The sequence below is a fragment of the Mirounga angustirostris genome, unplaced genomic scaffold (genome assembly GCF_029215605.1).
Source record: "Mirounga angustirostris isolate CCGP_5_RB_7025 unplaced genomic scaffold, mMirAng1.0.hap1 SCAF_9, whole genome shotgun sequence".
NCBI classification, from domain to species: domain Eukaryota; kingdom Metazoa; phylum Chordata; class Mammalia; order Carnivora; family Phocidae; genus Mirounga; species Mirounga angustirostris.
This window is the reverse complement of record NW_026991717.1, coordinates 24,673,405-24,961,762: the sequence shown is the minus strand read 5'-3', so window position 1 is coordinate 24,961,762 and position 288,358 is coordinate 24,673,405. Positions and strand designations below refer to the sequence as shown.

The window sequence follows — 288,358 nt, the reverse complement described above, 5'->3', positions numbered from 1 at the left end:
CCAATCTGCAACCCTGTGCCATTTTATGGGAACATTTAGGCCATTCACGTTGAGAGTGATTATTGAAAGATATGAATTAATTGTCATCATGTTGCCTGTGAAGACGTTGTTTTTATAGATTGTCCCTGTAAATTTCTGTTGTATATCACTCTTGGGGTCTTTCTCCTTTTATAGAACCCCTCTTAATAATTCTTGCAGGGCCGGCTTAGTGGTCACATTTTCTTTCAGTTTCTGCCGGTCGTGGAAGCGCTGCATCTCTCCATCCATTCTAAATGAAAGTTTTGCTGGATAAAGTATTCTTGGCTGCATGTTCTTCTCATTTAGTACCCTGAATATGTCTTTGCAGGCCTTTCTGGCTTGTCCAGTCTCTGTGGATAGGTCTGACATTATTCTGATATTCCTCCCTCTGTACGTAAAGAATCTCTTCCCCCTAACTGCCCTTAAGATGGTTTCCTTGGTTCTAAGATTTGCGAGTTTTACTATTACATGCCGGGGTGTTGGCCTGTTTTCCTTGATCTTGGGAGGCGTCCTCTCTGCCTCTAGGATGCGAATGTTTGTTTCATTCCCCAGATTAGGGAAGTTCTCAGCTACAATTTGCTCAAATACATCATCTAGTCCTCTCTGTTTATTCCCTCTGGGATTCCAATTATTCTGACATTGGAACGCTTCATGGTGTCACTTATTTCTCTGTTTCTATTTTCATGGATTCTGAGTTGTTTTTTCCTGGCCTCCTCTTTTCCCTTTTTATCTATTATATTGTCTTCAGGTCGCTTATTTGTTCTTCTGCCTCGCTTACCCTAGCTGTTAGATTATCTAGATTGGATTGGATCTCATTGATAGCATTTTTAAGTTCTGCCAATTCAGCTTTCATTTCTGCCCTTAGACTCTATGTTGCCATTAATTGATTTCTCCATTCTAGCCATTGTCTTCGCAATTGCTAGCCTGAATTCCATCTCCGACATCTTGGTTATATCTGCATCCTTTGTAAATCTGTAGCATAAGTCATAATCTCTGAGTCTTTTCTATCTTGGGGGCTCTTCCTCCTAGTCATTCTGTTGATGGGTGTTTGAGGGAATGTATAGAGTCCAAATTATTGACCACAACCCAAGCAAGATGCACCTGTTTTCTTGGGACCTTAGGGTTGCTGGCCTCTTGTCTTCTGGGGGAGGGGCCTGCTGCGCTGTTACTCAGGCAACCCTGTTTGGGCGGAGGTGCCCTGCACCCCTGTGGTGGGGGATGGGCTCAGTGGGAATCAGTTTTGGGGGCTTTTGTTCTCTGGCAGCTTTCCCTGGCGTCTTTCCACATCTCTTCCATGAGTCAGAGCAGAAAAGGCCATTTCCAACCCTCTGCCTCAGTGCAGAGAGACCGCACTCTGTTCTTCAGTGAGCTCTCCCGGCCACACTGACTCCATTTCTTTCTGTGCTGCTATAAACTGCAGGGTCCTGGGTTGTGCACCCCTCAGCAGTGCTCCCAGTCTTGCCTCCAGGTCAGGCACATCTCTGTCCTTTGTGCTTCTAAAACCGCCAGCTGCTCCCAGATTGCACACACATCCCCACTGCTCTGGGTTTCCACCCCGGGGGCTGCCCTAAAGTCCTTTCCCCGGCACTACCGGTCTGCTAGTCTGTGCCCCATCCCCAGTGATCGAGGCTGTCGCTCACCAGCAGTGTAGGATCCCCATGGCCAGGCACCCTCCCACTGCTGTTTATTCTCCAATATCTGCCTGTGGAATCATGGCTACCCTCTTCGTACCTCGAAACCAACTGCCTGCGATATTCTGTTTGTAGAGATCCAGATCTTCTTACATCCCAGTGTTGTTTCGTGGATGCTCAGAGTAGTCTGGTAGATATCCAGCTCAATTCCGGGGACCAGCTGAAATAGGGTCCCCTACTCCTCCACCATCTTTCCTTTTATTCCCTTAGGCTCTTTCTTTCTTTATAGAATCCCCCTTAATATTTCCTGCAGGCCTGTCTGGGTGGTCATATATTCTTTAAGTTTCTGCCTGTCCTGGAAGCTCTTTATCTCTCTGTCCATTCTGAATGACAGGCTTGCTGGATAAAGTATTCTTGGCTGCATGTTCTTCTCATTTAGTACCCTGAATATGTCTTGCCAGCCCTTTCTGGCTTTCCAGGTCTCTGTGGATAGGTCTGATGTTATTCTGATGTTCCTCCCTCTGTATGTAAGAAATCCCTTCCCCCTAGCTGCTTTCAGGATAGCTTCCTTGGCTCTAAGATTTGTAAGCTTCACTATTATATGTCAGGGTGTTGATCTATTTTTATTGATTTTTGGGAGGGGTCCTCTCTGCCTCTTAGACACGAATGCGTGTTTCCTTCCCCAGATTAGGGAAGTTCTCAGCTATGATTTGCTGAAATATACCTTCTAGTCCTCCCTCTCTCTCCACCCCTCAGAGAGCCCAATAATTCTGACACTGGAACATTTCATGGCATCATTGATCTCTCTAAGTCTATTTTCATGGGCTTCTAGCTGCCTATCCCTATTTTCTTCAGCTTCCTTCCTTTCTATCAGCTTGTCTTCTCGATCACTGATTTGCTCTTCTGCCTCATTTACCCTGTCCTTTAGACTGCATCTCATTCATAGCATTCTTAAGTTTGACCTGATTAGATCTCATTTCTGCCCTTAGAGATTCTATATTGTCACTAATGCTTTTTTCAAGCCTAGCTATTGACTTTATGATTGCTATCCTGAATTCTATCGCTGACCTCTTGCTTATATCCATATCCATTAGTTCTGTGGCAGAGGACATTATCTCTGTTTCTTTTCTTTGTTGAGAGCTCCTCCTCCTAGTCATTCTGTTGATGGATAGTTGAGTGAATGAGCAGAGTCCAAAGTATCAACCACGATAAATGCACCCCAGCAAAATCCGGAAAGGTCCAAAGCCACCACTGAAAAAACAAAGCCAAAATGAAATGCAAAAATAAAATTTTAAAAATTAAAAAGTTTTTAGGAAAGGGCATATGGCGGGGAAGTAGGGCTATAATCTCTCAGTGTGGGCAAAACAGTATGTTTCCATTTTTCCTCAGTGTATTTTGGTCTGTGTGTTAGAGGACATTACATCCCCGAATTATAAGGAAAGTAAAACTTGCATATATATAAGGGTCAAATTGCATAGTGAGTAAAGAACTACAATATAGAATATATCTATAAAAAATAAAGTGAAAAAATACAAGTTAAAAAGCTACTAATAAATATAAGTTGATATAATAAACATCTATTTGAAATGAGAAGAGAAAAAGAAAAAATAAACAGAAAAAGCATAAGAAAAAGATAAAGCAAAAATAAAAAGAAATGGAGAATTTCATCTGAAATAAACAAGTCATGAGGCCATACCTGGAAATCTATATACAATTTTCCCCTGGCATTGTGATTTTATAGTCTTATTGGATCCCTAGTGTTGTCCACCTGTTCTTCCAGCCTGTCTTCTGAGGGAGGGGACTGCCATTCTGTTTCTCAGGTAACCCTGCCTGTGTGAAGTTGCCCTGTCCCCTATCAGGGGGATGGGCTCAATGGAAACTGTTCTTCCATATGGCTTTTGTTCCCTGGGTGATTTCCGGTCCTCTACAGAGGATTAGAGCAAAAATGGCCACAGCCAGACCTCTGGCCCAGAGCAGAAATTTCAGTTTGCCCTTTAATAAACCCTCCAGGAAATACAGTCTCCACTTCTGCATGCACCGCTAAAAACCGCAGCTTATGGTGGTGCAGACCCACAGCAACTCTCTCAGAGTTAGTGCCAGGGCCCCAGGAGTGCCACTGTCCTTTTTGATTGTAAAGCCGAGAGAAGCCACAGGCTCACATGTGCACCTGAAACTCCTGGCTCAGGTCTGATCGTTGTTGTAAAGCCCTTTCTGGGCTGCTCACAGCCAGTTTTTGCCCAGTCACAGGTGCAGGATTCAGATTTTTTAGGCTGCTCAAGAGGAGAGTGATTATCCACCAGCTCAGCTCACAGTGAATGGCAATCTAAGCTGAGAATCCCTTCCTGGGCCCACTGACCATAACTTGCTTCTTAGCTCCACTGTTCATGCACTCTATTGCTTCAGGGACCCTATTTTGTTCTGTGGCTCCTGTACCCCAAGACCACAATGTCCTACCTAGAATTCTGCCTTTTCATTTCCAGAGCCCCATTCAGAGAGGGATGTCTCTCCCTAAAGAAGATTTATAAAGGTTACAGTTTTGTGCTCTGGTGTTATATCACTTTCCAGGGGCCAGCTTATGGAGGCTCCCTCTCCTTTCTGTTTATCTTCTGATATCTCCCCACAGATTCACTACTCTGCACATCCTACCTTGCAAAAAGCAGTCACTTTTCTGCTTGTAGAGATCCAGATACATATTTTTTACATCTCAGGCTGATTTCCTGTGTGTTCAGAATGGTTTGGTAGATATCCAGCTAAATTCAGGGGACCAGTTGAGCCCGGGGCCCTTACTCCACCACCATCTTGCCTCTCTCCCAAGGGAGAGAGAATCTTAAGCAGACTCCACACCCAGCATGGAGTCCAATGCAGGGCCCAATCTCATGACCCTGAGATCATGACCTGAGCCGAAATTAAGAGTCAGACGCTTAACCAACTGAGCCACCCAGTTGTCCTTGTTTTATTTTTTTGGAAATAAGGTGGGTTCACAGCTTTATGCCATGTTAGGCCCTCACTCCATGGGTCAGGAAACCAATGTGAAGATCCTGCTACATGACAAGCATACCTACTATAATCACCTTCAGGATCTAGAGAATTAACCATTGGATGGCTTGAGGACCTACTGGATCCACTAAGAAATGATGCAGCTGATGCTCACAAGCTTCCACTCTGATTGGAGAATCAGGGTGTCTTTCAGTTCTCCAAGAAGTACATTATCTCAGAAGTAGTGCCCAACAATCCCTGAAAGGTATGGATATTCTTTCCCTCAGTGAACAGTGACACTGCTAAATAGTAATATGATCCTTTCAGAAAAGCTAGAAGGAAAATAGTATGAATTTGTGGGGCTATCCTCAAATATACCCAGACGCATCTTCATTCAACATTATTCTATATTCTCTGATATAGAGGCACCAAGTGACTCAGGCTTGGGACCTGGTGGGTGACTGTGAGTCTTCATTGAGATGGTGTGGGTCAAAGTTTGGTTAACCAGAACTAGAGATGCACTGATCAAAGAGACATAGTGGACTGCACACCTATTTCAGTCTTTGGAACCTTCTGACCAATTAGCCCCTGTTAAAGATCTATCTAGGCCAAAACATTCAGATTGTTACTCTAGCTCTTCTTTGTAAGACTTCTCTTATGTTGGACTTTGTAAATAGCCTTCAGGAGACTTCTTAATGATATAGAACAACAACAACCACTTAGTTAATCAAAGCAATTCTTTTAATACTTACTTTAGTCCAGGTGACTACAAAAGACCATTTAAATAATTGTTTGGTCACTATTTGCTACTGTCCTATTCTTTAACACTATTGAGATTCTCACTTCTGTTAGACTCAGCCATTTCAGATGCTGGTCCCAGAATTCTAATTTTTTTTCATTTTAGAACAATTCTTTTTTCTTTTTATCCAAATTTTAATTTAAATTTTAGTCAGTTAACATATAGTGTAATATTGGTTTAACAGCAGAATTTAGTGATTCATAATTTACATAAACACCCAGTGCTCATTGACAAATGCCCTCCTGAATACCCATAACCCATTTAGCCCATTCCCCACCCACCTCCCTCCATCCACCCTCATTTTGCTTTCTATCATTAAGAGTCTTTTCCAGTTTGCTTCCCTCTCTCTTTCTCCTCTCCCCCTTCTCATACATTCGTCTCTTTTGTTTCTTAAATACCACATATGAGTGAAATCATATGGTATTTGTCTTTCTCTGACTGACTTATTTCACTTCGCATGATACACTCTAGCTTCATCCACGTCATTGTGAGTGTCAAGATTTCATTCTCTTTGATGGCTGAATAATAATCCAATATATACATATGACACATCTTCTTTATCCATTCATCAGTCAATGGACATTTGGGCTCTTTCCATAATTTGACTATTGTTGATAGTGCTGCCCTAAACATCAGGGTCCATGTGCCTCTTTGAATCTGTATTTTTGTATCCTTTGAATAAACACCTACTGGTGCAATTGTTGGGTCATAGATTAGTTCTATTTTTAACTTTCTGAGGAACCTCCATGATGTTTTCCAGAGTGGCTGCACCAGTTTGCATTCCCATCAACTGTGCAGGAGGGTTCCCCTTTCTTCACATTCTTGCCAACATCTGATGTTTCTTGTGTTGTTAATTTAAGCCATTCTGCCAGGTGTGAGGTGATATCTCATCATAGTTTTGATTTGTATTTCCCTGATGATGAGTGATGTTGAAAATTTTTTCATGTGTTTCTTGGCCATCTGGAACACATCAGTATGTATTCTTTGGAGAAAAGTCTTATCATGTCTTCTCCCCATTTCTAGACTGGATTATTTGTTTTTTGGGGTGTTTAGTTTAATAAGTTCTTTATAGATTTTGGATACTAACCCTTTATCAGATACATCATTTGCAAATATCTTCTCCCATTCTGTAGGCTGCCTTTTAGTTTTGTGGTTTCCTTCACTGTGCATAAGCTTTATATCTTGATGATGTCCCAATAGATCATTTTGCTTTTGTTTCCCTTATTTCCAGAGACATGCCTAGTAAGAAGTTGCTATGGCCAAAGTCAAAGAGGTTGTTGCTTGTGTTCACCTTTAGGATTTTGATGATTTCGTGTCTCACATTTAAGTCTTTCATCCATTCTGAGTTTATCTTTGTGTATGATGTAAGAAAGAAGTCCAGTTTCATTCTTCTGCATATTGCTGTCCAGTGTTCCCAACATCACTTGTTAAAGAGACTGCTTTTTTTTCCATTTGATAGCCTTTCCTGTTTTGTCAAAGATTAGTTGGCCATACAGTTGTGGGTCCATTTCTGGGTTTTCTATTCTTTTTCATTGATCCATGTGTCTGTTTTTGTGCCAGTACCATACTGTCTTGATGACTACAGCTTTGTAATATAGCTTGAAGTCCAGAATTGTGATGCCTTCAGCACTGCTTATTTTTCAGGATTGTTTTGGCTATTCGGGGTCTTTTGTGGTTCCATACAAATGATAGGATTATTTGTTCTAACTCTGTGAAAAAAGCTGGTGGCATTTTGATAGGGATTGCTTGGAATGTGTGTATTGCATTGGGTAGCATAGACATTTTAACAGTGTTTGTTCTTCCAATCCATGAGCACAGAATATTTTTCCATTTTTTGTGTCATTTCAATTTCTTTCATAAGTGTTCTGTAATTTTCAGAGTACATATCTTTCACCTCTTTGGTTATGTTTATTCCTAGGTGTCTTCATGTTTTTGGTGCAATTGTAAATGGGATCGATTCTTTGATTTCTTTTTCTGCTGCTTCATTATTGGTGTATAGAAATGCAACAGATTTTTGTATGTTGATTTTTTATACTGAAACTTTGCTGAATTTGTGTATTAGGTCTACCAATTTTTTGGCAGAGTCTTTCAGGTTTTATATAGAGTATCATGTCGTCTACAAACACTGAACATTTGATTTCTTCTTTGATTTGGATGACTTTCATTTCTTTTTGTTTTGTGATTGCTGAGGCTAAGACTTCCAGTACTATGTTAAATAGTAATGATGAGAGTGGACATCCCTCTCTTGTTCCTGACCATAGAGAAAACGCTCTCAGTTTTTCCCCATTGAGGTTGATAATAGCTGTGGGTCTTTCATATATGGCTGTTATGAGGTTGAGTTATGTTTAATCTATCCCTACTTTGTTGAGGGTTTTTATCAAGAATGGATGCTGTATTTTGTCAAATGCTTTTTCTGCATCTATTGAGAGGATCATATGGTTCTTATCCTTTCTTTTACTGATTGATTTGCAGATACTGAACTAGCCCTGCAGCCCAGGAATAAATTCCACTTGATCATGGTGAATCATTCTTTTAATGTACTTTTGGATTTGATTTGCTAGTATTTCTTTTTAAGATTTTATTTATTTACTTGACAGGGAGATAGAGAGAGAGCACAAGTAGGCAGAGAGGCAGGCAGAGGGAGAGGGAGAAGCAGGCTCCCCACTGAGCAGGGAGCCCGATGTGGGGCTCGATCCCAGGACCCTGGGATCATGACCTGAGCGGAAGGTAGATGCTTAACTGACTGAGCAACCCAGGTGCCCCGATTTGCTAGTATTTTATCGAGAATTTTTGCATCCAAATTCGTCAAAGATATTGGCCTATAATTCTCCCTTTTAGTGGCATGTTTGTCTGGTTTTGGAATCAAAGAATGAGTTTGGAAATTTTCCTTCTATTTCTATTTTTTGGAACAGTTTGGAAGAATAAGTATTAACTCTTCTTTAAATGTCTGGTAGAACTCCCCTGGGAAGCCATCTGGCTGTGCACTTTTGTTTGTTGGGAGATTTTTGATTACTGATTCAATTTCTTTGCTGGTTATCAGTCTGTTAAGATTTTCTATTTCTTCCTGTTTCAGTTTTGGTAGTTTGTATGTTTCCAGGAATGCATCCATTTCTTCCAGGTGGTCCAACTTGTTGGCATATAGTTTTCCATAATATTCTCTTACAATTGTTTGCATTTCTCTGGTGTTATTTCTCCTTTCTCATTTGTGATTTTTATATATTTTTGACCTTCCTCTTTTCTTTTTGATAAGTCTGGATAGGGGCTTGTCAATTTTATTAATTCTTTCAAAGACCCAGTTCCTGGTTTCATTGATCTGTTCTACTGTTGTTTATTTTTAGTTTCTATATCATTTATTTCTAATCTTTATTATTTCCCTTCTTCTGCTCACTTTAGGCTTTATTTCTTCTTCCTTTTCTAGCTTCTTTAGTTGTAAATTTATGGTGTGCATTTGAGACTTTCTTGCTTCTCGAAGTAGGCCTGTAATTGCAATATACTTCCCTCTTATGACCACCTTAGCTGCATCCCAAAGGTTTGGACTGTTGCATTTTCATTTTCATTTGCTTCTATATATTTTTAATTTCTTTTTAACTTCATGATTAATTCATTCATTCTTTTGTAAGATATTCTTTAACTTCTAATTGTTTGTGGTCTTTCCAAAATTTTTCTTGTGGTTGACTTCAAGTTTCATAGTATTGTGGTCTGAAAATATGAATGGTGTGATCTCAATCTTTTTCTACTTGTTGAGGGCTGATTTGTGACCCAGTATGTGATCTATTCTGGGGAATGTTTCATATGTACTTGAAAAGAATGTGTATTCTGATGCTTTAGGATAAAATGTTCTGAATACATATGTTAAGTTTATCTGGTTCAATTTGTCATTCAAAGCCATTCTGTCCTTGTTTATTTTTCTGCATTGATGGTCTGTCCACTGCTGTAAGTGGGGTATTATCCCCTACTAATATTGTAATATTATCAATGAGTTTCTTTCTGTTTGTTACTAATTGATTTATATATTTGGGTGCTCCCATGTTGGGGGCATAAGTATTTATAGTTGCTAGATCTTGATGGGTAGACCCCTTAATTATGATATAATGGCCTTCTTCACCCCTTATTATGGTCTTTGGTTTAAAATCTGGTTTGTCTGATATAAGTAGGGCTACTTCAGCTTTCTTTTAACATCTATTAGAATGATATATGGTTCTCCACCCCCTCACTTTCAATCTGGAGGTAACTTTAGCTCTAAAACGAGTCTCTTGTAAACAGCATATAGATGGATCTTATTTTTCTATCCATTCTGATTCTCTATGTCTTTTAATTGGAGCATTTAGTCCATTTACATTTAGAGTGATACTGATAGATATGAATTTAGATGCACCAAGTCTACTGATCATTGAGTGCTGTGAACCTTCAGCTCTAGGGTAAATAGGGTATAGTTTCCCCCTTTTTTTTTCTTTTGGACCTCTTCTTAGTATAGCCATTACTCTCAGGAGCAGGAATATAACAGGCTTTCCTAAGAATCACACACACAAAAAAGCAGTTACCTAGAGAAAATGACAAGATGGAGGAATTCATCCCCAAAGAAAGAACAGTAAGAAGTAATGCCACCATTTATTAATATAGATATAAGTAAGATGATCACACCAGAATTTAAAACAATTACTAGAATACTAGCTAGGCTTGAGAAAAGCATAGAGGATACCAGAGAATCCCTTATTATGAGATAGAAGAACTAAAAACTAGTCAGCCTGAAATTTAAAAAAAATGCTATAACTGAGATGCAAAACTGACTGGATGCAGTGACAACAAGGATGGATGAAGCAGAAGAAGAATTACTGATATGGGGGGGCGGAGCAAAATGGCAGAGGAGTAGGAGACCTGGATTTCGTCTGGTCTCAGGAATTCAGCTGGATAGGGATCAAACCATTCTGAACACCTACAAAATCAACAGGAGATTAAAGAAAAGAATAGCAACAACTCTCTGAACAGAAAAGTGACCACTTTCTGGAAGGTAGGACATGCGGAGAAATGAATCCGAGCGATATTCGGGAGGGTAGATGGCGGGGGAGGGGACTCCGCCAGCTGCTTCTGGCAAGTGATAGAGCCAGGGAGCACAAAATCGGAACTTTTAGAAGTCTGCTGCGCTGGGGGACGTCGCTCCAGTGGCTAAGCAGGGGGTAGAACCCTCACAGGACAGTGTGGTCTCAGGACCCTCAGGGTCACAGAAAGACTGGGGATGCCTGAGTGCGGCAGAGCTCCCAGGTATCAGAGCGGGGAAGCTGGCTGCAGAGACAGAGCCGAGGCGTGGGCTCTCAGCTAGGGGTTGCCATAAACCATGATCTGCAGCACAGTCGGGCCACTGCTCCTCCAGCAGGGAACCAACAAGCAGCAGATCTGGGGAGACTCACCTTCTTCCCATGGGAGGAGCAGCGTAGGAGCACACAACAGAGATCTGCTGGGTTTGGAGTCTCCTCAAGGGGTCGGGTGCCAGAGATAGAAACGTGGGGTCACAGGCCGGGTAGCACGGAGTGCAGCCAGAGACCGGGGAGACGGGAGTGACTGACAGCTTTTCTCTGGGGGCTCACTGAGGAGCAGGGCCCTGACTATCGGCTCTTCCAAGGCAGAGATTGGGAGGCAGCGATTTTTACTCTCTACCTCCAAAGCTGTACAGAAAGCTTGCAGGGAACAAAAGCTCCAGAGAGCAAACCTGAGCAGATGACTTAGCCCGGACAGGGCAAGGGTGGGGCAATTCTGCCTCTGGCAAAGACACTTGGGAACCGCGGCAACAGGCCCCTCCCCCAGAAAATCAGCAAGAACAGTTGGCCAAGACCAAGTTTACCCATGAATGAGAATGGCAGAACTCCAGCGCTAGGGGAATACTGCACATAGAATCCATGGCTTTTTTACGATGATTCTGTAGTCTTTCAAAGTTAATTTTATTTAACTGTCCTTGTTTTTTTAATTTTTTTCCCTTTTTTAAACAAATTCCTATCAATTCCTTTTATAATTTTTTTTATAATTTCTATCTTTACAGTCATATTCCATCCCTTCATCATATCAACACTTATTTTTGTACATATATAATTTTTTTCTTTCTTTAAAATTTTGGGAGGCACTTTCTTCTAACAGACCAAAATACACCCAAAATCTAGTGTATGACATTGATCTATATACCAGCCTGATCATATTTGATCATATTCTGTTTTTTTTTGTTTGTTTGTTTTGTTCTGTTTTTTTTGTTTTTATCTTTATCTTTTTCTTTTTTTTTTTTTTCTTTTTTCTCTTTCCCTTTCTTTACCCCCTGCTTCAGGTCTTTTCTGATTTGTTTAGAGTATATTTTCTGGGGATGTTGTTATCCTGTTAGTATTTTGTTCTCTCATTAATCTATTCTCCTCTGGACAAAATGACAAGGTGGAAAAAATCACCTCAACAAAAAGAACAAGAGGTAGTACCGTCAGGGACCTACTCAATACGGACATTAGTACGATGTCGGATCTGGAGTTCAGAATCATCACTTTAAAGATACTAGCTGGGCTTGAAAAAATCATAGACATTATTAGAGAAGCCCTTTCTGGAGAAGTAAAAGAACTACAATCTAACCAAGTCGAAATCAAAGAAGCTATTAATGAGGTGCAATCGAATATGGGGGCACTAACTGCTAGGATAAATGAGGCAGAAGAGAGAATCAGTGAAATAGAAGAACAAATGATGGAAAATAAAGAAGCTGAAAAAAGAGAGATAAACAACTAGTGGATCACGAGGGCAGAATCCGAGAGATAAGCAATACCATAAGACGACACAACATTAGAATAGTTGGGATCCCAGAGGAAGAAGAAAGAGAGAGGGGGGCAAAAGGTATACTGGAGCAAACTATAGCAGAGAACTTCCCTAATTTGGGGAAGGAAACAGGCATCAAAATTCAGGAGACACAGAGAACCCCTCTCAAAATCAATAAATATAGGTCAACACCCCGACATCTAATAGTATAATTTACGAGTCTCAGAGACAAAGAGAAAATCCTGAAAGCAGCTCGGGAGAAGAGATATGTAACCTACAATGGCAAAAACATTAGATTGGCAACAGATGTATCCACAGAGACCTGGCAGACCAGAAAGGAGTGGCAGGATATATTCAGAGCACTAAATGAGAAAAATATGCAGCCAAGAATACTATATCCAGCTAGGCTGTCACTGAAAATAGAGGAAGAGATAAAAAGCTTCCAGGACAAACAAAAACGAAAGGAACTTGCAAACACGAAACCAGCCCTACAATAAATCTTGAAAGGGGTCATCTAAGCAAAGAGAGAGCCTAAAAGCAACATAGACCAGAAAGGAACACAGACAATATACAGTAACAGTCACCTTACAGGCAATACAATGGCACTAAATTCCTATCTTTCAAGAGTTACCCTGAATGTAAATGGGCTACATGCCCCAATCAAAAGACACAGGCTATCAGATTGGATTAAAAAACAAGACCCATCGATATGCTGTCTGCAAGAGACTGATTTTAGACCCAAAGACACCCCTAGATTGAAAGTGAGGGGGTGGAAAACCATTTACCATGTTAATGGACACCAAAAGAAAGCTGGGTGGCAATCCTTATATCAGACAAATTAGATTTTATTTATTTTTTTTATTCTTCTGTTAATCCCCATACATTACATCATTAGTTTTAGATGAAGTGTTCCATGATTCATTGTTTGTGCATAACACCCAGTGCTCCATGCAGAATGTGCCTTCCTCAATACCCACCACCAGGCTAACCCATCTTCCCACCCCTCTCCCCTCTAGAACCCTCAGTTTATTTTTCAGAGTCCGTCGTCTCTCATGGTTCCAGACAAAATAGATTTTAAACCAAAGACTGTAATAAGAGATGAGGAAGGACACTATATCCTACTGAAAAGGTCTATCCAACAAGAAGATCTAACAATTGTAAATATCAATGCCCCTAACATGGGTGCAGCCAATTATATAAGCCAATTAATAACAAAAGAAAAGAAACACATTGACAACAACACAATAGTAGTGGGGGACTTTAACACCTCCCTCACAGAAATGGACATATCATATAAGCAAAAGGTCAACAAGGAAATAAAGACTTTAAATGACACACAGGACCAAATGGACTTCACAGACATATTCAGAACATTCCATCCCAAAGCAACAGAATACACATTCTTCTCTAGTGCCCATGGAACATTCTCCAGAATCGATTACATCCTAGGTCATAAATCACGTCTCAACCAGTACCAAAAGATTGGGATCATTCCCCACCTATTTTCAGACCACAGTGCTTTGACTCTAGAACTCAATCACAAGAGGAAAGTTGAAAAGAACTCAAATACATGGAGGCTAAAAAGCATCCTACTGAAGAATGAATGGCTCAACCAGGAAATTAAAGAAGAATTAAAAAAATTCATGGAAACCAATGAAAATGAAAACACAACTCTTCAAAATCGTTGGGATGCAACAAAGGCAGTCCTAAGAGGAAAGTATATAGCAATACAAGCATTTCTCAAGAAATAAGAAAGGTCTCAAGTACACAACCTAACCCTACACCTAAAGGAGCTGGAGAAAGAGCAGCAAATAAAGCCTAAACCCAGCAGGAGAAGAGAAATCATAAAGACCAGAGCAGAAATCAATGAAATAGAAACTAAAACAACAGTAGCACAAATCAGTGAAACTAGGAGCTGGTTCTTTGAAAGAATTAACAAGACTGATAAACCCCTGACCAGACTTATCAAAAAGAAGAGAAAAATGACCCAAATCAGCAAAATCATGAATGAAAGAGGAGAGATCACAACCAACACCAAAGAAATACAATTATAAGAACATATTATGAGCAACTCTATGCCAGCAAATTAGATAACCTGGAAGAAATGGATGCATTCCTAGAGCTGTATCAACTACCAAAACTGAACCAGGAAGAAATACAAAACCTGAACAGACCCATAACCACTAAGGAAATTGAAGCAGTCATCAAAAATCTCCCAAAAAACAAAAGCTCAGGGTCAGATGGCTTCCCAGGGGAATTCTACCAAACATTTCAAGAAGAATTAATACCTATTCTTCTGAAACTGGTCCAAAAAAAAGAAATGGAAGGAAAACTTCCAAACTCGTTTTATGAGACCAGCATTACCTTGATCCCAAAACCAGAGAAAGACCCCATCAAAAAGGAGATTTACAGACCAATATCCTTGATGAACATGGATGCAAAAATTCTCACCAAAATACTAACCAATAGGATCCAACAGTCCATTAAAAGGATTATTCCCCACGACCAAGTGGGATTTATCCCTGGGCTACAAGTTTGGTTCAACATCAGCAAATCAATCAACGTGATACAATACATTAACAAAAGGAAGAACAAGAACCATATGATCCTCTCAATAGATGCAGAAAATCATTTGACAAAGTATGGCATCCTTTCTTGATCAAAACTCTTCAGAGTATAGGCATAGAGGGTACATACCTCAATATCATAAAAGCCATCTATGAAAAACCTACAGCAAATATCATTCTCAATGGGGAAAAACTGAGAGCTTTCCACCGAAGGTCAGGAACACGGCAGGGATGTCCACTATCACCACTGCTATTCAACATAGTGTTGGAAGTCCTAGCCACAGCAAACAGACAACAAAAAGAAATCAAAGGCATCCAAATTGGCAAAGAAGAAGTCAAACTCTCACTCTTTGCAGATGATATGATACTTTATGTGGAAAACCCAAAATACTCCACCCCAAAACTGCTAGAACTCTTATAGGAATTCAGTAAAGTGGCAGGATATAAAATCAATGCACAGATATCAGTGGCATTCCGATACACCAAAAACAAGACAGAAGAATGAGAAATTAAAGAGTCAATCCCATTTACAATTGCACCCAAAACCATAAGATACCTAGGGAGAAATCTAACTAAAGAGACAAAGGATCTTTACTCAGAAAACTATAAAATACTCATGAAAGAAATTGAGGAAGACACAAAGAAATGGAAAAATGTTCCATGCTCATGGATTGGAAGAACAAATATTGTGAAGATGTCAATGCTACCTAGAGCAATCTACACATTTAATGCAATCCCTATCAAAATACCATCCACTTTTTTCAAAGAAATGGAACAAATAATCCTAAAATTTCTATGGAACCAGAAAAAGCCCCGAATAGCCAGGGAATGTTGACAAAGAAAAGCAAAGCTGGCAGCATCATAATTCTGGACTTAAAGCTCTATTACAAAGCTGTCATCATCAAGACAGTATGGTACTGGCACAAAAACACAGAGATCAATGGAACAGAATAGAGAGCCCAGAAATGGACCCTCCACTGTATGGTCAACTAATCTTTGACAAAGCAGGAAAGAATGTCCAATGGAAAAAAGACAGTCTCTTCAACAAATGGTGTTGGGAAAATTGGATAGCCACATGCAGAAGAATGAAACTGGACCATTTCCTTACACCACACACAAAAATAGACTCCAAATGGTTGAAAGACCTCAATGTGAGACAGGAGTCCATCCAAATCCTAAAGGAGAACACAGGCAGGAACCTCTTCGACCTCAGCCTCAGCAACTTCTTCCAAGAAACATCGCCAAAAGCAAGGGAAGCAAGGGCAAAAATGAACTATTGGGACTTCATCAAGATAAAAAGCTTTTACAAAGCAAAGGAAACAGTCAACAAAACCAAAAGACAACCGACAGAATGGGGGAAGATATTTGCAAATGACATATCAGACAAAGGACTAGTATCCTAAATCTATAAAGAACTTATCAAACTCGACACCCAAGGAACAAATGATCCAATCAAGAAATGGCCAGAAGACATGAACAGACATTTTTCCAAAGAAGACATCCAAATGGCCAACAGACACATGAATAAGTGCTGAATATCGCTCAGCATCAGGGAAATCCAAATCAAAACCTCAATGAGATACCACCTCACACCAGTCAGAATGGCTAAAATTAACAAGTCAGGGGACAACAGATGTTGGCGTGGATGCGGAGAAAGGAGAACCCTCCTACACTGCTGGTGGGAATGGAAGCTGGTGCAGCCACTCTGGAAAACCGTATAGAGGTTCCTCAAAAAGGTGAAAATAGAGCTACCATATGATTCAGCAATTGCACTACTGGGCATTTACCCCAAAGATACAAAAGTAGGGATCCGAAAGGGTACGTGCACCCCGATGTTTATAGCAGCAATGTCCAGAATAGCCAAACTGTGGAAAGAGCCAAGATGTCCATCGACAGATGAATGGATAAAGAAGTGGCATATATATACAATGGAATATTATGCAGCCATCAAAAGAAATGAGATCTTGCCATTTGCAATGACGTGGATGGAACTGAGGTGTATTATGCTGAGAAAAATAAGTCAAAAAGAGAACGACATGTATCATATGACCTCACTGATATGAGGAATTCTTAATCTCAGGATACAAATTGAGGTTTCCTGGTGTGGGGCGTGGGATGGGAGGGATGGGTTGATTTGGTGATAGACACTGGCGAGGGTATGTGCTCTGGTAAGCGCTGTGAATTGTGCAAGACTGTTGAATCTCAGATCTGTACCTATGAAATAAATAATGCAATATATGTTAAGACAAAAGAAAGAAGAAGAAGATAGAAGGAGGGGAAGAAGGAAGGGGGGAAATCGGAGGGGTAGACGAACCGTGAGAGACGATGGACTCTGAAAAACAAACTGAGGGTTCTAGAGGGGAGGGGGTGGTAGGATGGGTTAGCCTGGTGATGGGTATTAAAGAGGGCACGTTCTGCATGGAGCACTGGGTGTTATGCACAAACAATGAATCATGGAACACTACATCTAAAACTAATGACTTATTGTATGGGGATTAACATAACAATAAAACGTTTTAAAAAATAATTACTGATATAGAAGATAAAATTATGGAAAGTAATGAAGCTGAAATAAAGAGGGAAAGAAAAGTATTGGATCACAAATGTAGACCTAGGGGACTCAGTGACTCCTTAAAACATATAACACTTGTATCACAGGAGTCTCAGAAGAACAAGAAGAAAGAAAAAGGGACAGAAGGCTTATTTGAGCCAATGAATTATAGCTGAAAACTTCCCTAATCTGGGGAAAGAAACTGGCATCGAGATCCAAGAAGCACAGAGAATTTCCATTAAATTCAACAAAAGCTGACCATCACCAAGACATATCATAGTCAAATTCACAAAATACACAGAGAAGGAAAGAATCCTGAAACCAACAGGGGAAAAAGTGTCCTTAACCTATAAGGCAGACTGATCAGTTTGAAGCAGATGTCTCCACAGAAATCTGGTAGGCCAGAAGAGTGGTATGTGTTCAACATTCTGATGGGGAAACATGTAGCCAAGAATACTTTATTCAGCAAGGCTGTCATTCAGACTAGAAGGAGAGATAAAGATCTTGCCACACAAACAAAAACTAAAGGAGTTTGTGACTACTAATCCAGGTCTGCAAGAAATAATGATGGTGACTCTTAAAGAGGCGCGGGGGGTGGGGGGAGACCAAAAGGAACAGAGACCATCAGAAACATCAACTTTATAGGTAACCAGATTTCTATTTTTAGAGAATCTTTTAACATCAATTCTGTGCCAGTAATAGCTCTTGGTTGGAGATAATAGAAACCAGTATAACTATTTTAGACAGGTGTGTAAGGGGTTCCCTAGACCATCCTCAGGCTCAGTTTTGCTATAAAGACTCATAAAACTCATAAAAGCTGTTTTATTCTTGGTTACAGTTTATTGTAACAAAAGAATACAGATTAAAAACATCAAAATAAAAAGGTGTGTGGGACAAAGTCCAGGAGACACCAGGCACAAAGTCAAATGTACTCTCCAGTGTATTCACATAGAGATGCACTTAATTTTCCCAGCAATTATGTGTCGTCATATATACTAAATTTTGCCAACCAGAAAAGTTCATGCCTGTATGACTTATACTCCTAAACTTCCCTTCCACACCCCCCCACCCTGCAATGGGAATTCACCATATATCACATTGTTAGGATGAACTTATGTGGCCAAACTTATATGGCCCAAGTCTTCAGGCATATAAAACATTCTTATAAGACAAAGTGTTATAAGGACTCAGAGATTGTCTCCCAGAGCCTAGTCAAGGGCTAGTCTTGAAGACAGGCCTTTCTTTGGAATATACAGGTTTTGAACAACCCAGGTCTACTAAGTTTACCCTTTCTTGACAAGCTAGAAAGTTTTTATGAATAACTATTGGAGATATCACAGTAAAATCAGAAGTGATGAAGGGACAGCCTCCAGGTTATATTTCTGAGAACATTTCCCAGAACCATAGCATAGAATTAGCCTGCTAATGGAGATGCTGTCCTTGCAAACCAAGACAAGATTATTTTTGCTACAAATAGTCTATACAAATAGCAGATTACCACTATATGACAGATGGAGCCTAAGTCAGCCTGCACAGAGAGACAGAAGACTGACAAATGTTTTAATTCCACAATGTGGAGGTGAGTCAAAATTTGGGAATGTATCAAAGTGAAGATAGGGTGTTCAAAAGAATTTGGGGCAGCCATTTATGATTGACAAATATTCTCTAAAGTGGGTTATGGTTCACCGGAAACTAATATAACTCAGTATGTTAACTACACTAGAATTGAAAAGAATTTAAAGTGGGTTATGGTTGTGGTAGGGGGTGAAAGGAGGTGCCTGGATAATTGACTAAAACATTTGGTAAAAATTCAGGTTCCTGAGATTTAGCTAAGACCTACTAAATCCCAGTCTATGTGTTAAAGGTCCTCAAAAAATATTTTAGTAAATTCCCTGTTATTCCAATACCACAATACTGGAATTTCTAACTTCATTAATTCTCTGCTTTCATCCAGACACTTGTCATAGCAAAATAAAGCAAAGGTAGAGTAGCAACAATTCACTGCTAGAGACAAGATGGGTGTGTGGATATAAAATGCAAGAGCCAGAATGATAATTACTATTTTTGCCCTGCAGGGATTCTTTGGTGTTGGCCAATTTATTATAGACTACATAAGAGAAAAACATAGGAGCAATCCATGAAGCAATTTAACTTATTCCGTGTGGCAAAAGGAACTCTAGGACTGGTGAACAAATACCTGATTTAAGTTATCATCCTGAAGACTCAATATCTTTCACTGAGTCCCAAGCTACAGCTAGTTCACAAGCTCAGTACTCCTTGAATAAAGTGGAGACCCCTGAGGAAGCAATTTCTGATTATATCACAAGTACAATATGGTAAATATTCCTTCTAACATTTTCCAGAATGAGTAGCAACCACTCATGAGAACAGTTGTGCATGGGAGAAAGAGGGAAAGTCAGGTCTTTTGTGGACACTGATTTGGAAATAATGGTCCACTAAATAGATAGGGGTCTATAAAGATTAAAACAAACAAAAAAGGATTTGAGCTGTGTCTAACTCTTTGTGTTTTATGAACACAAGCTAAAGTTACTTTTTTCAATCTTAAGATTAGGTTTGACTAGCCATTCTTAACAATTGACAGAATCCTCAATTGGCTCCCTAATCAGTGGAGCAAAGGCTATTATTGGATAAAAGACCAAGGGGAAGCAATGGAACTGTCTCTCTATATATAAAAATAGAAAATCACATCTCTGTGAAAATTTCAGAGATTATACTAAATCCAAAGCCTTGAAATATATAGGAGTTGGTGATTCCTATCACATCTCCATTCTGACTGCCTTATTGGTTTGTACAGAAAATGGACAAGTCTTGGAGAATATCAGTGGATTAATACAAGGTCAATGAAACAGTGATTATAATTTCAGATGCTGCCCCAGGTATGGTTTCCTTACCAGAGCAAATAAACACAATTCTTGGTTACTGGGTCCATAGTGACTAATCAGGAAGATGCCATTTTCTCTGTCCTAATGATCAGAAAATATCCGAATGAATTTATGGTGTCTGACAGAAACTAGGAGCCACCTCATTTATCTTACCTCAGGGTTACATAACCTCCATAACTGTGCCATAGCAAATTACAAAAGATTTGAAACTTGTCATCCTATAGGAAATCACCCTTGTCTACTGCATTAATGATATTTTACTGGTAGGGAGTGGAAATCTGGGAGTGGCAGATACCCAAGATTCCTAGGTCAGGCACAGAGATAATAGACATAAAAGAAAATAATCCATCAAATTTTGTTTAAATTTTATTTTATTATGTTATGTTAGTCACCATACGTTACATCATTAGTTTTTGATGTACTGTTCCATGATTCATTATTTGTATATAACACCCAGTGCTCCATTCAGTACATGCCCTCCTTAATACCCATCACTGGGCTAACCCATCCACCAACTCCCCTCCCCTCTAAAACCTTCAGTTTGTTTCTCAGAGCCCATAATCTCTTATGATTCATCTCCCCCTCCAATTTCCCCCCCTTCATTTTTCCCTTCCTTCTATCTTCTTTTTTTTTAACATATAATGTATTATTTGTTTCAGAGGTACAGTTCTATGATTCATCAGTCTTACACAATTCACAGTTCTCATCATAGCACATACCCTCCCCAATGTCCATCACCGAGCCACCCCATCCTTCCCACACCACCCACTCCAGCAAGCCTCAGTTTGTTACTTGAGATCAAGGATTCCTCATATCACTTAGATCATATGATACTTATCTTTCTCTGATTGACTTATTTTGCTTAGCATAATAACCGCTAGTTCCAAACACATGGTTGCAAATGGCAAGATTTTGTTTTGGGGGTTTTTTTCATTGCTGCATAATATTCCATTGTGTATATACCACATCTTCTTTATCCATTCATCTGTTGATGGACATCTAGGCTCTTTCCATAATTTGGCTATTGTGGACATTGCTGCTATAAACATCGGGATGCACATACCCCTTCGGATCACTACATTTGTATCTTTGGGATAAATACCTAGCAGTGCAATTGCTGGGTCGTAGGGTAGCTCTTTTTCAACTTTTTGAGGAACCTCCATACTGTTTTCCAGAGTGGCTGCATCAGCTTGCATTCCCACCAAAAGTGCAGAAGGGTTCCCCTTTCTCCACAACCTCACCGATATCTTTCATTTCCTGACTTGTTAATTTTAGCCGTTCTGACTGGTGTGAGGTGGTATCTCATTGAGGTTTTGATTTGGATTTCCCTGATGCTGAGTGATGTTGAGCACTTTTTCATGTGCCTGTTGGCCATTTGGATGTCTTCTTTGGAAAAATGTCTGTTCATGTCTTCTGCCCATTTCTTGATTGGATCATTTGTTCTTTGGGTGTTGAGTTTGATAAGTTCTTTATAGATTTAGGATACTAGTCCTTTGTCTGATATGTCATTTGCAAATATCTTCTCCCATTCAGTTGGTTGTCTTTTGGTTTTGTTGACTGTTTCCTTTGCTGTGTAAAAGCTTTTTATCTTGATGAAGTCCCAATAGTTCATTTTTGCCCTTGCTTCCCTTGCCTTTGGCAATGTTTCTAGGAAGAAGTTGCTGAGGCTGAGGTCGAAGATGTTGCTGCCTGTGTTCTCCTTTAGGATTTTGATGGACTCCTGTCTCACATATACGTCTTTCAACCATTTTGAGTCTTTTTTGTGTGTGGTGTAAGGATATGGTCCAGTTTCATTCTTCTGCATGTGACTGTCCAATTTTCCCAACACCATTTGTTGAAGAGACTGTCTTTTTTCCATTGGACATTCTTTCCTGCTTTGTCAAAGATGAGTTGACCATACAGTGGAGGGTCCATTCCTGGGCTCACGATTCTGTTCCATTGATCTATATGTCTGTTTTTGTGCCAGTACCATACTGTCTTGATGATGACAGCTTTGTCATATAACTTGAAGTCCGGAATTGTGATGCCACCAGCTTTGCTTTTCTTTCTGAACAAACCTCTGTATATTCGGGGTCTTTTCTGGTTCCATAGAAATTTTAGGGTTATTTGTTCCATTTCTTTGAAAAAAGTGGATGGTATTTTGATAGGGATTGCATTAAATGTGTAGATTGCTCTAGGTAGCATTGACATCTTCACAATATTTGTTCTTCCAATCCATGAGCATGGAACATCTTTCCATTTTTTCGTGTCTTCCTCAATTTCTTTCATGAGCATTTTTTGGTTTTCTGAGTACAGAATCTTTGCCTCTTTGGTTAGATTTATTCCTAGGTATCTTATGGTTATTGGTGCAATTGTAAATGGGATTGACTCCTTCATTTCTCTTTCTTCTGTCTTGTTGTTGGTGTATAGGAATGCCACTGACTTCTGTGCATTGATTTTATATCCTGCCACTTTACTACATTCCTGTATGAGTTTTAGCAGTTTTGGGGTGGAGTCTTTTGGGTTTTCCACATAAAGTATCATATAATCTGCAAAGAGTGAGAGTTTGACTTCTTCTTTGCCAATTTGGACGCCTTTGATTTCTTTTTGTTGTCTGATTGCTGTGGCTAGGACTTCTAATACTATGTTGAATAGCAGTGGTGATACTGAACATCCCCGCCATGTTCCTGACCTTAGGGGTAAAGTTCTCAGTTTTTCCCAATTGAGAATGATATTTGCTGTGTGTTTTTCATAAATGGCTTTTATGATATTGAGGTATGTACCCTCTATCCCTACACTCTGAAGAGTTTTAATCAAGAAAGGATGCTGTACTTTGTCAATGTTTTTTCTGCATCTATTGAGAGGATCATATGGTTCTTGTTCTTTCTTTTATTAATGTATTGTATCACATTGATTGATTTGTGGATGATGAACCAAACTTGCAGCCCAGGGATATATCCCACTCAGTCGTGGTGAATAATCCTTTTCATGTACTGTTGGATCCTATTGGCTAGCATTTTGGTGAGAATTTTTGCATCCATGTTCATCAGGGATGTTGGTCTGTAATTCTCCTTTTAGATGGGGTCTTTCTCTGGTCTTGGGATCAAGGTAATGGTGGCCTCATAAAATGAGTTTGGAAGTTTTCCTTCCATTTCTATTTTTTGGAACCATTTCAGAAGAACAGGTATTAATTCCTTAAATGTTTGGTAGAATCCCCTGGGAAGCCATGTGGCCTTGGGCTCTTGTTTGTTGGGAGATATTTGATGACTGTTTCAATTTCCTTAGTGGTTATAGGTCTGTTCAGGTTTTCTATTTCTTCCTGGTTCAGTTTTGATAGTTTATACATCTCTAGGAATGCATCCCTTTCTTCCAGATTATCTAATTTGCTGGCATATAGTTGCTTATAATATGTTCTTATAATTGTTTGTATTTCTTTGGTGCTGGTTGTGATCTCTCCTCTTTCATTCATGATTTTGTTTATTTGGGTCATTTCTCTTTTCTTGTTCATAAGTCTGGTCAGGGGTTTATCAATCTTCCTAATTCTTTGAATGAATTAGAGACTAGAACAAAGCCATACACTAGAGATTTCGGGTATATTTTGGTCTGTTAGAAGAAACTGTATCTTAAAATTTTAAAGAGAGAACAACTTATATATATATGCCAAAAATAAGGTTAACTAATGTGAAGGGATAGAATATGACTCTAAAAATAAAAAATAAAAAAAGATTATTTTAAAAAGGGATTGATAAGATGTTGGTTGAAAAAGGAAATAGAAAAATTCAAAAAAAAAAAGAAAATTTAAAACATTAATTTTGAAAGACTAAAGAATCATGGTAAAAAAGTCATGAACTCTATGTGCAGTATTCCCCTAGTGCCAGAGTTCTGCATTCTTCTTGATCAATAAGCTTGGTCTTGGCTGGCTGTTCTTGCTGATCTTCTGGGGGACGGGCCTGTTGCCATGGTTCCCAAATGTCTTTGCCGGAAGCAGAATTGCCCTGCCCTAGCCAGAAGCCGGGCTATGTAGACTGCTCGGGTTTGCTCTCGGGAGCTTTTGTTCCCTGCAAGTTTCCATACAGCTTTGGAGGATGAGAGTGAAAATGGCAGCCTCCCGTCAGGAAACGACAGATGTTGGCGGGGATGCGGAGAAAGGGGAACCCTCCTACACTGTTGGTGGGAATGCAAGCTGGTGCAGCCACTCTGGAAAACTGTATGGAGGTTCCTCAAAAAGTTGAAAATAGAGCTACCATATGATCCAGCAATTGCACTACTGGGTATTTACCCCAAAGATACAAAAGTAGGGATCCGAAGGGCTACGTGCACCCCGATGTTTATAGCAGCAATGTCCACAATAGCCAAACTGTGGAAAGAGCCAAGATGTCCATCGACAGATGAATGGATAAAGAAGATGTGGTATATATATACAATGGAATATTATGCAGCCATCAAAAGGAATGAGATCTTGCCATTTGCAACGACGTGGATGGAACTGGAGGGTATTATGTTGAGTGAAATAAGTCAAACAGAGAAAGACATGTATCATATGATCTCACTGATATGAGGAATTCTTAATCGCAGGAAACAAACTGAGTGTTGTTGGAGTGGGGGGTGGGGTGGGAGGGATGGGGGGACTGGGTGATAGACACTGGGGAGTGTATGTGCTCTGGTAAGCGCTGTGAATTGTGCAAGACTGTTGAATCTCAGATCTGTACCTCTGAAACAAATAATGCAATATATGTTAAGAAAAAAAAAAAAAAGAAGAAGAAGAAGAAGGTAGCGGGAGGGGAAGAATGAAGCGGGGGAAATCGGAGGGGTAGACGAACCATGAGAGACGATGGACTCTGAAAAACAAACAGGGTTCTAGAGGGGAGGGGGGTGGGAGGATGGGTTAGCCTGGTGGTGGGTATTTAGGAGGGCACATTCTGCATGGAGCACTGGGTGTTGTGCACAAACAATGAATCATGGAACACTTCATCTAAAACTAATGTTGTAATGTAAGGGGATTAACATAAGAATAAAAAAATTAAAAAAAAAAAAAAAAGAAAATGGCAGCCTCCCAATCTCCGCCCTGAAGGACCCGAGATCTTTGGGCTCCACTCCTCTGTGAGCCCCCAGAGAAAAGCAATCAATCACTCCCGTCTCCCCTGTCTCCAGACGCACTCCGTGCTCACCCAGCCTGTGACCGATCATTTCTGTCTCTGGCACACGACCCCGTGTGGAGTCTCCAAACCCAGCAGATTCCTGTGGTGAACTCTGCGCCTCTCCTCCCGAGGGAGGAAGGGGAATCTCCCTGGATCTGCCACTTGTTGAGTCCCTGCTGGAAGAGCAGTGGCCTGAGTGTGCCTTGGATCAAGGTTTATGGCAACCCTGAGATGAGAGCCCACTCCTTGGCTCTGTCTCTGCAGCCAGCTTCCCTGCCCTGATACCTGGGAGCTCTGTTGCACTCAGGCACCCCCGGATTTCTGTGACCTGGAGGGTCCTGAGACCACACTGTCCCAGTGAGGCTTCCAACCCCACTTAGCCACTTGATGGATGTCCCTCAGCAGAGCAGACTTCTAAGAGTTCTGATTTTGTGTTCCACTGCTCTATCACTTGCTGGTAGCAGCTGACGGAGGCCCCCTCCCCCGCCATCTATCTTCCCGAACAGCACCTTGGATTCACTTCTCTGCATGTCCTACCTTCCAGAATGTGGTCACTTTTCTGTTCAGAGAGTTGCTGCTATTCTTTTCTTTGCTCTCTTTTGAATTCGTAGGTGTTCAGAATGGTTTTGATCCCTACCTAGCTGAATCCTTGGGACCAGACAAAATTTAGATCTCCTACTCCTCCGCAATCTTGCTCCTCCCCACCAGACCACAATGCTTTGAAACTGAAACTCAACCACAGGAAGAAATTTGGGAGGAATGCAAACACTTGGAGGTTAAAGAGCACCCTGCTAAAGAATGACTGGGTCAACCAGGAAATTAAAGAATAACTTAAAGAATTCATTGAAACTAATGAGAATGAAAACACATCAGTCCAAAACCTATGGGATACTGAAAAGGCAGTCTTTAGAGGGAATTACATAGCCAACTAAGGCTCTTTCAAAAAATTTGAAAAATCCCAAATGCACAAGCTAACCTTACACCTAAAGGACCTGGAGTAAGAACAGCATATAAAGCCTAAACCAAGCAGGAAAAGAGAAATAATAAAGATTATAGCAGAAATCAATGAAATAGAAACTAGAACAGTAGAACAGATCAATGAAACTAAAAGCTGGTTCTTTGAAAGACTAAGATCGATAAACCTCTGGCCAGACTTATCCAAAAGAAAAGGGAAAGGACCCAAATTCATAAAATCATGAATGAAAGGGGAGATCATGACTAACACCAAGGAAATAAAGACAATTATTAGAACTTATTACCAGCAGCTATATACTAACAAACTAGGCAATCTGGAAGAAATAGATGCCTTCATGAAAACTTACAAACTACCAAGACTGAATCAGGAAGTAATAGACAATCTGAACAGACCAATAACAAGCAAGGGAATTAAAACAGTAATTAAAAACCATCCAAAAAACAGGAGTCCAGGGCCAGATGGCTTCCCAGAGGAATTCTACCAAACATTTATTTTATTTTTAAAAACTTACTTATTTTTATTAACATATAATGTATTATTTGTGTCAGGGGTACAGGTCTGTGATTCATCAGTCTTACACAACTTACAGTGTGCAGCATAGCACATACCCTCCCCAATGCACATCACCTAGCCACCCCATCCCTCCCACCTCCCTCCATTCCAGCAATACTCAGTTTGTTTAGGAGATTAAGAGTCTCTTATGCTTTGTCTCTCTCTCTCTGGTTTCATCTTGTTTCATTATTTCCTCTCTTCTCCTATGATCCTCTGCCTTGTTTCTCAAATTCCACATACCATTGAGATCATATGATAATTGTCCTTCTCTGATTGACTTATATAGCTTAACATAATACCCTCCAGTTCCATCCATGCGATTGCAAATGGCAAGATTTCATTTAATTGATGCCTGCATAATATTCCACTGTGTACACACACACACACACACACACATATCACATCTTCTTTATCCATTCATTGGTCGATAGACATCTAGGCTCTTTCCATAATTTGGCTATTGTGGACATTGCTGCTATAAACATTGGGGTGCACATGCCCCCTCGGGTCACTACATTTGTATACTTGGGGTAAATACCCAGTAGTGCAATTGCTAGTTCACAGGGTAGCTCTATTTTCAACTTTTTGAGGAAACTCCATGCTGTTTTCTAGAGTGGCTGCACCAGTTTTCATTCCCACCAACTGTGCAAGAGGCTTCCACTTTCTCCACACCTTTGCCAAAATCTGATATTTCCTGTCTTGTTAATTTTTGCCATTCTGCCAGGTATAAGGTGGTATCTCATCATAGTTTTGATTTCTATTTCCCTGATGCTAAGTTATATTAAACACTTTTCTCATGTGTCTGTTGGTCATTTGGATGTCTTCTTTGGAGAAATGTCTGTTCACGTCTTCTACCCATTTCTAGACTGGATTATTTATTTTCTGGATGTTGAGTTTAAGAAGTTCTTTATACATCTTGGACACTAGCCCTTTACCCTGTAATGTCATTTGCAAATATCCTCTCCCATTCTGTGGGTTACATCTTAGTTTTGTTGATGTATCCATTGTTATGCAGAAGCTTTTTATCTCGATGAAGTCCCAATAGTTCATTTTTGCTTTTGTGTCCCTTGCCTTTGAAGATGTGTGTAGCAAGAAGTTGCTGAGGCCAAGGTCGAAGAGCTTGCTGCCTGTGTTCTCCTCTAGGATTGTGAAGGATTCCTACCTCTCATTTAGCTCTTTCATTCACTTTAAGTTTATCTTTATGTATGGCGTAAGAGAATGGTCCAGTTTCATTTTTCTGCAGGTGGCTGTCCACTTTTCCCAACACCGTTTATTGAAGAGACTTCCAAGCCCATTTTATGAGGTCAGAATTACCTTGATCACAAAACCAGACAAAGACCCAATCAAAAAGGAGAATTACAGACACAAAGAGGGGGCAGAGCAAGATGGCGGAGGAGTAGGAGACCTGGATTTCGTCTCCTCTCAGGAATTCAGCTGGATAGGGATCAAACCATTCTGAACACCTACAAACTCAACAGGAGATTGAAGAAAAGATTAGCAACAACTCTCTGAACAGAAAAGCGACCACTTTCTGGAAGGTAGGACGTGCGGAGAAGTGAATCCGAGGTGATATTCGGGAGGATAGACAGTGGGGGAGGGGCCTCCATCGGCCGCTTCTGGCAAGTGATAGAGCCATGGAGCACAAAATTGGAACTTTTAGAAGTCGGCTCCGCTGAGGGATGACACTCCGGTGGCTAAGCGGGGGTTGGAACCCTCGCGGGACAGTGTGTTCTCAGGACTCTTGGGGTCACAGAAAGACCGGGGTGCCTGAGTGTGGCAGAGCTTCCAGGTATCGGAGCGGGGAAGCTGGCTGCAGAGACGGAGCCAAGGCGCGGGCTCTCAGCTCGGGGTTGCCATAAACTGTGAAACGCAGCACAGTCGGGCCACTGCTCCTCCAGCAGGGACACAACAAGTGGCATATCCAGGGAGACTCATCTTCCTCCCCCGGGAGGAGCAGTGCGGGAGCACACCGCAGGGATCTGCTGGGTTTGTAGGCTCCGCACGGTGTTGGGTGCCAGTGATAGAAACGCTCAGTCACAGGCCGGGTGAGCATGGAGTGCGGAAGGACACCAGGGAGATAGGAGTGATTGACTGTTTTCTCTGGGTGCTCCCTGAGGAGCGGGGCCCCGAGTTCTCGGCTCCTCCGGGACACAGATTGGGAGGCCACGATTTTCACTCTCCTCCTCGAAAACTGTATGGAAAGCTTGCAGGGAACAAAAGCTGCCGAGAACAAACCCAGGCAGATTACTTAGCCCAGACCGGGCAAGGGCATGGAAATTCTACCTCTGGCAAAGACATTTGGGAACCACGGCAACAGGCCTCTCCCCCAGAAGATCAGCAAGAACAGTTGGCCAAGACCAAGTTTACTCATGAATAAGAACGGCAGAACTCCAGCGCTAGGGGAACAATGCACATAGAATCCATGGCTTTTTTACCATGATTCTTTAGTCTTTCAAAGTTAATTTTTTTTAACTGTCTTTTCGGTTTTTTGAATTTTTCTATTTCCCTTTTTCAACCAACATCTTATCAAACCCTTTTTAAAAAAAAATTTTTTTTATTTTTCATTTTTAGAGTCATATTCTATCCCTTCAGAGTAGTTACCGTATTATTGGCATATATATATATATTTATATATAAGTTGTTCTCTCTTTAAAATTTTGAGATAGTTTCTTCTAACAGATCAAAATATATCCTAAATCTCTAGTGTATGGTTTTCTTCTACTCTCCTCCCTGATCACATTCTCTCCCTTTTTTTTTCTTTTCTTTTTTTAAATCCTCTTCTTTCTTTTTAAACAAATTCTTAATTCCTTTTATAAAATTTTCTATAATTTTCATCTTTACAGTCATATTCCATGCCTTCATCATATCAACCCTTATTTTTGTACATATATAAGTTTTTCTTTCCTTAAAATTTTGGGAGGCACTTTCTTCTAACGGACCAAAATGCACCCAAAATCTGTGTGGCACTGATCTATGTACCAGCCTCATCATGTTTGATCATATTCTGTTTTTTTGTTTGTTTGTTTGTTTGGTTTTGTTCTATTTTTGTTTGTTTTTATCTTTATCTTTATCTTTTCCTTTTTTTTTTCTTTTTCTGTTTTCTCTCTTTCTCTTTCTTTTCCCCCTGCATTAGGTCTTTTCGGTTTTGTTTAGAGTATATTTCCTGGGGACGTTGTTACCCTTTTACTATTTTGTTCTCTCATTCATCTATTCTCCTCTGGACAAAATGACAAGATGGAAGAAATCACCTCAACAAAAAGAACAAGAGGTAGTACCGACTGCCAGGGACCTACTCAATACGGACATTAGTACAATGTTGGATTTAGAGTTCAGGATCATCACTTTAAAGATTCTAGCTGAGCTGAAAAAAGCATGGAAGTTATTAGAGAAACCCTTTCTGGAGAAATAGAAGAACTAAAATCTAACCAAGTCGAAATCAAAAAGGCTATTAATGAGGTGCAATAAAAAATGGGGGCACTAACTGCTAGGATAAATGAGGCAAAAGAGAGAATCAGTGAAATAGAAGACCAAATGATGGAAAATAAAGAAGCTGAGAAAAAGAGAGATAAACAACTACTGGATGACGAGGGTAGAATTCAAGAGATAAGCGATACCATAAGATGAAACAGAATAATTGGGATCCTAGAAGAGGAAGAAAGAGAGATAGGGACAGAAGATATACTGGAGCAAATTATACCAGAGAACTTCCCTAATTTGGGGAAGGAAACAGGCATCAAAATCCAGGAAGCACAACTAACCACTCTCAAAATCAATAAAACTAGGTCAACATCCCAACACCTAATAGTAAAACTTATGAGTCTCAGAGACAAAGAGAAAATCCTGAAAGCAGCTCAGGAGAAGAGATATGTAACCTACAATGGTAGAAACATTAGATTGGCAACAGATGTATCCACAGAGACCTGACAGGCCAGAAAGGACTAGCAGGATATATTCAGAGCACTACATGAGAAAAATATCCAGCCAAGAATATTATATCCAGCTAGGCTGTCTTTGAAAATAGAAGGAGAGATAAAAAGCTTCCAGGACAAACAAAAACGAAAGAAATTTACAAACACAAAACCAGCCCTACAAGAAATCTTGAAAGGGGTCCTCTAAGCGAAGAGAGAGCCTAAAAGCAACATAGACCAGAAAGGAACACAGACAATATACCATAACAGTCACCTTACAGGCAATACAATGGCACTAAATTCCTATCTTTCAATAGTTACCCTGAATGTAAATGGGCTACATGCCCCAATCAAAAGACACAGGCTATCAGATTGGATTAAAAAACAAGACCCATTGATATGCTGTCTGCAAGAGACTGATTTTAGACCCAAAGACACCCCCAGATTGAAAGTGAGGGGGTGGAAAACCATTTACCATGCTAATGGACACCAAAAGAAAGCTGGGGTGGCAATCCTTATATCAGACAAATTAGATTTTAAACCAAAGACTGTAATAAGAGATGAGGAAGGACACTATATCCTACTGAAAGGGTCTATCCAACAAGAAGATCTAACAATTGTAAATATCTATGCCCCTAACATGGGAGCAGCCAATTAGATAAGGCAATTAATAACAAAAACAATGAAACACATTGACAACAATACAATAATAGCGGGGGACTTTAACACCCCCCTCACTGAAATGGACAGATCATCTAAGCAAAAGACCAACAAGGAAATAAAGTCTTTAAATGACACACTGGACCAAATGGACTTCACAGACATATTCAGAACATTCCATCCCAAAACAACAGAATACACATTCTTCTCTAGTGCCCATGGAACATTCTCCAGAACAGATCACATCCTAGGTCACAAATCAGGTCTCAAGTGGTACCAAAAGATTGGGATCATTCCCTGCCTATTTTCAGACCACAATGCTTTGAAAAAGAACTCAAATACATGGAGGCTAAAGAGCATCCTACTGAAGAATGAATGGGTCAATCAGGAAATTAAAGAAGAATTTAAAAAATTCATGGAAACCAATGAAAATGAAAACACAACTGTTCAAAATCTTTCGGATACAGGAAAGGCAGTCCTAAGAGGAAAGTATATAGAAATGCAAGTCTTTCTCAAGAAACAAGAAAGGTCTCAAATACACAACCTAACCCTACACCTAGAGGAACTGGAGAAAGAACAGCAAATAAAGCCTAAACCCAGCAGGAGAAGAGAAATCATAAAGACCAGAGCAGAAATCAATGAAATAGAAACTACAAGAACAGTAGAACAGATCAGCAAAACTAGGAGCTGGTTCTTTGAAAGAATTAACAAGATTGATAAACCCCTGACCAGACTTATCAAAAAGAAGAGAGAAATGACCCAAATCAGCAAAATCATGAATAAAACAGGAGAGATCACAACCAACACCAAAGAAATACAAACAATTATAAGAACATATTATGAGCAACTCTATGCCAGCAAATTAGGTAACCTGGAAGAAATGGATGCATTCCTAGAGATGGATCAACTACCAAAACTGAACCAGGAAGAAATAGAAAACATGAACTGACCTATAACCACTAAGGAAATTGAAGCAGTCATCAAAAAATTTCCTAAAAAACAAAAGCCCAGGGCCAGATGACTTCCCCGGGGGAATTCTACCAAACATTTCAAGAAGAATGAATACCTATTCTTCTGAAACTGTTCCAAAAATAGAAATGGAAGGAAAACTTCCAAACTCGTTTTATGAGACCAGCATTACCTTGATCCCAAAACCAGACAAAGACCCCATCAAAAAGGAGAATTACAGACCAATATCCTTCATGAACATAGATGCAAAAATTCTCACTGAAACACTAGCCAATAGAATCCAACAGACATTAAAAGGATTATTCCCCACGACCAAGTTGGATTTATCCCTGGGCTGCAAGGTTGGTTCAACATCTGCAAATCAAGCAATGTGATACAATACATTAACAAAAGAAAGAACAAGAACCATATGATCCTCTCAATAGATGCAGAAAAAGCATTTGACAAAGTACAGCATTCTTTCTTGATCAAAACTCTTCAGAGCATAGGGACAGAGGGTACATACCTCAATATCATATAAGCCATCTATGAAAAACCTACAGTGAATATCATTCTCAAAAGAGAAAAACTGAGAGCTTTCCCCCTAAGGTCAGGAACATGGCAGGCATGTCCACTATCACCACTGCTATTCAACATAGTATTAGAAGTCCTAGCCACAGCAATCAGACAACAAAAAGAAATCAAAGGCATCCAAATCGGCAAAGAAGAAGTCAAACACACACTCTTTGCAGATGATATGATTCTTTATGTGGAAAACCCAAAAGACTCCACCCCAAAACTGCTAGAACTCATACAGAAACTCAGTCAAGTGGCAGGATATAAAATCAATGCACAGAAATCAGTGGCATTCCTATACACCAACAACAAGACTGAAGAAAGAGAAATTAGGGAGTTGATCCCATTTACAATTGCACCCAAAATCATAAGATACCTAGGAATAAATCTAACCAAAGAGACAAAGGATCTGTACTCAGAAAACTATAAAATACTCATGAAAGAAATTGAGGAAGACACAAAGAAATGGAAAAACGTCCCATGCTCATGGATTGGAAGAACAAATATTGTGGAGATGTCAATGCTACCTAGAGCAATCTACACATTCAATGCAATCCCTATCAAAATACCATCCACTTTTTTCAAAGAAATGGAACAAATCATCCTAAAATTTGTATGGAACCAGAAAAGACCCAGCATAGCCAGAGGAATGTTGAAAAAGAAAAGCAAAGCTGGCGGCATCACAATTCCGGACTTCGAGCTCTATTACAAAGCTGTTATAACCAAGACAGTATGGTACTGGCACAAAAACAGAAACAGAGATCAATGGCATAGAATAGAGAGCCCAGAAATGGACCCTCCACTCTATGGTCAACTAATCTTTGACAAAGCAGGAAAGAATGTCCAATGGAACAAAGACAGTCCCTTCAACAAATGGTGTTGGGAAAACTGGATAGCCACATGCAGAAGAATGAAATTGGAATATTGCCTTACACCACACACAAAAATAGACTCCAAATGGTTGAAAGACCTCAATGTGAGACAGGAGTCCATCAAAATCCTAAAGGAGGACACAGGCAGCAACCTCTTCGACCTCAGCCGCAGCAACTTCTTCCAAGAAACATTGCCAAAGGCAAGGGAAGCAAGGGCAAAAATGAACTATTGGACTTGGTCAAGATAAAAATTTTTGCACAGCAAAAGAAACAGTCAACAAAACCAAAACACAACCAACAGAATGGGAGAAGATATTTGCAAATGACATATCAGATAAAAGGCTAGTATCCAAAATCTAGAAAAAAATTATCAAACTCAACATCCAAAGAACAAATGATCCAATCAAGAAATGGGCAGAAGAGATGAACAGACATTTTTCCAAAGAAGACATCCAAATGGCCAACAAGACACATGAAAAAGTGCTCGGCATCAGGGAAAACCAAATCAAAACCTCAATGAGAAACCACCTCACACCAGTCAGAATGGCTAAAATTAACAAGTCAGGAAATGACAGATGTTGGCGGGGATGCAGAGAAAGGGGAACTCTCCTACACTGTTGGTAGGAATGCAAGCTGGTTCAGCCATCTGGAAAACAGTTCAAAAAGTTGAAAATATAGCTACCCTACGACCAAGCAATTGCACTACTGTGTATTTACCCCAAAGATACAAATGTAGGGATCCGAAGGGGTACGAGCACCCCGATGTTTATAGCAGCAATGTCCACAATATCCAAACTGTGGAAAGAGCCAAGATGTCTGTCAACAGATGACTGGATAAAGAAGAAGTGGTATATATATACAATGGAATATTATGCAGCCTTCAAAAAGAATGAGATCTTGCCATTTGCAACGACGTGATGGAACTGGAGGGTATTATGCTGAGTGAAATAAGTCAAACAGAGAAAGACATGTATCATATCACTTCACTGATATGAAGAATTCTTAATCTCAGGAAACATACTGAGGGTTGCTGGAGTGGGGGGTGGGGTGGGAGGGATGGGGTGACTAGGTGATAGACACTGGGGAGGGTATGTGCTCTGGTAAGCGCTGTGAATTGTGCAAGACTGTTGAATCTCAGATCTGTACCTCTGAAACAAATAATGCAATATATGTTAAGAAAAAAGAAGAAGAAGATAGCAGGAGGGGAAGAATGAAGGGGAGAAATCGGAGGGTAGACAAACCATGAGACGGTGGACTCTGAAAAACAAACTGAGGGTTCTAGAGGGGAGGGGGGTGGGAAGATGGGTTAGCCTGGTGATGGGTATTAAAGAGGGCACATTCTGCATGGAGCACTGTGTGTTATGCACAAACAGTGAATCATGGAATACTACATCAAAAACTGATGATGTAATGTATGGTGATTAACATAGCAATAAACCAATTTTTAAAAAAAGGAGAATTACAGATCAATATTCCTGATGAACATGGATGCAAAAATTCTCACCAATATGATCCAACAGTACATTAAAAGGATTATTTACCAGAACGAGGTAGGATTTATTCCTGGGCTGGAAGGTTGGTTCAACATCTGCAAGTCAATCAGTGTGATAAATACATTAATTAAAAAAGGACAAGAACCATATGATATTCTCAATAGATGCAGAAAAAGCATTTTACAAATTATAGCATCCTTTCTTGATTAAAACTCTTCACACTTTAGTGATAGAGGGAATATACCTCAATATCATAAAAGCTGTCTATGAAAAACCCACAGCAATATCATTCTCAATGGGGAAAAACTGAGAGCTTTCCCCTAAGGTCAGGAACATGGCAGGGATGTCCACTATCACCACTGCTATTCAACATAGTACTCAAAGTCCTAGCGTCAGCAATCAGACAACAGAAAGAAATAAAAGCCATCCGAATCAGCAATGAAGAAGTCAAACTCTCATTCTTTGCAGATGGTAAGATACTTTATGTGGAAAACCCAAAAGACTTCACCCCCAAATTTGCTAGAACTCATGCAGCAATTCAGCAGTGTGGCAGGATACAAAGTCAATGCACAGAAATCAGTTGCATTTCTATACACTAACAATGAGATGGAAGAAAGAGAAATGAAGGAATCGATCCCATTTACAATTACACCAAAAACCATAAGATACCTAGGAATAAACTTAACCAAAAAGATAAAGGATATGTACTCTAGAAACTACAGAACACTTATGAAAGAAATTGAGGAAGACAAAAAGAGATGGAAAAACATTCCATGCTGATAGATTGGAAGAATAAACATTGTTAAAATGTCTATGCTGCCCTGGGGTGCCTGGGTGGCTCAGTCGGTTAGGCATCTGGCCCTGGGGTAGTGGGATTGAGCATCAGGCTCTTCACTCAGTGGGGAGGCTGCTTCTCCCATTCCCTCTGCCCCTCCACCCAGCTCAGGCTCTCTCGCTCACTCTCTCTGTCTCAAATAAATAAATAAATGGTTTTTTTTTAAAGTCTATGCTGCCAGAGAAATCCCTTACATTTAATGCAATCCCTATCAAAATACATATTGTCATTTTTCACAGAACTGGAACAAACAATCCTAAAATTTATATGGAACCAGAAAGACCCTGAAAAACCAGGGGAATGTTGGAAAAGAAAACCAATTTAGAGGGGAGGTGGGTGGGGGGATGGGTTAGCCTGGTGATGGGTATTAAGGAGGGCACATATTGAATGGAGCACTGGGTGTTATACACGAACAATGAATCATGGAACACTACATCAAAAATTAATGATGTAATGTATGGTGACTAACATAACACAATAAAATAAAATTCAAAAAAGAAAAAAAGAAAAAGAAAACCAATGCTGGGGCATCACAATGACTGACTTCCAGCTATATTACAAAGCTGTCATCATCAAACAGCACGGTACTGTCACAAAAACAGACACATAGATCAATGGAATAGAATAGAGAGCTCATAAATGGACCCTCAACTCTATGGTCAACTAATCTTCGACAAAACAGGAAAGAATATCCAATGGAAAAAAGACAGTCTCTGCAATAAACAATGTTGGGAAAAGTGGACAGCCACATGCAGAAAAATGAAACTGGGCCATTCTCTTACACGATCCACAAAGATAAACTCAAAGTGAATGAAAGACCTAAATTTGAGACAGGAATCCATCACAATCTTAGAGGAGAACACAGGCAACAACCTCTTCGACCTTGGCCTCAGCAACTTCTTGCTACACACGTCTTCAAAGGCAAGGGACACAAGAGCAAAAATGAGCTATTGGGACTTCATCAAGGTAAAAAGCTTCTGCACAACAAAGGAAATGTCAACAAAACTAAGAGGCAACCCACAGAATGGGAAAGGATATTTGCAAATGACATTACAGATAAAGGGCTAGTGTCCAAGATCTATAAAGCACTTCTCAAAGTCAACACCCAAAAAGCAAATAATCCAGTCTAGAAATGGGCAGAAAACATGAACAGACACTTCTCCAAAGAAGACATCCAAATGACTCTCAGACACATGAAAAAATGCTTAACATCACTTGTCATCAGGGAAATACAAATCAAAACCACAATGAGATACCACCTTACACCAGTAAGAATGGCAAAAAATAACAAGACAGGAAACATCAGGTATTGGCCTGGATATGAAGAAAGGCGGACCCCCTTACACTGTTGGTGGGATTGCGAGCTGCTACAGCCACGCTGGAAAAGAGTATGGAGGTTTCTCAAGACGTTAAAAAAACAGAGCTACCCTATGACCCAGCAATTGCACTACTGGGTATTTACCCCAAAGATACAAATGTAGTGAAATGAAGGGGTACATGCACTCCAAAGTTCATAAGAGCAATGTCCACAATAGCCAAACTGTGGAAGGAGCCACAATGTCTTTCAACAGATGAATGGATAAAGAAGATGTGGTATATATATATACAATAGAGTATTTCTCAGCCATCAGAAAGGATGAATACTTACCATTTACATTAACGTGGATGGAACTGGAGGGGATTATGCTAAGTGAAATAAGTCAAGCAGAGAAAGACAGTTATTATATGGTTTCATTCATATGTGGAATATAAGAAATAATGCATAGGGTCATAAGGGATGGAAGGGGAAACTGAATGGGAGGTCATTAAAAGGGAGACAAACCATGAGAGACTGTTAACTATAGGAAACAAACTGAGGGTTGCTGGAGGGGAGGTGTGTGGGGAGGTGGGGTAACTGGGCGATGGGCATTAAGGAGGGCACATTCTGTGACGAGCACTGCGTGTTATATGCAACAATGAATTGTTGAACAGTACATCTGAAACTAATGATATACTAATTGTGGGCTAATTGAATTTAAATTTAAAAAAATCTGATGGCAACTAGATTTTCTGTCCTTTGTAAAAAATTTTGTCTTTTAACACAGCCAGATTTTTAAAAATCAAAGGTCTATCAGTTTTACTAGGATATGATTTGGAGGTGATTATTTAGAGGTGATTTTCCAAGTTCACAGCGAGGCCCTTTTCAACATATAGTTTCAGATCTTCTTTTTTAAATAACTTTTTGGGTGTGTAGTTATAAGACTAAGTAGAAAAAACATAAATTCATCATTACAGTGGAAGTGATACATTCAAGGTCAGGCTTGAGCAGATCTAAACATTACAAGTAAGCTGAAATAACTGTTTCTCACTTTTTTTTTTAAGATTTTATTGATATTTATTTGAGAGAGAGAGAATGAGAGAGAGCATGAGAGGGAGGAGGGTCAGAGGGAGAAGCAGACTCCCCGCTGAGCAGGGAGCCCAATGCGGGACTCGATCCCGGGACTCCAGGATCATGACCTGAGCTGAAGGCAGTCACTTAACCAACTGAGCCACCCAGGCTCCCCACTGTTTCTCACTTCTATGTTATTCATGAGTGTTACACAGTTGCCTCTCCCTTACCTCACATCTTTGACCCAATGGAGTATTTCTTATGACTAGCGGACAGAAAAGAAAAAAAAAATTAACTTGATTTACAATGGGTCAACAGATGTTGTTGACATGGTCAAAAAATAAAAAACAATAGTGTGGGGTAGGGGAATTCCTCTCAATGGGTAGAGAGCTTTGGATGGTATGTCATCCACTTTATGTGGAGAGAGAAGATGGGTAAAATGGACTTATGGGAAATAGCAAGTGACTTCGTTAATTGGTGAGAGGCTATAGATAAAATTGCCCTACATGGTAAGAGACTAGGAGCATTCCTTCAAGGTTGGGACTAAAACAAAGATTTTCACTGTCATTATTTCTTTTCAATATTTTTCTGGAGATCCTAGCCAGTGAAATCAGGCAAGACAAGGAAATAGAAAGTATATAAATTAGAAAGGAAGAAGTAAAGCTATCATTATTCATAGGTGAAAAAATTTTATAACCTACTATATGAAAAGAATTCAAATGAATCCATAACTATTAAAATTTAGCAAGATTGTTGGGACAAAGTCAGTATATAAAAATCAATTTTCTGGGGCACCTGGATGGCTCAGTTATTTAGGCCTCTGCCTTCAGCTTAGGTCATGATTCCAGGGTCCTGGGATCAAGCCCTGCATCAGGCTCCCTGCTCAGTGGGCATCTGCTTCTCCCTCTCCCTCTGTGCTCTCTCTCTTTCTTTCTCTCTCTCAAGTAAATTAATTAAGGTCCCTAGAAAACAGGTGCATCTTGCTTGGGTTGTGGTCAATAATTTGGACTCTATACGTTCCCTCAACCACCCCTCAACAGAATGACTAGAAGGAACCCCCAAAATAGGAAAGACTCAGGACTATGATTTATGCCACAGACTTACAAATGGATTCAGATATAACCAAGACGTCAGAGATGGAATTCAGGCTAGCAATTGTGAAGACAATAGCTAGAATGGAGAAATCAATTAATGGCAACATAGAGTCTCTAAGGGCAGAAATGAAAGCTGAATTGGCAGAACTTAAAAATGCTATCAATGAGATCCAATCTAATCTAGTTAATCTAACAGCTAGGGCAAGCGAGACAGAAGAACAAATTAGTGACCTAGAAGACCAATTAATAGACAAAAAGGGAAAAGAGGAGGCCAGGGTGAACCAACTCAGAATCTGTGAAAATAGAATCAGAGAAATAAGTGACACCATGAAGCATTCCAATGTAGGAATTATTGGAATCCCTGAGGAGGTGGAGAGAGAGAGAGGACTAGAAGATATATTTGAGCAAATTGTAGCTGAGAACTTCCCTAATCCAGAAAATGAAACAAATATTCTTATCCTAGAGGCAGAGAGGACCCCTCCCAAGATCAAGGAAAACAGGCCAACACCCTGGCATGTAAGAGTAAAACTTGCAAATCTTAGAACCAAGGAAACCAACTTAAGGGCAGTTAGGGGGAAGAGATTCCTTACGTACAGAGGGAGGAACATCAGAATATCATCAGACCTATCCACAGAGACCTGGCAAGCCAGAAAGGCCTGGCAAGATATTTTAGGGTACTAACCGGGAAGAACATGCAGCCAAGAATAGTTTACCCAGCAAGGCTGTCATTTAGAATGGATGGAGAGATGCAGAGCTTCCATGACCAGCAGAAGTTGAAAGAATATGTGACCACTAAGCTGGCCCTGCAATAAATATTAAGGGGGGTTCTATAAAAGGAGAAAGACCCCAAGAGTGATATAGAACAGAAATTTACAGGGACAATCTCTAAAAATAAGGTCTTCACAGGCAACTTGATGACAATAAATTCATATCTTTCAATAATCACTCTCAATGTGAACGGCCTAAATGCTCCCACAAAACGGCACAGGGTTGCAGGTTGGATAAAAAGACAGGACCCATCCATATGCTGTCTACAAGACACTTATTTTGAACCTAAAAATACATCCAGACTGAAAATGAAGGGATGGAGATCCATCTTCCATGCCAGCAGACCTCATAAGAAAGCTGGGGTAGCAATTCTTATATCAGACAAATCAGATTTTAAACTAAAGTCTGTAGTTAGAGACACAGAAGGACACTCTATCATTCTTAAAGGGTCTATCCAACAAGAAGATCTAACAATTGTAAATATTTATGCCCGCAACATGGGAGCAGCCATCTAAATAAGCCAACTGTTAACCAAAATAAAGAGTCATATTGATAACAATACGTTAATTGTAGAAGACCTCAATACTCCACACTAGGCAATAGACAGATCATCCAACCAGAAAATCAACAAAGAAACAAGAGCTTTGAATGACACACTGGACCAGATGGACCTCATAGATATTTACAGAACATTTTAACCTAAAACAACAGAATACTCATTCTTCTCAGGTGCACATAGAACTTTCTCCAGAATAGACCACATACTGGGTCACAAATCAGGTCTCAACTGATACCAAAAGATTGAGATTATTCCCTGCATCTTCTCAGACCACAGTGCTTTAAAACTGGAACTCAATCACAAGAAAAAAAAATGGCAGAAATTCAAACACTTGGAAGCTAAAGACCACTCTGCTCAAGAATGTTTGGGTCAACCAGGAAATCAAAGAAGAACTTAAACAATTCATGGAACCCAATGAGAATGAAAACACATCAGTCCAAACCTATGGGATACTGCAAAGGCAGTCCTAAGGGGGAAATACATAGCCATCCAAGCCTCACTCAAAAAAAATAGAAAAATCCTGAATTCACCAATTAACTCTACCCCTGAAACAAGTAGAGAAAAAGCAACAAATGATGTCTAAGCCATGCATTAGAAGAGAAATAATTAGGATTAGAGCAGAGATTAATGAATTTAGAAACCAGAAACACAGTAGATCAGACCAATGGAACTAGAAGCTGGTTCTTTGAAAGAATTAATAAGATCGATAAACCACTGGCCAGACTTATCCAAAAGAAAAGAGAAAGCATCCAAATTAATAAAATTATTAATGAAAGGGGAGAGACCATGACAAACACCAAGGAAAGAGAAACAATTATTAGAAATTATTATCAACAACTATATGCCAATAAACTGAGCAACCTGGATGAAATGGAGGCCTTCCTGATACCTATAAACTACCAAGACTGAAACAGGAAGAAATTGACAACCTGAATAGGCCAATAACCAGTAATGAGATTGAAGCACTGATCAAAATCCTCCCATAAAACAAGAGCCCAGAGCCTGATGGATTCCCTGGGGAATTCTACCAAACATTCAAAGAAGAAATAATACCTATACTCCTGAAGCTGTTTCAAAGAATAGAAACAGAAGGAAAGCTTCCAGACTCATTCTATGAGGCCATCATTACCTTAATCCCCAAACCAGGCAAAGACCCCAGGAATAAGGAGAATTTCAGACAGATACCCCTAATGAATATGGATTCCAAAATCCTCAACAAAATCCTAGCTGATAGGATCCAACAATACATTAAAAGGATCATCCACCACGACCAAGTGAGATTTATCCCCAGGATGCAAGGGTGGTTCCACATTCGCAAATCAATGTGATATAATACATTAATAAGAGGAGAAAGAAGAACCATATGGTCCTCTCAATTGATGCAGAAAAAGCATTTGACAAAATACAGCATCCCTTCTTGATTAAAACTCTTCAGAGTATAGGGAATGAAGGAACATTCCTCAAGTTCATAAAATCCATCTATGAAAAACCCACAGCAAATATCATCCTCAATGAGGAAAAGCTGAGAGCCATTCCCTTAAGATCAGGAACACGTCAAGGATGCCCACTCTCACCACTATTGTTCAACATAGTACTAGAAGTCCTAGCCACAGCAATCAGACAACAAAAAGAAATAAAAGTACTCAAATTGGTAAAGAAGCAGGAAAACTCTCTCTTTTCGCAGATGACATGATATTTTATGTGGAAAACTCAAAAGACTCTTCCCCCAAATTACTAGAACTCATACAGCAATTCAATAACGTGGCAAGATACAAAATCAATGCACAGCAAACTGTTGTTTTCTTATACACTAACAATGCAACAGTAGGAAAGAGAAATTAGAGAAATAATTCCATTTACAATAGCACCAAAAACATAAGATTCCTCGGAAAAAAGCTAATCAAAGAGGTAATGGATCTATACACTAGGAACTACAGAACACTCATGAAAGAAATTGAATAAGACACACACACACAAAATGGAACAACATTCCGTGCTCATGGAGCAGAAGAATAAACATTGTTCAAATGTCTATGCTACCCAGAGCAATCTATACCTTCAATGCCAGCTCGATCAAAATTCCAATGACATTTTTCAAAGTGTTGGAACAAACAATCCTAAAATTTGTGTGGAATCAGAAAAGATGCTGACTCTCCAAGGAAATGTTGAAAGAGAAAAACAGGAGGGAGGAACAAGATGGCGGAGGAGTAGGAGACCTAAATTTTGTCTGGTCCCAGGAATTCAGCTTGATAGGGATAAAACCATTCTAAACACCTACGAACTCAACAGGAGATCGAGGAAAAGAATAGCAGAACAGAAAAATGACCAGTTTATGGACGATGGGATGTGTGGAGAAGTGAATCTGAGGGGATATTCGGGATGACAGTCAGCAGGGGAGGGGGCCTCTATCAGCCGCTACTGGCAAGTGATAGAGCAGCAGAGCACAAAATCAGAACTTTTAGAAGTCCGCTCTGCTGAGGGACGTCCATCCAGTGGCTAAATGGGGGAGGTGGAACCCTTGTGGGACAGTGTGGTCTCAGGACCCTTGGGGTCACAGAAAGACTGGTGGTGCCTGAGTACAGCAGAACTCCCAGGTTTTGGAGCAGGGAAGCCAGCTGCAGAGACGGAACCGAGGAGTGGGCACTCAGCTCAGGATTGTCATAAACCATGATCCACGGTGCAGTCAGGCCACTGCTCTTCCAGCAGGGACCCAACAAGCAGCAGATCCAGGGAGACTCCCCTTCATCCCTTGGGAGGAGTGGCATGGGAGCTCACCGCAGGAATCTGCTGGGTTTGGAGACTCCACACGGTTCATGTGCCAGAGATAGAAACACTCAGGAACAGGCCGGGTGAGCATGGAGTGTGGCAGGAGAAGAAGGAGACGGGAGTGATTGACTGCTTTTCTCTGGGGGCTCACTGAGGAGTGGGGCCCTGAGTTCTCAGCTCCTCTGGGCCAGAGATTGGGGGCTGCCATTTTCACTCTCGTCCTCCATAGTTGTATGGAAAGCTTGCAGGGATCAAAAGCTCCTGAGAGTAAACCTGAGCAGATTACTTAGCCCGTACCAGCAAGGTCGGGGCAATTCTGCCTCTGGCAAAGACAATTGGGAACCATGGCAACAGGCCCCTCCCCCAAAAGATCAGTAAGAACAGCCAGCCAAGACCAAGTTTACTGATCAATGAGAAGGGCAGAACTCCAGTGCTAGGGGAATACTGCACATAGAATTCATGGCTTTTTTGCCATGATTCTTTAGTCTTTCAAAGTTAATTTTTTTTTTGAATTTTTCTATTTCCCTTTTTCAACCAACATCTTATCAATCCCTTTTTTAAAAAACATTTTTTATTTTTCATTTTTAGAGTCATATTCTATTCCGTCATAGTAGTTACCCATATTTTTGGCATATATATATAAGTTGTTCTCTCTTTAAAATTTTGAGATACAGTTTCTTCTAACAGATCAAAATATACCCTAATTCTCTAGTGTATGGCTTTCTTCTAGTCTCCTGCCATTCTCTCCCCCTTTCTTTTTTCCTTTTTTAAATCCTCTTCTTTCTTTTTTCAAACAACTTCTTATCAATTCCTTCTACAAAATTTTTTATAATTTTCATCTTTACATTCATATTCCATCCCTTCATTGTATGAACCCTTATTTTTGTACGTATATAAGTTTTCCTTTCTTTAAAGTTTTGGGAGGCACTTTCTTCCAACAGAACATAATACACCCAAAATCTAGTGTGTGGCACTGATCTATGCACCAGCCTGATCATATCTGATCCCATGATTTTTTAGTCTTTCAAAGTCAATTTTTTTAACTTTTTCTTTTCCTTTTTTTTTGAATTTTTCTTTTTCCCTTTTTCAACCAATATCTTATCTTCCCATTTATAAAAATTCTTTTTTATTTTTCATTTTTAGAGTCATATTCTATCCCTTCATAGTAGTTAACCATATTTTTGGTATATACATATAAGTTGTTCTCTCTTTAAAATTTTGGGATACAGATTCTTCTAACAGACCAAAATATATCTTAAAGCTCTAGTGTATGTCTTTGTTCTAGTCTCCTGCCTGATCACATTCTCTCCCTTTTTCTTTTTTATATCCTCTTCTTTCTTTCTTCAACCAACTTCTTATCTTATCAATTCCTTTTATAAAATATTTTACAATTTTCATCTTTACAGACATATTCCATCACTTCATTGTATTTACCCTTATTTTTGTACATATATAAATTTTTCTTTCCTTAAAATTTTCGGTGGCACTTTCTTCTAACAGACACTATATGCCCAAACTCTAGTGTGTGGCAGTGATCTATGCACCAGCCTGATCATATTTGACCATATTCGTTTTTTTGTTTGTTTGTTTGCTTGCTTGTTTCTTTTTATCCTTTCTTTTTCTCTTTCTTTCTTTATTTTTTCTTTCCCTTTCTTTTCCCCCAGTTTCAGATCTCTTCTGATTTGTTTAGTGTAAACTTTTCTGGGGTCATTGTTACCCTGTTAGCATTTTGTTCTCTCATTAATCTATATTCCTCTGGACAAAATGACAAGATGGTAAAAATTACCTCAAAAAAAAGAACAAGAGGCAGTTCCGACTGCCAGGGACCTAATCAATATGGACATTAGTAAGGTGTCAGAACTAGAGTTCAGAATGACGATTTTAAAGATATTAGCTGGGCTTGAAAAAAGCATGGAAAAAAGCAGAATAGTTACCCTGACCATTTTTTCCCAAATAGATGAAATAACAGGTTTGGGGGACTCAAGGTCCTATTCTTAAATTAAGAGCTCAGGCTTTTCTGGGACATGAGGCCAAGTCAAAATCAAAAAGACTAGTAATGAGGGGCGCCTGGGTGGCTCAGTCGGTTGGGTGTCTGCCTTCAGCTCAGGTCATGATCCCAGGACTCTGGGATCGAGCCCCGCATCGGGCTCCCTGCTCAGCAGGAAGCCTGCTTCTCCCTCTCCCTCTGCCCCTCCCCTGCTCATTCTCTCTCTAATAAATAAATAAAATCTTAAAAAAAAAAAAGGCTAGTAATGAGGTGCAATCAAAATGGAGGCTCTAACTGCTAGGATAAATGAGGCAGAAGAGAGAATCAGTGACAGAAGACCAAACGATAGAAAATAAAGAAGCTGAGAAAAAGAGAGATAAACAAGTACTGGATCAGGATGGCAGAATTTGAGAGATAAATGATACCATAAGATGAAACAATATTAGAATAATTGTGATCCCAGAAGAAAAAGAAAGAGAGAGAGGGGCAGAAGGTATATTGGAGCAAATTATAGCAGGGAAATTCCCTAATTTGGAGAAGGAAACAGACATCAAAATCCAGGAGGTACAGAGAAACCCCCTCAAAATCAATAAAAATAGATCAATACCCTGACATCTAATAGTAAAACTTACGAGTCTCAGAGACAAAGAGAAAATCCTGAAAGCAGCTCGGGAGAAGAGATATGTAACCTGCAATGGTAGAAACATTAGATTGGCAACAGACCTATCCACAGAGACCTGGCAGGCCAGAAAGGATTGGCATGATATCTTCAGAGCACTAAATGAGAAGAATGTGCAGCCAAGAATACTATATCCAGCTAGGCTGTCATTGAAAATGGAAGGAGAGATAAAAAGCTTCCAGGACAAACAAAAACGAAAGAAATTTACAAACACAAAACCAGCCCTACAAGAAATCTTGAAAGGGGTCCTCTAAGCAAAGAGAGATCTTAAAAGTACCATAGACCAGAAAGGAACACAGACAATATACCATAACAGTCACCTTACAGGCAATACAATGGCACTAAATTCCTATCTTTCAAGAGTTACCCTGAATGTAAATGGGCTACATGCCCCAATCAAAAGACACAGGCTATCAGATTGGATTAAAAAACAAGACCCATCGATATGCTGTCTGCAAGAGACTCATTTTAGACCCAAAGACACCCCCAGATTGAAAGTGAGGGGGTGGAAAACCATTTACTATGCTAATGGGCACCAAAAGAAAGCTGGGGTGGCAATCCTTACATCAGACACATTAGATTTTAAACCAAAGACTGTAATAAGAGATGGGGAAGGACACTATATCCTACTTAAAGGGTCTATCCAACAAGAAGATCTAACACTTGTAAATATCTAAGCCCCTAACATGGGAGCAGCCAATTAGATAAGGCAATTAATAACAAAAACAATGAAACACATTGACAACAATACAATAATAGCGGGGGACTTTAACACCCCCCTCACTGAAATGGACAGATCATCTAAGCAAAAGACCAACAAGGAAATAAAGTCTTTAAATGACACACTGGACCAAATGGACTTCACAGACATATTCAGAACATTCCATCCCAAAACAACAGAATACACATTCTTTTCCAGTGCCCATGGAACATTCTCCAGAACAGATCACATCCTAGGTCACAAATCAGGTCTCAACTGGTACCAAAAGATTGGGATCATTCCCTGCCTATTTTCAGACCACAGTGCTTTGAAACTAGAACTCAATCAAAGAGGAAAGTCAGAAAGAACTCAAATACATGGAGGCTAAAGAGCATCCTACTAAAGAATGAATGGGTCGGGGCACCTTTGTGGCTCAGTTGTTAAGCATCTGCCTTCGGCTCAGGTCATGATCCCAGGATGCTGGGATCGAGCCCTGCAATAGGCTTCCTGCTCAGCCAGGAGCCTGCTTCTCCCTCTACTGCTCCCGCTGCTTGTGTTCCCTCTCTCACTGTGTCTCTCTCTCTCTGTCAAATAAATACAATCTTAAAAAAAAAAAAAAAGAATGAATGGGTCAATCAGGAAATTAAAGAAGAATTTAAAAAATTCATGGAAACCAATGAAAATGAAAACACAACTGTTCAAAATCTTTGGGATGCAGCAAAGGCAGTCCTAAGAGGAAAGTATATAGCAATACAATCATTTCTCAAGAAACAAGAAAGGTCTCAAATATACAACCTAACCCTACACCTAATGACCTGGAGAAAGAACAGCAAATAAAGCCTAAACTCAACAGGAGAAGAGAAATAATAAAGATCAGAGCAGAAATCAATCAAATAGAAACCAGAAGAAGAGTAGAACATATCAACGAAACTAGCAGCTTGTTCTTTGAACGAACTACCAAAATTGATAAACCCCTGGCCGGACTTATCAAAAAGAAAAGAGAAATGACCTAAATAAATAAAATCATGAAAGAGGAGAGATCACAACCAACACCAAAGAAATACAAACAATTATAAGAACATTTTATGAGCAACTCTATGCCAGCAAATTAGATAATCTGGAAGAAATTGATGCATTTCTAGAGAGGTATTAACTACCAAAACTGAACCAGGAAGTAATAGACAACCTGAACAGACCTATAACCACTAAGAAAATTGAAGCAGTCTTCAAAAATCTCCCCAAAAATAAAAGCCCAGGGCCAGATGTCTTCCCAGGGGAATTCTAGCAAACATTTCAAGAAGAATTCTTCTGAAACTGTTCCAAAAAATAGAAATGGAGAAAAACTTCCAAACTTGTTTTATGAGGCCACCATTACCTTGATCCCCAAACCAGAAAAAGGCCCCATCAAAAAGGATAATTACAGACCAATATCCCTGATGAACATGGATGCAAAAATTCTCACCAATATACTAGCCAATAGGATACAACAGTACACTAAAAGGATTATTCTCCAACACCAAGTGGGATTTATCCCTGGGCTGCAAGGTTTGTTCAACATCCACAAATCAATCAATGTGATACAATACATTAATAAAAGAAAGAACAAGAACCATATGATATTCTCAATAGATGCAGAAAAAGCATTTGACATAGTACAGCATCGTTTCTTGATTCAAACTCTTCAGAGTATAGGGATAGAGGGTACATACCTCGATATCATAAAATCCATCTATGAAAAACCCACAGCGAATATCATTCTTAATGGGGGAAAATTTAGATCTTTCCCCATAAGGTCAGGAACACAGCAGGGATGTCCACTATCACCAATGCTGTTCAACATAGTATTAGAAGTCCTAGCCACAGCAATCAGACAAGAAAAAATAAAAATAAAAGGCATCCGAATCAGCAAAGGAGAAGTCAAACGCTCACTCTGCAGATGATATGATACTTTATGTGGAGAACCCAAAAGACTCCACCCCAAAACTGCTAGAACTCATACAGGAATTCAGTCAAGTGGCAGGATATAAAATCAATAAACAGATATCAGTGGCATTCCGATACACCAACAATAAGACAGAAGAAAGAGAAATTAAGGAGTCAATCCCATTTACAATTACACACAAAACCATAAGATACCTAGGAATAGATGTAACCAAAGAGGCAAAGATTCTGTACTCAGAAAACTATAAAATACTCATGAAAGAAATTGAGGAAGGCACAAAGAAATGGAAAAACGTTCCATGCTGGTGGATTGGAAGAACAAATATTGTGAAGATGTCAATGCTACCTAGAGCAATCCACACATTTAATGCAATACCTATCAAAATACCATCGACTTTTTTCAAAGAAATGGAACAAAGAATCCTAAAATTTGTATGGAACCAGAAAAGACCCCGAATAGCCAGAGGAATGTTGAGAAAGAAAAGCAAAGCTGGTGGCATCACATTTCCGACCCTCAAGCTCTATTACAAAGCTGTCATCATCAAGACAGTATGGTACTGGCACAAAAACAGACATATAGATCAATGGAACAGAATAGAGAGCCCAGAATTGGACCCTCAACTCTATGGTCAACTCATCTTTGACAAAGCAGGAAAGAATGTCCAATGGAACAAAGACAGTCTCTTCAACAAATGGTGTTGGGAAAATTGGACAGCCACATGCAGAAGAATGAAATTGGACTATTTCCTTATACCACACACAAAAATAGACTCCAAATGGTTGAAAGACCTCAATGTGAGACAGGAGTCCATCAAAATCCTAAAGGAGAACACAGGCAGCAACCTCTTCGACCTAGTCACAGCAACTTCTTCCTAGAAACATTGCAAAAGGCAAGGGAAGCAAGGGCAAAAATGAACTATTGGGACTTCATCAAGATAAAGTGCTTTTGCACAACCAAAGAAACAGTCAACAAAACAAAAGACAACTGACAGAATGGGAGAAGATATTTGCAAATGACATATCAGATAAAGGGCTAGTATCCAAAATCTATAGAGTACTTATCAAACTCAACACCCAAATAACAAATGATCCAATCAAGAAATGGGCAGAAGACATGAACAGACATTTTTCCAAAGAAGACATCCAAACGGCCAACAGACACATGAAAAAGTGGCATCAGGGAAATCCAAATCAAAACCTCGATAAGCTATCACCTCACACCAGTCAGAATGGCTAAAATTAACAAGTCAGGAAACGACAGGTGTTTGCGGGGATGTGGAGAAAGGGGAACCCTCCTTCACTGTTGTGGGAACGCAAGCTAGTGCAGCCACTCTGGAAAACAGTATGGAGGTTCCTCAAAAAGTTGCAAATAGTGCTACCATACGACCCAGGAATTGCACTACTGGGTATTTACCTCAAAGATACAAATGTAGGGATCCAAAGGGGTATGTACACTCCAATGTTTATAGCAGCAATGTCCACAATAGCCAAACTATGGAAAGAGCCATTATGTCCATCGACAGATGAATGTATAAAGAAGATGTGGTGTATATATGTATACAATGGAATGTTATGCAGCCATCAAAAGGAATGAAATCTTGTTATTTGCAACGACTTGGATGGAACTAGAGGGTATTATGCTGAGTGAAATAAGTCAATTAGAGAAAGACATGTATCATATGACCTCACTGATATGAGGAATTCTTAATCTCAGGAAACAAACTGAGGGTTGGTGGAGTGGTGCGGGGTGGGAGGGATGGGGTGGCTGCGTGATAGACATTGGGGAGTGGCTATGGTGAGCGTTGTGAATTGTGCAAGACTGCTGAATGACAGACTTGTGCCTCTGAAACAAGTAAGACAGTATATGTTTAAAAAAAAAAAAAAAAGAAGAAGATAGCAGGAAGGGAAAAATGAAGGGGGGGGAATGGGAGGGTGAGACAAACCATGAGAGACTATGGACTCTGAGAAAGAAACTGAGGGTTCTAGAGGGGAGGGAGGTGGGGGGATGGGTTAGCCTGGTGATGGGCATTAAAGAGGGTACGTACTGAATGGAGCACTGGATGTTATACACAAACAATGAATCATGGAACAGTACATCCAAAACTAATGATGTGGGGAGCCTGGGTGGCTCAGTCAGTTAAGCGGCTGCCCTCAGCTCAGCTCATGATCCCAGGGTCCTGGGATCGAACCCCACATGGGGCTCCCCGCTCAGCGGGAAGTCTGCTTCTCCCTCTTCCTCTGTCTCTCCCCCTACTTGTGAAGTCTTTCTCTCTTTCTCTGTCAAATAAATAAATAAAATCTTTAAAAAAAAACACTAATGATTTAATGTATGGTGATTAACATAACAATAAAAACAAAGGTGGAGGCATCACGTGGCCTGATTTCAAGCTATATTACAAAGCTGTGGTCACCAAGACAGCATGGTACTGGCACAAAAACAGACAAATAGACCAATGGAACAGAATAGATAGCCCAGATACGGACCCTCAACTCTACGGTCAAATAATCTTCGACAAAGCAGATAAAAATATGCAATGGAAAAAAGACGGTCTCTTCAATAAATGGTGCTGGGTAATTGGACAGCCATATGCAGAAGAATGAAACTCGACCATTCTCTAACACCATACAGAAAGATAACCTCAAAATGGATGAAAGATCTCAATGTGAGAAACGAATCCATCCAAATCCTAGAGGAGAACATAGGCAGTAACCTCTTTGACATCAGCCACAGCAACTTCTTTCAAGATATATCTCCAGAAGCTAGTGAAACAAAAGCGAAAATGAACTTTTGGGACTTCATCAAGATAAAAACTTCTGCACAGCAAAGGAAATAGTCAAGAAAACAAAGAGGCAACCCACAGAGTGGGAGAAGATATTTGCAAATGACACTACAGATAAAGGGCTGGTATGCAAGATCTGTAAAGAACTTCTCAAACTCAACACGCAAAAAACAAATAAGCCTAAAAATGGGCAGAAGACATGAACAGACACTTCTTCGAAGAAGAATACAATGGCTAACAGACACATGAAAACATGTTTATCATCATTAGCCATCAGGGAAATTCAAATCAAAACCACATTGAGATACCACCTTACATGAGTGAAAATGGGAAAAATTGAGAGGGCAAGAAACAGCAAATGTTGGAGAGGTTGTGGAGAAAGGGGAACCCTCTTACACTGTTGGTGGGAATGCAAGTTGGTTCAGCCACTTTGGAAAACAGTGTGGGGGTACCTCAAAAAATTAAAAATAGAGCTACCCTATGACCCAGCATTTTCACTACTGGATATTTACCCCCAAGACACAGATGTAGTGAAAAGAAGGGCCATTTGCACCCCAATGTTCATAACAGCAATGTCCACAATAGCCAAACTGTGGAAAGAGCTGAGATGCCCTTCAACAGATGAATGGATAAAGAAGATGTGGTGCATATACACAATGGAATATTACTCAGACATCTGAAAGGATGAATAACCAACTTTTACATCAACATGGATGGGACTGGAGGAGATTATGCTAAGTGAAATAAGTCAAGCAGAGAAAGTCAATTATCGTATGATTTCACTTATTTGTGGAACATAAGAAATAGCATGGAGGACATTAGGAGAAGGAAGGGAAAAATGAAGGGGGGAAATTGGAAGGAGAGATGAACCATGAGAGACTATGGACTCTGAGAAACAAACTGAGGATTTTAGAGGGGAGGGCTGTGGGGAGATGGGTTAGCCTGGTGATGGGTATTAAGGAGAGCAGTACTGCATGGAGCATTGGTTGTTATACAAAACAATGAATTGTGGATCACCACATCAAAAACTAATGATGTATTGTATTGTGACTAACGTAACATAATAAAATAAAAAAAAATGTCAGGAAAGTCATGACTGGTTGGCTCAGTCAGTTAATCAGTTGCCTTAAGCTCAGGTCATGAACCCAGGGTCCTGGGATCGAGTCCCGCATCAGGATCCTTGCTCAGATGGGAGCCTGCTTCTTCCTCTGCCTGTTCTTCCCCCTGCTTGTGCTCTCTCTCTCTCTGACAAATACATAAATAAAATCTTTAAAAAACTTTGGGAGAGATAATCTAAAAAATGAAAATGGCTTCTTATAGGGATTGAGTTGGAATGGGGCTGAAAGGATGGGAATTATTTATTTATCTATTTATTAATTTATTGTTGAAGATTTTATTTATTTATTTATTTATTTATTTATTTACTTATTTATTTATTTGAGAGAGAGCATGAATGGTTAGGGAGGCACTAGTGCCATGTTTACTAAACCAAAACAAAACAAAACAAGCAAACAAAACCCCACAAGTTTTCTGAGAATTGGCTGAGTTTAGATCCGGAGTAGAATAAGCCTGAACATCTTATTGTGCTAAAAACCAAAGAAATACTCAGATTGACAGGGAGAAGTCAAAAGAACACAAAATTGGCTCGTGGGACCCAGCTGGCCAAATTTGGGACAACTTGAGCACTAAAAAGAATAATGATGTAATGTATTTTGTCATATTGAATAAAAAGGAAATCCATGAATCCATATTAATACTAAAGAAAAATAGTGGGTAGGAGGAAAAGCTCTTCTTAACTAATAAATACAGCTAGTAGATGTAAAAGGAATGGAGGGAGAATTATTTTACAACCACCAGTGTAAAGCTGATTCAGACAATAATCACACATAGATAGAAAAACTAGTAGGTAAAATGTGAAATATTTATTCAATTCTCAAAGTACCACTACTCAAATTACTTATTAATTACAACAAACATTTATAATGGAGAAATCTAGCAGACACCACATTAACCAAGTAATAAAACTTAGCATCACCAATAATACAACAAACTACCACATCTGCCTGCTTTGGTGATGCAGAGTTTGTAACATCACCTATGTATCGATTCCAAAAATATATAATGTGAATCTAATCATGAGGAAACAATCAGATGAATGAGATTGCAACAGTTCCTATAAAGCTACTGCCCTGATATCTTTAAAGAATCAAGGTCATAAAAGAAAAAAAATGTTATGACATGATTTCTAGATAACTAAAGACTAAAGAAATACGAAATCTAAAGTTGTCTTATTTAATTGGGTCTTACTCAGAAAGACAAATGCCATATGGTTTCATTCATATGTGGAATTTAAGAAACAAAACAAATTAACAAAGGAAAAAAGAGGCAAACAAAAAAACAGACTTAACTATAGAGAACAAACTGATATTACCAGATGGGTGGTGGGTGGGGGGATGGGTGAAATAGGTGAAGGGGATTAGGAGTACACTTATCATGATGAGCACTGAGTTAATTGCGGAATCAGTGTGTTGTACACCTAAAACTAATATAACCCTGTATGTTAATTATACTTGAAAAAAATAAAGAAAAAGTATAAGCAATATTATTGGAACAGTTGGAGAAACCTGAATATGGATTGTGTATTAGATAGTATTATTGAGTCAGTGTTAAATATTATATGGTGTTGTGGTAAGATATAAGTATGGTTGAGGCACCTGGGTGGCTCAGTGGGTTCAGTGTCTGCTTTCGGCTCCGGTCATTGTCCCAGGGTCCTGGGATCGAGCCCCCAACAGGCTCCCTGCTCAGCAGGGAGCCTGCTTCTCCCTTTCCCTCTGGCTTGTGCTCCCCCTGCTTGTGCTCTCTCACTCTCTGTCAAATAAATAAATAAATAAAATGTTAAAAAAAAAAAGAATGCTCTTGTTTTTAGGAAAAATATGCTGAGATATGTAAAAGTAGTGTCATGAAGTCTGTAATTTGTGTCAAATGGTTCCAGAGAGATAATAAATAATTGAGCAAATATAGCAAAATATAAGCTATTGTGAAATCTAGGTAAAGAAAATATGTGTGCTGACTGCACTATTCTTTAAATGTTTCTTTAGTGTTAAATAATGACTAGGAAATGGGGAAGTAAGAACAAGTATGGTATGTTTCATATGAGAAACATTTGACGTGAAAGAGAAATAGAAAAGTTACTGGGAGCTAGTTAGTAGGTTTCATAATTTTGAGTGGTCTGAAGAAGTTTAGACTCTACATAGTAGAAAAAAACTTCTGGTTGGGAGGAGATTACAAACATTTAGGTAATAAAGTATAATATTGTTGGTACTCAGTGCTAACTGTGAGAAGTGCCACAAAAACATGGAAATGAAGGAATATGATTGCCCTTTGAGTGTTACACTTTTGGATTAGCCACATAATGGGCCAGGGCAGAGGTTGGGATAAGTCACTTTTTAAAAAAGGGAATTGGCTTCCAGGTCTGCAAGACATAACTGAAATGTGACATTTCTAAAGAAGGGGGCCTGTCATTGGTAGAAACACGGAATAGAGTCAGACTAGGAAATGCTGGATATAACCTTCTTCAGGGACATTGGTCAATGAACTCAAATATTCTCATTCTTCTGTCAAGATGATTCTTTTGGTGGGGGGCAAAGGAGCAGAGGGAGAGGGAGAGAGAAATCTTAAGCAGGCTCCATGCCCAGCACAGAGCCCTGTGCTCTCACGTGATCTCACGACCCTGGGATCATGACCTGACCTAAAATCAAGAGTTGGATGCTTAACCAACTGAGCCACCCAGGACTCCATGTCAAGATGATTCTTAATGGAAGTTGAATGTATCAAGTATTTTAGCTTACTGTCATCAAAATTCAGTTCCTCCAACTCCCTTTGTCTAGATCTCAAGCTTCATAAGCAAGTTGCTGTTATTGAGGGCCCTGCACATCTTCTTATAGGCAAAGAGTGCTCTATTCATATGCACTGCCAGTATTCCAGTCCCTGTAATAGTTATTTGTCAATTTAAATCAATAAACTGGCATTCTGATTTTAGAATTCCATCTCTTCAGCTTAGTTAATGTTAATTTGGTTGGTGGACTGCTCTAATAGGCTTCTAAACCTGCAACCATGAGGGCCATCTGAATGTGGTAAATTCATCAAATTTGGCTTATTTGTCCCTTTGTTTATTTGTGCATTTATTCATGTAGCAGATGCTGTTGGCAACCTGGGTCTTATCAGTGTAGTACATGTCAGTTCTAGTTCCAATTGCCAGCATTTGTATTTTCTTTTCTTGGGGCACTCTCTGACCAGCTGGAACTGCCATGCCCCTACCACAGCAAGCCGGCAGTGTGAGTAGTCCCTGGGATAGTCAGTGTACAATAACAGCTCCCTCTCTCTACTGACAGGATAACTGAAGTGAATAGTCTACACTTTCTCCCAAAGTTCCTCAGCAGAATTAAGCACTAGTTGCCCACAGTGGATATTTGATTGATAATGAACACTTTATTGGTTGGTCCTCCTTCCCTAACTCACTTCCTTGCTTCCCTACCAAAGTTTTTGGTATCACCTCCCAAAGAAAATACTTGTACTCCAATTATTGTGTCAAATCTGCTTCTGGGGAATCCCAAATTAAGACAATTTCATCTACTCACCCATTCATGCATTAACATTTACTGAACATTTATCACGTGCCAGGCATGGAGTCAAGTCCTTAGCAATACATGGTCTCTAACCATTATTCATATCATCCTCATTACAAATGAAGAAATTGATGCTTAAAGAAGGTAAGCAGCTGGTCCAACATCACAAAATAGGACTGAGTGCTGGAAGGGAATGGTGGCAGATCAGGTTGCCTGAAGCTCTCAGAATCTGAGTTTTGAATTGAACAGTATGGAAAAGGAGGTTTCTGTTGGGGTAACAAGTTGAGAATATTTTTCTGGTATACAGGTATCCCCCACTTTTGAAAGCTCATGTTACACCACTTTGCTTTTATGAAAGATACATATTAGCACATACCTATTTTTACTGACTGAAAGAAATCTGAAGATTTTTGCTTCTACAAAAAAAGGTGAAAAGTGAAAATAGTGTTCAGTATTGTTTCGCCTCTAGCCATTATAGAAGCAGCACACGCCCAGAGCAGTGACAATGTCACCACCCAGCTTCTTCTTCAGGAACTACACTCAACATCTCAGCATCACGCTGCCATAGCTTTGAACTGTGCCTGAGTATGTGTTTTATCGCCATTCATTGTGTGCGTCCATTAGCAAGATGTGTCCTAAGGTATCAGAAAAGGTTCTTTTTTTGGGTCTTGGAATGCTAAAAATATTTTCCATGTAAATTAATGGTATTTGCCTTTTTGCTTTATGTCATTTCAGCTTATTAAAGATTTAACAGGAACATTCTACTTTTGAAAAGTAGGGGAAACCTGTAATACTGTTAGGGATGACTGATTAAAAAAGCACTTCAATGAAACATATTTGAAATTCAAAAAAATTATTTTCTGGGAAAGCAGCAACAACCCCCCCCCCACACACACACAAACACACATACCTGGATTTAAATCCTACCTCTACTAGGTATCAGCTGTTAAGACATATACAAGTTACTTATTCTAAGCTTAATTTCCTAATCCATAAAATGCATAATACTCAAAATTGTTGTAAGAATTAATGAGATTTATTCAGATAACTAGCACTTAATGGGTGCACAAATGTAATCTGTGGAAATAATCTGTCATTTCAGAAAGTCTGTGTTAAGTACTAAAATCCAGATGCAATTGGTATCATGTTCAACCAAACTAAAAAAAAAAAAAAAATTAAGTCATGAATAATATCTACATTGTTATCTTTAAAAACCTTCCTCTTTCTATATTATAATGATGGTTTACTGTCACAAAGCAAAACTAAAAATAAACAAACAAAAAAGGCAGGCATTAGGTATAAAATTGTTTGAAGCAATCTCAAAGAGTCCAATAGTAAATTTTATCATTTTGATAATTTTGTATTATTTGTTACTGTCAAGCAAGAATAAAAAAACAAAATATTATCAGTTGAAAACTCTACTCATGATTCTTCCCTAGCCAGATGTTTTCTTTTGTCTAGATATTTTGAAGAAAGAAGTGTAGTCTGCACCATTTTAAATTAATTAATTTTTTATTTTTTAAAGATTTTATTTATTTATGTCAGAGAGAGAGAGAGCACAAGTAGGGGGAGCGGCAGGCAGAGCATGCAGAGGGAGAAGCAGGCTCCCCGCTGAGCAGGGAGCCCGATGCAGGACTCGATTCCAGGACCCTGGGATCATGACCTGAGCCGAAGGCAGAAGCTTAACCGACTGAGCCACCCAGGCGCCCCTGCACTGTTTTTAATAATTGATTTTATTTAACCAATGCACTTCCTTAGATTTAAAAAAGTATTTTGTTAGAATTCCTGTGAGAATGGGTTAAGTATTAAAAATAGTATTAGACACATGAATGCAACGTGAATGAGTTCAAAGAACTAAAAGTTGCACCTCTCAGAAGGCAAAATGTCTAAGGTTGGCTTCACTGGTTTCAGTCCAATTGTTTTATCCAGAACAGCTCCGATTAGCAGCAGCAGCAGCGGGCAGTCAATGAAATTCTTTTCCCCCTACTCTCCCGCTGGGTTTAAGGCACAAAGAGACTGAAATGACCAAGGTCAAAACCTGATAGCACTTCCAGGTTTTTTTCTTGAATGATTTTTTAAAAAAATTCCAGGATAGTTAACATACAGTGTTATATATGTTTCAGGTGTACAATATAGTGATTCAACAATTCCATACATCACCCTGTGCTCATCGCAAGTGCCCTCCATAATACCCATCATCTATTTCACCCATCTACCCACCAACCTACCCCCTGGTAACCATCAGTTCTCTATAGTTGAGTCTGTTTCTTGGTTTGTCCTCTTTGTCCCCTTTGTTTTGTTTCTTAAATTCCACATATACGTGAAATCGTATGGTATTTGTCTTTCTCTGACTTATTTTGCTTAGCATTATACTCTCTAGCTCCATCCATTTCATTGCTAGTGGCATGATTTCATTCTTCTTTTATCGCTGACTAATATTCCTAATGATATATAATCACCTCTTTTTTTAAAAAAAAGATTTTATTTATTTGACAGAGAGAGACACAGCGAGAGAGGGAACACAAGCAGGGGGAGTGGGAGAGGGAGGAGCAGGCTTCCTGCTGAGCAGGGAGCCTGATGCAGGGCTCAATCCCAGGACCCTGGGATCATGACCTGAGCTGAAGGCAGATGCTGAACAACTGAGCCACCCAGGCGCCCCAATATAATCACCTCTTCTTTATCTATTCATTTATCCATGGACACTTGTGCTGCTTCCATAATTTGGCTATTGTAAATAATGCTGCAATGAACATAGGGGTGCATGTATCCCTTTGAATTAGTGTTATTCTATTTTTTTTGGTAAAGAGTAAAGCAATTACTGGACTGTAGGGCAATTCTGTTTCTAACTTTCTGAGGAACCTCCATACTGTTTCCCACAGTTTGCATTCCCACCAACAGCACAGGAGCGTTTCTTTTTCTCCACATTCTTGTCAACACTTGTTTCTTATGTTGTTAATTTTAGCCATTCTGCCAGGTGTGAGGTCATATCTTAGTGTGGTTTTGATTTGCAGTTCCCTGATGAGTGAAGTTGAGCATCTTTTCAGTGTCTATTGGCCATCTGTAAGTCTTCTTTGGAGAAATGTGTTGTATCTTCTGCCCATTTGCTTATTAGATTGTTTTTTGGTGTTGAGTTATTTAACTTCTTTTTATATTTTGGATACCAACCCTTTATCAGATATGTCATTTGTAAATATCTTCTTCCATACATTAGGTTGTCTTTAGTTTTGGTGTTGAAGGGGATTAAGAGTGCATCTATCTTGATGAGCACTGAGTAATTATATTGTAATTGTACTATATTGTACACCTGAAACTAATTAACACTGCGTTAACTACATTGCAATTGGAATATTTAAAAAAAAATTGAAATTGCATGCGAAAGAGCTCCAAATGACTTTTTAGTGTTTAAAGTACTTCTCCAGCAATGGATTCACGTGGGGAGAGGAAGGAGTTGGGGCTGGAAGGGAAGTAGGGCCCACATCCAATGGGGCTTGGTCTTGGAGTCTGACATTATCCAGAGAGCTATAAAGAACCAGTGACAGATTTAAGCAAGGATGCAATGAAATCATATTTGTTTCTTTTAAAAACATTCCACAGTGAGATTCAGTAGCAAAGTACTGTAATATGGACCAGCATTGTGTTGGGTTTGGGGGATATAATAATAAATAAGGTAGTGTGACCCTGCCTTTCTGGAGCTTACATTGAGTTCAAATTCAACACTAAGGATCTAAATTAAGATAGTATCAGTGGGATCATATAGAAGGAAATGGATGTTACCATAATAGCTAATAATAATAGTATTTATTACCATTTATTGAACATTTCCCATACATCAGACATTAAACACTTCGCATGTCCTGTCCATTCTCCACACAATAAGGGGTTGAAGATACATCTGGTTCTGAATGTGATCAGTGTTCAAGATTCAGACTTGATCCCTGACTGAAAAAAGTGATAGAGGAAGAGTATATATATATATGGTACTATCAGAGACTGTATAATACAGTAGGCAGAAAGAACCAAGGATGGAGAGGAAGAACATTCTGCAAAGAAGACTTGAAGAAGAGGGCCCAAGACACAGGGAGAGAGGCTGGAGAATGCAGGGTGATGGAACCAAGGGAGCAGTTTCCAGGAGGCAGTAGTTAGCAGTGTGGAAACCTGCAAAAAGGTCAGATACCATGAAAACTGAGAAGCAACTTTTAGATTTGGCATTGTGCTATTACAGACATTAATACAAGCAGTGTATACAGTAAAATGGGGGCAAATGCTAAATTTCAGTAGTTGAAGAGGGACTTAGAAAGAAATGACAATCCAAGTACAGATAGCTCTTCTAAATAGAAGGGACGGAGTTAGTAGAAGGAGAATTTATGAACAAGAAAGGGAACAACCAAGGGACTAAGACGCTTGAGAGTCTCACACCCCACCGGCCAGCTCCCCTCCCCTCCACCAAAAAAAAAAAAAAAAAAAGCTGTAGAAAGAAGGATGGCTCATACTTTAAGACAGGAGATCAGGGTGAGCACAAATTTAGGTAGATCTGTAGGAATTAAGGGTGGAGGTGTGAAGGAGTTCATGAAGTGTGTAATGGTAAACAATGGTATTGATAATACTACTACTACTATTACTAAGCCCTAACATTTACTGAACTCTTATCTTATGCCAGTCAATGTGCTAGTAATTTTTATCAGCAAACATCACAAAATTTGAAAATGGATTAAGACAGAGCACAGTGGGGTCTTGAATCGGGTCTGACACTCATGTCACACAGAATACCTATTAATGAACTAAAAAAGCCTATGTGTAATTTCTCCATATTTGAAGGAGGAACTGGGATCCTTCTTGATTTTAGTAAAGATCTGGACAGTCATTCTGACATTTAAGAGCAGATTTATTTCTCGTCAGTCTTTAATTTTTTTGGTACTCAGGAATTTGTTCCATTTTGATGCACCAGGTTATATAAAATTACATTTCATTTATTCAGGCAATTTCTGAGGAGAATAAGTTAAACTATCATCACAGGCTAGATACTGAAGTAACATTTTGCTTTGATTATTTTAACAAAAATCTTTAAAGATTTTCATTCTCATTTGCCTATTTTGATAATATGCAAAGAAAATCCTTAATAGATTACGATTTTAACTAGCCTCTTCCATAAAATATAACTACAAATTGTTTCCAAATGAGGATCTGTAATGGGGGAAATGAAAAAAACAATGAGGAACTAAGTTAAAATCAGACATGATTTAATACTGTCATTTATCATTAATTGTTCTGGGATAATTTAAATTCCACTAGCTTATTTTTTATAGTTTAAGTTTTTTACAGTTGGTTATAACCGGGAAGCAGTATACATAAACACATCCCTGACTTACAATGTTCTAAGAATGGCAGCTGAATACACTGCAATGTAAGATTGTTGATTTTAAAAAAATTCTTTGAATACCAGATGAATGGGATCTCATATAGCATTTTAGGGCTTAGCAAAGTTGCAAGCCGTTAAGACTATGAATTGTTAGTGATTCCACTGTATTTGCTAGTTAAGTGTCGCAGAGCCAAAAAAAAAAAAAAGCCCTTTTAAATAAAACGATGACCTTGATAGTAAATATGAAGACGCACGGGTTTAAATGGGTTGTCATAGGGATCAAAATTAGCATCCATCTAGCTGATGTTAACCAAGAGGCCACAATCTCTTTAACAACCTACCGAACGTCAAAACTGCGAGACGTGCTTTCATCTTCTAGTAAACTAATGACATCGTGTTGGAGAGGCCTAAGCAAATGACCTTGGTCCCCTGAAAGATGGCTCATACTCTCGGGGTACCTCTGCAGTATTTACAAAGGCAGCTCTGGACGGAAAGAGGTTGGGGTCGGAGGGCCTGGCATCCGGAGGCTGCAGCCTCACCGCGCGGCTGGGAGCTATCAAAACCACCCCCCGTCCCTCGGCGGATTTTCAGAGCCGATTCGTCCCCCTAAAATCGGGAGCGTTTAAGTCTTAGCACGTTCCTCGATTTGGGTATACCAGGGGCCTCTCCAACACTCCTGGTGGCTCCAGGGGGTTTCCGGCGTGTACGCCCTTCTTTCGGCGGGCCCATAGACAGCGGTGGCTCGATAGAAACACTGACCCTCTGCCCGATCCCAAGATGGCCACCAACCCTGGCAGAACTCCAAGGAGCCGCGAGCAACTTCCCCTTCCCAACAGCCCCCGCGGTGGCGACGACGGCAAGCAGGAAGGGGGAGGAGCCGGCATGAGAGGGCGGGGCATATCGCTGCGCCCTCCCGCGCGCACCCCGGCCCCGCCCCACGTCCCTGCGTCCCGGCCCGGAGCTCTGGCCCGACCGGGCGGCACGCGCTGCCTGCTGGGATACTCGGCCCGCCCAGCCAGTCCTCCCGGCTTGCGCTGCGGCCGCGAGATCCGCGTTTTTCCCAAGATGGTGGCGCTGGGTTCGGGGTGACTGCAGGAGACGACATAGCCTGAATCCCCTTCGCCAGAATCTCGACACACCGCCTTCCTCCCGCTCGTGCACCCCGCTGCCACTTAGCCGTCCGCTGGCCTGGGCGCTCGCCTTCCGCTGCCGCCTCCGACTTGAGCTTCATCTCTGCGGACCCAACGATTACGGCCGCGGGCAGCGGCGCCTCCCTCGGCTCCTCCTTGGGGTCGCGCTCGGAGCAGCTCCCAGCCTAGCTCCGGCTCGGCGGGCCCCGCAGTTCCCCAGTGGGGACAGGCAGCGGCGGCTGGCGACGAGCGCGGGGTTTTCTGCGGCCCCGGCGCCCCCTTTCCCGGCCTTAGTCTCCGGAGAAGGAAGCGCGGGTCCCGCATGAGCCCCGGCGGTGGAGGCAGCGACAGGGAACGAGGCGGTGGCGGGCGGAGGCGGCGAGCGAGGGCGACTGCGACCAGTGAGGCAGCCGCTGCTGCGAGGGCCACAGCCCAGGCGCGGGGGCGACAGCAGGTCAGTGTGGCCGAGGACCGGGCCTGGGCCGGGGAGGCTGGTCGGCATTTCTCTTCGTTCTCTCAAACCACCCTTCGGGGCTGGCTCTGGCGGAGGTAGGGACGCTCCCAGACAGCGCCACGGCGAGTGTTTGGGGGCGCGTGGTGTGGAGGGGTCAGTGCCAGAAGTAGGCCTTTGGTAGCAGCGGCTGCTGCTACCGTAACTGTCAGTCCTGGCTGAGGGCCGGAGGGAGGGTTTTGTCGCCTAAGGGGACGCGAGCGGGCCCGGGGCGGGGCGTGCAGGGCGTCGAGAGTTGGCCCTCCTTGGAGCGGAGCTCGCGGAGCAGGCCTGGGCCCCAGGCAGGGTAGGGCTGGCCTTTTCCTTCCAAGGGGAGCTCTTTTTTCGAGGTTTTGGCCCTGTTGGTGAAAAATGCTTAGACGTGTGCTTTGGTGGGTTGGGGTTTTGGGGGTGGACTGGTGGGGAGGGAGGGCGGATGAAGTGGGAAATCAAGCCCAAGGGTTGTGTTCACAGTTTATCGGGATTTTCAAATTAAACGTGAGCTACCGGGTTTGCCAGACAGAGATTCTGTTAAATGCAAACCTGCAAACAGTTGGCATTTTTTTATTTTCCCTTTTCAGTTGAGAAAATGAAAAGGACTCTTTTTTCGTCATGGCGTGGAGGTTTTGTTGGTAAAGTCAGAATTGAATGTGGCAAATGCTTTAGTCCATAAAATTGTTAGAAATAATTTTAACGTAGGCACTGTTTGAGCTTAGATTCCTTCAAAGATAATTTAGTCTCTGAATTTTAAAAACGTCCAATTGGCATACTAAAATAGAAACATTACTAAATCTGTCTGGGATTATATTTATTAAGTAGCTAGGGTACTTTTGAAAATGTAAACGAATAGCAGTATGGGATTTACAATCCAGAGTTACCCTCCATAAATCATGAGGGGATATAGCTATGACCCTTAATTTTGGAGAATTCCACTGCCTGCAATATTGAAAGAAGCAGGAAATTATTCCAGAATATTCTGGGGGGAGGGAAGGAGGCTTGAAATGGAAATGACCTAAAGTTTGGAAGAAAAACTGTTAAAAAGTTACCTGTCAGAGTCACAGTAGATAACCAATAAATCTTGAGTGAATTAGACAAGAGGGATGAGAAGTGTTTGCTTCATAACCTCTGATTAATGAGTACTCTTACTGTTTAAACCAGGTAAAAAAGTTTAGAATTTAGAAAGATAAAAATAAAATTTTTATCCTGGTGTGTATAGTGGAAGTAATTTTAGAATTAGATCTTGCTTATAAATCTGAGTTATTTATCACATTTGTAATAAAATGAATACAGTATTAATGATAGTGCTGATAAGCCCAAAGAATGACCCAGAAGCCCTTTAAAGAAACTAATAATCACAACAAAAGCAAGAAATAGATTCAAGAAATAATGACCCTGTCTTTACAAAATTAGAATTGGAAACTGAGAAAGTCTTGTTGTATCAATATTTATTAACTGGCATTAGTATGCTAAGAATTATGTGCACTATTGTCTGGACATTGCCTGGTTCCTGAGGAGTTTAACTTTACACAGAGATACAAATTACAGTGTTTTGATTTCTTTTCAGAGGTGTGGTAAGCTGTTTTTATTTCACCTCTCTTAAATCGTACATTTTTTTTTCTTGGCTTAAAAAAGTACCTTCTTAAGTATACTTACTAGAAGTGTGAGGAAGACACATTCTCATCCCACTTGTTCAGTTCATTTAATAAGATTTATTGGGTACTTACAGTGTCTTGGGTATTTAACCTTTAATCAGTTGTATTTCTTAAACTTTAGGTCATTTTTAAAATGATCCTTCTGCTCTCCCCTTCAAGCCCCCCCCCCCAAATCTGAAATAATTTGCTGTTTCAAATAAGCAGTCAGTGGGATAATCCAAAACTATGGATCATATCTAAATTTTTCAACCCAAGCACTTGAAAAATTTACAAATGTTTATTTTCTTAAATGATTACTGGTTATCTTCTTGTCATGTTGCACATTTTTGTTTAGACCCAAACTTGTGTTGGTCAAAACATAGAGACATTACATTAAAGGTACATGGAGCTGTTAAAAAGTTAGTTTTTTGATTTTTTTTAAAGTAAAATTTTATTTATTTATTTAAGAGACAGAGAATGAGAGACCGAGAGTATGGGAGGGAAGAGGGTCAGAGGGAGAAGCAGACTCCCTGCTGAGGAGGGAGCCTGATTAGCCGGGACTCTATCCCAGGATTCCAGGATCATGACCTGAGCTTAACCAACTGAACCACCCAGGCACCCCTAGTTTTTTTACTTTTATGAGTGAAGACAAATTTTCTCTTTTCAGGATAATTCAGGATAACAGAGTTTTGGCTGATTTTGACTCTTCCCCCCACTGCAAATGTAAAGATAAATTCAAAAACATTACAGCATGTGCAGTGAAAATAGCTTTGGAATTAGATCCCATTTTTAATTCTGGGCTCACCTTAGTTGTCTGATCTTGGCAAGTTAGTCTTAGTAAGCTGCAGTTTTGTCATCTATAAAATGGGATGGCGAAACTAACTCGGAGTTGTTTTGAGGATTAGAGCTTGTAAAATGTCCAACACATAGAGTATTATCATTTGAAGTCTTCCTACCTTGTTATGTTTTTTGTGTGTGGACTCTAGCATGTTATCTTTTACATTGTTTTCATTCTCGCTAGCTATGAACTCACTCTTTAAGGGGAGGGGCTCCTAGTGTTTACCAGAAAGTGTGTTGCCAGCATATGGATGAATTATCAGTGAATAGTCAACTGACATTCATTGGGTACCTACTGCGTCTCCTGTGAGCTGGGTTAGATGTAGGAGCTACAAAGACAATCGTGTCTGTCTTTTGGAAGCTTATAGTCTAGTGACTTTCTCCACATAACACCATTTTTTGTGAAATCCTTTCACATAATGGAGCCTCATTCTTCTGTGCTCTTCCAGTCTTAGGGCGGTTCTGTGGACTCAACACTTCCACCTGCAGCTGCTATTCTAAAGAATATTGTTTTTGCCCCTTTATACAACTATTTGGCATATGTGAGATACTTTATATCTTTACCTTGGTCCTGCTCCATAATCCAAAATCTGGCACATAGTGTGTGTGTGAATGGGTATGTATATGAAAAAAATAAATTTACTTTGGCAGTTGCCTGTAAATACTTTGATATTTTTCTGGGGTAATTATCATTCTGTCTTCTGGTTCTAGCTTTATATTTCAAACCTCTCAGTAGGACTATTCTTGAGGCCAGTCACTCCATTCATTTTATACATGAAGAAATTGAAGTGCAAAGCTTTAAAATGATTTTCTTAAAGTCACCCAGGTGGGCAGAGCTAGAAGCACAGTCTGAGTCTCTGGACTAGAGTTCAGGACTCTGTACAGTGGCGTATGTTCTGTCTTACCTGTTGAGAGGAGTAGTTTGCTTCTATTTGAATGTTTTCTACACTATTATTAGAAGGCAGACTTTACAAGATGCCATCATTGGGCCTTTTCTGAGCATAAGAGTTAGTGCAGGAAATGGGGCTTTTTCTTCTAATAAAGGAAGTCAAGTAAAACTACAGTAACTAGAAATGGCGTTAAATGTTTGTAAAATCTACAAACATATCCTATGTCCAGAACAGATGTTTAAAATACTTAAAGATGCTATATAATTTCTTAAATGAAATAACTTATTAATAAATAGATAATAAATTTCTTTGCCAACTTTGCTTTGATCTAAGTTATCATAAAGTAAACACCATGATGGATAATAAGTCAAAATGAAGTTTTTAAGTTTAAGGCCAATCTGAGAATGAAATAAAGCTAATACCTTTTTTGGAATATTGCTGTTTGCAAATGAGATTTAACTGACAGTTGTTTCTGTTTGATTCTAAGCTTCGTGACTGTGAACTCCCTAAAATTATATATAAATTTTAAGTTTCAGAGTCTCAACAGGTTCAGTGAACAAAAGCGACCAAGAACCACTGATGTGGAGAAAGAAGCACTAACTTTGGTGTCAGAAGATCATGGGTTCATCCTTCCAATCTAGCTTCCTAGCTGGTCATGAGCAGGTCATTTATCTTTCAAAGCCTTTGTTCTGTTAACTTCTGTTAAGTGAAGGTGATACTTGCTTTGTCTGTTTCAAAGGATTGTTTTTCAGATGTGATCATTCTCAAAAAAATTAGAATAATACTGTATAAAGTGACCTTATATGTGACTTAGTGACTTTCCCAAGAAAACAGGTTGTTTAGTGGTAAACAAGTGATTGGAATATTTTCGTGCTTTTCTCTATAAACATTTTTAACCTTTTCATACTTTCAGAAGTATTGTTTTGGGAAATATTTAGTGTGTGAGTTTAAATTAAATTTGTTAACTACATTTGAAATAAATAGTAGATCTTAATAATTAGTGATGCACTATTCAGTATTATTAATCCTTAGTCAGACCCCTTCTTGTAATTTGCTTTACTTTTTTTTTTTTTTTAAGATTTTATTTATTTGAGAGAGAGTGCGAGAGAGAAAGCACTGGAGGGGGTAGGGCCAGAGGGAGAAGTAGACTCCCTGATGAGCAGAGAGCCCAGTGCAGGAATGGATTCCAGGACTTCAGGATCATGACCTGAGCTGAAGGCAGACGCTTAACCTAGTGAGCCACCCAGGCACCCTAATTTGGTTTACTTTTGATCTCTCCTGTTAATTTGATAAATGGCAGATAAATCATAAGGTTGACCTGAAAGGAAAAGAGGTTTTGGACACATATATTATTGGATAAGATTATTCCAGAACTTTGGGGCGCCTGGGTGGCTCAGTTGTTAAGCATCTGCCTTCAGCTCAGGTCATGATCCCAGAGTCCTGGGATCGAGCCCCGCATTGGGCTCCCCGCTCTACGGGAAGCCTGCTTCTCCCTCTCCCACTCCCCCTGCTTGTGTTCCCTCTCTCACTGTGTGTCTCTCTGTCAAGTAAATAAATAAAATCCTTAAAAGAAAGAAAAAAAGATTATTCCAGAAGCTCCATCCTAGGAAGTCTCCTGCAATCTGTAAGATAGCACATGTGGATCATAGAAGAGAATCCTATATAATACCTAATTAAAGTCAGCATCTATGCCACAAATAAAAAGCGTGTAAGTTACATTTGAGCCCTGAACACTTACTAAAAAAAGTAGGATAAAATGTACCTTAAATGAAACTCTTGGCTGGCCAATATGGAGCTTAATGTGATGACTCTTAACAGTTAAATGTGTTATAGAAGTTGACCTTCTGTACCCTTTGGGGTTAGTTGAGGTTAGTCAAGCACAAATCCTTTTATATTACAGAAATAAAACATGAAAAAAATTTTTGACCTATCTCTTTGTGGTGTGGAGGCTTGTAACTCTTTGTTCTTAATGTGATGACTTCTTTCTCCTTGTATCAAAAGGGATACCTTACCCATTTCAAGCTGCTAATATAATAGACTTCTATTACTGGATGTGAGAAGGTAGTCTTAGAATTGCTTTTGTGGCCTGTAACCACTATCCTAATCTCTTTACTTTTATATTCTTTGTGATGCAGAATAAATTCTGTATTTTCTCTCTAAATTAAATATGCAGACAGTACAGAGAATAATGTAACAATCATGTATCTACCATTCAGTATATACAAATGTCACAATTTGTCACTTCCTTGCACTCTAGCTCCATCTTTAAAACTGGTGTTATTTTCTTCTGAGATGATAATTCTAGCATTGCAGCTACCACTATGGGAATTTCTTCATATTGCCAACAAATACTTCCTTTCTCTTATCAGATGTAAAGCATAATCCTGTTCTTTGGAAGGGAAAAGATGAAATGCCCACCAGTGTTTTCTATATAAAGCTCATGGGTCCTAAGGAGAAGTATGGGTATTTCCAGCTTATTAATTATTTTAGTATTTTTTCTTATGGATTCTATTTGTTGTGCCTGTGTGTGTGTGTATGTGCCACTATTGATAACCTTACAGTGTGCCACAAATAAGAATGTTAAGTATTTACCTTTGTTAAATAAAGTTTTTGTTTGGGGGAAAAATACATGTCTTTTGAGCACCTATTGTATGTGACATGTATACTGATGGATAAATCCCATTTCACACGAAAAGTAATTGGGTAATATTTTTCTTTTCTAGTTTTCTGAAGTGGGCTGACAATGCATCATGTTGCATGTTGGTGATAGAAACTATGCTGTTTAAGATATTCTAAATTTAGAGCTGCTAAGAAATGAAAAGTTTCCCTAATTACTTAACCTGCTTCATTCATGTTCAATTTCTTACACATTTTGCTGTCTGTGGCATATTGCTATAGATTGAATGATTGTGTCCTCTCAAAATTCATGTTTGAATTGTAACACCCTTTGTAATGGTTTTAGGAAGTGGGGCCTTCTTGAGGTGATTTGATCATGAGTAGAATCCTCATGCATTGGATTAGTGCCTTATTAAAGATTTCAGAGTTCCCTTGACTCTTCTGTCATATGAGGACGCAGCCAGAAGACACCTGTCTGTGAACCAGGAGGCTGGTTCTTGCCAGACACCGAATCTGCCAGCATCTTGATACTGGGCTTCTTAGGGCTCCAGGAATTTGAAAAATAAGTTTCTGTTCGTAAGCCACCTGGTCTGTGGTATTTTGTTTTAGCACCCCGAAATGGACTAGGATACATTAAACATGTTTAAAGAACAGGGAAAATAGAAAATTAAAAGGATAAAGTTTGGTAGCTAAGGTAGGGATACACTGTGCTTGACAGAATGGAAGTGCTTAAAAGTTGACTATAGTGTTGAAATTGAGAACACTTAAGGAGAATGTATTAGAAACACCGAGCTAACTTTTGTCTTTTAAACACATAAAACTAGATTTCTGCATTTCAGATATTATTGTATATTTCTTTAATTATTGCCCAGTGCACTGTATTTCAGATTATTCTCAAAATGAAAAAGTAAAGTGTTAGGGTCTCATTTAACTCAGAATCAGTTCATCCCCTCTAAAATTCTTCTTCCATATTTTGGGCTAAATGAAAGGCAAGGAGGGGTGAACTTAAAAATAGTTGGATCTCAACTGGAAAATAGGTAAGTCACTTACCTCAACTGAAATTAAATCCTTTCTTTCCTCCTGGATTGAAGATCCTATGAGAACAATTGCTGCGTGTCTCATTTTTTTTTCTTTTCAGGTGCAGTTTTATGTATTTGTAAATGCTTGATGAATGAACTGCTTTCCAGTTCAGGACTACTTTTAGATATCTGCTGTGGGCTGATGAATAAGAATCATCAGGAACAAAATCCTCTAGGCTTCAGAACTTTTAACTAATTTTAAGTAGATACAGGACTAGGGGTCAGCCTGGATAGTGGGCCAAAGACGTATCTATGCTACAGCCCCACTTTAGTGCCTCTGCCTTTGCTGAATTTGACTAGGCTTTCCTAGGAGGGGTGTGTTTGTGTTCTCCATATTTCTAGCTGATGTCAGATTTTGAGAAATTAAGGCTGATCACTGTGGCCTACAAGTTTCTCTTAAGTGATCAAGATTTAATTCCCCTAAGTAGCATATGTTTAAAACTGCCATGACTACATTAGTATTTTATATTCTTATTCTAATATCTTTTCTTTAATTAAGTAGGTTGGGTTAGATGATCTCCAAGGTAATTTTCAGTTTAGATATTTTATATTCATTTTTTCTTTTTGAATATATGTATCTATCTAAATTATAAAATATTTAAAACATACAGTAAATAATATAGCAAATACATACCATCCAGAACTGTAAATTCTGCCACTTTGGGTTCTTTGGGAAGTAAATGCAGACTTAGGTATTCACTTATAGCAACGTCCTCCCAATGTTTCCCAGTCCTGTTACCCTCTTTAATTATTCTCCTGAGGTTCTTGAGTATACATCATATTCTTGTTTATACTTTACTGTATCCCTGTACAAGTATCCATAAGTAATAAGTGTTTTGTGTTGTAAATTTTTACAAAATGGTTCTGTATTGTACATAATCTTTCATCAGATTTCTTTTTTTAAAAATACTTAGCATTTTTGAGTTATATGTCTTGTTTATTCAATTTGCTGTATGGTACTCCATTGTATGGATATATAAAATGTATGTATTTCACCTTCCTTTTTTATCATAAATAATGCTGCAGTGTGATTGCTTTTACACATTTTTTGGTGTAGGTGTTTAAGAAGATTCATTAAAGTGAATTGCCTGGGAATAGGTTGTGAATAACTGACTTTACTAGGTATTTCTAAATTCTTCTTTAAAATCATTATGCCAATATATACTTTATATGTGTACTTTGTTTTCTAGCATCCTAGCCCTCATTTGGATTGTCCTATTTTAAAATTTTTTCAAACCTGATGGATGTGAAATACCTTTTTTTATACACCTCATTTTTTTTTTTTTTTTAAGATTTTATTTATTTATTTGACAGAGAGAGAGACAGCAAGAGAGGGAATACAAGCAGGGGGAGTGGGAGAGGGAGAAGCAGGCTTCCTGCCGAGCAGGGAGCCCAGTGCAGGGTTGGATCTCAGGATCCTGGGACCATGACCCGAGCCGAAGGCAGACGCCTAACGACTGAGCCACCCAGGCGCCTCTAATATACCTCATTTTAATTTACATTAAATGGTGTAAATGGTGGGTAAATGCATATGAATTTTATTATTTTTGGTATCTTTTAAGTGTTTTATAAATTAAAGAATGGTGTTAAAAAGAGTAAGCCATTAGCATAGTGTTTATGTTGTAAAGGACCTTGACCATCATCTCATCCAGCCTTCTTCTTTTACAGTGCAGCCATGAAAGTTATCAGAATAAGAATAAAATACTGCTGGTTGCCTATTAATGGTATTCTCTTTGGGGATATAGAATCTCAAGTTTCAGTGTTGAAATCATGAGCCTTTTCCTTTATGATTTGTAATTTTTGGTCAAGAAATTTCTCTTATATTGTCTGCTAATAGTTGAGAGGTTTATGTTATTTGTTTTTTTGTTTGTTTGTTTTTTGCATTTAGGTCCATGTGGGAGGGAGTTGGGAATCAGATTTTCTTTTTTTCATGATAAGTGAGTTGTCCCAACATTACCCATTATTTTATTTTTTTTTAAATTGTCATCTGTATCATCTGCCTTCTGCTTGGGTTTGATTTTAGTTTGTTGCTTTGTTTTTTTTAAAACACCAGTTCTACATTGTTTTATTTCAAATAGTTTATATTAAGCTTTGAAATCTGGGAGGACAAGCCTCCCCTTTATTCATTTTCAGAACTATCTTGGCTCTTAGGCTTTTATTTTTTCATAATAATTTAAAACCAGTTTATCAGATTCCCTTGGGGATGTTATTTGGCATTGCATTATATAATTTGAGAATTGATATGGCTTCTCTTGCTATTTATTTGATTCTTCAATATTTTGCTGTTTTCTTCATAAATGCCTTTTACACATACTTTATTAAATTCTTAGATATTTCTTTTTTTTTGCATTATAAATAGCATCCTTTTTTATTATATTTGATTATTGATGGTATTTGTATCCATCAATTTGGGTGAACTCCATCATTTCTAATAGTTTGTAATTTTGGATTATTGTGAACAAATAACAATTCTGTCTTTTCAAATGATCTTTTAAAAGTAGAATTCTAACCTTGTAACTTTCTATTTAAAATTCTTCTTTGGGGGGGCACCTGGGTGGCTCAGTCGGTTGGGCGTCTGCCTTCAGCTCAGGTCATGATCCTGGAGTCTTGGGATCGAGCCCCACATCGGGCTCCCTGCTTGGTGGGGAGTCTACTTCTCACCCCACTTGTGCACGCTCTCTCACTCTATCAAATAAGTAAAATATTTTTTTAAAAAATTCTTTGACTTTCCATTGCTTTTAGAGTAAAATTCAGAATCCTTTAGTAGTTTACAAAGTCCCACACGATCTAGATTCTGTACTTCCTTAGCCTTACCTTTCTCCACACTCCTCACTGAACAGAACCATCTAACAGTACTAGCCTATTCAATTTTTTAGCTGCCTAATCTCTTTCTGTGCCAGACCCTTTGCCAGTGCGTTTCAATTTGTTTGGAACACAGGCAACAAATTTCACCCATCCTTTAGGTCTCAGGGAATACTGCTAAATATTCCCAAATATTACTTAGGGGAGGCCTTCCCTGAGAATCTCCTTGCACTCATTGGTTTTAGTGCTTCCTTGTATTAATGCTGTTAATGAATCTTGCTTTTCCTGAGTAAGTACATAATTTCAACTGCAGTTAAGTAATTTCTTTACTCCTGAGTTGAAGATTCTGAGAAAAGTAAATGGTTGTCTCTCTTTTGTTTATTTATTTAAAGATTTTTTTAAAAAGTAATCTGTGCACCCAACGTTGGGGCTCACACAACCCCAAGATCAGGAGTCTCGTGTTCCACCTTATTGAGCCTGCCAGGCACCCTCTTTTTTTTTTTTTTTTTTTTAAAGATTTTTTTTATTTATTAGAGAGAGTGAGAGAGAGAGAGAGAGCACAAGAGGGGGGAGCGGGAGAGGGAGAAGCAGACTCCCTGCCAAGCAGGGAGCCCGATGCGGGACTCGATCCAGGGACTCCAGGATCATGACCTGAGCCGAAGGCAGTAGCTTAACCAACTGAGCCACCCAGGCGCCCTCTTTTTTAATGTGCAATGTCAAGCATTTGTGAGTGCTGGGTGAATGAATGCATGTTCATGTACTGATTGATCTAGAAATACTATTCCAGTTGGTAACTGCTTAAAAGAATATAATTAGGCTACTTTGAGGTATTTTACTAGACATTCATAGAAAATTAAATGCCCTCAATTTTTATTATTTAAGTCCTTCAAGTGTGGCTGGTCTTTAGAACAACAATTTTCTGTCTTTTAACAGAGGCAGTCTAGTTGACTTAAAAGTATATGTGGTAAGTTTTCTTAAAAGCATTTTAAAGTTAAAAGCCAGTTTTTTGTTATCCTTAAATCAGATTTTATGAGTTTAGATACTACATTTGATACACAGATGAAATATAATAAACCTGAAAATATGTGTTCATGATTATTTCAAGGAAAACCCACCTACCTTTAGTTATTTTAGTATCTTCTACTATACATCTTTTTTGTGTGTGTGTGTAACACAGGCTGAAAGCTAGCATAATTCCAGGTTTAATTTTAGGTTAGGCACTATATAAGATTGAACTTAAATGAACTATAGTGCAAAAAGAACCCAGGGGAAAATTTCACAATAGTAAGTCCTTGGGACTATGTGGCACATTTGCTTCTGTTTTCAGATCATAGAATTGTTGACCAGAATGAGTGGTTTATCATTAAAGCCAGGAAATTGAAATAATTCTGGTAGTTTAGAATTTCTAAAGGATCTCTGTAGATGACACTTGATCTACACTTAGATAAGATACTGTTAGTGCTACTAAGCCACGTAATAAAACACTTAAGTAACTTAAAGATACCTTATTGGGGGAAAATAGCATTTTAATATTGGCCAATCATGAGTATACTTTCTATAGTTATTCAGGTAGGTAAATAAGCATAATTTATTTAATTTCTGAACTGTTCACAGAACCCAGAGGGAGGGTCGGGCTACTTGTCATTTTAGAGAGTTCAGTTCTTTTCCAGTGCACAGTGATTGTGATCCCAGAATTCTTTTCCTATATATAACTGATTGTACAACCTAGATTTGCAGCATAGTCTCAATTTTAAATATTAAGTTATTCCCATAAATCATAAAACCAAGAATTCTAACATTTTCATATTTCCAGAGAGCCTCTTGTATTTCCTGGTTGGTCCCCCCCACCTTAAATATTGGTATGTAGAATTATTTTTGAGTGAGGAAATATACAGGTAGATAGCTGTATATTTTTAAGTACAAAAATAAATGAAAGTTCCTCTTCCTTTCTTAGCTAATTCTGAAACATAACAGTTGTTAAATGTAAGTGTAGAAAAAACATAAAATTGCCTGGCAAATACCAAGTAAGTATATCTGTGTAACTACAGATACATGCAGCTTTTTTCCTTTTTTGAGAGTTTTTTTTTTTTTTTTAAAGTACAGCATATAGTTTTTACAGTTTCTGACTTTATTGAGATATAATTCACATACCATAAAATTCACCCTTTTAAAGCATACAATTCATTTTTAGTATATTTGTATTTAGTATATTTGGGTTTTCGTATATTCACCGCCACTAATTTTAGAACATTTCCATCATCCCATAAAGAAACCCTGTACTTGTTAGTAGTCATTCCCTATTTTTCTGTCATCCAGCCTCTGACAACCACTAATCTGCTTGCTTTCTATATGGATTTGCCTATTTTAGACATTTCATGTACATGGAATCATAAAGTATGTGCCCTTTTGTGTATGGCTTCTTTTACATAGTATTCTGTTTTCAGGGTTCACTAGTAGCATGTAACAGCATTTTATTTTTTTATGGCTGAATAATACTGCACTATGAATATATGCACTGTTTAGTCAGTCATCAGTTGATAACTATTTGGATTGTTTCCATTTTTTTGGTTATGTATCACATTGCTGTGAACATTCATGTACAAGCTTTTGTGTGAACATACATATTCAACTCTCAGGTATATCTAGGAATGAAACTGCTGGGTCATAGGTATCTATATTTAACATTTTGTGGAGCTGCCAGAATCCTCCAAAGTGGCTGCACCATTTTACAGTTGCATCAGCAATGTATGAAGGTTGTTTCTTTTTTTTTTCTCTTTTTTATTATGTTATGTTAATCCCCATACATTACATCTCTAGTTTTTGATGTAGTGTTCCATGATTCATTGTTTGCATATAACACCCAGTGCTCCATGCAGAACATGCCCTCTTTAATACCCATCACCAGGCTAACCCATCCTCCTACCCCCCTCCCCTCTAGAATCCTCAGTTTGTTTTCAGAGTCCATAGTCTCTCATCGTTCGTCTCCCCTTCTGATTTCCCTCTGAAGATTGTTTCTGATAGCTCTACTTCCTATGCCAAAGTTGATTGTCTATTTTAGTAATTTTTATGGGTGTGAAGGTATCTCTTTGTGGTTTTGATTTGCATTTGCTTAATGGTTAATGATGATTACAACATTTCATGTGTTGATTGGCCCTCTTTGGAGAAGATCTACTCAAATCCTTTGCTGTATTTTAATTGGGTCTTTTTTTTTTTTTTTTTTTTTTCTTGTTGGGTTTTAAGCATTCTTTATACGTTCTGGTTACCAGTCCCTTATCAGATAGATGATTTGCACATATTTCTCCCCATTCTGTAGGATTGTCTTTTCACTTTCATGATTGTTTCCTTGAAGCACCCAAGTTTTAATTTTTGGTGAAGTCCAACCTATGTATTTTTCTTTTGTTGCCTTTGTTGGTGTTATTTAAGAAACTATTGCCTAATCTAAGGTCATAAAGGTTTATGCTTGTTCTAAGAATTTTGTAGTTTTAGCTCTATGTTTAGGTCTATCATCTGTTTTTGAGTTAATTTTTGCATACGGTATGATATAGGTGTAGATCTGGATTGCATTTGGCATGTTTTTGGATATGGTATACAAATAGCTACCTTTTAGTTTTTTCCACTTGGGTAACCAATTCTCTAGATCACTTGAGGGATCCTTTCCTCACTGATTTAAAATGTCACTTTTAATTTTATTCAAAGATTATTTTATTATTTTATTATTTTATTTTATTTTTTTTAAAGATTTTATTTATTCATTTGAGACAGAGAGAATGAGAGACAGAGAGCATGAGAGGGAGGAGGGTCAGAGGGAGAAGCAGACTCCCTGCCGAGCAGGGAGTCCTATGCGGGACTCGGTCCCGGGACTCCAGGATCATGACCTGAGCCGAAGGCAGTCGCTTAACCAACTGAGCCACCCGGGCGCCCAAAGATTATTTATTTTAGAGAGAGAGGGAGTACATGTGTGCGTGAGCAAGGGAGGAGCAAAGAGAGAGGGAGAGAGAATCTTAAGCAGACTCTGCTGAGCGCCCAGCCCGACTTGGGGCTCAATCCCATGACCCTGAGATCATGACCTAAACTGAAACCAAGAGACGCTTAACCAACTGAGCCACCCAGGTGCCCCAAAATGCCACCTTTTTATATATTAAGTTTTCATAAACTAAAAAAATAAAGTTTTTTGAAGTATAATTTATATCCTATGAAGTATACCCCCTTTTAAGTGTGCAGTTTGATGTATTTTGATGCCTATATATATATACTGTTACAACTACCACAGTTAAGATCTAGAACATTTGAATTACTCCCTAAAAATGTTCCTTTGTGGTCATTCCTCGCTTTTGGCTCTAGGCAACCATTGATCTGCTTATTAGTTTTGCCTCTTGTAGAATTGCATATAAATGATATCATAAGTTATATACTCTTCTTCTTTTGGCTTTGTTCTTTTAGCATGTATTAGAGATACATTTTGTGTTTATCACTTTTTTTAAAAAATATAGTATGACTGTGCCACAGTTTGCTTATTCATTTTTTTGGTGAACATTTAGATTTTTTTCCAGCATTATGCTGTTGTGAATAAAGGTACTCTTTGCATGTGTCTTTGTGTGAAGATACTTTCATCTCTCCAGGGTAAACACCTTAAGTTGTAATTACTGGATCACATGACAAGTTTATGTTCATATTTATAAGGCATTATTTTCCAGATAGTTATACAATTTTGCATTCCCACCAGCAGTGTATGAAAGTTCCAGTTCTTCCAAATCCTTGTCAGAATTTGATACTCTCAAATTGCAGACATTCCGATGGGTGTGTGGTGGTATCCCATTGCAGTTTCTTTTTCTTTAACTATGGTAAAATACACGTAACATAAAAATCCATCATTTTAACTTTTTTTAAGTGTACAGTTCAGTGACATAAAGTATATTCATGTTGTGCAGCCATCACTCTTACTCATCTCTGGAAATTCTTCATCATCCCAAACTCAAATTCTGTACTTGTTAAACAGTAACACTCCCCTGCCCCTGTTATCTTCCCCCTCCCTCCAGCCTCCAGTGACCACTGTTACACTTTCTGTCTCTAAGAATTTGACTATTCTAGCTACTTACGTAAGTGTAATCATACAATATTTGTCCTTTTGCTTCTGGCTTGTTTCACTTACCATGATATCCTCAAGGTTCATTCATGTTACAGCATGTATCAGAATTTCCTTCCTTCCTTCCTTCCTTCCATTTATTTTTGAGAGAAAGAGTGAGCATGCGAACCCACACATGAGCAGGGGGAAGGGCAGAGGAAGGAGAGAAGCAGACTCCTTGCTGAGCAGGGAGCCCAATGCTGGGCTTGATCTCACAACCCTGAGATCATGACCTGAGTGAAATCAAGAGTCTGAAGCTCAAGTGACTGAGCCATCCAGGTGCCCCTCCTTCTTTTGTAAGGCTGAATAGTATTTCTTTGTATGTAAAAATACCACATTTGTTTAACCATTCATTCACTGGACACTTGGGTTGCTTCTTTTGGCTATTATGAATAGGCTGCTGTAAACATGGGTATACAGATAATCTCTTCAAGTTCTTGCTTTCAGTTCTTGCATGTTTAGTTCTTGGGTATATACCTAGGAATGGTATTGCAGGGTCATATGGTAATTCTGTTTAATTTTGGGGGGTGAATCAGCATACCATTTTCCACAGTGGCTGTATCCATTTTACTTCCTACCAGCAATCACAAGGTTCCAGTTTCTCCACATCCTTGCTAACACTTGCTGTTTTGTTATTTTTAAAAAAACAATTTTCATACTAAAGGGTGTGAAGTATGGTTTTTACATTTCCCTGATGAAGAATGATGTTGAGACGTTTTTATGTGTTTATAGGCCATGTGTATATCTTTTTTGAGTATCCGTATACTTCGCTCATTCTTTTCAGGATACAAACTCTTTATTAGATATATCTATTTCTTCTGTGTCATTACTGATTTTTTTTGTTAATTATTTTATTAATTACCAAGAGAGGAGTATTGAGACCTTCAACTGTAATTGTGAGCTTGCCATCTTTCAGGTCTGTCCATTTTTGCCTCATGTATTTTGAAGCTCTAGCTATTAGGTGCTTTCACATTTAGGACTGTTAGATCTCTTTGTTGAATTGATTATTGTTATGAAATATCTCTCTGTGGTTCTCTGGTAATGTTCTTATCCCAAAGTCTCCTTTGTCTGCTATTAGTATAACCAGTCCTCCTTTGTTATGATTCATGTTTGAATATTATATCTCTTCCAACTTACCTGTCATTATGTATAGTGTCTTTCTTTTGACAATATATAGTTGCATCTTTTTGATTGATTTTTATAATTTCTTGCTGTATTCAGTCCATTTGCATTTATTATAATTGACTATCTGGTTAGGTTTAAGACTACCAAGTTACTATTCGTTTTCTGTTTGTTCCATCTATCTTCTTTCTCCCCTTTCCTGTTTTCTTTTGGATTGAGTGTTTTTATAGAAGTTTGTTTGATCTTTGCTGCTAGCTTATACCTTATTCTTCCTCTGCCCCCAGTGGTTGTGCTAGTACTTACAATATTCCTTAGTTTATATCAGTCTCTCTCTCTCTCTATATATATATTTATCAGTATATTGTGAGAATTCTAATACATTTACCATTTAGATTCTAGCTACTTACGTAAGTGTAATCATACAATACAAAACAAATATAAATTTGTTTACACTCTGTCATCCTTTTGGGTATTGTAGTCTTAAATTTTACTTCTGTATAAGTTATAAACTCCACAGTCTTATTTGTAATTATTTCTTTTAAACGGCCAGTTGTTTTGTAAAGACATTTAAAAACCAAGAAATTATCAAACCAAGTTATTAAACCAAATTATCAACATTTTTTGGTATTTATGCTCATACTTACCATTTTCATTTTCCTTTGTGTAGATTTGTATAGATTTCTTTATGTAGACCCAGGTTTGAAGAACTTAGAAATTTTTAAAGTGCAGATCTTTTGGCCAAAAAACTTTTAGGTTTTATTTGCATGAAAATGCCTCTATTTCATTTTTATTGTTTTATTAGGAAAAATACTCAAATTCATACAGGTGTGAAATAATTGTAGAATGTAATTCCACAATTAACATTTTGCTTTGTGTCATATCTATCCATCTATTAATTTGTTTTATTTTTTTGATGCTTTTCAAAGTAAGTTGCAGTTATTAGTATTCCTCATCCTTAACTTCAGCATGTATATTGTAACTAAAACTTAGTAATTTATAACTTTAGTATATTGAATTTAACTGATTTTGGTATATTGTTCCAGTTATTAACAAATCACCCTTAAATATCAACATTTAGTTTGCTTATGAATTTGTGCTTTGTGCAGAGACTGGAAAGCATAGTTTGTCTTGGCTTTAAGCTTGTCAGAGAAGCTTGATAACTGATGTAATTTGATAATTGAAGGCTGGAATCATCTGAAGGATGGCTCACAAATCTGGAGATTGATGCTGGCTGTCAGGACTTCAGCTAGAGTTCAGGACTATGTTGCCTTTATATGTATGTGGTTGCTTGGCTTCCTTGCCAGGTGGCTGACTTATTCAGTATGGCAGTGAATGGCATTTTTATGACTTAGCATTAAGTCACAGAGTACCACATTCTCTTGACTGAAAGAATCACAGAGGCCACTCAAATTAAAGGAGAAAGGACATAGACCCCACTACCTGATGGAGAATGCCAGTGTTGACCTTGTAAAAAGAGCATGTGTGATGGATTATATTGTGGTGGCAATCTTTGGAAAATAAAGTCTACCACATACATCATTCCATGAGTTTTGACAAATGTGTACACCTTTGCAGCACTTAAGTCCTATCAAGTTATAGAACCTATACCCATTCCTAGTCAGTTCCTGTCCCCATATCACTTCTCCAAATCAACCATTGTTCTGGTCGCTTTTCATCCTAGATTAGTTTACCTTGCACTAGAATTTATATGAGGTTACTTTTACTCAGCATAATATTTTTGAAATTCATCCATGTTATTGCATGTATCAGTTGTTTGTAACTTCATTCTTACACTGTTTTCAGTTCCTAGCTGTTAGGAATAAAGCTAAAATGAACAATTATTTGAAAGTCTGTGTGGATATATATGATATCTTTTCTCTTGGGTAAGTGCCTAAGATTGTGATTTTTGGATTATAGGGTAGTTATAATGCCAGATCTTTTCTCCAAATTGGTTTGTTTTGTTTTACACTCCTACCAACAGTATATGAGATTTCCAGGGAGGAACAGAGGAGGAGGAAGAAGGAGGGGAATGAATCTCAAGCAGACTGTGCTGAGCACAGAACCCAGTGCAGGGCTCGATCCCATGACCGCAAGATCATGACCTGAGCCGAAACCAAGAGTCTGATGCTTAACCAACTGAGCCACCCAGGTGCCCTATTTTAGCTTTTTGTTTCTGATGAGAAGTCTATGGTTATACCCATCTTCCTTCCCCTGTACTTAGGGTCTTTTCTCTGGCCTCCTTTTAAGATTTTCTCTTTATCACTGGTTTGTGATTATCCTGCTTAGGATTTGTTCAGTTTTTCTGTTTTTGTTTTTTTGATTTGTGCATTTATGGTTTCATCAAATTTGAAATAAGTGTCAGCCATTATTTCTTCTATGTATTTTTTAAATCACTTCCCTGCCTCTTATGTGGTCTCTTTTTCTTGGGACTCCAGTTACATATGTGTTAGACCATTTGATCTTGTCTTCAGGTCATTAACATATTATTTTTAGTCTTTTTGTCTCTCTGTGCTTCAGTTTGCTTTGTTTTCTGTTTCATTGTTCCTTTTTTTCTTCCTATAGTGTCAAATACTTTCAGATATCTTAGTTTGTATTTCTAAAACTTCCATTTGATTTGTGTTTTCCATTTCTTACATAGCCTTTGAATTTTTGACCATATTTATAATAGTATTTGAAAGCCCTTATCTACTGGTTCCATCAGTTTCTTCATTTCAGGGTCCATTGATTGGTTTTTTCTCTTGGTTCTGGGTCATATTTCCTTGTTTGCCTATTTAGTAATTTCTTACTGGATGCTGCACATCGTAATAGTCTGTTGTTGAGTGACTAGATTTTGTTGTTTTTTTGAGTATTAAACTTTGTTTTGGCAGCCAGCTAAGTAACTTGCTGGTCACTTTGATCCCTCAAGGTTATATTAGGGTGTGTCTGCAGAAGTCTTTATTTAAGGCTAGTAGTTACTATAAAGGCATGGCCCTTCTTAGTTCTCTACAAAATATCCCTAGTGTCGGTATATTCTCTTCACTCTGGTTTGGGGGAGTTGAGGGATTTCCCAGTCCTGTATGAGCACTGGGAATATTTCAGCTCACTGCTCCTCTTTCTCTAGTTTCAAGGAGTCTTTTACCTTACAGTTTAGGAGCAGAATCAAAGGATTGCCAAGTGGCAGAATTCTGGAGCCTTTACTTTGCATAACTGCCTTCCTCTCATTCTGTTTTACAAATTCAGCCTCTGGAACTTTGAGTTTTTCACTTTAGTGATACTGTTGCCCTCTGTTTAGATTTCCCCTTTATTGGCTACAGATTGGAAAGTGCCTCCAGACAGAAATCTGAGCATTGGGGTGCTCACTTCATTTCTGTTGGTTCTCTCATGGATCACAGTCCTGCATTGTCTGTTACCCAGATCTGAAAACAGCTGTTTCATATATTGGTTTTTTTTTTTTGGACAAGAAGCCACTTAACATACTTTTGGGTCTTTCTCTGGGCTTACCTTCTGTTCCACTTACTGTTTATCTAATGCTCATACCTTACCTTAAAATAAACTTTTGATTGAAGTATAATATACATACAGAAGAGTGCACATAAAATGTACGCATAGCTTGTCGAACTTTCACACAGTGAGTACATTTAGCCAGCAGTCAGATCAAGAAATAACAGCAGCAGCAACTCTGAAGCCCCTTTACACTCTTTGTTACTACCTCTCTTCCCTCAAGAGTAACCACTATCTTGACTTCTAATAGCATAGACTAGATTTTCCTGTTTTTATGCTTTATATAACTAGAATCCATCATATTTAGTTGTGTCTGGCTTCTCTCACTTAACATATTTATGACATTCATCCACATTGTTGGTTGTAGTCGTTGATAGTTTATGATAGTTGCTGTATAGTATTCCACTTTAGGAATATTCCACAATTTATTCATTTTGCTGTTGATGGACAGATAATTTAGTTACTTTCGGTTTGGGACTACTTAGAATATTGCTATTCTAAACATTCCACTAAATATATACTCATTTCTGTTTGATGTATACTTAGAAGTGGAAGTTTCAAGTCCTAGAGTATGCATGCATTTAGTTTTAGTAAATACTGTCAGGTTTTTGAGAGTTGTACTGATTTTAATTATACTATTTAATATTCTGTGGTTTAATCCCTGGTAGAACAAGTTTCTTGAGAAAAAGAGACCTTATTCTTCCATTAAAAGGTGAAATTTTCTTGGTTATTTTGGTATGCTTGGTCTTCAAAACTTTTGTTAAATTGGCATTGGATTAAATTTGTGTTAATTGGGAAAAAATGATACCCTTGTTTGTTTATACATGAATTCCATTTGGAACTAGCCCAAAATCCTTTGTCAGGATCCTGATTGTTTTTTTTTTTTGTAGAGGGGAGGTGTGGTGTCAAGAAAACATAGTCTCCATTACTATGAGAATAAAAAATATGGATAAAATGAGCCGTACCATGAACCAGTTTACAACTAGAAGCACTGATAAATGTATATAGATAGCTATAATATAAGGCAGAAAATAATATAGGGTAGAAATTAATAAGTATTGTATTAATAGCATATAGTAAGACCCAAAAGACAGTGGTTATTTACAGAAGAGGTTAGAGAACCCTGTGAGATACAGCCTTTAGAATGAATAGAGTTTTTAATAGGGTATGGTAGATTGTTGTTGGATGGAGTTTAGTTAGCAAAGGATAGGGAAGTATTTCTGAGTGAAGTGACCTGAGAAACAAAACATTGAAGTCAGAAATACTGATGGCCAGTATGTAATAACCAGTAATCCAGGGATGGGACTAGATCATCAAGTGCCTGGTAATAATGTTATGTAGTGGGCAGTAAGGCTTGTATGAAAGGGTAGAGATCAGTGACCAGGACCGCATATGATATGTAGAGTTTGAAATTTAACTTGTAGGCATTAGGGAGGCATAGACTATTTTGAGCTTGAGAGTGATATGACAAAGTTGGGAAGATAATTCTAGTAGAGGGAGTAAAGGATACAGGCAAATGGGAAACCAGGTGAAGTAATGAGGGTCTGTACTATTTTGGTATACGTGGAGAAAAATAAGGAAGCAAGAGATACTTCAAAGGTAAAATTTACAGGATTTGATTATAAATCAGAAGTATGGTACAGTGGAATGAGGATGGCCTTTAGAATCAGACAACTTGTGTTTGAATCATAACCTTTATTTACTAGTTAAATGATCTAAATAAAGCAAGTCACTTAAGAGAAAACTTTCCTCTCTGTGAGTATCTTCAAGCATTAGAAGTATAAAAATGAATGATCCAGAGTCTGGACTGGCAGGTTTGGGCCAAGTTGTGTATAGTTTGATTTGAAATGTTTGGAAGATCTAGTTTTATTCTGAAAGCAACTAAAAGTCAACAAAGGAAGAATTGGGGGTAGTGTTGGAATATGGGAGATTTCTGAGATAGAATTGGTAGCACTGGGTGAACAATTTGCTGTACTGGGAAAGCGGGGGCCTTCTCTTTAGAATATGACTAGGCGAATGGACTGATAGAGCCATTATTATCTCACAAGGTTTTTCTTAATATGTGTGCTAAATCTTGCTCATGCCTCAGAGCTTAGTTTATATGTCACTTCAGGAAGAATGCCTCTCCTGTTTTCCCAGATTGTCGGAACTCTATATACACTTACCATATCCTGTGTTTCTCTCTCATAACACTGAATTATACATTGCAAATGCATAATTTACTGTGGTTTTTTATTATTTGTACCCATTTTGCTTATTGCATGAGGACAAGAGATTATGTCTAATTTCTTTAACTGTGTTTTGTTGTTTTTTTTTTTTTTAAGATTGTATTTATTTATTTGACAGAGAGACAGCGAGAGAGGAAACACAAGCAGGGGGAGTGGGAGAGGGAGAAGCAGGCTTCCTGCCGAGCAGGGAGCCCGATGCGGGGCTCAATCCCAGGACCCTGAGATCATGACCTGAGCCGAAGGCAGTCGCTTAACCAACTGAGCCACCCAGGCGCCCCTTTAACTGTGTTTTTATCCACTTCATAGGCACTCAAAATCTATTACACTTTTTAAATTGAGATATAATTGATGTATAACACTGTATTAGTTTCAGCTAGTAGACATTTTTTGAATGAATGAATAAGAATTTGAAGGTTAACAAGTATCAACCCGCATAGTGGTTAGGCTAAATAAAAATGAGAGGGAGAAAATAAAGAATGGCAACAATTTTTTCAGTCTGTAACTAGAAGAACAGCTAGATGGGGCACATTTAAGTTGGGAGTGAGTTTTTTGGGAAATAATTGAATTTGATTTTAGATGCTAATGATAACATCAAGTGTATGTGTACCATTGGTAATTGAGAGTAGCAGACTTAAAACTCAAGTTAAAGACGTAAAGATGTAGAGTTAGGGATCCTAAGTATGGAGGTGCTATCGAAATGGATGGAATTGCACGGATAATTAATTTAGGTTAAGAAAAGGGACTAGTGCAAGAAACTTGAGTGACCAAGAATGAGAGCTAGGAAGGTGAATTAACAGAAGGCCTAGTTGCTGTCAGAGGTAGAATGTAGGTAGGTACAGCATTATGGAAGTGAGAGGAGGTGAGGAACGATTAGTAGAGTGAAATGCTACAGAAATAAAGTAGGATTAGGGGCCACAGGATTTAGAATACACAGGAAAGATGATGACTTCTGTAAGAAAAATGTCAGTAGGTGGAAGGTATTGTATATCAGCAGCTGAGCTAATGGTTTTCAGGTCTTTCAGCAGTTGAAGGAAAATAAGGAGCCAGTACTCATGGGTTAATGGAGTTGAGGGGATTATGTGGGGAATACTATATGAAAGCAGTATTTAAACATTTTAACCTAACTATAGAATGGATGAGAATAGTCTTTGATCAGTTGTGAAATTTATAAATGTACAAAACTTAAAAGAGTTTCAACAAGAAGCTTTACCCATAAATTTAAGAGATAACCATGGTGCAAAGGAGAAGGGAAGTGCTGAGGGAACGCGACAAAAAAGTGATAGAAAAGGTAGTCTGTGAAATTAAGGTTTGACCTAGGTTTAGAAAGAGGTGAAGGAAATAGGCTATTGGAGAGGAGATGAAACACATACCAGATGTAGTAATAATAATATAGACATGTATATATGTGTTGTGTATATATAGAGTGAGATTTGGAAGAGATGAAGCACATACCACGTATAGTAATAATAATATAGAGACATGTATATATGTGTTGTGTATATATAGAGTGAGATTTGGAAGAGATGAAGCACATACCACGTATAGTAATAATAATATAGAGACATGTATATATGTGTTGTGTATATATAGAGTGAGATTTGGAAGATGGACCATTTTAAGAATAATGAAAATGTTAGAGGGGCAGATGAATGTAGACCAATAAAGGCATATCTTACTAGATTTCATTTTTTATTCTTAGATTATTATTAGACTGAGCCCTCTGTTGGAGAGGGACACAGATATAAATAAAGGCACTAGATCTGGTATTAGGGTGCTAATGGTAAATTTGCAAAGATAATACCTAACATTTCTGGTTCTTAAGGTTTGTCTTGCTTATCCTATATCATTCTAGATTTGGTATATTTCCCTGTTTTTATGTGTTCCTAATCTTCTAAGGCAAGGTTTCTCAAATTGGGATCTGTGCATTGCCTGAAATGTATGTTAAAAATACAGATTCATGTACCCCCACTTTATGCACTGAATCACAGTCTATGAAAGTAGAGATCAGGTATCCATTTTTTTACCGATTTTCCCAGCTGATTCTATTATTGAATAGATTGAGACCTTGGTCCTCTAAGGTCTTAAAACTTCGTTAATTAAAAAAATATGTATATGCTGAGCATTCATTTTTCTACCATCAACCTGTAGGGCACTGGGTGGGTTTCTTAATCTTTGGGAATTGGTTTCTTCATATATGATGAAAGGAAATGGGTTAAAAGATTGCAGTTCTTATTCCACTGAGAAATGCTCCGATCATATACAAATGAGTTAAGAATTTACAGTGATTATTTGGGTGCATGCTTCAAGCTCAGAATTTGGTTTTTGGTGAGTTTAGTTTCGATAGAAATGTTAAATATTTTATTTAAGAAATAGTCATTGTTACCATGTATTGAGCCCCTGTTATGTGCCAGGAAGCATTGTCCTACGTACTGTGAAAACATTTTCTCTAAAACTCAAAATGACCTGACACCTGAGACTCAGAGACAAAAGACCTGCCTGAGGCTGCTAATCTAGGAGGTAGTGGACAGGTGCCTGTAAAATGTACCTAACATAGCAGGTGCTTAGCATAGAGAATTTAATTAAAAGCTAAATTGTTATAGGTATCTGAAGGAATTAGAGGCATATAGTCAAACAGTTTTCATACATTTTCAGCCCTTTTGGAAGAAGGGAAGAGTAAAGAAATGGCAAGCTGTAAGCCCTGTGGATGAATATGGGAAATGTGGCTCTGCCAGCTGAAAGCACTGAGGCAACAGGGCCTGTCTGACCACCCTTGCATGCATCCTGGCAACAGCATTAGGGACACTTGTCTGTTCATATGTTTTTGGATATTCATAAATATTAACAAAATGAATTTCCTTTTAATGAATTTTGGGGGAAAATTTCTTTTGAGTTTATCCAGTTGTTATGTGAAAAGAATTGAGTGAGGTGTTTTATATTTTAGGTTAAAAATCTGTAAGAACCTGATTTTAGAATTCACCAGCTCCTCAGAAGTTTGGCGAAATATGGTATGTTTCTGTTTTTATTTTTTGGAATTCAAAATTGCATGTATATCTTAATGTCATAGTTAGAATATAATGACAAACATTTTCAGCAAATTTGGGTGCTTGCCATTTTTAAAGCAATGTGCAAGGTACTAAATCACTGTGCTGCCAGGTAGACTATGAGGGACATAAGTGGGATTCTGAAAGAAATCAGAAGAGGTTAATGTGTTATGAGAAGTGAAATCTTATGCATGAGAAGATTGAATGGGGCAGGTTTGGCTGTTAGACTATATGAGTTTAATAATAGCTTCCATTTGTTGAGCTCTTACTATGTGCCAGGCACTATTCTGAGCAATTTTATATGTTGGTTTGTTCATCCTCAGGACAGCCTTCTGAAAAAGACACTATTGTAGTCTCAGTTCTCCCTATGAATGAAATGAGGCTCAGAATGGTTAAGGAACTTGCCCAAGAGTTGCCATCTAGTAAGTGACCAAACAGGGACTTGAATCCAGATTGGTTCTGGAGCTTGTTTGTGCTCTGTTGAGCACTGGACCTCATAAAAAAGGAGACTAGTAGAGAGAACTTGACTCAGTAATTTTCAAAATACATGTAGCTCTTCAATGAATTAATTTACTTCCATTGATTAGTTAAGAGGTATTTTAACTTAAGATGTTGACAGATTAGAAAGTTAGACTTCTTTGGATCTTCTAAATCTATATACACATTTAGTATTATGAGAGAGAACCCAAGAGGGAACATGGTTCATTTCAGGGACGCCATTGCCTCTCCCTCATGTGGAGCCTCAGGAATGTCCTAGGCTCTTATTAGGAGACATGTAGCTATGATAGGGAAATTGTATTATTTCTTCCAGGGATTATAAGTCCCATTTATTGAAGTCACCTAAAGTTATTTATATATATTAAGGCCAACCCTCACCTTTATTTGAATTTGAAGCCCAAGTTTATAGGCTGCTGTAGAGATATGGGCCTAAGCACTGATATTTCAAGTCTTCTCTTCGTATTCTCAGATACCTTACTATTTTATATTGAGTTTTGGGTCCATGCTGGTAACCACCTTCTGTAGTTGTCTCTTGTCACTTTGAAGTGACTATCAAAGGGTATTTTATTTTATTTTATTTAGTTAACTGTCAAGGGTATTTTTTTCTCCCTCTTAATTTTCTCATTTTTCCTTAGTTCACTTTTCAGATTTGGCCTGGATATACAGTTTGGTAGGGAAATAATTAAGGGGAAAACTAACTGCACAAAATGAGTTTTCAATACTGGGATATTTCAGATGTAGATCTTTGCCAGAATTATATAGGATTAGGATGTCTGATAAATTTGAACCATGACAATCAAGAAAGTTCAGCTAAGGCCACGTAAGGGAATCAAAAGATACTAGGTTGAGGGAGGAGGACATATTTTTATATTTTGCCAATCTCTTCATGAAATTGAGTATTAGTGGATTTATGGCTGAGAAAGAATAGAAAAGATTTTCATGAAGTACCCAAGATGTTTGGGCTAATGTTAGATTACCTTACTTAAATATAGAATAAGTAGGACTAGACTTTGTGTGTGTGTGTGTGTGTGTGTATGTATATAATTATTTATTAAGCATTTGACTACCTGGAAAACCCTATGACTGTTAGTCTTATTTAAACAATTGCCATATTCTAAATCTTTGCTCCATTACATATACATAACTTAATGAAACTCTCCTATAGTAAAACTAAGACCAAAAAATTCTAACCCTGGATAGGAAATCGGTAGGTTTGAGTTTTAATCTTAGCTTTTGCACTAATTCTAAAATCTTGGGCAAGTCAATTAATCACTCTAAGTCTGCTTAGTTTGTTTTTTGTTTGTTTTCTTAAATTCTTACTGTAGTATCTGCCCTGATGAGGTAGAGCCAAAGTTGTCATGAGACTCAAGCAAGATACTGTTGACCAAAGTGCATTGTAAACTGTAACACTCCATAAAGTACAAGAGATTATCACCACATTTTCTCAAGAGATCATTTAAGGGGAAAAATAATGCTGGAAAATAGTCCTTAAAAGCATTTCTATAATAATTACTCTTCTGATGAATGTTGCATTGACACCTAATTTGAAGCTTTGAAGATTATTTTTTGAACGATGGATTGGGTTTATATATTAAAGTGTTCTAACTAAAGATTTGTTTAATTTGTTAGAGTTATTAAACCTACGCTCAGATCAAGTTAGCAGCTAGACTGGTGTGACAACCTGTTTTTAATCAGTGACTCAAAGCTGTGATCACCCTGATGTCACCGAATGGCCACAGCTTGTAAAAGGTAATTTTGAATGTTATTTTACAGCCTTTAAAAGGCTGTTATTGTAAAGTAAAATACGTGCTGTAAAAAATGAAGAAAATGTGTAGTTGGCAGGAATAATGTGAATAGTTTACCTAAGTGTTAATGCGCTTCTCCATTAAATATCCTTCCTAAAATATTTTATGCTTTTTCCCCCCAGTTCTGTGTGTATAAGTAAACAGGAAGGTATTTCTCAAAAATTTCAAGTTTTTAAATATGTTATTATGAACATTATAAAAACTATGAAAAAATTCTCAGTGTGCATTTTATGTGGTGAGAGTTCTAACTAAAATGCTTCTCTAGAAATCTTTACAACTTTAATAAAACTGGTGTGATTTTCTTTCCTAAAGAGTTGCAGTGGAGGTAAAAGGAGTGACTTGCAGGCTGGACAAGCTGCACCCATTATTATTGGAAATGAGCCTCTATTTGAATGTTCTGGCTCATGCTGCAGTATTTAGATTAGGAGGCATTTTGTGATCACTTTTCTGTGATCCAAATCAAGACCCTAAAATAGAGACTTCCAATACTTATTTTTTATTTTCTAATATTACTTACTATTTGTTTTAAAATTTTTTTTCTGGTTTGTTATTGTGACAAATTTTAGGTTAACCTGAGTCAGTACTTTTTTTTTTTTTTTCCTCTTTGGTTATATCCTGAATTTGGTAAAGTTATGAACATGTACTAGATCCTTACTTCCAAAACTCGACAGTGATGAATAAAGAGACTCTTTAGTGGCCAAAGTAAAGCTTTGAAACAATTGGTAGATGTTAGATAATTTCATAGTTTTGGAAATGAATGCTAACTTTAGGATATTTTTTGGTAAGTTATTTACAGTATTACAGCAATATAAGCAGAATGACTAGAAATTTATTCAGACATGTACTATTACTTATAACCGCCAGAAAAGTGTTTCTGTTAGTTTTTTGTATATTCACTTTTCTTTTAATTAAAAACAATTTCCATTTTGAGTAGAAAACAGCTTGGGCTAATAACCATGTTTATGAGACCCAGGATAGACCTGTTTTAGGGTAATACTCTTTCATTCCTTCCTTATTCTTTTGTCCTTCTGTTAGACTGAATTGGTTTAATTACTTGGTTTGACAAATAAATGTTTTTTTGTAGCTCACTTGAATATATGTTAATATTAAATGGTAATCCACTATATTTATAATAATTTGGTGACAATTTGATGCTAATGTTTACATATTCTCTTGTTTAGGGAACAGAAATTGGAAAACAGTGTAGTTACCTTTTGATGATGTATTTAACTTCTATCCTATTTCTCAAAACTTTGTAGCAGTTATATATTGTGCTTCTAAGACTCGAATTTGTTTTCCCTCTGCTTGTGTCTTACCTTTTTGCAGTAGTATTTTAATTTTCCTGTCATTGTGTCCTCATTTTTTTTCCCTCTCTCTTTCTCTATCCCTGTTAATTTTGAAAGTTTTGCCGCCTGCGTGTTTGAAAGCTTCTAATCTGCCTCTCTTCCCTTAGTGCCAGCAGGTTTATTTTTTGTTTTGCAAGCCTGCTCTGCCTCCTTACAGTATGACATCTGATGCTGGAGGGTCGCACTTTCAAAAATGAGTCAGCTGGTACATGGGGTTATCATCAGTTTTTAGCTCTTCTGTCTGAGACATACAAACAAGTTTGGAAGCAATCTTGGGGTACTTACCCACAAGGCTGGTGGAGACCAGGTGTGTCACAAAGGTGATTTGCTTGCTCCCTGGGGGAGAGGGTGGAGTGAAATTTTTGCATTTGTGTCAGTGCCAAGTCACTGTCACCTCCAGCATGCCCCAATTTTTAGTTCTAATATAACTTTGTGCAAAATTGAAAATGTAAATATACTGCAAAGAGGATCTAAAATATTTGAGCTGCTGGAGTCTCTCTCTCTCTTTTTTTTTTTTTTTTTTTTTTTGCATTCTTGTCCTTGGACTCTAAATGAACTGCAGTGAGGGGTAATTTTGAAAATCTAATAAAGAAGTAAGATTTTTAAAAGCTAAGAAATGTGGAGAACAGTTTGTTTCTTTTTTTTCTTTTTTTTTTTTGGCTGGTGACTCTAATTTTAAGATTCTTTTGTTAAAGTTGTTCACAATTAGAAGTCTCAAGTCAGTGATAAATTTACAGACCAGGTCATTGTAATGTCATTTGGAAAATTTAGTTTTTGATCTCTAAAAAAATTTTTGAGAATTTGAGTGTTAGCAATCAAGATTATGTTGATTTAACTTAGTATACATTGACCAATGCTGTTTATAAAACTGAATAGGGTAACAGGAATTTATTTTTTTAACAGCATGGTAGGAATAGGCAAAATTCATTCGTACCCCAAAATGAAAGTAAGACTTTTTAATGTCTTAGAATTTTGAATATTTCTATTCAAGATAGTAATAGTATATTAAAAAATAATAGAAAACAACTGGCAACTATTTATAACTGAAATCAGTTCACAATTATCCATAGTAAAATTTTAATACCCCAGCTTGGTACACTTTTGATAGGTAATGCATTTTGCCAGTATATTTTCAGGGAAGGTTAATTTCATTGTTGAACCAAGATAATCGTGATTAGAATGGTAAATCTGACTTAAAGTGTCTCAAAATTCACTAAGGCTATTAGATTAAAATTTGAATTATCTAGAGCAGAAGTTAGCAAACTTTTTCTCAACAGGCCGGATAATAAATACTTTAGGCTTTGTGGGGCATATATCTCTTGTCAGTTTCTCACCTCTGCTCTTGCAGTGTCAAAGCAGCCATGGACAATGTATGTAAATTAATGAATTGTGGCTGTATTCTAATACTACAGAAATAGGTGCCTGACCCAGGCCTTAGTTTGTTGTCCCAGGAAATAGTTTGCTGACCCCTGATCTAAATATAGTTTGGGACTGTGAATACCAGTGAATACTTTTGATATTTTGGATAACCAATAGTTGGCTGTAGAAAGTTTCATAGTTGTATGTTTTTATTATAAATATTTGACTTTGTGAATAATTATGATTTATTATACATTTTACTCCTTTGTATGTTGGTATCTAAATAGTGTTTACAGTTTCCTTTCCTTAAAAAAATGCACTGACTTTTTATTAGTCCAGCTTTTATAATAAACGTGTTGAATGGCAATCTGATTTGATCACTTTTTTCTTCTGTTAAAATCTTTAGTTACTTTTAAAACTGTTAACGATTAAATCTTGTTTTCAAATTTGTCTACTAATATAACATGTCTGCCCATTTTTGGAATATGGAATGTTTTGCTTAACTTTCCTCAATTGCATTTTACAGATCGCCAGGAGAACCTCAGTCTGACGACATCGAAGCTAGCCGAATGTAAGTGTAACTTGGTTGCGGCTGTGGTGTCTTTTAAGTTACCCTAGATTGCTTTAAAGGTATTAAATTATTTGAAAATTATTTCTAGTTATGAGAGGGTAATACATTAAAAAATGGGAGAGAGGAGTGTGCCTACTGTTTTTCCTACCAAATAAATACCTCTGAACTTTGGTACCATGTCACTAGATTTCTACTTTTAGGTAGATAGTTGTATACTCCTGCATTATAATGTGTTTTTGGTTACCTGGCAGTTGTGTGGAAATAGAGAGGGGAAAGAGTTCAGGTTAACAATCATTTATTAAATACTCACTGTTCAGCTGGTGGTGTGTTGTGGATACAGAGATGCGTAATAATTAGTTCCTAACCCACAGAATTTTATAGTCTATTCAATGTGAAAGAGAAACAAATCTTTAGTCACTGTGGTAGAAGGATACCCAGGATGCAGCAGGAACATAAAGGAGTACTGGGTTACCTGGGTATACAGTGGGAACCTAATCCATGTGGCAGGGAAGTAGGGTGGCCAGGGTAGGCCAAATTAAATCTTAAAGTGTAACTTGGAGTTAGTGGAAGGCATCAGCAGGGTTGTTCTAGGCAGAAGTATGGGTGAAGTTATAAAACGGCATAGTGAGCATAGGGAACAGTAGGCAGTTGAGGATTTTTAGATCATAAACTAACTGAAAGGCAGGAAAATGAAGGAGGTAAGACTTGAGAGAAAGGGCTAGAGCCTTGCATGGTATGTGAAAGACCTAGGCCTGTCTCTTTGGTATTTGGGAGTCAATAAAGAATTTGCTGAGGAAGGAGTGAGTAGTAACCTTGTTAGACATAAAATTTTAATAGTTTTGGCAGGAGAGAAACGGAATTGAAGAGAAGTGTGTGGTGGTAGGGTGACCAGTGCTTCAGCAGTTCAGTCAATAAAAGCCTTAAAAAGGACAGTGACAGAATAGGAATTCAAGATAACATTCTCTGGATGTGTAAGAAAAATATTTGGAAAGTGAAATAGGTAAGACTTCAGTATTGGTTGTAAGAAATTAAGAAGTTTAAGGTAATGGGAAGGTGGTAATTATTGAAGGAAGTTTTTGAGGTAGTAAGGGTTGGAATGAAGAATATAGGTATAGGGATTGCTCTGGAGTAAGAGCAAAGAGCCCATCTTGTGAAACTAGAAGGAGGTAAAGATGGATATGTGATGTTAACTGTGTTTGTAGGTGAGAATGGAGACGTCAAGGTCATTTTTACCTGCAGTATTTTCTCAGTAAATTCGTTTAGGTCTGTTACACCACTGTTTCTGTCTCCTTTGAGATGATACTAGATACTTCTTGAAAGGGAGGTTCAATTGTTAAGTTTGGAAACTGCAGAGTTAAACAGGTTTCTTTACTGAAAACAGTGGAAATATACTTTGAAGTGCTTATAAACATTGTGAATCTCCAAGAAGGGACTATAAGATGTATTTTTCAAATTTATGTGTCTATGTAACTTTTTTTTTCTAAAAATTTTTTTGTGGTAAAATAACACGTAACAAAGTTGACCATCTTTGTTATTTTTAACTGTGTAATTCAGTTATGTTAATATTGTTGTACAGCCATTGCCACCATCATCTCTACAACTCTTCATCTTGCAATACTGGAACTATTCCCCCTTCAACCTATCCTCTGGCAACCATCATTTTACTTTCTATGTCTGTGATTTTGACTGCTCTGTCCCCTATAAATGGAATCATTTATATTTGTCTTTTTGTGATGGGTTATTTCACTTAGCATAATGTCCTCAAGGTTCATCCACATTGTCGCATATGTCAGAATTTTCTTCCTTTTTATGGCTGAATAATACTCTTTTGTGTGTGTGTGTATGGCATTTTGTTTATCCTTTCACCCATCGATGGACACTTGGGTTTCTTTCATGTTTTTGCTATAATGAATAATGCTGCCATGAACATGGGTGTACAAGTATCTCTTTGAGACCCTGCTTTCATTTCTTTGGGTATATACCCACAAGTGGGATTGCTGGATCATATGGTAATTCTTTGTTTAATTTTTTGAGGAACCTCCATACTGTTTTCCACAGTGACTGTACCATTTTACATTCCAACCAAGGGTTATAATTTTTCCACATTCTCGTCAGTACTTGTAATTATCTGTTTTTGATAGTTGCCATCCTGATGAAGTGGTTTTTTTAATTATAGCTTTGTGACCATGTAACTTTTTAAGAAATATGTTTTAATAGTATTTTGTGGAACACAGAGTTTGATTAGGGAACTTGAGGATACTATGAAACCTTGGAACGTGTCTGGGGGGGATGGGTGAAGAAGTAGACCAAATATTATTGAGTCTCATGCTACTGAGTGGCCAGTTGAAGTTAGGAAACTTATCATAGTTGGAGTTTAAAGACTTTTATAGCCAGAAAAGAGGCATGGTATTTCAAGGTTGGGTGTTAGCAGAGCAGATAGGACAAAACTACTAATGGCATGGGCATAGGTTGTTAACACTGAAGTAGTTGAGTTTATATGTCATTGGTGTTGGCCATAATTGGATAGGTTGTGGGGCCAGGTAGAAGTGTTGGGTTGGTTATAAAAGCCTGATAGGTCAAAGAGATAGTTCAGTGTAAATGAAATTTTTAGAAGGATATAGATGATGATGATGATCAAGGGTTGGGCGTTTAATATGCTTACGGTGGTGATTGGCTGATGTAGAGAGGAAGTGAAGCTTTTTGAAGAAAAGTAAGTATTTTGGGTGCGAGGGGGCTAAAATGTTGGGATAGATCATGAATACGGACGTCGAAGTTGGCTTGCTGGTGATGTAACTGGGGGCAAAATAGAGCCTTTAGTATAATGGGTATAATTTACCAGAAGAGGGGAAACATATTGAGGTAGATAACATGACTTTCAAAGTGTAAGTTGTATTTGTGTTATGTTTTATTTTGTTTAGATGGACATTGTTTTAAATACAAGGACTTAGAAGAGTAATAATGGACTTACGGGTTTTAGTTGTCTATGAAAAAGTTCACAGAAAAGGGATACAAGATAAGTAGTGTCTTTTGGGGTAATCCAGGCTTTAGTGAAAGCTAAGAGGTTGGGGAACCATTATATGAAGCATTTGAAGATTAGGGACAACCTGTATTTTAAATGTTTTTCTGGAGATCTTAGTAGGTTAGATTAGTGGAATAAATCAATAATAAAGAATAGAGGGGCGCCTGGGTGGCTCAGTCAGTTAAGCGGCTGCCTTCGGCTTAGGTCATGATCCCAGGGTCCTGGGATTGAGCCCCACATCAGGCTCCCTGCTCCGCGGGAAGCCTGCTTCTCCCTCTGCCACTCCCCCTGCTTGTGTTCCCTCTCTTGCTGTGTCTCTCTCTGTCAAATAAATAAAATCTTTTAAAAAAATAATAATAATAAAGAATAGAAAAGGGTAGGTGAAGCTTGGTACTTTAGTAAAAATCAAGGATGGCAGTAATGTGAGGCATGATAGGATATTTGTCACAAGATTCCAGATGAAGCTCTGGTATTAAGTTCTGGTTGAGTTCAGCAAACTTACACTGTTTAAGTTGACCGTGTTAAGGTAGAATAGCAGGAAATCAGACCTACCACGATGTCTCAATAATGGTGTGTAAGGTTCCAGACATAATCGCTGTAATGTAGCTCTAAGTCTTCATGTCTGCCCCCATTTCTCAAATTCCTATACCTTTGGAAACCATACCAGGCAGTAGTTTAGTAAGGTGAATAGGTCAACATTTGTTCTACCATAATTTCGTGAGTCTTGATTTACAGAATAGATAATGAAGGATTCTTGGTTTTATCTAAGAATTAGCTAGGGTCTTTGATTAATGGCAGCATCTTACATTTATTGAAGTATGATTTTTTGGGGGGCACTTGCAGGCACATTTGCATTTGGCATCTTTTAACTAGGGAACATCTTGGGTGCATTTTAAATGGTAATTACATAAAATTAAAGAATATACCCGTTTGTTTTTAGGAATTATTAGTGTTATCTGTTCTCTGGGGTGCAGAAAAATATAGTAAACATTTTTAACATTTGCATGCCATTCTATAGTTTAGCCTAGAAATAGAACTAACAAAATAACCCAGATCTTTTTATCCAGTTGTATGTATATTCTCTCTCTATTTTGTTTAAACTTATATATTCGTGGCATCTTTTTGCACATATTAATTTAGACTTTAATTTTTTTAATGATTTCAAAGCAGTTTCTAATAACTTCAGATTTCTCATCTTTTGGTATTTACTCTCCACCCCTATCTTTAATGCTTAGGTTGTTTTCAGGTGTATAACCAAGACAGTAAATGGAACAGGAGTAAACGTATCAAGTGATTTATGGTTCCATATATATCAAAGCTGTTTAAATAAATGCTTAGTTTTCTCTAAATGTTGGTAGGACCTAAGACCCAGGTCTCAGACCCATCATTATCTATTCTCTCTAGATAAGAGCTTTATCAACTCTCATATTTCTGTCTCCAACTCCAGTTTACCCTCTGAATTGTAGACTCATTTATCCAATAATTGAATGTCTGATTCTCAAACTTAACAAGTCCAAAATAGTTCTTGATTTTCATCCTCTCAAATCTACTTGTCTTGTTATCTTTTTGCTATCTCAGTTGGTTAGCAACTCTTTTTTTTCTTCCAGTTCATCCAAAACTTTGGAAGCATCTTTTTTTTTTTTTTTAAAGATTTTATTTATTTATTTGAGACAGAGAGAATGAGAGACAGAGAGCATGAGAGGGAGGAGGGTCAGAGGGAGAAGCAGACTCCCTGCCGAGCAGGGAGCCCGATGCAGGACTCGATCCTGGGCCTCCAGGGTCATGACCTGAGCTGAAGGCTGTCAGTTAACCAACTGAGCCACCCAGGCGCCCAAAGCCATCGTCTTTTGCCAAAAGAATGAAATTGTTTCCCAGTAGTCTTGCTTCTTCCATACTTGCCCCTTTCAGTGTATTTTCTGTGTAGCAGCCAGAGTGATTTTTTTAAAGATTTATTTATTTATTTTAGAGAAAGAGAGAGAGCATGAGTGGGAGAAGCAGAGGGAGAGAGAATCTGAAGCTGACTCCATGCTGAGCGTGGGAGCCTGACACAGGGCTCGATCCCACAACCTGACCTGAGCTGAAACCAAGAGTTGGATGCTTAACCGACTCCATCACCTAGGCCTCCCCAGAGTGATCTTTTTAAAATCAAAGTTAAACCATGTTATTTATGATTAAAACCTTTCAAAGGCTTCCCACCTTAGAGTAAAATCTGAGGATCTGCAAGGCCCTGTATGAGCTCCCTTGCACTTGTGTGGCCTTTCCGTTTCTCTTGCTCATCTTTGCACTGGCTTTATGGTCTTGCCCTTATGTTTTGATGTTCTTGAGACTGGGGCCTATTGTTTGTGACCCTTCTCTGATATCCACATGGCTCCTTTTAGTTGCCTTAGAGCTCTCTGCTCAAATGATGCCTTATCAGAGAGGCCCTCATTGACCAACTTCATCAAAGAATGGTCATGTTCTGTGTTCTCTATTACCCTTACCCTGTTAGACTTATCATCATGGGATTTAATGTCACTTGACTTGATGCATATTGATTTCTTTGTTTATTGATTTCTTTGTTGTCTGGTTCATTTAATTCTAGAGTGGAAGCCTAATGAGAGTGCCTGGTCTACAATAGGTTGTAAATACTTAATATGTGAAAGAGTGAAATTACTAAATTAATGCAAAATGTTTATTTCTGCCTTTTTAATTCCCTTACAGAAATGTAGGAAGAATTTTCTGGCATCAGTTTATGTGTTAGTAAGTGATAAATACGTACACAGCCATAGAACTTGTGTAGTAGCACCTAACGTCTTGAACACTTACCGTATGACAAGCCACTATGCTCAGTACTCTGTGTGCATTCTATCATTTGATAGGAAGTGTGAGCCTTTTTTTAAAAACAAACAATAACCAAAATATTATTTTATTTATTTCTTTAGGTATATAAAGTTTAATTTCTTAAATTTGCATTTTATTTTTTATTGACATATAATTGACACATAGTGTTACATTAGATTCAGGTAATAGTCATTCAACAGCTTTCTGCATTATACCACGCCCACCACAAGTGTAGCTACCATCTGTCACCCTACAATGCTATTACAGTACCACTGACTATATTCCCTGTGCTGTACCTTTCATCCCTGTGACGACTTCATTCTATAACTGAAATCCTGGACCTCCCATTCCCCATTTTGGTTCTCCCACTACCCTGCCCATCCCCTCTCCCCCAGCAGCCACCAGTTTGTTCTCTGTATTTACGGGTCTGTTTCTGCTTTTTGTTTGTTTGTGTCCGGTTTTTTGTTTTGTTCATTTTGTTTTTTGGGGTTTTTTTTAGATTATACATGTAAGTGAAATCATACTGTCTTTGTCTTTCTGTGTCTTACTTATTTCACTTAGCATACTGCCCTCTAGGTCCGTCAGTGTTGTCTTAAGTGGCAAGGTAATACTGCTTTTAAAGCTAAACCTTTTAATCAGATTAGATTATGGAGATACAGCTTGTATCCTCTGAGATGGTAGGGAACTGGTACAATTTCTTCCTTAAATTTTTGGTAAAATTCACTAGTGAACCAATCTGGTTCTGGCACTTTCTGTTTTGGAAAGTCTTTTATTTATTCAGTTTTCATATCAGATATAGGCCTTTCAGGTTGTGTGTTTCTCCTCAGAGTTTTGGCAGATTGTGTCTTTTAAGAAATTGGTTCATTACATCTAGGTTATCAAATTTGTGGGCATAGAGTTATTCATAGTTTATCTTTTATCCTCTTAATGTTCATGGGATCTGTTGTGATGTCCCTGTTTTATTTGTAATACTAGTAATTTGTGTCCTCTTTTTTTTTTTTTCTTAGTTGGCCTGGCTAGAGGAGTATTGATTTTACTAATCTTTTCAAAGAACCAGCTTTTGTTGTTGATTTTTCTCTGTTGGTTTCCATTTTTCAATTTCATGGACTTGTGTTATAATATTATTTCTTTTGCTTATTTTGGATTTAATTTGCTCTTTTTCTGGTTATTAAGGTGGGTGTGTAGATGATTAATTTTTTATCTTTGTTTCTAATACATGCATTCAAAGTATAAATTTCCTTCTAAGCACTGTTTTCACTGCATCCCAAAATTTTGATAAATTGTGTTCTCATTTTTACTTAGTTCAAAAGAGTTTTTAGTGTCTCTGGCGATTTCTTTGTTGACTTGTTTAATCTCCATGTATTTTGAGATTTTCCAGTTATCTTTCTGTTACTGATTCTGGTTTAATTCTATTGTAGTCTGAGAGTAGACATTGTATGATTTCTATTCTTTTACATTTGTTAAGTATATTTTATGGCCCTGAATATGATATATCTTGATGCATGTTCCATGTGAGCTTAAGAAGAATGTGTAATCTGCTGTTGTTGGGTGAAGTAGTCCAGAGATGTCGATTATGCCTAGTTGGTTGATGGTGCTGTTGAGTTCAACTATGTCTTTACTGATTTTCTGCCTGCTGGATCTGTCCATCTCTGATAGAGGGATGTTGAAGTCTGCAACTACTATAGTGGGTTCGTCTGTTTTTTCTTGTAGTTCAGTTTTTATGTAGTTTGATGTTCTGTTGTTAGGTGCCTACACAATAAGGATTGTTATGTCTTCTTAGAGAATTGATCTATTTATCATTATGTTGTGCCACTCTTTAACTCTGATGATTTACCTTGCTTTGAAGTTGGTTCTGTCTGCAATTAGTGTAGCTACTCTAACTTTCTTTTGATTATTGTTAGCATGATACATTTTTCTCTTTATTTTTAATCTGTATCTTTATGTTTAAAGTGTAAATAGTATATAGTTGGATCTTATTTTTTGATCCACTCTGGCAATCTTTCAACTGATGCATTTAGACCACTCATGTTTAAAGTGATTATTGGGGTGCCTGTGTGGCTCAGTTGGTTAAGTGTCCAACTCTTGATTTCAGCTTGGGTCATGATTTTAGGATCCTGGGATTAAGCCCCACATCAGGCTCTGCCCCCAGTGTGAAGTCTGCTTGTCCTTCCTTTGCTTCTCCCCCACTCTCTTTATCTGTCTCTCCCAAATAAACAAATAAATAAATAAATAAAATCTTTTAAAAAAATAAAATGATTATTGATATAGTTGGATTAATACCTAACATTTTTGTTACTGTTTTCTATTTGTTGCCCTTGTTCTTTTTTTGTTTTTGTCTTCTCTCTTTCTTCCTTTTCTGGTTTTACTTGAGCATATTGTTCCATTTTCTCTCCTTTGTAAGTAGTGTTACCCTTCATTTTTACTTTTCTTTTTGGGGTTGTCCTAGAGTTTCTGTCTTTTTTTTTTTTTTTAGACTTATTTATTTGAGAGTGAGAGAGAATGAACAAGCACACAAGCAGGGAGGGGCTGAGGGAGAGGGAGAGAATCTCAAGCAGACTCCCTGATGGGGGCAGAGCCTGACACGGGGCTTGAGATCATGCCCTGAGCCAAAATCAAGAGTTGGCTGCTTAACTTACTGAGCTACCCAGGTGCGCTTAGAGTTTTTATATCTTAACCTAGTCTACATTTAAATAACACTATATCATATCATAGGGAGTTGTGAGTACCTTATAATAACAAAATAATCTTAATTTTTTCTTTGATTATCTGTAGTTTGAAAGTGATATGCCTAGGCATAGTTTTTTGGTTTGGGTGTATTTTTTTTGTGGTTTTTGGTGTGGCTTTTTTTGTTTTTTGTTTTGCGGAGGTTTTGTTTCATTTTCTTTCATTTTTGTTTGTTTTTTTACATTTATCCTTGGTGTTTTCTGAGTTTCCTGGATCTGTGGTTTGGTGTCTGATATTAATTAAAAAGGGGGCATTCTCAGTCTTTATTGTTTCAGATATTTCTTCTGATTCTGTCTCACTTTCTTCTTCTGATATTCCCATTATATATACTACTTTTGTAGTTTTCTCACAGTCCTTGCATATTCTGTTTTTGTCAGTCATTTTTCTCTTTGCTTTTCAGTTGTTGGAGTTTCTTTTGATACATCTTCAAGTTCAGAGTTTCTTCTTCAGTTTCCAGTTCATTATTAAGTTCATCAGAGATTTCTGTTACAGTATTTTTGAACTCTGGCTTTTTTTGTTTGGGTCTTCGATTTTTCTCTGCTTACATTGCTCAACTGTTCTTTCATGCCATCTATTTTATCCATTAGAGCCTTACATATTAATCATAATTGTTTTAAAGTTTTGGTGTGATAATTCCAACATCCCTGCTGTATTTAGTTCTTATGCTTGCTATCTTTTCAGACAGTGTTTTTTTGCCTTTAGTATGCTTCATAATTTTTATTGCTAGCTGCGTATGATTTCTCAGGTAAAAGGAATTGCTATAAATAGGCCTTTAGTAATATGGTGGTGAGGTGTAAGGGGAAAAGAAAGCATTCTACAGTCCTATGTTTCGGTCTCAGTCTTCTAGTGAGCCTGCCTGTGCCTCTGGATTGTGAACTTCATAAATATTCCTCATTTTTTTCCTTCCCTCTTAAGTGGAACAGGATGACTAGAGTGGGCTGGAGTTGGATGTTTCTCTTACACAGGTCAGTTAGGCTCTGAGAGTACCTGGCAGATTAGGCTTGGGTTAACTAGTTTCTTCTGAGGCCAAGTCTTGTTAAGAATAAAGTGCTCTGGTGTATCTCTTAATGGTTCCTTTTTCGCTCCCCTGCTAGAAGCATGAGGGGATTTTTCTACAACATTTGCTCTGAGAACGTAGTCAAGCTTCTTGATATAAATATCACAAAATTATGGGGGCTCTGCTGGGACTAAGTCCCCCTGGAGTTTTTAATGATTAGATTTTTCTGTGCTGAACCTCCAGGAATTTGTGCATGGAGTTTAGGTTTTCCTATCCCATCACAGGTCCCTCTGGCAATTTCCTGCTCTCTGCTTCAGTAAGCCATGGCTCCCTGTATTTGCCTTTCTCTCCAGTCTTTGGGGCAGCATTTTGTTCTATATTCCTCTCTCTCTCAGTAGAAGAAGAGTTACTAATTTTTTAGTTTGTTCAGCTTTTTACTTGTTATTAGATTGGAGTAGCAGCTTCGTAGCTCTTCTGTGTGGAACTGAGAAGTCAGAAATTGAGATATAGCTTGGATGCTTTTATTTTCTATATGGAATGGGAGAAAATATTTCTGTTTGACTTCCAGTTGAGGTATACTTAATGTGTATAATAGCATTTATGGATTAAATAACATCTTGAAGTATACTCTGAAGTAAAAGATACAAATCTCTTTAATCAGATAGAGATCTTTTTTCAAGATCCTCTCCTATAGATTCTGATGTCATGTTCTTTCCTTTGCATATTCTTTTTATACTTCTGATATACCTATGAAACTGGGAGGTTTTTTAAAAAAATACTTATTTTTATTTATTTATTTTTGTTCCACTTTGTTTTAAATTCCAATATAATTAACATACAGTGTTAGGTCAGTTTCAGATGCTGTATAGTGATTCATCAGTTCTTTGCATTACTCATTGCTCATCACAATAAGTATATACTCATTATCTCCTTTACCTGTTTCATCTCTCTCCACACTCTTGGTTACCATCCCCTCTGGTAACCATCAGTTTGGTCTCTGTAAAGAGTCTGTTTTTTGGTTTGTCTCTTTTTTATTTGTTTTGTTTTGTTTCTTAAATTCTGCATATGAATGATAGTATTTGTTTTTCTCTGACTGACTTATTGCACTTAGCATTATACCCTTTAGATCCATACATGTTGTTGCAAATGCAAGATTTCATTCCTTTTTATGGCTGAGTAATACTCCATTTGTGTATGTGTGTGCGCACATAGATATTAGACATATAGATACACACACCACATCTTTATCCATTCATCCATGGATGGACACTTGGATTGCCTTCATATCTTGGCTATTGTAAATAATGCTGTAGTGAACATAGGGTGTGAATATCTTCTTGAATTAATGTTTTCATAGGGTAAATACCCAGTAGTGGAATTACTAGATCATACGGTAATTCTGTTTTAAATTTTCTGAGGGAACTCCATACTGTTTTCCACAAGTGGTTGCACAGTTGGCATTCCAACCAACAGTGCACTGAGGGTTCCTTTTTCTGAAACTGGGAGGTGTTATGGTTAAGTACTAGAAAAAGGTAGGGTTGTTTGACACTGTTAAGAGAAGAGAAATTGAAGGATCTTATTAAAGTTTTGTAATTTGCTAGGTTCTGAGAATATAACTGTAAAGAAGTTATTTGGTCATGTGTCTCAGGGAGGTTGCCATTGAAATAACAGGCAGTTATAATGAGGTGTACTGAGAGTAGGTACAGGTTGCTGTGGGAGCAGAGAAGGGATATGTAATCATCTTGGAAATGATATCTAAGCTGAGTCTTTGAGGATGACTTGGTATAAATAGGGATTATAGTATTCTAGGTAAGAAGAAAACTTCTGAGACCTGGAGCCAATGAAGACAGCAGGAACAAGTCCTTTGAACTGTAGGAAGTTCTGTATTGCTGGAATGTAGATCTAGGAGGTGGGGGGAGATGTGCTAACAAATGTAGCTGGAAGTAGAAAGCCTTGATCAGATAGTGAAAGGCCTTGATACTACTGAAAAGTCCTGGGTTTTCTCCTGATAGACATAGGAGGTAATGAAAAGTGTTAGGCATAGAAGTGGCCTGAGTCATAGTCTGTTTACTTTTCTACCAAATGAAACATCATGTAAGCTTATATACATTCTCTTTTACCTTTTTTTTTTTTTTTTGAGGGGGGTGAGAGGCAGAGGGAGAGAGAATCTTTTTTTGTTTGTTTTTTTAAAGATTTTATTTATTTGACAGAGACAGAGACAGCGAGAGCAGGAACACAAGCAGGGGGAGTGGGAGAGGGAGAAGCAGGCTTCCCGCTGAGCAGGGAGCCGGATGTGGGACTCAATCCTGAGCCGGAGGCAGCTGCTTAACAACTGAGCCACCCAGGTGCCCGGGAGAGAGAATCTTAAGCAGGCTCCACACCCAGTGCGGAGCCTGCAGGCTGGATCTCACAACCCTGAGATCATGACCTGAGCCGAGATCAAGAGTCAGACACTTAACTGACTGAGCCACCCAGGCACCCCTATACATTCTCTTTTAAATAGAAGGTATCACACTTCTTGTTCATGGTAGAGATGGATGAGTAGATGAACTGCCTCTGGCTGAGTCTTCTCAGAAAGTAGAATAAGCAGAACCTGGCTATTTTTGTTGAGGTACTCTAATAAAAGGGTTTTTAGCATCTGTGAATTATACATTTTATTCATTATATCTTATGTGTCCCTAAAAAGGTTTTAAGAAACATTAATGGGAATGGTGTCCTTTTATTACATAGAAATTGTTAGCTATAAATGGGATTCAAGGCTAAAAGAGGTCAGTGAAAGGAAAAGGATGTCTTTCCCCCTAAATCACTTAAAAGCAGGACTTTCTGATTTATTAGGTCCTTTATTGGCTTCTCCAGTCTCCTTCCTAGGATAATTGTAAGTATTAAGGGACACACCATAACAAAAAACATTCACTGTAGTTTAATGAATGTTCATTGTTTTTGTTATTTCAGTTTGTAGCACTACCTTCTACCCAGTTGCCCATGACAAAAACCTAGGCATTTAGCTCTTTACATTCATTTACCCCCTACAAACTACATCTTTTAAATATTTCTTGCATTAGTTTCCTTCTATTCATTCCTGCTACTACTACTTTCTTTCCCTGGTCTCTAATGGTAGTCATCACCTAACTGGATTGCCTGCCTCCACTTTTGCCAGCTTTGATCCCAGTTTACAAAATGTAGTTAGTTATAAAGGCAGATTTGACTTAGTCATTGACTTGCTTATTGTATTGCAGGTGTTCTTATTTAGTGGTTTATGAATGGTATGTGAATCTTCTGAAATTTTTTGCAAGGTGGAGTACATGTGCATTTTTATGGGGAGAAAGTTGCCTTTATTAGATTACTCCTCTGCTGACTAAAATCAGAATTCCTTATTTCTTATTAAGTCTCATAATCTGGCTCCTCCCTGCCACTTCATATTTTTGAGTCCTTTTTTGAACATTATACTGTTGAACTTAAGTTGTCACAAGATGTTCTCAATCCCTTGTGCCTTTACTCCCGCATTTCCTTATTACCAAAAACATTCTTTCAATTTTTTTTATCAGCTGCTAGTCATCCTTTGTGACTTACCTTGGCTAAGTTGCCTTTCTTTAAATTGCCATACCTCTGTATTTCCTATGATATTAAAATCATCTGGCTTTCACCTCCTTAAAACAGTAAGTTTCTTAAAGAAAGAGCCCATATGAAGATAGAGGACCTGGAATAGTACTATAGATTCTCAAGCAGAGTTTGAACTATGCTGAAGGAGACATTTGGAAGTCATCAGGTATTATTACCTTGAAAGAAGATGAAATGGCCCAAAGAGAATTTAAAAGAGAAAGTGTCTAATGGCTGGTCCCTGGGGAGTATAAACATTTCCAGATTAGGAAGGGAAGTCTCTGAAGAACAACCAGAGAGAAAGGAGGAAATCAGGAAATGGTGTCCTGAAAGCCCACAGTAAATTTCCAGAAGGTCTACATTTCTCAGCAAGGTTAAACAAAAGGAGGAGTGAAAAGTGATGACTCGGCAAGAATAGTTTCTACATCACTAGATACAGAAGCTAGGTTATAGGTGCAGTAAGCCGTGACCTGTTTGTTTCCCACACACTGTTATTCTTGTTCTCCACTGATGCTTCTGGACTATTGTTATTCTCTCAGCATGAAAATTCCTGCTCCTTTTGAAGCTATGCATTCTGGGTATGTCATCCTCTGTCTTCATTGTTTAGTGATCTCCCAGTCATTTCTCCGTCTTTGATGAACTCACACTCTTCCACTTTAACCCAGATCCCTGAAGTCTTTGTTTATATGCTTAACTTCCAACTCCCTAGTATCGGAATTCCCCAACCATTTTATCTTTAATAATCACTTCTGCTTTGCTGTGCCTTCCCATTCTCTTGGGCGTGCTAATGTTTATTGTTTAATGTTAATTAAAACACCCACCTCAGGTTGTAGTCCTTGTATGCTTTCTTACTTGTTTTCTCTTATCCCATCTGGTTTTCCTTGTCTTTGAGAGGTGTCCTGTGGCCCATCTACTGTCTTCCAGTTTCAACCCTCTGGTTCTTCTACTTCCTGACGTGGAGTGTTCAGACCCAGGACATTGAATAGATCATATTCTGTATGTTCTCTTTTCACTCAGTTGATTGTTTCCTTTGCTGTACAGAAGTTAAGTTCACTGTAGTTCTTTCTATTTGTCTATTTTTGGTTTTGGTATTATATTGAAGAATGGTGCTTTTGTGTGCTTTTGGTGTTATATTGAAGAATATATATATTCAAGAATATATTGCCAAATCCAATGTCATGAAGCTATTTGTGTTTATTTTGGGAGTTTTATAATGTCAAGTTTTATGTTTAGGTCTTTAGTCCATTATGAGTTAACTTTTTTTTTTTTTTTTTAATGTAGTATAAGATGTAAAGGTCCAACTTCATTCTTTTGCATATGGATATCCAGTTTTCACAGTACCACTTGTGGGGAGACTCCTTTCCCCATTGTGTAGCCTTGGCACCTGTGACAAAGCTGATTTGACCATATATGTAAGGGTTTATTTCTTGGTTGTCTGATGTGTTCCATTGGTCTGTGTGTCTTATCTTTATGCCAGTACCATACTGTTCTAATTTCTGTAGCTTTGTAAGATGTTTTGAAATCAGGAAGTATGAGACTGGCTTTGTTTTTCTTTCTCAAGATTGTTTTTGCTGTTTGGGTTCCATTGAAACTCCATATCCAGGAATTTTAGATTTTTTTTTAATTAAAAAATGCCATTGAGATTTCAATAGGAGTTGAATATGTAGATTGCTTTGGGTAGTATGGACATTTTGACAGTACCAAGTTTTACAGTCCATGAACACAGGATCTTTACATTTCTGTCTTTAGTTTCTTTCAACAGTACTTTGTATAGTTTTCATTGTACAGTAGTCTCCCCTTATCCGTGGTTTTGCTTTTAGTGGTTTCAGTTACCCATGGTCAACTGTGGTCTGGAAGCAGATGATTCTTCTTAAATATTGTCAGAGTAGTAGCCTAATACTACGTTACAATGCTTATGTCATTCACCTCACTTCATTTCATTCATATAGGCATTTTATCATTTCATATCATCACAGGAAGAAGGGTGAGTATAATACAATAAGATATTTTGAGAGAGGCCACATTCATGTAACTTTTATTATAATATATTGTTATAATTGTTCTATTTCATTATTATTACTGTTAGTCTCTTAACCATGGCTAATTTATAAATTAAATTTTATCTTAAGTATGTATGTATAGGAAAAAAACATTATACAAAAAGTTTGGCACTATTGTGGTTTCAGGCATTCATTAGGGGCCTTGGAATGTATCCCCCATGGATAAGGGGGAACTGTTATACAAGTTTTCCACCTCCTGGGTTAAGTTTATTAGTAAAGTATTTTATTCTCTTTGATGCTGTTGTAAATGGGAATATTTTTAAAATTTCCTTTTGTTCATTGTTCATAGAAACACAACTGGTTTTTGCATTGGCTGACTTTTGTATCCTATAACTTTACTAAATTTGGTTTATTAGTTCTAATAGTTTTTTGGGGGGTCTTTGGGCTTTTCTCCAGATAAGATCATGTCATCTGCAACAGAGATAATTTTGTTTCTTCCTTTCCAGTTTGGTTGCCTTTATTTATTTTTCTTGCTTGATTGCTCTGGCTGGGATTTCCAGTACTGTTTTAAAAAGAAATGGTAAGAGCGGGCATCCTTGCGTAGTTCCTGATTTTAGAAGGGAAGCTTTCAGTTTTACACCATTAGGTATAATCTTAGCTTTTCATATATGGCCTTTATTATGTTGAGGTAATTTCCTTCTTTGTCTAGTTTGTTGAGTGTTTTTATTATGAAAGGATGTTGATTTTTGTCAGATGCTTTTTCTTTGTCAATTGAGGTGATCATGTTATTTTTGTCCTTCATTTTGGTAATTGAGTGTGTTAGGTTGATTGATTTTTGTATGATGAAGCATTTTTACATTCCAGGAATAAATCCCACTTGGTGGTGATATAACTCTTCGATGTATTGTTGACTTCTATTTGACTAGTATTTTATTGAGGGTTTTTGCATCAGTAATCAGGGATATTGGCCTGTATTTTTCTCCTCTTTGTCTCATTTTGGTATCAGGGTAATGCTGGCCTCATGGAAGAAGTTTGGAAGTGTTTTCTTCAGTTTTTTGGAGGAATTGGAGAGGGATTCTTATTAATTATTAATTCTTTTTTAAATCATTGGTAGAATTCTCCATTAAAACTATCTGGTTCTGTGTTTTTCCTTGTTGGGAGGCTTTGGATTACTGATTCAATCTTTTTAATAGTTATAGGCTGCTTCAGATTTTTTATTTCCTCATGATTCTGTTCTGTTAAATTATATGTTTCTAGGAATATATTCATTTCTTCTAGGTTATCCAATTTGTTGGCATGTATCGTTGACAGCAGTCTCTTATGATCCTTTTTATTCTTGTGGCATCAGTGTAGATATTCCCCATTATTGAAAGTGGGTATGAAAATGTCCTATTATTGTGTTACTATTTATTTCTCTCTTTGGTTCTTTGTCATTGTTTAACATATCTGGGTACTCTTCTGTTAGGTGCACCTATATTTATAATTGTAATATATTTCTGGTGAATTAACCCTTTTATTATTATATGATGTGTTGTTTCTTACTACAATTTTTGACTGCAAGTTTTTTTTTCTGATTGTGCGTGTATATATCTCATATATATATTTGCTATATATGTATGAGACCATTCCTTCTCTTTTTTGGTTATTATTTGCATAGGATCTCTTTTTCAGTCCTTTCATTTTCAGTCTGTATATCCTTATATCTAATATAGGGTAGCATATAGCTGTTTCTTTTCTTTTTTTAAATCCATTCAGCCACTCTATGTCTTTTGATTGGGGAGTTTAATCCACTTACTACATTTAAAGTAATTACTAATGGGGAAGACTAATTATTGCCATTTTTTTGTTTTTGGTATGTCTTGTTGTTTTTTTTTCTTCTTGCCTGTGAGGTCTTCCTTTGTGTTTCATTGATATTTTTTGTGGTGACATGCTTTGATTTCTGTCTCACTTTCTTTTGTGTATCTTCTATAAGCATTTTCTTTCTGTTTACCATGAGGATTATTACATAAGACATTTTACAGTTGTAATCTGTTTAAAACTGATAGCAATTTCAGTTGCATACAAAAGCTCTACTCCTTTACATCTCTCTCCCCTTTTGTTATTGATGACACAAATTACATCTTCTTATCTTTTGTATCATTCAACATATATTTACAGTTCTAAAAAATGTTTTCATCTTTCAGATTTATTTGAATTGATTTACTCACCACAATTACAGTGTTACAGGATTCTGTATTTGTCTATATATTTACCTTTACCAAACATCTTCATATTTTTGCAAGATTTTATATTGTTTACAGTCTTTTTTTTTTTTTTTAAGTTGAAGGACTTGCTTTTGCATTTTTTGTAAGGCAGGTCTAGTAGTGATGAACTATCAGCTTTTTGTTTATACTTGGAGGTCAATTTATTTTTTCTTCATTTTTGAAGGTCAGTTTTGCCAGATACAGTATTTTTGGTTGGTAGTTATTTTTTTCAGCACCTTGCATATATTGTCCCACTTCTTTCTGGTCTTTCTGCAAGGTTTCTGCTGAGAAATCTGCTGATAGTCTAATGAGAGCTGCCTTGTACCTGACTAGTTATTTTTCTTCTGCTGCTTTCAAGATTCCTTCTGTCTTTGACTTTTGCTAGTAATTATAGTGGGTTTTAGTATCTACCATTTTGGATTCATTATAGTTGGAGTCCTTCCTACCTCTTAAAATGAGATGTCCATTTCCTTCCTCACATTTGGTAGGTGTTTGACCATTACTTTTTCAAATAAGCTGTCTGCCACATTCTCTCTTCTCCTAGGATTCCCCAGATGCATATATTGATCAGCTTGGTGGTATTCTATAAGTGTCTTAGGCTTTCTTCCACTTTTCATTTTTTTAAATTTCCTCTCAGTAATTTTTTTTTTTTAAAGATTTTATTTATTTATTTTTGATAGACACAGCGAGAGAGGGAACACAAGCAGAGGGAGTGGGAGAGGGAGAAGCAGGCTTCCTGCTGAGCAGGGAGCCCAATGTGGGGCTCGATCCCAGGACCCTGGGATCCTGACCTGAGCTGAAGGCAGATGCTTAACGACCGCCACCCAGGCACCCCTGACTCAGTAATTTCAAGTGGCCTGCCTTTGAGTTAATTTCTTCTGCTTGACTAAGTCTGCTGTTGATCCTCTCTCGTGAATTTTCAATTCAGTTATTTTATTCTTTACCTCTAGAATTTTTGTTTGGTTCTTTTTTATGTTTTCTTTTTGTTGATAGTCTTATTTTGTTCATGCATGGTGATTTCATCTAGTTGTCTCCTGAGTTCTCTTGTAGCAAATTGGGTTTCCTTAAGGCAGTTATGTTGCTTTTTTGTCAGGTAATTCATAGATCTCTGCCTTTTTTTTTTTTTTTTTTTTTTTTGGAGAGAGAGCACAAGTGGGGTGAGGGACAGAGAGAGAAGCAGACTTCCCATTGAACAGAAAGCCCAACAGGGGCTGATCCCAGCACCCTGACCTGAGCTGAAGGCATATGCTTAACCAGTTGAGCCACCCAGGTACCCCATATCTCTGCTTCTTTAAGGTCGTTTCTAGAGCTTTATTTTGTTCCTTTGATTGGAATTGAACTGTGATTCCCTCTTTTTTTGTGTGGCTTTTTTTTCTTTTTTAATATATGCCTTTTATTTTGTTGTTGTGTAGATTTTGCTTTTGAAAAAACAGCCACCTCTTACAGTCTCTGTGAACTGGCTTCATAGAGGGGCAGACAGACAGACAGACATCTTGGTATCTCTAAAACCTCTTACTAGAGTGTATCTTCTTTGGACTTAGGCTTGTAGTTTCCTAACTGAAGGGGTTTGTTGATTACTTTTTCAAGAGCTTATAGTCTTTTACCCTCTTAATATCTTTCTTCAGGTTCTCTGGTGCTGCAACAAGCCGTGAACTGTCTTTTGTTTTCTGTAGCCTCTAGGCATTCAGTGTATGCTGGTTCCATCAGTGCTCCAAGTCAGGCCAGACAGAAACTAGTCCCTTCAGCAGCTCTTCACCCCCCAGAAATGAGAATGTTGGACATAATTCCAGTGGGTGAAGCTGTAGTTGGGCTTTTCATCATGATTATGAACTGTAACTCCAAGGTTTACTCAGCTCCCTAAACCCCTAAAAAAGAGTTTAAGACTGAGCCAAATATTTATAATGCAAAATAGTCAGTTAACCAGACCTTTATCACCGAATTCATAACATATTGCTTGGTCATTGGTAGATCATCAAGTATATAATTAACCAAGGAATAAATTTTCTGTTTTGATTATATTTGAATCAGAGAAAAAGTCAAAGACTATATTTCATGATTATCACAGAGAATTGATAGATGTAGTTCACTAATGCCAACAAGTATTTTGTGTTTCTCCCCTTTTAGGATCTTATTGGAGGGAAGTAGATGGATATAGTTTGGTGTTTGTTCATTATAACTTCACTGTAAAATGTGACACTTTTTAAAAAACAAAAACAGGTTAAAGTTGAATAATTTTATATAAATATTTGGTTCTACAATTTTATTTCATGTTTAATGTATAACAGGCACTCTGGGTATTGAGATTATACCTCAAAGTAATGCTTAGGTATTATTATATTAAACGTTTTTATTATAGTAAAAATACTGATTTATAATTATAATTTTTTCCCTGAAAATTATATCTTATTCTATAGTTAATGGCTTATTGGTTGGATATGGTGGTAATGACTTCACAATCATAGATTCAGTCTTGAAATAATTTAATATTTCATGCAATTCCATTGTAACAGACCCAACTTTAAACATACCATAACTGTGTCACAGATGTCTTAATGTCATCCATTTCTAAGAGGTGTAATATATCTAGGAGACCATTGTTCACTTCCAAAATTTTTGTGTTAAATGCAACTTTGAGGGAGGGGGTGGAGTGTTTACAGAGGCAGCATCTCAGAAGGAACAAAGAGATGTACTTACTTTGAGAAACCACTAAGTAAGTGGTTATTAGCTTTTTAGACATTATATAAGCCTTTTATCTTTGGCTTCTTAACTCATATCTTTATTTAACTTCATATTCAATTAAAGTCACTCTACTTACATTGACTTTTTTTATCTTTGCCTTTTTATCTCCTTTAATTATTCTGTACTTTACCATTAGTTTTTATGTTGCATGTCACAGTTACTATTTCTTTTATGTTCTATCATTGTTTTTAATTCTAATTTCAATCTTGTTTGCTCATTGTTCACTAACATATCTGTACTTTCAGACAGTAGCAATTTTTGTGGCTTCATCTTCTTCGTTCCTGTATTCATTACTTATTTAATACAGGAACAAAGAAGATGAAGTTTAAGATCTTTTTTCAGCTCTCATCTTCTACATTGTTGGCAGCCATTTCAGTGGTTCTAACCCCAGTGGCTTGCCATTGGCATAGGAATATTAAACATACTTTCCTAGTATTTGTCTCCATGGTAGGTAAGTTAAGTTGCTATGCATAGTTATGGTCAGCTTACAACTTTTATTTTTATCATTATTGTAGGCTGTTTTTGTTCTGTTTTTGTTTTGTTGAATACTGGATTGATTCAAAAACTAGATTTAAAGTCAGAAAACACAGTAATAGTGCCATTGATGACATGTTGGTTTTCCTTTTTCAGCTACTGATGGCTGAAACCATTTCTTCTGCCAGTTGACCGCTCTAAAAAGTTACAGTGTGGTGACAGTATTTTCTCCCAGTGTTTTATTTTGAAAACTTAACAAACATGCAGCAAAGTTGAAAGATTTTTGCAATTGACTCAATATGTCTATCATCTAGATTTTACTAATATTTACCTTGTTTTATCATATATCCTTTTGTCCATCATTCCATCTTTTCTTTTTTTTTTTTTTCCATGCATTTCAAATTGCTGACCTCAGTGCCCTTCCCCCTCAGGTGAAACTATTTTTTTAAGATTTCTGTCAGCTTTTCTAGAGTAAGTTTGGCCTCCCACATATAATTTATTTGTAGAACTGTCTCACAAATTGAGCCTTAGAAATAAAATAAGTAAATAGAAAGTATTGTCTGTTTCAAATGCATATTTTCAGTTGTCTACTTTAACTTTGAGAGCTTTCTCACTAGAAGATCTCACTTGCCCTCCATCATTGATTCAAGAAAAGTCGTGAAATGTGAGGAAATGATAGAAAGTAAGCCATATTTTTAACTTTGAGGAACCTCCATATTGTTTTCCACAGTGGTTGTGCCAGTTTGCATTCCCACCAACAGTGCAAGAGGGTTCGCCTTTCTCCACATCCTTGCCAACAGCTGTTCTTTGTGTTGTTGATTTTAGCCATTCTGACACATATGAAGTGATACCTTATTGTAGTTTTGATTTGTACTGCCCTGATGATGAGTGATGTTGAGCATCTTTTCATGTGTCTGTGGGCATCTGGATGTCTTCTTTGGAAAAATATCTATTCATGTCTTCTACCCATTTTCAAATTGTATTATTGGTTTATTTTGGTGTTTTGTAAGTTCTTTATATATTTTGGATACTAGCCCTTTATCAGATATGTCATTTGCAAATATCTTCTCCCATTCTGTGGGTTGCCTTTTAGTTTTGTTGATTGTTTCCTTTGCTGTGCAGAAGTTTTTTTTTTTATCTTGATGAAGTCCCAATAGTTCATTTTTGCTTTTGTTTCCCTTTCCTCAGGAGACATATCTAGAAAGAAGTTGTTATGGCCGATGTCAAAGAGGTTACTGTGTGTGTTCTCCTCTAGGACTTTTGTATTTTCAGTTGCATTGCTAGGTATTTACCCAAAGAATACAAAAATACTAATTCAGAGGGATACATGCACCTCAGTGTTTATAGCAGCATTATCTACAATAGCCAGATTATGAAAACAGCCCAAGTGTCCATCAACTGATGAATGGATGAGGAAGATGTGGTATATATACACAATGGAATATTACTCAGCCATAAAAACAGAATAAAGTCTTGCTGTTTGCAACACCATGAATGGAGCTAGAGTGTATTATGCTAAGTGAAATAAGTCAGAGAAAGACAAATACCATATAATTTCACTCATGTGGAATTTAAGAAACAAAACCAACGAACATGAGGGGGAAAAGGCAAAAAACCAAGAAACAGACTCTTAACTATAGAGAACAAACTGATGGTTACCAGAGAGGAGATGGGTGGGGGGATAGGTTAAATAGGTGATGGGGATTAAGGAATGTACTTGTTGTGATAAACACTGAGTGTTGTGTGGAAGTGTTGAGTCACTATATTGTACACCTGAAGCTAATACACACTTTATGTTAACTAACTGGAATTTAAATAACTTTTTAAAAAAGAAAGTAAGCCATAGCTCCACTTCTTGTGGAGTGGCAGAGTAGCAGATTATGAGTGGCAGAAAAGGTGTCCCTAAAGGGATCTGCTTGGGGAAGGAGTCTCTTCATTTCTTTCCTTTTTTCTGTATCGTTTTGTTCTTTTCTTTTTTTCTCTTATCCTTTTTCTTTCTCTCTCCTTTAATCATAGTTGGGGAAAAGTACACATTTTGCTGCATTGATTTGCTGAGGAGTAAGAGTGAGCAGGCCATGTGCTTAGATGGAAATGTCACGGAGAGCAAAGAACACAGACTCTAAATTAAGAGTTGGGAAATTTTTTCTGTTAAGGGCCAGGTGGTATTTATTTTAGGATTTGCAAGCTGTACAGTGTCTTAAAACTACTCAACTCTGCTGTTGTAGTGCAAAAACAGCCATAGACAATAATTAAATTAATGACCTTGGTTATGTTTTAATGAGACTTTTGGTCACTGAAATTTGGTTTTCATATAATTTCTGCATGTCACAAAATATTTTTTTTCTGACTTTGTCAACCATTTAAAATTGTGAAAACCATTTTTATCTTGGGGGCTACAAAAACCAGGTGGCAGGCTAGGTTTGGCCCACAAGCTAAGATTTGGTGACTCCTACTATATAGGGATTAACATTGCACAACTTATTTATAAAAATGTCATTATTCGTGTCCACGTTCCCAACATGGAGGCCTTTTATATGCTCTAAATTAGGTGGGGATACAGAATTGTAGAGATAGTTCAGGGTATCATTGGTGTGAGTAAAGAAGAAAAATGTTTAATATGGTTGGTTCCACGGATAACGTGGAGGTTCTGGCATGGCCTCCTTTCAGTCCTGTCTCATCTGTGTAGCTGCTATTTCTAGGTCTTGGGCAGAGAAGCAGACTGAATAGAGGGGCCTACTTTCTTCTGTCTGGTATTAAATCTCCCCGTAGTGGTATGAAAAACCCCAATTTTGAGTCAAGCCTGGGCTCAAATCTCTTATTAGATGTGTGACTTGTTATGTAACTGCTCTGAACATCAGCAGAGTGATGGCTTATATAGCTAATTCATAGACTTATGAGGATCTTAGTAATAATCATAACAGTAATAGCAGCTAACACATGGTGTTTACTAGGTGCCAAGCAGTGTTCTAACTACTTTATATATATTAACTCATTTAATTCTCTCACAGCCATGATAATCGTTACGTATACCATCACTTTAATGATGAATCTGAGACACAGAAATGTTAAGTAACTCATTCAAGGTCACATAGTTAAGTGGCAGAGCCAACATGTGAACTTGGGGAGTCTGGCTTCAGAGTGCAAGCTCTTAGTTAGTAGGGTTTACAGTCTTCTAAAGTGGGAACATCTATAGCACATAGGTTCTCAGGAAATTACAGATACATTAACTTTACAGAATGTTGTGGTATCTTCCTCAAAAAGCTTGGTGTACTTGTGAGATTGCGGATATGCATAAATATGAGATTCAGATTTTGATTTTTCAGAGTTTTTGCTTTTTTTTTTCAGTTACATATTATGGGAATTTTTTTTTCCTTTAGGAGTTTTTAGTACTGTTATTGTTAAGAATTATTTTGAAATGAATCACTTTCTGTGAGACAATATGGTGGAAATGACTTAGACTCCAGAGCCAAAAGACCCCTGACTCCTATCCTTGTCCTGATTCTGCATTTTTCTTCGTGTGATCTTGAGTACATGATTTTACTCTTTCAGTTCTGTCTCTTTTAGCTGTGAACTGAAGATAATCCTCATGGGATTCAAATGAGATAACCTGTGCCAGAGTGCCTAGCAATATGTCTAGTATGTTACCAGACACTCAAACACTAGTACTGTGTTTGCCTGTTTATTACATAGAATAACCTAAACTTTAGAACTGAAAGATGGGAAAACTGAGGCTCAGGGAATTACTTGTTTAGGATTGTACAGGTTATTAGAGGCAGAAGGAGCTGTCACTTAATGCAGGTCTGCTAATTTCTCAGTCTTGTCTTATTTTTACTGTTCACACTCCTTTATGCATTACATACAGAAGCATTATGTAATATGACTGGGTTTTGGGGGGATTTTTCTTAGGACAAAACCTGACATTCTTATTAAGAAAATAACTAGTGTTTGGTTTTTGAATTTTGATAATTTATCATTAAAAAGTCATATGGACAATTTAAGCTTTGAGGTTATTCAAATCATGTATTTGTATATATACCAAACTAGTGTTTGGTATTTTGAATTTTGGTGATTAATCATTAAAAAGTCATATGGACAATTTGGTAAGCCTTGAGGCTATTCAAATCAAAATGTTAATACATTTTCTCCATATTTATTGATTTTTAATATAGAAGTAGCATGTTTATTATGGAAAAAATAAATTAGAACCAGAAACATTGAGGAATTTTTTAAAAACCTATTCAGTCACATCGGTTAGAGAAAATGTTAACACTTTGAAGTAAAAGTGGCCTCATCTTACATTTACAACTTTGTAACTGATTTTTTATCAATTAGTGATAAATGAGGAAGACTTGCCAAATTCAGATGTTGGTAATTTTCATTTAGTCCATTCTGTGAATGGTTATCAGTTCATTTAAATAATCCCGTTGTTGGCATGTCACTTTTTTCCAGATTTCATAGAAACAGTGTATTTTTGCAAAATTGTCCTATTATTTTCACTTGATCTCTGATTTGTATAATTCTCTATTAATTTTTAAGACTTTGATATATGTTCATAATTTTTCTACAGAGTAGAAATACAGTCCATTTACATTTTCTTTCTGGAAAGCCACTGTATTTCGGGATAGGATGGTTTTATTAATCTCCCATTCTTTAGTAAAGGATAGCAACATATGGTGTAAATCTTCCAGATTCTGTATTTCTCTTTTACATGTTGTCACTTTAATATTTTGCATAGTGATATATCTGGAATAATAATCTTTAATTTTCAAAAGTTGGATTGTTTATAGCTACATGTAATAAAATAACTATTAAGTGATGCCCATGCAATTTTTAAGTGTGTTTTGTAGGGTTTTTTTTTTTCTCTCTCTTTGCATGCATGGATTTGCATGGGACATCTGGAAAATAGCATCAGAATGAATTGAATGTTTCTGAATTACAGTTGACCCTTGAACAACATAGGTTTGAATTGTGTGGGTCCACTTACATGCAGGTTTTTTAAAATAGATATATAAACTACGTATTGATAAATCCAGTACAGTACTGTAAATGTATTTTGTCTTCCTTAAGATTTTATATTTTCTTTTCTCTAGCTCACTTTAATGTAAGAATATATATAGTAGTACATATAACATATACATATAACATATGAAAGTGTTAATCACCTTTTTATGTTATTGGGAAGGCTTCTGGTCAATGGTAGGCTATTTGTAGTTAAGGGGAATCTAAGGTTATATGCAGATTTTCAACTATACAAAGGGGTGGCACCCCTAATGCCAACATTGTTCAGGGGTTAATTGTGCTTGTCTTTGTCACTTACCTTGATAGATTAGAGACAAAGTTCTACTTTTGAGACAAAATTGGACTTAACTAGTATGTCCCTTATCTACTTACTCATTTGCCTTCTTGTTCAGTTTCTCATGATTAACAAGATATAGCTCACAATTAACAAGATGTGAACTCTGTTGCCAGTTGCCATTTAGTCTTACATGTTAGTAAGATAATTGTAGGAACATTTTGAGAGTCAAGTAAATTTTTTTAATCGTTTTGATTCTTTGTAGTTTTTATTCCTCTGCATATGAATTTGAGACCAAAAGGAATAGCTATGAATGAATATTTCTTTGGATCCAGTAGACTACTTTCTTTAAATTATGGTAATCTCAAATCATCAGACAGTAGAAGCATAGATTTTAGAGTTGAATAAACCATAGAGATAGATATTGTAGCCCAGCTTCTTGCTTGATGAAATAATCTCTTCTTCAGTATTTTTGGAAGCGCTGCTGGAACAGCCAGTTACGAACGTGAATCTACATATTTTAGGTTCACAACGTAGTGAAACATAAGATTTTGCCCTAAGGGAACTTAAAATATTCCTTGTTTCTATGACATGGGATTAATGAGCAAGTTCACTGACATGTTTTGGGTTCAAGATTGTATGCTCAGAATCATTTTCTTGCAGTATAACACACTTTGGAGATTACATTTATAAGTTTATTTTTAAATCTCCCGTATCGTAGGTAATTGGAGAAAAAACTTTCTTTCCAGATAGAAGTTGTGTTAACTATAAATCAAGTATTTACAAACTATTAAAACAAAATAGTAATTATATAAAGGGAAGTTGGATTGATACTTTAACTTGACTCTCATTTTCTTAATGTTAGTTTTTTTAAATGATAAAATACAAAAACTCTTGGCCATAAACCTTGTGATTTTCATCTGTTGTACTAAATAATTTAAGCACGTATACCATCAAACAAGTTTTTTTCTCCCTTTTTTTTAAACCAAAGAAAAGCATATTTTATTTCAGCAATGATTTTGATAAGCATTGCTGTTCTTTATCATAGTATCTTAGGCAGTATTTTATCAAACATTTCACTAGTTAAAAGTTTATATAAACAGTGGATCTTCATTTTCTACACTCATCTTAATACGCATATTTGTTACTTTAGTGCTTCACTAACTTGCCTTGCCTTAAGATCTGTTGAGCTTTTTACATGAGAGCTATACTAATCTTAATCACTGTGCTTGTTGTTTGAATGTTTGCTACAGGAAGCGAGCAGCTGCAAAGCATCTAATAGAACGCTACTACCACCAGTTAACTGAGGGCTGTGGAAATGAGGCCTGCACGAATGAGTTTTGTGCTTCCTGTCCAACTTTTCTTCGTATGGATAACAATGCAGCAGCTATTAAAGCCCTCGAGCTCTATAAGATTAATGCAAAACTCTGTGATCCTCATCCCTCCAAGAAAGGAGCAAGCTCAGCTTACCTTGAAAACTCGAAAGGTGCCCCTAACAACTCCTGCTCTGACATAAAAATGAACAAGAAGGAAGGACAAGGAGCAAGAGATGATTTTAGAGGTAAGATGTTCTATTTTTAATTGAGAATTTTTGACTGAAAACCAGATTGGAGATTTATTTAAATAAAATGTGTAAGGTTTTTGTTTGTTTTGTCTAATTGTGTGACATTAGGACATGGTAGTATAGTGGTATTTATTTACCACTCTATTTATTTGTTTATTGTGGTAAAGGACAGCACTAATAATTGAAGTTATGATTTAACAACATTTTAGTGTTCTGATGGTCCCTAGTTAGAAGCAGATTATATTCCAAAAGTTCCTTTGTTAATGGATTGATTGGAAGTTTTGAACATTTTCCACTAGGAAAAATGTATTAAGTGGTAATCTCCTAAATTAGACCACAAAATCTAATTAAATTATCAAATAGCTGGATTGAATATGTGGAATGAGTTGTGGAACCCTAGAACTATGAGGTGAAAGAAGCAGAAAGAAGTGTTGGCAGTCTTTTCCATTTCTGAGGGCAAAGCAAAATTTTGTAGCCATTACTTGAGAAATAATTCAGTTTTTCTTTCTAATATTCTTCCCATATTCTGCTCAGTTTCTTCTAGGCATTTGGCACACTCATGCTGCCAAGAATCATCATCACCTACCAATGGCAGTCTTCACCTAAGCTCTTGTTTTCTAAATGATCCTGTATTCCAAATTGTTTAAAATATATATGTATATTTTATATATATACATAATATAAATATATTTTGTGTGTGTATATATATATATATATATATTTTTAATCTTCAAATCCAAGCTTTCTTTTCCTCAGTGAAGATAATCAGTGTTAGTAACAAGGTAATTGAATTTCTGAATAACTGAAAGGGCTCAGCCCTACCAGAGGAATTGTATTTTAAAAGAAAGCTTTTTGTTTAAGACATGTATAAGTTGGAGAACACCTCTGAAGTTTTCAGTAGCATGATTTAAATGCAGATTTAATTTAATTGGTGACATGGAATTGTGTTATATCTTTTACTCTAACCTCACAGTAAAGGTGTTTTCATAACTTGATAACAACTTTACACAGCTTCAAAATGTGTGGTTCTGTTACATGATTTAGCTCACACACTGTGGATAAGTATGTGAATGTTGTCAGTATCTGTAATGGGGAAGTTGCATTGACTCCATTATACACATTTCTCCAGCAAGTGTGCACCACAGAGTAATAGTTACTAAATGTAGAATGTGCTGGTGCAGTTGAATGCAGCCAGCTATAGGGGATTATAGTAGAGGGTGGATGGACACATCTCTTTGTCTATGTGCTTCATCATAGGTGCTTCTTGAGTGGTTATTCCCAGTCTTTGTTTCCTATTTTTGGTCAAGTCTGTGTAATTTAGCAGTTCCTTATACTTTCTTCCAATATGCTACTCTGTTCTCCTACTCCCTTTTTTCTGTAATTTTCTATTTACTGTATTATTTTTTCTACTAGGAATTACAAATGCTTTAACTACACTAGTACTTTTATTTTTATTGTTAATTATATTTGTTGGTTCTCATTACAAAAGTGTATATGTGTTGAATAGTCTGCAAACTGTTTTTTGCGTAAAAATTTTGTTAAGTGTAGAATTTTGTAGATTAAGTGTCTTTTCAGGAATATACATACATTACAGAATATACAGATATACCATAGAGGAATGTTTCTTCATTTAACATTTTCTCAGTAGAACATCTCTTTTTATTGATAAACATTGTGAATGTTTGTGTCTCTAATTTTAATGTTCTTTAATTTATGTCTGAAAAACTCAGTTCAATATTTTAAACAAAACACTATCTAGGGAAAGTATTGGTGCATTTTATATGGAATTAGTAGAGTGTCAGAATCACTTGAAGGCATTCTGAACAGCACGTCAACAAAGGGTGTCTGGGTCTAGAGTGTTGCTGTCCCTTAAGATAGGTCATGTTACTCATGAAGAACAACTTTTTGTTATTAAGTTTATGACTTGATGATTTAGGAAGCAGAGTGTTTTGTGCCTTAACAAGATAGTTACTTATCATAATTATTTACTCTATTTTGGTTACATTTTAGGAAATAAGGGGTTTTTTGTTGTAAGAAGATATTATAATTTTTTCCAATTAAAATAATCGGAAATAAGCTCCCAGTTAGCAGTTTCACACTTTTCAGGAAGAGATTACTGGTGTTTAGCAGAAGATGTCTATACAGTTTCCCCCACTATCTGAAAGTAGAGCATTTCTATGAAACTTTCATGAGCCAAAATGGCATACACAGTGAAGAAGCAATTACCATTACTTTATATGGAAACATTTTGAGGTTCCCTTATCCAAAAAAAAAGCCTCTCTTAGGCTTTTCTGATACCTTAGGACACATCTTGCTAATGGATGTACAAAATGAATTGAGATAAACACAGATAGATGCCTACAGACACAGTTCAAGACTATGGTGACTTGAGGCTGAGATGCTGAGTGTAATTTCTGGGGAAGGAGATTGTCAGTGCCACTTGCGCTCTTCACAGTATGTGTTGCCTCTATAATGGCTTGCAGTAAAACAAACACTAAATGCTTTTTTGCTTTTTAACTTTCTTACTATAAGTGAAGTAGCCTAGTGGGAACTTTCGAAAAGGAAGGAATACCTACATATCGTAATAGAACAGATCTAAAGATTAACTCTTAAAGAGTTAAAGCCCATAAAAGAAACTATAGGTGTTGACAGTCTGGTAGCAGGGGCCAAAGATCAGATTCATGGTGTGGTAAAATTTGGTATTTTTGTGGTTGAACTTATACAGCTGTTCATTTAATGATCATTTGCATGAAGGTAGAAATCACGTTAAGAAATTTTATATGTTGTACAGTACATGTATATGAGTCCATTTGTCACAGTGAAGACTGAATTACCTATGTGTCTCTAAAATTATCCTCTGCTTAATTTAAGTATTTGTTGACAGGCCTGCCACTTCCTTAATAGATTAAGACTTTGTCAGTACTATAGTGTATTATATTTGACCAATATAATCTCCATAAAATTAATAGACAAAATATATAATTTGTTCTCTTTCCTGTAAAATAATGTATCTGAATAATTTATTCAAAATGCAAAGACTATTTGGGGTGCTCCATTTTTATTTCTTCCACAATTTGATGGTGTTTTTATTGGCCTATATAGCATTGTCTTATGGAAAATGGTCTTGAGATATTAGTAAACATTGTTTTTAATTTTTTAATTTGAAGGACAGTATTTTATCATTTGTAGAGACATGTATAGCTTTTGCTTAATTTGAAGATGGTATTAGCTTATTTTATATACTAATAAAATCTAGGAGATTCTTTTGTTGTACTCAAAATATGAGTTAATCATGTTTGACCCCATTTATCAGGAAAATAAACCCTCAGAAGTTCATCAGTGGACTTTCAGTTACGTAATCGGCAGACCTGTGCCACATGTCATCCCTCAGGTGCAAATGAGGATTAGAATACGAGTGTTTAGTTTTTACAGTTTCTGTATGATGGCATGTCAGAGAAGAGGGGGTGAATAAATTTGGAGTTAGCCAGCCTACAGTGTCTGTCCAGATATATTAGAGAGTTCGAGGAAGACCAGAGTTTCATAAGATCACCTTTTAGATACTTAATGATTAATAATTAATTCTAGTTTGGAGTTAGAAGTAATCTAAGTAGAAAATTTAAGTTGGCATATTCATGTGAACTAAACTAGTATTAACTCAGGACACAAAACTCTTGGGGTACTATCCAGCATTGTTTGTAGACATTTTTTTATCAGTTGAAAATTATATCCTTTATAGTCCGTCATTAACGGTTTCATATCCTTTTAGTAATTGGTTAGCCTTACCTGTTTACCAACATTTGAATACTTTCAGCAATAGCAGACATGTATGATAGTCCTTAAGGATCAAAAAAAACATACATGTACATATAAGTAACATGGAACTTTCAAGTTTTTGAATTATCTTTGCCCAGAGCATTCATTCTGCCTTTAGCTATTAGAACAGGTAATATCGTTGATTTGTAAAGTGAAATTCTATTATCTAATGTTTAAAGGATATTTTAACTTCTTTTATTAATGAGGTGGTTTGACTCTAGGGTCAGAATATTTTTATTTTTGTATTTTTATTTGAAATACAATCATTTATGTTCTTGTTTGAATATTAAAACAGTTTATTTTATCCCCAGTTACCTGATATTCATGCAAGTCATAAGAGAAAAATAGTGTCGAGGTATATTTCTCAGCTTTGGTAAGGTGAAATTTTGTGATTATTTAGCTTATCTCAGATTGTAAGTGAGAAAATGAAGGGTGGGTTGTTTTTGTTTTTGTTTTTCTTTTGAGAATAGATCATGAGAGTTGAGTACATGAGAGCTAAGCTAATTTTAATTTTAAAATGTTGGGTTTTTTCCTTCTTTTTTTAAATTGAAGTTCATGTTAAGTACCGGGGAGTTTATTATTTGAGGTGTTGAATCTATGAGTTGTCAATTGTATGATTCTCCAAGCATTGAGATTTACTACTCCTTGAGTTGGAATGTTTTACATGGTTTTCCTCTTTAATCACTGTATTCAGTGCTTTCTATGAAAAAGTTGAATATTATGAAAGCTCAGATTAAACTGCATGGAATAAATTAACATTTGAGTAGAAGGTGACAACTTGGAGTTTTAGAAAACAGCATGTTAAAATTCTTTTTGTGTGTGTTTGAGTAAGCAAAGCATAAGAGAGGGAACACACATGGAGTTTCTCTTTATTGTTCTAATGTGTTTCATCCAGTGGCATTGCCTTTTGGGAGTGGAATGCTTACACATTCCATAACCTCCAAACTTACTCTTCATTCCTCTCAAGGGGATATACATATAGATTTAAATTTTGTTGGTGAAGAGAATTAGAGCCATATGTTTATCTGGTTTTTATCTGAAAGGGAATAATGGCAAATATAAAAAGAGCAAATATAAAAGTATTTAAAAAGGTGATAATGGAGGTCTAAGCTACTATTTAGAGACAGATGTGAGAGGGAAGTAAAATGCATGCCAGCAAACTGCTATACTCTCTCACCCCTGCAATAGTAACTGGCTCCAGAGATTTTTGTCTCAAAAATCATTGAAATGTTCTTTCCTTTTTTGTTTCTTCTGTGATTTCATTAGAATTTCAACTTGTTAACATTACTATAACTCTGAAAATGTGTAATAAATTGATACTTGGTTTGGCCTTTCATTGCCTCCTGTCATTTTTGCCTCTTACAGGGTTATTTCTTTATGGGGGAGAATGGATGTAATAGAAAAACATAATAAAACTCCCTTGGATTTAAATAATACAGACTGCAAAAATAATAGTGATAAGTTGCAAAAACAATCAGCTTATCTTACAAAATTTTTATTACCAGAAAAGTACCAAGAAGGATTAAGCATAATTTAGACAGTCTACTGGTATTTTAAAGACTTTGAAGGCAAGGTAGGGAAAGGTGAGAAGCTTCTTTCTATATTAGTAAGGATGAACTACACTGCAATATTAAGTACATACCAGAAAGCACTAGCTTATTAAACAAAGTAGGAATTTATTTCTGGCTCATCTAAAAGCCATGATATTCTGGGTTGGCTTCTAAGTTCTGCTTCACATAATCATTCAGAAGTCGTGCTGTAGGGTGCCTGGGTGGCTCAGTCGTTAAGCGTCTGCCTTCAGCTCAGGTCACGATCCCAGGATCCTGGGATCTACCCCCACATCAGGCTCCCTGCTAGGCGGGAAGCCTGCTTCTCTGTCTCCCACTCCCCCTGCTTGTGTTTCCTCTCTCGCTGTGTCTCTCTCTGTCAAATAAATAAAATCTTAAAAAAAAGAAAAGAAATGGTGCTGTAGTGACATTGTTATCTTCAACACGTGGCTTCCAGAGCATCCTGGGAGCATCATCCCATTAGCCAGAACGAAAAGCCTTGGCCTGCAAGTAGCACTTAACCTTAAAAACGTGAGAAAGCTGGGAGATGTGGTCCAAATCTGCCCAGAAAGGAGAGGAAAAAGATTTTGGTAGCTACATAGTAATGTTTCACTTGTCTGCTGTAAGTTGCCTTCTACTATATTTTTTATTACTCTGTAACTATTTCCTGTTTATTCCAACCTGATTCCTGGCTACAGATGGCAGTGTTTGTCAACTTCAGATCTCATGAGAAATGGTATAGTAAATTTTTCTCAATCACCCACAGAATGACCACCCTGGAAAAAACTAAACAGGAAGACTCAAAAGGAACCAGTTTGATTTTAAGATACATAAAAGTAAGACAAGGGCTTTTTCCCAGAGGATGCTGAAGGAACCCTTTCTTGCCTTCCTCAGTCTTTTGAGAAGAGTAGTGAAATAAGAAACATCTCAGAACAGTAGTGTTTCTGCTCTAAAGTGAGGTTGTAAGAGGTGTATTGTGATGAATCAAATCAGCACATGATTATCTTGGTTTATATTTATAAATTAAAGCTACGTGTTAATTTCCACTGTGATTGTGAAAAGAGTTTGAGCTCATTAAAAGCTACGTATTATTGAAAGAATGTAAAAGAATGGGTGAGGTTGTTGCAGTTAATAGTAGTTCATTGACAAAAATAAGTAAATATATTTTGTTGACTCTAAGTATTAGATATATTTTAAAAGAGTTGTAAGTTATAAATGGTATTGAGTACAAAATGGCTGTTTTACTTTACACTAGAACTTGTTAAGACAAACTAAACATACTTACAAATGTTCTTTTTTTTCTCTAATTTTCTAGATGTGACTTACCTAACAGAAGAGACGGTATATGAAATTCTTGAATTATGTAGAGAGAGAGAGGATTATTCCCCTTTAATCCGTGTTATTGGAAGAGTTTTTTCTAGTGCTGAGGCATTGGTACAGAGCTTTCGGAAAGTCAAACAACACACCAAGGAAGAACTGAAATCTCTTCAAGGAAAGGATGAAGACAAAGATGAAGATGAAAAGGAAAAAGCTGCATGTTCTGCTGCTGCTATGGAAGAAGATTCAGAAGCATCTTCTTCAAGGATAAGTGATAGTTCACAAGGAGATAACAACTTACAAAAATTAGGCCCTGATGATGTGTCTGTGGATATTGAGGCCATTAGAAGGGTCTATACCAGATTACTCTCTAATGAAAAAATAGAAACTGCTTTTCTCAATGCACTTGTATATTTGTCACCTAATGTGGAATGTGACTTGACGTATCACAATGTATACTCTCGAGATCCTAATTATCTGAATTTATTCATTATTGTAATGGAGAATAGAAATCTCCACAGTCCTGAGTATCTGGAAATGGCTTTGCCGTTATTTTGCAAAGCAATGAGTAAGCTACCCCTTGCAGCCCAAGGAAAATTGGTTAGACTGTGGTCTAAATACAGTGCAGACCAGATTCGTAGAATGATGGAAACATTTCAGCAGCTTATTACTTACAAAGTCATAAGCAATGAATTTAACAGTCGGAATCTAGTGAATGACGATGATGCTATTGTTGCTGCTTCAAAGTGCTTGAAAATGGTTTACTATGCAAATGTAGTGGGTGGGGAAGTGGACACAAATCATAATGAAGAAGATGATGAAGAGCCCATCCCTGAGTCCAGTGAATTGACACTTCAGGAGCTTTTGGGAGAGGAAAGAAGAAATAAGAAAGGTCCTCGAGTGGACCCACTGGAAACTGAACTTGGTGTTAAAACTCTGGATTGCCGAAAACCACTTATCCCTTTTGAAGAGTTTATTAATGAACCACTGAATGATGTTCTAGAAATGGATAAAGATTATACTTTTTTCAAAGTAGAAACAGAGAACAAATTCTCTTTCATGACATGTCCCTTTATATTGAATGCTGTCACAAAGAATTTGGGATTATATTATGACAATAGAATTCGCATGTACAGTGAACGAAGAATCACTGTTCTCTACAGCTTAGTTCAAGGACAGCAGTTGAATCCGTATTTGAGACTCAAAGTCAGACGTGACCATATCATAGATGATGCACTTGTCCGGGTAAGTTGGGCTTATGCTTAAAAATTAGTACTAGAACAAATACCTAATATTGGGGAGATTGTAATACAGTTCAGTGAATTCATTTTATAAGTGACTGAAAAAAAATATGGCATATGGTATAGGAATATATGGATGTTTTTGTATTATAAGTTGTAAATATTATACTTTTGTTGTTCCTGTCCAAATTTATAAATGTGTTCCACAAAGTATTGGTTGTCTTGAATAATGATCACTCTCTCTTGGAAAAATAATAGATTTTCTAAATATTGACAACTAACCCCAAAAGTTTCTTCTCTATTGAGAAGACAAGTGGATATTGGGAAAAGACCATAGCACAGGAGCAAGGGCATGTGGAGGTACCCAGTAATAAATATGAGTATCAAATCTTAACTGGGAAGAGTGGTACGATAAAATCATACCATAAAATAATAAGTGGTGTCCAAAAATTCCATGATATAAAATTTAGAGTTGCATTATCATGAAGGTGAAGTGATCTGGGCAGTTTGGTGAGTGCTGCTAGTAAGAGTTCCTGCTGGATCACTCAAAATGCCCCTGTAGAACACTGCCTGATTGTGATATTTTCTTACCATTTAAATATATTGGAGTTGGTTGGAACTACTAGGAAAACAGCCAGCCATTCCAGGAATCTTGAAATTAATGGTGCTTTGTGTCATCAACCCAATACAGGGATATTGAGCTGGGAGAATATTGGGAACACAACGTGGGTACCCACCTTCTAACTTCCTATTTCTCCAGATTGGCTGCCTTTTGTTAACTCCTTGCCTCCACAGAAAATAAGAATTTTAGTGCCCCCATTTAAGAATGCAGGCCTGGCCAAACAAAAAAAAAGAATGTAGGCCTGGGCAGAAGACATAAACCAATTGCCAGTCATGTGCCCAAATTTGCATTTGTCCTAAGATGCTTTATCACAGGTTGTTTGTGTGTGTGTGTGTGTTTAAGGTTTTATTTTTAAGTAATCTCTACACCCAACGTAGGGTTTGAACTCAAAACCCCAAGATGAAGAGTCCCATGCTGTACCAGCCAGGCGCCACCCCCTTCATCACAGGGTTTTATTGTATTCATGATACTACATAAACCCATCATTACTAGTTCTTTTTTTTTTTTTAACAACTTCAAGTAAAATTTGATGTCAAGTAAAATTAAGATACAGTCAGCATTCCATACTAATAAAAGATAAGAACCCACGACACAACTAGGAAATAGTGATACTTATTTTAAAGTATATTTTAGTTTTAGGATAGATTTGTCTATTCATAAAACTGTAAACCAGTGGAAAAAGTCGTTTGACATCTCCGAAATTTAAAAGTTGCAGAAATTGTGTGCCTCTTTTGTTTGTTACTGGTTTTTAAAAACACCAAATATATTTCCAGTGTTGAGGAAAGAGTCTACATTATTTAAGTAACTCAAGCAGTTTTTCAACAGAGGCAGAATGAGTCATTAATTATTTGGAGTAATTATCATTGCTTGGTTTCTGGTTCTCTTTTTATTTTACTCTCTTAGTTTTGAGCTACGTAAATAATTAATATACTTAATAACTGTTCATCAGGCAGCCAGCAACTTACTTTACGTAGGTTAGCAGAATGTAGGGTATCATATAAGGATGTTAGTGATGTTTTGTGAAAAGTACATTGAGGTCTTATCTATGAATTTCGATTGTTAGAACAGAACTGCAAATCCTAAGACCATACATTTTATGTTTGGCTTCTTGGGTTGGAATCCTTTCATCTATTTCCAGTAAAAGCTATGCCTACTTTTAAAAAAGCAATGAAATTACTCTCTATAAGATTAATTCAGAGTTAGAAATAAAAAAAATTATCCACCTTTCTTATCTGCCTTCAGCTAAGAAATCTACCCAACCTGATTTTCCTTCCCCTGCCTTGTTTCCCACCTTGCTTAGTAAAGCAAGGCTAAGAAACAATAAAAGTTTAAGTACTTGTTGTATACTTATTTTATCATCTAGAATTTTGAGGAAACAGTCATTTTGGTTTATAAGGCCTTTTTTTAAAGCGGATTTTAGAGTAAAACTGTGAACTTCTTTATTATACTAACAGTAGTTTTTTTTAGTGGGTTCTGCTTAATTCTGTCAAACCTGAATATTATAATTTGACCAGTTTTAAATCAGGATTCACTAGATAATATCTGTACTTGAATATTACCAGTCCACAAAAGCAGTTCGCTTCAGAAATCTTGTGTGAGGCACTTTGCTAAGCAGTAGAGATGTAAAGATGAATTATGACCACTGAAAAGCTTAGGGGTGCTAAATGTTCATACTAAACAAATTTTACTCTTTCCTTTTTTCTTCTTTTTTTAAATAACAATGTGAAAAGGTTAGAAAAATTAAAACATCGAAATAGCCTTGTGAGTCAAATTGATAGTCTTATTTTTAAAAAAAATATTCATAGTGGTGTGATTATGATAAAGTCATAGTATTTTAGTAACAAAAAGCAGAAGGTTTACGACAAGAAGTAGTTTAAGGTCATCCTCTCAGCCGAACTCTCAAAAGTACTGATGGATTTTTAACATCTTATTCCTCAAGGATCTACTTTGCTTTTTTAAAGCCTTATTATTCTGTAACAGTTTGACAAACAAAATAAACCTATTGACTGCTTTTTATGACCTGCTAATTTGAACTACAGAGTAGGGTTGGGAAGAGAAGAGGAAATGAGAATTGTGGTGAGCTCAATATTAATAATTAAATAATCAAGGTTATAGAATTGTAGACTTTAAGAGCTAAAAGAAGCCTTGGAGTTCATCTACTCATTAGTTTACAAATGAGGCCTAGAAAATACTGACTACATATATGACACTCTTGAGTATGTTTTCTGTTAGGTCCTATTGTAAGGCTGACTGGCATGGTGGAAAAGGGAGGAGTAGTAGTACCTTCCATTGATAATTACAGTTTTTTTTTTTTAAGAAAACTATGTTCCTCATTTTCATATACCATGTAATTTGAATCAGACTAGCAAATTATTTCCTAACTGGAGTTTTTAGAGGAACTGGGGTTGGTTTGTTCTAAAGATTTATTTATGAGAGAGAGAGAGAAAGAGAGCATGAGTGGGAGGGGCAGAGGGGAAGGGAAAGAATCTCAAGTGGACTCCACACAGAGCCCAATGCGGGGCTTGAGATCACGACTTGAGCGCAAACTAAGAGTTGGACCCTTAACCAGCTGTGCCACCCAGGCGCCCCTAGAGGAACTGTCTTTGATGCCAGCTGAAGAATTAGTGTTTACAGTATTTTATTGAAACTTAGATACTGTTGATTGTAGGACACACAGTAATAGGAAAAAATGCTGCCAGTTATGTTGTGAAATGCTACCAGTTTTATGGTATATCCTGATTTCAGAGATGTTAAAATGTGAAAACAGAGAAATGAATTTTAGAATCAATGAAAGAAATATGGTAAACTATAAGTTGCCTTTTCACAAATAGGTGTCTCAGAATCATTTAAGAACTACCCCACACTTGTAAATTATTGCAGTATTTCACCCTAGGACTTACTTTCACTATTTGTTGTTGTTTCTTAGAAAATAGTACTGTGATACTTATGAGCTCACTTGAATTAAAACAATCGATGGGCGCCTGGGTGGCTCAGTCAGTTAAGCATCTGCGTTCGGCTCAGGTCACGATCCCAGGGTCCTGGGATCGAGTCCCACATTGGGCTCCCTGCTCAGCGGGAAGCCTGCTTCTCCCTCTCCCACTCCCCTGCTTGTGTTCCTGCTCTCTCTGTCAAATACATAAATAAAATCTTTAAAAAAATAAAATAAATAAATAAAACAATCGAAACCGTGATAAGGCTTTTACAGTATTTTACTAATAACATTTAGTAGATAATTTGTAATTTTTTTTAGACATAGCATTTTCAAAGGAAAAGGGTATGAAAAATTTTTTTCATTTTTATTTTAGGAGATTATGTTAGGAGAGGACAAGTATTATTGAAGACAATATTGCCATCTGTGACATACCCCAAACTGCCTTCACATCTGAACGAGAAATATGTTTTAAAAACAATTCCAAGGTTCTACCTTCTGGAGGTTCAGTGTAGGAGTTCTGGTGTAGAGCCTAGGAATTACATTTCTGGTAGTGCCCCCAGATACTCTGATAAAGCCAGACTGCAAACCAGTTTTGGGAAGATGGCTATTGGTACAGTTTATATATACACATTTATTGAGGCCATTTTTATATACAAGTACATGTTTAGGAAACTGGCAGTCTTTGAGAGGATGATGAAAACAGCAGGTTTAGAATAAGGATTGATGGTGGTGGGCGACTTGGTTCAGATTAGTCAGGGAATCCTAGAATTCTAAATAGGGATCTGAAGACTGAAAGGAAAGCCTGAAATGGACAACTGTATAGGAGAGTCCAAAAATATGAACTAGTATAGGATAAAGTCCAAAAATAAGAACTAGAACAGATCAAGGTGATAGACACAAATGAATAGCCCTACTACCAATTGGTTCTGCTCAGTCCCCTTTAAAAAATTAAAATCAGGGGCGCCTGAGTGGCTCAGTCGTTAAGCGTCTGCCTTCGGCTCAGGTCATGATCCCAGGGTCCTGGGATCAAGCCCCACATCGGGCTCCCTGCTCGGCGGGAAGCCTGCTTCTCCCTCTCCCACTCCCCCTGCTTGTGTTCCCTCTCTCGCTGTCTCTCCCTGTCAAATAAATAAAATCTTAAAAAAAACAAAAAAATTTAAAATCATTTTTTTCTGGGCTCTAACAGTGCTCTATATCCCAGTCCCCACCATTTTCCTTGGCAAACACCCTTAGTTATTATTGAAATAAAACTTGATTCTTTTATTTAACAATTGACCTACAGTGCTTTAAGAATAAGATTATCCTGTGCTGCCCTGAGTATGATTAATTGTATCTTGTACATTCACTGTATTGTGTTTAATGCAATGACCATTATTGTTTTTGTAGTTTATTTGAAACGAAGAACTTCATGCCTAATTTATGTCCTCAGAGGAGATTAAGAGAATGAGGTAGATCTACTTAGATTCTCATTATCATATAATTAAAACAATGAAACTTGTCAAACTCCTTAGCTCTGTATGAGAAAAAAGAAACTCAGATTCTGGCCTATAGAAATTAATGGCAGAATTGGAAGTAGAATTCAGGGTTCCTGGTCTCAAAAGCAGATGTGGTTATATGATATGGCTGTTACCCAAACATCTAAACTTTATTTGTAAGATATAAAAAACTGCTTCATCTGTTTTTAGAGAAATGAAAAAATTAAATATATCTGGATAATCTAAAGATCTTATTCTAGCCAGTACCTTACAGATATAAACGAAGTGTTTAACTGTAGAGTGTAGTAAGTTGCCTAAAGTTGCTTAAGCCAGCCATTCTTAGAGAGCCTAGGTATTCTTAAGTATTAGTGAGATCTGTTTTATGTGACTACTCCTTCTACTTAAATATCTGTACCATTAAGCAATTTTTTTTCAATTATGGATAAAGATGACTTTATCATGAGTAATAGTATCCCAGAATACTGTAAGATTTTAAAGGATGGGTTTTCCTTTTGACTCTTGTAAATCTGGCAAGTATGATATTTTTATATTAAGATGTCATCCTATCTAGGTATTCTGGGAATGCTTTGATACTAGATCAATTTTTTAAAAAATGATCTCTCTAGGATTTCATCATCATGGCCAATTAAAAGTTCAGAAATTGAAAATCGTTTTGTCCAACAATTGATGAAATCAAGTCTTAGAAGAGGAAGTCATATAAGGAAGAGGTAGATGTCATTACATCCAGTCTATTTTTGTTTATTTTTCCCCAACAGTCTGTCTTTTGCAAGTCTCCATATTAAATTAATATACCGTCCTTTAAGAAAATCTATATACAAATACAGGTCTGTATACTAAATGATTTCAGTTCAAGGATGAATACAAATTCTCCTTTTCAGAATGAATGTTCACTGACATAGTCTTTTAAGTTTCCAAATATCCTGCTGCCTTCAAGACAGCTTTTGATTTTCAAAATTCTGTTTTAAATGGTATATATGTATTACAGAAAGTGATAACACCTTTACCGTTCAATTCTTAAATGATTCTCTAATTGAACAATGGGTCAGAAGTAATTGTTTTAAGAAAAATAAATGCAGTCCATTACTTAATAATGGCCTTTGTCACAATGATAACTGGTAAATTTTATGTTACAGTTAAAAGTAAAAATTGTTTTTTAAAGGTTAGGCTACTCATGTCTACATAAATGATAAAAGTATTACAGAACCACTTAATATATACCTGAGGATGGTAATCTAACATAGATAATAATGGAAAATTTTTACCTGCAGAGTTTAGTTGCTACCTATTTTTCAAATCATTCTTTTTACATATTTGCATTTGACCTCCTGATTCTAAGATACATGTTTATTGTAAAAAAATAATAATTAAAAATACAGAAAAGCATAAGGAAGAAAATAAGTTACTCAAATAACTATAAAATACATAAAATACATTTAATAACATTTAATTTATGTGTACATTTATTATGTATTTATTATATATAATAAAATAATATATAAAAATATAAACAATAAATCTCAAAAAGATTACTTCTAGTCATTGAGGAGAGCAGGAAGGCATAGTAGTTAAGAGCTTGCTGCCTGGATTAGAACTCTGTTCTACCATTTACTAATACTGAAAGCAAGTTATTGAATCTCTCATTACTTTGGGGTCTTTATCTGTAAAATGGGGTTATTATTACCAGCCACATAAGGTTGTTGTGAAAATGAAGTGAATTGATGTATGTAAAGGGCTTAGAATAGTCCCCTGACACATAAGTGCTATATTATTGTTGTGTTATTGTTACTGAAATATTTTTTTCTGTAATGTCTGGGTGGTTCAGTTTTCAGGCAAGCCTGAAAAAATTTTTAGTACGAGTTAAAGTAACGGTAACAACAAAAGCTAGTACTTAGAAGGCATTATTGTACAGGGAATTCATCTAAGTGCTTCACGTGTATTTATTTCTTCTTAATACGTCATTCTCATTTTATAGATGAAACTAACAAAGAAAGCTATATGTTTACAATTGTAATTATAGAACATTGCATTGAATTATTTTGGCACTCAGGGTGGGGAGCAGAGTGGAGATTGATGGAGATGGACAGACAGTAATATTTAATATTAAGAATGAAGATAAATTTGTTTCAGCGTCATATAAAGTGTCTGTGGTGGAGCTAAGACTGCAACACATGATCTCTGAATCCTGTAGAAACAACACCAAATCCTTTAAAAGATACAATCACATTGATAATGGAGTCCGCTCTCATTTATGAATGTTAATGAGGAAGAACTATAGGAAGCATATTTAAATATCAGATAATCATTTTTTCCACCTTGGAATGCATTATACTTTTGATATAAAAGCAGGTTTGTCTTTGTGTTATAAGGGCATATATAAACATTGACTTATATTCCTTTAACACCTAGGCAGGTGGGAACTGGAAGAAGGAAACTAGGAATGCGTTCCATGGCAATATGGGATGTTGGCGTGATGGGTAAACCACATTGGAGCTGATAATTCTAATTTAGTTCTCAGCATTCTTTATTTTCTGTGGCTTGAAACAGGTTTCCAACTGGAACTATTTTTCCCCAAGGTTATTTTCAAAACTTGGGACAAGGCTATAAAACCAAATTGTGAATCTTTTGTTCAAAGATCAAAGTTGTTTTAAAAGGTTCCAACATGATGTGTTATCTTAATATTGCCCACTCTAAACACTTTGCTATGTATTTTTACTAAGCCTTCACATCTTTTCAGTATGAAGAGTACTATTCCTTTTTTTTCTTTGCAGATGAGGAAACTGAAGCTTACCTGAGTCGCTTGCTAAAATTTAAAGTTTAAAAGTTAAGTGATAGTTGGAACTAGTACAGAGTATTCTCAGTCTCCACAACACTGTCACAAAAATAAGTTATCCTTATACAACTTGGCATAAAAATGATTTTGTAAATATTAGAGACCACTGTTGTACAGGACATTTTTTAAAGCTAAAGATTCTAAAATCACAGAATTATAGAATCCAAAAGTTGAAGATATCTAAGAGATCATTTCAGCCTTTGTTCTTAAAACCTTTTTGACTGTAGTCCCAAGTAAGATATTTTGCATAGCATTAGGTACACACATGCCTATCTGTCTGTACATATAATTGAAATAGAAGTTTCACAAAACAGTAGATGCCATTACTATGTGGAATACATTCTTTTCCCTCCCATTGTTGGTTTTAAACCACTAAATGAATTGGGCTACCCACTAATGAGGTTCAGTTGGCAGTTTGAAAAACATTGATCTAGGGCAACTGGCTTGATTTATGAATTCATGAGATTTTATTTCATTTTTTATAGATCTGCTAGAATGTCCAAACCATTGCTATTACCTAAAGTCATTACTTTAGGACCGTAGTACAGTTACTTTGTTGATGTTTGAATTGCTCAAAACCATTTTTTAAAATTCTACTTGGACTAGTTGGAATAACTTGAACACCCTTACATATTCTGTTTTGGCAAATTTAGAAAAATTTTAACAGCCAAACGGCATTTAAAGTCAATGTAGCAAATATGGTGGGTGATCAATAGGCATGCTGTTAGTAAATTTCAGATACATTAAAAAAAAAATGCAGTGTAATTATTTCACATTAGAATCTAGTGTGGATTTTCTGATTAATCTCTTAATGACTGAGATCAGTTACTATGTATATTATTCTATAGATACAAAAAAGTATCTGGTAAAGATTTATAGTTAAAAAATGCTAGATACTAGGGTTTGATAACTGTTAGTAAGAAATTAAGAGTAAGGATATGAGCAAGCGTATGTCTCATCTGCTTTCAAAAAAAAGTGTATATGAGATGTGTTGTGATCCATTGAGAAGTGGCAATTTATAATAAGCATTATAAGAGACCATAAATTGTTTCCCTATTTATTCAGTGTGTTTTTTCTCTTAATTGAAACTATTTTATTTATGGCTGAATGGATTAATAAGACCTAATTCCTTAGTTTCTATTCTATTAAACATAAAGAACTACTAGCGAACAAATTTGAAGTCAAACTTTTATACTCCATTATCTTTGTTGAAATGATTTATTTTGAGTTCACTTATGTATTTGGCTGTCTTGACTTCTTTTCATGTCCTAACCTTACAGCCCAGGTTTGTTATACAGAAGTAACAAAAAAATCTAATTTTAATTTTCTACTATATGTTAATTTCATCACAAATCAGTAGTTAGAAAGTAACCTTTTATAAATCTATGCTGGTTTCTTTACTGTCCTGTTTTTCCATTATCTGTGAGACTGAATCTTTGCCTTTACTGGCTTTTTACCAGTTTGCTTCCTGTTTCCATTTAAAACAGACCAAAAGTCAGTACTTTTTATTTGCTCCATAGCCCTACTCCTTGTTTTGTTTTTTTTTTTTTTTTTGCTTCTCCTTATTTTTATTTTGCTTTCATCCTTAAACTGGCAGTCATCTTCTTTTCACTTTATCTTTTCACTCATTATAGCTAGAGATGATCGCTATGGAAAATCCTGCAGACTTGAAGAAACAATTGTATGTGGAATTTGAAGGAGAACAAGGAGTTGATGAGGGAGGTGTTTCCAAAGAATTTTTTCAGCTGGTTGTGGAGGAAATCTTCAATCCAGATATTGGTAAATATTTTAGTGATATGATCATGATGTCATATCTTTTTGAATTAAGGATTTGTTTACCAGTGTTTATAAATACTCTCAGTTATGAAGAACAGTTAATAGGGTTTGGTATGACTTTCCTAGAATCACAGATAATGACTGAATTTGTGGGTTTGGGGTACTGTTATGCATCACTTATTCAAGTTCTTATTCAGATTACTTAGCCTAATATTTTACTACAGGAAATTACTTCTTAGATAAATAAATTGAAAATGGTACATTAGAACAATTGAAAGATTTCTTTGCTCTTTTTACTCTAAACATTCATCAAACTCACAGCATTTCTGAAATAAGAGTTTCATACAACAGTGTCTAAAGAATATTGAGAATGTCTCACGAGTGTATCATGCTCAAAGTTTGGAAACCCTCATTGGTATCAAAGTAATTAGGTTTTTATTTGCTACAGGATTTCATGGGGCTTAATATTACAGTATTTTCCCAAACTTTTTGAACTCCAGAACCCTTTTTCCACCCCACATCTAATAACATTTGCCTCCCAGAAATGTTTTTTATTGAACAGTTTGGGAGAAACTGATCTATATATGTCAGTCTGAAAGTGAAGAATTTGAGTTTTACTGATAGACAAAGTAGATAAAGTAGAACCAGTAAAAGACTGCAGCTTCTTGGATTGTATTCATAACTGGGTAGTTCTGAACTGATTGAGTTTCTATAATATAACCACTAACTTGGTTACTAGGTTTGCTTATTTTTAAAACCGAATGCATGACAGTTACAGGAAAAGGAGTCCACTAAAGGTACAGTCAGAATTGTGAAGGATGTGACATAGAATAATGCATATATCATTTCCATTAAGCTTTGAGAATTGAGCTTGTTGATTCTCAGTATATACATTGAATTGACTTTTCTGTTATTCTTAGTTGGTCATATATATACATATATGTAAATGAAAGTAGACATTTTGAGTTCATGACACAAATATAGTTAAGACTATTTTAGCTAATGTTTATTAATCAGAAGCCTATGTAATTTGCATGGAATCTCAAGACACCTAAAACCATGCCTTTTTTGTGATTGAAAGTTAATTTGTGAGCTTCTTAGGTTTGGTAAACCTTAGCTCTGGGTTCCCTTGTGTCTCGACACGTTAAACATTAGCTGTAAGCATACTTACATTATACGCAGAAATACTTTTAAGAGAAAAACATACATTTAATAGTTCCACTTGATAGTAAGGTAATTGAAATGATAGTTAAAACTATCAAAAATGAGTATTTTAGAAGAGCCACTCTTTATGGTGCATTTCTTCCGGGGACTGGCAAAACTGTGCCCAAAATGGAATCATTTTGAGCCTTAAAATTATTATCTTTCATACACAGAGATGAGAGTAATGACCTCTGTAATTTATATTCTGATTAATTTGTAGTTTATTGCTCTTGAGACCAAGGACATACATTTGTGAGATTTCATCAAATTTATTAATTGTAATTATTTTCGACTGTTCTTGACTCTGTTAATAACATATTTACAACTGAATGAAGTTTTTACCACTTCAGTGAATCTTGTAACTTGGGCCTGTAAAAAAAGTTTAGAACTAAACTGAGATTCAGGTAAGAATTAGATAATTTTCAAACTTTTATTTCATGAACATTAACTTTCATTAAAAAAAAGTCCTAGCTTACTTTTATATTTATACTCTTATGATCCAAGGAACATTTTACAGTTCCTTTTGTATTTAACTTAAACTAAATGTGAAAATAAACATTTTTAAAGCTTTCAAAAATCAAATAAATTGATGTATTTGTGTCATATTGATTTCTAAAGTTTGTTCTATTGGACATTGCCCCTTTTTTCAGACCTAATTCTTAAAATATTTTCATTGAGTTGCACAGTAGCAATTGAAAAACATTTTAGCAAAGTAAGAAAAGTCATAATTTCGTAAAATACCATGTAACCTTTTCCTTAGATATTCTATTTGTCTGAAGGGAAGAAGATAATTTTGCCTTAGTAATGGTATTCAGATAGGTAAAATCAAACATTCCTAGTTTTTAAAATGAATGATACAAGAAAGATCTCTAAGCTTGGGTTTTGAATAGTGAAGACCATGTGAAATTGAAATAAGACTACAAGTGCAAACTACTTTTGTTTTATTTATTGGCTCACAATGTGTGTATTAAATAGCTTTGGGTTTTGGATGTAATCTGTCTTCATCAAATTTATTTAAGCTTATGTACTTCGCTTCATCTGACTTTGTCGTTCAAAAGGTGCTAGAAAAACCTCATGGGATCATTGTGCAGTTTTGAAAAAACAAAAACTTTTCTTTGAAATTCAAAATTGTTTTTTGATGTCAGCACATGTAGATTAAATATGTTTTAATAAGTTTTTATAAAGCTTTTTTTCCCCTTTGGTTTTGCATTTATTTTCATCCATTCAGCAGATAAAGTATCAATACAAATGAAGTTATCATTTGTATTAATAGAAGATTAGAGAACTTTAATGAACATTTTCCCTAACTTCGTAGAAAATGCAACCAAAATTGCTTATTGCTTTGTTGCCTTGGCTTCTTAATATGACATACTACCATTTTCCACAATTTATAACAATCATGTATATTTGAACTTTGGTCTCTCAAGTGTTAATGTAATAGAGAAAAAAAATTTTGTACACCTACTACATATAAATTTGTGTAGTTATATTTGTATTCATCAGTCTTTAATAAAATATAAAAGTAATATATTTTTTAAAATCATTTTTTATAGGTATGTTCACATATGATGAATCTACAAAATTGTTTTGGTTTAATCCATCCTCTTTTGAAACTGAGGGTCAGTTCACTCTGATTGGCATAGTCCTGGGTCTGGCTATTTACAATAACTGTATACTGGATGTACATTTTCCCATGGTTGTCTACAGGAAGCTAATGGGGAAAAAAGGAACTTTTCGTGACCTGGGAGATTCTCACCCTGTAAGTCTGTAATTTTTTATTTGATATTTAGATTTTATTTAAAAGCAGAACTAAAGTTTAATTTATGTAAAAAAATTAAAGTTTTCATTTCATTTGGAATCATTTTCATTTGTTAATATTTATACCTATTAAGATAAAGCTGTTTTAATCTGTTAAAGTACCATGAACACTTAAAAACTCAAAGGGGAAATTTAGTATAACTGTCAGCAAGCAGGTTTCGTAGGATTGATTCTGTAGAAAAGGGTTTTTAAACATGTCATTTTGGTTTTGGGGGCTTTTTTTTTTTGTTTTTTAATGAAACCACATGAGATTGCCAGGTGAAATCAGAGCTGCTCTGGATAAGGGGTTTGGTAGCTACAGTTAATGTGTCTGTTTCTGTCTCCAACCCCTCCCTCACTGTGAGACACCTGAGGTTCTCTCATAGAGCACAGAGTAAAATCCATTGCTAAATTGACGCTGTGGTTTTCTCAGCAGAGAATTGGACAGACCAGTAACTATCAGTCTTTCTGTATTGTAAACTATTTGGGGGACAGAGAGGATACTTTCTATGCTTTAGTTCTTATTGTCAATTTTTTTCTTCCCAAGAAGAGGGATACAAAATGTTGTATTTTATAGTTCTATGGTAACCTAATTTTATTTCTGGTTTTAGGTCCTATATCAGAGTTTAAAAGATTTATTGGAATATGAAGGGAATGTGGAAGATGACATGATGATCACTTTCCAGATATCTCAGACAGACCTCTTTGGTAATCCCATGATGTATGATTTAAAGGAAAATGGTGATAAAATTCCGATTACGAATGAAAACAGGAAGGTAATAAGTGTTTTAGTATCATCATTGTCTTTGTCTCTTTATTAACAGTTTTAAAGCGTATATGCTTGTAATTTTTAAAGAAGTATCTAAAATACTTCATACAAAAGAGAAATCAAGTAATCAAATTCTTAAAAATGAAATAATAAATGAAATAGCCAGTTTTCTAAATCTTGGATATGAGCTGGTAGGAGAGCCTGTAGTTGGGCACTAAAACCCTTTTTAAGAAAGAGGACAGGAGTAGTAGATAGTGAATGACACAGTGTGGCTGTAATAAAAAGCAAGAAACAGTGTATTTCTGATACTAGACTGTACAGGGGAGGGAAACGGAGACCTCATGATTAAGATCCTTCTCACCCAACAAATGGCCATTGCCTTTAATGTAAAGGCACACATATATATGTGACTTAAAAACACTAGTGAAAAGTGTTCTTTAAGTCAGATACATGTTTTCTGTATGCATCTGGAAATGGGAATAACCCATAATATGGCAGGAAAATTAAGATCAATATATAGTAAGCCTTTAAAAAAACACAGTTTATAATAATGTAATTTTTGATAAAATATTCTCTTAAGTTAGGATACAAAGTGCATTTTTACCTTTTATGATTTGGTACAGTAGCTTACGTATCAAGTAAAACACCCAAAGTTTTGATGAACTGGATACAGTAGGCAGCTTCTCAAATATTCTAGCATAGACAACATGAGGCTTCCTGGATTGCTCAAATCCGGTACAGTGCTGTTGTTAGCTTTTATAAATAGATGTATACATGGTTTAAATGTCTCTGTGTTTGCACACCTGGTTGAGAGACTCTCAAAATTGTATTGAGGCCCAGCTTTTATATTCAGTCTTGTTTAAGATAATATCAAAATTGAAACTTATATGTATATTTAGTTTATGTACATGGCCTTTTTATAGTTCTGTTGCAGAGATCTGTGAAATTGTTAAAGGTACCTTGTTTTATTGTACTTTATTGCACTTTGCAGATGTTGCATTTTTTTATAAATTGAAGGTTTATGGCAACCCTTCTTGAGCAAGTCTGTCAGCACCATTTTCCAATAGCATTTGCTTACTCTGTGTCTCTATGTCACACTTGGGTAATTCAAACTTCAAACTTTTTCATCATTATTATATTTGTTATGGTGATCTGTCCTCAGTGATTATGACTCACTGAAAGCTCAAATGATGGTTAGCATTTTTTAGCAATAAAATATTTTTAAAATTAAGGTATGTACATTTTTTTAAGACATACTGTATTACAAACTTAATAAACTACAGTATAATGTAATCATAACTTTTATATACACTGGGAAACCAAAAAATTCATTTGACTTGCTTTATTGCGATACTCACTTTATTGCAGTGGACTGAAACCAGATCCACGATATCTCTGAGGTATGTCTGTATTTTCCTTTGTATGTGTAAAGTTTGAATCTTTAAATATATTCTTGAATATTCTTCTTTCTTTGGGAAAATAAAAACAAAAAGGATATGCAGCCCTGTATCTTGTGTTTTATTTGTATAGCATATTATAAGAAGTTCTTGTGGTTAATGTTTTCTGCAGGAATTTGTCAATCTCTATTCTGACTACATTCTCAATAAATCAGTAGAAAAACAGTTCAAAGCCTTTCGGAGAGGTTTTCATATGGTGACCAATGAATCTCCCTTAAAGTATTTATTCAGACCAGAGGAAATTGAATTGCTTATATGTGGAAGCCGGGTAAGAAAGCAAAATGTCTGCAAAAATATCCTATGAATTTATTGTTTGTAATGGTGTGGTATATATGTTAAGACGTATTTTCTTGAATTTGCAGAATCTAGATTTCCAAGCGCTAGAAGAAACTACGGAATATGACGGTGGCTATACCAGGGACTCTGTTCTGATTAGGTGAGGTGCTTAATTCTTAAAAGGAAGATTTAATTCAATAAAGGGGTGTGTAGTTTATGCTTTAGACCTTCATCTCTAGGTATTACTTACCAAATAAGCAAACTCACAGATTCTCAATCTATTATATTAGAAGTGTATTTGTAATATAATCACCAGTTTTTACTGTTAATGATTTATTTCTTGAATGAAGTGTTTTATGTAAGTCACATGTTTTCTTACGCATTTGGGATATAAATTATCTAATATTCCTAGTGATTCTGATTAGCATGTGCTTACTGCTGGTTAGAAAATGATGAAAACAGAGCTACCATCTCTGAATATTTCCCCTTTCTTGAACTCTGTGTTTGTGAACTGTTATTCTCTACCCTATATGAAGCACCTTTTGTGTGAAATGTTATTTTATTTAATTTTTATGATCACATGCCAAGATACATATTAGTATTTGTTTTACCCCTGAAGAAACTGAGCCCCAGATTTTCACAGAAAAAGGCAGAGATCTTTCCCAGTCTTTGCCTCTTCCAAACAAATGCTGTTCCTACCATACTGTCTCCTTTTCTGTACTGCACTATTCAATCTTAAAAGACATAGGCTTCTTCCTCCCTTGTGGAGATTGGTAAAAGGGGACAAAGATGCTTTTTAGGTGCCCACTTGTGGGATAAGGTGAAAGGAATGCAAACATAACTCCTGGAGGTTGTCTCTGAAGGTTATTTCTCTAAGACTACAGTATGTGAACACCAGAATGAGTATCAACTGTAACTAGAGATGAGTAATACTTTATGTTGTTTTATATTACATTACATTATTTTCTTCTGTTACCTATTTTGTTCTTCATTCTGGTGTGTAGGAGGTTACTGGCATTTCCTCTTTTTAGTACACCCTAACTCATTTCTAGTAGCAATCTTGAACTACTCACTCTAAGCAACTATTATTATGCTACTTACCTGAAGTTTCAAAACTGACACATGAAAGGGTTGAAAACATGATAAAGAAAACCCCACTTGTGAGTCACAAGGAATTCACAGATTGGATTTTATAGCCTCTTAAGTTTCCCTGAGAATAGTTGGAAGTATTTTGTGTGTGCTTTATGGAGAAATTAATTTTTAAAGTTTTAATTTTATTTCTAGCTTATAATAACATAATTCTTACTTGATACATATCTTAAGATCATATGTTAATGTGTAATTTGAAAGGCAAGTGAAACAGTAGCTTCCAAATCATTCTCATTGTTAATGGTATTCTAAAAATCTTTTTAAACAAAATTCAGACTTCTTATTTTGTCAACATATATATGAAAATATTAATTCATTAAATAGAATCTACAACTAGTAGAAAGTTGAAGACTTGGAATAGTTATTATAATACCAGGGAAAAATTGGCAATATTGGTATCTTGTTTGGTATTTATTTCATTTAAAGTATTCAGAATTCATTGAAGTGAAATGAAGAAAAACTTTGAAACTGTATAATACATTTCAACTAAAAATTAGTAACATAACATTTGGTGTAATATAAAATACCAATAGAAATATTTTAGTTTTTAATATTAAAAATATAATTCTACTACAACTTTTACCACTAATAAAGTTAATGAAAATAAATTACTCAGAAAATAACTATATGTAAAACGTGAACATTTAAAAGTCTAGCATTAATAAAAATAAAGTGAGAAAATGTTGACTGTCAAGCAAGTTTGTGTTTATGTTTTCCAGTTGCCGATAAAGCTGTCCGGGATTTCATTTGACTACTAAGAGACTTAGAAGTATCTTTATTTTTTTATTGTATTTTTTTTTCTAAAGATTTATTTGAGAGAGAGAGAGCACAAGCAGGGGGAAGGGCAGAGTGAGAGGGAGAAGCACGCTCCCCGCTGAGCAGGGAGCCTGATGTACGACTCGATACCAGGACCCCAGGATCATGACCTGAGCCGAAGGCAGACACCTAACTGACTGAGCCACCCAGGCGCCCTAGAAGTATCTTTTTATTTTAAAGATTTTATTTATCTATTTGACAGAGACAGCGAGAGAGAGAACACGAGCAGGGGGAGTGGGAGAGGGAGAAGCAAGCTTCCCGCGGAGCAGGGAGCCCGATGTGGGGCTCGATCCCAGGACCCTGGGATCATGACCTGAGCCGAAGGCAGATGCTTAACCGACTGAGCCACCCAGGTGCCCCCCCCCAAAGTATCTTTTTAAATGGTCCTTGTTAGTGTTTTTGGGTGAGAGGCAGGGACTGCAGTTTCTTTTTAGTTGCTAGTGAATTTCTGTTTAAAGGCTTGGTCAAATTCAGATTTGATTATCCTCTTCTCACAGTTAATGTGATTCATTTCATTTAATTTTTCAATACTATATCAGCCTTTTATTTCTAGATAAGCCTAACTTAGCTGTGGCCTGTTAGTTTATAAATACGTTGCTCAGTTTATTTTACTAACATTTTGTTTTGGTCTCTATTCAGGAGGAATATTGACCTGTAATTTCCTTTTTTTATACACGTCAGGTTTTTGCTACCCTTATATAGTGAGTTAAAAAGAGTATTGTTCCTCATTTTCAAAAATACTCGAATAAGATTGGTAATTTTTTCTCTTAAATATTTGCTCAAATTCACCAATGAGACTGTCTGGACCTGGACATTTCTTTGTTGGAGGGTATTTTGATTTGGGTTTTTTTTTTTAATTTTATTTTGAAATAACTATAGATTTATTGGAATTTTCTTTTACAATACAGGTTGGAGGGGTGCCTGGGTGGCTCAGTCAGTCAAGCATCTACCTTCGGCTCGGGTCATGATCCTCAGGTTCCTAGGATCGAGCTCCACATTGGGCTCTCTGCTCAGCGGGGAACTTCCCCTCCCCCTCTGCCTGCCTGCCCCGCCCCTCAAATAAATAAAATCTTAAAAAAATATATAGTATGGGTTGGTCCAGTGTACCCTCCATCCACGTTCCCACAGTGGTAACATTTTTCATTACTGTAGCACAATATCAAATTCAGGAAACTGATACTGATTCAATCTATAGACCATATTCAGATTTTATCAGTTTTTCATGCACTTATTTCTGTGTATGTGTAGTTCTGTGTACTTTCATCACATTATATAGATTTGCATAACCAGTATTATAATCATTGCGTACAGCTTTTTCATCACCAGAAGGGTGCCTGTTGCTATCCCTTTGTAGGCATACTCATACTCCTCCAGCATGATTCTCTTGAGATCCATCAAAGTTGTTATATGTATCAATAGCTCATTCCTTTTTATTGCTGCATTTCATGACATAGATGTACCATATTTGGTTTAACCATTCAGCTGTTAAAGGACACTTGGAATGTTGTCAGTATTTGGCTATTAGAAATAAAGCTACTAAACATTTAAGCAAAGATTTTTGCAAGAACATATATTTTCATTTCTCTGGTATAAATGCTCAGTAGTGCAATCCTGGGTCATATGACAAGTGCATGTTTAGTTTCTTAGAAACTGCCAAACTGTTTTCCAGAGTTACTGTACCATTTTACATTTCCCTGGGGAATATATGAGTGGTCCAATTTCTCCATATCATTGCCAGCATTTGGTGGTGTCAAAATTGTTAGCTTTATCTGTTCTGCTAGGTATGTTGTAATATCTTATTGTGCTGTAATTTGAATTACCCTTGATGGCAGTGATGTGGAATATCTTTTCATGTACTTACTTGCCATCTCTATATTGTTTTTGGTGAAATGTCTTTTTTTGTTGTTGAATTTTGAATTCTTCATATCTTCTAGTCCTTTTTGTGGTGGGTGGTTTGCAAATACGTTCTTCTACTCTTGTGGCTGATCTTTTCATCTTAACAGAATCTTTTGCATGGCAGAAGTTTTTAATTTTGATGAGCTTTGATTTTTCCTTTTATGGATCATGTTTTTGGTAAAGTAAGATATAAAAGATAAATACACGTAAGGCCAGCCATAGGTCCTGAAGATTCATATTCTCTCTCACTCTCTCTCTCCCCCTCTTTGTCTCTCTTTTCCTAAAATTTTTATAGTTTTATATTGAAGTCTTGGTCCATTTTGAGTTGATTTTTATATAATAATGAGATTTAAGTCGATTCACTTTTTTGCTTATGGATGTCCATTTCCCACATAATTTATTGAAAAGGCTATCCTTCACTGAATTGCTTTTGCATCTTTGTCAAAAATCAGTTCATAATGTTTGTGTGAATCTTTTTCTGAATTCCCTGTGGTCTTCCCTTGATCTGTGTGCCTCTCCATCTCTGCCAATACTGCACTGTATTTATCAGTACAGGTAATTGGTAAGCATTAACATCAGATAGAGTGCTTACTCCTATTTTAAATGAAAGATTTCTTGCCTTTTCCATATTTTAGCTACTCTTTGCTTTAACATATAAATTTTGTATTCACTTTGTCTATGCCTACAAAAAACCTTGATGGAATTTTGATAGGAATTACACTAAGATCAAATTGGGGAGAATTGGCATTTTTATTATGTTGACTCTTCCAACCTATGAATACAGGATAGCTCCCCATTTATTTAGGTCTTTTTTTTTTTTATTCCTTTCATCAGCATTGTAATTCTCAGCATATAGATTCTATACGTGTTTTGTTTGATTTATACCTAAGTATGTGATTTCCTTTGCAGTGATTGTAAATGGTATTGTATTTTTATTTTTTTTAATGGCATTGTATTTTTATTTTGGTTTCCACATTTTGTTAGTATATAGAAATGTGATTGATTTTTTTTTTATATGTTGACCTGTGTCTTGTGACCTGGCTGAACTCACTTATTTTAGAAAGTTTTTTGTTTGTTTTTTTGTTGTTTTTTGTTTTGTTTTTTGAGACATCTTGGGGTTTTATGTATAGACAATCATGTATTCTGTAAATAGGGATAGTCATGCTTCTTTTTAAATTTGTATGCCTTTTTTTTTTCCTGCCATATTATGCTGGTTAGAACTTTTAACACTGCTGAATAAGAGTAGTAAAAGCAAAAGCCTTGACTTGTTTCTGTGTAGTGTTCTCTCTACAAATTCAAGGAGGTTTCGCTCTATACCTTGTTTGTTGAGTTTTATTGTGAATAGGCTTTTGGTTTTTGTCAGATGCTTTTTCCACATCTATTGATCCAAGCATGATTTTTCTTTATCCTCTATTTGATATGGTACATTGCATTAATGGATTTTCCATTCAGTTCATTGTCAAATTTGACTTGGTAATTTGTTGATGACTTTTGTGTCTCAGTTCATGGGAGATACTGGTCTATAGTTTCTGCCTTTTTTTTATGTTGTCTTGGTCTGGTTTTAACATCAAGGTTAATTCTGGCCTCATAAAGAGTTGGGAAGTGTTCTGATTTCTAAGAGAGATTGTGTTAAAGTGGTACTGATTATTTCTTAAATGTTTGGTGAAGTTCTCCAAAGAAACCATCTGGGCCTAGAAATTTCCTTTTTGGGGAGGATTTTAATTTCAAACTCAACTTCTTCAATGTTTATAAGATTATTAAAATTATCTTTGATAGTCCATGAATAATGGTAATTTGTGTTATTCAAGGAGTTGATCCACTTTATTAAAGTAGTCAAATTTATTTGTGCAGAGTTCCTAATCCATTTTTATCCGTTTGTTGTCTGCAGATCTGAACTGATCATACCCTTTTTTATTCCTCATAGTGGTAATTTGTGTTTTTTTTTCTTTTTAAAACTTGTCTTGCTTGAGAGGTTTGTTGAAATTATTGATTATATTGAAAAGCCAGCTTTTTATTTCTCATTTCTTTTCCTGTTTCTAATTTCATTGATTTCTGCTCTTTATTAGTTCCTTCCTTCTTTTGGTTTATTTTGCTCTTCTCATTCTAGGTTACTGAGGATAGAAACCTTGATTTGAGACCTTTCCTCTTTCCTGATGTAAGCATTTAGTGCTTTAGCTATATCCCATATTTTTTGATATGTTGTATTATCATTTTTTTCATATGTATGTATTTTTTAAGATTTATTTTGAGACATCCTCTTTGTTATTTAAACAAAATTATGTTGTTTATGGGGCGCCTGGGTGGCTCAGTCGTTAAGTGTCTGCCTTCGGCTCAGGTCATGATCCTCAGGGTCCTGGGATCTAGCCCCGCATCAGGCTCCCTGCTCTGCGGGGAGGCTGTTGCTCCCTCTCCCACTCCCTCTGCTTGTGTTCTCTCTATCAAATAAATAAATAAAATCTTTAAAAAAAAAAAACCACACACAAAACAAAATTATGTTGTTTAATTTCCAGGGTTTTGGCATATTTTCCTCTTCTCTGTTACTGATTTCTAATTTGATTCTTTTATAATCAGAGAACTTACTCTTCATGACTCCTAATAATACTTTTGAATTTGTGTATTCTGTGTTGGTGGGTGGAATGTTCTATAAATGTAGATTTAGATTCTGTTCATTGATGATTTTGCAGATTTTCTTACTTGTAGTTCTATCAGTTGCTCAGAGAGAGGGATGTTGAAAGCTCCATAATGGTGGATGTGTCCATTCCTCCTTTCAGCTGTCAGTTTTTATATGTATTTTGAAGATTACTTTTGATTGGTACATATACTTTAAGCTTCAGTATGTCTTTTTGGTGGATTGATCCTTTATCATTATGTGATGTTGCCTCTCTGTCTCTGCTGATTTTCTTTCCTCCAAAATCTACTCATCTGATCTGTTAATCTTCTTTAACACTTTTTTTAATTAAACTTTTTATTGTGAAATAATTATAGATTGGCATACGGTTGTAAGAAATCACACAGAGACCCTATGTAAACACTTTACCATTTTTCCCTCTGTGGCAAATTTTTATAAAACATTAGTACAATATCACAGGATATTGTAGGTTGCAGTCAAGATACAGAAAAATTCTATCACTACAATCCTCCTGTTGCTCTTTTATAGTCAGTCACACGTATATACCCATACCTCTACCCTATCCCTATCCCCACTCTAGTCCCTAACCCCTGACAACCACCCACCTGTTCTCGATTTCTTAATTTTGTCATTTCAAGAATGTTGTATTAAGTGAATCACATATAATATGTCAGATTGGCTTTTTTGACTCAGCCTTGAAAGTTACCTACATTTTTTCCACTTATCAATAGTTTGTTTCTTTTTATTGCTGAGTAGTATTTATTCCTTGATGTGGATTCACCAGTCTTTTTAACCATTTGTCTGTTGAAAGACTTCATGCTTGTTCCTAGTTTGGAGCTGTTCTGAATAAAATTGCTATGAATAATCATGCACAGTTTTTTTAGGTAAACACAAATTTTCATTTCTCTGGTAAATGCCAAGAGTGCACTTGATTGTTTTTTACTGTTGAGTTTGAGAGTTCTTTGCATAGTCTAGATATAGTACTTTCTCTTTCCTCCAGTGAATTACTTTTTCACATATGTCAAAAATCAGCTGAGCATATTTCTATAGGTCTCTTCTGATATTTATCTCCTTCACCTTTTATCTCTGTCAGGTTTTGCTTCATGTATTTTGAGGCTGTCATTTGGTACATACCTTTTTTTTTTTTTTTGTACATACCCATTTGGAGTCATTATGTCTTTTTATCATTACATAAGGTCCCTGTATGATTTATAATTTTCTTTGCTCTGAATCTAATATATAATATAACCTTCTTGGTTTTTTTTTTAAATGTTTGCATGATAGCTTTTTCGTTGTTTTACTTTCAACCTGTCTTGCTGAATTTGAAATTAATTTCTTAGAAACAGCTTATGGTTGAGTCTTTTTTTTTTTTTTTTTTTTCCATCCACTCTCAGTCTGCCTTGTAATTGGTATATTTAGGCAGTTCATATTTAAGGTAATTATTGATATGTTAGGGTTTATGTCTACCATTATATATTTTCTGTTTCTCTCTTTTTTATGATTGCTTATTTCTGTCTTTTTGCCTTCCATGGGTTAGTTATTCAGACTTTTTTTTAAGGATACCCTAGATTTATTTTTAGTGTTTTTTTGGGTTGTATTTTTCAGTATAGTGTTCTTCCTGGTTGCTGTGTACATATGTGAAAGTGGATCAACACCTCTTCCAGTGAAGTGTGGAAACCTTGCTTCCATTTAGGTTTCATTCCACACTTTTAAATATTGTCTTGAATATTAATGCTATTATAATTTTGTATCAGTCATCACATAGGATTTACAAAATTCATGAGGATGGTAGTCTGTTGTATATACCTATATTTCTACTATTTCCGTTCTTTCCATTTGCTTTAAGAGTCCTATCTTTTATTACTCCTTTTAGTAATTCTTCAAAGACAGGTCTGCTAATGGACAAATTCTTTTAGTTTTCCTTTGTCTGGTGATATCTTTATTTCCCCTTTATTCCTGAAGAGTAGTTTTGTTTTTGCCATTTGGGGTTTGTTCAGCTTCTTGAAGTTGTGGTTTTGTTTTTTGCCCAACATGGAAAGTTTTCGGCCATTGTTTCTTCAAATACTTTTTCAGCCCCACTCTCTCCCCTTTCTTTCTGGGCCTATTCAGTCATTTGTCATTGTTTCACAAGTACCTGAGACTCTGGGGTTTTTTGTTTTTGTTTTGTTTTCCAGCTTTCTCTCTTGTTCAGTTTTTTATCCTCTGTCATCTTTACTGTTGAGCCCATCCAGTATATTTCTCTTCCTGTGTTTTTCAGTTCTATAATTTATATTTGGCTCTTTTTTTATTGTAACTTCTGTTTCTTTCCTGAGATTTTGTATTGTTTCATTTGTGAAACAATAGAACTTAAAATCGTAGAATCATTTTTATGATGACTGCATTAAAATCCGTGTCAGATAATTCCAACATTTTATTTTTTTTTTAAGATTTTATTTGAGAGAGAGAGAGAGAGAGAGCACAGAGGGAGAGGGAGAAGCAGACTCCCCTCTGAGCAGAGAGCCCGATGTGGGGCTCAATCCCAGGACCCTGAGATCATGACCTGAGCTAAAGGCAGATGCTTAACCGACTGAGCCACCCAGGTGCCCCAGTTCCAACATCTTATTCATCCCAGTGTTGACACCACTTGATTTTCTTTCCTTCATGTTGTAGTTTTGGACTGTCCTGGGCATTGTGTCCATTAGGAGATTCTGGGTCCTGTTTACACTTTTTTACTGTAGCAGGCAGTTATCCTATTCAAGTGTAGCATGCAGGTTCTGGCATACTTTTTGTGGGTTGTAGTTCCAGTAACAAATTTAGCTTTCAGAGCCTTTGGCACTATTCTGCTCTGCTTTATCTCCTTCCATGGGGGCTCCCTGTGGTCCATGATGGTGTTGCTTGAGGGAGGTGAAATGAACAGCTTCTCCAGGCGGAGTTGCGTGGTGTCTCAAGCCCATGGGGCTGGAGAGCTCTTCCTGGGCTCTGTGCCTGTTGTGGCAGGATCCCCTTGCTGTTGCTGATGGCCATTCGGTGTCTCTGGCCTAGGAGGGACTCTGAGGCTCCACAAGAAGGGCAGCACTTACCAGGCCAGCACCAGTTGTGGCAGAAATGCCCTGCCAGCTGTGTCTCTGGGTTGAGAAGGAGACTCTCAGGCATGGCTTCTTTTCTTCCTGATTCAATTTAAGTTTTTTACCTTCTGTTTCTGTGATGATATCATTGTGCTTAATTTGTCCTATGGTTCTCTAGATTAGTTTTAGCTCCCTCAATTTGACGTGATTTATTTTCTTTTTATTTCCAGTTATTCCTTAGTTCTGTCATATCTTCCAAAATCTTTCCTTTTAATTACCCTTGTTCTGAAATTTTATTTCTGACTTAGTTGTCCTTTCATAGCCTCTACTATTATTTAAAAATTTTTAGCTTCATTTGAAATTTGTTACAATTTTCATGTTTTGTTGACAGATCTCTCGGTGTAATTTTATTCTCTATAGAGACATCATTCTTACGTGCACGCACACGTATTATTCCTCTCTAGTAACTCTTTTGGTGTTTGTGATCTTTTTCTGTTGTGCCCTTTTTTTTTTTTTTTTTTTAAGTGAGATGAGTTTTCTCACGTTTGGAAGAGGGAGAGATAGGCCAGGGCAGCTTTTTCATGCTTCAGGAAAGCTCTCTGCATTTTGTTTTTGTTTTTGCAAAATGATTTTTTAAAAATGTACATATATATAGCCTTGTGTTTTCTGAAACTGCCTATTCTACTCTCCTTTCCCACATTTATTTGAGTTTTTCTTGGCCTTTTTATTCTTGATTTGGTGGATTTGGACCTTATTTCCAGCAGTTTCCCCTCAGTTTTAAAAGGGAATTTTGGTGTTCAAGAGCTTTACGGGCCCAGAGCCTTTACTATATCATGATCCGTTTGCATTTGCCTACAAATTGAATAACTCTTTTAGCTATCTTTTCAAATTAGCCTGTGCTTTCCAGTGGGTTGGTGGTTTTGAGGTTCCTTTGTTCTCAGGACTATAAGAAACCCAGTTGCCTTCCTTTTGCATCCTCACCCACTGACAAAGGTACCAACCAGGTATTCTAGCTATCAGTGGTGTGTTCCTCTTCATTTACATGGAAGGATTTGTGGGGGGATATCTTGTCACCTAGTTTTGAAGGTGTTATCTATAGGTCTTCCATTTTCCCATCCAATTAGCTCTGGTTTTATGGGAGAGATTAGGGAGATTGAAAAGAAAAGCAAAAACAAAATAACTGTATCACTGCCACCATCATCTTCCCCAAACCTCTTAATCTGTGTTTCTTCTGATTTTTTGTATCCATTAATATCCTTACCTGAATCCATTGTTTCCCTGGGGATTGCAAAATGGTGATTTGGAAAAAAATTTCTTCTGTTCATTCTACATATACCTGCTGTTCTTTTTCCTCATCAGTGGTTGCTATTTGATTACTGTGTAAAACAGTTTTATTGAAAAGGCACAATAAAATGTAATTAAATATTTTAGAATAAGGAGTTAATGTAATAATTTCAATAGTGACAGTTGAGTTTGGATTTTAGTTTTTTGTTTTTGGGGGGGGTTGCCTCTTTCTGAATATTTTGAACTCATGGATTTTTATATATTGAGTATGATTCACAGTCATTATTCTTAGTAATACTCAAACTGATTAGTCTTGGTATACTTTTAACATCACTTCATTTTACATTTTGAAATTTTTAACTCACCTTGAGCATTTTTAACTCTAGGCTTGAAATAAGCCTTTTTTATAAGAAATTATTGGGGAAGTGGCATCTTTAAAAGTCAGTTTGGGGTACAAGGTATGACCTTTGTTATTAAATGTTAGTGCATGCAGACTTTTTCCGGGGGACAGAGCGAGGAAATATTTTTCATTATATCCTGGAAATCATATCAGTGTAGAGATATCTTCCGTGTTCTTTTGTATGGCTGAATACTGTCATTGTGTGAAAGCAGTATAGATTATTAATATTCATGGACATAGTGTTTATTTCCAGTCTTTTGCTATGAGAAGTAATGTCACAGTGAATCATCTCATACATGGATTATTCCATATATATGTTCCAAATATATGTATTTTTTTCTTGTTCTTTTGTTTCTGATCTCTATGTCCCTACTAGAAATTTTGGTCATACTGCTTTTCCTTTGGTCACCTTGTAAGTTAACCTTCTGTTTCCAAATTTATTTTGCATATTTCTTGAGTATATTTGAGTATTCTCATTTATGTTTCAGATTTGTTCATTTCTGAGTTTTGTATTTGTGATTATTGGTGTTCTTTTCTATCTGCTGTTGCATTTTCTCTTCATGTTGGAATATGGGAATTACAGGTTTTCCATTCTTCATGACTTAATTTTTCAATTACACTTTTTTCTGCTAGACAGTTTAGCTTCTTATTTATTTGCCAGACTTGTTTCATAATATCTTTATTTGGATTTTGGAATTCTGTTTCTCCCATTTATATTTCTATTGGTTGAGTTTTTATGGACCTGCTATTAGTAGATCTCATGGTAGAGTGGGGAGAAGTTTGGGTGGAGTTAGTGGTTTCTTGATTGAATGGTCCTCTCTTCTGTTGTTATGGTAACAGCAATTTCTTTAATATGTGGTTATGTGGCCTAGCACCTTCTGATTCTTCAGTTCCATCTTGTTTAATTAGGGCCTCTTTCATTAGCTACTTCCATTCCTTTATAGCTGCCAGAAGCTGCTTTCAAGGGACACCTCTGCCTCCCAAAGTGCTCCCCCCATCACTTCCAGGCATCATGCCTACCTGTCATTTCTACCCTGGTACTTTTCCAAGGCCCACCCTTTTAGCCACCCCATTGCCAGTGCTCTTACCTTTCCTTAGTAGTTCACTCTTGGGGTGGGGCTCTACCCTTCAGGGGTGAACTCTAACCCATATTATTCTGCACACCCTTGTCTTCCATATTGCTCTTGTAGGACTCTGCTAGTTTGGGCTCAGGTGTTCATACTCCCAACTTACATGTCAGTTGGGAGTTTGCCACTCTGTTTTCCTAGTTTTAATCTAAGCTTAGGTTATGGGTGTTTTTTATCGGATTTTCTCTCCTTTTTGATCTGAATAGGTTTTAGGAGATGTAAATGGGATGTGATCCATGAAGCTACCACTTATGTAGAAATGCAGAAGCTTTTTTTCAGTTTTCTAAATAGTTGCATTCAGAATTTTAATATAGAACAAAACACCTAAAGGAAGAGATGAATTTTGTTCAGTGTTTTCATTATGTAAATTGATAGTAAGCCCAATATTTTAAATTCTAATTTTAAATTATAGAAAGAACCAAGTAAGTAAATAATGTAGACAGACTGGTCAGGGTACCCTTCTATCCTTTTCAGGTGTGGCTGGTTCAGTTAGGCTTCAGAGCACTCCTACAGTGTGAGAAGACTTGATTACCACCCATTTGCTGGGGAGCTATTCTGCCCTGATAGAGAGCTCTGAGCCACAGAAGACTTACTTTTTCTTGTCAACCACCCAATAAGATTGACCTAGACTGTGGAATGATTTTAGTTCTTCCTGTGAAAGATGAACCTACAAGTTCCATGTCTAATTTCCTGTTGTTATGATGTAGTTCTTTATTGTTTTCTCTAGGTGAATGGGAGGTTTGCAGGAACTGAGGAGGATGTTAGAATGTCAGGGAAAAGAAGTGGGAAGATGTTGAAGGAGAGCCAGGAAGTCTAATAAAGCTGCTAACCCTGTCAGAAGTATTGGTATTGCACCAACAAAAATGCCCACATTTTAATAATAGAAATTGTTTACACATGTAGGAAGTGTGATGTTCTCTGCCATGATTCTGGAAAGAGCTTTTCAAATAAATACTAAAATGTATTCTTTGACCAATTAACATTTTTAAATTTTTTTCTAAAATCTTGAATTTTTTTTAGCTGAGAATTAGTGCATATGTTAAATTTATGGATACCTCATTATTCAGACACTCATGCCAAGATTGCTCTTAATGAACTGCATTTTGTTTTTAGAATGAGTATAACAAGCATCATTATAACAACATGACTTTTATCACATAGATTTTAGGAATGCCAGGGACTAAATCATTACATATAGCGGAAATATCAGCATTATCCCCTATCCCCACTTCCATAGCAAACAAAATCACAAGTGTTCTGGTTTATATATAAAATGTATGCTTTTGTATTACTACTCTTAGGCATGTATGTGTGTTTTTTGGTTTTGGGGGGCGGTTTTTGTCCTTAATCTGTATCACCTTTTCCCCCAAAAATCTCATATTTTCACTTTACAGGATTTGGGTTTTGTATTTTGTATTTTGTTCGTTACTGATTATATAGTATGAATATACCATAGTTTACATAATTATTTCTTGTTATTTGGACACTTCAGTTTACCAGTTTTTCCTGTTCTAGATAATGTTGCCATGAACTAACTATGCTTTTAAAAAGTGTTTTGGGTAAGATAAATTGGCATTAGTAATTTGTAGATCCTTGATGAGCAGGAATGAATGTCTAGGGTTTCTGATACTAACTTCCAAGTTATCTCTGTGTTTTAATAAATCATAAACTCATACTAGTACTAGTTATAAATGAATACCAAACTAAAATCAGTATTCTGTCTTTTCTCATTAGGGAGTTCTGGGAAATCGTTCATTCATTTACAGATGAGCAGAAAAGACTTTTCTTGCAGTTTACAACAGGCACAGACAGAGCACCTGTGGGCGGACTAGGAAAATTAAAGATGATTATAGCCAAAAATGGCCCAGACACAGAAAGGTAATTATTAAGTTGTGACTATATACCAAAAACCTTACATTCCATATCACACACATGGGAGCTGTCCAGGAGCTTCTGAGTACTTTTACAGTTTTATGTGGAACTCTCCAAATCACATGAACTAGTAGTTCAGAGAATATTTTGCTGCTGCTGTTTGAAATTTTTAAAACACTGGCCTACTTCAAAACTGTTACAGGGCTCACTTCTTTTGGAATTTTGCAAATTGATACTCAGTTTTTAGTTCAGAATTTTTTTAATTGTAAAAGCCATATTATGTAATCTATTTCAGAATGGTTAAATTGAGGCTCAGAAAATTGTTCAGCACTAGATTTCTTAACATTTGAATCCAATTTCATAATCTTGATATTTAATTTTCTCTCTTCATTGTATAAGTTAATGTTTTTGTTGAGTAAGGATCATACCTGAATAGTAGCATATTTAAGGGTTTAAATGTATAGAAATATTTCTATTAGTATTCCACATTATTTGATGTATAATGGCTTTAATGTAAATTTATTTATATTTATTATTAAGTCATTTATATAATCATATTGCCAAGAATATGTGTAACTGGCATTAAAGAACACAGACTTTGAAATCTTGGAAACCAGGTTTGAGTATTGTCTCCATCCTAGAGTAAATTAACTTCTCAGTAATGTCAACTCTGTAGTGGGGATAATGATAGGTTTATTGTGAGAAGATTTAGTTAGATCTAACAGTTGAATACCTAAAACAGTATCTGGTATGTCATAATAACTCGGTGTATACAATATGTTATCATCAGTCATCATCTTTATCATCATTAGTATTGAATAATAGATAAGATAAAAACAAACATATTTGGTAGTTGCACAGGAAAAACAAAGTTTATGAGTTGCATTAATTGTACTCTGCATTGCAAACCATCTCAACTATACATACCATCTAAAAGTAGGATTTTTTAATACTGAGCACATTGTCCACAATTTATTTTCCTATTTTCCCCCCTCTCTCTATTTAGGTTACCTACATCTCATACTTGCTTTAATGTCCTTTTACTGCCGGAATATTCAAGCAAAGAAAAACTTAAAGAAAGATTGTTGAAGGCCATCACTTACGCCAAAGGATTTGGCATGCTGTAAAAAAAAAAAAAGAAAAAGAAAAGAAAGAAAGAAAAATGAAAAAAAGAAAAAGAAATTTAAAATTTTAATAAATATAACAAGAAGGATAAAAAAATTGGTGGTGATAGTGTCCCAGTACAAAAAGGCTGTAAGATAGTGAACCACAGTAGTCACCTATGTCTGTGCCTCCCTTCTTTATTGGGGATATGTGGGCTGGAACAGCAGATTTCAGCTACTTATATGAACAAATCCTTTATTATTATTATTTTTTTTTTTTTTTTTTGCGTGAAAGTGTTACTTATTCTTTCACTTGTATGTACAGAGAGGTTTTTCTGAATATTTATTTTAAGGGTTAAATCACTTTTGCTTGTGTTTATTACTGCTTGAGGTTGAGCCTTTTTGAGTATTTAAAAAATATATACCAACAAAACTACTCTCCCAAGGAAAACATTGCCACCATTTGTAGACTGTAACCTTCAAGTATGTGCTATTTTCGTCCCTGTATCTAACTCAAATCAGGAACTGTGTTTTTGTTTTTTTTTTTTTAAACAATTTGCTTTGAAACTTGAAGTCTTGAAAACAGTGTGATGCAATTGCTGCTGTTCTAGTCCCCAAAGAGTTTTCTGTGCAAAATCTTGAAATCAATAAAGATGGAAGGGAGAACTTGGAATGTTTTAACTGCAGCCCTCAGAACTTTAGTAACAGCACAACAAATTAAAAACAACTCATGCCACAGTATGTCGTCTTCATGTGTCTTGGAATGAACTGTTTCAGTAGCCAATCCTCTTTCTTAGTTTATGAAAGGACAGGGATTATTTTGTTGTTGTTGTTGTTGTTGTTATTGTTGTTGTTTTAAGTTTACTGGGGAAAAGTGCATTTGGCCAAAAGAAATGGTAGTCAAGTCTGTTGCAAGAAAGCTAGGAAGTTTGTTTATTATAAACGCAAAGCATGTGAAAGTGCACTTAAAATAAATTTTTTATTAATTACTTATTACCTGCATTTTAAATAGACAATCCAAAGTCTTCCCTTCATGTTGCCATCATCTTGTCTAATCAGCCATTTTATCAAGGCACATGATCAGTGTTGCAACATAATGGAAAGGATGGCTATTGTGCCTTGTTTTACTTAATCATACATTAAGCAGACCTGGAAATGAGTGGAACTATTACTCTTAAGTCCTATTTACATTGTATATCCCCAAAGATTAAGTTTTACTTCAAAAAGGAAGTGTTAAATATTACTTTCATGTACTGTGGAAAAGTACAAATAGGTTTAAATTACTGGACATTCAGAAGTAAGTAGTTTCCCTTTCTAGTCTTCTGTGTCTGTGATGTTAATTTCTTTTATTGCAATATAAAATAAAAGGATTATGTATTTTTAACTAAGGAGAGACATATGGATATATCCTTTTACTACAAGCTACATACAGCTAATGTGCTGAGCTTGTGCTTTGATGATTGTTTTAACAGACTACGATAGATCAACCTGATGATTTGTTTGAAATTGGCAGGAAAAATACAGCTTTTCAAATCACTGGAGGGGAAAAAGGATATCTTTCAGGATTATTTTAATTATTTTAGTAATTGAGACAGATCTGTTATGTACCATAATGCTAAATAAAACAGTGACATTTTTCATCATAATTTAGAGGAAAAAGAAAATAGTGCTTTCCATCTTGTGATAAGGTAACTTTTTTGTTGTTGTTGTTGTTTTCTGGGCCAGCCTTTAGAACACTGTTAAGGTATGTACACTACCTTGATGCAAGGGACTCTCATGATACTACAGTCATCTTAAAGAGCGTCTCATTCATGTGCTTGTGTATAATGAAAGAAGGAGAGAAATCAAATACTCTGGGGGCATTTTATATAATAAATTCGTGAAGAAATGTGTGCTCTTCAGTTCTCAAGTTCTATTATCACAGTATTGAAGTTCTATAAATGTATTAACATATCTGTATGAAGTTTGTGAATGGTAATTGAGTATAGGTTATCAGATATAGAATTCACATCAGCTAGACTTTTAACAAACAGTTCAAAATAAACCTGCCCTTAAAAATATTTTAAGAGAAAAAGTCATTGGTTGTCCATACTAGCTGCTCTCACTCTCTTAGTAATTACCCTGGGTATGTTAACCACTTCTCTTACCATTGCCTCCTGTTCACTACTGTTTACTAGAATGCCATTGAACAGTATCTCAAGGAAGAGGAAAACAGAAATTTTGACTATGACTACTTCTACCCTAAATGTCTTATTATTAAAGTACTTTTTTGTCTGTACACTCTTACATATTTTGGTTATCTGTGAATCAGCCCACAGTTTGCAGGAAGCTCTGGGGGAAAAAATGAACCATAAACTAAAATAATTAGCTTTCCAAATGAAATAGAAACTTTCTTTTACATTTTGTTATTTTAGAAAATTTAAAACATGCAACATAAAAATACAACCTGCTGCCAAACTCTTCTGGAGCCTGGCAGCTTCAGCAAATGAGTTGCATTTCCTCACCCTATATACTGCTCTCCTAGGTTTGTTAATTGTGTGATAAAATACAACTACAGCTTCCCTAGCTTTACTTTGGGATGCATACCTGTGTAGGGAGATAAATATCCAAAAAACAAAACCTTGAAAATGAGGCTTCAAACTGAACTTGCTGATACTCATTCATTGGTTGTGACATAGCAACATCACTCCCTGTTCCCATAAGAACACAACTGCTGGGATTTCAGTCCCCGTTTTGGGTTTTTCTCAAGAATTTCATAACAGTTTCTTAGAAGGATTGTTTTCCTAAGACTACTTTATTTGTAGTCTTGATCCCCTTATCTGCTCACTCTCTCACAACACACACGCACTCTCCCTCTCTCCCCCCTCTCATATATATACATATACATTTTTTTTAACCTCTACCAGCTTCTTGATCATCTACCCTTCCCACCCCTTCCGTGAGCCACCAAAGAATTAAAAAGAAACTTCTATTTGCTCCCTCTCATCTTCTACGCTATGTTACTAGTCTATAAAGAATTTCCTGGGGAAGACTGTTAAATTCCAAGTCCCAAGACTTTTCCCCCCTTCCCTGTTCAAATCTAGTAGGTTCGCGTTTATTAAACACTGCAAGGTTTTGATGTAGGTGTCTCATTGTGAGAAATGCTGCTAATCCATTTTTGTGCCACTGAAAATGCTCTCCTGAAGAATACTCACAACCTTCCCAATTGCCAGTATGAACTGTTAAACCTTGCCAACACCTTGAACTTAATTTGGCTGCTACTCTGTTCCTTTTTCAGTTGGATGTATACCATCCAGATCTTGGATGGATACTATAATTCTACTTAAAGTTCTTGTCCAATTCTCTCTGGTCAAACTCAACCACTCCTTTTTGCTCAGACCCTATCCCCAGGATAATCTTTCTGGTACCTCAAAGTTAATACCAGAACTTCATCTTGTGTCTCTACCTACTGTTACTTGTTTCTTCCTTAACAGGATCACTTTCAACCTAGTCCTCGAAATCCCTCATCCCTCAGTTGTCACAGCTTGTACCTATCAATTCCTTTCCCCTCCAGTCTCCAGAGTTGTTCATCATGCTTCCTTTCAGGTCCTGGTCCATTGAATCACCTGGTTGCTTTTAATAGCTTCCTAACTAACCACCCTGGCTGTAACTTCCAATCTTTTTCATTCTGCTAAAATAATTTTGCTAATTTAATATCCTCTGCTTCAAAATTTGCTTCCCTTTGAATATTTTTCAAGCTTGGCATCCAAAGCCCTCCATAAACTGGGCGCCACATGCTTTTCCAATTTTGCCATCTGTTACAGGCACTTCTCCCTGCATCTCCACCCAACGTCTTCACTTGTGCTTATTTCATACCTCTCAAGTACCCTTCCAAATCAAAATTTAAAAAGCACCCATAAAAAACTTCATGGACCACCAACATGGACCCCCAAATGCCTGTGTAACCTCACAGCAACCCACACTTGCCATGGTAGTTCAACTCTGTGGGGCACATTCCTTACAAAACAGTGAGGAGTACCAGGATGTGAGCAGATTCATAGTAAAGACTTTTTTTAATCATCTTTCCACCAGCTTGTAACCTCTTGGGTGATTGAAAACAGCTCAGCATGCAGTAGAATGTTCAATGAAGCTTCCTGTTTTTTCACTAAAGATGGCCTCTTTCTCCTTGTCTCCCCCACACTCCCCCCCCCACAAAAAAAGTTTGTTTTTTTTATTAAATATTTAAATATCTGTGGCTAAAGGACTTGCTTCTTGAGGAAGTGGCTCCCCTGGATCGATGACTGTTCCAACCCATGGAAAGACAGTAAGAGGGAAAGGATGAAAAGGACAGGTGTCCTTGAGAGCAAGATTGTGGGACTTCCCCAGCCCTACCCTTTGGATGTGCTCACAACCAGGAGCCTCTGTGCAGCCACGTTGTCTGTGGCCACACTTCTCTCAGTGGAGATAGGGGCAGGCACCACCCAATGATTGCCAGCCCCTCATGTCTATCAAGGCACAGTCCTCTGCCAAACACTGTTTTTTATACTAAATGAAACACCACAATGAATGAATGCCTGTTTATCCAGAACCTCATAACCATTACTACAAATCAACCCTCAAATCAGGATTCTTAGGTTCGTTTGAACAGCACCTGGAATAATCATCCTAGCTGTCTTCTGGTCTTTAGGAAACCATAGGAAATGGATAAGCATGTGTCTGGTACACAACTGTCAAGAGTGCAGACTTCAGTGTCATGACTGGTCCTCAGTCCTGGCCCTGCCCTTCCCTCAGCTTGGTTTATCATATCCAAGCCCACCTCATTGCTGGTTATTAGGATTCAGTGAAGCTGAGATATAGATGCTAGACAACCTGGTGCAAGACAGACTGAGATAGGTTCGCTCAATATTTGCCAATTAAAAGGAGTCCATTGAGAGGTTGGAGATAATGATTGCTTTTGCAGGAGTTGAACCTCTCTCATCCACCTCAAAGTGGAGGAGGGGTACTTCCCTCATTTTTGTTTTTGCTTTAATTAAGATAAAATCCACATAACAAAATTCACTCTTGAAGTGTGCAATTCATGGCTTTTAGAATATTCATGAAATTGTGCAATCATCACCATTATATACAGAGCACTTTTATCACTATAAAAAATAATCCTGTACCCATTAGGAGTGACTGTTTATTCTCCCTTCAACAGTCTCCCCAATACCCCACACAAACACACACCAAAGCCCCTGGTAATCACTAATCTTTCTGTCTATAGATTCGCCTGTTTGGGACATTTCATATCAATGGATTCGTGCAGTGTGTGGCCTTTTGTCTAACTTTTCACTTAGAACAAGGTTTTCAAGGTGCATCTATGTTGTAGCATGTATCAGTACTTCATTTCTTTTTATGGCTGAATAATATTTAATTTTATTGATATACCGTATTTTTGTTCACTCATTTGATGGATATTTGCATTATTTCTGTTTGTTGGCTATTATAAATACTACTACTATGAACATTTGTGTACAGGTTTCTATGTGGATATCAGTTTTTATTTGTCTTGGTTATGTACATAGGAGTGAAATTCCTGGGTCGTATGCATACTCCTTTCAAGGAACTATCAAACTTGTCCAAAGTGGCTGTACTATTTGACATTTCCATCAAGTGTGTGAGAGTTCCAGTTTCTCTACATCCTGGCCAACACTTATTACTGACACTTTTATTCTAGCCATCCTAGTGAGAGTGAAGTATTTAATGGTTTTGATTTGCATTTCCTTAATGGCTAATAAGGTTGAGCATCTTTTCATGTGCTTTTGGCCATTTGTTCATCTTTGGAGAAATGTCTATTCATATCCTTTACCTTTTTCTTAATTGGGTTCTTTTTATTACTGAATTCTTTTTCTGGATGCAAGTTCCTTACCAGATAAATTACTTGCAAATATTTTCTCCCATTCTTTGGATAGTATTTTCACTTTCTGGACGGTGCTCTTTGAAGCACAAAGTTTTCAATTTTGGTGATGTCCAAATTCTCTTTGTGTGTGTGTGTGTGTGTGTGTGTGATTTGTGCTTTTTGGTATATCTTTAAAGGAAAAAAATTACCTACTGCAAGTCATACCTGTTTTAAGTGTCTTATAGTTTTAGGTCTTTCAACCATTTTTGCCTATTGTGCATTGTAGGAGTCCAGCTTCATTCTTTGACATATGGATGTCCAGTTGTCCAAGCACAGTTGTTGAAAAGACTTGTTTCCCTATGAATGGTCTTGGCACAATTATTAAGAAGTAATTGACTGTAAATATTAGACTTTATTTTCAGACTTTCAGTTTTATTCCATTGATATATATGTCTGGCCTTATGCCAGTACCACATTATCTTGATTATCATAGCTTAATTACTATAGCTCGGTTTTGAATTTGGGATGTGTGAGTGCCCCATCTCCGTTCCTTTCCAAGATCATTTTGTCTACTTGAGGTCTCTTGCATGCCATATGAATTTTATAATCAGCAAAACACACAGCTGGAATTTTGATAGGGATTGTGTTGTGTTTATAGGGAATATTGCTATTTTAACAATATAATGGTTTCCAATCCATGAACATGGGATGTCTCTCCATTTGTTCAGGTCCTTAATTTTTTTCATTGATGTTTATAGATTTCAGGGTACAAGTCTTGACTTCTTTGGTTAGATATTTTCCTAAGTTGTTATTTTTGATGCTACTATAAACATTTGGATTGCTAATTGCTAGTATATAAAATATAAATAATTTTTGTATATTGATCTTGTATTCCCCTTCCTTCCATCCTTCCTTCCTTCCTTCCTTCCTTCCTTCCTTCCTTCCTTCCTTCGGAGTTTGTATATACAACATTGTGCATCTGTGAATAGAAATAGTTTGACTTCTTCCTTTCCACTCTGGATTCTTTTTGCTTGTTCTTGCCTAAGTGCTTAGCCAGCACTGCTAGTATAATATTGGATAGAAGTGGCAAGAACAGACATCTTTGTCTTATCCTTGATTTTAGGAGGAAAGCATTTATTCTTTCACCATCAAGTGTGCTGTTAGCTGCGAGTTTTTCATAGATGCTTCAGGTTGAGGAATTTTTTGTTTGTTGAGTGTTTTAGTCAAGAAAGGATATTGGAGGGGTGCCTGGGTGGCTTACTTGTTAAGCATCTGTCTTCGGCTCAGGTTGTGATCCCAGGGTCCTGGGATCGAGCCCCACATCAGGCTCTCTGCTCAGCAGGAAGCCTGTTTCTCCCTCTGCTCCACGCCCCCGCCACCCCGCCGCTTGTGTTCCTGCTCTTGCTGTCTCTCTCTCTGTCAAATAAATAAAATCTTTTTTAAAAAAAATGTTATTGGATTTTGTCAAATGCTTCTGCATCTAATAGGGTATATTATTACATTGATGGATTAAACCAAGCTTGCATTCATGAGATAATCGTACTTGTCCATGGTTCACAAACCTTTTTATATGCTGCTGGATTTGGTTTGCTAGCATTTCTTTAGAATATTTGTATCTGTGTTGATAAGAAATATTGGTCTGTAGTTTTCTTGTTATATCTTTGTCTGGTTTTTATATTAGGGTAATACTGGTTTCATAGAATGAGTTGGAGGCTTTCCTTCATCTTAAAGTCAATGAGGTATGTTTCAAATGAAATAATTGGAGACCTTGATCTTGTGATCTTTAGATTTGGGGGAACACAAGGATGCTACTTGACTCCTCCTGGAAAGGGTCCTTGGGTAAGATGTGGCTGAAGGGAACTGTGACAACTGAAGAAAGGGCACATTCACCAATAATGGGGCAGAGGTGTATGTTTCCCATAAGCCACATGTGGTTGTAAGAGGTGAGCCATCTTGCAAATTACCCTACATATGTTGGCTTGCGTGTGGCAAACCACCCAACATCTGAGCACCATCAAATGTAGAAGCTGTGAGGGGAGGAGAAATGGGAAGCTGCCAGCCAAACTAGAGATTCTCAATTGGGGTTCCCAGTAGGACATATTTCATGAAAGAAAGCTATTAACTCCCACCTCTCGTTGAAGGTCCAAAACCCTATTATAGCTGCACCAACTAGATATGGCAGAATCCTTTTCTATAAATCCCTCCCTTCCAGAAGGGCCAGAAACAGCTGTTTAGTAAGAAGAAAGGTAAAGGGAGGAAGAGAAAAGAAGCGGGTTGTTCATATACCTGTCTTTAGCCTTCCCACCTAGAGGGAAACCTGAGTGCGAGTTATATTCTCAGTTAAGAGAGTTTCACTAGTGTGGACTTAATACCAGAAATCTTACATGACCTGAGATTTCATCCCTGAAAAAAACATTCAGAGCCAGAGAGCAGGTTTGCAAAAAGAAAGTTGTCTTCTGCTACTCCACACTCCCCTCCCCCATACACATACACACAGTCCTCATTATTTAGTAAATCAGACTTATGGAAAGAACTTGGGACACAAGACGATGATGATATGATAAGGAAAGATTTCTACAGGACATACCAAAACCTGCTTCTTATCCTATTCCTTATCCTGAAGTGTGAATTTTTTTCCTTTCATTAACATTTACTAACAAATTCTAATTGAATGCTTGCCACATTGCAGGTTTGCTGGAAGTTTTAGATTGATTCAAAACTGCTTTGTCTATTATGGGGAGACAATCTAATAGGCCAGACATGTACAGACCACTAAGGGTAATAAAAGTATGTAAAGGTACAATTTGAGCAGAGAATTCAGATCCAAAAATTTTCAAGTAGGAGATAAAGGTTTAACTCAATCTTAACAGATGGGAACGTATATACTAGGCAAAGTGGAGAGTGTTCAATATGCCTGAGTGTGAGGCATAAAAGGATCAAGATGGGGTTGGAAAGGACAATGATAGATCAGATCACGGAGGCCCTTGTAGACCATACCAAACACTTAGGACTTAATTTTGCAAAGATTAAGAAGCAAAGATAATCAGTTTTGCATTCTATATCTATTTTATAATATAAACTGGAGGAGCATAAATGCCATATGGTCTTTGTAGTTAGGAGACTATTGACATAATGCTAGAAATGCATATAAGAGCTGAGGATAGAAGGGAAGGAACAATCTAAGACATGTTAGGGACTGGAACCAGGAGACTGATTAGAAGATATTCTTGCATGGGATAGAGTGGAGTCATAAGAACTACCACATTTCTGGTTTGGGTAACTGGGTAGATAGTGGGGCTGTTGGTCTAAATCGAAGATGATCAGACTTTGGAGGGAAAGCTAGTACAGTTGGGTTTAGTTGTTTTAGTTGAAGTAGCTGAAAGATATGCAAGTGGAGCTGTCCACAGAGAGTTAAATACATATGTGTCTAGAGAAAAGCATACACAGAAGATAAAAATGTTGGCTCTTCCTCATATAGGTCATATAGGTCATAGCTGAACCCATAGGTAGGAACCAGGGAAAGGGAATAAAGGGAAGGAAGAACATGGTCAGTATCCCTGGAAAATGGTAGCATTTGAGTTACACATGGAACTTTCAGTAAAGGAAAATTGTTGATGTTGTTCTTGTTAGTTTGCACATTTTTATCTGTGCTCCACTAGAAACCAAGCTCAATGAAGGCAGGGATTTTTTTCTTATTCATGGCTGTGCCCCCAGTGCCAGCAGCAGAATGTAAACATGCTTTATGTAGCTACACAGCAACCTGGGTGTCTCAGAAACTCCTTTTCATCCTCACTGCTGTACCTTTGCACACCACTGACTGACACCCTCCCCTCAATTGCAACTCCTCTTGCAGCTTTTTAGAAGGGTGTATATGTACATCACATGAAGATAAATCAGCTAAGGGAAAATATTTTAAAACTTTTGAAATGTGATATATAAACTCCAAAATCAATTACATCAATTATCCACCTTTCAGGACCTACCACTGCCTGACACTGCTGGGTTTGATCTCCACCTCAGTGGGCCCTAAAGGGGACAGTAGTGATATAAAATCTGTTGCTTGAGGCAAATAAGAAGGTAGGCATGCTCTAGAGATAACACCAAGGGCAAGAAGATAAACTTCAGGTGCTTCAAGCTGAGATTGAGACAATCCCAGCTCACCACAACTATACAGTATATACTTGGGCCTGTCAAATGGAAGTTATTTTATCTAAAAATGCATTTCAGAATTGCCCCCATTGTGCTTGCCTTCTGTGAATGCAATCCAACCCAGTGAAAATGCCATCTAACTTCAATATATATTATTAATAGGACAGACATATTTTTCAAATTTAAATTGTGTTCTCCAAAATGTTTATCATATTTCTATAGTGCCTATCACAATGTATTCTTTTGTTTGCTTCATTACTGCCTAGCTCCCTTCTTAAATTGTAAACTCCAGGAGAGTAAGAACATGTCTGTTTTCTTTACCTCAATGTCCAGTAAGTAACTGTTGAAGGAGTGTATGAATGAATGAAATTATATTTGCAAAGCTGAAGGGCCTGATATGTCAACTGGACTTCCAGACCTCTATAGAAACTACCAGTAAAAGGTAGTGTAAGAATTGTTCCTGAATGTGAAAAAAGGTCTTGAGGCTTTTCTGCTATTCAGGTGCTCCTCACACTTTCTTCCTACTGTTCAGGGACAGCACAACCCTTATGAATGTAGCTGGTTTGGGAATGTAAGAGGAGAAAGCCAGTTTGTCTTCCATCTATTCCTAAGAACGTGGTGAGTAAATAGATCATATCTTCCTAGGTGACTTTACAGAGAGCTGCTTTGTTCCTCCCTACCCCAGTTCCCCACCCAGCCTCCTCACTCCAAAATCACTCTTGTAATCACATTATTTAAGGATGGCTTTTTGTTTCTCATGATAACTATCTGTGTGTTTTCAATGCTTCTACTCAAGTAACCCACAGAGGAAATTAATAAAATTTACATTGAACCCACATGAAGTGGAAACAGTCATTTGGGACAGCACAGACCACTGCAATGTGTGACAGGAGTATCCTCTGCCTGCAATGGGACTCATTTCAGCCATCTGATTTTCATAGGTGACACTAAACCTGTGATGAAAGAGCCATGTGCTTTCATGAATTCCACTTTCTTAGGTTACCTTTGCTGACATCATGGGACTTAAATATTTAGGAAATATACAGAAATAATATTTAGAGAGAGACCATTACTTATTTAAATATAAAATTACCACCTTAAGTATTTATCTCATTACCATCTAACTGATAATAAAAAAGATTTTAACTGCCTTATGTTACTTCAGGAAAAAAGTCTGAAATATTAACTTTATCACTGGAAAGGCCACTGGAGGGACAAAAGACTGATGATGTTTCATTTTCCTCAAGGGCAGCCATCCAATATCTGTTTTTGTGACAAGTCAAAGTAAATGTACTAAGGAGGTTTTGGGGTAAAAGTGGCCTAAGAGATCATATTGTCTAACCCTCATATTATAGGTGAGGAAACAGGTGTCAAACTGTGAAGCACTTTGCCCAAGATTACTCTGGCCATTGCATTTATATAAATTTATATAAATAAAGGTAGAAACCAGAGCCTCTACCTCCTGCCCCATGCTCTTTCTACATTATCATGCCCGTAAACTTCAGCCTGTCTCAATCAGCACTGTCTTTGCTTAATGAAATATAAGGAGGCTCCCCATAGGCTCTCACCTGGGATGAAGGGTTGGGAGAGGAAGAGAGAAAGATATTTCTCCTAGTTTTCAAGTCAACTACTTTTCATTTGTTTGTTTTTATTATAAAAAGGTGAGAAATTAGAGTCAAGTTCCCATGCCCACTCCCTCTCCATGCCACCGAAGAAACGTATTTGCTAACATTTCCCAAATTACTCTTTCACTCTCTTTTTTACAGTAAAAGCAATATTGGCAAAAAGTTTCCCAGAGTCACGTTCCTCTTAGATATTACTCCTTGAAATGTGTTGTTTGGTGTGGAGATGAAGCCTGGTGTGGATAGTTCAAGATGCCCTGGTCCCAGCACAGCCTGTGCTCTCTGTTTGTCTCTGTGTCTTCATATTCAAGGCTGCAGAGCCAGTTATGACCCACGTCCACTTTCTTACTGTTAAATCATGTTAAAACATGATTGTCATGTTTTTATAGAAGAGGGGAAAAAAGCATTTTCTCCCTGAGTTCAGAAGCAGTTTTCAGTCAGGGGTAATATTTTTCTTTGTTACGTATTAAGAAATTGTTGCTGAATGATAAATGGGTAGAAAGGGGAAGGGTACCTTAGGGAAGAAAGTGTTTGTTCTTGGTGATGGAATACCTTCAAATTTGTTTTCTAATCTCTTCAAGAATGATTTTCTGCTCTCTTCCTACACCATGCATTCTGATTCCTGGAGCATGCAGTACTCCCTCACTTCCTTTCTCCAAGGGACTGTTGGAAGAGTAATCTTGAAAGACAAAATGTGTGGGCTGTGGCAGACCTTGGATTCTGTCCTCCAGATACGTAGTTTTTTCATTTATGAGAGACTCTTGCCTTAGGAAAGCTTGAATCTGGGTCAGCAGTGCTGGGTCCATTTGCACACTTTCTGAGCACACTTTCTTTTTGGGGTGCTCCACACTTCTGTCTCCATACACTAGGTATTTAAGAAGTTTGCCTTTCAATTTCCTGCCAGTGGCTGAATCTTGGAGACGACTCTGAACAATGCTTGATGGCCTGCTGGAGAAGTCCCTCGTGATCCCTTCCCTGTCCAGCAATGGCCTGCTGTCTACAGGAAGCTTTTTCTGTTTTGCTTCCTGCTGTGGGCTATTCAGAGACTCTAAAGATAAAAACAGAGCTGGCTTGCCCTCCTCTCTGGAAGGAGACCTCCTGATTTTTACAGTTGCCCTTATGTTCTCTTTCATGGAGTTTGCCTTTAAAACTGTGCTGGAAGCTGGCCAGGCCTCCACCTTCTTCAGCAGACTACTGCCAAGGGGTGGATAGAGTCTGTTCTTATCCAGGCTAAGTCTGAAGATCATCTTGTTCTTCTCCCACCCTCTCCTATTCTGGACTATTGCCTTCACTGCTGCCTCACTCTCATCCACCAAGGTGGAGGTGTAGTTGGACAACAAGTTCTTGGAGGTGAGCCGTTTGACCAGGTCCTTGTTGCCTAGCAAACGGGCATGAGCCAGCTCTGACTTTTGGAGCTTCAAGTGGCATTGTTTATAAAAGGCTTTCTGCTCCATTAACCAGGCATTAGCTTCACATTTCTTCATGGACTCCAGAAAACTGAGTTTCTTTTTCAACAAGTTCTCTTCTTTCCAGTTGAAGGACAGAATTGAGTAGGACTTCTCTGTTTCCATAAACTTTACATTGTCTCCAAATGTGGAATAGTGTCTGTTTCCCTGATTGCTGATGCTGTCCAACAGGTTCTGACAGTCGCTGTTCTGGTTCTTTCTCCATAAGATGCCTAGTTGGACCTGTGGATCAGACATTTCTCTTCCTACCTGGGACATGGCAGCCATTATTCTGTCAGCAGACCTGTGAGGGTGCTTAGTGACATGTGGGCACTATGATCAAAGGGTTCTATTCCGGGCTTCAGTGTTTGTTGTTAAGAACTCTGTGGGTCATCAAGGCACACGGTCTGGTTGTCAAGTGCCTCTCACAAAAACAGAGATCCTGGGAAACATATTCACTGGCCTGTTTACTGCAAGCCCAGCTTCCACCTGAGAACTGTCCCTTTTCCAAGGGAAAGGCGGCTTGAAGTCCAGCTACCCTGTCTCTGTGTGATGGACTGAATTCGCAGGGGCAAGGCTGAAAGGTCCATGTGTTTGCTTTTTAGTAACTTATAGATGTTAGAGATTTCTTCAATTTAGTTCCCTCTATCTCCCTGGCAGGTGATGATAGGGAAGTTTTTAATAAGATTATTAACAAAAATATGAGATTTAGAAGTATAATCTAATAGGAGAATGTTTATGTAGGTGAATGAAAAAGGTACTTTATATAGTTGTATTATGTGAACCTCTCAAGGATGAAATTGGTCAGTTGGTTGAAGTTGGACCCCTTCATTAATTGTGATATATAAGAACTTTATCCAAAGATGAGACCCCCCAAAAGCCAAGGGGGAAAAAAAGGGGGGTATGGGAGAGGTAGAGAAGGAGGAAGAAGAGAAGAGATAAATGAGGATCCTCTTGTTGAAGGTACATCAACTATTAACAGTCTGCCTCTAGACGCTGAGCTCAAGAGATGTGGCCCTAACTGGATGTCAGACCTTCTCTAGACAGCCCCAGACAGGGTAACAGCAGGAAGTGCCACAGAAGCCCTAGATAGTGCTGGTGCCAGCCTGCAGAAGCCCTACATTTTTATAAGTAAGCTGCTAAATTTGTTCTACCAGGAATGTATTTGTGACCCAGCCACTTTGCAATTCTAGACTGTTACTTGTAAAGTTTTCTTTCCTCCCTTCCTCCCTCCTTTCCTTTCTTCTTCTTTTTTTTAACAACTAAACTTTTAACAACTATAATCTTCCTCTGCTTAGGGTCCATTAAGTGTTGCCCATATAGCATGTAAATCATCTGTCCCCATCCTTTTTTTCCCTATCCCTCTTGCTCCTGTTTTCCAGTCCATTCTCAATTCTCAAGAAAGCAGACACCAACTTCTTTTATCTAAACATTGTATTCCTAAAATAGCCCTGAGTCTTCCTTTAGCCCACTAAACCTTCTTGCAATCTTAGATTTCCCTGTTTGTTCTCCTTCCTTAACAGTTACTGCTTTGCCAAACTCTACTGTGTAAAAACACAAAGCTTTTGATAGCTCTTTCACAAGCCTGGACCTTATCCTTTGCTTACATTTAGAGTAAAAGTGGTATTTATATCAGTAAAATGAAATGTATAAAAGTGGCTTCTCAATTAGAAAATATTATATAAATCTAAGTGAGTTTTCATAAATCCAGATTGCCCCCAAACATCCAAGCTACCCTTCCTCTCTGAATGGCTATATGTAGTTTGGAGGGCTGACCCCAAAACTGTGCCCAGCTCCAGCGATAAGAAGATTTGTCTAAGCCTATCAGGGTAAAGCAAAACCTGCCTTGCCATACTGATTGGTTTGAGTCTGGGCTGGCCAAAACCACTGTGAACCTGTAAGATATGACAGGATGCTTACTATGGCTTGGGGGAAAGTGTGCTTGCTCTTTTTTTTTTTTTTTTTTTAAGATTTATTTATTTATTTGAGAGACAGAGAGGTGAGGTGAGGGTGGAGGTAGAGGGAGAGGGAGAGAGAATCTCAAGCCCAGCTGAGCGCAGAGTCCAAAGCAGGGCTCCATCTCAGAATCCTGAGATCATGGCCTGAGCCAAAATCAACAGTTGGATGCTTAACCATCCTAGGCACTCCTAAGTATGCGTGCTCTTATATGAGTTTTGGGAAGCAACACTCTACCTAAACAAGGAAACTTATATCCCTAGTTGCTCTTCGCTCTAGTTTCTATTGTCAGCCTTCCTACCACCAAGGGTACCCAGCCTTCAGATAATGCTGACCCATGGATGGCTGTTGGAGGGACAGAACCCAGATTTTAAATCACATGGTTGAGGCTTATCGTCCAATCATCTTAGAAGTCTTCAACTAACAGTATCTTCACTGATAAACTCCTGTAACTGACTTAAGAAAATTTTACTTCTTAGCAAAGTACCAGAATTCCTTTGAGGGCAAAACAAGTGGCCTTATAAAAATTATGTTGTTCCACTGCACAATGTACAGGTGGATCCTGCTTTGACCTCACCAACTTAAAGCAGGATAACCATCATAATGGCTTGGGCAGTTGGGTTGTCTTATTGCAACTGGTGAAGGGGCAGAATTTACCCAATTACACCTTTGTTGGCTGTATTTCCCTGCCTCCTAATGGTGGTTTCTCCTAGGCTGAGCCTCTATAGGTCAGGTCAGAAATACTAGTTTGTTTTATAGTCAACAGAATCCAGCCCAGCACTTTAAAACATCCAAGGGCAATCTCCAAAAATTTGACAATGCGGCACCAACCAATGGGAATAGATGATAGATGTAAACAACCATTGCAGCAGAAAACACATCAGCCCCTGAAACACTGCCTTTAATTATAGATGTGTCCATAATTGTCTATTAAGGTGTCCATATAATAGAACAGTTTTACCACTGTAAGTGATCTTAGAGATCAATCAGTTTAACACACTATTATATGAGGATTAGCTGTGCAATGATTTACTGATGTTGGAAAAGACAGGAAAGGGCCAAAAAGACCTTGGTGGAGGTGAGCACCACCAAAATGTGGAATAGCACCAAGTTCTAGATGAATAACCAATAGCACTGTCCCACTGTGATTATGGTGGTGACATTTACACTTACCATTGACATGGCACCAATCTATGTGATTTTCTCCTAGAGTCATAGGACTGTTAGCTCAGATAATCAGCTCACCATACCCTTGACGTCTATGAAATAAACACTTTGAAATTACAGTTTAGTTCAGTGACTATAGAGTGTACTTTAATCTCATGTTGATGCTTTCTTAAACAACATGTTACTTATGTTGGGAACCTCAAAGACATCTCCAGCTCTTTGTTTCTGACCCTCCCTATCTAGTTGCCCCTCTTGTTTTATATATATCATCTCAGAAATGGTCTTAATATCATCTCTTCTTTTTAGCTACCACTTCAATTATCATCACATAGACTAAGGGGCCTTTGTGACCCTTCAATCTATATTTTATCCTGTTTCTGGGACCTAGGATCTAAGTGCCACAGTGCAGTCACACTTGATATTTCACCTCCCTGTAGAATTTGGAAATATGGAAATAAGATTACTTTAACCAGGCAGGATTCCCAGACCTATAACATGCACAATACCTTGACCCTTCTTCTGAAGACCTGTATCAATGAAAACGATTGGCCAGCCTCAGAAATCTCTACAGAAAGACTGAAAAAGGCTAGCCCTGGAGGATCCATGGCCAAGAGGACAAGCTCCTACCTGTGAAAGACATAGCCCATCAATGCAGGGAGTGTATGCCTATAAGGAACTGGTACCTTGAGTTAATAATACCTGATGGCATCAACCACTAGGATCTTCTGACTAACTCTTTATACTGTAGCTTCTTTTGTCTGTGGTGTGTTTAACATGAGTTCTGATCCCATAGAAACTGAGAACTTCTTTATGGGTTAATCCTCACTTTATTCAGCCTCTGAGATTACAGAATATAAAAGTAGGAAAGGCTTCCAGGGGTCACACAGCTCAAATGATGAGGGGTCTGAAGGCCAAAAAGGATACAGGACTTGCCAAGTTTTCACATAGCGCTAGATCCAGGGATCAAACCCAGGACTCTACTATACCTGGTTGCCTCTGCTTATAACCTTGTTGAGGAGATAGCTAACAAAGTGCAAGGTACGGAGTTCTCTTTGTGGACACAAAGGCAGAGAAAATTATCCTCCCAATGGCAGTCTACAGCTCCCATGTCCCCTTCATTCAAACTGAATGGGTATTTTGTTCTCCCCTTACACCATCTGCACAGGTTCTGCCTTCTTTAGAGGTGAATGGGCTTCTCCCCTGCCAATCCATCTCTTGCCGGGCAAGTGGAGCAGAAAGCCCTTGCTTTCATTCCACTTTTAGAGCATAAGCCAAATCAAAGATCATTTAAAAAAACCATTTCAAAGACACAGGCAAGCCATATGTCTGAGGCCCTAAATGGGATCTGCAGCAGTGCACAGGCCAAGATGGAAGTGTCAATGCTTATGGGGCTCTCTTCTCACAAGGTACACTGAGACCCCCCTTAAACTTGTGACCTGAGTTAGGATACCTACATCCATTCTGCTCAATGCACCTGGGCAGCTCTTCCTAACAGCAGATATTTTTCTTTGAACCTCTGTTAGGTGTAACTACCAATGCTTCAAATTCCAGGTAACCTACTCAAAAAGAACTTTGAGAATATAATAGTCTTATTGCACAGGCTGGGAATCACCACCCCCATCTAAAACTCAAGTAACCCTGGATATCTATCAAGTCGTGAAAAACTTGTACTTGTTCTGATGAGATACTTTGTGATGTTATTGATTTTCTCACACCAAACTCTGCTTTCAATGTATTTTGACCTAACTGGCATATTGATTACGTACAGCTATTAGGTACTTTTGGTAAGTAACAGTAGGTTCCCATTTGGCAAGGAAAGTGGGTAAGAGTTAGCTATGCTCCATTACTTTGTTAGCAGTTTATAAAAAGAGCCAGTGTCAGGTCAAATTGTGCCATAGACATTAATTAAAACACATTTCTTAGCGAACACACATAGGAGTGTTCACACAAGATTTACTGTAAGATCTCCATGCTTTCAAGATTTGCAAGCTGTGGCCTTTTCTGTTTAGCTTTTTTCATTTGGCATGATGTTTTCAAGGTTTATTCAGGTAGCATGTGTCAGTTCTTCACTTATTTTTAATACTGAATAATATTCCATTGTATGCATATACCACAACTTGCTTATTCATTCATCAGGAGATGGATATTTAGGTGTTTTCTGCTATTTTGCTATTATGAATAATGCTGCTATGAACTTTAGCGTTCATGTTTTGGGTGGACATATGCTTTCATTTCCCTGGAATATATACCTAAGAGTGGATTATATATCTTATGGTAACTGGTCTTTAACAGAACTGCCAATTGTTTTCCAAAGTGTTGCCCCATTTTAGAGTCCCACCAGTGATATATGCATGTCTGATTTCTCCATGTCCAACACTTGTTATTATCTGCCATTTTGTTGATAGTAAGAGTCAAGTAGTACCTCATGGCTTCAATTTAAATTTCTAATAATTTAAAATAAATTTCTTAATAATGTCAAGCATCTTTTTTAAGTACTCATTTTTCATTGGTATAAAAAACTGATGTTAGAATTAGCATATGAGGACATTAAAAACAGTTATTATAACTGTATTTCATATGTTCAAAAGTAAAGACATAAAAGATATTTTTTAAAGAACTCAAATGAAATTCTAGAGATTAAAAAAATAATGTTTGAAATGAAAAACCACTGAATGTGGTTAACAGCATATCAGAGATTACAAAATAAAATATTAATAAACTTGAAGCTGTAGCAGTAGAAACTATCCAAAATGAAACAGAAAAAAAAAAAAAAAAAAAAACCCTGGAATAACTTCAACCAGCCTAATATGGGTAGATGTAAATTAGAGTTCCCTAAGGACAGGAAAGGCAAAGGGAAAATTTAAAAATATATATATTTAAATATATAATAGCCAAAGATTTCCAGATTTGATTTTAAAAGCCCTTAAATTCACAGAATCAAAAATACCACTGAATTCCAAGTACAAGAAGAAAACAATACCAAAACACATAATAATGAAATGGCTCAAAAACAGTGATAAAGAAAAAAAAATCTTATTCATAGCTTTCAGGCAAAAGGAGTAGATACCAAGTGGGAATATGGATACACAAAGAAATGAAGAATATCAAAACTGGTAACTACTTGGGCGCCTGGGTGCCTCAGTTGGTTAAGCGACTGCCTTCGGCTCAGGTCATGATCCTGGAGTCCCGGGATCAAGTCCCGCATCGGCCTCCCTGCTCGGCAGGGGGTCTGCTTCTCCCTCTGACCTTCCTCCCTCTCATTCTCTCTCTCTCAAATAAATAAATAAAATCTTAAAAAAAAAAAAAAACTGGTAACTACTTGAGTAAATATAGAAGATTTTTTCTTATTTAAATCTCTTTAAAAGATAACTGACTTTTCAAACATAAATGACATTGTGGGATTTATTAAATAGGTGTAAATCAAGTTATGCAAATTATATACTAAAGGCCAGAGAGAAGAAATGGAATATAGTATCATAAGGTTCTTAAACTATACAAGTTTTTAAACTATACAGATATTATATAGGTATAATATTACTTGAAGGTAAACTGTGATAAAGATGTATACTATAAACCCTAAAGCAACCACTAAATTAACAAAGCAGAGTTGTAACCATTAAGCCAAAAAAGGACATAAAGTAAAGTTAAGTAGGTCATTTATTATGAGTTGAATTGTATCCCCTAAAAGGATATGTTGAAGTCCTAATCCCTGATAACTGTGAATGTAGCCCTTTTTGGATATAAGATCTTTGCAGATGTAATCAACTTAAGAGGAGATCATTAAGTTGGGGCTGAATTCAATATGACTGGTGTCCTTAGTAGAAGAAACCAGAGACACATATGGAGAAGATGGCCATGTAATGATGAAGGCAAAGACTGCAGAAATGAATCTAAAAGACAAAGAAGGCCATGGATTCCTGAAAAACATCAGAAGCTAGAAGAGACAAGGAAAGATTCTCTCTTATAAATTTCAGAGAGACTATGACTTTGCTGACATTTTTATTTCAGATGATTAGCCTCCAAAACTGTGAGACAATGAATTTCTGTTGTTTTAAGCTATTCTCTTTGTAGAACTTTGTTACAGTGGCTGTAGGAAACTAATACAAAATCCAAAAGAAAGCAGAAAAGGGAAAAAAAAATAACCTGATGAGACAAGTAGAAACCAAATAATAGGATGATAGACTTTATATTAGATATAACAGTAATCATATTAAATGTAAATCATATAAAAACTCTAATGAAAAGACAGAGAATATCAGATTGGATTACAAAAAAAAAAAAAAAAAAGATCCAACCGTATGCATTCTTCAGGAAATGCACTTTAAATCTAAAGACACAAATAGGTTAAAGGTTCACAGCAGCAATGTCCACAATAGCCAAACTGTGGAAGGAGCTGAGATATCCTTCAACAGATGAATGGATAAAGAAGATGTGGTTCATCGCTTCTCGGCCTTTTGGCTAAGATAAAGTGAAGAAGATGTGGTTCATATATACAATGGAATATTACTCAGCCATCAGAAAGGATGAATACCCACCATTTGCACTGACATGGATGGAACTGGAGGGGATTATGCTAAGTGAAATAAGTCAAGCAGAGAAAGACAATTATCATATAGTTTCACTCATATGTGGAACATAGGAATAGCGCAGAGGACCATAGGGGAAGGGAACCGAGTGATGGGCATTAAGGAGAGAACATAACATAATAAAATAAAATTTAAAAAAGGAGAGCACAAGTTGTGATGAGCAATGGGTGTTATATGCAACTAATGAATCATTGAACACTACATCAAAAACTAATGATGTACTATATATTGGCTAATTGAAAATAATAATAAAAAAAATTAAAGGTAAAAAGATGGAAACAGATATACCATGCCAACACTAATCAAAGAAATCTGGGATGACTATATTAATACTCACAAAGTATGTTTCAGAGCAAAGAATTTAGTGGTGATAATAAAGTTTACTTCAGAACTATGAAGGAACCAATTTAACATGGCCATAATAATCTGAAGTGCTTGTTCACCTAACTGACCTTTGAAAGACTTGAAGTGAAAATTGATAGAAATGCAAGGAAAAGACAAATCCAAAATTAAAGTCAGAAATTTTAGTAAATCTCTTTCAATTATTGATAGAATAAATGGGCATAAAATCAGCAAAGTTATAAGACTTAAACAATACTATCAATCACTTTGATTTAAGTGACATTTCCAGGATATTCCATACAATAGCAGCAGAATACACATAATTTTCAAGTGTACATTGAATGTTTGTCAGGATAAATCATATTTTGGGCCATAAAATAGGTGTAAATATATCAAAAGGTAAATACATAATAGTGACAGCAAAATGGTGGACTAGGAAGCTCTAAACTGTGGTTTTCCCATGGAGACAGCAGAAAAGAACCAGAAATTGTTTAAAACAACCTTTAGGAGTTCTAGAAAACAGATAAAAGTCTATAGCAACCAATCAAATGCCCAATCAAGAAAAACAAACAAACAAAAAAACCAGACATGTTCTAAATGGTAGGAAGTTTTATAGTTTTTTTACTCTCACTTGCTCCACTACCTTCTTGGCACAGTTTGGTCTTGGTCTGGAGAAGGTGAAACTCAGTTCCTAATGCCCTCCCTTGAGCCAGAGGGAGCAGAACAGACCTTATTTGCAACATTCTAACCTGCCTGGGTGCTCCCTAGAGGACTGATCTCTGTCTTAACTAACTCAGATCTCAGGTAGGAAAATGCAGCAGCCACTGGTGGTGAAAGCTGCAGTGGTATTACAGACATGCAGACAACTGGGGCAAGAGATTATAGGTGGAGACATACAATAGACCATGCAAACCCTTGAGGAGAAGCTGAAGTGAGGTGAGACTTTTTGGAAAATTAAGACATTCAAAAGGAGCTGTGTATGTGTACAGGGGAATTGAGAAAGTCACACACAGGCAGGGTCAAGAGACATGTTTTGGAAAGATCTTATGCTTTACTTCAGCTGACTCCTAAACTCAGAGCATCTCCAGCTAATCAGAGAAGGACTGCTCTGGCACAGAAACAGTCTACAAAGAATGGGAAAGTTGTCTGTTTTCACAATTGCCAATTTTCAACAACAACAAAATCACAAGGCATACATACAAAGAAACAGTAAAAACATGGACAATTAAAAAGAAGAAAGTAGGGGCACCTGGGTGGCTCAGTCGTTAAGCGTCTGCCTTCGGCTCAGGTCAAGATCCCAGTGTCCTGGGATCGAGCCCCACATCGGGCTCCCTGCTCCACGGGGAAGCCTGCTTCTACCTCTCCTACTCCCCCTGCTTGTGTTCCCTCTCTCACTGTGTCTCTCTGTCAAATAAATAAAATCTAAAAAAAAAAAAAAGATTAAAAAAAAAAAGGAGAAAGTAAATTTGGCAGAAACTATCACCAAAGAAGCACAGACACTGGACTTAACTAGATAAAGATTTTAAGAGAATTCTCTTAAATATGTTCATATAGCTTAAGGAAAACACAGACCAAAAAATAAACAAATAAAATAAATCAGGAAAATTATATATGAACAAAATGAGAATATCAACAGAGATAGAAATTATAAAGAGAGACCAAACAAAAATTCTGGATCTGAAAAATACAATAACTGAATTGAAAATTTTACTAGGGGATTCAACAGCAGATTTGAGCAGGCAGAAGAAAAAAATAGAAAAACCAAATACAAGATGAGTTAAATGATCAAGTCATGGAGCTAAGAAAAAAAAAATTGAGGAAAAGTGAACAGAGCTTAAAGGACTTGTAAGCCATCATGTAAATCAATATAGGCATTATGGGGTTACCAGATGGAGAAGGGAAATATCATTAAAAAAAAATAATGTCTGAAAACTACCCAAACATGTTGAAAGACATGAATCCATAAAATCCAAGAATCCCAGCAAACTCTAAGTAAGATACATTCAAAGAAAGAGACCCACATCAAGGCACATTATAATCTGTCAAAAGGCAAAGACAGAATTTTGAAAGCAGCAAGAGAGAAGCAACTCATCTACAAAGGATCTTCAATAAGATTATAAGCTGAATTCTTTCAACAAAAATCTTGGTAGCTAGATGGCATTGGGACAATATATTTAAAAGGCTGAAAGAAAATAAATCTGTCAACTAATAATTCTATAGCCAGTAAAACTGTCCTTCAAAAATGAAGGAGAAATTAAGACGTTCCCAAATAAACAAAAACTGACGGATTTCATTATCACTAAACTTGCCCTACAAGAGTTGCTAAAAGGAGTCTGTCAGGTTGAAATAAAAGGACACAACACAATAATTCAAAGCTGTATGAAGATAAAAAATCTCTGATAAGGGTAAATACATAGATAAATATAAAAATGTCTATCTAGAATATCTAAGTAACTCTTAATTCTACAGTGAAGTGACGCCTGGGTGGCTCAGTTGGTTAAGCATCTGCCTTTGGCTCAGGTCATAATTCTGGGGTCCTGGGATTGAGCCCTGCATCAGGCTCCCTGCTCAGTGGGGAGCCTGTTTCTCCCTCTGCCTGATGCTCCCCCTGCTTATGCTCTCTCTTTGATAAATTAAATAAAATCTTTAAGAAAAAGAATTCTACAATGAAGACAACTCAATTGAATAATGGGGAGAGTACTTAAGCAGGCATTTCTCCAAGTAAGATATGCAAATGGCCAACAATCACATGAATAGATGTTCACCATCATTATTCATTAGGGAAATGTAAATAAAAACCACAAGATCACATACTGATGAGATGGTTATAATGGACAAATGGAAAACAACAAATGTTGGTGAAGATGTGGAGAAATTGGAACCTTCATCCATTACGGGTGGGAATGTAAAATGATGCAGCCACTGTGGAAAACAGTTTGGCAGTTCTTGAATAAACTAATATAGAATTGTAGAGGAGTTAACATGGCAGAGTAGTAAGGGGACCCTATGCTTGCCTCAACCCTTGACACAGCTAGATAAATATCAAATCCCTCTGAACACCCAAGAAATAGATTTGTGGACTGGGAGAACACACTGAACATTTAGAGGGAGAAAGATGGCCACATTGTGGAAGGTAGAGGCTGTGAAGAGTTGATTTGGAGGAGAAAAAAAATCACAGGTGCTGTGGAGGGGAGGATCACAGAGAGAGAAGAGAGAGAGAGAAAGAGAGAAAGCAGCATGGAGGGGATTGCACAAGAAAAACTCTTCCCCAAAACCATTGACTGGGAAAAGGAGAGGAGCTGATTATCCCAAGTTTTTACAAGCAGCAGAGCTCAAAGTCTGAAGTTTAAGAAGTCCGTGCCATTGCTGGGGTTGTGCCTCGTGGACTTAGCAGTGCTCCTCTGGGGAAGAAGGGCAGAGGCCTGGGAATGGACAGAATGGTCTGCAGATCTCCTGGCTTGCACCAGGAGAAACACCTCCCCTTCTGGTCCAGTGTGTCATTTAAAACTACTGTTTCCTTGCTGATTTTCTGCTTAGATGATCTGCCCATTGCATTTGGGAGAGGTGGCACTGCCTCTCAGGGGACAAAAGAGACAGTGGGCACCATTGGCCACATTAATTAGCATAGCAGCAGAGGTACCTACTGAAGGCAGCTAACGTGGAAGCCAGCTTTTGGCTATGCTTTACCATAAACTCTGAGTCCTTGCCAGTCATGTGACTGCTTTTCTGGGACAAACTGGCACCAGCTACAGTGAGGGAAGACCCTCCCCCAGAGGATCAGCATGGGTCTGCACTGCACCAGGTCCCTAAAATTTAGAGTTTTTGAAACCCAACCACATGCCTGAGATAAAATACAGGAGTACTGTGCCTCCAGGTAGGCTGAGGCTCAGACACACACAGGGTGAAAGCAAGGATCAGATGGAAGCCTGGGACACAAGGGGAGATTGTTCAATCTTCTGTCAGGGCTTCCTGAACAGCCATGGGTGGGAATTCCCCTCTCTCAGGAGGAGAGCAGGACTATGCCATTTTTTCCCTGACCATCAACACAGACAGATTTCAGTGAGCAATACAGTGCCCCCTCCCCACCCAGTGGAGGCTGGACCTGCTTATACCAAGCCCCACTCTACTGTGCCCTGTAGGTGCATCTTTACTAGGGCAAGTCAGCCTGAGAACCAGCACAACAGGCCCCTTCCCCAGAAGACCAATACAGTCTGCCCCAACCCGTGACATGAACGAAGCCTACTGATCATAGAGTGCTACAAAGCTTCAGCTCTAATGGAAATAAGACCAGGCTTATTTTAACAAGCAGACCAAAGTTTAACACCAAGTTAAAACACCACACACTGGACAAGATCCAAACACTCTCCACTGCAGGGAAGGAGAAACTGTAGAGAACTGTCCTGAGGGAAAGAGTAGCCAAAATACAACAGCAGAGTGCACACTCTGAAACACTCCCTGAAACACCAGACCCTGGACAGTATAGGACATCATTGTAATGTAGCCATTACTCTCAGGAACAGGAAATACAACAGGGTTTCCTAACACACACACACACACACACACACACACACACACACACAGACACTATCCTAGACAAAGTGTCAAGACAGAGGAATTCACCCCAAAAGAAAGAACATGAAGTGGTCATAGCCAGGAATTTAATAAAAACAGATAAAAGTAATATGCCTGAACCAGAATTCAAAGCAGCAATCATAAGGATACAAGCTGGGCTTGAGAAAAGCATAGAAGACACTAGAGAATCACTTAGTGCGAGATAAAAGAACTAAAAACTAGTCAGACTGAAATAATAAAAAACTGCTGTAACTGAGTTACAAAATTAACTGGTTGTAACGACCATGAGAATGGATCAAGTAAAGGAATGAATTAGTGATATAGAAGATACTATTATGGAAAATAATGAAGCCAAAAGAAGAGGGAAAGGAAAGTATAGATCACAAATGTAGACTTAGGGAGCTCAGTGACTCCATAAATTGTACTAACATTCATATCATAGGAGTCTCAGAAGAAGAAGAGAGAGGAAAAGGGGAAGAAGGTTTATTTGAGCAAGTTATAGCTGAAAAATTCCCCTCATCTGGGAAAGGAAACAGACATCCAAATCCAGGAGGCATAGAGGACTCCCACCAAATTCAACAAAAGCCAGCCAACACCAACATATATCATAGTAAAAATTTTAAAATATAAAGATAAGGAAAGAATCCTGAAAGCAACAAGGGGAAAGAAATCCCTAACATACAAGGGAAGACAAATCAGGTTTGCAACAGATTTCTCCGCAGAAACCTGTTAGGCTAGAAGAAGGTGGCACAATATATTCAACGTGCTGACGGGGAAAAATATGCAGCCCAAAGTACTTTATTCAGCAAGGCTCTCATTCAGAATAGAAGGAGAGATAAACAAAACAACTAAAGGAGTTCATGACCACTAAACTAGCCCTGCAAGAGATATTAAAGGGAACCCCTTGAGTGGGAAAGAAAGACCGAAAGCAGCAAAGATTGGAAAGGAACAGAGAAAATCTCCAGAAACAATGATTTTACAGGTAATACAATGGCACTAAATTAATATCTGTTAATTAACACTCTGAATGCAAATGGACTAAGTTCTCCAATCAAAAGACATAGAGTATTAGATTGGATAAAAAACAAGACCCATCTATATGCTGCTTACAAAAGACTCATTTTATACCTAAAGTCACCTGCTGATTGAAAGTGAGGGGATGGAGGACCATCTATCATTCTAATGAACATCAAAAGAAAGCTGTATTAGCCATACTTATATCAGAAAAACTAGATTTTAAACCAAAGGCTGAAACAAGAGATGATGAAGATTACTATATCATAATAAAGGGATCTATCCAACAAGAAGATTGAAAAATTGTAAATATTTATGCCCCCAATTTGGGAGCACCCAAATATATAAATAAATTAATAACAAACATAAACACACTGATAATAATACAATAATGGGAGGGGACCTTAACACCCCACTCACAGCAATGGACAGATAATCTAAGCAGAAAATCAACAAGGAAACAATAGCTTTAAATGACACACTGGGACAGATGGACTTAACAGATATATTCAGAACATTTCATCTTAAAGCAGAAGAATGCACATTCTTTTCAAAGGCACATGGAACGTTCTCCAGAATAGATCACATACTGGGTCACAAATCAGCCCTCAACAAGTACAAAAAAATTGAGATCACACCATCATATTATCAGACCACAAAGCTATGAAACTTGAAGTCAACCACAAGAAAAAATTTGGAAAGACCTCAAATGCATGGAGGTTAAAGAACATCCTAATACAGAATGAATGGGTTAACCAGGAAATGAAAGAAGAAATAACAAAATACACGGAAGCAAATGAAAATGAATGGAAACACAACTGCCCAAACCCTTTGAGATGCAGCAAAGGTGGTCCTAAGAGGGAACTATATAGAAATACAGGCCTACCTCAAGAAGCAAGAAAAGTCTCAAATACACAAACTTACACTTAAAGGAGCTGGTTATTGTAAATAATGCTGCAATAAGGATAGGCATGCATGTATCACTTTGAATTAGTATATTTGTATTCTTTGGGTAAATACCAATAGCGTGATTGCTGGATCCTAGTGTAGTTATATTTTTCACTTTTTGAAGAACCTACATACTGTTTTCCTGAGAGGCTGCACCAGTTTCAATTCCCACCAACAGGGCAAGAGTGTTCCGTTTTCTCCACATCCTTGCTAACACTTGTTGTTTCTTATATTGCTGATTTTAGCTATTCTTACAAGTGTGAGGTGATACCTCATTTTAGTTTTGATTTGCATTTCTCTGATGTTGAGTGCTAAGCATCTTTTCATGTATCTGTTGGTCCTCTGGATGTCTTCTTTGGAGATGTCTGTTCATGTCTTCTGCACATTTTTAAATTGTTTTGCTTATTTTTTGGTGTTGATTTGCATAAGGTCTTTACATATTTTGCTTTTGTTTTTTATGTGCATTTTTCATATATGTATATATATATTATGTTCAATTTTATGTTTATAATATATATATTTTATGTTCAGTTAGCCAGCATATAGTACATCATAAGTTTTTGTTGTAGTGTTCAATGATTCATTAGTTGTGTATAACACCCAGTGCTCATCCCATCAGGTGCCCTGCTTAATACCCATCACCTGGTTCCTCCAACCCCCTGCCCCCTCCCATCTGTAACCCTCAGTTTGGTTCCTGGAGTCCAGAGTCTCTCATGGTTTGTCTCCCTCTCTGATTTCTTCCCATTCTGTTTTTCCTCCCATCCCCTCTGGTCCTCTGCTCTTTTCCTTATGTTCCACATATGAGTGAAACCATATGATAATTGTCTTTCTCTGCTTGACTTATTTCACTTAGCATAATCCCCTCCACTTCCATCCATGTCAATGCAAATGATGAGTATTCATCCTTTCTGATGGCTGAGTAATATTCCATTGTATATATGCACCACATCTTCTTTATCCTTTTGTCTGTTAAAGGGCATCTGGGTTCCTTCCACAGTTTGGCTATTGTAGACATTGCTGCTATGAACATTGGGGTGCATGTACCCCTTTTTTAAGTTTTTATTTAAATTCCACTTAGTGAACATACAGTGTAATATTAGTTTTAGGTGTACAATATAGTGATTCAACACTTCCATACAACATCCAGTGCTCATCACAAGAAGTGCATTCCTTAATCCCCATCACCTATTTAACCCATCCCCCTACCACCTCCCCTCTGGTAACTATTAGTTCATTCTCTCTGGTTAAGAGTCTCTTAGTTTGCCTCTCTCTCTCTTTTCCCTCATATTCATTTGTTTTCTTTCTTAAATTCCACAGTTGAGTCAAATTATATGGTATCTGGCTTTCTCTGACTGATTTATTTCACTTAGCATAATAATCTCTAGCTCCACCCATGTAATTGCAAATGGCAAGATTTCATGCTTTTTTATGGCTGAGTAATATTCCAGTGTATATATACCACCTCTTCTTCATCCATTCATCAGTCAATGAGGACATTTGGGCTCTTTCTATAATTTCGTTATTATAGATAATGCTGCTATAAACATTGGGGTGCATGCATCCTTTCAATCAGTATTTTTGTATCCTTTGGATAAATACCTATTATGGCAATTTCTAGATCATAGGTTAGTACTATTTTGAACTTTTTGATAACCTCCATACTCCACCAACAGTGCAAGAGGGTTCCATTTTCTCCACATCCTTGCTAACACTTGTTTTATGTGTTGTTGACTTTAGTCATTCTTGACTGGTGTGAGGTGATATCTCATTGTAGTTTTGATTTGTATTTCCCTGATGATGAGTGATGTTGAGCATCTTTTCATGTGTCTGTTAGCTATCTGGATGTCGTTGGAAAAATGTCTATTCATGTCTTCTGCCCATTTCTTACCTGGATTATTGTTTTTTTGGGTGCTGAGTTTGATAAGTTCTTTGTAGATTTTGGATACTAAGCCTTTATCAGATATGTCATTTGCAAATATCTTCTATTCTGTACAATGCCTTTCTGTTTTGTTAATTGTTTCCTTCACAGTGCAGAAGATTTCTATTTTGATGAAGTCCCAATGGTTCATTTTTGCTTTTGTTTCCCTTGCTTTAGTAAGAAGTTGCTATGGTCAATGTCAAAGAAGTTTCTGTCTGTATTCTCCTCTAGGATTTTGATGGTTTCCTGTCTCACATTTAGGTCTTTCATCCATTTTGAATTTATTTTTTGTATGGTGTAAGAAACTGGATCCCTTTCATTCTTTTGCATGTTGCTGTCCAGTTTTCCCAACACCATTTGTTGAAGAGACTTTTTCCCATTGGATATTCTTTCCTGCTTTGTCGAAGATTAATTGACCATATAGTTGTGGGTTAATTTCTGAGTTTTCTATTCTGTTCCATTGATCTATGCTTCTGGTTTTTTGCCAGTACCATACCGTCTTGATCACTACAGTTTTATAATATAGCTTGAAGTCCAGAATTGTGATGTCTCAAGCTTTGATTTTCTTTTTTTGGTTATTTGGGTTTTCTTTTCTTTGGTTATTTGGGTTCTTTTGTGGTTTCATACAAATTTTAGGATTGTTTGTCCTAGTTCTGTGAAAAATGCTGGTGGTATTTTGACAGGGATTGCATTAAATGTGTATATTGCTTTGGGTAGTATAGATAATTTAACAACGTTTGTTCTTCCAATCCATGAGGATGGAATGTCTCTTCATTTCTTTGCATCATCTTCAGTTTCTTTCATCAGTGTTAGTTTTTAGAGTACAGATCTTTTGTCTCATTGGGTAAATTTATTCCTAGGTATCTTATGGGTTTTGAAGTAATTGTAAATGGGATTGATTCCTTGATTTCTCTTTCTGCTGCTTTGTTATTGGTGTAGAAATGCAATAGATTTCTGCACCATGATTATTATTATTTTTTTGTTTTTTAAATAGACTTTATCTCTTTTGGTGGTTTTAGGTTTACAGAAAAAAAAACATGAGTGGGAAATACAGCTGGTCCCTATCTCCCTACCTCCACATCCAGTTTCCCCAATTCGTAACATCTTGCATTAGTGTCATACATGTGTTACAGTTGACAAGCTGATATTGATACCTTATTATTAGCTAAGGTGTATAGTTTACATTCTGTTTCACTCTGAGTTGTAAATTCAGTTTTGACAAGTGTGTAATGACATGTATCCACCATTAAAGTATCATACAGAATAGTTTCACTGCCTTAAAAATCCACTGGGCTCCTCTTATTCATCCTGCCCCCCCCCCCCCATTTTTTCTGTGCTGAAAGCATCTTTTTTTTTTTTTTAATTTAAATTCAATTAGCCAAGGTATAGGACATCATTAGTTTTGGATATAATGTTCAATGATTCATTAGTTGAGTATATTACCTAGTGCTCATCATATCCCGTGCCTTCTTCAATGCCCATCACCCAGTTACCCCATCCTCCCACCCACTTCCCTTTCTGCAACCCTCAGTTTATTTCCCAGAGTCAAGAGTCTCATATTGTCTCCCTCTCTGATTTCTTCCCATTCAGTTCCCCCCCATTGTCCTCTGCACTATTCCTTATGTTCCACATATGAGTGAAACCATACGATAATTGTCTTTCTCTGATTGACTTATTTCACTTAGCATAATACCTTCCAGTTCCTGTGACTTTATTGAATTCATTTATTAGTTTTAGTAGTTTTTGGTGGAATCTTTACCATTTTCTATATAAAGTATTATGTCATCTACAAAAAAGGTTTTACTTTTTCCTTATTAATTTGAATGCCTTTTATTTGCTTTTGTTGTCTAATTGCGGTGGGTAGGACTTTCAGTACTATGGTTAATAAAGGTGATGAATGTGGATATCCTTTTCTTGTTCTTAATCTTAGGGAGACACTCTCAGTTTTCCCCCATTGAGAATGATGTTTGTTGTGTTTTGTTTTGTTTTGTTTTGTTTTGTATATGGCCTTTCTTATGTTGAGGTATGTTCACTCTAAACCTACTCTGTTGAGAGCTTTTTTCATGAATGGTTATTATACTTTGTCAAATGCTTGTTCTGCATCTATTAATATTATCATATGGTTTTTATACTTTCTCTTATGGATGTGATGTATCACATTGATTGATTTGAGAATATTGAACCACACTTGCATCCCAGGAATAAATCTTACTTGATCACGGTGAATGATTTTTTAAATGTATTTTTGCTTTCTATTTGCTAGTATTTTGTTGAGGATTTTTGCACCTTGGTTCATCAGAGATATTGGTCTGCAGTTCTCTTTTGTCATGATGTCTTATCTGGCTTTGGTATCAGGGTGATACTCACTTCATAGAATGAGTTTGGAAGTTTCCTTCTATTTATTTGGAGGGGAGAGTTTGGGTATCATAGGTATTAGCTGTTCCTTAAATGCTTTGTAGAATTCGCCTGTGAAACCATCTGGTTTTGTTTTTTTTGTTTTTTTTTTTTTTGATTACTGATTCAATCTCCTTGATGGTAATCAGTCTATTCAAATTTTCTATTTCTTCCTGCTTCAGTTTTGGTAAGTTATATGTTTCTAGGAATTTATCCGTTTCTTTCAGGTTGTCTAATATGTTGGCATATAGTTTTTCATACTATTCTCTTATACTTATTTGTATTTCTGTGGTGCTGGTTGTTATTTCTCCTCTTTCATTGGGTACTTTATTTAAGTTCTCTCTCTCTCTCTCTCTTTGATGAGAGAGAGGCCAGATGAGAGTGGCTAGAGGTTTATATATATTTTTTCTACTTTCAAAGGGCCAGATCATAGTTTCATTGATCTGTTCTATTTTCTTTTTAGTTTCTGTACCATTTATTTCTACCCTAATCTTTATTATTTCCTTCCTTTTGCTGGTTTTGGGTTTTCTTTGTTGTTCTTTTTTTTTTTTTAATTTTAATTTTTTATGTTATGTTAGTCACCATACAATACATCACCAGTTATCAATGCAGTGATCCACAATTCATTGTTTTGTACAACACCCAGTGATCCATGCAGTACTTGCCCTCTGTAATACCCATCACCAGGCTAACCCGGCCCCCCAACCCCCTCCCCTCTAAAACCCTGTTTGTTTCTCAGGGTCTATAGTGTCTCATGGTTAATCTTTCTTTCTGATTCCGCCCCCCCCCTTCATTTTACACTTCCTTCTCCTAATGTCCTCCATGCTATTCCTTATGGTTCACAAATAAGTGAAACCATATGATAATTGACTTTCTCTGCTTGTCTTATTTCACTTAGCATAATCTCCTCCAGTCCCATCCATATTGATGCAAAAGTTGGGTATTCATTCTTTCTGATGGCTGAGTAATATTCCATTGTATATATGGATCACATCTTCTTTACCCATTTGTCTTTTGAAGGGCATCTCAGCTCTTTCCACAGTTTGGCTATAGCAGACATTGCTGCTATGAATATTGGGGTGCATATGTCCCTTCTTTTCGCTACATCTGTGTCTTTGGGGTAAATACCAAATACTGCAATTGCTGAGTCATAGGGTAGCTCTATTTTTAAATTTTTGAGGCACCTCCACACTGTTTTTCAAAGTGGCTGTACCAACTTGCATTCCCACCAACAGTGTAAGAGGGTTCCCCTTTCTCCACAACCTCTCCAACATTTGTTGTTTCTTGCCTTGTCAATTTTTGCCATTCTAGATGGTGTACGGTGGTTTCTCAATGTAGTTTTGATTTGAATTTCCCTGATGGCTAATGGTGATGAGCATTTTCTCATGTGTCTGTTAGCCATTTGTATATCTTCTTCAGAGAAGTGTCTATTCATATCTTCTGCCCATTTTTTGACTTGATTATTTGATGTTGAGTTTGAGAAGTTCTTTACATATCTTGAATATCAGCCCTTTATCTGTAGTGTCATTTGCAAATATCTTCTCCCATTCTGTGGGTTGCCTCTTTGTTTAGTTGACTGTTTCCTTTCTGTGCAGAAGCTGTTTATCTTGATGAAGTCCCAAAAGTTCATTTTTGTTTTTGTTTCACTAGCTTTTGGAGATGTATCTTGAAAGAAGTTGCTGTGGGCGATGTCAAAGAGGTTACTGCCTATGAGCTCCTATAGGATTTTGATGGATTCCTGTCTCACGTTGAAGTCTTTCATCCATTTTGAGTTTATCTTTGTGTATGGTGTTAGAGAATGGTCGAGTTTCATTCTTCTGCATGTGGCTGTCCAATTTTCCCAGCACCATTTATTGAAGAGGCTATCTTCTTTTCATTGCATATTTTTTCCTGCTTTGTCAAAGATTATTTGACCATAGAGTTGAGGGTCCATATCTGGGCTCCCTTTTGTGTTCCATTGGTCTATATGTCTGTTTTTGTGCCAGTACCATGCTGTCTTGGTGATCACTGCTTTGTGATATAGGTTGAAATCAGGCAACGTGATGTCCCCAGCTTTGTTTTTCTTTTTCAACAATTCCTTGGTGATTTGAGGTCTTTTCTGATTCCATACAAATTTTAGGATTGTTTTTTCCAGCACTTTGAAAAATGTCATTGGAATCTTGATTGGGATGGCATTGAAGGTATATATTGCTCTGGGTAGCCTAGACACTTTAACAATGTTTTTTCTTCTGATCCATGAGCATCCCATCCATATGCTGTCTACAAGAGACTCATTTTGAACCTAAAGATACATCCAGACTGAAAGTGAAGGGATGGAGATTCATCTTGCATGCCAGCAGAACTCAAAAGAAAGTTGGGGTAGCAATTCTTTCATCAGACAAATTAGATTTTAAACTAAAGACTGCAGTTAGAGACATAGAAGGACACTATATCATTCTTAAAGGGTCTATCCAACAAGAAGATCTAACAATTGTAAATATCTATGCCCCCAACAGGGGAGCAGCCATCTACATAAGCCAACTGTTAACCAAAATAGTCATATTGATAACAATATGTTAATTGTAGGAGACCTCAATACTCCACTCTCGGCAATGGACAGATCATCTAAGCAGAAAATCAACAAGAAAACAAGAGCTTTTAATGATACACTGGACCAGATGGACCTCATAGATATTTACAGAACATTCCACCCCAAAACAACAGACTACTCATTCTTCTTGAGCGCACATGGAACTTTCTCCAGAACAGACCACATACTGGGTCACAAATCAGGTCTCAGCCGATATCAAAAGATTGAGATTATTCCCTGCATATTCTCAGACAACAATGCTTTAAAACTAGAACTCAATCACAAGAAAAAATTTGGCAGAAATTCAAACACTTGGAAGCTAAAGACCACTCTGCTCAAGAATGTTTGGGTCAACCGAGAAATCAAAGAAGAACTTAAACAATTCATGGAAACCAATGAGAATGAAATCATGTCGATCCAAAACCTATGGGATACTGCAAAGGCGGTCCTAAAGTGGAAATACATAGGCATCCAAGCCTCACTCAAAAAAATTGAAAAATCCCGAATTCACCAACTAACTCTACACCTTAAAGAACTAGAGAAAAAGAAACAAACGATGCCTAAGCCATGCATTAGAAGAGAAATAATTAGGATTAGAGCAGAGATTAATGAATTTAGAAACCAGAAACACAGTAGATCAGACCAATGAAACTAGAAGTTGGTTCTTTGAAAGAATTAATAAGATTGATAAACCATTGGCCAGACTTATCCAAAAGAAAAGAGAAAGGACCCAAATTAATAAAATTATGAATGAAAGGGGAGAGAGCACGACTAACACCAAGGAAATAGAAACAATTACTAGAAATTATTATCAACAACTATATGCCAATAAACTGAGCAATCTGGATGAAATGGAGGCCTTCCTGGAAACCTATAAACTCCTGAGACTGAAACAGGAAGAAATCAACAACCTGAATAGGCCAATTACCAGTAACGAGATTGAAGCAGTGATCAAAAACCTCCCAAAAAACAAGAGTCCAGGGCCTGATGGATTCCCTGGGGAATTCTACCAAACATTCAAAGAAGAAATAATACCTATTCTCCCGAAGCTGTTTCAAAGAATAGAAACAGAAGGAAAGCTTCCAGACTCATTCTACGAGGCCAGCATTACCTTAATCCCTAAACCAGGCAAAGACTTCATCAAAAAGGAGAATTTCAGACTGATATTCCTGATGAATATGGATTCCAAAATCCTCAAGAAAATCCTAGATAATGGATCCAACAGTACATTAAAAGGATCATCCACCACGACCAAGTGGGATTTATCCCCAGGATGCAAGGGTGGTTCAACATTCGCACATCAATCAATGTGATAGAATACATTAATAAGAGGAGAGAGAAGAACCATATGGTCCTCTCAATTGATACAGAAAAACCATTTGACAAAATACCGCATCCTTTCCTGATTAAAACTCTTCGAGTATAGGGATTGAAGGAACATTCCTCAAGTTCATAAAATCCATCTATGAAAAGCCCACAGCAAATATCATCCTCAATGGGGAAAAGCTGAGAACCTTTCCCTTAAGATCAGGATCACGTCAAGGATGCCCACTCTCACCACTATTGTTCATCATAGTACTAGAAGTCCTAACAACAGCAATCAGACAATACAAAGAAATAAAAGGTATTCAAATTGGCAAAGAAGAAGTCAAACTCTCTCTCTTCGCAGATGACATGATACTTTATGTGGAAAACCCAAAAGACTCCATGCCCAAATTACTAGAACTCATCCAGCAATTCAGTAATGTGGCAGGATACAAAATCAATGCACAGAAATCAGTTGCTTTCTTATACACTAACAATGCAACTGTAGAAAGAGAAATGAGAGAAATGATTCCATTTACAATAGCACCAAAAACCCCAAGATACCTTGGAATAAACCTAACCAAAGGGGTACAGGATCTATACTCTAGGAACTACAGAACACTCATGAAAGAAATTGAAGAAAACACAAAAAGACAGACTTTATTTTAAAGTCTATTTTGTCTGATATAAGTTTGCTACTCTGGCTTTTTTTTGACATCCATTTTTATATTAAATGTTTTCCTATCTCCTCATTTTTAATTTGCAGATGTCTTGAGGTGTAAACAGTCTCTTGTAGGCAGAATATAGAGGAATCTTGTTTTTATACCCCCTGTGACACCCTATGTCTTGTGACTGTAGCATTTAGTCAATTTACATTTAAAGTAATTATTGATAGATATGTATTTATTGCCATATTGTTACTTGATTTTTGATTGTTTTTGTAGTTTTTCTCTTATCCTTCTCTTTCTCTCTTTCATGGTTTGCTATGTTTCTTTAGTGTTATACTTGGATTTCTTACTCTCAATTTTTCCCTATTACTGTTTTTTGATATGTGGTTATTATTCTGTTTATATAACATTTTCTGCATATAGCAGTCTATTTTAAGCTTATGGTTGTTTAATTTTGTACTCATTTACTCCTTTCACCGCTGCATTTCAGATATTTGGTATCATATTTCACATCCTTTTATTTTGTGCTCTTCTTAAGTGATTCTTACTGGTATACTATATACATATAGAGAGTTTGTGCTTTTCTTAAGTGATTCTTACTGGTATACTATATACATATAGAGAGTGTGTGTATATTTATATATATATAAATTTTTTTTTACCTTTGTACTATTTTTCTTACTGTTACTTATGGTTTTTATTTTCCACTCATAGACTCCCTTAACCTTTTTTTTCTTTTCTTTTTTTTTAGGGCTGGTTTAATGGTCAGAAATTCTTTTAGCTTTTGTTTGGCGAGAAACTCTTTATCTTTCCTTCTATTCTTAATGATAGCCTTGTTCAATAAAATATTCTTGGCTGCATATTTTTCCCTTTTAGCACTTTGAATACATAATGCTACTCCCTCCTAGCCTGTAAAGCTTATGCTGATAAATCAGTTGATAGTTTTATGGGGTTTCCTTTGTATGTAACTCTCTTATTTTCTCTTGCAACCTTCAATATTCTTCTGTATCACTATTCTTTGCCAATTTAATTACTATGTGCCTTGGTGTGGATCTCCTTGGGTTAAATTTGTTGGAGGATCTCTATGCCTCCTGAATCTGGATCTCTGTTCCCCAACCCAGACTCAGGAATTTTCAGCTGTTATTTCTTCAAACATATTTTGTGCCTTTCTTTCTCTTCTTCTCCTTCTGTAATCCCTATAATGTGAATGTTATTACACTTGATGAGGTCACTGAGTTCTCTAAGTCTATTCTCATTATGCAATATTTGTCTCTCACCTGTTCAGCTTGTTTTCCATTACTCTCTCTTCAAGGTCACTGATACTTTCCTCTGCTTCCTGTAACCTATTTATTCCATCAATTATATTTTTAATTTCACTTATTGAGTGCTTCATCTCTGATATTTTATTTTTATCTCTTTGTCAAGTATCTCATTGATGTCCACCATCCTTTTCTGAGTCCAGTGAGTATCTTTATGATCATTACTTTAAATTATGTATCAGGCATATTACTTATTTCTCTTTCACTTATACATCTTGCTGTGATTTTGTCCTGTTCTCTCATTTGGCACATATTCCTCTCTATCCTCATTTTGTGTACCTCTCTGTGTTTGTTTCTCTGTGTTAGGAAATTCAGCTATGTCTCCTTCTCTTGAAAGTAGTGGCTTTGTGAAGAAGAGGTCCTGTAGTCCCCTGTAGTGCAGTGTCTGTCTCCTGTTCACCAGAACCCAACACTTCAGTTCAGTCTCCTATGTGTGTTGCTTGTGTCCTGCTTTTGTATCTGAGTCACTTTTCCTTTCAGTTCAGACTTCTGTACTGACTCTTTGCTTGCTGTGGGCTGTGCTTGCTCTCTATGATGTTAGTGAAACCCAGGCAGGCAAGCTCTGAGGGGGCATGGCAGCAGAAGGGCTTGGGGGTAGGGGGCAGTGTTAGCAAAATTTGCACTTAGCCTCTAGTCCTTGACCAGATCCCCTGAATCATGTTAACTCCTTGGGCATGGCACAGAATCAGTGGCTGGGCAGGCTGTATGTGGCCTTCACAAAATTTGTGCTGAGCTAAGGGCTGAGGCCAGTAGGCTTGGGATAGGTGAGTTCTCAGAGAACTTGTGGATAAGGTGTACTGCTAGCTGGTTAGGTAGCAATTGTCTGTGCAGTGCTACTCCCCCCCACCCCCGCCAGGTGTCTTTGTTTTTATGTTGGAGGTGGGGGAGGAAAATGTCACCTGCCAGCTCATTTGTTTCCAGAGAAGTCTCCCAACACATTCTGAAATCAGTATAAACAGATCTCCCTCCCTTTCTGCAGGCTGTTGCTTCTATGTTGCCTCTCCTTAGGCTGTTGTCTTTTTAAGGGCAGGGACCCAGCTATCACTGGCCCTCCCAGGTTGCTCAGTGCTCAGTCAGCTGACTTTTAAATTTCCAGGCTTCAAGTCTTGCTGGTTATACAAACTCACAAAATTAACCCCTCTGTTTTCAAGGCCAGACATTATGAAGATTTGTTTTCCCCATGTGGGCTCACTTATGATTTACCCTGTCTGTGATTGCAGCTCCCTCCCTCCTGTGGGCAGATCTAGATCACCATTTTTGCCTTTTCTAATCTCTCTAATATGGCTTCTTCTCTATATTTAGTTGTGGAGTTTCTTTTGCCAGTTTATTTACTCAGACATGATATCCAGTTGTAAGCATGAGGTAAGGTTAGCTTAGGGTTCTCCTACTCTGCCATCTTCCCATGCCTCCTTCATAACTGAGATATTTTCTTACAAGGTTGTTATATATATTAAGAAAACAGTGAGCACTTCATCTTTAGTTTATTGAAGCTGACAATATGGTAATCTCATAAGCCTCTTCAGACCGTATGGTAATGGCACAGTTAAGGATATGGAAATGTTGACACACACAAAAATTATAACAGACTAAATAATGTGGCAGAAGTTGATTTTCAAATTTTACCACTTAGCAAAAAGTGATCCCCATCAAAACAACACTTCATATAAACTCGCTTTCATCAACTTTGTCTCTCTTCTCTACCCTAAGCAATTTTTTCCCATATTGGAACAATATTACTACCAGGTGCTCATCTGCTGATTGCATCCCTAGATCTAGCTTTATATTTTTACTTGATCTGCACTTATCATTCCTTCTTTAATTTTTTTGTCTCCATTAATATAAAAAACTTAAATTTTTCTATTTAGTGACATTATTTCTATTACACACACACACATACACACACACAGATGGCTAAACTCTCTAAATAAAAGTCATATCAATGCTTTCCTGCCATTTGTTTTTTCCAATTTTCTCTTAGATCATTTTAAGCCAAACCAAGAGGATCATTACTTACGCTTCAATATCTATTCCATCATGCCAACTTTGTTATCATATCTCAATGTGATTATCATTTTTTATAAGTAAGAAAGTAAGTAATGAGCTCACCACATACTTAGGCTGGTCTGGAGAAATGACCTTGGATTTATTTTCAGACAGTATATTTAGAAAATACTGACAGAAAATAATTGTGAAAAGACTTTAACCTGCTATCTCTACTTGGAATGCATGACCTGTAGGCTCACTCCAGAGTTGAGTAAGGCATGGTTGATATGTAAGTCTGACTCAACATGACCCCATATCCATATATACTAACAACCAGATTTTCTTGTTTCTCTGTATCAAGTTCTGACACACAACACACACATACACACACCCCTAGGCTCCCATATGAATAAGTCATAAAATGTTCATGGTGTGGTCAGTGTGAAACAAAACTGTGTGTCAGTAACTATTAGATCTTTCAGTGAGATGATAATGTCCATTCTACACACTTCTATAAAGCTAAGTAAACATTATGCTAAATTAAAATTCTCTGTATCCTGTGTGATTAATTCACTACCTCATTCAGGTAACATAACTTATACCTTTATATTTATTTTCTTATTTTTTCACTCTCAAGTATGCATTACCAGCACTAAAACAAATGAAAAGAAAAACCCATATACCAAATATGACTCTCAAACTTACCTGAAAAGAAACACACATAATGTTTGAACCTTAAAAATTCCCACTATGGAAGCTTATCCTGATTAATTCTTTATGGGAACACTTTTTTATCAATGTAATAAATTTTGTTCTCTCATTGTCATCCTTGCATGTGTTATCAGAATATAAATTATTATAATAAAAATTTTATAGAAACTATGATTTATCCAGACAATGGCTTTTTCAGAACATCTGAATCTTAGTATACAAATTCTGCTTTGAAATTAATAATAGTATTTAAGTTATTGTTAATGAAAATCTATCTTGGTATGACTGTCAGTGTGATGTTATGATTTATTGATAATGTCTGCATTTAGAAGAGAATGCTCGACCTATCCTGAAGACATCAATCCTTAAATCCCAAGTAACACATTATCAATATTAGACACTATTCCTAGGAAATGTATTAGCTAATGTTTGGACTAATTTGATGGGATATTTTAAACTTTCTACTAAAATATGTTACATGTGTAGAAAAGTCTATGCATGAAAATTGTACAGCTCAGTAAATTTTCATCATCCAGACAAAACAACTAATCAAGACACAGATCAATATAAAAATATTACAAGCATTCCAGAAACCACCAAGGTGTCTTATCTCCATGACTATCTCCCTCATGACTTTCCCTGAGTAACTTATTTTCAGATCATAGACTAGTAAATATACAAGAAATATAGGTAAGGCAATTTCAAAATAGAACCAACTGGAATATGTAGAACACTGAATCCACAATGATATAATTATATATTAATGTAATTATAAGTGCAAATGGAATACTTATTAAATTGTGCCATACCCTATACCATTGCAGAGTTACAAAACTATTCAAAAGTAATAAAATCAATTCAAAGTATGTTTTTCCATCATATGGAATTAGGTTAGAAATCATTAATAAGGATCAAGAAAAAAAGCCCTACTTCTTGGAAATTAAGCAATGCCCTTTTAAATATTCCATAATTCAAAAATAAATCAACATAGAAATAAGAAAACATATTTATATTAGTAATAGAAAAATGTAAATGCTAAACTTGTGCTCATGCAGCTAAAATGTGCTTACAGGGAAATTTAGAGTGAAAAACAATATATTAGAATTGAGAAAGGTTAAAAAAATAAATAAATTGTATTTTACAAGAAGCCAGATGAAGATAGACAAATAAAAATCCAGAAGGGTTATAAATACAGAAAAATTAAAGAGGTTAAGAGCAGAAATCAGCAAAATAGAAAGCAGACTTACAAAAGGAAAAGGCAACAACAAAAAATAATTTGAAATAATTAATACAATTATAACCCTCCTACCAAGATTAATCGAGAATGGGAGATAACACAAAATATGAATATCTAAAAGACATACAAAATAAAAGATATCACTAAAAAAACTTGCAGTAATGAATAAAATGTTCATCTGACTAGTAAGAATCTTGAGAAAATGCAGTCACAAAGAGAGCAAAACTATATAATCACATTTTTATAAAGAAAAAATGAAGAAAAAAAGTGAAATACATTTTCAAAAGAGTTGCATTTGGCGAGGAGGGGCTGGAGCTGGTCATAAGGGAAGATTCTATTGTGTTAATTATATTTTTCTTCTATGTCTGAGTCCTATAATATAGCATCATAATATGGACAATTTACTGCATAGATATTATGCATCAATGTGCTGTTACACTGTATGGATTGAGACAATATCACCAAGTCCATGGATCTGTGAATCTACTAATGGTAACAAATATACAAGTAGGGTCTTGTAAGAATATGCTTTTTAAATAAAAAACAGGCCCTATCATTCCTGCTATATGTCTGTTCGAAGTTGTTAATGATTGAGGTTCTAGAGTTCATTTCAATATCTGGCAGAGCTAATTTCCTTTTTGATCTGTGACTATTAGTAATTGCTCAGTTTTTTAGAATCACCTTCTATGGTTCTAGATAATAAATGTAAATTTAAAAATTATAATAAATGGATACAAAAATAAGCACTACTTGATAAGAGTTGTGACAGAACTTTGTCAAGAAAAAATTTTGCGTATGCTTAAGGCAATAGCCACTAGGTCTCAGGTAACACACAATTTTCAACAAACCTTGCCAGGAAATATATAAACAACTTTTCTTAGGGATGTGTATTTCAAGTTTTAGTAAGAAATAATAATGATATGATATTTCCATATCTTTCCATTTAATACCTCTAACATAATATCCTTTTTAAAGGCCTAGAGCAGTATTGAAAATTGAACTATTTTGTGTTTCAAAAGAATTATTGCAACTTTTATCATATAAAAACTTAATGGTCTTAAAGAGATCTAACAAAATTTCACATACAATGTCCCATGTTGCAAAAATGAGAAACAATTCACGTCATTCCCCAAAGATTAAATTAGAGGCAGAAATATAATGCAATGTGACCACAAAAACCTTATGAATCATAGAGTCTCTATTCTTAAAGTTCAATAATTAAGCAGATGAAGAAATCTGATAACATTTTGGCATATTTGGATTTCACTATAATAATTTTGATCCAATATGAAACTGTTAAAATTTCTCTAATAGTCTACATCTTTCCATCAAAGCAGAAAAGAATCAAAATGAAAGAACAAATTATGAGGATACAATAATGTAGGTAACCTTGACTAAGGTCTCAATGAGGAAAAAGATACATTATAAAAATATTCTTGAATAAGCTTCTGAAAAGATGCACACAGAGACCTCAAGACCTGGCACACAGAATATAACATATGAGCTTCAAAGGATCTTTGTTTAGTTACTCACCTCTGTTCTCTGAAGTAAAAGCCCTGATCCTAGTCCTTCTATCTCAGCACAACATGACAGAAAGAAAAACAAAGACAGAGTATCAGAAAATATTCAACAGTAAAAAATTGGTTCCATTATCATTATTTAATATGGGCATACATTTTTTTCTTCTTTTAGCCCAAGTGAGAATTTCATTACCCATCACAGTTGCTTCTCTCCTTATTTCAATCATTTTTATTCCCTCATTTGTTACTCAAGAACATCTTTTCTCTATATCAGTATCTTTCTACAACTTTCATTCAAAGTAAGCAAAATGAAGCAAGTCTTGGATTGCTGATCATATCTAAAGGTGCATGGTGACTTATAAAATAAGACATAAATGCCCTGTTTTGGGAAAAAGAGCATGCTAACAGTGGTATTATGTTGTCACTGAGGGGTCATTAAAGACAGCCAGGCCCTGAGAGTCTTATTTGTCCTAGTAGAGGGCCACTCATCTGGACCTCAGATTGACATCTGGAATGAGTCCCTCAGCATCCTCAGACAGTTGTGCTCATCATTGATCCAGACAAGCACCCTCCCAACAAATAAGCATTTCCATAGCCAGGCTTATGTTGTGCAAGTTTGAATAAAGAACAGTAAGTGTGTAGTAGATATTGTATTCAGTACCTGAAAAATGGGACCCATATATGTAGCATTAAAAAAATGCTACCTTTAATTGTTCTAATAAAATTAGGTAAGATCTATTGGGAATATATAAAAAAAAAAACCTTTAATCAACAAAAATTTTAAAGAGCAAATGAGGTACCAAAAATAATATAAAGGTTGATTATGAGTAGATCATATATGTTGTGAATATTTCAGATAAAGATTAAAAAATATCAGTAGTTAGCATAGTTGAATTTCACTACAAGTTTATTTTCATCCAATACAAAATTGTGAAAAAAAGAAATATGGGAATAATTACCCAAAGATATTCAGGTTACTTTTAAAAGATATTTTAAAAAGGGAGCAATAATGGGGATTCTTTGTTCCATTTAGGGGCACTCACTGGGAAAAATATCTATCATAAAAATATTCTTTCTTAAGCTTCTGAAAGAATGAACTCACAGAATTTGAAGCACTGACATCACTAGTAATAAAACACATTATTTCAAAAGCACCAGGATAGCCACTCACCTTTCTTCCCTGAAAGTAACTTATTCACTTGAAAAAAAACAGTAACCTGTTCTAGCTTTGGACCTGCAAAACATTATAAAAAAATAGATCAGATGAGACAATGCATTAAATTAATTAAAAATAATGCATAACATTTGCTCTATTTTAATTAATCATACAGATATCCCTTGCCACAAACATCACATTTGCTTGATCCTTTGTCATTTCTGTCATATCATTTATTCATCTGTTTCCTTCCTGAGTTCTTTACTTTGCAAATGGCCAATAATTCTCTCTGCTGAGCTATTCAAATAAGTATATAGTGGTTATCTTTAAAATGGGAAATTCTAAAGCTGTATTCCACCCAATAAAGACTGAAAATACCTTGTGATGTGAAAAATGAAAAGAACATAGTAGGAGTATTGTGAGATTACTGAGGAGTTTGATGAAGGGGTATTATGAGAGGTATTGTGAGGATTATTGATGACCTCATCAATTGAGCAGTACTAAAAGTGAGTCTTATTTGCTTTTTTTAAAGTATTATTGAGATATTGAGATATTATTCACATATAATTCACCCATTTAAAGTGTACAATTCAATCGTTTTTAGTAAATGCCATATTGTGCAACCATTGCCACAATCAAATTTATTTTATTTATTTTTTTAATTTAAATTCAATTAGCCAAGGAATAATACATCATTAATTTACAATGAGATACCACTTTACATGAGTCTTATTTGTCTTATAGAAGGCCACTCAGCTGGACTTCAGCAACCCCAGATGTTTATGCTTATTCTTGATCCAAACAGGACCAGTACAACCAATAAGCATTCCTCACACCACACTAATGCTCTTAACAATTTACTACTTGCATTTAGCTTACAGTGAAAAACAGCACAGGTAGACATTTAACTGGACTTTGGTAAATCTGGTTATAATGGCAACTCCAGAAGCTTCCCAGAATCCTTATTTTTAGAATGATACATAAAGTGATATTGCAGTGGGGGAGTTTTTAATTCTGATATAGTCAATAAGATAGAAAAAAAAAGAATCAAGAGTTAACTGTGAAGTTAGGTTATATGACTTAAAAATATTAAATTATGTTAGGGTCTGACAATGTCATACTACTTTCATTTGTTTAGTCTATAGTCCCTGGAGAGAAGATATATGTCCATATTGAAAGTATAGGATCATTACCCTATACCATTCTCTGTTTTATCTCCACTAGGAGCAACTTTATTTCAATACACACACATACAAACTAAATCTATTCTATGACTTGCCTTCATTAATCTGTAAGTGCTCGCAAATATCTAGATTTTTAAAAACAAAACCCATTCCTCATTACTATTATCCAAAATATATTCCCTGTCAGAAGTTATAAAAAATACCCTACAAAAGGAATATTTTTGTCATTTTCCTGATCTGGCTGACTTCCCAACATCTGAATTCAGTTTAATGTACTATTATTTGCAAGAGTATCAAATATTAACAGCAAATAATTGAAAATAAGAAATAGATATAATAAATACATCTGATTAATACATGTAAAATATTAACCACTACATCCATCAAAGGAATAAGTTAGCAACAATTATTATTGGTTAGCTACCAAAATACAGTAGGAAGGTGCTAATATTCAAATAAAATTCCTCAAGATAGCAAAATATTTGAAGAGTTAAGATAATATTTATGATTTATAAATATAGCATGCACACAAATAAAAATACAGATGTGCTTATAAGGATAGGCAGATGGTATAATATAAAAGCTATTCCTCAGTTTCAGATAAACTGGACTTATGGTGAAATTTGAATGATAATTCTTGGGGTGCCTGGGTGGCTCAGATGGTTAAGCATCTGCCTTCGGCTCAGGTCGTGATCTCAGGGTCCTGGGATCGAGTCTCGCATCGGGCTCCCTGCTCCTTGGGAGCCTGCTTCTCCCTCTGCCTCTCTCTCTCTCTCTCTCTCTCTCTCTGTCTCTCATGAATAAATAAATAAAAAATCTTGAATGATAATTCTTTCCCCCAAGCAACTACATACTGTCTAAAACAAAATGAAAAAGACAGTGCAAATAAGTTTCCACTTTTGCTCTACATGAAATGTACAATGTACAAAAAAGAATGAGGCAAGATGAAGCAAAAAATGTAACCCATAATCCTTAAAACTGATGGCAGATGACCATATTTTAGGAGGAGCACAGAAAATATTTTAAGTCTATTTTGAAGAATGCATAGAAAATTATGACAGATGTGTTAATAGATCTCTATAGAAAAATGGAAATTATAAGCATGAACAAAATGGGAATTCTAGAAATTAAAACTATAATATATTTTTTTAAATAGATGGAACAAAATGACAAAGTAGGAAATTCCTAGCTTGTATGCCCCAAGACAAACTGTGATCTGGCAGCCATCCATGGATAAAAGTGCCTTTGTGGGAGCTTTGGGATCCAGGTAGGAGATTGTGAAACTCCAGCGGGCCCAAGACTAAAGAAAGCTGCTTTGAGAAGGCAGGCCCATACCTTAATGGCAGGCTAACTAAACATGGTCCCCGCTGCAGACTGAAAACAGTCTCATCCCGCTATGGACTCAGCTCCAGTGCTGCTTGGTTGTGGTCTTGAAAGCAGCCTCATTCACGAAGGGACCCTAGAAGAGCTATGCCCATCTGTGTCCCTGGTAGTAGTTTTCCAATCTCTGACTGTGAATACTGAAGTGGCCCTATGGCCTGGCCCTAGTCCTGTTCTGCCACAGTCTGGAGTCACTCTTCCCCCATGAGAGGAAACACACCCATCTCTGCCCCTGGTAACCAGCCCACTGACTTTAGTCTCAACTGCAGATCTTGACATAGCCCTGAGGCTTGGCTCCAGTTCTGCTATACTGTGGCCTAGAGTCAGCCCTGCCTCCCTTGCCTGCCCAGGAGCTGTGTGATGCCTTTCTGCATTCCTGGTAATAGTACCACTGACATCAGTCTTGTCTATGGACACTGACGTGGCCCTGAGACTTAGTTCCAACCCCATTCTGCAATGGTCTGGGGAAAGTTCTGCCTGCACAGGGAATCTACAGTAACCACACTTTCCAAGGCCCTGATGATAAGCCCATCATGTACAGACTTGATTGTGGACCCAGAAACAACTCTGAGACTTGGCCCCAGCCCTTTTTGACTATGATCTCAGAGGCAGTCCCACCTACCTGTTGAAAGAACAGGAACCTTGCTTGCCTGAACCCTCAGTAATAGGCCTGCCAACCATGAACCCGACTGTAGATATGGCAGCAGCCACATGGCCTAATTCAAGCCCTCTTCAACTGTGATCACAGAAACAGTTCCATTAGCCTGGGGATTTAGGAAAGTCTTACTGACAACAGTATATAAAGAAAGGAAGAGGCGTTTTTTTTCCTTGAAATATACAGACATCAGTGCTAGTCTACATAAATCATGAATCAAGAATCAGGCACACATGAAACCACCAAAGGAAACTAATCAAGCTTCAGTAAATTAACCCCAAGGAAATGTAGATTTATGAATTGCCTGACAAAAAATTCAAAGTTATTGTGTAAAGGAAGATGGTGGTGGAGTAGGAGGACCCTAGTCTCACCTCTTCCCATGAATACAACTAGATATCAATCTCTTAAATTCTCCAGACATAGACCTGAAGGGTGACAGAACAAACTCCACAAGTAAGGTGGGGCGGGGGGGGAGGTGGTAAGAAGACACATCAAAGAAAGTAGGAAGTGTGGAGACATAGTTTAGGGGTGAAATGGATTGCAGGTGCTGCAGAGGGGAGGAAGCATGGTCACAGAGAATGGCAAGAGAGACAGGAGTACATAGGGGAAGGCACAAGGAAAACATTTCCCCAAAGCCATTGGGTTGAAAAATAAGAGGGGTTGAATTTTGTGAGTTCTTGCAACCAGTCAGGCTTAAATACTGGAGTTTTAAAGGTCAGTGAACTTGGCACGGCTAGAGCCCCAAGGACACTATGCTTCTTCTGGAGAGAAGGCAGGCAAAAATGCAGGGGCAGACAGTATGGAAACAGCAATATGAAGAAAGCCTGGGGCACAGAGTGGGGAGATTATTTGCTCTTCTTGGAGCACATCCCTGAGAAGGATTATTCACAGAGACACCTCTCTGGAAACAAAGGAGCTGGCCAGAGCCATTTCCTTCACCAGCCCCTCAGTATAAACACAGAGACACTTGTGGGAATCAGCACAGCACTGACACTGGCTATATAACTTCCATGCACTAAGCCCCACCACCCTGCACTCCAGTGGGACTGCCCTTCTCAGTCCCACATGCATCAAGCCCATTCCCCATAAAACCTGCAGAAACCCCTGCCCACACCACATCACCAGAAAGTTCTGTAGGGCCTCAGATCCGGTGGAGGTGGTGACAGGTCTTATTTCACAAGCAGACCAGAGCACACCTAGTTAAAACTTGCCACATTCAGATCAGGGCCCAAACACTGCCCATAGCAGACAAGGAGAACCTCTGCAGATGACTGGCCTGAAGGACAGAGCAGCCAAAATGCAACAGCAGAGCACATACAACACACACTAGAAACACTCCCTGAAGTGCCAGGCTCTGGGCACTATGTGACTCTTCTTCATAAGGCCATTACTTTAAGGAGCAGGTAGTCATAACTGGCTTTTCTAACATAGAGAAGAAGGCAGAGACTTAGACAAAATGTGAAAATGGAGGAAGTTATCCCAAATAAAATAACAAGATAACGTCATAGCCAGAGATCTAAGCAAAAGAGCTTATGAATAACATTCCTGATGGAGAATTTAAAGCAACAATCATAAGGATATTCACTGGGTTTGAAAAAAGAATAGAAGATATAAGGAGACCATTACCACAGAGATCAAAGAGTTAAAAAAAAACAATCAAAGATGAAAAGTGCAATAAATATGATTAGAAATGTTCTTGATGAAATGAACAGCAGGCCGGGAGATGCAGATAAACAAATAGTGATGTAAAGACAAATTAATGGAAAGCAATGAAGCTGAAGAAAAGAGAGAAAGAAGAACTATGCAACACAAGAATAGACTTAGGGAACTCATTGGCTCCACCAAACATAATAGCAGTCATATTATGGGAGTCCTAGAAGAAGAAGAGAGAAAAGGGGGCAGAAAATTTATTTGAAATGATGATGCCTAAAAATTTCTTTAATCTGGGGAAGGAAACAGACATCCAAATTCAGGAGGCAGAGAACTCCCATTGAAATCAGCAAAAGCAGTCCAACAGTAACAAAATTTGCAAAATACAGTGGTAAATAAAAAATTCTTAAAAGCAGTAAGACAAAAGAAGTCCTTACCTTACAAGGGAAAACCTGATAAGGCTACCTGGAGATTACTCAACAGAAACTGGGCAAGCCAGAAGAGAGTGGCATGATATATTCAATATGCTGAATGGGAAAAATATGCAGTCAAGAATACTATATCCAGCAAGGCTATCATTCAGAATAGAAGGAGAGAGAGAGAGATAAAGAGTTTCCCAGACAAACAAAAAATGAAAGGAGTTTGTAACAACCAAACCAGTCCTACAGGAAATATTAAAGGGGACTCTCTCTGGGGCGCCTGGGTGGCTCAGTTGATTAAGCGACTGCCTTCGGCTCAGGTCATGATCCTGGAGTCCCGGGATCGAGTCCCGCATCGGGCTCTCTGCTCGGCAGGGGGTCTGCTTCTCCCTCTGACCCTCCCCCCTCTCATGCTCGCTCTATCTCATTCTTTCTCTCAAATAAATAAATAAAATCTTTAAAAAATAATAATAAAGGGGACTCTCTGAGTGGAGAGACCAAAAGTGACAAAGACAAGAAAGGATCAGATCAGAGAAAATCTCCAGAAACATCATTTTATTGTAATAAAATGGTAATAAATACATATCTGTCAATAATCACTTTGAATGTAAATGGACTAAATGCTCCAATAAAAAGACATAGGGTTTCAGAATGGAAAAAAAAAAGACCCATCTATATGCTGCCCACGAGAGACTCATTTTAGACTTAAAGATACCTGCACTTTGATTTTTCTTTAAAGATTTTATTTATTTATTTGACAGAGAGAGACACAGCGAGAGAGGAAACACAAGCAGGGGGAGCGCGAGAGGGAGAAGCAGGCTTCCCACGGAGCAAGGAGCCCAATGTGGGGCTCAATCCCAGGGCCCTAGGATCATGACCTGAGCTGAAGGCAGATGCTTAATGACTGCGCCACCGAGGCGCCCATAAAGACACCTGCACTTTGGAAGTGAGGAGATGGCTAAACGTTTATCATGCAAATGGATGTCAAAAGAAAGCTGGAGCAGCAATGCTTATATTGGACAAACTAGACATTAACACAAAGACTGTAACAAGAGAAAAAGAAGGGCACTATGAAATGATAAAGGCAACAATCCAGCAAAACTATGTAACAATTGCAAATATTTATGCAACCAACATGGGAGCACAAATTATATAAAATAATAACAAACATAAAGAAACTCATTGATAATAATACAATAATAGTAGAGGACTTGAACACCTGACTTACATCAAAGGATATATCATCTAAACAGAAAATTTAACAAGGAAACAATATCTTTGAGTGATACTTTGGAACAGATGAAGTTAACAGATATATTCAGAACATTCCATCCTAAAACAGCAGAATACATTCTTTTCAAGTAAACATGGGACATTCTCCAGAATAGGTCACATATTAAGTCACAAAACAGTCCTCAACAAATACAAAAAGATTGAGATAATACCATGCACCATTTCTTTCTTTTCTTTTCTTTTCTTTTGCAAAGCATATTATGCAGCTTTTATTAATATTATACATTTGTTTTTGGAAGTATGGGGGGAAAGGTGAACCTCATAAAGATAAAAATATAAGATGCAAAAACAGACCTGATTCAAACATATGGAGATTTAAAGAAACACAATATATAAAGTTTAAAATATACTACATGGGATGAGCAGCAGATAATGTGTAATAAAAGATCACTGAGCTTGTAGCTATGGGAGTTATGGGGAAAGAACCACAGGGAGGGAGATAGAAAGGGGGAAAAAAAAAAGAGTGTAAGTGACTTGTAAAAAAATATAAGTAAACATGTATTTGGAATACCAGAAGCAAAGTGGTAAAAAAATTAATACAAATTGGCTTAAACATTTTCAAATTTGTTGGAAACTAAAAACTCAAGAAGTCCCAGGAAGAATAAAAGTAAGAATTCCACATCATAGCTCACCATAATTAAATTGTTGACACCTCATATTTTAAAAACAAAACCTTCAAAGTGATGAAGAATCCAGTAAAGAAATTTGCTTAACCACATTCTCTCATTTAATAGATTTCAATGTATGCTGTGCACCTCTCTTCTGATCCCTTTTTACTTTCCCTCTCCCCATATTTCCCAGGTAATATCTTTTAAAGATATTTTGCCACATGTGTTGACAATCTTTATTATTACATTTTAATAGTGTTCAGTAATGTACACAATTCACAAGTGTTTTCACAGATAATCTCCACTCCCCTTTGTAGACACTGCAATTGCAATTACAGGTGAAATGATAATTACTTCCCAGCAAGGAGATGAGATCATGGCATTTTATCTTGAGGTTCCATTTCTGAATAGGTACCCACTGTCCCACAAATGTCAGTTGGGGAAGTAGCAATTCTTTGCAGCTAAGCAACATTCTTAGAAATATTTTATCTCCAGAAATTCAGAAATAAATATTCTCTGTAGAGGAGTAGGAGACCTAAATTTTGTCTGGTCCCAGGAATTCAGCTAGATAGGGATCAAACAATTCTGAACACCTACAAACTCAACAGGAGATCAAAGAAAAGAATAGCAGCAACTCTCTGAACAGAAAGGCAACCATTCTCTGGAAGGTAGGACATGCGGAAAAGTGAATCCCGGGCAATACTAGGGTGGATAGACTGCAGGGGAGGGGGCCTCCATTGGCTGCTACTGGCAAGTGACAGAGCAGCAGAGCACAAAATCAGAACTTTTAGAAGTCTGCTCCACTGAGGGATGTCGCTCCAGGGGCTAAGTGGGGGGGTGGAACCCTCGCTGGGACAGTGTGGTCTCTGGACCCTTGGGGTCACAGAAAGACTGGGGGTGCCCGAATGCAGCAGAGCTCCCAGGTATCAGAGTGGGGAAGCCAGCTGCAGAGACAGAGCCGAGGAGTGGGCTCTCAGCTCAGGGTTGCCATAAACTGTGATCCGTGGCACAGTGAGGCCACTGCTCTTCCAGCAGGGACCCAACAAGTGGCAGATCCGGGGAGACTCCCCTTTCTCCCCCAGGAGGACTGGCATGGAAGCACACCACAGGATTCTACTGGGTTTGGAAACTCCACATGGGGTCGTGTGCCAGAGATAGAAATGCTTGGTCACAGGCTGGATGAGCACAGAGTGCGGCCAGAAACTGAAGAGACGGGAGTGATTGACTGCTTTTCTCTAGGGGCTCACTGAGGAGTGAGCCCCAAGTTCTCAGCTCCTCTGGGGCTGAGCTTGGGAGGCCACCATTTACACTCTCATCCTCCAAAGCTGTATGGAAAGCTTGCAGGGAACAAAAGCTCCCGAAAGCAAACCCAAGCAGATTACCTAGCCAAGCCCCTAGCAAGGGCAGGGCAATTCCACCTCTGGCAAAGACCTTGAGAACATGGCAACAGGCCCTTCCCCCAGAAGATCAACAAGAACAGCCAGCCAAGACCAAGTTTACCAATCAATGAGAATGGCAGAACTCCAGCACTAGGGGAATACTGCACATAGAATTCATGGCTTTTTTCCCCATGATTCTTTAATCTTCCAATGTTAATTTTTTTAATTTTCTTTTTCTTCTTTTTTTCTTTTTTGAATTTTTCTTTTTTGCTTTTTCAACCAACATCTTATCAATCCCATTTTTTAACAAATCTTTTTTATTTTTCATTTTTAGAGTCATATTCTATCCTTTCCTAATATTTAACCTTATTTTTGGTATATATATATATATATATATATATATATATAGTTCTCTTTTTAAAATTTTGGGATACAGTTTCTTCTAACAAACCAAAGTATACCCTAAACCTCTAGTGTATGGCTTTGTTCTAGTCTCCTGCCTGATCACAGGCTTTGTTCTAGTCTCCTGCCTGATCACATTCTTTCCCTTTCTTTTTTTTTTTTTAATCCTCTTCTTTCTGTTTTCAACCAACTTCTTATAATTTCCTTTTATAAAATCTTTTATAATTTTTCATCTTTACAGTCATATTCCATCCCTTCACCATATTTACCCTTATTTTTGTACATATATAAGCTTTTCTTTCTTTAAAATTTGGGAGACACTGTCTTCTAACAGACCAAAATACACCCAAAATCTAGTGTGTGGCACTGATCTATGCATCAGCCTGTTCTTTTTGTTGTTGTTGTTCATTTGTTTATCTTTTTCTTTTTTTTCCCTTTTTCTCTCTTTCCCTTTCTTTCCCCTCAGTTTCAGGTCTCTTCTGATTTGTTTAGTATATATATTTTTGGGTTGTTGTTACCCTGTTAGCATTTTGTTCTCTCATTCATCTATTCTTCTCTGGACAAAATGACAAGATGGAAAAAATCACCTCAACAAAAAGAAGAGGCAGTACTGACTGCCAGGGACCTAATCAATATGGATATTAGTAAGGTGTTGGAACTAGAGTTCAGAATGATGATTATAAAGATACTAGCTGGATTTGAAAAAAGCATGGAAGATATTAGAGAAACCCTTTCTAGAGAAATAAAAGAACTAAAATCAACCAAGTCGAAATCAAAAAGGCTATTAATGAGGTGCAATCCAAAATGGAGGTGCTAACTGCTACGATAAATGAGACAGAAGAGAGAATCAGTGATATAGAAGACCAGATGATGGAAAATAAAGAAGCTGAGAAAAAGAGAGATAAACAATTACTGGATCACGAGGGCAGAATTCGAGAGATAAGTGACACCATAAGATGAAACAATATTAGAATAATTGGGATCCCAGAAGAAGAAGAAAGAGAGAGAGGGGCAGAAGGTTTTGGGGGCAAATTATAGCAGAGAACTTTCCTAATTTGGGGAAGGAAACAGGCATCAAAATCCAGGAGGCACAGAGAACCCCACTCAAAATCAATAAAACTAGGTCAACACCCCAACATCTAATAGTAAAACTTACGAGTCTCAGAGACAAAGAGAAAATCTTGAAAGGAGCCTAGGAGAAGAGATTTGTAACCTAGAATGGTAGAAATATTAGATTGGCAATAGACCTGTCCACAGAGACCTGGCAGGCCAGAAAGGACTGGCAGGATATATTCAGAGCACTAAATGAGAAAAACATACAGCCAAGAATACTATATCCAGCTAGGCTGTCATTGAAAATAGAGGAAGAGATAAAAAGCTTCCAGGACAAACAAAAACGAAAGGAATTTGCAAACACGAAACCAGACCTACAAGAAATCTTGAAAGGGGTCCTCTAAGCAAAGAGAGAGCCTAAAAGCAACATAGACCAGAAAGGAACACAGACAATATACAGTTAACGGTCACCTTACAGGCAATACAATGGCACTAAATTTGTATCTTCCAATAGTTACCCTGAATGTAAATGGGCTAAATGCCCCAATCAAAAGGCAAAGGCTATCAGATTGGATTAAAAAACAAGACCCATCGATATGCTGTCTGCAAGAGACTCATTTTAGACCCAAAGACACCCCTAGATTGAAAGTGAGGGGCGGAAAACCATTAGGCATGCTAAGGGACACCAAAAGAAAGTTGGGTGGCAATCCTTATATCAGACAAATCAGAGTTTAGACCAAAGACTATAGTAAGAGATAAGGAAGGATACTATATCATACTTAAAGGGTCTATCCAAGAAGAAGATCTAACAATTGTAAATATCTATGCCCCTAACATGGGAGCAGCCAATTATATAAGCCAATTAATAACAAAAGCAAAGAAACACATTGACAATAATACAATAATAGTGGGGATTTTAACATCCTCCTCACTGAAATGGACAGATCATCTAAGCAAAAGATCAACAAGGAAATAAAGACTTTAAATGATGCACTGGACCAAATGGACTTCACAGATATATTCAGAACATTCCATCCCAAAGCAACAGAATAGCACTCTTATCTACTGCACATGGAACATTCTCCACAATAGATCACATCCTAGGTCACAAATCAGGTCTCAGTCAGTACCAAAAGATTGGGATTATTCCCCGCCTATTTTCAGACCACAGTGCTTTGAAACTAGAACTCAGTCACAAGAGGAAAGTCAGAAAGAACTCAAATACATGGAAGATAAAGAGCATCCTACTGAAGAATGAATGGGTCAACCAGGAAATTAAAGAAGAATTTAAAAAATTCATGGAAACAAATGAAAATGAAAGCACAACTATTCAAAATCTTTGGGATGCAGCAAAGGCAGTCCTAAGAGGAAAGTATATAGCAATACAAGCATTTCTCAAGAAACAAGAAAGGTCTCAAGTACACAACTTAATCCTATACCTAAAGGAGCTGCAGAAAGAACAGCAAATAAAGCCTAAACCCAGCAGAAGAAGAGAAATAATAAAGATCAGAGCAGAAATCAATGAAATAGAAACTAAAACATAGTAGAACAGATCAGCGAAACTAGGAGCTGGTTCTTTGAAAGAATTAGCAAGATTGATAAACCCCTGGCCAGACTTATGAAAAAGAAAACAGAAAGGACCCAAATCAACAAAATCATGAATGAAAGAGGGGAGATCACAACCAACACCAAAGAAATACAAACAATTATAAGAACATATTATGAGCAACTCTATGCCAGCAAATTAGATAATCTGGAAGAAATGGATGCATTCCTAGAGATGTATCAACTACCAAAACTGAAACAGGAAGAAATAGAAAACCTGAACAGACCTATAACCACGAAGGAAATTGAAGCAGTCATCAAAAACCTCCCAACAAACAAAAGCCCAGGGCTAGATGGCTTCCCAGGGGAATTCTACCAAACATTTAAAGAAGAATTAATACCTATTCTTCTGAAACTGTTCCAAAAAATAGAAATGGAAGGAAAACTTCCAAACTCGTTTTATGAGGCCACCATTACCTTGATCCCCAAACCAGACAAAGACCCCATCGAAAAGGAGAATTACAGACCAATATCCCTGATGAACATGGATGCAAAAATTCTCACCAAAATACTAACCAATAGGATCCAATAGTACATTAAAAGGATTATTCACCATGACGAAGTGGATTTTATCCCTGGGCTGCAAGGTTTGTTCAACATCCACAAATCAATCAATGTGATACAATACATTAATAAAAGAAAGAAAAAGAACCATATGATCCTCTCAATAGATGCAGAAAAAGCTTTTGACAAAGTACAGCATCCTTTCTTGATCAAAACTCTTCAGAGTATAAGGGATAGAAGGTACATACCTCAATATCATAAAAGCCATCTATGAAAAACCTACAGTGAATATCATTCTCAATGGGGAAAAACTGAGAGCTTTCCCCCTAAGGTCAGGAACGCGGCAGGGATGTCCAGTATCACCACTGCTATTCAACATAATATTAGAAGTCCTAGCCACAGCAATCAGACAACAAAAAGAAATCAAAGGCATCTGAATCAGCAAAGAAGTCAAACTCTCACTCTTTGCAGATGATATGATACTTTATGTGGAAAACCCAAAAGACTCCACCCCAAAACTGCTAGAACTCATACAGGAATTCAGTCAAGTGGCAGGATATAAAATCAATGCATAGAAATCAGTGGCATTCCTATACACCAACAACAAGACAGAAGAAGGAGTCAAACCCATTTACAATTGCACCCAAAACCATAAGATACCTAGGAAGAAATCTAACCAAAGAGGCAAAGGATCTGTACTCAGAAAACTATAGAATACTCATGAAAGAAATTGAGGAAGACTCAAAGAAATGGAAAAATGTTCCATGCTCATGGATTGGAAGAACAAATATCGTGAAGATGTCAATGCTACCTAGAGCAATCTACACATTTAATGCAATTCCTATCAAAATACCATCCACTTTTTTCAAAGAAATGGAACAAATAATCCTAAAATTTCTATGGAACGAGAAAATTCCCAGAGGAATGGCGAAAAACAAAAGCAAAGCTGGTGGCATCACAATTCCGGATTTCAAGCTCTATTACAAAGCTGTCATCATCAAGACCGTATGGTACTGACACAAAAACAGACACATAGATCAATGGAACAGAATAGAGAGCCCAGAAATGGACCCTTAACTCTACAGTCAGCTAATCTTCAACAAACCAGGAATGAATATCCAATGGAAAAAAGACAATATCTTCAACAAATGGTGTTGGGAAAATTGGACAGCCACATGCAGAAGAATGTAACTGGACCATTTCCTTACACCACACACGAAAATATACTCCAAATGGTTGAAAGACCTCAATGTGAGACAGGAATCCATCCAAATCCTAAAGGAGAACACAGGCAGCAACCTCTTTGACCTCAGCCAAAGCAACTTCTTCCAAGAAACATCGCCAAAGGCAAGGGAAGCAAGGGCAAAAATGAACTATAGGGACTTCATCAAGATAAAAAGCTTTTGCACAGCAAAGGAAACAGTCAACAAAACCAAAAGACAACCGACAGAATGGGAGAAGGTATTTGCAAATGACATATCAGATAAAAGGCTACTACCCAAAATCTATAAAGAACTTATCAAACTCAACACCCAAAGAACAAGAACTCCAATCAAGAAATAGGCAGAAGATATGAACAGACATTTTTCCAAAGAAGACATCCAAATGGCCAACAGACACATGAAAAAGTGGTTAACATTGCTCGACATCAGGGAAATCCAAATCAAAATCTCAGTGAGATAGCACCTCACACCAGTCAGAATGGCTAAAATTAACATGTCAGGAAACAACAGATGTTGGCGTGGATGTGGAGAAAGGGGAACCCTCTTTCACTGTTGGTGGGAATGCAAGCTGGTGCAGCCACTTTGGAAAACAGTATGGAGGTTCCTCAAAAAGTTGAAAATAGAGCCATCCTATGACCCAGCAATTGCATTACTGGGTATTTACCCCAAAGATACAAATGTAGGGATCTGAAGGGGTATGTGCACACCGATGTTTATATCAGCAACGTCCACAATAGCCAAACTATGGGAAGAGCCAAGATGTCCATCGACAGATGAATGGATAAAGAAGCTGTGATATATACATACAATGGAATATGCAGCCATCAAAAGGAATGAAATCTTTCCATTTGCAATGATGTGGATGGAACTGGAGGGTATTATGCTAAGTGAAATAAGTCAATCAGAGAAAGACAGGTATCATATGATCTCACTGATATGAGGAATTCTTAATCTCAGGAAACAAACTTAGTGTTACTGGATTGGTGGGGGTGGGAGGGTTGGGGTGGTTGGGTGATAGATATTGGGGAGTGTATGTGCTATGGTAAGCGCTGTGAATTGTGTAAGACTGTTGAATCACAGACCTGTACCTCTGAAATAAATAATACATTATATGTTAAAAAAAAAAAAGAATATAGCAGGAAGGGAAAAATGAAGGGAGGATAATCGGAGGGGGAGATGAACCATGAGAGTCTATGGACTCTGAGAAACAAACTGAGGGTTCTATAGGGGAAGGGGGGGATGGGTTAGCCTGGTGATGGGTATTAAAGAGATCACATACTGAATGGAGCACTGGGTGTTATACATAAACAATGAATTATGGAGCACTACATCAAAAACTAATGATGTAATTTATGGTGATTTAACATAACGTAATAAAAAATAAATAAAAAATAAAAAATAAACTATTCTCAGTAAAAATATTTGTGCCCTGTGGGTTGGAACATGCACATAACTTATATATTTAGGAAAGGTGTTTGCTGAGAGAACAAGAAGCCTATCTTCATCCTTGTCCAACAGCCGTGGTGCTGGCCAACCTCTCCCCTCTCCTGCTGATACCTTCTTCATAATCTCATTATGCACCTTTTCTGAGCATGGTGCTATGAAACTAGAAGTCAACCTTAGAAAGAACATTGGAAAGGCTAGAAACACATGGAAGTTATACAGCATGCTACTAAACAATGCATGGGTCAACCAGGAAATCAAAGAAGAAATTTAAAAATATATGGAAACAAAAGAAAATATAAACCCAACAATTCAAAACTCTTGGGATGCACCAAAAGCAGTCATAATTCGAAGTATATAGCAATACAGGTCACCTCAAAAAGCAAGAAAAATCTCAAATGAACAACCTAAACTTACACCTAAAGAAGCTAGAAAAAGAACAAAAAATGAAGCCTAATGCCAGCTTAAGAAGGGAAATAATAAAGATGAGAGGAGAAATCAATGATATAGAACTAAAAACTGAAAACAAAACAAAACAATAGAACAGATCAATGAAAACAATGCTTGTTCTTTGAAAAAATTGGTAAATCTCTAGCCAGATTTATCACAAAGAAGTGAAAAAGGACACAAATAAATAAATCAGAAATGAGAAGCATGAATGTGTTTAGCTCAATATTAGTTGTTGTGAAAAACAGTAATAATCACCAATTGTTCTACTTCATTTTTGGCAGATTCAGCCTGATCCTTATATCACAAGCAATTTATGAATACTAGGCCCATGCAGTGCATGGTGCCATGAAGTATATACGATAAGAAATGCACAGAGATTCAGACACACCCCACAAAGCAGTCACCAGAACAATAAAGGGACAGAAGAACAAAGTAGGCATGAAGATTGGTGCCACTGATGAATGCAAAATGGCAGACTCCATCTGTTTTCTACAATAAGTCCTTCATGAGGAATGCCTGACTCCTTATTTCTCACTATCAGCCCCTTAATGTGTGTTTTGTGTAGAGGGCCTGTAGAGGAGGGGAGGGCTTTAAAATTAAGAAAGGTCTATAATTAAAAAAGAGGGGAAGAAAAGTGGAAAGATATTAGCAACTGGTCCTGTCAACGTTTGTTATTCCTGTTTAAGGAGCAACATATTATAGCACCTTAAGCTACTCAACAGCCTATAAACTAGTTACTATTATTATCCCAGGATTGGGAGGTAAGGTACCAAGAGGCTAGGTAACTGGTCACATGAGTTTGATAGCATGACTCCAGAAAAGGAACTCACTCTTCCTGAATCCTCACACTGTCCACTTACCAATTCTAAGTGACAGATCCAGTGAGGGATCATTAGCACCCAAGCCAACAAGCTGACTTCACCTCTTGCCACCAGTGACTGAGGAAGAGGCAGTGGTGAGATCACTCAAGCAGAATCCTTTTTATCCTCTTCCATGGCCATGAGAATGGGGAGTGGAGATGCATGAACTGGACCTAATAATCTACCCATATATTCTCTTCTATTTGACTTGATTAACTCAAGAATAGGAAGGTACAAACATCAACCCCCAAACACACATGGTCTTAGACCCCAATTCAGAAGAATGGCTAATGCTTATGAAGTATTTACAATAAGACAGGCACTACCTAAAGACTTTTGAATATATTAACTCGCTTCATCTTCACAGCCACTGCATGAGGTGGAGAACAACTACAGGTGAGATGGCTAAGGCCCAGAAAGGTTAAGTAGCTTGCCTAGCATCATACACTTAGCAAGTGGAGGAGACTGGACTCAAACAAGATGTCTAGCTCCAGAGTCTGGGTTCTGAACCACTATATTTCCCTACTTATTCCCTATGGGAATCCTAGAATACACCCTCTGTTATAAGACTACTTTCTAATCCATTTATTTGCTCACTATGTCTTCCTTGCCCCTTTTCTCCTTTCTGCCACAGCCTTGTTACTATTCTTAAGTTTTAACTGGTGTTGCATTTCTTATGGAGCTTCATTTTTAATTTTCAGCAGTGTTCCACCCATATTTCCACTGCAAGATGACCTCCCATTGTTAGTTTTCCTTCTTTGCTGGTCCTGGCATACCATACTAGTACCAAAGATCAGAAATTAACAGGTGGAGGTGGCACTGATATTTCCATTCCTTACTTAGAAGCACTGACCTATTAATTAGAGGCTGTAACTAAAACAATGTTAGATGAGGTTAGCAAAATGAAAAATAAGAGTTCTGCTTCTCAGGTATATGAACACATTCTAAAGGAATACAGCTATAAATTTCATAAGCAAGCCATTAAATTGAGAACACAAGTGATGGTAGCTGAGATGAGTGGGTTATGAGACTTAAGTCAGGACACAAAAAACGGAACTTAGGGACACCCAATAGCTTCTTCATCTAGTCCTCATTCTGTGGCCAAAAAGGGACAGAGCTGGAAGGCAATTTTGTGTCAAGAGGCTTGTATCCTTTTGGACATTGGTCTTAAATCTAAGGTCAATCTAGGGGTGCTTTGCTGGCTCAGTCAGTAAGGCATGTGACCCTTGATCTCAGGGTTGTAAGTTCGAGCCCCACACTGGGTATAGCAATTACTTAAAAATAAAATGAAAAAATATTCAACATCATTAGCCATCAGAGAAATTCAAATCAAAACCACATTGAGATACCCACCTTATACCAATTAGAATGGCAAAAATTAACAAGGCAGGAAACAACAAATGGTGAGGATGCAGAGAAAGGAAAACCCTCTTACAATGTTGGTGGGAATGCAAGCTGGTACAGTCACTTTGGAAAACAGTATGGAGGTTCCTCAAAGAGTTAAAAATAGAACTACCCTATGACCCAGCAATTGCCCTACTGGGTATTTCCATCAAAGATATAGATGTATTGAAAAGAAGGGGCACATGCACCCCAGTGTTCTTAGCAGCAATGTCCACAATAGCCAAACTGTGGAAAGAGCTGAGATGCCCTTCAACAGACAAATGGATAAAGAATATGTAGGGGGTGTGTGTGTGTGTGTAATGGAATATTACTCAGGCATCAGAAAGGATGAATACCCATCATTTGCACTGACATGGATGGAACTGGAGGGGATTATGCTAAGAGAAGTAAGTCAAGCAGAGAAAGACAATTATCATATGGTATTACTCATATGTGGAACATAAGGAATAGCAAGGAGGACATTAGGGGAAGGAAGGGAAAACTCAAAGGGGGAAATCAGATGGGGGGGATGAATCATGAGAGACTATGGACACTGGGAAACAATCTGAGGGCTTCAAAGGGGGAGGGTGGGTTAGCCCCATGATGGGTATTAAGGAGGGCAAGTATTGTAATGTTATATGCAAATAATGAGTCATTGAACACTACATCAAAAACTAATTATGTACTGTATGGTGACTAAAATAACATAAATTTTTTTTTAAATAAAATCTTAAAAAAAATAAAATCATGTCTTCCTAGAAACTTATAAGCTGCCAAGACTGAAACAGGAAGAAATTGACAACTTGAAAAGGCCAATAACCAGTAACGAGATTGAAGCAGTGATCAAAAACCTCCCAAAAAACAAGAGTCCAGGGCCTGATGGATTCCCTGGGGAATTCTACCAAACATTCAAAGAAGAAATAATACCTATACTACTGAAGCTGCTTCAAAAAATAGAAACAGAAGGAAAGCTTCCAAACTCATTCTATGAGGCCAGCATTACCTTAATCTCCAAACCAGGTAAAGGCCCCATCAAAAAGGAGAATTTCAGACCGATATCCCTGACGAATATGGATTCCAAAATCCTCAAGAAAATCCTAGCTAATAGGATCCAACAATACATTAAAAGGATCCTCCACCATGACCAAGTGGGATTTATCGCTGGGATGCAAGGGTGGTTCAACATTCACAAATCAATCCGTGTGATAGAACACATTAATAAGAGGAAAGGGAAGAAACATATGGTCCTCTCAATTGATGCATATAAAGCATTTGACAAAATATAGCATCCTTCCCTGATTAAAACTCTTCAGAGTATAGGGATAGAGGGAATATTCCTCAAGTTCATAAAAGCCATCTATGAAAAACCCACAGTGAATATCAACCTCAATGGGGAAAAGCTGAGAGCTTTTCCTTTAAGAACAGGAACATGTCAAGGATGCCCACTCTCACCACTATTGTTCAACATAGTACTAGAAGTCCTAGCAACAGTAATCAGACAACAAAAAGAAATAAAAGTATTCAAATTGGCAAAGAAGAAGTCAAACTCTCTCTTTTCACAGATGACATGATACCTTATGTGGAAAACCCAAAAGACTCCACCCCCAAATTACTAGAACTCATCCAGCAATTCAGTAATGTGGCAGGATACAAAATCAATGCACAGAAATCAGTTGCTTTCTTATACACTAACAATGCAACTGTAGAAAAAGAAATTAGAGAAATGATCCCATTTATAATAGACCAAAAACCATAAGATACCTTGGAATAAACCTAACCAAAGAGGTAAAGGATCTATACTCTAGGAACTACAGAACACTCGTGAAAGAAATTGAAGAAGACACAAAATGATTGAAAAACATTCCATACTCATGGATTGGAAGAATAAACATTGTTAAAATGTCTATGCTACCCAAAGCTATCTATACCTTCAATAGCATTCTGATCAAAATTCCAATGACATATTTCAAAGTGCTGGAACAAACAATCTTAATTAAAATTTGTATGGAATCAGAAAAGACCCCGAATTGCCAAGGAAACGTTGAAAAAGAAAAACAAAGCTGGGGGCATCACGTTGTCTGATTTCAAGCTATGTTACAAAGCAGTGATCACCAAGACAGCATGGTACTGGCACAAAAACAGACATTTAGACCAATGGAACACAATAGAGAGCCCAGATATGGACCCTCAACTCTATGGTCAAATAATCTTCGACAAAGCAGGAAAAAATATGCAATGGAAAAAAGTCTTTTCAGTAAATGGTGCTGGAAAATGGTACAACCACATGCAGAAGAATGAAATTCGAGCATTCTCTAACCCCATACACAAAGATAAACTCGAAATGGATAATTTTATTTTTTTGAAGATGTTATTTAGTTATTTGACAGAGAGAGACACAATGAGAGAGGGAACACAAGCAGCGGGAGTGGGAGAGGGAGAAGCAGGTTTCCTGCCAAGGAGGGAGCCTGATGTGTGGCTTGATCCCAGGACCCTGGGACCATAACGTGAGCTGAAGGCAGATGCTTAATGACTAAGCCAATAAGACACCTCTTAATTTAATTTAATTTTGTTATGTTAGTCACCATACAATACATCATTAGTTTTTTATGTAGTGATCCACGATTCATTGTTTTTATATAACACCCAGTCTCCATGCAGTACTTGCCCTCCTTAACACCCACCATGGGGTCAACCCATCCCTCCACCCCCCGCCCCTCCAAAATCCTCAGTCTATTTCTTGGAGTCCATAGTTTCTCATGGTTTATCTCCCCCTCCGATTCCCCCCCTTCATTTTCCCTTACCTCTCCTATTGTCTGACGTGCTATTTCTTATGTTCCACAAGTAAGTGAAACCATATGATAATTGACTTTCTCTGCTTGACTTATTTCACTTAGCATAATCTCCTCCAGTCCCAACCATGTTGACGTAGAAGTTGGGTATTCATCCTTTCTGATGGCTGAGTAATATTCCATTGTATATATGGACCACCTCTTCTTTATCCATTCATCTGTTGAAGGGCATCTCAGCTCTTTCCAGTTTGGCTATTGTGGACATTGCTGTTATGAACACTTGGGTACATATGGCCCTTCTTTTCACTACATCTGTGTCTTTGGGATAAATACCCAGGAGTGCAATTGCTGGGTCATAGGGTAGCTCTATTTTTAATATTTTGAGGTACCTCCACACTGTTTTCCAAAGTGGCTGTACCGACTTGCATTCCCACCAACAGTGCAAAAGAGTCCCCTTTTCTCCACATCCTCTCCAACATTTGTTATTTCTTGCCTTGTCAATTTTTGCCATTCTAACTGGTGTAAGGTAGTATGTCAATGTGGTTTTGATATGAATTTCCCTGATGGCTAATGATGATGAACATTTTTTCAGGTGTCTGTTAGCCATTTGTATGTCTTCTTTGGAGAAGTGTCTATTCATGTCTTTTGCCCATTTTTGGCTTGATTATTTGTTTATTGGGTGTTCAGAATGAGAAGTTATTCATAGATCTTGTAAATCAGTGCTTTCTCTGTAGTGTCATTTGCAAATACCTTCTCCCATTCTGTGGGTTGCCTCTTTGTTTTGTTGACTATTTCCTTTGCTGTGCAGAAGCTGTTTATCTTGATGAAGTCCCAAAAGTTCATTTTTGCTTTTGTTTCACTAGCTTTTGGAGATGTATCATGAAAGAAGTTGTTGTGACCTATGATGAAGAGGTTATTGCCTGTGTTCTCCTCTAGGATTTTGAAGGATTCCTGTCTCACATTGAAGTCGTTCATCCATTTTGAGTTTATCTTTGTGTATGGTGTTAGAGAATGGTTGAGTTTCATTCTTCTGTATATAGTTGTCCATTTTTCCCAGGACCATTTATTGAAGAGACTGTCTTTTTTCCATTGCATACATTTTCCTGCTTTGTCGAAGATTATTTGACCATAGAGTTGAGGGTCCATATCTGGGCTCTCTATTGTGTTCCACTGGTCTATATGTTTGCTTTGTGCCAGTACCATGCTGTCTTGGTGATCATAGCTTTGTAACATAGCTTGAAATCGGGCAATGTGATGCCCCCAGCTTTGTTTTTCTTTTTCAACATTTCCTTGTTGATTCGGGGTCTTTTCTGATTCCATACAAATATTAAGATGGTTTGTTCCAGCACTTTGAAATATGTCATTGGAACTTTGATTGGGATGGCATTGAAGGTATAGATTGCTTTGGGTAGCATAGTCATTTTAACAGTGTTTATTCTTTTGATCCATGAGTATGGAATGTTTTTCCATTGTTTTGTGTCTTCTTCAATTTCTTTCATGAGTATTCTGTAGTTCCTAGAGTATAGATCCTTTACATCTTTGGTCAGGTTTATTCTGAGGTATCTTATGGTTTTCAGTGCTATTGTAAATGGAATCGTCTCTCTCATTTCTCTTTCTATAGTTGCATTGTTAGTGTATAAGAAAGCAACTGATTTCTGTGCATTGATTTTGTATCCTGCCACATTACTGAATTGCTGTATGAGTTCTAGTAATTTGGGGGTGGAGTCTTTTGGGTTTTCCACATAAGGTATCATGTCATCTGTGAAGAGAGGGTGTTTAAGTTCTTTGCCAGTTTAAATACATTTTATTTCTTTTTGTTGTCTGATTACTGTTGCTAGAACTTCTAGTCCTATGTTGAACAATAGTGGCAAGAGAGGGCATCCTGTCGTGTTCCTGATCCTAAGGGAAAGGCTCTCAGCTTTTCCCTTTTGAGGATGATATTTGCTGTGGGTTTTTCATAGATGGCTTTTATGAACTTGAAGAATATTCCTTCTATCCCTATACTCTGAAGAGTTTTAATCAGGAAAGGATTCTGTATTTTGTCAAATGCTTTTTCTGCATCAATTGAGAGGACCATATGGTTTTTCTCCCTCCTCTTATTAATGTGTTCTATCACATTGATTGATTTGAGAATGTTGAACCACCCTTGCATCCCGGGGATAAATCCCACTTGGTCGTGGTGGAGGATCCTTTTAATGTATTGTTGGATCCTATTAGCTAGGATTTTGTTGAGGATTTTGGACTCCATATTCATCAGGGATATCGGTCTGAAATTCTCCTTTTTGATGGGGTCTTTGCCTGATTTGGGGATTAAGGTAATGTTGGCCTCATAGAATGAGTCTGGAAGCTTTCCTTCTGTTTCTATTCTTTGAAACAGCTTCGGGAGAATAGGTATTATTTCTTCTTTGAATGCTTGGTAGAATTCCCTAGGAAATCCATCAGGCCCTGGACTCTTGTTTTTTGGGAGGTTTTTGATCACTGCTTCAATCTTGTTAATGGTTATTGGCCTATTCAGGTTGTCAATTTTTTCCTGTTTCAGTCTTGGGAGTTTATAGGTTTCCTGGGAGGTATCCATTTCTTCTAAGTTGCTTAATTTATTGACATATAGTTGTTGATAATAATTTCTAGGAATTGTTTTAATTACTTGGTGTTAGTCATGATCTCTCCCTTTCCATTCATAATTTTGTTAATTTGGGTCCTTTCTCTTTTTTTTTGGATAAGTCTGGCCAATGGTTTATTGATCTTCTTAATTCTTTCAAAGAACAAGCGTCTAGTTTTTTTATCTGATCTACTGTGTTTCTAGTTTCTAATTCACTGATCTCTGCTCTAATCTTAATTAGTTCTCTTCAAATGTGTGGGTTAAGCATTGTTTGTTGCTTTATCTCTAGTTCTTTAAGGTGTAAAGTTAGTTGGTGAGTTTGGGTTTTTTCTTTTCTGTTCTTTTTTTTTTTTCTTTTCTTTTCTTTTTTTTTTTTTCTTGAGTGAGGCTTGGGTGGCTTTGTATTTCCCCCTTAGGACTGCCTTTGCAATATCCCATAGTTTTTGGACTGATGTGTTTTCATTCTCATTGTTTTCCATGAATTGTTTGAATTCTTCTTTGATTTCTTGGTTGAGCCAAGCATTATTGAGATAAGTGGTCTTTAGCTTCCAAGTGTTTGAATTTCTGCCAATTTTTTTTCTTGTGATTTAGTTCAAGTTTTAAAACATTATGGTCTGAGAACATGCAGGGAATAATCTGAATCTTTTTGTATCGGTTGAGATCTGATTTGTGACCCAGTATGTGGTCTATTCTGGAGAAAGTTCCATGTGCACTCGAGAAGAAAGAGTATTCTGTTTTAGGGTGGAATGTTCTGTATATATCTATGAAGTCCATTAGTCCAGTGTATCACTCAAAGCTCTTGTTTCTTTGTTGATTTTCTGCATAGATGATCTGTTCCTTGCTGAGAGTGGAGTATTGAGGTCTCCTACAATCAATATATTGTTATCAATATGACTCTTTATTTTGGTTAACAGCTTGCTTATGTAGTTGGCTGGTCCCATGTTGGGGGCATAGATATTTACAGTTTTTAGATCTTCTTGTTGGATAGACCCTTTAAGAATGATATAGTGTCCTTCTGTGTCTCTAACTACAGTCTTTGGCTTAAAATCTAATTTTTCTGACACGAGAATTGCTAACCGAGCTTTCTTTGAGGTCTGTTGGAATGGAAGATGGATCTCTATCCCTTCACTTTCAGTTTAGATGTATCTTTAGGTTCAAAATGAGTGTCTTGTAGACAGCATATGGATGGGTCCTGTCTTTTTATCCAATTTGCAACCTTGTGCTGTTTTATGGGAGCATTTAGGCCATTCACGTTGAGAATGATTATTGAAAGATATGAATTTATTGTCATCATGTTGCCTGTGAAGACGTTGTTTTTATAAATTGTCCTGTACATTTCTGTTATATATCACTCTTGGGGTCTTTCTCCTTTTATAGAACCCCCCTTAATATTTCTTTCAGGGCCGGCTTAGTGGTCACATATTCTTTCAGTTTCTGCTGATCCTGGAAGCTCTGCATCTCTCCATCCATTCTAAATGAAAGCCTTGCCAGATAAAGTATTCTTGGCTGCATGTTCTTCTCTTTTAGTACCCTGAATATGTCTTGCCAGGCCTGTCTGACTTGCCAGGGCTCTGTGGATAGGTCTGATGGTATTCTGATGTTCCTCCCTCTGTATGTAAGGAATATCTTCCTTCTACCTGCCCTTAAGATGGTTTCTTTGGTTCTAAGATTTGCAAGTTTTACTATTACATGCTGGGGTGTTTGCCTGTTTTCCTTGATCTTGGGAGGGGTCCTCTCTGCTTCTAGGACACGAATGTTTGTTTCATTCCCAAGATTAGGGAAGTTCTTAGCTACGATTTGCTAGTCTTCTAGTCATCTCTCTCTCCACCCCCTCAGGGATCCCAATAATTCTGACATTGGAACGTTTCTTGGTGTCACTTATTTCTCTAATTCTATTTTCTTGGATTTTGAGTTGTTTTTCCCTGGCCCCCTCTTTTCTATCAATTGGTCTTGTAGATCACTAATTCGTTCGTCTGCCTCACTTACCCTAGCTGTTAGATTATCTAGATTAAATTGGATTTCATTTATAGCATTTTTAAGTTCTGCCAGATTTGCTCTCATTTCTGCCCTTAGAGACTCTATGTTGCCATTAATCGATTTCTTCACTGTAGCTATTGTCTTCACAATTGCTACCCTGAATTCCATTTCCAACATCTTGGTTATATCTGTATCCATTTGTAAATCTGTGGCAGAAGTCACAGTCTCTGAGTCTTTCCTATTTTGGGGGTCCTCCTCCTAGTCATTCTGTTGAAGGGTGGTTGAGGGAATGTACAGAGTCCAAATTATTGGCCACAACCCATGCAAGATGCACCTATTTTATAAGGTCCTTAGGGTTGCTGTCCTCTTGTTTTCCCAGCCTGTCTTCTGCAGGAGGGGCCTGCAGTGTGGTTACTCAGGCAAGCCTGTTTGGGCAGAGTTGCCCTGCCCTCTGTGGGGGGGGTGGGGATGGGCTCAGTAAAAACCGGTTTTTTGGAGCTTTTGTTCTCTGGCAGCTTTCCCTGGTGACTTTCTGTGTCTTTTCCAGGAGTCAGAGCAGAAGAGATAGTTTCCAACCCTGTGCCTCAGAGCAGAGAGATCACAGTCTGCTCTTCATTGAGCTCTCCAGGCCACACTATCTCCATTTCTGTCTGTATTGCTCTAAACTGCAGTGTCATGGGTTGTGCACCCCTCAACAGCACTCCTAGCCCTCACCTCCAGGTCGGGGCACGTCTCTGCCCTTTGTGCTTCTAAAACTGCCAGCTGCCCCTATTTGGCACGTATGGCCCCGCTGTGCCAGATTTCTGTCCAGGGGCTGCCCTAAAGTCCTTTCTCCATTGCTACCAGTCTGCGATTCTGTGCCCAGTCCCCAGGTCAGGAAGCTTTTTCACTCCTGTGTTATTTCACCTTCCCAGTACTAGCACTTATGGCAGTTCCCTCCCCCTTCTGTTTATCTTTGGATATGTGCTCACGGAGTCACGGCTCCCTGCTTCATACCTCAAAACCAACTGCCTGCGATATTCTGTTTGTAGAGATCCACATCTATCCTCTTACATCTTAGGCTGATTTCATGGGTGTTCAGAGTGGTCTGCTAGATATCCAGCTCGATTCTGGGGACTGGTTGGAATAGGGTCCCCAACTCCTCTGCCATCTTTTCTTCCTCCTGCTCTGTAGTTTTTAGAGTGCATATCCTTTACCACTTTGGTTAAGTTTATTCCTAGGTATCTTATGGTTTTTGGTGCTATTGTTCATGGAATCAATTCCTTAATTTCTCTTTCTTCAGTCTCATTGTTAATGTATATAAGTGCAACTGATTTTTGTGCATGGATATTGTACCTGCCACATTGCTGAATTGCTGTACGTGTTCTAGTCATGGAGTCTTTTGTGTTTTCCTCATTAGGTATCATGTCATCTGTGAAGAAAAAAAGTTTGACTTCTTTGCCAATTTGAATGCTTTTTATTTCTTTTTGTGGTCTGATTGCTGAGGTTATGACTTCTAGTACTATGTTTAACAACAGTGGTAAGAGTGGGCATTCCTGTTGTGTTCCTGACCTTAGAGGAAAATATCTCAGTTTTTCCCATTGAGGATATTTGCTGTGGGCTTTTTGTAGATGGTTTTTATGATGTTGAGGTATGTTCCCTCTATCCGTGCACTGTAGAGAGTTTTAATTGAGAAAGGATGCTGTATTTTGTCAAATGCTTTTTCTGCATCAATTGAGAGGATCATATGGCTCTTGTCATTTCTTTTAGTAATGTGATGGATTTCACCGATATATACAGAGTATTTCTTCCTAAAGCATCAGAATACACATTCTTCTTGAGTGCACATAAAACATTCTCCAGGATAGATCATATATTGGGTCACAAATCAGGTGTCAACTGATACCAAATATTGGGATTATTCCCTGCATATTCTCAGACCACAATGCTTTGAAACTTCAAGTCAATCACAAGAGGAAATTTGGAAAGAATACAGACACTTGGAGGTTAAAGAGCATCCTACTAAAGAATGAATGGGTCAACCAGGAAATTAAAGAAGAATTTTAAAAATTCATAGAAACAGGGGGTGGAGCAAGATGGCAGAGGAATAGGAGACCTGGATTTCGTCTGGTCTCAGGAATTCAGCTGGATAGGGATCAAACCATTCTGAACACCTACAAAGTCAACAGGAGATCGAAGAAAAGAATAGCAACAACTCTCTGAACAGAAAAGCGACCACTTTCTGGAAGGTAGGACCTGCGGAGAAGTGAATCCGAGGCAATATTCAGGAGGATAGACTGCGGGGGAAGGGGCCTCCATCAGCTGCTTCTGGCAAGTGATAGAGCTGCAGAGCACAAAATCAGAACTTTTAGAAGTCTGCTTCGCTGAGGGACGTCACACCAGTGGCTAAGTGGGGGGTGGAACCCTTGTGGGACAGTGTGGTTACAGAAAGACTGGGGGTGCCTGAGTGTGGCAGAGCTCCCAGGTATCGGAGCGGAGAAGCCAGCTGTGGAGACGGAGCTAAGTTGCAGGATCTCAGCTCAGGGTTGCCATAAACTGTGATCCACGGCACAGTCGGGCCACTGCTCCTCCAGCGGGGACCCCATAAGTGGCAGATCTGGGGAGACACCCCTTCCTCCCCCAGGAGGAGTGGCAAGGGAGTGCCCTGCAGGGATCTGCTTGGTTTGGAGACTCCACACGAGTCGGGTACCAGAGATGGAAACACTCGGTCACAGGACAGGTGAGCACGGAGTGTGGCCAGAGACCGGGGAGACAGCAGTGATTGACTGCTTTTCTCTGGAGGTGCACTGAAGAGTGGGGCCCGAGGTCTCGACTCCTCCAGGGCGGAGATTGGGAGGCCGCCATTTTCACTCTTGTTCTCCAAAGCTGAACGGAAAGCTCGCAGGAAACAAAAGCTCCCAAGAACAAACCCGAGCAGATTACTGAGCTCAGACAGGGCAAGGGTGGGGCAATTCCACCTCCGGCAAAGACTTTTGGGAACCACAACAACAGGCCCCTCCCCCAGAAGATCAGCAAGAACAGCCAGCCAAGACCAAGTTTACCAATCAATGAGAACAGCAAAACTCCAGAGCTAGGGGAATACTGCACATAGAATCCATGCCTTTTTTACCATGACCATGTCTTTCAAAGTTAATTTTTTTAACTGTCTTTTTTTTTTTGAATTTTTCTTTTTCCCTTTTTCAACCAACATCTTATCAATCCCTTTTTAAAAAAACATTTATATTTTTCATTTTTTGAGTCATAGTCTATCCTTCATAGTAGTTACCCTTATTTTTGGCATATATATATAAGTTGTTCTCTCTTTAAAATTTTGAGATACACTTTCTTCTAAAGATCAAAATATACCCTAAATCTCTAGTGAATGGTTTTGTTCTACTCTCCTGCCTGATATATTCTCTCCTTTTTTTTTTTTTTTTGAAATCCTCTCCTTTCTTTTTTCAAACAACTTCTTATCAATTCCTTCTATAAATTTTTTTATAATTTTCATCTTTAAAGTCATATTCCATCCTTTCATCATATCAATCCTTATTTTTGTACATATATAAGTTTTTCTTTCTTTAAAATTTTGGGAGGTACTTTCTTCTAACAGACCAAAATATGCCCAAAATCTAGTGAGTGGCACTGATCTATGGACCAGCCTGATCATATTTGATCATATTCTGTTTTTTTGTTTGTTTCTTTGCTTGTTATTTTTTATTTTTTCTTTCTTTCCCTTTCTTTTCCCCCAGTTTCAGTTCACGTCTGATTTGTTTAGTGTATATTTTTCTGGGGATGTTGTTACCCTGTTAGTATTATGTTCTCTCATTCATCTATTCTCCTCTGGACAAAATGACAAGATGGAAAAAATCAACTCAACAAAAAGAAGAGGCAGTACTGACTGCAGGGACGTAATCAGTACGGACATTAGGAAGATGTTGGAAGAAGAGTTCAGAATGATGATTTTAAAGATACTCGCTGGGCTCGAAAAAAGCATGGAAGATATTAGAGAACCCTTTCTGGAGAAGTAAAAGAACTAAAATCTAACCAAGTCGAAATCAACAAGGCTATTAATGAGGTGTAATAAAAAATGGAGGCTCGACCTGCTAGGATATATGAGGCAGAAGGGAGAATTAGTGATACAGAAGACCAAATGATGGAAAATGAGCTAAGAAGAAGAGAGACAAACAACTACTGGATAACGAGGGCAGAATTCGAGAGATAAGTGATACCATAAGATGAAACAATATTAGAATAATTGGGATCCCAGAAGAAAAAAAAAAAGAGAGAGGGGCAGAAGGCATATTGGAGCAAATTATAGCAGAGAACTTCCCTAATTTGGGGAAAGAAACAGGCATTAAAATCCAGGAGACACAGAGAACCCCACTCAAAATCAATAAAAAATAGGTAAACAGCCTGACATGTAATAGTAAAACTTACAAGTATCAGAGACAAAGAGAAAATCCTGAAAGAAGCTCAGGAGAAGAGATCTGTAACCTTCAATGGTAGAAACGTTAGATTGGCAACAGACGTAACCACAGACACCTGGCAGGCCAGAAAGGACTGGCATGATATATTCAGAGCACTAAATGAGAAAAATATGCAGCCAAGAATACTATATCCAGGTAGACTGTCATTGAAAATAGAAGGAGAGATAAAAAGTTTCCAGGACAAACAAAAAGTAAAGGAATTTGCAAACACAAAACCAGCCCTACAAGAAATCTTGAAAGGGGTCCTCTAAGCAAAGAGAGAGCCTAAAAGCAACACAGACCAGAAAAGAACACAGACAACATACAGTAACAGTCACCTTACAGGCAATACAATGGCACTAAATTCACATCTTCCAAGAGTTACCCCGAATGTAAATGGGCTAAATGCCCCAATCAAAAGACACAGGCTATCGGATTGGATTAAAAAACAAGACCCATCGATATGCTGTCTGCAAGAGACTCATTTTAGACCCAAAGACACCCCCAGATTTAAAGTGAGGGGGTGGAATACCACTTACCATGCTACTAGACACCCAAAGAAAGCTGGATGGCAATACTTATATCAGACAAATTAGATTTTAAACCAAAGACTGTAATAAGGGATGAGGAAGGACACTATATCCTACTTAAAGTGTCTATCCAAAAAGAAGATCTAACAATTGTAACTATCTATGCCCCTAACATGGGAGCAGCCAATTATATAATGCAATTAATAACAAAAGCAAAGAAACACATCAAGAACAATACAATAATAGTGGGGAACTTTAATACCCCTCACTGATATGGACAGATCATCTAAGCAAAAGATCAACAAGGAAATAAAGACTTTAAATGACACACTGGACCAAATGGACTTCACAGATATATTCAGAACATTCCATCCCAAAGCAATGGAATACACATTCTTCTCTAGTGCCCATGGAACATTCTCTAGAATTGATCACATCCTAGGTCATAAATCAGGTCTCAACCAGTATCAAAAAATTGGGATAATTCGTGCCTATTTTCAGACCACAATGCTTTGAAACTAGAACTCAATCACAAGAGGAAAGTCGGAAATAACTCAAATACATGGAGGCTAAAGAGCATCCTACTAAAGGATGAATGGGTCAACCAGTAAATTAAAGAAGAATTTTAAAAAATTCATGAAAACAAATGAAAATGAAAACACAACTGTTCAAAATCTTTGGGATGCAGCAAAGGGAGTCCTAAGAGGAAAGTATATAGCAATACAAGCCTTTCTCAAGAAACAAGCAAGGTCTCAAGTACACAACCTAATCCTATACCTAAAGGAGCTGCAGAAAGAACAGCAAATAAAGACTAAATCCAGCAGGAGAAGACAAATCATAAAGATCAGAGCATAAATGAATGTAATAGAAACCAAAGAACAGTAGAATAGATCAACGAAACTAGGAGCTGGTTCTTTGAAAGAATTAACAAGATTGATAAACCCCTGGGCAGACATATCAAAAAGAAAAGAGAAATGACCCAAATAAATAAAATCATGAATGCAAGAGGAGAGATCACAACCAACACCAAAGAAATACAAACAATTACAAGAACATATTATGAGCAACTCTATGCCAGCATATTAGATAATCTGGAAGAAATGGATGCATTCCTAGAGATGTATCAACTATCAAAACTGAAACAGGAAGAAATAGAAAACCTGAACAGACCTATAACCACTAAGGAAATTGAAGCAGTCATCAAAAATCTCCCAACAAACAAAAGCCCAGGGCCAGATGGCTTCCCAGGGGAATTCTACCAAACATTTAAAGAAGAATTAATACCTATTCTTCTGAAACTGTTCCAAAAAATAGAAATGGAAGGAAAACTTCCAAACTCAGTTTATGAGGCCACCATTACCTTGATCCCCAAACCAGACAAAGACCCTATCAAAAAGAAGAACTACAGACCAATATCCTTGATGAACATGGATGCAAAAATTCTCACCAAAATACTAGCCAATAGGATCCAACAGTCCATTAAAAGGATTATTCACCATGACCAAGTGACATTTATCCCTGGGCTGCAAGTTTGGTTCAACATCCACAAATCAATCAATGTGATACAATATATTAACAAAAGAAAACAAGAATCATATGATCCTCTCAATAGATTCAGAAAAAGCATTTGACAAAGTACAGCATCCTTTCTTTTTTTTTAATGATTTTATTTATTTGTGATAGAATGAGAGACAGAGAGCATGAGAGGGTAGAGGGTCAGATGGAGAAGCAGACTCCCCACAGAGCAGGGAGCCCGATGTGGGACTCGATCCCGGGACTCCAGGATCATGACCTAAGCCAAAGGCAGTTGCCCAACCAACTGAGCCACCCAGGCGCCCACAGCATCCTTTCTTGATCAAAACTCTTCAGAGTATAGGCATAGAGGGTACATACCTCAATATCATACAAGCCATCTATGAAAAACCTACAGCGAATATCATTCTCAATGGGGAAAAACTAAGAGCTTTCCCCTTAAGGTCAGGAACATGGCAGGGATGTCCAGTATCACCAGTGCTATTCAACACAGTATTAGAAGTCCTCGCCACAGCAATCAGAAAACAAAAAGAAATCAAAGGCATCCAAATCGGCAAAGAAGAAGTCAAACTCTCACTCTTTGCAGATGATATGATACTTTATGTGGAAAACCAAAACACTCCACCCCAAAACTGCCTGAACTCATACAGGAATTCAGTCAAGTGGCAGGATATAAAATCAATAAACAGATATCAGTGGCATTCCTATACACCAACAACAAGACAGAAGAAAGAGAAATTAAGGAGTCGATCCCATTTACAATTGCACCAAACCCATAAGATACCTAGGAATAAATCTAACCAAAGAGGCAAAGGATCTGTACTCAGAAAACTATAAAATACTCATGAAAGAAATTGAGGAAGACACAAAGAAATGGAAAAACGTTCCATGCTCATGGATTGGAAGAACAAATATTGTGAAGATGTCAATGCTACCTAGAGCAATCTACACATTCAATGCAATCCCCATCAAAATACCATCTACTTTTTCCAAAGAAATGGAACAAATAATCCTCAAATTTGTATGAAACTAGAAAAGACCCCGAATAGCCAGAGGAATGTTGAAAAAGAAAAGCAAAGCTGGCGGCATCACAATTCCGGACTTCCAGCTCTATTACAGAGCTGTCATGATCAAGACAGTATGGTACTGGCACAAAAACAGACACATAGATCAGTGAAACAGAATAGAGAGCCCAGAAATGGACCCTCAACTCTATGGTCAACTCATCTTTGACAAAGCAGGAAAGAATGTCCAATGGAACAAAGACAGTCTCTTCAACAAATGGTGTTGGGAAAATTGGACAGCCACATGCAGAAGAATGAAACTGGACCATTTCCTTACACCACACACAAAAATAGTCTCCAAATGGATGAAAGACCTCAATGTGAGACAGGAGTCCATCAAAATCCTAAAGGAGAACACAGGCAGGAACCTCTTCGACCTCAGCTGCAGCAACTTCTTCCAAGAAACATCGCCAAAGGCAAGGGAAGCAAGGGCAAAAATGAACTATTGGGAGTTCATCAAGATAAAAAGCTTTTGCACAGCAAAGGAAACAGTCAACAGAACCAAAAGACAACTGACAGAATGGGAGCAGATATTTGCAAATGACATATCAGATAAAGGGCTAGTATCCAAAATCTATAAAGAACTTATCAAACTCAACACCCAAAGAACAAATGATCCAATCAAGAAATGGGCAGAAGACAGGAACAGACATTTTTCTAAAGAAGACATCCAAATGGCCAAAACACACATGAAAAAGTGCTCAACATCGCTCGGCATCAGGGAAATCCAAATCAAAACCTCAATTAGAAACCACCTCACACCAGTCAGAATGGCTAAAATTAACAAGTCAGGAAATGACAGATGTTTGTGGGGATGCAGAGAAAGGGGAACCCTCCTTCACTGTTGGTGGGAATGCAAGCTGGTGCAGCCACTGTGGAAAACAGTATGGAGTTTCCTCAAAAAGTTGAAAATAGAACTACCATAGATTCAACAATTGCACTATTGGGTATTTACCCCAAAGATACAAATGTAGGAATCCAAACAGGTACACGCTCCCCAATGTTTATAGCAGGAATGTCCACAATAGCCAAACTGTGGAAAGAGCCAAGATGTCCATCAACAGATGAATAGATACAGAAGAAGTGGTATATATATACAATGGAATATTATGCAGCCATCAAAATGAATGAAATCTTGCCATTTGCAACAACAGGGATGGAACTGGGGGGTGTTATGCTGAGCGAAATAAGTCAATCAGAGAAAGACATGTATCATATGACCACACTGATATGAGGAATTCTTAAACTCAGGAAACAAACTGAGGGTTGCTGGAGTCGGGGGTGGTGTGGGAGGGATGGGGTGGCTGGGTGATAGACATTGGGGAGGGTATGTGCTATCGTGAGCCCTGTGAATTGTGCAAGATTGTTGAATCACAGATCTGTACCTCTGAAACCAATAATGTAATATACGTTAAGAAAAAAAAAAAAGAAAGAAAAAGAAGATAGCAGGAGGGGAAGAATGAAGGGGGGAAATCGGAGGGCAGATGAACCATGTGAGACGATGGACTCTGAAAAACAAACTGACTTTAAAAGAAAGAGAAAGGACCCAAATCAATAAAATCATGATTGAAAGAGGAGAGATCACTACCAATACCAAAGAAATACAAACAATTTTAAGAACATATTATGAGCGACTATATGCCAACAAATTAGGCAATTTGAAAGAAATGGATGCATTCCTGGAAACATATAAACTACCAAAACTGAAACAGAAAGAAATAGAAGTTCTGAACAGACCCATACCCAGTAAGGAAATTGAAGCAGTAATCAAAAATCTCTGGACAAAAGAGTCTAGGACCAGATGGCTTCCCAGGAGAATTCTACCAAACATTTAAAGAAGAAATAATACCCATTCATCTGAAGCTGTCTCAAAAAAATAGAAATGGAAGGATAACTCCCAAACTTGTTCTATGAGGCCAGCATTACCTTGATCCCAAAACCACAATAGACCCCACCATAACGGAGAATTACAGACCAATATCCCTGCAGAACATGGATGCCAAATTTCTCGCCACAATAATAACCAATAGGATCCAAAAGTACATTAAAAGGATTATTCACTATGTCCAGGTGGGATTTATTCCTGGGCTGCAAGTGTGGTTCAACATTCACAAGTCAATCAACTTGATATATCCTATTAATGCCGTCACTCTTTCCAGACATACTGGCACAGGGATTGGGTTCCAAAGGCTCTGGGTGGAGTGCCCCCATGGCATTGAGCAACTCTGTTCCCATGGCTTTGCTGGGTACAATCCATGCCAGAGCCCTAATGGGTTGGAGCAATGTGCCTGTGGCTCTCATAGGTTGGAATTACATGCTAGAAGCTCTAAATATTTGGAGTTGTATATAGCACTGGGGTCCACTGGGGCCACATCTGGGGAAGCTGAGGAGTGATAGTGCAGGAACAGAATCTCTGATTAAAGGTAGTGCCAGGCAGTGGAAGAGCCTTCTTTGAAAATATTCTGCACCCAGGTCCTTGCCCTCTGGGAGAGGTAGCTTTCATAATCTCTGATATGTCTTCATGGTCATTTTTCCATTGTCTTGGACAATAGACCTTGGCTCTGTTCATGTGGCTGACTAATTACCCCATTGTCTTGATGAATGGTTCCTAGCTTCTGTTCAGATATCAGTTACATACTAATTTCTTTATTGCATTTGACCATAATCTTTGTATTCTTTCCCAAGCAGGCTTTCTCATTTTTTCCAATGTGGCAGCTAAAAATATTCTAAATTCTTAGGATCTCCTTCCTTTCTGATTAACAATTTCATCTTTAAGTTATTTATTTCTTCTTGCATTTAGCAGTCAAGAGGAGCCAAGCCTAACGTTCAGTGCTTTCCTTAGATGTTTCCTCAGCCAAATGTCCAATTTTGTCACTTGCAGATTCTACCTTCCATAAAACACAAGGACATGAACACAATTCAGCCAAATGCTTTACCACTTTATAACAAGAATGGATATTCCTCCAGTTTCCAATAACATGTTCCCCATTATGTCTGAGACATTATCAGAATAACCTTGATGTCAATATTTCTACCAACATTCTATTCAGATTACTTAAGTAGTCTTTAAGAATTTTGAGGCTTCCTTATAGTTCTATTTTCATTCCAGGCTTTCACCATAATTACACTTAACAGTCTCTTCATAGCAATGTAGGCCTTTTTTAGCATGGACCTCAAAACTCTTCCATCATCTACCATTACCCAGTTCCAAAGATGCTTACACACTTTTAGGTATTTATTTACAGCAGCATCTTAGTATCTCAATACCTATTTTATGTCTTTGTCTGTTTGGGCTTCTATAACAAAAACACAATAGCCTGGGTAGCTTATAAACAGCAGAAAATTTTTTCATGCATTTCAGGGATCTGGAAAGTCCAAAGTCCTAACACCAGTGGATTCAGTGTTTGGCAAAGGTCCACTTCCTCATTGATCGCCATTTCTTACTATAACCTCATATGGCAGAAAGGATAAAAGATATCTCTAGGGCCACTTTTATAAGGGTATTAATCAGATTCATGAGGACTCCACCCTCATCACTTAATAACCTCCCAAAGGTCCCATATTCTAAAGCATCATATTGGTGGTTAGTATTTTAAAGTATACATTTTGACAAAACACAAGCATTCAGTAAATAGCAGACTCCATTAAGTGACCCAATATATGCATAATAGGAGTCCCAGCAGTAGAAAAGAGAGAAAAAAGGACAGAAATTTTATTTTAAGAAATAATGGCTGATCCCAACAGGAGTTAAGATGGTGGAGTAGTAGGGGCACCCTGTGCTGGCCTTGTCCCTCAAACACAACTAGATTAATATCAAATCTTTCTGATCACCAAAGAAATCAATCTGAGGACTGAGAGAACAACCTGCAGAACTAGAAGGATAAAAGAGTCCACATTGTAGAAGATAGGAGGTGCGGAGATGTGATTTGGGGCAGAAAAGAATCACAGGTGCTGCAGGGAAGGGGGAGCCCTGATCACAGAGAGAGGAGAGAAAGAGAGAAAGAGGTAGAGGAAGAGCACTGCACAAGGGATTGTGCAAGAAAAACACTTCCCCAAACCACTGACTGGGAAAATAAGAAGGGCTGATTATTGTGAGTTTTACAATCAGTGGAGCTCAAAGACTGAAGTGTTAGAAGTCCATGCAGTGGCTGGCATGGAGCCCAGTGAGCATAGTGGTTCTTCTGTGGAAAAGAGAAACAGAGGCTTTGGAGCAGACAACATGGTCTGAGGATCCCCTGGGATGCACTGGGAGAGACAGTTCCCCTTCCTGGAGTGCACGTGGGAGATATGGCATGACCTCTCAGGGGACAAAAGAGCTGGTGGGCACCAGAGTGCTGCCACAGTCATTAGCATAGGGGCAGAGTCACCCGCTGAGGAAAGCTAACCTGGAAGCTGGCTTTTTGTTGTGCTTTACTCTAAACTCCAAGGTGTGGTACGTGTTTATGAGACTGCCTTTCTGGGAAAAACAAGCACCAGCCCCAGCAGAATGAGAATCTATCCCAGAAGATCTGCACCACGCCAGGTCCCTAAAATTTGGAGTTGTTTTTTTTTTTAACATTTTAATATTTGAATTCAATTTAGTTAACATGTAAAGTATTATTAGTTTCAGGGGTAGAGTTTATTGTTCATCAGTTGCATATACACCCAGTGCTCATTACATCAAATGCCTTCCTTAATGCTGATCACTGAATTATCCTATGTACCCACCCACCTCCCTCCCAGCAACCCACAGTTTGTTTCCTACAGTTAATAGTCTCTTATGGTTTGCCTCTCTCTCTGTTTATATCTTATATTATTTTTCTTTCCCTTCCCCTATGTTCATCTGTTTTGTTTCTTAAATTTCACATATGAATGAAATCATATAGTATTTGTCTTCCCCTGACTGACTTATTTCACTTAGCATAATACCCTCTAGTTCCATCCACGTCATTGCAAATGGCAAGATTTCATTCTTTGTGATATCTGAGTAATATTCCAGTGTGTGTGTGTGTGTGTGTGTGTGTGTATCTGTCCATGGATACCTGGGCTTTTTCCATATTTTAGGTATTGTGGACATAGCTGCTAATAAACTTTGGGCTGCATGTGCCCCTTCGAATCATTATGTTTGTATCCTTTGGATAAATATTTAGTAGTGCAATTGCTGGGTTGTAGGATACCTCTATTTTTAAATTTTTGAGGAACCTCCAAAGTGACTGTACCAGTTTACATTCCCACCAACAGTGTGAGAGAGTTTCCCTTTCTCTGCATCCTCACCAACATCTGTTGTTTCCTGAGTTGTTACTTTAAGCCATTCTGTATGGTGTGAAGTGGTATCTCATTGTGGCTTTGATTTGGATTTCCCTGATACCAAGGGATGTGGAGCATTTTTTCATGTGTCTGATGGCCATTTGTATGTCTTCTTTTGAGAAATGTCTGTTCATGTCTTACGTCCATTTCTTTTTTCTTTGTTTTTTATTTAAATTCAATTAGCCAAGGTATAGTACATCATTAGTTTTTGATATAATGTTCAACGATTCTTTAGTTGAATATAATACCCAGTGCTCAACATATCATGTGCCCTCTTTAATTCCCATCACCCAGTTTCCCCATCGCCCCACCCACCTTCTTTTCTGCAGCCCTCAGTTTGTTTCCCAGGGTCACGAGTCTCATATTCTTCCCTTTTATTATTTGTTTTTTGGGTGTTGAGTTTGAGAAGCTTTTTTAGAAGTTAAATTCAATTAGCCAACATACAGTACATCATTAGTTTTTGATGTAATGTTCAATGGTTCTTTATAGATATTGGATACCAGCCCTTTATCTGATATGTCATTTGCAAATATCTCACAGAGTTGAAATAAATAATCTTAAAATTTGTATAGAACCAGAAAAGACCCTAAATAGCCAGAATAATGTTGAAAAAGAAAACCAAAATGGGGGGCATCACAATACCTGACTTCAAGCTATATTAGAAAATTGTGATCTTCAAGACAGAATGGTACTAGCACAAAAACAGACACATACATCAGTGGAACATAATAGAGAGCCCAGAAATAGACCCTCAACTCTATGGTCAACTAATCTTTGACAGAGCAGGAAAGAACACCCAATGGAAAAAAGATAGTTTCTTCAATAAATGGTGCTGGGAAAACTGGACAGCGACATGCAGAAGAATGAAACTGGACCATTCTCTTACACCATACACAAAGATAAACTCAAAGTGAATGAAAGATCTAAATGTGAGATAGGAATCCATCAAAATCCTAGAGGAGAACATAGGCAATAACCTCTTTGACATGGGCCACAGCAACTTCTTTCAAGACACGTCTCTACAGGCAAGAGAATCAAAGCCAAAAATGAACTTTTGGGACTTCATCAAGATAAAAAGTATAGTAAAGGAAACAGTCAACAAAACTAAGAGGCAACCCATGGAATGGGATATTTGCAAATGACATATCAGATAAAGGGCTGGTGTCCAAGATCTACAAAGAACTTCTCAAACTCAACACCCAAAAAACAAATAATCCAGTCAAGAAATGGGCAGAAGACATGAACGGACACTTCTCTAAAGTAGACATACAAATGGCTAACAGACACATGAAAAAATGTTCAACATCAATAGTCGTCAGAGTAATACAAATCAAAACCACAATGAGAAATATAATAAGACAGGAAACAGCAAATGTTGGTGATGATGTGGTGAAAGGCATACCCTCTTACACTGTTGGTGGGAATGCAAACTGGTACAGCCACTCTGGAAAACAGTATGGAGGTTCCTCAAGACATTAAAATAGAGCTACCCTATAACCCAGTAATGTACTCTAGGCATTTATCCCAAAGATACAGACGTATTGAAAAAAAGGGGCACATGCACCCCAATGTTCATAGCAGCAATGTCCACAATAGCCAAACTGTGGAAGGAGCCCAGATGTCTTTCACAGATGAATGGGTAAAGATGTGGGTCATATACACAATGGGATATTAGTCAGCCATCAGAAAGGATGAATTTTTACCATTTGCCTCAACATGATGGAACTGGAGGGGATTATGCCAAGTGAAATAAGTCAAGCAGAGAAAGACAACTATCATATGGTTTCACTCATATGTGGAACATAAGGAATAGTGCAGAGGACCACAGGGGAAGGGAGGGAGACAAACCATGAGAGACTCTGGATTCTGGGAAACAAAGTGAGGGCTAGAGAAGGGAGGGGGTTGGAGAATGCGGTAACCAGGTGATGGGTATTAAGGAGGGCATGTGTTGTGATGAGCACTGGGTGTTATAATATGCAACTAATGAATCATTGAACACTACATCAAAAACTAATGATGTACAATATGTTGGCTAACTGAACATAATAAAAAAATAAAATATAAAAGAAAATAAAAGAAAAAACTGCAAGGGAAACAAAAGCAGAAATGAACTACTGGGACTTCGTCAAGATAAAAAGCTTCTGCACAGTAAAGGAAACAGTCCACAAAAATAAGAGGCAAACTACGGAATGGGAGAAGATATGTGTCTGTTTTTGTGCCAGTACCAACTGTCTTGATGATTACAGCTTTGTAATTCAGCTTGAAGTCCAGAACTGTGGAAACCAAACCAGCTTTGGTTTTCTTTTTTCAAATTCTTTTGGCTATTTGGGGTCTTTTCAGGTTTCATACAAATTTTAGGATTATTTGTTCCAGGTCTATGAAAAATGTTGCTGGTATTAAGATAGGGATTGCATTGAATGTATAGATTGCTCTGGGTAGCACAAATCCATGTGCATGGAATGTTTTTCCATCTCTTTGTGTCTTCCTCCATTTCTTTCATAACTCTTGTATAGTTTTCAGAGTACAAATCTTTTACCACTTAGGTTAGGCTTATTCCTAGGTATCTTATGGTTTTTGGTGCAACTGTAAATGGGATCAATTCCTTTATTTCTCTTTCTGCTGTTTCATTTTTAGTGTTTAAAAATGCAACAGACTTCTGTGATTGTTTTTATATTCTTCCACCTTGCTGAATTCCTGTACCAGTTGTAGCAATTTTTTTGGTGGAGTCTTGAGTTTTCTACATAGCGTATTGTGTCATCTGTGAAGAGTGAAAGTTTGACTTCCTCTTTTCTGATTTAGATGCTATTGTTTTCTTTTGTTTTTTTGATTGCTGAGGCCAGGACTTCCACTACTATGTTGAACAAAAATGGTGAGAGTGGACATCTCTGTCCATGTTCCTGACCTTAGGGGAAAAGCTCTGTTTTTCTGCATTGAGGATATTTGCTGTGGGCTTTTTGTGTATGGCTTTTATGTTACTGAGTTATGTTCCCTCTATCCCTACACTGCAGAGAGTTTTCATCAGAAAAGGATGCTGTATCTTGTCAAATGCTTCTGCATCTATTGAGAGGGTCATATGGTTCTTGTCCTTTCTTTTGTTAATGTGATGTATCAAGTGATCGATTTGCAAATGTTGAACCACACTTGCTGCCCAGGAATAAATCCCACTTGGTTGTGGTGAATAATCCTTTTAATGTACTCTTGGATTGTATTAGTTAGTATCTTGGTGAGAATTTTGGCATCCACATTCATCAGGGATATTGGTCTGTAATTTTCCTTTTTTGTTGGGGTCTCTGTCTGGTTTTGAGATCTAGGTAAGGGTGATCTCATAGAATGAGTTTGGAAGTTTTCTTTCCATTTCTTTCTTTTTTTGAAACAGCTTTAGAACAATAGGTATTAATTCCTCTTTAATGTTGGCTAATTGAACTTAATTAAAACATAAATGTTTGGTAGAATCTCCCTGGGAGGCTATCTGGTCCTGGACTCTTGGGAGATTTTTGATTAGTGATTCAATTTTTCTGCTGGTTATGGGTCTGTTAGGGTTCTCTATTTCTTACTGTTTCAGTTTTGGTAGTTTATATGTTTCTAGGAATGCATCCATTTCTTCCAGATTGCCTAATATGTTGGCATATTGTTGTTTGTAATATGTTTTTTAAATTGTTTGTATTTCTTTGGTGTTGGTTGTGATCTCTCCTCTTTCATTTATGATTTTATTAGTTTGGGTCCTTTCTCTTTTCTTTCTGATAAGTCTGGCTAGGGGTTTATCGATCTTATTAATTCTTTCAAAGAACCAGCTTCTTGTTTCTTTATTCTGTTCTACTGTTCTTCTGGTTTCCATTTCATTGATTTCTGCTAGGTTTTATTTGCTGTTCTTTCCAGCTCCTTTAGGTTTAAGGTTAGCTTGTTTATTTGAGACTTTTCTAATTTTCTGAGAAAGGTTTGTACTGCTATGAACTTCCCTCAAAAATCAACTGCCTTTGTTGTATCTCAAAGGTTTTGAACAGTTTTCTTTTCATTTTCATTTGTTTCCTAGAATTTTTTAAATTCTTCTATAATTTCCTGGTTGACCCATTACAGTTTCAGACATCTTGCTTATATCTGTATTGATTAAATCTCTGGCTGTGAATACTACCTCCTGTTCTTTCTTTTGGGGTGACTTTCTCTGACTTGTCATTTTTGCCAGGAAAGAAAAGAAGAAAGAAAAAGAAAAACACAACAACAACAAAACAAACAAACAAACAAAAAAGCTATATCATGGGTGTGTTTTGGTCTGCTTGTTAACAGAAACTAGATTCCAAAATAAGAAAGAAAGAAATTTGGGATCTAGTTACCCTATTATTTATAATAAATAAATAATAAATTTTATAACATAGAATAAAGTATAATGAAAGGAAATAAAAGATAATATATAAAGTACATATAAAAATAAAAATTTAAAAATAATAAATATATAATAAAATAAATAAATAAATAATAAAAATAAATAAATAATAAAAAGGATTGAAAAAATAAGAAAATAACTTACAAGGGAAGACAAATAAGATTAGCAGCAGATCTATCCACAGAAACACGACAGGCAAGAAGGAATTAACATGATATATTCAATATGCTGAATAGGGAAAATATGCAGCCAAGAATATTTTATCCAGCAAGGCTGTCATTCAGAGTAGAAGAAAAACAAAGTTTCCAAGACAAACAAACACTAAATTTAGTGACCACTACCAGCCCTAAAAGAAATATAAAAGGGGACCTTCTGAAAGGGAAAGAACAAAAGCAACAGACTAGAAAGGAAGAGAAAATCTCCAGAAACAATGACTTTACAGGTAATATAATGGCACTGAATTCATTTCTATCAATAAACACTCTGAATGTAAATGGACCAAATGGACCAAACGCTCCAATCAAAAGACATAAGGTGTCAGAATGGATTAAAAAACAAAACAAAACAAAACAAAACAAGACCCATGTATATGCTGTCTACAATGGAGTTATTTTAGACCTAAAGATACCTACAGATTGAAAGTGAAGGGATGGAGAACTATCTATCATTCTAATGGACATCAAAAGAAAGCTGAAGTAGCCATACTTATATCAGACAAACTAGATTTAGGCTGTAAAAAGAGATGAAAAATGTTACTATATCATAATAAAAGAGTCTATCCAACAAGAAATCTAACAATTGTAAATATTTATGTCCCCAACTTGGTAGCACCCAAATATATAAATCAATTAATGAAAAACATAAAGAAACTCAATGATAATAATACAATAATAGTAAGGACTTTAACATCCCACTCACAGCAAGCGAAAGATGATGTAATCAGAAGATCAACAAGGAAACAAGGACTTTGAATGACACACTGCATCAGATGGACTTAAAAGATATATTCAGAACATTTAATCCTAAAGCACCAGAATACATATCTTTTTTGAGTGCACATGGAATAGTCTCCAGAATAGATCACATACTGGGTCACAAGTCACAAATCAGGACTCAACCAGTACAAATATTGAGATCATACCATGCATTTTTTTCTGACCACACTGCTATGAAACTTGAAGTCAACACAAGAAAAATTTGGAAAGACCACAAATACGTGGAGGTCAAAGAATATCTTACTAAAGAATGAATGGGTTAACCAGGAAATTAGAGATGAAATTAAAAAAAAAAAACATGGAAGCAAATGAAAATGAAAACACGACAGTCCAAAACCTTTGGGATGCAGCAAAAGTGATCAAAGGAGGGAAATATCTAGCAATACAGGCCTACCTCATGAAGAATGAAAAATCTCAAGTACACAACCTAACCTTACACATAAAGGAACTAGAAAAAGAAAAACCAACAAAGCCTAAAGCCAACAGAAGAATGGAAATAATAAAGAATGGAGCAGAAATCAATGATATAGAAAGAGAAAAACCAATAGGACAGATCAATGAAACCAGGAGTTGGTTCTTTGAAAAGGTTAATAAAACTGATAAACACCTAGCCAGACTTATCAAAAAGAAAAGAGATAGACCTAAATAAGTAAAATCATGAATGAGAGAGGAGAGATCACAACCAATACCACAGAAATATAATTATAAAAGAATAGTATGGAAAAAATATATTCCAACAAAATGGGCAATCTGGAAGAAATGGATAAATTCCTAGAAACATAAAAACTACCAAAACTGAAACAGGAAGAAATAGAAAATTTGAACAAACCCATAACCAGCAAAGAAATTGAATCAATAATCAAAAATCTCCTAACAAACAAAAGTCCAGGGCAGATGGCTTCCCAGGGGAATTCTGCCAGACATTTAAAGAAGAGTTTATACCTATGCTTCTGAAAATGTTCCAAAAAATAGAAATGCAAGGAAAACTTCCAAATAGATCCTATGAAGCCAGCATTACCTTGATTCCAAAACTAAACAAAGACCCCACTAAAAAGGGGGAATTACAGACAAATATCCCTGATGAACATGGATGAAAAAGTTTTCAACAAGATAGTAGAAAATCAAATGCAACAGTACACTGAAAGAATGATTCACTGGGATTAAGTAGGATTTATTTCTGGGCATCAAGAGTGGTTCAATATTTGCAAATCAATCAACATGACGCCCACATTTATAAAAGAAAGGATAAGAACCTTATGATCCTCTCAATTGATGAGAAAAAACATTTGACAAAATATAGTATTCTTTCTTGATAAAAACCCTCAACAAAGTAGGGATACAGGGACATACTTCAATATCATAAAGGCCATATATGGAAAGCCTACAGCTAATATAATCTTAAATTGGGAAAAACTGAGAGCTTTCCCCCCTACTCAGGAGCAAGACAGGGATGTCCACTCTCACCATTGTTATTTAACATAATACTGGAAGTCAGCCTCAGCAATCAGAAAACAACAAAAATAAAAGTCATCCACATCTGTAAGCAAGAAGTCAAACTTTCACTATTTGCAGATGACATGATACTCTATGTAGAAAAGCCAAAAGACTCCACCAAAAATTTCTAGAATACACAAATTCAATAAAGTTGCCAGATACAAAATCAATATACAGAAATTTGTTGTACATATATACACCAACAATGAAGCAGCAGAAAGAGAAATCAAGGAATCGATCCCATTTACAATTGCACCAAAACCATAAGACACCTAGGGATAAACCTAATGTAAGAGGTAAAAGATTAAAAAAAAAAAAAAGGTAAAAATCCGCATTCTGAAAACTATAGAACACATATGAAAGAAATTAAAGATGACACAGAGAAATAGAAAAACATTGCATGCTCAATGATTGGAAGAACAAATAATTGTTAAAATGTCTATACTATCCAAAGCAATCTACACAGTTAATGCAACCCGTATCAAAATAACCCCAGCAGTTTACACAGAGCTAGAATAAATAATCCCAAAATGTGTATAGAACCACAAAAGACTCCAAAATGCTAAAGAAACCTTGGAAAAACAAAACAGAAATGGAGGCATCATGATTCTGGATTTCAAGCTATATTACAAAGATGTAGTCATAAAGACATTATGGTACTGGCACATAAAGAGACAGATAGATCAATACAGAATAGAAAACCCAGATGGACCCACAACTATATGGTCAAGTAATCTTTGACAAAGCAGGAAAGAATAACCAATGGATAAAAGACAGTTTCTTCAACAAATGGTGTTGGGATAACTGGACAGCAACATGCAGAAGAATGAAAATGGACCACGTTTTTATACCATACACAGAAATAAACTCAAAATGGATTAAAGACATAAGCGTGAGATAGGAAACCATCAAAATCCTAGAGGAGAACATGGGCAGCAACCTCTTTGACATTATTCATAGCAACTACTTACTAGATACTCTCCAGAGGCAAGGGAAACAAAAGCAAAAATGAACTATTGGGACTTCATCAAGATAAAAACTTCTGCATAGCAAAGGGAACAATAAAAAAAACTAAAAGGCAACCTACAGAATGGGAGAAGATATTTGCAAAAGACATATCCGATAAAGGATTAGTCTCCAAAATATATAAAGAACTTATCAAACTCAAAACCCTAAACACAAATAATACAAATAAGGAATGGGTAGAAGACATGAATAGACATTTTTCCAAAGAAGACATACAAATGGCTAACAGACACATGAAAAGATGCTCAAATCACTGATCATCAGGGAAATACAAATCAAAGCTACAATGAGATACCACCTCACAGCTGTCAGAATTGCCAAAATTAACACAGGAAGGAACAGGTGTTGCTGAAGTTGTGGGGAATGGGGAACCCTCTTACACTTTTGGTGGAATCCAAACTGGTGCACCTACTCTTGAAAACAGTATGGAGATTCCTCAATAAGTTAAAAATAGAAGTACCCTATGACCCACCAATTGCACCTCTCAGTATTTACCCAAAGGATACAAAAATACTGATTGAAGAGGCACATGAACCCCAATATTTATAGCAGGATTATCAACAAAAGCCAAATAATGGAAAGCCCAGACGTCCATCAACTGATGAATGGATAAAGAAGATGTATATATAATATGGAATATTAGCCATCAAAAAGAATGAAATCTTGTCATTTGCAATGATGTGGATGGAGCGTGTGTGTATTATGCTAAGTGAAATAAGTCAGTCAGAGAAAGACAAATACCATATGGTTTCACTCATATGTGAAATTTAAGAATCAAAACAGATAAACATAAAGGAAGGGGAAAATAAAAACAAAGGGAGGCAATCCATAATAGACTCTTAACAAACAGGTTTGCTGGAGGGGATGTTGTTGGGGGATGGACTAAATATATGATGGGTATTTAGGAGGGTACTTCTTTGGATGAGTACCTGGTGTTGTATGTAAGTGATGAATTACTAAATTCTAGTCCTGACACTAATATTACACTATATGTCAACTAACTAGAATTTAAATAAAAATTTGAAACTATAAAAAAACAACAAAAAAACAAAATTGAACAAATAATCTGAATGAATACTTTACCAAAGTAGATATATAGATGACAATCACATTAAAAGATGCTCATTAGGTCTCCTGGGTGGCTCAGTCAGTTAAGTGTCTGTCTTCAGCTCAGGTCATGATCCCAGGGTCCTGGGATTGAGTCCCACATTGGGCTCCCTGCTCAGCAGGAAGCCTGCTTCTCCCTCTCTCTCTCTCTCTCTCTCTCTGCCTGCTGTTCCCCCTGCTTATGCTCTCTCTCTGTCAGATAAATAAATAAAATGTTTTTTTGAAAAGGTGCTTATTAGTCATTAGGGAAATGGTAACTAAAACCACAATGAGATATTAGCTACACACATATTAAAACAGCTAAAATTTAAAAAATCTGACAATACCAAATATTAAATGATGGTAATCATGCATAACATCAAGACGTCCCATTCATTGTTGATGGGAATAAAAAATGATATAACTACTTTGGCACACTTTTTGGATAGTGATTAAAAAATTAAACATATAACTACCATATTACCCAGCAATCTGGAAGTCTTAGCCAGAGCAATGAGAGAAGAAATTTATATAAAAGGCATCCAAATCAGATAATGGGAAGTTATATTATCTCTGTTTGCAGATGATATGATTTTAAATATAGAAAAATCCTAGAGGGGCGGGGCAAGATGGCGGAGGAGTAGGAGACCTGGATTTCATCTCCACTCAGGAATTCAGCTGGATAGGGATCAAACCAATCTGAACACCTACAAACTCAACAGGAGATTGAAGAAAAGAAGAGCAACAACTCTCTGAACAGAAAAGCGACCACTTTCTGGAAGGTAGGATGTGCGGAGAAGTGAATCCGAGGCGATATTCGGGAGGATAGACGGTGGGGGAGGGGCCTCGGTCACCCGCTTGTGGCAAGTGATAGAGCTGCGGCGCATAAAATCGGAACTTTTAAGTCAGCTCTGCCGAGGGACGTCACTCCGGTAGCTAAGTGGGGGGTGGAACCCTCGTGGGACAGTGTGGTCTCGGGACCCTCGGGGTCACAGAAAGACCGGGGGTGCCTGAGTGTGGCAGAGCTCCCAGGTATCGGAGCAGGGAAGCCGGCTGCAGAGACGGAGCCGAAGCATGGGCTCTCAGCTCAGGGTTGCCATAAACCGTGATCTGTGGCACAGTCAGGCCACTGCTCCTCCAGCAGGGACCCAACAAGCAGCAGATCTGGGGAGACTCACCTTCTTCCCCGGGAGGAGTGGCGTGGGAGCACACTGCAGGGATCTGCTGGGTTTGGAGACTCCACACCAAGTCGGGTCCCAGAGATAGAAATGGGTAGTCACAGGCTGGGTGAGCTCAGAGTGCGGACAGAGACCGGGGAGATGGGAGCAACTGACTGTTTTTCTCTGGGGATGCACTGAGGAGCAGGGCCCCGAGTTCTTGGCTCCTCCGGGGCAGAGATTGGGAGGCCGCCATTTTCACTCTCCGCCTCCAAAGCAGTATGGAAAGCTTGCAGGGAACAAAAGCTCCCGAGAGCAAACCCGAGCAGATTACTGAGCTCACACAGGGCAAGGACGGGGCAATTCCGCCTCCGGCAAAGACATTTGGGAACCACGGCAACAGGCCCCTCCCCCAGAAGATCAGCTAGAAAAGCCAGACAAGAACAACCTTACCCATGAATGAGAATGGCAGAACTCCAGCGCTAGGGGAACACTGCACATAGAATCCATGGCTTTTCCCCATGATTCTTTAGTCTTTCAACGTTAAATATTTTTTTTAACTGTCTTTTTTCTTTTTTTTTTTTTGAATTTTTCTTTTTCCCTTTTTCAACCAACATCTTATCAATCCCTTTTTTAAAAAACATTTTTATTTTTCATTTTTAGAGTCTCTTCATAGTAGTTACCCGTATTTTTGGCATATATATATAAGTTGTTCTCTCTTTAAAATTTTGAGATAGTTTCTTCTAACAGATCAAAATATACTCTAAATCTCTAGTGTATGGTTTTTTTCTACTCCCCTGCCTGATCACATTCTCTCCCTTTTTTTATCATTTTTTTTAAATCCTCTTCTTTCTCTTTTCAAACAACTTATCAGTTCCTTTTATAAATTTTTTTATAATTTCCATCTTTACAGTTATATTCCATCCCTTCATCATATCAACCCTTATTTTTGTACATATATAAGTTTTTGTTTCTTTAAAATTTTGGGAGGCACTTTGTTTTAACAGACCAAAATACACCCAACATCTAGTGTATGGCACTGATCTATATACCAGCCTGATCATATTTGATCACATTCTGGTTTTGTTTTGTTTTGTTTTGTTCTGTTTTTGTTTGTTTTTATCTTTTTCTTTTTCTTTTCTTTTTTCTCTCTTTCCCTTTCTTTTCCCACTGCTTCAGGTCTTTTCAGATTTGTTTAGAGTATATTTTCTGGGGACGCAGTTACCGTGCTAGCATTTTGTTCTCCTATTAATCTATTCTCCTCTGGACAAAATGACAAGACAGAAAAATCACCTCAAAAAAAAAGAACAAGAGGTAGTACCGACTGCCAGGGACCTACTCAATACAGACATTAGTACGATATCAGATCTAGAGTTCAGAATCATCACTTTAAAGATACTAACTGGGCTTGAAAAAAGCATGGAAGTTATTAGAGAAGTAAAGAACTAAAATCTAACCAAGTCGTAATCAAAAAGGCTATTAATGAGGTGCAATCAAATATGGGGGTGCTAACTGGTAGAATAAATGAGGCAGAAGAGGGAATCAGTGATATACAAGACCAAATGATGGAAAATAAAGAAGCAGAGAAAAAGAGAGATAAACAACTACTGGATCACGAGGGCAGAATTCGAGAGATAAGCGATACCATAAGACGAAACAACATTAGAATAATTGGGATCCCAGAAGAAGAAGAAAGAGAGAGAGGGGCAGAAGGTATAATGGAGCAAATTATAGCAGAGAACTTCCCTAATTTGGGGAAGGAAACAGGCATGAAAATCCAGGAAGCACAGAGAACCCCTCTCGAAATCAATAAAAATAGGTCAACACCCTGACATCTAATAGTAAAACTTACGAGTCTCAGAGACAAAAAGAAAATCCTGAAGGCAGCTCGGGAGAAGAGATCTGTAACCTACAATGGTAGAAACATTAGATTGGCAACAGACCTATCCACAGAGACCTGGCAGGCCAGAAAGGACTGGCAGGATATATTCAGAGCACTAAATGAGAAAAATATGCAGCCAAGAATACTATATACAGCTAGGCTGTCATTGAAAATAGAAGGAGGGATAAAAAGCTTCCAGGACAAACAAAAATGAAAGGAATTTGCAAACAGGAAACCAGCCCTACAAGAAATCTTGAAAGGGGTCCTCTAAGCAAAGAGAGAGCCTAAAAGCAACATAGACCAGAAAGGAACACAGACAATATACAGTAACAGTCACCTTACAGGCAATACAGTGGCACTAAATTCCTATCTTTCAATAGTTACCCTGAATGTAAATGGGCTAAATGCCCCAATCAAAAGGCACAGGCTCTCAGATTGGATAAAAAAACAAGACCCATCGATATGCTGTCTGCAAGAGACTCATTTTAGACCCAAAGACACCCCCAGATTGAAAGTGAGGGGGTGGAAAACCATTTACCATGCTAATGGACACCCAAAGAAAGCTGGGGTGGCAATCCTTATATCAGACAAATTAGATTTTAAACCAAAGACTGTAATAAGAGATGAGGAAGGACACTATATCCTACTTAAAGGGTCTATCCAACAAGAAGATCTAAAATTGTAACTATCTATGCCCCTAACATGGGAGCAGCCAATTATATAACACAATTAATAACAAAAGCAAAGAAACACATCAAGAACAATACAATAATAGTGGGGACTTTAACACCCCTCTCACTGAAATGGACAGATCGTCTAAACAAAAGATCAACAAGGAAATAAAGACTTTAAATAATGCATTGGACCAAATGGACTTCACAGACATATTCAGAACATTCCATCCCAAAGCAATGGAATACACACTCTTCTCTAGTGCCCATGGAACATTCTCCAGAATAGATCACATCCTAGGTCATAAATCAGGTCTCAACTGGTACCAAAAGATTGGGATCATTCCCTGCCTATTTTGAGACCACAATGCTCTGGAACTAGAACTCAATCACAAGAGGAAAGTTGGAAAGAACTCAAATACATGGAGGCTAAAGGGCATCCTACTGAAGAATGAATGGGTCAACAAGGAAATTAAAGAAGAATTAAAAAAATATATGGAAACCAATGAAAATGAAAACACAACTGTTCAAAATCTTTGGGATGCAGCAAAGGCAGTCCTAAGAGGAAAGTATATAGCAATACAAGCGTTTCTCAAGAAACAAGAAAGGTCTCAAGTACACAACCTAACCCTACACCTAAAGGAGCTGGAGAAGAAACAGCAAATAAAGCCTAAACCCAGCAGGAGAAGAGAAATCATAAAGATCAGAGCAGGAATCAATGAAATAGAAACTAAAAGAACAGTAGAACAGATCAACGAAACAAGGAGCTGGTTCTTTGAAAGAATTAACAAGATTGATAAACCCCTGGCCAGACATATCAAAAAGAAAAGAGAAATGACCCAATTCAACAAAATCATGAATGCAACAGGAGAGATCACAACCAACACCAAAGAAATACAAACAATTATAAGAACATATTATGAGCAACTCTATGCCAGCAAATTCGATAACCTGGAAGAAATGGATGCATTCCTAAAGATGTATCAACTACCAAAACTGAACCAGGAAGAAATAGAAAACCTGAACAGACGTATAACCACAAAGGAAATTGAAGCAGACATCAAAAATCTCCCAAAACACAAAAGCCCAGGGCCAGATGGCTTCCCAGGGGAATTCTACCAAACATTTAAAGAAGAATTAATACCTATTCTTCTGAAACTGTTCCAAAAAATAGAAATGGAAGGAAAACTTCCAAACTCATTTTATGAGGCCAACATTACCTTGATCCCCAAACCAGACAAAGACTCATCAAAAAGGAGAATTACAGACCAATATCCCTGATGAACATGGATGGAAAAATTCTCACCAAAATACTAGCCAATAGTATCCAACAGTACATTAAAAGGATTATTCACCACGACCAAGTGGGATTTATCCTTGGTGTGCAAGGTTGGTTCAACATCCGTAGATCAATCAACATGATAAAATACATTAACAAAAGAAAGAACAAAAATCATATGATCCTCTCAATAGATTCAGAAAAAGTACATTTGACAAAGTACAGCATCCTTTCTTGATCAAAACTCTTCAGACTATAGGGATAGAGGGTACATACCTCAATATCATACAAGCCATCTATGAAAAACCTACAGCAAATATCATTCTCAATGGGGAAAAACTGAGAGCTTTCCCCCTAAGGTCAGGAACACGGCAGGGATGTCCACTATCACCACTGCTATTCAACATAGTATTGGAAGTCTTAGCCACAGCAATCAAACAACAGAAATAAATCAAAGGCAACCAAATCAGCAAAGAAGAAGTCAAACTCTCACTTTTTGCAGATGATATGATACTTTATGTGGAAAACCAAAACACTCCACCCCAAAACTGCTAGAACTCATACAGGAACTCAGTCAAGTGGCAGGATATAAAATCAATGCACAGAAGTCAGTGGCATTCCTATACACCAACAACAAGACAGAAGAAAGAGAAATTAAGGAGTCGATCCCATTTACAATTGCACCCAAAAACATAAGATACCTAGGAATAAATCTAACCAAAGAAGCAAAGGATCTGTACTCAGAAAACTATAAAATACTCATGAAAGCAATTGAGGAAGACACAAAGAAATGGAAAAACGTTCCATGCTCATGGATTGGAAGAACAAATATTGTGAAGATGTCAATGCTACCTAGAGCCATCTACAGATTCAATGCAATCCCCATCAAAATACCATCCACTTTTTTCAAAGAAATGGAACAAATAATCGTAAAATTTCTATGGAACCAGAAAAGACCCCGCATAGCCAGAGGAATGTTGAGAAAGAAAAGGAAAGCTGGCAGCATCACAATTCCGGACTTCCAGCTCTATTACAAAGCTGTCATCATCAAGACAGTATGGTACTGGCACAAAAACAGACACATAGATCAGTGAAACAGAATAGAGAGCCCAGAAATGGACCCTCAACTCTATGGTCAACTAATCCTTGACAAAGCAGGAAAGAATGTCCAATGGAAAAAAGACAGTCTCTTCAACAAATGTGTGTTGGGAAAATTGGATAGCCACATGCAGAAGAATGAAACTGGACCATTTCCTTACACCACACACAAAAATAGTCTCCAAATGGATGAAAGACCTCAATGTGAGACAGGAGTCCATCAAAATCCTAAAGGAGAACACAGGCAGGAACCTCTTCGACCTCAGCCACAGCAACTTCTTCCTAGACACATCGCCAAAAGCAAGGGAAGCAAGGGCAAAAATGAACTATTGGGAGTTCATCAAGATAAAAAGCTTTTGCAAAGCAAAGGAAACAGTCAACAAAACCAAAAGACAACCGACAGAATGGGAGAAGATATTTGCAAATGACATATCAGATAAAGGGCTAGTATCCAAAATCTAGAAAGAACTCATCAAACTCAACACCCAAAGAACAAAGAATCCAATCAAGAAATGGGCAGAAGACATGAACAGACATTTTTCCAAAGAAGACATCCAAATGGCCAACAGACACATGAAAAAGTACTCAACATCGCTCAGCATCAGGGAAATCCAAATCGAAACCTCAATGAGATACCACCTCACACTAGTCAGAATGGTAAAATTAACAAGTCAGGAAATGACAGATGTTGGCGGGGATGCGGAGAAAGGGGAACCCTCCTACACTGCTGGTGGGAATGCAAGCTGGTGCAGCCACTCTGGAAAACAGTATGGAGGTTCCTCAAAAAGTTGAAAATAGAGCTACCATATGATCCAGCAATTGCACTACTGGGTATTTACCCCAAAGATACAAAGTAGGGATCGGAAAGGTACGTGCGCCCCGATGTTTATAGCAGCAATGTCCACAATAACCAAACTGTGGAAAGAGCCAAGATGTCCATCAACAGATGAATGGATAAAGAAGTGGTATATATATATACAATGGAATATTATGCAGCCATCAAAAGGAATGAAATCTTGCCATTTGCAACAATGTGGATGGACCTGGAGGGTATTATGCTGAGCGAAATAAGTCAAACAGAGAAAGACATGTATCATATGACCTCACTGATATGAGGAATTCTTGATCTCAGGAAACAAACTGAGGGTTGCTGGAGTGGGGGGGGAGGGATGTGGTGACTGGGTGATGGACCCTGGGGAGGGTATGTGCTCTGGTAAGCACTGTGAATTGTGCAAGACTGTTGAATCTCAGATCTGTACCTCTGAAACAAATAATGCAATATATGTTAAGAAAGGAAAAAAAAAAGAAGAAGAAGAAGAATGTAGCAGGAGGGGAAGAATGAAGGGGGGAAATCGGAGGGGTAGACTAACCATGAGAGACGATGGACTCTGAGAAACAAGCTGAGGGTTCTAGAGGGGAGGGGGGTGGGAGGATGGGTTAGCCTGGTGATGGGTATTGAGGAGGGCACATTCTGCGTGGAGCACTGGGTGTTATGCACAAACAATGAATCATGGAACACTACATCTAAAACTAATGATGTAATGTATGGGGATTAACATAACAATAAAAAAATTTAAAAAAAAAGAAAAATCCTAAAGATTCCACCAAAAATGTTAGACCTAATACACAATTCAATAAATTTGCAGGATACAAAATCAATATACAAAAATCAGTTGAACTGATATATATCAACAAACTATATGAAAGAGAAGTTAAGGAAGTAATTTAATTTTTTAAAAAAGATTTTATTTATTTGAGAGAGAGAGGGAGAGTGAGCATGAGGGAAGGAGAAAGGGCACCAGCAGAGTGAGGGGCTGAGGGAGAGGGAGAAGCAGACTCCCTTCTAAGCAGGGAGCCAGATTTGGGACTCCATCCCAGGACCCTGAGATCATGACCTGAGCCAAAGCCAGATGCTTAACTGACTGAGCCACTCAGGCACCCCAGTGATCTCATTTTTAGTGAAATAAAAAACATTAAAATACTTCAACATAAATTTAGCCAAGGTTTTGAAAGCCACATGCAGAACTATACCCTGAAAACTATAAGGCATCCATGAAAAAACTGCAGAAGACATAAATAAATATATCTTGTGTTCCTGTCTTGGAAGAATTAATATTGTTAAAATACCCATACTACCTAAAATAATCTACAGATTCCGTACAATCCCTATCAAGTTTCATCAGGCAGTTTTCACAGAAGCAGAAAAAACTAGCCCAAAGAATTTTAGACTTCAACTAGCCAAAGCAGTCTTGAGAAAGGAGAATAAAACTAGAGGCATCATACTTCCCAATTTCAAAATGTATTACAAAGCTATAGCAATTTAAGCATTATAGTACAGTGGCATAAAAATAGATATATAGATTAATGGACCAAAATAGTGAACCCAGAAATAAACCCATTCATATAAACATTCAACAAGGGTGGTAATAATATACAATGGAGAAAGCATAGTCTCTTCAATCAACGGTGCTAGGAAAACTGGATCACCAAATGAAGAAGAATGAAACTGAACCCCTATGTTATACCAGTTAAAAAATCAACTCAAAATGGATTAAAGGGCTAAGCATAATACCTGAAACCATAAAACTCCTAGAAGAAACAGAGAAAAAGCTTCTTGATATTGGTTTTGGCAATAATTTCTTTTGGATATAACACTAAAAGCACAAGCAACAAAAGCAAAATACTACATCAATCTAAAATGTTTCTGCACAGGATTGGAGTTAAGGTGGTGAGGAGTAGGGGGACCCTCAACTTGTCTTGTCACTCAATCATAGCTAGATAGTTATCAAATCATTCTGAACACCAAAGAAATCAATCAGAGGTCTGAGAGAGCAAAAACTGCAAGTCTACAAGTAGAAAAGCGGCCATCTTTTGGAAGCTAGGAGATGTGGGGAGTTGATCCGGGGGAGATATAACTGGGTACTGAGGTGGGGGTGCGGAGCGAGTACTGCTTATGAAGGCTATAACTCAGTATTAAAAGCAGCAAAGCATGAAATCTGAACTTTTGGAAGTCTGCTACCATGGAAGATGTGCCTGGCTTAAAGGTGCTCAGGTGGTGAAGTAGGTCAGAGACCTAGGAGTGATAGTGTGGTCTGAGGATCCCCTGGGTCACAAGAAGAATGGGTGGTGCCAACAGGCATAGGAACGGGGTTGATGGCTGAGAACAGTGAGTCTTGGTGTCAGCTTTCTGTTCTGTTTTGCCATGAAATCTGAACTGCTGTGTGGTCGTGTGCTTTCCTGGGATAAGCTGGCAATCAGCAAAAGCTCGGCAAGACACTCCCCCAGAGGATCAGTATGGGTCCATGCCCTGGGAGTCCCTAAATTTGGAGGTTTGAAACTCAGTCATAGTCTGAGATAAAAAAGCTCAGACACAGGCAGAGTGAACACAGGGATCTGATGAAAATCAGGGACACAAGAGGGGTGATTGATTGCTCTTCTGTGAGGGCTCCCTGAAGAGTGGGTGGCTCAAACTTTCAGTTCTGGGCCTAGAAAGCAGGGTGCAGCCACATGCATACTGCCGTCAATGCTGAATGACTTCAGGGAGCAAAACAGTGCCACCTAGTGGAGTCCAGAGCTGCTTACAAGGAGTCCTGCTTCCCTGTGCCCTGGAGGCTTATTCCCACTCGGGCAAGTCCACCTGAGAATCAGCAAAACAGGCCCCTCCCCTAGACGACCAGCACAGGCAACTTGCTCATACCAATATACTGATCACAGGATGCTGCAAAGCATCAGCTCTAGGTGAAATAGAATCTAGCTTCCTTTTTACTTTTATTTTGTTCATTTATTTTCTTATTTTTTCAATTCCTTTTTAAATTTTTATTATTACATTTTTAAATCTTTATATATATTTTACATATATACATTTTATTTTTTGATTATTTTTATTTTATTTTATTTTAATTGGATCTAGATTCTTTTAACAAGCAGGCCAAAACACATCCAGGATCTAGTGTTTTTAGTTTTTGGAGGTTTTTGTTTTGTTTTGTTTGTTTTTCTTCTTCTTCTTCTTCTTCTTCTTCTTCTTCTTCTTCTTCTTCTTCTTCTTCTTCTTCTTTTCTTTTCTTTTCTGGACAAAATGATGAGATGGAGAAATTTGCCCCAAAAGAAAGAACAGGAAGTAGAACTCATAGCGAGGGATTTAATCAATACAGATATAAGAAGATGTCTGAATTAAAACTTAAAACAACAATTAAAGGATACTAGCTGGGCTTGAAAAAAGCATTGAAGACATTAAGAATCCCTACTACAGGGATGAAAGAACTAAAATCTGGTCAGGCCAAAATTAAAATATTATAATGGAGCTTAAACCCAAATGGATGCCATAAAAATGAGGGTGGAAAAAGGAGAAGAATGAATCTGTGATATAGGAGATAAAATTATGGAAAATAATGAAGCTGAAAAGAAAAGTGAAAGAGAGGTACTGGATCATGAAGTTAGACTTAGGGAACTCAGTGACTTCTTAAAACATAACATTCATATTATAACAGTCCCAGAAGATGAAGAGAGAGAAAAAGGGGCAGAAGCTTTATTTGAGCAAATTATAGCTAAAAACTACCCTAATCTAGGGAAGGACACAGACATCAAAATCCAAGAAGCAGAGAGCTCCCATTAAATTAAACAAAAGCTGACCATCGCCAAGGCATATCATAGTCAAATTAACCAAATACACAGACAAGGAAAGATTCCTGAAAGCAGCAAGGGATTAAAAAGTCCTTAACCTACAAAAGAAGACAGATCAGGTTTGCAGCAGATCTGTCCATAGAAATGAGCCAGCCAAAACAGTGGCAGAATATATTCAACATGCTGAATGGGGGAAATATACAATCAAGAATTCTTCATCTGGCAAGGCTGTTATTAAGAATAGAAAGATAGAGTTTCTCAGACAAAGAAAAACTAAAGATGTTCATGACCATTAACCAGCCCTGAAAGTAATTTTTTTTTTATTATGCTATGTTAGTCACCATATGGTACATCATTAGTTTTTGATGTAGTGTTCCATGATTCATTGTTTGAGTATAACACCAAGTGCTCCATGCAATACATGCCCTCCTTAATACCCATCACTGGATTAACACATCCCCTCATCCCTCTCTCCTCTAAAACCCTCAGTTTGTTTCCTGGAGTCCATAGTCTCTCATGGTTCATCCCCCCCTCTGATTTCCCCCCCTTCATTTTTCCCTTCCTTCTCCTAATGTCCTCCATGCTATTCCTTATGTTCCACAAATAAGTGAAACCATATGATAATTGTCTTTCTCTGCTTGACTTATTTCACTTAGCACAATCGCCTCCAGTTCCATCCATGTCAATGCAAATGGTGGGTATTCATCCTTTCTGATGGCTGACTAATATTCCATTGAAAGTAATTTTAAGGGGGACTCTGACTGGAGAAAAAAAGACCCAAAGTGACAAAGACTAGAAAAGAGCAGAGAACATCACTAGAAACACCTACTTTACAGGTAACACAGTGGGACTGAATTCATATCTATCAATAATCACTTTGAATGTAAATGGACTAAATGTTACAATCAAGAGATGTAGGGTATCAGAATGGATTAAAAAATAAAAAAACAAAAAAACAAGATCCATTTATATGCTGTCTGCAAAGGATTCATTTTAGACCTAAAGATAACCACAGATTGAAAGTGAGAGGATGGAGAACCATCTATCATGTTAATAGACATCAAAAGAAACCTGGAGTAGCCATACTTGTATCAGACAAACCAGATTTTAAACCAAAGGTTGTAACAGGAGATGAAGAGGGGCATTATATCATAATTAAGGGGTCCATCCATCAAGAACATCTAGCAATTGTAAATATGTATGCTGCCAACTCGGGAGCAGCCAAATATATGATCAATTATAAAAAACATAAAGAAACTCACTGATAATAATCCAACAATAGTAAGGGGCTTTAACACCCCACTCACAGCAATGGATAGATCATCTAAACAGAAAATCAACAAGGAAACAGTGACTTTTAATGATACACTGGACCAGATGTACTAACAGATATCTTCAGAACATGTCATACTAAAGCAGCAGAATACACATTCTTTTTGAGCACACATGGAAAATTCTCCAGAATAGATTCACATACTGGGTCACAAATTAGCCCTCAACAAGTACAAAAGATCAAGATCATGCCATGCATATTTTCAGGCCATGATGCTATGAAACTTGAAGTCAACCACAAGAAAAAATTTGGAAAGATCTCAAATGCATGGAGGTTAAAGAACATCCAACTAAAGAATGAATGGGTTAACCAGGAAATTAGAGAAGAAATAAATACATGGAAGCAAATGGAAATAGAAACACAACAGTCTAAAACCTTTGGGATGCAGCAAAGGCAGTCTTAAGAGGGATGTATACTGCAATATAGGCCTATCTCAAAAAGTCTGGAATACACAACCTAACCTTACACCTAAAGGAACTAGAAAAGGAACAGCAAAAAAGGGCTAAATCCAGCAGAAGAAGGGAAATGATAGATCAGAGCCAGGGGGCTGCCAGCCACTGCCTGCGCCCGCACACCTGCCCACGAGGACCCGTTTTGGACTGGGGCAGCCACCACCTCTGCCTGTGCCCAGGAGAACCAGACTGACTTGGGGGCTGGCCACCGCTCCCACCACACCCCGGGCCGCCCAGTCCGGGATCGCTCCCAGTTTTGGTGGCAGGGGGCAGAGACAAGTTGAGAAGATCCCTGGGGGCATGCACTGCCTGTGGGAGGCTGTGGTTTTCAGCGGCGCTTACAGAGCTGGAGACTGTGTTCTGGAGGATTTGGAGAGGAGCAGACTCTGGCTTCTCTCCTCTGGGGTGGAGGTTTGGGTAAAAACATTTTCCTTTGCCCTGCCCCTCAGAAAAGGCACCAAAAGCTGCCAGAGAAAAAAGCTGCCAGAGAACAAAAGCCCAAAAAACTGGCTTCCACAGAGCCCAGCCCCTTGATAGGGAGCAGGGCAACTCTGCCCAAGCAGGATTGACTGAAAAACAAGGAGGCAGGCCCCTCCCCCAGAAGACAAGTGGGAAGAACAAGAGGACAACAACCCCAGGGTCCCCATAAAACTGTAAAACCCCAACACCAGGGGAAAATTAGTATATTAAGCTCCTGGTGTTGCCTCATGGCCTGTGTATTTCTTAGATACAAATTTTCTCTCTCTCTCTTTTTTAATTCTTTCTCATGCTTCTTTTTTTTTTTTTACTTACTTATTTCAACCAGATGTTTAATACAACATATTCCATAGTAACTTTTAAACTTGAACTTCTTCACACATATAGTTTTTTCTTTTTCTTTATATATAGATATAGATATAGATAGATATAGATAGATATATAAGCTTCAATGTAGTCCTTTATTCCCTACTCAATACTACATTTATATATATACCAGTTTTAATTGCCCTGTATCTCTGGTAAGTACTGTTCTCTAACAAAGAGAACAAAATACACCGAGGAAGAGCTCAAACACTCTACCTCGCCCACATAGAAGAATTATAGCCACCTTTGCTGCACCCCCATTTTTTTTTGTCGGGGTTTTTTTTGGGGGGGTGTTTGTTTGTTTTTATTTTTTTACTTTATAAATCTTATTCTTGGGTTTCATTTTGGCTGGGTTTTTTTGGTGGTGGTTTCTGAATGCTCTGAACTTTTCCAGGGTGCACCTTGCCTGGATTGTGGTTGATATTTTTCACAGTACATCCCCTCAACAACTCAAAAGAATGACTAGGAGGAGAAACTCCCGAAAAAGAAAAGACCCAGAGACAATGGCCTCTCTCACAGACCTAGTGGGTATTGATATAAACAAGATGTTGGAAATAGACTTCAGGGTAACAGTTATGAAGATGACAACTAGAATGAAGAAATCAATTAATGGCAAAATAAAGTCTCTAAGGGCAGAAATGATAGCTGAACTGGTAGAATTTAAAAATGCTATCAATGAAATCCAATCTAATCTAGATACTCTAACAGCTAGGGAAAATGAGACAGAAGAAAAAATTAGTGATCTAGAAGACAAACTGATAGAAAAGAAGGAAAATGAGGAGGCCTGGAGAAAACAGCATAAATCCATGAAAACAGAATTAGAGAAATAAGTGATATCATGAAGCATTCCAATGTCAGAATTATTGGGATCCTGGAGGAGGTGGAGAGAGAGATAGGACTAGAAGATATATTTGAGCAAATCGTAGCTGAGAACTTCCCTAATCTGGGGAATGAAACAAAGTAGAGGCAGAGAGGACCCCTCCCAAGATCAAGGAGAACAGGCCAACACCCCAGCATGTAATAATAAAACTCATAAATCTTAGAACCAAGGAAGCCATCTAAAGGGCAGTTAGGGGGAACAGATTCCTTATATACAGAGGGAGGAACATCAGAATAACATCAGACCTATCCACAGAGACCTGGCAAGCCAGAAAAGCCTGGAAAGACATATTCAGGGTACTAAATGAGAAGAACATGTAGCCAAGAATACTTTATCCATCAAGGCTGTCATTTAGAATGGATGGAGAGATGCAGAGCTTCCAGGACTGGCAGAAACTGAAAGGATATGTGACCACTAAGCTGGCCCTGGAAGAAATATCAAGGGGGGTTCTATAAAAAGAGAAAGACCCCAAGAGCGATATACAACAGAAATTTACAGAGACAATCTATAGAAACAAGGACTTCAAAGGCAACATGATGACAATAAGTTCATATCTTTCAATAGACACTCTCAACGTGAACGGCCTAAATGCTCCCATAAAATGGCACAGGGTTGCAGATTAGATACAAAGACAGGACCCATCCATATGCTGTCTACACGACACTCATTTTGAACCTAAAGATACATCCAGACTGAAAGTGAAGAGATGGTGATCCATCTTCCATGCCAGCTGACCTCAAAAGAAAGCTGGGGTAGCAATTCTCATATCAGACAAATTAGATTTTAAGCTAAAGTCTGTAGTTAGGAACAGAAAGGACACTATATCATTCTTAAAGGGACTATCCAACAAGAAGATCTAACAATTGTAAATATCCCCAACATGGGAGCAGCCATCTACATAAGCCAGCTGTTAACCAAAATAAAGAGTCATATTGATAATATGTTAATTGTAGGAGACCTCAGTACTCCACTCTCAGCAATAGACAGATCATCTAAGCAGAACACCAACAAAGAAACAAGAGCTTTGAATGACACACTGGACCAGATAGACCTCATAGAGATATACAGAACATTCCACCCTAACAACAGAATACTCATTCTTCTCAAGCACACACAGAACTTTCTCCAGAATAGACCACATACTGGGTCACAAATCAGGTCTCAACCAATACCAAAAGACTGAGATTATTCCCTGCATCTTCTCAGACGATAATGCTTTAAAACTAGAACTCAATCACAAGAAAAAATTTGGCACAAATTCAAACACTTGGAAACTAAAGACCACTCTGCTTAAGAATGTTTGGGTCAACCAGGAAATCAAAGAAGAACTTAAACAATTCATGGAAACCACTGAGAATGAAATCATGTCGATCCAAAACCTATGGGATACTATAAAGGTGGTCTGAAGGGGAAATACATAGCCATCCAAGCCTCACTCAAAAAAAAAAAAAAAAAGAAAAATCCCAAATTCACCAACTTTACACTTTAAAGAACTAGATAAAAAGCAACAAACGATGCCTAATCCACACATTTGAAGAGAAATAATTAAGATTAGAGCAGAGATCAATGAATTAGAAACCAGAAACATAGTAGATCAGATCAAAGAAACTAGACACTGGTTCTTAGAAAGAATTAATAGGATCGATAAACCACTGGCCAGACTTATCCAAAAGAAAAGAGAAAGGACCCAAATTAATAAAATTATGAATGAAAGGGGAAAGATCAAGACTAACACCAAGGAAATAGAAACAATTAGTAGAAATTATTATCAACAACTATATGCCAATAAATTAAGCAACTGAGAAGAAATGGATGCCTTCCTGGAAACCTATAAGCTACCAAGACTGAAACAGGAAGAAATTGACAACCTGAATAGGCCAATACCCAGTAACGAGATTGAAGCAGTGATCAAAAACCTCCCAATAAACAAGAATCCAGGGCCTGATGGATTTCCTGGGGAATTCTACCAAACATTCAAAGAAGAAATAATACCTGTTTTCCTGAAGCTGCTTCAAAAAATAGAAACAGAAGGAAAGCTTCCAGACTCATTCTATGAGGCCAGCATTACCTTGATCCCCAAACCAGCAAAGACCACATCAAAAAGAAGAATTTCAGATCGATATCCTTGATAAATACGGATTCCAAAATTCTCAACAAAATTCTAGCTACTGAGACCCAACAATACATTAAAAGAATCATCCACCACGACCAAGTGGGATTAAGCCCCAGGATGCAAGAGTGGTTCAACATTTGTAAATCAATCAATGTGATAGAACACATTAATAAGAGAGAGAACAATATGGTCCTCTCAATTGATGCAGAAAAGGCATTTGGCAAAATACAGCATCCTTTCCTGATTAAAACTCTTCAGAGTATAGGGATAGAGGGAATATTCCTCAAGTTCATAAATCCATTTATGAAAAACCCACAGCAGATATTCTCAATAGGGAAAAGCTGAGAGCCTTTCCTTTAAGATCAGGAACACGACAAGGATGCCCACTCTCGCCACTATTGTTCAACATAGTACTGGAAGTCCTAGCAACAGCAATCAGACAACAAAAAGAAATGAAAGGTATTCAAATTGGCAAAGAAGTCAAACTCCCTCTCTTCACAGATGACATGATACTTTATGTGGAAAACCCAAAAGACTCCATGCCCAAATTACTAGAACTCATCCAGCAATTCAGTAATGTGGCAGGATACAAAATCAATGCCCAGAAATCAGTTGCTTTCTTATACACTAACAATGCAACTGTAGAAAGAGAAATTAGAGAATCAATTCCATTTACAATAGCACCAAAACCCATAAGATACCTCGGAATAAACCTAACCAAAGAGGTAAAGGATCTATACTCTAGGAACAACAGAACTCTCGTGAAAGAAATTGAAGAAGACACAAAAACATGGAAAAATATTCCATGCTCATGGATCAGAAGAATAAACATTGTTTAAATGTCTATGCTGCCCAGAGCAATCTGTACCTTCAATGCCATCCTGATAAAAATTCCAATGACATTTTTCAAAGAGCTGGAACAAACAATCCTAAAATTTATATGGAATCAGAAAAGACCACAAATAGCCAAGGAATGTTGAAAAAGAAAAACAAAGTTGGGGACATCACGTTGCCCGATTTCAAGCTATATTACAAAGCTATGATCACCAAGACAGCATGGTACTGGCACAAAAACAGACACATAGACCAATAGAACAGAATAGAGAACCCAGATATGGCCTTTCAACTCTATTGTCACATAATCTTCGACAAAGCAAGAAAAAATATGCAATGGAAAAAAGACAGTCTCTTCAATAAATAGTGCTGGGAAAATTGGACAGCCACATGCAGAAGAATGAAACTCGACATTTTCTTACACCACACACAAAGCTAAACTCAAAATGGATGAAAGACATCAATGTGAGACAGGAATCCATCAAAATCCTAGAGGAGAGTATAGGCAGTAACCTCTTCGACATGGGCCACAGCAACTTCTTTCAAGACATGTTCCCAAAGGCAAGGGAAACAAAAGCAAAATGAACTTTTGGGACTTCATCAAGATAAACGGCTTCTGCACAGCGAAGGAAACAGTCAACAAAACAAAGAGGCAACTCACAGAATGGGAGAAGATATTTGCAAATGACACTACAGACAAAGAATTTCTATGAAGAACTTCTCAAACTCAACACCCCCCCCCCAAAAAAAAAACAAATAATCAAGTCAAATAATGGGCAGAAGACATGAACATACACTTCTCCAAAGAAGACATACAAATGGCTAACAGACACATGAGAAAATGCTCATCATCATTAGCCATCAGGGAAATTCAAATCAAAACTACATTGAGAAACCAACTTACACCAGTTAGAATGCAAAAACTGAGAAGGCAAGAAACAACAAATGTTGTAGAGGTTGTGGAGAAAGGGGAACCCTCTTCCACTGTTGGTGGGAATGCAAGTTAGTACAGCCTCTTTGGCAAACAGTGTGGAGGTTCCTCCAAAAATTAAAAATATGGCTACCCTCGGGGGGCAGAGCAAGATGGTGGAGGAGTAGGAGACCTGGATTTCGTCTGGTCTCAGGAATTCAGCTTGATAGGTATCAAACCACTCTGAACCCCTACAAACTCAACAGGAGGTCAAAGAAAAGAATAGCAACAACTCTCTGAACAGAAAAGCGACCACTTTCTGGAAGGTAGGACATGCAGAGAAGTGAATCCAAAGAGATATTCGGGAGGATAGACAGTGGGGAAGGGGCCTCCGTTGGCTGCTTCTGGCAAGTGATAGAGCCACGGAGCACAAGTTGGAACTTTTAGAAGTCGGCTCTGCTGAGGGACGTCACTCTGGTGGCTAAGTGGGGGGTGGAACCCTCGTGGGACAGTGTGGTCTCAGGACCCTTGGGGTCACAGAAAGACCAGGGGTACCTGAGTGCAGCAGAGCTCCCAGGTATCAGAGCAGGGAAGCCGGTTGCAGAGACGGAGCTGAGGCGTGGGCTCTCAGCTCGGGGTTGCCATAAACCGTGATCCGCGGCACAGTCGGGCCACTACTCCTCCAGCAGGGACCCAACAAGTGGCAGATCCGGGGAGACTCCCCTTCCTCCCTGGGAGGAGCGGTGCAGGAGCGCACCACAGGGATCTGCTGGGTTTGGAGACTCCACAGGGGGTCGGGTGCCAGAGATAGAAACGCTCGGTCACAGGCCAGGTGAGCACAGAGTGCGGCCGGAGTCCGGGGAGACAGGAGTGATTGCTTTTCTCTGGGGGCACAATGAGGAGCAGGGCCCCGAGTTCTCGGCTCCTCCGGGGCGGAGATTGGGAGGCCGCCATTTTCACTCTTGGCCTACAAAGACGAACGGAAAGCGTGCAGGGAATAAGAGCTCTGGAGAGCACACCCAAGCAGATTACTTAGCCCGGACCCAGCAGCAGAGGCAATTCCGCCTCTGGCAAAGACATTTGGGAACCATGGCAACAGGCCCCTCCCCCAGAAGATCAGTGAGAACAGCCAGCCAAGACCAGGTTTACTGATCAATGAGAACGGCAGAACTCCAGCGCTAGGGGAATAATGCACATAGAATCCATGGCTTTTTCCCTGTGATTCTTTAGTCTTTCAAAGAATTTTTTTTAAACTGTCTTTTATTTTTTTTAATTTTTCTTTTCCCCTTTTTCAACCAACATCTTATCAATCCCTTTTTTAAAAAACATTCTTATTTTTCACTTTTAGAGTCATATTGTATCCCTTCATGGTAGTTACCCATATTTTTGGCATATATATGTAAGTTGTTCTCTCTTTAAAATTTTGAGATAGTTTCTTCTAACAAATCAAAATATACCCTAAATCTCTAGTGTATGGTTTTTTCCTACTCTCCTGCCTGATCACATTCTCTGCCTTTTTTTTCTTTTTTCTTTTTTCTTAAATCCTCTTCTTTCTCTTTTCAAACAACTTCTTATCAATTCCTTTTATAAAATTTTTAATAATTTTCATCTTTATAATTTTCATCTATTCCATCCCTTCATCATAGCAACCCTTAATTTTGTACATATATGTTTTTCTTTCTTTAAAATTTTAGTAGGCACTTTCTTTTTTTTTTTTTTTTAAGATTTTATTTATTTATTTGACAGAGAGAGACACAGCTAGAGAGGGAACACAAGCAGGGGGAGTGGGAGAGAGAGAAGCAGGCTCCCCGCTGGGCAGGGAGCCTGATGCGGGGCTCGATCCCAGGACCCTGGGATCATGACCCGAGCCGAAGGCAGATGCTTAACGACTGAGCCGCCCATGCGCCCCTAGGAGGCACTTTCTTCTAACAGACCAAAATACACCCAAAATCTAGTGTGTGGCACTGATCTATGTACCAGCCTGATCATATTTGATCATATTCTGTTTTGTGTGTGTGTGTGTGCTGTTTTTGTTTGTTTTTATCTTTATCTTTATCTTTATCTTTTTCTTTTTTTTTCTTTTTCTTTTTTCTCTCTTTCCCTTTCTTTTCCCCCTGCTTCAGATCTTTTATGTTTTGTTTAGAGTATATTTTCTGGGGACATTGTTACCCTGTTAGCATTTTGTGCTCTCATTCATCTATTCTCCTCTGGAGAAAATGACAAAACAGAAAAATCACCTCAAAAAAAAGAACAAGAGATAGTACCGACTGCCAGGGACCTACTCAATATGGACATTAGTACGATATCAGATCTAGAGTTCAGAATCATCACTTTAAAGATACTAGCTGGGCTTGAAAAAAAGTATGAAAGTTATTAGAGAAACCCTTTCTGGAGAAGTAAAAGAACTAAAATCTAACCAAGTCGAAATCAAAAAGGCTATTAATGAGGTGCAATCAAAAATGGGGGCGCTAACTGGTAGAATAATAGAGGCAGAAGAGGGAATCAGTGATATACAAGACCAAATGATGGAAAATAAAGAAGCTGAGAAAAAGAGAGATAAACAACTACTGGATCATGAGGGCAGAATTCGAGAGATAAGCGATACTATAAGATGAAACAACATTAGAATAATTGGGATCCCAGAAGAGGAAGAAAGAGAGAGAGGGGCAGAAGGTATAATGGAGCAAATTATAGCAGAGAACTTCCCTAATTTGGGGAAGGAAACAGGCATCAAACTCCAGGAAGCACAGAGAACCCCTCTCAAAATCAATAAAACTAGGTCAACATCCCAACATCTAATAGTAAAACTTACGAGTCTCAGAGACAAAGAGAAAATCCTGAAAGCAGCTCAGGAAAAGAGATCTGTAACCTACAATGGTAGAAATATTAGATTGGCAACAGACCTATCCACAGAGACCTGGCAGGCCAGAAAGGAGTGGCAGGATATATTCAGAGCACTAAATGAGAAGAATATGCAGCCAAGAATACTCTTTCCAGCTAGGCTGTCATTGAAAATTGAAGGAGAGATAAAAAGCTTCCAGGAAAAACAAAAACGAAAGGAATTTGCAAACACGAAACCAGCCCTACAAGAAATCTTGAAAGGGGTCATCTAAGCAAAGAGAAAGCCTGAAAGCAACATAGACCAGAAAGGAACACAGACAATATACAGTAACAGTCACCTTACAGGCAATACAATGGCACTAAATTCCTATCTTCCAATAGTTACCCTGAACGTAAATGGGCTAAATGCCCCAATCAAAAGACACAGGCTATCAGATTGGATAAAAAAACAAGACCCATCGATATGCTGTCTGCAAGAGACTCATTTTAGACCCAAAGACACCCCTAGATTGAAAGTGAGGGGTGGAAAACCATTTACCATGCTAATGGACACCAAAAGAAAGCTGGGTTGGCAATCCTTATATCAGATAAATTAGATTTTAAACCAAAGACTGTAATAAGAGATGAGGAAGGACACTATATCCTACTTAAAGTGTTTATCCAACAAGAAGATCTAACAATTGTAAATATCTATGCCCCTAACATGGGAGCAGACAATTATATAAGGCAATTAATAACAAAAGCAAAGAAACACATCGACAACAATACAATAATAGTGGGGGACTTTAACACCCCCCTCACTGAAATGGACAGATCATCTAAGCAAAAGACCAACAAGGAAATAAAGTCTTTAAATGATGCACTGGACCAAATGGACTTCACAGACATATTCAGAACATTCTATCCCAAAGCAACGGAATACACATTCTTCTCTAGTGCCCATGGAACATTCCCAGAATTAATCACATCCTAGGTCATAAATCAGGTCTCAAGTGGTACCAAAAGATTGGGATCATTCCCTGCCTATTTTCAGACCACAATACTTTGAAACTAGAACTCAATCACAAGAGGAAAGTTGGAAAGAACTCAATTACATGGAGGCTAAAGACCATCCTACTAAAGAATGAAGGGGTCAACCAGGAAATTAAAGAAGAATAAAAAAATTCATGGAAACCAATGAAATGAAAACACAACTTTTCAAAATCTTTGGGATGCAGCAAAGGCAGTCCTAAGAGGAAAGTATATAGCAATACAAGCCTTTCTCAAGAAACAAGAAAGGTCTCAAATACACAACCTTACCCTACACCTAAAGGAGCTGGAGAAGAAACAGCAAATAAAGCCTAAACCCAGCAGGAGAAGAGAAATAATAAAGATCAGAGCAGAAATCAATGAAATAGTAGCTAGAAGGACAGTAGAACAGATCAACGAAACTAGGAGCTGGTTCTTTGAAAGAATTAACAAGATTGATAAACCCCTGACCAGACTTATCAAAAAGGAAAGAGAAATGACCCAAATCAGCAAAATCATGAATGAAAGAGGAGAGATCACAACCAACACCAAAGAAATACAAACAATTATAAGAACATATCATGAGTAACTCTATGCCAGCAAATTAGATAACCTGGAAGAAATGGAGGCATTCCTAGAGATGTATCAACTACCAAAACTGAACCAGGAAGAAATACAAAACCTGAACAGACCTATAACCACTAAGGAAATTGAAGCAGTCATCAAAAAATCTCCCAAAAAACAAAAGCCCAGGGCCAGATGGCTTCCCAGGGGAATTCTATCAAACATTTCCAGAAGAATTAATACCTATTCTTCTGAAACTGTTCCAAAAAATAGAAATGGAAGGAAAACTTCCAAACTCATTTTATGAGGCCACCATTACCTTGAACCCCAAACCAGACAAAGACCCCCTCAAAAAGGAGAATTACAGATCAATATCCCTGATGAACATGGATGCAAAAATTCTCACCAAAATACTAGCCAATAGGACCCACAGTCCATTAAAAGGATTATTCACCACAACCAAGTGACATTTATCCCTGGGGTTCAAGGTTGGTTCAACATCCGGAAATCAATCAATGTGATATAATACATTAACAAAAGAAAGAACAAGAATCATATGATCCTCTCAACAGATGCAGAAAAAGCATTTGACACCGTATAGCATCCTTTCTTGATCAAAACTCTTCAGAGTATAGGCATAGAGGGTACCTACCTCAATATCATAAAAACCTTCTCTGAAAAACCCACAGGAAATATCATTCTCAATGGGGAAAGGCTGAGAGCTTTCCCCCTAAGGTCAGGAATATGGCAGTGATGTCCACTATCACCACTGCTATTCAACATAGTATTAGAAGTCCTAGCCACAGCAATCAGACAACAAAAAGAAATCAAAGGCATCTAAATCGGCAAAGAAGAAGTCCAACTCTCACTCTTTGCACATGATATGATACTTTATGTGGAAAACCCAAAAGACTCCACCCCAAAACTGCTAGAACTCATACAGGAATTCAGTCAAGTGGCAGGATATAAAATCAATGCACAGAAGTCAGTGGCATTCCTATACACCAACAACAAGACTGAAGAAAGAGAAATGAAGGAGTCGATCCCATTTACAATTGCACCCCAAACCATAAGATACGGTTTTCTGAGTACAGATCATTTGCCTCTTTGGTTTTATTCTAGAATAAATCTAACCAAAGAGGCAAAAGATCTGTACTCAGAAAACTATAAAATACTCATGAAAGAAATTGAGGAAGACACAAAGATTTGGAAAGACGTTCCACGCTCATGGATTGGAAGAACAAATATTGTGAAGATGTCTATGTTGCGTAGAACAATCTACACATTCAATGCAATCTCCATCAAAATACCATCCACTTTTTTCAAAGAAATGGAACAAATAATCCTAAAATTTCTATGGAACTAGAAAAGACCCCGAATAGCCAGAGGAATGTTGAGAAAGAAAAGCAAAGCTGGCGGCATCACAATTCCAGACTTCCAGCTCTATTACAAAGTTGTCATCATCAAGACAGTATGGTACTGGCTCAAAAACAGACACAGATCAATGGAACAGAATAGAGAGCCCAGAAATGGACCCTCCACTCTATGGTCAACTAATCTTTGACAAAGCACCCATCAAATGGTGTTGGGAAAATTGGACAGCCACATGCAGAAGAATGAAACTGGACCATTTCCTTACACCACACACAAAAATAGACTCAAAATGGTTGAGTGACCTAAATGTGAGACAGGAGTCCATCAAAATCCTAAAGGAGAACACAGGCAGCAACCTCTTCAACCTCAGCCACAGCAACTTCTTCCTAGACACATCGCCAAAGGCAAGGGAAGCAAGGGCGAAAATGAACTATTGGGACTTCATCAAGATTAAGAGCTTTTGCACAGCAAAAGAAACAGTCAACAAAACCAAAATACAGCTGACAGAATTGGAGAAGATATTTGCAAATGACATATCAGATAAAGGGCTAGTATCCAAAATTTATAAAGAACTTATCAAGCTCAACACCCAAAGAACAAATAATCCAATCAAGAAATGGGCAGAAAACATGAAGAGACATTTTTCCAAAGAAGACATCCAAATGGCCAGCAGACACATGAAAAAGTGGCATCAGGGATATCCAAATCAAAACCTCAATGAGATACCACCTCACACTAGTCAGAATGGCTAAAATTAACAAGTCAGGAAATGATAGATGTTGGTGGGGATGTGGAGAAAGGGGAACCCTCCTACACTGTTGGTGGGAATGCAAGCTGGTGAAACCACTCTGGAAAACAGTACGGAGTTTCCTCAAAAAGTTGAAAATAGAGCTACCATATGATCCAGCAATTGCACTACTTGATATTTACCCCATAGATACAAATGTAGGGATCCGTTTTTTGTTTTGTTTTGTTTTGTTTTAAGATTTTATTTATTTATTTGAGAGAGCGAATGAGAGACAGAGAGCATGAGAGGGAGGAGGGTCAGAGGGAGAAGCAGACTCCCTGCCGAGCAGGGAGCCCAATGCGGGACTCGATCCCGGGACTCCAGGATCATGACCTGAGCCGAAGGCAGTCGCTCAACCAACTGAGCCACCCAGGTGCCCCCAAATGTAGGGATCCGAATGGGTACATGCACCCCGATGTTTATAGCAGCAATGTCCACAATAGCCAAACTGTGGAAAGAGCCAAGATGTCCATCGATGGATGAATGGATAAAGAAGAAGTGGTATATATATACAATGGAATATTATGCAGCCATCAAAAGGAATGAGATCTTGCCATTTGCAACAACAGAGATGGAACTGGAGGGTATTATGCTGAGTGAAATAAGTCAAAAAGTGAAAGACATGTATCATATGACCTCACTGATATGAGGAATTCTTAATCTCAGGAAACAAACTGAGGGCTGCTGGAGTGGGGGGTGGGGTGGGAGGGATGGGGTGACTAGGTGATAGACACTGGGGAGGGTATGTGCTCTGGTAAGCTCTGTGAATTGTGCAAGACTGCTGAATCTCAGGTCTGTACCTCTGAAACAAATAATGCAATATATGTTAAGAAAAAAAAAAGAAGAAGATAGCAGGAGGGGAAGAATGAAGGGGGGATATTGGAGGGGTAGACGAACCATGAGAGATGATGGACTCTGAAAAACAAACTGAAGGTTCTAGAGGTGAGGGGGTGGGAGGATGGGTTAGCCTGGTGATGGGTATTAAAGAGGGCACGTTCTGCATGGAGCACTAGGTGTTATGCACAAACAATGAATCATGGAACACTACATCTAAAACTAATGATATAATGTATGGTGATTAACATAACAATAAAAAATTTAAAAAAAATGATAAAGAATAATATGGCTACCCTATGACCTAGCAATTGCACTACTAGGTATTTACCCCAAAAATACAGATGTAGTCTAAGGAAGGATCATATGCACCCTAATGTTCATAGCAGCAATGTCCACAATAGCCAAACTGTTGAAAGACCTGAGATTTCCTTCAACAGATGAATGGATAAAGTAGATGTGGTCCATATACACAATGGAATATTACTCAGCCATCAGAAAGAACTAATATCCAACTTTTACATCAACATGGATGGGACTAGAGATTATGCTAAGTCAAATAAGTCAAGCAGCAGAGAATGTCAATTATCATATGGTTTCACTTATTTGTGGAACATAAAGAATAGCATGGAAGTCATTAGGAGAAGGAAGGGAAAGAGGAAGTGGGGGGAATCAGAGGGGGAGACGAACCATGAGAGACTACGGACTCCAGGAAACACACTGAGGGTTTTAAAGGGGAGGGGATTGGGAGGATGGGTTAGCTCGGTGATGGGTATTAAGGAAGGCACGTATTGCATGGAGCACTGGGTGTTATGCTCAAACAATGAATCATGGAACACTACATCAAAAACTAATGATGTACTGTATGGTGACTAACATAATTAATAAAATTAAAATAAAATAAAATAAAATAAAATAAATGGATAAATTCCTAGAAACATGTAAACTACAAAAACTGAAACAGGAAGAAATAGAAAATTTGAATAGACCGATAACCAGCAAAGAAACTTAATCAGTAATAAAAAATCTCCCAAGAAACAAAAGTCCAAGGCCAGATGGCTTCCCAGGGGGGATTCTACCAGACATTAAAAGAAGAGTTTATACCTATTCTTTTGAAACTTTTCTAAAAAAATAGAAATGGAAGGGTAACTTCCAAACTCATTCTATGAGGCTAGCATTACCTTGATCCCAAAACCAAAGGCCCCACAAAAAGAGAATTACAGGCCAATATCCCTGATGAACATGAGCGCAAAAATTCTCAATAAAATATTAGCAATTGAATTCAAACGTACATTAAAAGAATTATTCACCATGATCAAGTGGGATTTATTCCTGGGCTGCAGGGTTGTTTCACTATTGCAAGTCAATCAACATATGCACTACATTAATAAAAGAAAGGACAAAAACTATATGATCCTCCTGATAGATGCAGAAAAAGCATTTGACAAAATGCAGCATCCATTCTTGTAAAAACCCTGAACAAAGTAGGGATAGATAGAATATACCTCAACATCATAAAGTTCATATATGAAAGAACTACAGCTAATACCATCATCAATTGGGAAAAATTGAGAGCCTTCCCCCCATTGTCAGGAACAAGAACAGGATGTCCACTCTCACCATTGCTATTTAACATAGTACTGGAAGTCTTAGCCTCAGCAGTCAGACAACAAAAAGAAATAAAAGGCATCCAAATTGGCAAGGAAGAAGTCAATCTTTCACTATTTGTAGATGACATGATACTCTATATAGAAAACCCAAAAGACTCCACCCAAAAATGGCTAGAACTAATATATAAATTAAGCAAACTGGCAGGATACAAAATCAACATACAGAAATCTGTTGCATTTGTATACACCAATTACAAAACTTTAGAAATAAAAATCAAGGAATTGATCCCATTTGCAATTGCACCAAAAACAATGATATCTAGGTATAAACATAACTAAAGAGGTAAGAGATCTCTACTCTGAAAACTATATAACACTTATGAAAGGAATTGAAGAGTACACAAAGAAATGGAAATACATTCCATGTTCACGGATTGGAAGAACAAACATTGTTAAAATGTCTATACTACCCAAAGCAATCTACACACTTAACATAACCCCTATCAAAATACCACCAGCATTTTTCACAGATGTAGAACCAACAATCCTAATATTTGTATTGAACCACAAAAGATCCCAAATAGTCAAAGCAATCCTGAAAAAGAAAAACAGAACTGGAGGCATCATGATTATGGATTTCAAGCTATATTATAAAGTTGTAGTCATCAAGATAGTATGGTACGGGCATAAAAACAGACACATAGATCAATGATACAGAATAGAAAACCCAAATGGACCCATAATTATATGGTCAAGTAATCTTTGACAAAGCAGGAAAGAATATCCAATGGAAAAAAGACAGTTTCTTCAACAAGTGGTGTTGGAAAAACTGGACAGCAACATGTAGAAGAAAGAAAATGGACCATTTTCTTACACCATACACAACGATTAATTCAAAATGGATGAAAGACCTAAATGTGTGGCAGGAAACCATCAAAATCCTAGAGGAAAACATAGGCAGCAACCTCTTTGACCTTGGCTGAAGCAACATCTTACTAGACATGTCTCCTGAGGCAAGGGAAACAAAAGTGAAAATGAATTATTGGGACTTCATCAAGATAAAAAGCTTCTGCACAATGAAGAAACAATCAACATAACTAAGAGGCAGCCTATGGAATGGGAGAAGGTATTTGCAAATGATATATGTGATATAGGATTAGTATCCAAAATCTATAAAGAACTTATCAAACTCAACATCCATAAAACAAATAACCCAGTTAAGAAATGGGTAGAAGATATGAATAGACACTTTTCCAACGAAGACATGCAGATGGCTAACAGACACATGAAAAGTGATGAACATCACTCATTATCAGGGAAATACAAATCAAAACCATGAGCTACCACCTCACATCTATCAAAATGCCTAAAATTTACAACACAGAAAACCACAGGTTTGGTGAAGATGTGGAAAAATGGGAACCCTCTGGCACTGTTGGTGGGGATACAAATGGTGCAGCCACTTTGGAGAACCATATAGAGGTTCCTCAAAAAACTAAAAATAGAACTACCCTATGATCTAGCAATTTCACTAGTAGGTATTTACCCAAAGGATACAAAAATACAGATTTGAAGGAGTGCACACACACCAATGTTTATATCAGCATTATCCACAATAGCCAAATTATGGAAAGAGCCAAAATGTTCATTGACTGATGAATGGATAAAGGTATGGCATATATGGAATATTACTCAACCATCAAAAATAATGAAATCTTTACTTTTGTAATGGATGGAGCTAAATTGTATTATGCTAAGCGAAATAAGTCCATCAGAGAAAGATAAATACCATATGATTTCACCCATATGTGGAATTTTAGGAAAAAACAGATGAACATATGGGAAGGTGGGGGGAAGGAGAGAGGGAAACAAACCATAAGAGACTCTTAATGATAGAGAACAAACAAGGTTGATGGAGGGAGGTGGGTGGGAGATGGGCTGAATGGGTGATGGGTATTTAAGAGAGCTCTTCTGATGAGCAGTCGGTGTTGTATGTAAGTGATGAGTCACTGAATTCTACTCCTGAAACCAATGTTACACTCTTTGTTAACTAACTAAAATTTAAGTAAAAATTTAAAAAAATATATCTCTGCAGAGAAAAGGAAACAGTACATTGAAAAGGCCACGTACAGGAGCACCTGGGTTGCTCAGTAGGTTAAGCGTCTGTCTCTTGATTTCGGCTGAGGTCATGAAATTGAGCCCTGCATTGGGCTCTGTGCTGGGTGTGGATTCTCTCTCTCTCCCTCTTCCTTTGTCCCTCCTACGTGCTCCCCCACTCACTCTCTCTCTCCAAAAAAGGCAGCCTACAGAATGAGAGAAAATAGTTGCCAACCATATGTCTGATCATTGATTAATATCCAAAATACATAAGGAACTCATACAGCTCGATAGCAATCATCATCGTCATCATCATCCAATTAAAAATGGGCAAAGGACCTACCTTTTCCAAAGTAGACATAGAATGGCCAATGGGTACATGAGAAGGTTCTGCATATCACTAATTATCAAGGAAATGCAAATCAAAATCACAATGTATGTAATTGTTGAATTGAAATGTTTATAATTGAAACTAAAATAACATTGTATGTTAATTATATTTTAGATTACAAATAAACAAACACAAGGAGATATCACCGCCATGGAAGACGGTATGGTGGTTCCTCAAAAAATTAAAAATAGACTTCCATATGATCCAGCAATCTCACTATATCAGATAAAGTAAAATCAGTATCTCAAAAAGATGTCTGCACTTTCATGTTCTTTGTAGCATTATTTACAATAGATAAGATATGGAAACAACCTAAGTGTCCATTGTCCAATGATGGATAAATTGATTTAAAAAACATACATATTCAATGGAATATTATTCAGCCATAAAACAGAAGGAAATCCTGCCATTTGTGGCAGCATGGATAAATGTGGTGGACTGTATGGATAAATGAAATTAACCAGTCCACCAGATAAATACTATATGATATCACTTACGTATGTAATCTAAAAAAAAAAAGCCAATTTTATAGAAATAGAATAGAATGGTGGTTGCCAGGAGCTGGTGGGGGGAGTCAAGGGCATATGGGTAAAAGAGTACAAGTTTTGAGTTATAAGATGAATAAGTTCTGAGGCTCTAATATACAGAATGAGGACTATATTTAATAATACAATATTGTATACTTAAAACTTGCTGAGAGATTTTAGGCATTATCACCACCCACACCCACACACAACCACATGCCCACATAAGTTAACTATGTGAGGTGATGGATGTGTTAATTATCTGGATCTTAGTAGTGGTTTCATAATGTATAATACATGAAATCATCATGTACACCTTAGTTATATGTAATTATAGTTGTCAATTATTCCTCAATAAAGTTGGAAAAAAGAAAATAAAAGCTCTCACTAATTCAAGATATCAAACTATGTACACATACAGCCATAAAACTTTTACAAGATATGGTGACTTTGAACCCTGGTGTCAAAGTTAACTGGAGACTGGGGCATGAATTACTGGGTAGTTACAGTGTCCTTGAGGATCTTGAGAAATCACTTTTAAATTATTATTAATTTTTTTCTATTTTATTTTTTTATTAAGTTCAATTAGCCAACATATAGTACATCATTAGTTTTTGATGTAGTGTTCAATGATTCATTAGTTGTGTATAACACCCAGTGCTCATTTTGACAGTATTAGTCATCAAGGGTGAGAACTACATTTCTCATATATGTTTTGCTCATTTGAACTATTCCATTACACAAGGAACTTTATTCTTACTCTAAAAACGCCACCATACTTAGACTCTAGACTCAAATATGGATATAACAAATCAGACAGAATTTGACAATTCTTTGGATATATCTTCAAGGATGAAATATCAAGAACAATAATGATTAATCAAAGTGTGTACTATCCTTTGTAAAGAAAGATGTGAACTAATGTAAATATCAGATTTAAATTGAAACAGACATCAGACTGCATGTAATTTATTCAAGATCACATATCATAGGCAAAGTATATATCAGAATCTCAAACTTGAGACCACAAATGCCTGGGTCTTTTAGTTGTAAGTAGTTTATTAATGATCAAAACATATCACAACACTATAACCATCCTGAAATATAACAGGAATGAATTTGTCTACACATGATTTTAAGCTATAATAAATATGTTGCAAGACAATCACAAAACTCAAGTTTCAATTTTAAGCAAATTCAGAAAAAAAGCGAAAATTTTCTCATAAGGATTTTGTGATGTAGACCACATTAAAGAGAAGAAAACCCATTGTGATATTCATGTTTCTTGATGGAATAAAACTATCTTCGAGCCCTGTTTTCATTAGTCCAGTGGTCTATTTAGAAATTTATAGCCACCACAAGCAGTCACCCACATAAAATCATAGACTAGGATATCTCCTACAAACCAGGCACCCAGAAATGCATAATGAAAAAAATAATAAAGCCACCAAAACATTAGCTCCAATAATGGCAGAGAATTCAGAAATCAGGCCTAAATATTTGGAAAATGTCTGTCACTTAAGATCAGATGTTAAGAACCTACTGAAGACAAGATTAGATTTTATTATTACCCAAGATATGGCTTCCCACAAATATACATCTCCTTGTTCCTGAAAACTCTTACCAGGAATGGAAATCTTCATTCGTAGTGCAGAAGTGGACTGTAGTCAGGCACATTGAGTTCAGGATGAATTGAAAAAGTGAGTCAAGGACAACAGGCCAAAAGGTCCTCTTCTTCAGTACTCTTTACCTAAGGCAATAGGAGTAGGACAGAAATTAAAGATTAGAAAAATACCTCTCATGTGTATATAGTGTATGCATGACATTCTTTTATTTCTACAAGAGAGATATAGCAATACAAGAGGCACCATTAATTAGGCTGTAGATAACTTACTCAACAAACACAATAAGAGTAAAATATACTGGTTTCTTCTCCTTGAAGAACCTGTTGAGTTGTTTTATACAGAAATGAAAACCTCATTGATAATCCCTTGGTTATATATTCAGCAAGCCATATCAGAAAGCAGTGGCTTCTTCCAGAGCATACCCATTACTTTGAAATGAGAATAATTTAAATACATAAATTCTTGAACTGGGAATCAGATATAAGACTGCACATTCATTTATTTAAATTTCGTGTATCAGGGGTAAAACATATACATAAATCTCAAACGCTTGGCCACAATTGTTTCTGTCACTTGGTTATGAGTAGGTCTTCAATAATACATAATATCATAACTGAAATAATGTAATAAGCATGAATTTTTTCACTACTGCCTTTAGACTTCAATAAATATCATACCATTAGGGCAATACCAATGAATCACAAAACATAATATCAAATCAAAGAAAGCTCTGGTAGAGTGAAGATATTGCTATAAGGATCCCATTAGGTAGGCCAATCACTAATTGAGGAGAACACTAATGATATTTATGTGCCAGAATGAATGAAAGCAATTATCTTTTTAAAAATATTTATTTATTTGAGAGAGAGAGTGAGTGAGTGAGCAGGAGTGGGGGGAGGGGAAGAGGGAGAGGGAGAGCAGCAGACTACCTGCTTACCCTGAGCCTGATGCCGGGGCTCAATCTCACAACCCTGAGATCATGACCTGAGCTGAAGTCAAGAGTCAAATGCTCAACCAACTGAGCCATCTTTTTTTTTCTTCTTCTTTTTTTTTTTTCATTTTTTTCCCCAAAACCAGTTATCTTAAAGGCCAAGTTCACTGGTCACATACTTGGCATACTTGGAATTTCTCAGTCACCAAAGACAGATACTCACATCTATTTTATGGGGTGATGCATCTCATGATATTCAGCATTCCAAAATGCAACTTGAAGAATAATAACTAAAGTATCAGCCTCAAAGTAACAGGAGAATTAAGATTTATAGAACACTAAGATCAGATCAACTATTCTAAAAGTAATATTCTCTTAGATGAGAATAGATATAGATTACCAAAATAAACTTCTCACCAGGATTTGACAATCTCAAACCCAAAATAAAATTGTCTCAGAACAAACCTAAAGAAAGCACAATCTTAGCAAAAACCGTTGTTACCTACCATGGTCCATGGCTTTTAATAAACATGGTTTATAATCTATTATGTCTTCTCAAAGTAATATGAACATATAATTGACCCAACTCATAGCATTCCCCATGCATATGCCCCTTGGAATTGAAAAGGCTCATCAAGGATCACAACCTTAAACCTTCATATTAGAGCAGATTAAAGTTTAGGCATATTCAATGTGAGAAACTTGGGTGCTGTCAAGTTTCTCTAGAGGCAGTAGACTAAAAGAGTATTTATTCAGTAGTTCTTATCTAAGAGAACAGAGACAGGACTGTAGTTCAAAATTGGAATTAAATCTCTCATTTTATATGATCCATGTGTATTATAACTTAATGGAGAGACACGAGTTGTCAAAAAATGACCCATTACATGAGCTCTAGACCATTGATTCATCAAACACCACAAAGGCAAACATGTAGGTTTTATATTTTGGAGAACTTCTCAGGTGGTTCCATGCAGAAACAAGATCTTACTATTAGTTACCTCTTCTCTACATATCCAGGAAGCAATATCAATAACAACTGGTATCAACCTTAAGTGTGTACACTTGATGAGCCACATGAAATTCAGGATATGGATATCAGATATCAGACAACTCATAATAAATTAAAGGCAGTGCATATACCTGAATTTCAAGGTGGTGACTACAATCCTATTTTCTTTATGTTATAACTTGTCATAAGTAACCCCAAATAACACAAAATCATAACAACTCGAACATAATATAATAAGGATAAATATGCCTATTCCTGTATTTGGACAAAGAGAATATCACACTGTAAAGATGATATGAATGAATCACAAAACTTCTCAACATTATACCAATCTAGTTTTGTAAAAAGAAATTAAGCTTTTATTGTAAGAATCTCATCAAATAGGTCTATCAGGCATACCATTACAAAGAACCTATAATGCAATTCATGTTGATTTTGTTCATAAACCAAGTCTACTTGAAGGCCTTATTAGTAATAACTGACATTATTCACAGCATCTTCTTTCATTATTTTGATAAAAATGGAACCACATGCAGTCAGTAGATGAAAAGCAAGTATCAGGTTGCTCATCACTTTATTCCATTTCAAGTTTCATGGGATAGGCATATTACTGAATCTTACATTCTCACCCTAATTGTTGGACTCTTTCTGTTATAACAAGTTCATCAATGGCTAAACACATCCCTACACCATTACAATTTCTTAATGAGATTATAGGGGAAAATGGTCTTCTTATGTATTCAGAACCAAATGGATTTGCACATTGATTATGGAATCAATGAATCACAAAATTTATCAAGTTTCAATCAAATCAAATTCAGATTAAAAATATAAATTTTCTTGTGAGAATCACAGCAAGCAGGTAAACCTCTTACTGAGGAAAAAAAACACAATGATGCTCACCTTGTTTAAATGAGTAAACCTATTTGTCTTAAAAGTGATTTTTCAATCTTCCAATTATTTATTTGGAATTTGTCTTTCAGCAAAGGCAGCCAGTTATCTATAAATAATGGGTTGGTATATCTCTTGCCAGCAGGACTTACAAAAAGGCCCAATGTGAAAATCAAGTACAAGGTTATTCATTATTTTATCCAATTTCAACCTGGGCACATATATTACTGAAAGTTACATTCTTACCCTAATTATGAGGGTCCTTAAGTTATGAGAAGTTAATCAGAGATAAAAGAATAATCCAGTGCTCTTAAATACTGTACTAATATTATAGAAAAGAAATTGTTGGTCTATTTGTGTATTTTTTTTAAAGATTTTATTTATTTATTTGAGACAGAGAGAATGAGAGACAGAGAGCATGAGAGGGAGGAGGGTCAGAGGGAGAAGCAGACTCCCCACTGAGCAGGGGGAGCCCGATGCGGGACTTGATCCCAGGACTCCAGGATCATGACCTGAGCCGAAGGCAGTCGCCCAACCAACTGAGCCACCCAGGCGCCCCTATTTGTGTATTTAAACCCTACTGAATATAGTGGATTGAACATAATTCCAATGTATCATAACATTTTCAGCATTCAATTAACTCAATTTCAGGTAAAAAGTAAAGATTTTTTTTTTTAAATAAGGATAGCATCAGATATGTTAATTTATCATTGAGAAAAATGATCTATAATGCTGTTCATGTTTCCGGAATGAGTAAGTCTAATTGTTATAGAAGTGAGTCTTCACTAGCCTAATAGTCTCTTTGGATTTTTCAGTTAGCAAAGGCACCACTGACTTGTAATAAATAGGATAGTGCTAGTAAGATTTACTGAAAAACTCAATGAAAGAAGAACCAAGGTCTCAGTACCAAATGTCAAAAAAGAGGAATTATAGATATTTAACACATAAACAATCAGAATTTATAGTTCACTTAGTAATGCATAGATAGAAATGTACAAAGAAGCTTCACACAGAGATTTTAATGAGGTCCCAAATTACAATCCTATCAAAGGAAACTAAGGAATCCAAACTTCTTGTCACATGATTGTTACCTATGCTGGGCTTCAGCATAATCCAACTGAGCTTGATTTTTGTGTTTTCACTTCTGTTCAAGACATTAACTCATTATTGACCCAAGCCATCACATTTGTATGCATACGTACAGTTAGACTTAATATAATTACCAGAGATAGCTTCCTTAAACACTAGTGCTAAAGTGGATTAAATGCAGACACTAGGGTGGTATAAACTGCCCCATGGACAACAGGGCAAAGAGTGTTCCTTGTTGGTAGTATTTCTCTAAGAGGACAAGAGTGGAACTATAGTTAAAAAGAAGAATTACATCTTTTATGTGTGTATGGCTCCTGCTTGGTCTTTCTTTTTTAAAAGATTTTATTTATTTATTTGAGAGAGTGAGTACATGAGAGAGAGAGGGAGCGAGAGCATGTGCAGGGGGCGGGGTGAGGGGGAGGCTCAGTGGGAGAGGGAGAAGCAGGCTCCCTGCTGAGTGAGGAGCCTGATATGGGGCTTGATCCTAGGACCCTGAGATCCTGACCTGAACTGAAAGCAGATGCTTAACTGACTGAGCCACCCAGGCACTCCCTGCTTGGTCTTTAATTTCTATATGATTGATATATTTGCTACACAAAATATGACCCATAACTTAAGCTGTGGACCAATAATTAGCCACATATGTTAAGAACCAAGAATATAGATTTATGTTGAAAATCTGAGAAGAAATTATTATCTGACAGAAACAAAAGCTTCTCATTACCATCTTTTCACTAAATATACAGAGACCCATATCAGTAACAACTGGCATCATACATAGCATATACATTCTTTTACAATAAATGTAATAAAACCACATGAAACTCAGAATATGGAAATAAGATTTCAGACCACCTGTAATTGTATTCAATTTCACAAATCAAAGGCAAACTGCACATGAATCTCAAACTATTTCCCATAATTGCCAAAAATCTTTCAGCTGTGATTAGTATCTGAATGATCCACAAACATCATAATACCATAGCAACCAAAAAATAGAATAATATAAATAAATCATTTATTTGTGCATTTATAGCAAATGAATATTTTACTAAAGAGATGATTGTAATAAATTACAAAACTTTTCATCTCTAAAACACAGTTAGGATTTAAAAGTAAGTCTTTAATGAGCATCCCATTAAGCAAATCAGTCACTCATTGGGAAGAATAGGTATTATTTACTCATTTTGCATGAATGAGTGGATTTAATTATTTTAAAGGGCAGACCACTAGTCAAATGGCCTATTTGCAATTTTTTAATCACCAAAGGTAGAACTTACATCTTTTCCATGGAATGGCACATCTCTTGCTGGTTGGATATTCTGAAGCCCATGCTGAGGAAAAAATAAACCAAGATATCAACTCTAACAATGTATAAATATTAAGAATATAGACACTAAAATAAAAAATTGTTTTAAAAACTTATCTTAGAAACAGATAAAGATGGATAAAACAGGATTCCCCAAAAGGGTTTCTTTCTACAAATTCCTGAATAGAATACCCCAGAAAATTTTAATGACTGCTTACACCTTGTTGCAAGGATTGTCACTTCTTTTGGGCCTTAGAATAATACTACTGAGCATAATTTTTACATCATTACATCTCCTCAAGACACTTTTCACATACACATCTACTTTTGTCTTGTAAACACCAGAATGGCATCCTTAAACTGTAATTCAAAAGGGACAGGAGACCACTTAGATTCACTATACTATACTTGGATGGTAGCACTTGTCTCAGTGTAACATGCCAAAGAGTGCTCTTCCTCAATAGTCCTTATCTAGGAAGATAGAAGTAAGATAGTAGTTCAAAATCAGAAATATGTGTGTGTATGGCTTATACATACTATTTATTAGTGGAGAGATGGTTTATACCATCACAAAGACAC

General features: G+C 37.4%; 1 protein-coding gene, 1 long non-coding RNA gene, 1 other non-coding gene and 2 pseudogenes across 8 annotated transcripts; 1 reads left to right on the top strand and 4 right to left on the bottom strand.

Annotated features, from left to right (window-relative positions):
• Positions 1-60,204: 60,204 nt before the first annotated feature.
• Positions 60,205-62,694, bottom strand: LOC123841278 (uncharacterized). Its single transcript, XR_006790192.2, has 2 exons — positions 62,121-62,694; positions 60,205-60,578 (listed from the first exon to the last, which is right to left on the bottom strand). It is a non-coding gene; the product is annotated as an uncharacterized LOC123841278 (long non-coding RNA).
• A 125-nt stretch (positions 62,695-62,819) lies between these two features.
• On the top strand, positions 62,820-161,752 carry UBE3A (ubiquitin protein ligase E3A). Of its 6 annotated transcripts, none has more exons than XM_045899572.3 (13): positions 62,820-63,363; positions 88,148-88,211; positions 90,375-90,494; positions 93,782-93,826; positions 120,986-121,293; positions 127,972-129,218; positions 138,729-138,873; positions 141,627-141,832; positions 142,482-142,646; positions 144,209-144,364; positions 144,459-144,532; positions 158,452-158,595; positions 159,596-161,752. In XM_045899572.3, the coding sequence occupies exons 3-13, from the start codon at positions 90,475-90,477 to the stop codon at positions 159,714-159,716; spliced, it is 2,631 nt and encodes an 876-aa protein (XP_045755528.1). In that variant the 5' UTR covers positions 62,820-63,363; positions 88,148-88,211; positions 90,375-90,474; the 3' UTR covers positions 159,717-161,752. The 6 variants fall into 6 exon arrangements, with proteins under 6 accessions (XP_045755528.1, XP_054369352.1, XP_064426108.1 ...); XM_054513375.2 differs by lacking the exon at positions 62,820-63,363 and adding an exon at positions 92,034-92,216 and having other exon boundaries at positions 87,260-88,211; XM_054513374.2 differs by lacking the exon at positions 62,820-63,363 and adding an exon at positions 92,004-92,216 and having other exon boundaries at positions 87,260-88,211.
• A 41,713-nt stretch (positions 161,753-203,465) lies between these two features.
• LOC123862781 (small nucleolar RNA SNORD109A) lies at positions 203,466-203,532 on the bottom strand. Its single transcript, XR_006795449.1, has one exon. It is a non-coding gene; the product is annotated as a small nucleolar RNA SNORD109A (small nucleolar RNA).
• Positions 203,533-286,479: 82,947 nt separating this feature from the next.
• On the bottom strand, positions 286,480-286,555 carry LOC123862668 (small nucleolar RNA SNORD115; annotated as a pseudogene).
• A 1,471-nt stretch (positions 286,556-288,026) lies between these two features.
• On the bottom strand, positions 288,027-288,098 carry LOC123862672 (small nucleolar RNA SNORD115; annotated as a pseudogene).
• Between the last annotated feature and the right edge of the window lie 260 nt (positions 288,099-288,358).

What these genes read in the sequence shown, in the direction of transcription:
- UBE3A (XM_054513375.2), top strand. Translation starts at nt 92,065, where the DNA reads ATGCTGGAGGGTCGCACTTTCAAAAATGAGTCAGCTGGTACATGGGGT. An exon ending in AGCAAGAGATGATTTTAGAG is followed by an intron (nt 121,294 to 127,971) that starts GTAAGATGTTCT and finishes CTAATTTTCTAG; the next exon opens with ATGTGACTTACCTAACAGAA. An exon ending in TTACGAATGAAAACAGGAAG is followed by an intron (nt 142,647 to 144,208) that starts GTAATAAGTGTT and finishes TGTTTTCTGCAG; the next exon opens with GAATTTGTCAATCTCTATTC.